This window comes from Pseudophryne corroboree, chromosome 3 (genome assembly GCF_028390025.1).
Source record: "Pseudophryne corroboree isolate aPseCor3 chromosome 3, aPseCor3.hap2, whole genome shotgun sequence".
Taxonomy (NCBI): Eukaryota; Metazoa; Chordata; class Amphibia; order Anura; family Myobatrachidae; genus Pseudophryne; species Pseudophryne corroboree.
The window spans coordinates 207,543,902-207,832,259 of record NC_086446.1 but is presented as its reverse complement, the minus strand read 5'-3'; the positions used below and the strand labels follow the sequence as shown (position 1 = coordinate 207,832,259).

The following is a 288,358-nucleotide window of genomic DNA, read 5'->3' as shown; positions in this document are numbered from 1 at the left end:
AAACTGTAGTTGCCACGTTCTTGACCATTTCTCAAGCCTAGCTAGGTCATCAATCATTTGTTTTGCCCCTCCCGGTGTGTCTACCCCGTTGCATATCTTTGTATCATCTGCAAAAAGGCATACCTTCCCTTCAATACCATCTGCAATGTCACCAACAAAGATATTAAAGAGAACTGGACCAAGTACAGATCCCTGGGGTACTCCACTGGTAACATTTCCCTCCATAGATTGCACTCCATTAACTACAACTGTCTGTTTCCTATCCTGCAACCAGGTTCTTATCCATTTAACTGTTTTATAATCCACCCCCACGCTTTCAAGTTTATTTAGCAGTCTGCGATGTGGGACAGTGTCAAATGCCTTACTAAAGTCTAGATATGCTACATCTACAGCTCCCCCTTGATCTATTATTTTCGTCACAGAGTCAAAAAAGTCAATAAGATTTGTTTGGCATGATCTACCACCAGTAAATCCATGCTGTTTTGGATCCTGTAAGTGGTTTGATTTAAGATGTTCCACAACTCTTTCTTTTAATAGTTTTTCCATTACTTTCCCCACTACTGATGTAAGGCTTACTGGTCTGTAGTTACTTGCTTCTTCCTTGCTTCCACTTTTGTGCAGTGGAACTACATTTGCTCTTTTCCAGTCCTCTGGAATGGCACCTGTATTTAGTGACTGGTTAAATAATTCTGTTAACGGTGTAACCAGCACATCTTTTAGCTCTTTGAGTATCCTTGGGTGTATCCCATCTGGTCCCATTGATTTATCCACTTTTAGTTGTGAAAGTTCTGTTAGGACCTTCTCTTCTGTAAATGTACTTTCATCTACCTTATTTTTATGAATGTCCTTGCAACTTAACTGTGGCGCCATCCCTTCTTCTGTAGTAAATACTGAGCAAAAATGATTATTTAGGTGATCTGCTATTGCCTTGTCTCCCCCCACCAAATTCTCACTCTCTGTCTTAAGTCTTATTATTCCTCCATTTGATTTTCTCCTTTCACTTATATACTTAAAAAAAGTTTTGCCCCCTTTATCTACTGACTGGGCCATTTTTTCCTCAGCTTCTGCCTTTGCACGTCTGATCACTTTCTTAGCATCCTTCCATCTGTCAAGATACACCTCTTTGTCATTATTATTTTGAGTCTGTTTGTATTTCCTAAAAGCCATCTTTTTTGCTTTCACACTAGTTGATACTTATTTTGTGAACCACACTGGCTTCCTTTTCCTGGTGCATTTCCTAACCCTTTTGATACAAAGATCACTTGCACTTAGTATTGCACTTTTCAGTTTTTCCCATGTCTCCTGCACTCCTTCCAAGTTCCACCAGTCCGCCAATGAATCACTTAAACATCTTCCCATTTTTTGCAAAATCAGCATTTCTAAAATCCAACACCTTTTGTGTGACAGGAGTTGGATTCTGTCTTTATACTAAACCATACTGCTTGATGATCACTGGATCCCAGGTGCTCACCCACATATATGTCGGATATCCTATCACCATTTGTAAGAATTAAATCTAATATTGAATCTTTGCGAGTGGGCTCCGTCACCAATTGCTTGAGAGATGCTCCCTGTAAGGAATGTAGAAATTTGCCACTTGTAGCTGAATTTGCAAAAGACCCCTCCCAATTTACATCAGGTAAATTAAAGTCTCCCATGATTATGACTTCTCACTTTAAAGCCATTTTAGTGATGTCCAACAATAGGTTTCTGTCCAAATCCTGCCCCTGGCCTGGTGGTCTATAGATCACCCCAATGCGAATAACATCCTTCTCCCCGATTTCTATGGTGACCCAAAGGGCCTCAGTTTTGTCTTCAATATTTTGTATTAAAGTAGCATTTATGCTTTTTTTCACATACATTGCTACCCCTCCTCCTATTCTTCCTATTCTATCCTTCCTAAATAAATTGTATCCTGATATAGCTATGTCCAAGTCATGATTTTCCTTGCACCATGACTCTGTAATTGCCAGAGGGAGGGTTAGGTTTATGCTGCGTAGCGGTAGAGTTAGGCACCGCCGGGGAGGTTTAGGTTGCGGGGGAGAGGGTTATGGGGGCTTAGGGTAATCTATATATGTGTATATATATATATATATATATATATATATACTCCTCCACTGGCGGCACTCCAAGGCTATAAAAAATGACAACAGTCGGCTGTTTAGGGCAACGTTTCAGCGCCGTTCAGCGCTTTTATCAAGCCATTTACAAAATGCAATACACATACCGGTATTTAAGTGCTCCCTTCACCATGCCAGTAAGCTCCGCCCACTTCCGTATCCTGGTCACCATACAGACCGGCTCGGATTGCAGGGCTGTTGCCATAGTAACTGACAAATCACCACAGCTGTGTGCTACAAATACAAACAAATATACACACCATACATTAAAACACATCGGACAATTAAAAACAAAAAAACTAACAAAAAATAAAAACCAAGCAAAATATGAAAACCGTCAGTAGTTACATCATAACAAGTGTTTAAACCATAAAGCTTATTAGGCATCTCAAACTCTATCGAATGTAATAAAAGCTCACATTAAATGTAACTAAACTGAAGGAACAACCATTGAATCTGAGAGTTATGTGTGATATAGTACCCTAAGTGTTCTGAATTGTACTGCACAGATGTTAATCAAATTCAAATTCAATTAAAGACCTGTAAGCCGAGCATCTCATTCAGGCCTCGGGGAACCAATGTGTCTAAACGCATGATCCACTCACATTCCCGCTGTAACAATTTCACAGATCTATCGCAACCCCTATTGAGCGGCGGCACATGATCTATAATGCGATATCTCAGGGTAGACAAATTATGTTTCGCCTCAGCGAAATGGCGTGCCACCGGCTGGACACTCGACCCAGAAATCAACGCTGCCCGTATGGCAGCACGGTGTTGTGCCATGCGCTCACGGAAAGTGACTTCAGTCTTGCCTATATATACCTTTGCACATGGACATGTGATGGCATAGACAACAAAACGGCTTGTGCACGTTAACCGATGTCTGATGTCAAATTTCTGACCCGTGATAGGATAATGGAAACTGGGGCCCGTCTGTAAGAACCCACAGGTGGTGCAATTTGGGCACCTAAAACAACCATTCTTAGGTTTACCCAGAAAGCTCCCGCCCGCAGGTTTGTTCATACCTGATATGTCATTACGTACCAGGTAATCCCTGAGGTTCTTCCCTCTTTTATAACAAATCATTAATGATTATAATAAAATTTACAACAACCGCCAGGGCGACCCATCATCGCTGCTAGGGGTTCTCTTTATCAGCCCATTGCAACTTATCTAGACGCAAAATTGCAACCGTGTGTACAGGCGAGACAACGTATCTTAAGGACACTAACACATTGCTATTGTCTCTACAAAGGTTACCTGAGCTACCCGAGTCCTGTTTGTTGTGCTCTGTTGACGTAAGTAGCCTGTACACTTGCATCCCACACGGTGCGGGATTACAGGCTACACGGGAGTTGATTTCTGACAATGCATTGTTTCAGGGACCTCCTGTTGATTTCTTCTTGAGACTTCTGGAATTGGTACTGACAAGAAATTATTTTCTTTATGACAGCAAGACATACTTACAAACATCTGGATGTGCGATGGGGTCCAATGTGGCCCCATCGTACGCCAATACCTTTATGTTCCGTAATTGAACATGATCTATTCTTTTCAAATCCCTGTATCTCTGATAAAATCTTAGCATTTTTTAGGTACATAGATGATCTATTGATCATATGGGGTGGCACAGCTGACGAATTTACATCGCTTATGGCTACCCATAATGCCAGTGACAGTCCAGTGAAGTTCACCTATACACTGGATGTGAATAGTGTTAACTTTCTGGACGTCGCTTTGACCAAACATGAAGGCAAATTATGTCCGGCGTTGTATACGAATCCTACTGATAGGAACAATTTGTTATTAGCCACTAGTGCCTACCCAGAGCCTCTGAAACATGCCCTCCCCTATTCACAATTTTTGAGAGCATTACGTATTTCCACCAGTAGGGAGTTGGGAGAAAGACTATTGGATTCTATGTTTTTGAAATTCCAAAAGAGAGGTTATGGAGTCAATGTTTTGTTAAAGGCGAAAGCTAAGGCCTTGGCTGTATCATCTGATGCATTGTTGGGGCCTAAGAAAAAGGACAATTGTTCTAATCGACATATGTGGAGTAATCGATACACCCATATGAGTCCTTTCATTAATAAAAGAGCGAAAGCATTGTGGCCAGTAGTACAATCAGACAAAAATCTCCCGGCACTTCAGCACAAATCATTAATGATTTGTTATAAAAGAGGGAAGAACCTCAGGGATTACCTGGTACGTAATGCCGTATCAGGTATGAACAAACCTGCGGGCGGGAGCTTTCTGAGTAAACCTAAGAATGGTTGTTTTAGGTGCCCAAATTGCACCACCTGTGGGTTCTTACAGACGGGCCCCAGTTTCCATCATCCTTTCACGGGTCAGAAATTTGACATCAGACATCGGTTAACGTGCACAAGCCGTTTTGTTGTCTATGCCATCACATGTCCATGTGCAAAGGTATATATAGGCAAGACTGAAGTCACTTTCCGTGAGCGCATGGCACAACACCGTGCTGCCATACGGGCAGCGTTGATTTCTGGGTCGAGTGTCCAGCCGGTGGCACGCCATTTCGCTGAGGCGAAACATAATTTGTCTACCCTGAGATATCGCATTATAGATCATGTGCCGCCGCTCAATAGGGGTGGCGATAGATCTGTGAAATTGTTACAGCGGGAATGTGAGTGGATCATGCGTTTAGACACATTGGTTCCCCGAGGCCTGAATGAGACGCTCGGCTTACAGGTCTTTAATTGAAATTGAATTTGATTAACATCTGTGCAGTACAATTCGGAACACTTGGGGTACTTCATCACACATAACTCTCAGATTCAATGGTTGTTCCTTCAGTTTAGTTACATTTAATGTGAGCTTTTATTACATTCGATAGAGTTTGAGATGCCTAATAAGCTTTATGGTTTAAACACTTTTTATGATGTAACTACTGACGGTTTTCATATTTTGCTTGGATTTTATTTTTTGTTTGTTTTTTTGTTTTTAATTGTCCGATGTGTTTTAATGTATGGTGTGTATATTTGATTGTATTTGTAGCACACAGCTGTGGTGATTTGTCAGTTACTATGGCAACAGCCCTGCAATCCGAGCCGGTCTGTGTGGTGACCAGGATACGGAAGTGGGCAGAGCTTACTGGCATGGTGAAGGGAGCACTTAAATACCGGTATGTGTATTGCATTTTGTAAATGGCTTGATAAAAGCGCTGAACGGCGCTGAAACGTTGCCCTAAACAGCCGACTGTAGTCATTTTTCATAGCCTTGGAGTGCCGCCAGTGGAGGAGCATATTGCGTGCAGCCGTGCAGGCTGTTATGTGGAAGGCACCGGGCGCAGTAATTCAGCACATGTCAGCGGAGTGCCGGAGCTGGAGTAATATGTGTGTGTGTGTGTGTGTGTGTGTGTGTGTGTGTGTGTACAAAATATTTAATAAATATAAAAATATATCTATATATATATATATATATATATATATATCTATATATATATATATATATATATATACAGGTTGAGTATCCCATATCCAAATATTCCGAAATACGGAATATTCCGAAATACGGACTTTTTTGAGCGAGAGTGAGATAGTGAAACCTTTGTTTTCTGATGGCTCAATGTACACAAACTTTGTTTAATACACAAAGTTATTAAAAATATTGTATTAAATGACCTTCAGGCTGTGTGTATAAGGTGTATATGAAACATAAATGAATTGTGTGAATGTAGACACACTTTGTTTAATGCACAAAGTTATAAAAAATATTGGCTAAAATGACCTTCAGGCTGTGTGTATAAGGTGTATATGAAACATAAATGCATTCTGTGCTTAGATTTAGGTCCCATCACCATGATATCTCATTATGGTATGCAATTATTCCGAAATACGGAAAAATCCGATATCCAAAATACCTCTGGTCCCAAGCATTTTGGATAAGGGATACTCAACCTGTATATATATATATATATATATATATAAACTTATATATTTATAAATACTATATATACCCTGCAGAGCGATAGGGTTAGGCACCACCGGTGAGGGTTAGGCTGCGAGGGGGGGTTATGGGGGATTAGGGTTTTATATATATATATATATATATATATATGGCAAGAAAGTAAACTGGCACTCGTGAAGACTTTCCAAATATAACAGAGACACAGTTTTGACAGTAAAGAGTCTACTTCTTTTCCATTTCCTCTTATTTGGTATTTTCTCTCTAAATACACTTTTGACTCATGGGAGCACCACTGAATGGTAACCAAACTTAGTGCACCTGAAAAGATAATATCTTTATATATGCACAGTTACCCTAATCCGAAGCAATTCCAAAACATAAATTTCAGTTTCTCAGAGGACATTACTCAGATTTCTATTCATACAAAAACCACTGTTAGACCGGTGCGGTTCCCACAAACCCCTCTCTCGAATAGAGACACAGTTTTGACAGAAAACTGTGTCTCTGTTATATTTGGAAAGTCTTCACGAGTGCCAGCTTACTTTCTTGCCTTATACTGTTTCCTGAGAGCAGGGCACCGGAGCATATATGAGTTGTTAACATTATTGGAGTGCCGGACATCTTCTCTATTTATATGTATATATATATATATATATATATATATATATATATATATAGTAGTCTGATTGGCACTCAATGTAAATGCCCATCCACCGGGGTGCCATCCAAAAAGAGACAATACTGGATGTGGGTTCCCTGGGTATGGTCTGCTTACCCCCCTCCAATGGCATGCAGGAACCAGGCGGCACTCACCGGATTTTCTAAAAACGATTATATTTACAACATGTTAAAGTGCAATGTGCTAATGAGATACCGACGTTTCAACGCTGCACAGGGTGTTTTTCTCAAGGTACAATGCTGCAAAATCATTATATATATATATATATATATATATATATATATTCCATGGGTTGGGCGGCACTCAGAGACTTTCACAAACCAGAAAAACAGTGAACAAGCCCCTCAGGGCTATTTTAATGTGACGTTTCGGGGCAAAGATCCCCTTCCTCAGACTGGTCTGAGGAAGGGGATCTTTGCCCCGAAACGTCACATTAAAATAGCCCTGAGGGGCTTGTTCACTGTTTTTCTGGTTTGTGAAAGTCTCTGAGTGCCGCCCAACCCATGGAATATATACAGCAAGGACAAGACTGATGGGAAGGCACCAGAGCAGGTTACACATAAGACCGGAGTGCCAGGGTTCTACTTTGGAAGCTATATATATATATATATATATATATATATATATACAAACCGAAAATTCAGCACTCACCATAGCAAGCTCACTTATCCTCACAACATCAATAAATAAATGATGGGAGTTTAGTTAGTGAATTGGCCAATGCACGGAAGCCTGCAAACCGCTCGCCAGGGTACTTTACCTTCTTGCAGGTCCTACACTATCACAGGACCTGCAAGAAGGTGGGGTACCTTGGCGAGCTGTTTGCAGGCTTCCGTGCATTGGCCAATTCACTAACTAAACCCCCATCATTTATATATTGATGTTGTGAGAATACGTGAGCTTGCTATGGTGAGTGCTGAATTTTCTGTTTGTATATATTTAAGTAGGTGGCCATGGGCTACATGTACCCCACCCTATAGTGGTGAGTGCAGACATTGCACCCCGCTTCTGGGGTGGCGAGTGCTGTGGTTTTATATATATATACACACGTATAAATGTGTGTATATATATATATATATACATATACTGTATATAAACAAAACAATTTACCCTTATCCTGCGCTATATTCTGGTTGCACCTCTAGAATAACCCTTCGGCTAGACCAGGGTTAAGAAAAATACAATAAAAACAGATTCTGAGAGCACAATTATAATTATATAATTAAAATTCAAAATTCATCCAGCAACCAAATACACATGTTAAAAATGTATTAAACAAAAAATAAGAATTTACTCACCGGTAATTCTATTTCTCGTAGTCCGTAGTGGATGCTGGGTACTCCGTAAGGACCATGGGGAATAGACGGGCTCCACAGGAGACTGGGCACACTTTAAAGAAAGATTAGGTACTACATCTGGTGTGCACTGGCTCCTCCCTCTATGCCCCTCCTCCAGACCTCAGTTAGGGAAACTGGGCCCGGAAGAGCTGACATTACTAGGAAAGGATTTGGAATCCAGGGTAAGACTCATACCAGCCACACCAATCACACCGTACAACTTGTGATAAGTATACCCAGTTAACAGTATGAACAATAGCTGAGCCTCATTTAACAGATGGCTCAGAACAATCACCCTATAGTTAAGCAATAACTATATACAAGTATTGCAGAAGTCCGCACTCGGGACGGGCTCCCAGCATCCACTACGGACTACGAGAAATAGAATTACCGGTGAGTAAATTCTTATTTTCTCTGACGTCCTAGTGGATGCTGGGTACTCCGTAAGGACCATGGGGATTATACCAAAGCTCCCAAACGGGCGGGAGAGTGCGGATGACTCTGCAGCACCGAATGAGCAAACTCAAGGTCCTCCTCAGCCAGGGTATCAAACTTGTAGAATTTTGCAAACGTGTTTGACCCCGACCAGGTAGCAGCTCGGCAAAGTTGTAAAGCCGAGACCCCTCGGGCAGCCGCCCAAGAAGAGCCCCCTTCCTCGTGGAATGGGCTTTTACTGATTTAGGATGCGGCAGTTCAGCCGCAGAATGTGCAAGTTGAATCGTGCTACAGATCCAGCGAGCAATAGTCTGCTTAGAAGCAGGAGCACCGCTTGTTGGGTGCATGCAGGATAAACAGCGAGTCAGTATTTCTGACTCTAGCCGTCCTGGAAACAGATTTTCAGGGCCCCGACTACGTCCAGCAACTTGGAATCCTCCAAGTCCTGAGTAGCCGCAGGCACCACAATAGGTTGGTTCAAATGAAACGCTGATACCACCTTAGGGAGAAATTGGGGACGAATCCTCAATTCTGCCCTGTCCATATGGAAGATCAGATAAGGGCTTTTTTTTTTTTTTTTAAGTTAGAATTTTTATTGAGAGTGGTCAGTAATCAAAACATTAACAAGAACAAAGTTGTGCAGGTTAGAGACATTGAACATGAAGACAAACATTTTACATACCATGTCAGAACAATAAAGACAGTTCCATGACAATATAGGCCGACATGTATTAGTAGTATGTGCCCTGTATAAGTCTAAATGCATATATGACCAGTCTCATTTTATTTTACATATATAGTATAAAATTTATACCCAAACAGAGTGTAATCTTATGAAGAGTAAAAGCAAGAAAGAAAAAGAAAAGAAAGGGAGAGAAGAAGCTAGAAAACGTAACTTAATAGATGGGAAACATTGAGAAAATTACATATAGGGAAGCAAGAGGATGGGAACAGTCCGCTGTATTGATAACAGAGGGGGAGACAGTAGGGGTGATAGAGGTATTAGCAGAGTTAGCAGTGTTAGCAGTATTAGGATAGTCCGGGCATCAATAAGGACCGAGCGAGGTACCAAGGAGACCAGGTGCTGTGGAACTGGGCCACAGTGTTATTCCTCAGGCTTGTAATGTATTCCATACTGGCTATATAATTAATCTTGGTGATCAGTAGAGCCTTAGAGGGAGGTTTATGGTCTTTCCAGCATTTAGCGATCAGAGATTTAGCCGCCATGCAAAGTAGCAAGGTGAGCTTGTCTTGGGTTTTGGGTAGCGATGGTATGGGGGCATGAAGTAGAGCAGTTTCAGAGGAGAGGTCTAGGTTATGTCCGCATGTTTGGGCAGTAAGTGCACCAACTATTTTCCAAAAAGGGCGAATAGAGGGGCAAGTCCACCATATATGGTAAAAGGTGCCCTCTTCTCCACAGAGTCTCCAACACAGATTTGATGTCGTGGGGTAAATGGAATGAAGTCTGGAGGGAACTAAGTACCACCTGGTGTAGACCTTATAGCATGTTTCCCTGAGTGCCACACTAATGGAAGCTTTAGTGATGCGCATTCTGATTTCTTCCCATTGATCATCTTCCAACGGGTGGGAGAGATCTGATTCCCAGGCTAGTTCATGGGATTCACGGTCAGGGGGGTCTGGGGTCAGAATAGAGTTGTATATTGTTGAGATATTCCCCTTTTTGCCAATTGAAAGTAAACACATATGTTCAAAGGAGGTGGGTGGTTTCAAAGGTGTAGTCTTAAGCTGAGATGAGAAAGCTAAGAATTTGGATGTAATGGTAATGACACGAGGATGGCAAACCAAGGCGCTCTTGAAAATCTCCAAAAGAGGTCGGTGCTGAGTGGCCTTTAACATGGATAAATCTCGTAATACCCTGAGATTGCCATGGGGCCGCTATTTTTCGCTCGCAGCCTGGTGGGAAGGCAGGGTGTCCCCAGATAGGTGTTAAAGGCGAGGGGTGTGAGGATAGATTGTAGGTGCTGCGGAGTTTGTCCCACAATCCTAGGGTAAATTTAATCGTGGGGATTGTGTAGGCCGAGGCTGGTCTGCTGGACCTGGGGAGCCATAAAAGAGAGTCGAGGGGGACGCCCTGATAAATTGAATTCTCAATATCGACCCATTTTCTGTTCCCTTGGGGGGAATGCCATGACACCATGTGGTTAAGGTGACAGGCATTAAAATAAGCCTGAAGGTTAGGATATCCCAATCCGCCTGAGGTAGCACTCTTAGTCAACAGTGTTCGTCTTAATCTAGATTTACGGTGAGCCCAGATAAATTTGTTGCACAGTGATTGTAGTGAAGCCAGAGTCGCTTGGGGCACCATTATTGGAATGGTCTGAAATAGGTAAAGAATACGGGGAAGGAGATTCATTTTCAGGGCGTTAATCCGTCCAATTCATGAAATGAATAATCTGCCCCATTTATCTAGATCTTGGGTGGGAGTTTTAATCATAGGAACATAATTAGTCTGGTATAGGCTGGTGTAGGATTTAGTAATGAATATGCCGAGGTATTTGATAGCCGAGGGTCTCCAAAGAAAAGGGAAAGAGGAGGTTAAAATCAGATGGGTATGGGGTGGGATATTAAATGTAAGGGCCTCAGATTTGGTGTGGTTTATTTTGTAACCAGAGTGGGAACCATATAGGAGTAGTTCTTTTTGCAGATTAGGAAGAGAAATCAAAGGGTTAGATAATGTCAAGAGCACGTCATCCGCAAATAAAGATATTTTGTATGAGCTCTGCCCCACTGTAATCCCCCCAATGTCCGTATTAAGTCTAATACGGGCCGCTAGAGGTTCGATGCATAAAGCAAAAAGTAGGGGCGAGAGAGGGCATCCCTGACGAGTACCATTCTTCAAACTGAAACGAGGTGAGCTCAATCCATTGGTCAAGACCGTAGATGAGGGGTTAGAATAAAGGGCCGCAATTGCAGTGATGAAATGGCCATGGAGGCCAAACGTAGATAAGGTAGAAAACAAAAAGGGCCAGGAAATGCGATCAAATGCCTTTTCGGCATCTAGCGCCAAAGCAATCGCTGGTATTTTCGTCGAGTTTATTTGGTGAATCAAGTTTATAGTACGTCTGGTAGTGTCTGAGGCCTGGCGGCCAGGAATAAATCCCACTTGATCAGGGTCTATTAATGATGGCAACACAGCGTTCAGGCGAGTTGCTAGTATTTTGGCAAAAAGTTTGAGATCGGTATTTATCAGAGATATGGGTCTGTAATTTAAGCATTGCGAGGGATCTTTTCCAGGTTTCGGGATTACAATAATGCGGGACGTCGTGGAGTCAGTATGGAAGGGCGCACCCCGTAGTATTTTATTAAACAGGGAGATCATATGAGGAATGAGTTGAGGGGTGAAGGTTTTGTAATACACCATCGGATATCCATCCGGACCAGGTGCTTTAGAAGGTTTCTGGGTTTTCAATGCCGCTTCAATTTCCTCAGCAGAAATATCAGCATTGAGATTAGAGTTAGTTTCCTCATCTAAACGAGGAAGAGCGCATGAATCTAGATATTGTTGTGTCTGGTCGGCTTGTGCTATAGGATCGGACGGGGGATCAAGGTTATAGAGTGTCCTATAATAGTCAAAAAAGATACTGTTAATTTTTTTTGGGGTCATAGGTAATGTTACCTGAGGGTTGTCTGATAGTATGTATGCATTGGTTAGCTTTTTTGGCACGTAGTTGATTAGCTAATAAAGTGTGTGCCTTGTTACTTTTATCATAAAACGATTGATTAGCCCATCGGAGTGAGCGCTCAATATTCTCCGCCAGCAGAGATTGTAGGTCATTACGTGCCTTAGAAAGTTCGGCTAGAGTTTTTTTAGAGCGTGTGCGTTTGTGTTCCCGGTCCAATGTTGCAATGTTATCCGTTAACAGAGCAACTTGGTTTTCTCGGTTTTTCTTACGGCGGGATGCAAATTGGATAATGGATCCTCTGATGACCGCCTTATGGGCTTCCCATATAGTGGCTATACTGCAGTCGTCTTCTACATTAACTGCAAAATATTCCCGAAGCTCTGTTTTAATTAAGTCCTGAAACTTAGGGATCTTCAATAGTGTCTCGTTTAGTCTCCATGTCGGTCTTCCATCAGGGATATCAAAAATGTCAAATGTCGCAGCTAAAGCTGCGTGGTCAGTCCAGGTAAGTGGGACTATCGAGGAAGAGCGAGCAGTACGGGAGAGAGGTGCACAACTCAAGAACATATCGATACGCGAGTACACATCATGCGGATTGGAATAGAAGGTATAATCCCTAGTGGTCGGATTAAGGAAATGCCAGACATCGAACAAGCCAGCCTCGGCCATGCCCCTGTGTAATACGGAGGATTTCGGGGTTTGACTACTACGCAAGGGGCCTGACCTGTCCATGCCCGTGAGAGCCATGTTGAAATCGCCACCAACAAGTAACTTACCTCGTCTATATGAGTAAAGGTCATGAAAAAACTTGCGAAAGAATTTGGATTGGGCAGTGTTTGGAGAGTACAGATTAGCCAAGGTAACCTCCTCGTGTCCGATTTTTCCTCTCACCATTACATAGCGACCTTCATTGTCGTGTTTACAGTCTAGGAATTGGAAAGGGACGGACCCTCTTACTAGGATGGCCACCCCTTGTTTTTTTGCTGTGTGATTGGAGTACCAACCCATAGGGAAATGTTTAGATGTCAGGGATGGATGGGAATCTGATTTCAAATGTGTCTCCTGTAAGAAAATCACATCACCTTTTAATGTTTTAAGAGATCTGTGGAGATGAGAGCGCTTCTGGGGAGTGTTCAGCCCCTTGACATTAATGGACAGGCACGTTATCGGCATGGTTGAAGCTGAAGAGGGAGTGGTTCGCTGGAAATCTCTAGGGTCCCGGACTCTGCTAATATGGACGAGAGAGATAGAAAGAGAAGATATAAAGAGAAAAACAGGAGTGTATATTTCTGTATACGAATAATATTAGATAAATGAATCAATCTATCTGTGTTTACAGGGGTGCCAAGTTACAGATGTGCTGTAACCGGGGAGAGGAGGGGAACAGAAGAAAGAGAGAGAGAAACAAAAAAAGAAAAAAGCAGACGTAGTATCCAGTAGGGAGGATACTCGGCTGCCAAGATTGAGCTCTCAAAGAAAGAAAAATGAGAGAGCTCGCTGGCGGGATACAAATACAATATAACAGATGAGGGTCTTAATCCTCTATGCTTGACAATAACTTTAATTCCTAATATTCGGGGGAGGAAGTATCAAGGCAGGGCCCTGACGCCCCCCACCCGAAACCAATAATAGACAAAGCGGATGGACCAACTTGTAGCAAACTAAGACCTACTTCAAGGGCGGGATAGTCCTTGGTATAAAACACGTTAAAATGAGTGATCATGTAACAGATAGTATCAACTTAGTAATAACAATAGAGCAAATGGTAAGATCGCTGGACAGGTCGGCGGCCAGCGACAGTCCTCGTGGCATCGGATAAAGATTCAATCCAGTGCCCTATCTATAAGGCAGTGTCTCTAAGCCACCGACCAACACAGCGAGACAAAAACAGAACATTACATAAGGTATAAAGGTCCGCCAACAAGGGCTTTCTAAGAAGAAAGTAATTGGTCATTTGTAAATGAAATGGTATCTAAGACAAGGATTACATAGCAGTTGAGCAAGGTTGAGAGCAAGTCGGTTAAACGTTACAAAAACATAGAAATTAAACGGAAGGAGCTTCCCTTCTATGAGGTAGCAGCTGGAGACAGCTGCAACTTTCGAAGCAGTTTGTCCCCTTCATCAGGAGAGCGGATGGTGTGAATTTTGCCATCAATCTCCACTATGAGGCGAAAAGGGAATCCCCAGCGGTATTTGTAGCCATTGTCGCACAATGTAGAAGTAACCGAGCGTAGGTCGCGTCGTTTAGCAATGGTCACCGGTGATAGGTCTTGATAGATCTGAAGCCGGGAGTCTTCAAATAAAATTGAGGTTGAATTTCTGCACGCCAGTGTAATGCTATTTTTAATCTTGAAGGACAGAAATCGGAGGATAACATCGCGAGGAGGTTCCGATTCCTTCGGTTTAGGTCTCAGGGCGCGGTGAGCTCTCTCTATCAAAATGGCAGAGCTTGAAAGCGACGGGACCAGGTGAAGAAACAGGCGTTGAAGGTATGGTTCCAGTTCGGAGGCTATGACAGATTCAGGGACATTGCGGATGCGTAAATTGTTCCGTCTCTCGCGATTTTCGCTGTCCTCAACTTTATCCTTAAGGATTTCCAATTCGCTGGATAGGTAGCTCATGTCCTCACCCACTTGTTTGTGGAAATTTTGTTGGTGGTCCACCCGTGATTCCAGCGCGGTTGTACGGGAGTCCAGAGCCGACATATCAGATTTTAATTCCCCGATCACTGTCTGAAGAGCTGTCATGAATGAACTCTTAAGGTCTAATATCATGTTCTGAAGGGATTGAATGTCCGCCTTAGTTGAGGGTGCATCCGTCTGATCCATGATGGGGGTGGGCATCGGTGAGGATGGAGATGAAGTTTCAGTCAGTTTTTCTCGGCGTGAGAAATGTGAGATATCTTGAGAAGCTCCTGATTTTTTTGCTCTGGTGTTCGCTCTGCTCATAATATCTGGTGAGGGTAAAGCGTCCTTTTGAGGAGTGGTAATAAGAATGGTCCACCTGGTTGTTACGTATTCAACAGTTGATCCGGGTGAGGGGGAAGCCAGGCATCCGTGAGATTACATCATTTATAGGATCTAGGTCCTATTAGTCTATTAAAACAGTGAGAGGGATCCACAGGAGAGCGTCCTGATTTACAACCCACTTTTCCGTGGTTGTACGAGATGTAATATAAAAAGTAAAGAACAGTAGCTGCGGGGTTGAGATTCTGGGTTGCTTCCCTGTTGAAATAGGGAGTTCAATTCTTCACAACTCCAGCAGGGGCAGCATAGAGCAGAAAAGATGTGCCTGTTCTGCCACCTCCAAGATGGCCGCCGTCAGTTATAAGTGCTGTGTCTTCACACAGGTTTATTTGGCGCTGCCCCCAGGGGTTTATATGTGTTCAGGGCCCCCCGTCCAGTCAGCATCGACTGCCAGTCTCCCCCGTTATTTTACGCGGCCAGCTGACCTTTTACAATAGTGCAGCGCCTGATTTTCTTCAGACGCCACACCCAATATGGCCACCGCCACCGGAGCTCCGTGGGTCTGGTCGGCTCCTGTGATCTCAGGGGCGTTTGGGCCCTTCTCGGCCGCTCGTTCAGGCCCCTCCAGGCAGGGGGCACACAGCAGGACAGCGGGGTGAGTCGTGGGGCGGCGTTTAAGCGGCCGGGGAACGTCCGATCTCGGGCGGGGGGAAGTCACTAATTGAGGCCCCGGCTTCACGTCACAGGGAAGGCCGCAACCCGCAAGCACTGGACAGGCCCGTGCTCCGGCTCCGCAGCTCTCTCCCTGGGTGCCCTGAGTAATAGGGGCAACTGTGAGATGATATAGGGGAGGTATAGGTGGGGTGAAGGTAGATTTAAGGGGTTATAAGGGCTTGGTCCGGCAGGAGCTCTCTAGGGACACTTCCTCTCAGTCAGGCCTCAAGCCACGCCCCCCAGATAAGGGCTTTTACATGACAAAGCCGCCAATTCTGACACACGCCTAGCCGAAGCCAAGGCCAAAAACATGACCACTTTCCACGTGAGATACTTCAACTCCACGGTCTGAAGTGGCACAAAACAATGTGATTTTAGGAAATCCAACACTACGTTGAGATCCCAAGGTGCCACTGGAGGCACAAAAGGGGGCTGAATATACAGCACTCCCATAACAACGTCTGAACTTCAGGCAGCGTCTTTCCTAGCCTTTAACAGCGTAGGAATCACTTCATCTGAAACGCCCTTTTCCGTTAGGATCCGGCGTTCAACCGCCAAGCCTTCAAACGCAGCCGCGGTAAGTCTTGGAACAGACAGGGCCCCTGCAGTAACAGGTCCTGTCTGAGAGACAGAGGCCATGGGTTCTCCGAGATTATTTCTTGTAGTTCTGGGTACCAAGCTCTTCTTGGCCAATCCGGAACTACGAGTATAGTTCTTACTCCTCTCTTACTTACTATCCTCAGTACCTTGGGTATGAGAGGAAGAAGAGGGAACACATAAACCGACTGGTACACCCACGGTGTCACTAGTGCGTCCACAGCTATCGCCTGAGGGTCTCGTGACCTGGCGCAATACTTTTTTAGCTTTTTGTTGAGGCGGGACGCCATCATGTCCACCTGTGGCTGTTCCCAACGGTTCACAATCTGCGTGAAGACTTCTGGATGAAGTCCCCACTCTCCCGGTGGAGGTCGTGCCTGCTGAGGAAGTCTGCTTCCTAGTTTTCCACACCATGAATGAACACTGCTGACAGTGTTAGCACGTGATACTCCGCCCATCGGAGAATACTTGTGGCTACTGCCAACGCCATCCTGCTTCTTGTGCCGCCTTGTCGGTTTACATGGGCGACAGCCGTGATGTTGTCTGACTGAATCAGCACCGGCTGGTTTTGAAGCAGGGGTTCTGCTTGACTTAGGGCATTGTAAATGGCCCTTAGGTCCAGAATATTTATGTGTAGGGAAGTCTCCTGACTCGACCATTGTCCTTGGAAGTTTCTTCCCTGAGTGACTGCTCCCCAACCTCGGAGGCTTGCATCCGTGGTCACCAGGACCCAGTCCTGAATGCCAAATCTGCGGCCCTCGAGAAGATGAGCACTCTGCAGCCACCACAGCAGAGACACCCTGGCCCTCGGGGACAGGGTGATCAGCCGATGCATCTGAAGATGCGATCCTCACTTGTCTAACAGGTCCCACTGAAAGTTCCTTGCATGGAACCTGCCGAAGGGAATTGCTTCGTAAGAAGCTACCAACTTTTCCAGGACTCGCGTGCAATGATGCACCGACACCTGTTTTGGTTTTAGGAGGTCTCTGACCAGAGATGACAACTCCTTGGCCTTCTCCTCCGGGAGAAACACCTTCTTCTGTTCTGTGTCCAGAAACATGCCCAATATCAGCAGACGCGTCGTAGGAACCCGCTGCGACTTTGGGATATTCAGAATCCAGCCGTGCTGTTGTAGCACTTCCTCAGATAGTGCTACTCCGATCAACGACTGCTCCTTGGACCTCGCCTTTATAAGGAGATCGTCCAAGTACGGGATAATTATAACTCCCTTCTTTCGAAGGAGTATCATCATTTTGGCCATTACCTTAGAACACACCCTCGGTGCCGTGGACAGACCAAACGGCAACATCTGGAATTGGTAATGGCAGTTCTGTACCACAACCTTGAGGTACTCCTGGTGAGGTGAGTAAATGGGGACATGTAGGTAAGCATCCTTGATGTCCAGTCATACCATAAAATCCCCCTCTTCCAGGCTTGCAATAACCGCCCTGAGCGATTCCATTTTGAACTTGAACTTCCTTATATAAGTGTTCAAGGATTTAAAATTTAGAATGGGTCTCACCGAACCGTCTGGTTTCGGTACCACAAACATTGTGGAATAGTAACCTCGTCCCTGTTGAAGGAGAGGAACTTTGATTATCACCTGCTGGAGGTACAGCTTGTGAACTGCCGCCAGTACTACCTCCCTTTCCTTGGGAGTAGCAGACAAGGCTGATTTGAGGTAACGGCGAGGGGGAGACGTCTCGAACTCCAGCTTGTATCCCTGAGATACCTGTAGAGCCCAGAGATCCACCTGTGAGCGAACCCACTGGTCGCTGAAGTTCCGGAGACGGGCCCCCACCGCACCTGGCTCCACCTGTGGAGCCCCAGCGTCATGCGGTGGACTTAGTGGAAGCAGGGGAGGATATTTGTTCCTGGGAACTGGCTGTCTGGTGCAGCTTTTTCCCTCTACCCCTGCCTCTGGGCAGAAAGGACGCGCCTCTGACCCGCTTGCCTTTCTGAGGCCGAAAGGACTGTACTTGATAATACGGTGCTTTCTTAGGCTGTGAGGGGACCTGAGGTAAAAAAGTCGACTTCCCAGCTGTTGCTGTGGACACGAGGTCCGAGAGACCGTCCCCAAACAATTCCTCACCCTTATAAGGCAAAACTTCCATGTGCCTTTTAGAATCAGCATCACCTGTCCACTGCCGAGTCCATAATACTCTCCTGGCAGAAATGGACATTGCATTAATTCTAGATGCCAGCCGGCAAATGTCCCTCTGTGCATCTCTCATATATAAGACTACGTCTTTAATATGCTCTATAGTTAGCAAAATAGTATCTCTGTCAAGGGAATCAATGTTATCTGACAGGGAATCAGACCATGCTGCTGCAGCACTACACATCCATGCTGAAGCAATAGCAGGTCTCAGTATAGTACCTGAGTGTGTATACACAGACTTCAGGATAGCCTCCTGCTTTCTATCTGCAGGCTCCTTTAAGGCGGCCGTATCCTGAGACGGCAGTGCCACCTTTTTTGATAAGCGTGTGAGCGCCTTGTCCACCCTAGGGGATGTCTCCCAGCGTAACCTATCCGTTGGCGGGAAAGGGTACGCCATTAGTAACCGCTTAGAAATCACTAGTTTCTTATCTGGGGAACACCACGCTTCTTCACACAATTCATTTAACTCATCAGATGGGGGAAAAGTTACTGGCTGCTTTTTCTCCCCAAACATAATACCCTTTTTTGTGGTAACCAGGTTAATGTCAGAAATGTGCAACACATTTTTCATTGCCGTAATCATACATCGGATGGCCCTTGTGGATTGTACATTTGTCTCATCCTCGTCGACACTGGAGTCAGACTCCGTGTCGACATCTGTGTCTGCCATCTGAGGTAGCGGGCGTTTTTGAGCCCCTGATGGCCTCTGAGATGCCTGGGCAGGCGCGGGCTGAGATGCCGGCTGTCCCAAAGCTGCGTCATCGAACCTTTTATGCAAGGAGTTGACACTGTCGGTTAATACCTTCCACATATCCATCCACTCAGGTGTCGGCCCCGCAGGGGGCGACATCACACTTATCGGCACCTGCTCCGCCTCCACGTAAGCGTCCTCATCAAACATGTCGACACAGCCGTACCGACACACCGCACACACACACAGGGAATGCTCTGACTGAGGACAGGACCCCACAAAGTCCTTTGGGGAGACAGAGAGAGAGTATGCCAGCACACACCAGAGCGCTATATACACTATACACAAAGTGAATTTTCCCCCTATAGCTGCTTATATCACAATTTGCGCCTAAATTTATGTGCCCCCCCTCTCTTTTTTACCCTTTCTGTAGTGTATACTGCAGGGGAGAGCCTGGGGAGCGTCCTTCCAGCGGAGCTGTGAAGAGAAAATGGCGCTGGCTGTGCTGAGGAAGATAGCCCAGCCCCTTCAGCGGCGGGCTTCTCCCGCTTTTTATAATGTTAATGGCGGGGGTTTTTGCACATATACAGTGTTATACACTGTATTATGTGCTTATTGTGCCAAAAGGTATACAAATTGCAGCCCAGGGCGCCCCCCCCCCCAGCGCCCTGCACCCACCAGTGACCGGAGCGTGTGGTGTGCTGTAGGAGCAATGGCGCACAGCTGCAGTGCTGTGCGCTACCTTATTGAAGACCGGAGTCTTCAGCCGCCGATTTTCTCCCGGAATCTTCCGTCTTCTGGCTCTGCAAGGGGGACGGCGGCGCGGCTCCGGGAACGGACGATCGAGGTCGGGCCCTGTGTTCGATCCCTCTGGAGCTAATGGTGTCCAGTAGCCTTAGAAGCACAAGCAAGCTGCAAGCAGGTAGGTTTGCTTCTCTCCCCTTAGTCCCTCGTAGCAGTGAGTCTGTTGCCAGCAGATCTCACTGAAAATAAAAAACCTAACAAATACTTTCTTTATAGTGAACTCAGGAGAGCCCACTAAGTGCATCCAGCTCAGGCCGGGCACAGATTCTAACTGAGGTCTGGAGGAGGGGCATAGAGGGAGGAGCCAGTGCACACCAGATGTAGTACCTAATCTTTCTTTAAAGAGTGCCCAGTCTCCTGCGGAGCCCGTCTATGCCCCATGGTGCTTATGGAGTACCCAGCATCCACTAGGACGTCAGAGAAACTGCAATTTTAGACAATCACTCACAATACATTTTTCAAAACAAACAGACCCCTATAATACCAACAGTTTCAAGGGGCTGACGTTCATGTATATTAGAGGAGAATTGCTTTCTGGTCCAACACGTTTCATTCTTATAAGGACTTCATCAGGGGAAATCGGTATAAAGCTGGTGTTACAAGGAGGAAAAGAGAAAGAACAAAAGACAATATTTACATCAGAACTTTACATAAATGGCGTATATTACACCAATATGGTTGAACAAATTTAATTGAAATCTAAATGTACAATGTAAATTCAGTACCCGAATAGGACATAAATCACAACCAAAAAGATACAGCCACCAAAAAATATATACAAAAAAATAATCTCAGATTTTTGAAGGAAGAGTATATTAACTCCTTTAGTTTACTTACAGAGAACTCTTTCATTGGAACCGTCCTCTAGAAATAGGGTAGGTCCTCTATGGATCTGGGTGGTATAATAGTGCCTATAAACAATGGTTTATCCATTATTAAGTTTTTACCTAGTGATTCCATATAAGTTTTAACGTTAGGAGGGGGAAGTATTCACTTACTAGTAGTTTAGATAGTGTTCTTATAAAATCGTGAAGTGGATCTTTAAAATGGACCAATAAAGTATGAATGGTCCAAACCCATGGGTTGGGTCTTTACAGTAGACCATAATGATTCTGTAAATAATTTAAAAACTTTAATAGTCTGTTCATTTTAACAATTTTTTTTATTTAAGGTGCATAATTATTCTACTACCAAGTGTCAAATGTGGTTCACATCTACAGGTGAAATCGATCTCTTTGTTAAAAGTTAAGAACCACTAGGATATCCCACTGTAAATTCATTAGTGATAAATGATTTAGGGGGACATTTACTAAACAGTGATAAGAGCGGAGAAGTGAGCAAGTGGAGAAGTTGCCCATGACAACCAATCAGCACTGAAATAACATCTATAATTTGCATACTATAAAATGATACAGAGCTACTGATTGGTTGATGGGGCAACTTCTCCACTGGCTCACTTCTCCGCTCTTATCACTGCTTAGTAAATGTCCCACTTAATGTTAGTTTGATTTTCATTTTATATTAATATTCATTTTACATATATTTACATACCAGTATTTAGGTGTGCTCGAATATAAGGTGCAATCTGTAGACAAATTAGAATAATTAAAATAAAACAATTAAAATAATTTAATTTAATGTTGATATGTCTATTTCGAAGTATAAGGTAGAGGTTCTCAGAGTGACTCACATAGTAGAGTTCCAACAGAGTGTGAATGTGTCTCCTCCCAAATAGCAAGTGAGCTCCAGGGGACCCAACCCTTCTATTTATACCCCTAGGAGTACACATCACTTCCCTTATAAGGTACAACCAATGGGAATGTATCTCAGATTTCTCATAATTGGTATTAGTAAAATTCTGTTCTATCATTTGCAGAGGGAGTGATTAGCATCGATATTGTAAATTTTATTGTTTCCAAGGCCTCAGAAGCAGTCAAACTACAGCTTTAATTTTATGCTATCGAGCAAAATTGTGGCATCACTTCCGCCATGCGTTCCACCTTTACCGAGGTGGAACGCATGGCTAATATGGGTCAATTAGATACTAATGGAGATAGTTAGCGGGTGGGTTATTAGACCCCCAATCGCACCACATAATGAGTATTAGAGAGGGAGCCAGGAACGGCTCTCCTCCGTACAGGCCAGTTCGTTCCCGCTGTGCGTTCCACCCATTCCGACGGTGGAACGCATCGGGAACTTCCGTACATGTGCGCGCCTGACTTCCTCCATGCGCTCCCCCTCAATCTGATGGTGGAACGCACCAGGCACGAATGCGCATGCGCTTGTACCGGCTTCTGCAATACGTTCCACCTGGAAACAATGGTGGAACGCACCGCAGTATTGTGCGCCTGTGTCCCACTTACATTAGATGGACACACCGCTAGCATCATAACGCATCATAACGCTGAATTCTTTATTACATATATTTAATCATCATAAATTGATTGAGTTGTTAAAGCTAATTTCGTTTAAACTCCTTAGTTAAAGGATCCTAATTTTATGGATGAATCCAATTCATCATTCAATCAATATCAATTAAATATGTGCAGCTGTCAATTTAAACATATGCACATTCATATAATACAATTGATAAACAACAAAAAAAGGGGGGGGGTAATAAACTATTCCTATTCATCCCCCCCCCCCCAATCCGGCTGTGCATTATACTGGGATGACTGAGGTGAATGGATGCACCATGCCACTAATGGGCACCTACTAACAACTTTTCAGTGTGGGCTGGTATCCTCCAAGAGAAGTGGCACCAGCAACACACTGACAAGGCTGGAGCTGGTTTCACTAAGACATTTGGATTGCTGTTCTAATCAGTGATGTAGCTGGTTGAGGATTTGGGAGGAGGAATATGACCTTTCATTATTATTATTATTATTATTTTTACTTTATTTTAAATAGTGCACTGTGCATGGTATATGTTTAATCGGGCTGGGTACAATATCCCAATGGTCAGAATCCTAGCAGCGGAATCTCGACTTTCTGTATCCCAAAGATATTCGGTGAGTGTTCTAACCCACCCCTCCCGCGGCCTAACCCCAACATCCTTTTCAGCAGCCTAACCCTAACCATCACCTTCTGCAGCCTAACTCTGACCACCCCATCCCGCATCTTAACCCTAACCCTCCCACTAGTGCCTAATCCTAACTCTAAAACTCACTGCCGGCATCCGTCCGGATTCCGCTAAAGGGATCCCGACTACTGGGATCATTGCTACAACACGTTTAATCTCATTTAAACTATAGGATGATAACCATTTTGCGATGTGACATTGGCACGGAATACCCATCATCAGTTGTATTTCATTATAACAACCTTGCAAAGTAAAATAAAATTTAGATTTTGCTTTTTTCCACAAAAAAAATAATGCTCACCAATGCACTTACTCCACCTATCCAAGTTCTCCTCATTGCCTGGGTATCTGTTACTGTTCTCTGTGTGAAAAATCATGTATCCCTCACCCTTCCCCCCCCCCCCCCCCCCCAAACACACAAATACTAGATGATTTTTGCCCTTACACTACACGAATGGCCTCATTCAGACTTGAATGCTCGCTAGCTATTTTTTGCTGCGCTGCGATCAGATAGTCGCCGCCTATAGGGGAGTGCATTTTTGCTTTGCAAGCATGCGATCGCATGTGCAGTCGAGCACTACAAAAAAGTTTTGTGCAGTTTCTGAGTTGCCCAGAACTTACTCAGCCGCTGCGATCACTGCAGCCTGTCAGGTCCCGGAATTGACATCAGACAGCCGTCCTGCAAACACTTGGACACACCTGCGTTTTTCAAAACACTCCAAGAAAACGGTCAGTTGCCAACCACAAACGCCCTCTTCCTGTCAATCTCCTTGCGATCGGCTGTGCGAATGGATTCTTCGTAAAACCCATCGCACAGCAACGATCCGCTTTGTACCCATGCGACGCACCTGCGTATTGCAGTGCACACGCATGCGCAGTTCTGACCTGATAGCAGCAAAAAATCTAGCGAGCGATCAAGTCTGAATGATCCCCTATATCCTTACATCATGGCCATCAAAGATCAGGAATTCCGAATGATCATGTAATCAGACCTGAGCATTTCTGGCCTGTTTTATTGACTTTCTGCAAAACCATCATGCCTACACACTATACAAAAATCAGTCTGATCACCTGATAATTGGCTGACTGGACCCATAGTTGCATAGTGTGTACCCAGCTTTACACTTACATGAATATGTTCTTGCAATACTTAGTTCTTGCTCTACCTAATCCACCACACCATGCTACGGCAGTACGGATGGTGTAATGGTTAGCATTACTGCTTCACAGCACTGAGGTCATGGGTTCAATTCCCACCATGGCCCTAACTGTGCGGAGTTTGTATATTCTCCCCGTGCTTGCGTGGGTTTCCTCCAGGTACTCCGGTTTCCTCTCACAATCCCAAAAATATACTGGCAGGTTAATTGGCTCCCAACAAAATTAACCCTAGCGTGAATGTGTCTGTGCGTACATGTGATAGGGAATATAGATTGTAAGCTCCACTGGGGCAGGGACTGATGTGAATGGCCAAAATATTCTCTGTAAAGCGCTGCGGAATATGTGTGCGCTATATAAATAACTGGTAATAAATAACTGGTAATAACTGGTAATAATGGCTGATATATCCAGGGCTGTCTTAACAGCATAGTAGGCCCCGAGCACAGCAATGCACTGGGGCCCCTACGAACCCATTCACGGGAACCAATAAAAAAAACATAACTTACCCCTTCTGTGGTTCCATACCTACTCGTTACATGCTTCCATACAGTGAATGGCTGTCAACACTTTAATTGGTGGATAGCTCCAGCCATCCACCAATCAGCATGTTGAAAACCACTTATTGTCTGGCTGGGAGGCAGGTTGACAATGCTGCCTGACTGCTCTGATTGTGTGACTACCACCCACCCCTGCTCAAAGGCCTCTGGAATTGAGGGGCCCTGGGCAGCTGCCCAGTATGCCCATATGTTAAAATGGCGCTACATATATCGCAAACCCATCGTGGGTGTGTACGCCTGATATGTCTAGAGATGAGCGGGTTCGGTTTCTCTGAATCCGAACCCGCCAGAACTTCATGTTTTTTTTCACGGGTCCGAGCGACTCGGATCTTCCCGCCTTGCTCGGTTAACCCGAGCGCGCCCGAACGTCATCATGACGCTGTCGGATTCTCGCGAGGCTCGGATTCTATCGCGAGACTCGGATTCTATATAAGGAGCCGCGCGTCGCCGCCATTTTCACACGTGCATTGAGATTGATAGGGAGAGGACGTGGCTGGCGTCCTCTCCGTTTAGAATTAGAATAGATTAGAGAGACACTTGATTTACTAATTTTGGGGAGCATTAGGAGTACTCAGTAGTGTACAGTGCAGAGTTTTGCTGATAGTGACCAGTGACCACCACTTTTATTTATAATCCGTTCTCTGCCTGAAAAAAGCGATACACAGCACACAGTGACAGTCACATACCATATCTGTGTGCACTGCTCAGGCTCAGGCCAGTGTGCTGCATCATCTATATATATTATATATCTGTCTGACTGCTCAGCTCACACAGCTTATAATTGTGGGGGAGACTGGGGAGCACTACTGCAGTGCCAGTTATAGGTTATAGCAGGAGCCAGGAGTACATAATATTATATTAAAATTAAACAGTGCACACTTTTGCTGCAGGAGTGCCACTGCCAGTGTGACTAGTGACCAGTGACCTGACCACCAGTATATAATATTAGTAGTATACTATCTCTTTATCAACCAGTCTATATTAGCAGCAGACACAGTACAGTGCGGTAGTTCACGGCTGTGGCTACCTCTGTGTCGGCACTCGGCAGCCCGTCCATAATTGTATATACCAGTGACCTAACCGTGGTTTTTTTTTCTTTCTTTATACATACATACTAGTTACGAGTATACTATCTCTTTATCAACCAGTCTATATATTAGCAGCAGACACAGTACAGTGCGGTAGTTCACGGCTGTGGCTACCTCTGTGTCGGCACTCGGCAGCCCGTCCATAATTGTATATACCACCTAACCGTGGTTTTTTTTTCTTTCTTTATACATACATACTAGTTACGAGTATACTATCTCTTTATCAACCAGTCTATATATTAGCAGCAGACACAGTACAGTGCGGTAGTTCACGGCTGTGGCTACCTCTGTGTCGGCACTCGGCAGCCCGTCCATAATTGTATATACCAGTGACCTTACCGTGGTTTTTTTTTCTTTCTTTATACATACATACTAGTTACGAGTATACTATCTCTTTATCAACCAGTCTATATATTAGCAGCAGACACAGTACAGTGCGGTAGTTCACGGCTGTGGCTACCTCTGTGTCGGCACTCGGCAGCCCGTCCATAATTGTATATACCACCTAACCGTGGTTTTTTTTTCTTTCTTTATACATACATACTAGTTACGAGTATACTATCTCTTTATCAACCAGTCTATATATTAGCAGCAGACACAGTACAGTGCGGTAGTTCACGGCTGTGGCTACCTCTGTGTCGGCACTCGGCAGCCCGTCCATAATTGTATATACCAGTGACCTAACCGTGGTTTTTTTTTCTTTCTTTATACATACATACTAGTTACGAGTATACTATCTCTTTATCAACCAGTCTATATATTAGCAGCAGACACAGTACAGTGCGGTAGTTCACGGCTGTGGCTACCTCTGTGTCGGCACTCGGCAGCCCGTCCATAATTGTATATACCACCTAACCGTGGTTTTTTTTTCTTTCTTTATACATACATACTAGTTACGAGTATACTATCTCTTTATCAACCAGTCTATATATTAGCAGCAGACACAGTACAGTGCGGTAGTTCACGGCTGTGGCTACCTCTGTGTCGGCACTCGGCAGCCCGTCCATAATTGTATATACCAGTGACCTAACCGTGGTTTTTTTTTCTTTCTTTATACATACATACTAGTTACGAGTATACTATCTCTTTATCAACCAGTCTATATATTAGCAGCAGACACAGTACAGTGCGGTAGTTCACGGCTGTGGCTACCTCTGTGTCGGCACTCGGCAGCCCGTCCATAATTGTATATACCACCTAACCGTGTTTTTTTTTTCTTTCTTTATACATACATACTAGTTACGAGTATACTATCTCTTTATCAACCAGTCTATATATTAGCAGCAGACACAGTACAGTGCGGTAGTTCACGGCTGTGGCTACCTCTGTGTCGGCACTCGGCAGCCCGTCCATAATTGTATATACCAGTGACCTAACCGTGGTTTTTTTTTCTTTCTTTATACATACATACTAGTTACGAGTATACTATCTCTTTATCAACCAGTCTATATATTAGCAGCAGACACAGTACAGTGCGGTAGTTCACGGCTGTGGCTACCTCTGTGTCGGCACTCGGCAGCCCGTCCATAATTGTATATACCACCTAACCGTGTTTTTTTTTTCTTTCTTTATACATACATACTAGTTACGAGTATACTATCTCTTTATCAACCAGTCTATATATTAGCAGCAGACACAGTACAGTGCGGTAGTTCACGGCTGTGGCTACCTCTGTGTCGGCACTCGGCAGCCCGTCCATAATTGTATATACCAGTGACCTAACCGTGGTTTTTTTTTCTTTCTTTATACATACATACTAGTTACGAGTATACTATCTCTTTATCAACCAGTCTATATATTAGCAGCAGACACAGTACAGTGCGGTAGTTCACGGCTGTGGCTACCTCTGTGTCGGCACTCGGCAGCCCGTCCATAATTGTATATACCACCTAACCGTGGTTTTTTTTTCTTTCTTTATACATACATACTAGTTACGAGTATACTATCTCTTTATCAACCAGTCTATATATTAGCAGCAGACACAGTACAGTGCGGTAGTTCACGGCTGTGGCTACCTCTGTGTCGGCACTCGGCAGCCCGTCCATAATTGTATATACCACCTAACCGTGGTTTTTTTTTCTTTCTTTATACATACATACTAGTTACGAGTATACTATCTCTTTATCAACCAGTCTATATATTAGCAGCAGACACAGTACAGTGCGGTAGTTCACGGCTGTGGCTACCTCTGTGTCGGCACTCGGCAGCCCGTCCATAATTGTATACTAGTATCCAATCCATCCATCTCCATTGTTTACCTGAGGTGCCTTTTAGTTGTGCCTATTAAAATATGGAGAACAAAAATGTTGAGGTTCCAAAATTAGGGAAAGATCAAGATCCACTTCCACCTCGTGCTGAAGCTGCTGCCACTAGTCATGGCCGAGACGATGAAATGCCAGCAACGTCGTCTGCCAAGGCCGATGCCCAATGGCATAGTACAGAGCATGTCAAAACCAAAACACCAAATATCAGTAAAAAAAAGGACTCCAAAACCTAAAATAAAATTGTCGGAGGAGAAGCGTAAACTTGCCAATATGCCATTTACCACACGGAGTGGCAAGGAACGGCTGAGGCCCTGGCCTATGTTCATGGCTAGTGGTTCAGCTTCACATGAGGATGGAAGCACTCAGCCTCTCGCTAGAAAACTGAAAAGACTCAAGCTGGCAAAAGCACCGCAAAGAACTGTGCGTTCTTTGAAATCCCAAATCCACAAGGAGAGTCCAATTGTGTCGGTTGCGATGCCTGACCTTCCCAACACTGGACGTGAAGAGCATGCGCCTTCCACCATTTGCACGCCCCCTGCAAGTGCTGGAAGGAGCACCCGCAGTCCAGTTCCTGATAGTCAGATTGAAGATGTCAGTGTTGAAGTACACCAGGATGAGGAGGATATGGGTGTTGCTGGCGCTGGGGAGGAAATTGACCAGGAGGATTCTGATGGTGAGGTGGTTTGTTTAAGTCAGGCACCCGGGGAGACACCTGTTGTCCGTGGGAGGAATATGGCCGTTGACATGCCAGGTGAAAATACCAAAAAAATCAGCTCTTCGGTGTGGAGGTATTTCACCAGAAATGCGGACAACAGGTGTCAAGCCGTGTGTTCCCTTTGTCAAGCTGTAATAAGTAGGGGTAAGGACGTTAACCACCTCGGAACATCCTCCCTTATACGTCACCTGCAGCGCATTCATAATAAGTCAGTGACAAGTTCAAAAACTTTGGGTGACAGCGGAAGCAGTCCACTGACCAGTAAATCCCTTCCTCTTGTAACCAAGCTCACGCAAACCACCCCACCAACTCCCTCAGTGTCAATTTCCTCCTTCCCCAGGAATGCCAATAGTCCTGCAGGCCATGTCACTGGCAAGTCTGACGAGTCCTCTCCTGCCTGGGATTCCTCCGATGCATCCTTGCGTGTAACGCCTACTGCTGCTGGCGCTGCTGTTGTTGCCGCTGGGAGTCGATGGTCATCCCAGAGGGGAAGTCGTAAGCCCACTTGTACTACTTCCAGTAAGCAATTGACTGTTCAACAGTCCTTTGCGAGGAAGATGAAATATCACAGCAGTCATCCTACTGCAAAGCGGATAACTGAGTCCTTGACAACTGTGTTGGTGTTAGACGTGCGTCCGGTATCCGCCGTTAGTTCACAGGGAACTAGACAATTTATTGAGGCAGTGTGCCCCCGTTACCAAATACCATCTAGGTTCCACTTCTCTAGGCAGGCGATACCGAGAATGTACACGGACGTCAGAAAAAGACTCACCAGTCTCCTAAAAAATGCAGTTGTACCCAATGTCCACTTAACCACGGACATGTGGACAAGTGGAGCAGGGCAGGGTCAGGACTATATGACTGTGACAGCCCACTGGGTAGATGTATGGACTCCCGCCGCAAGAACAGCAGCGGCGGCACCAGTAGCAGCATCTCGCAAACGCCAACTCTTTCCTAGGCAGGCTACGCTTTGTATCACCGCTTTCCAGAATACGCACACAGCTGAAAACCTCTTACGGCAACTGAGGAAGATCATCGCGGAATGGCTTACCCCAATTGGACTCTCCTGTGGATTTGTGGCATCGGACAACGCCAGCAATATTGTGTGTGCATTAAATATGGGCAAATTCCAGCACGTCCCATGTTTTGCACATACCTTGAATTTGGTGGTGCAGAATTTTTTAAAAAACGACAGGGGCGTGCAAGAGATGCTGTCGGTGGCCAGAAAAATTGCGGGACACTTTCGGCGTACAGGCACCACGTACAGAAGACTGGAGCACCACCAAAAACTACTGAACCTGCCCTGCCATCATCTGAAGCAAGAAGTGGTAACGAGGTGGAATTCAACCCTCTATATGCTTCAGAGGTTGGAGGAGCAGCAAAAGGCCATTCAAGCCTATACAATTGAGCACGATATAGGAGATGGAATGCACCTGTCTCAAGTGCAGTGGAGAATGATTTCAACGTTGTGCAAGGTTCTGATGCCCTTTGAACTTGCCACATGTGAAGTCAGTTCAGACACTGCCAGCCTGAGTCAGGTCATTCCCCTCATCAGGCTTTTGCAGAAGAAGCTGGAGGCATTGAAGAAGGAGCTAAAAGGGAGCGATTCCGCTAGGCATGTGGGACTTGTGGATGCAGCCCTTAATTCGCTTAACAAGGATTCACGGGTGGTCAATCTGTTGAAATCAGAGCACTACATTTTGGCCACCGTGCTCGATCCTAGATTTAAAGCCTACCTTGGATCTCTCTTTCCGGCAGACACAGGTCTGCTGGGGTTGAAAGACCTGCTGGTGACAAAATTGTCAAGTCAAGCGGAACGCGACCTGTCAACATCTCCTCCTTCACATTCTCCCGCAACTGGGGGTGCGAGGAAAAGGCTCAGAATTCCGAGCCCACCCGCTGGCGGTGATGCAGGGCAGTCTGGAGCGACTGCTGATGCTGACATCTGGTCCGGACTGAAGGACCTGACAACGATTACGGACATGTCGTCTACTGTCACTGCATATGATTCTCTCAACATTGATAGAATGGTGGAGGATTATATGAGTGACCGCATCCAAGTAGGCACGTCACACAGTCCGTACGTATACTGGCAGGAAAAAGAGGCAATTTGGAGGCCCTTGCACAAACTGGCTTTATTCTACCTAAGTTGCCCTCCCACAAGTGTGTACTCCGAAAGAGTGTTTAGTGCCGCCGCTCACCTTGTCAGCAATCGGCGTACGAGGTTACATCCAGAAAATGTGGAGAAGATGATGTTCATTAAAATGAATTATAATCAATTCCTCCGCGGAGACATTGACCAGCAGCAATTGCCTCCACAAAGTACACAGGGAGCTGAGATGGTGGATTCCAGTGGGGACGAATTGATAATCTGTGAGGAGGGGGATGTACACGGTGATATATCGGAGGGTGAAGATGAGGTGGACATCTTGCCTCTGTAGAGCCAGTTTGTGCAAGGAGAGATTAATTGCTTCTTTTTTGGGGGGGGTCCAAACCAACCCGTCATATCAGTCACAGTCGTGTGGCAGACCCTGTCACTGAAATGATGGGTTGGTTAAAGTGTGCATGTCCTGTTTTGTTTATACAACATAAGGGTGGGTGGGAGGGCCCAAGGACAATTCCATCTTGCACCTCTTTTTTCTTTTCTTTTTCTTTGCATCATGTGCTGATTGGGGAGGGTTTTTTTGGAAGGGACATCCTGCGTGACACTGCAGTGCCACTCCTAGATGGGCCCGGTGTTTGTGACGGCCACTAGGGTCGCTAATCTTACTCACACAGTCAGCTACCTCATTGCGCCTCTTTTTTTCTTTGCGTCATGTGCTGTTTGGGGAGGGTTTTTTGGAAGGGACATCCTGCGTGACACTGCAGTGCCACTCCTAGATGGGCCCGGTGTTTGTGTCGGCCACTAGGGTCGCTAATCTTACTCACACAGCTACCTCATTGCGCCTCTTTTTTTCTTTGCGTCATGTGCTGTTTGGGGAGGGTTTTTTGGAAGGGCCATCCTGCGTGACACTGCAGTGCCACTCCTAGATGGGCCCGGTGTTTGTGTCGGCCACTAGGGTCGCTAATCTTACTCACACAGCTACCTCATTGCGCCTCTTTTTTTCTTTGCGTCATGTGCTGTTTGGGGAGGGTTTTTTGGAAGGGACATCCTGCGTGACACTGCAGTGCCACTCCTAGATGGGCCCGGTGTTTGTGTCGGCCACTAGGGTCGCTTATCTTACTCACACAGCGACCTCGGTGCAAATTTTAGGACTAAAAATAATATTGTGAGGTGTGAGGTATTCAGAATAGACTGAAAATGAGTGTAAATTATGGTTTTTGAGGTTAATAATACTTTGGGATCAAAATGACCCCCAAATTCTATGATTTAAGTTGTTTTTTAGTGTTTTTTGAAAAAAACACCCGAATCCAAAACACACCCGAATCCGACAAAAAAAATTCGGTGAGGTTTTGCCAAAACGCGTTCGAACCCAAAACACGGCCGCGGAACCGAACCCAAAACCAAAACACAAAACCCGAAAAATTTCAGGCGCTCATCTCTAGATATGTCTGTGAATGACCTCGTTCACAGACAAATTGCTTCGGCAGTGCAGCACAGCCAATGGGCGATATGTCTAAACATATATCTATAAGATATATTGGTGCATCTCACTGCGTGTTATACACTTCCTGCAGGGGCTGACGTCACAGCTGGACAAATTAAAATGTCTGCCAAGCCTGATGAGAGGACTGACATATCGAGCGACCAATCAGTAAATGTGTATATTTACCTGAATCGTCCGCTCTGTTGGCATGGCGATGGTGTCTGGTGCAGTGGCAGCTCCAGATGTGGAGCTACAGCGCAATCCAAAATTCAAATAGGGAAGCCTCACCAACTGCCACCCTGCATACTGCCAAACATTACCAGCTGGTATCACAGGCAGTTGGTGTGGCTCCCCTATTTGAATTTGTACTGTGCTGCAGCCCCACCTCTGGAGCCACCACTGGTCTGGTGTGTACCCAGCCTAAGACACGTACAAATGTAGATCAGAACACATTTTGGTGAACATGCACAGTACAGAAACGCATATAGGGGTTTATGCAGTACGGATTGCAGATTCTGCTAAAATGCAGAATCTGCAATCCATTCTTTCGCATGCTGGGGGCCGCCCAGTATGCAGAATGGCCTGCCCAGCATCTGCAACAGCAATCTAATTGCGGTCGCAGCAACTGTGGACGACCCACTGCAGCCGCAGCTAGGTTGTGTATGCAGGAGGTCCGCCGCCATTCTGTCGCTGCCCCCACCCAGGTAGAGGCGTTCACAGCCAATGAGATCACATTACGTCACATTCGGCGGCCGCACACACACAAGACAGTACCTACGTGTGCGCACTGCTGCCGCGCCAGGGTTATTGCGGTCACATCGCTTCAGCCGTGTATATGCTGCCTGTGAAATATCTGAGTACATTTGTATCATGATTATACATGCTGACCTGTAATGTTAATTACCACTGAAAACGTCACTGTCATACCATGCACTATATTTTACTAATTGATAGAGAAAATTACGTTTATTGTTTTAATTGATTAAACAATTCGTATAGTAATAGAAGTAAATAAATATCAAAGTGGCGGAGTCGGACTGTGTGTTCTAGAAGAGTTATAGAGATAGTTTGCTTTAGTTTACAAACTGCACTGCTTTGTCATACTTAACTTTATAACTTATACACATCAATGAATGTATCAATGCTGATTTGGCCCCCACTGACCTGGGATCTGTACACCCCAATCTCGCTGCAATCCCTTCTGTGCTGAATAATGTTTTTCAGTCTACAGAGAGCGAATGCATATCTCTTGTGGAAAAGATATTCTCAGTGAATCTGTATTTATTCAGAATCATAATATACAATATAATCTTTTAATATTCTCCACCTTATGTTTACTTTAATGTATTTGTATATTATTTTCCTTTCAAGTATCGCTGACTTATAGATTACACAAATCTAGAGAAAATGTGACTGCTTAAAATAGTGACGAGCCACAGGTGGCCCGAGGGCTCCATGAATATGTGGCCCTTGAAGTGTAGTCATCGCTGTGTTAGACATGCTAACCCCATAATAGTACGCTGTGAGGTGCCACAGTACCTTTAACTATCATCGGGACATAGGAACTGTAGCTGAAAGGGACTACAACCCCCACAGTGAAGAACAAGGGATGCTGAAATAGTTTGTGAATGAGAAGAGGCAAAGTTTTACAGAGAGAGCCATAGCTCCAGTGAGTGGTGAGAGAGAGAAGGCTGCTGCTGTGTGGAGCACATTAATTGCTCCAAGGAAAGAGGACAAGGAGAATTTGCCCTGTCATTTTATAGAATGTACTTGCTAAATGTTTGCTATGGACAACATCTCCACTTGTCCACTCTATAAGGCTAGATACAGAGGCTGCTTAGAGTTTATACCTACTATTTGTGTCTCTTCTCTGAAAGAAACCCTGAGAGGAAATGCTGCGGACACTTTGGTGGAAGGGCCAGGATCTCACGTCATTAGGTTACATCCCCACCTCTGCAAAATGGCGGGATTTTGGGGTCCACGAGGAGTGGGTGGGGCTAAAATGTGAATTGTGTCAATTAGCCCCGTCCCCTCCAAACATCACCGCAATTCTGATGATAATCCTCCATCCTACCTGCTTCACTAGAAAGTGGGATGCTGGAGACTACACTACATAGATCTGCCCAGCCGCAACGCTGATCACCCCTTCACAAAGTACAAGGTAAGCTTCAAATAGTTACAATTCTCCAGCTTGGAATTCTCTAGCTTTCTATGCAAGGGCAGGTAGCTCAATGAATAGCTCAATGAGTGCTCGAGTACAATGTCATAGGCAACGAGTTTGAATCTTGGGCAAATCAGCATCCTGAAATGTAATAAAGGACAGTGCGTTTGAACAACAAAGAGCTATCAAGTCAAGTCCATGAATGCTGTATATAGGTATTAGCGACAAAAGGGGTGGGGGTAGGAGACAGGGGCAGGCAAGAGTTTCTGGGCTTTAAAAAGGAGGGAAGCTGCAAGTGAAAGTAATTAGATAATTCATAATTGACAAGTGCTGCCAACAGCGCCCCCTAAACTGCAGCGCTATGTACGGAGCACATTACGCACACACCTAGTCAAGGTCCTGGAGTAGGCAAGTGTGGTTTATAGTGACGAGAACTGTGAGAAGAAGATTAGAGACAAGTCGCATTCCAGGAGAGGCTGCTGGGATTTGCAGTGCCATAGTGAGTTTCAGAACACACAGTGCATGCTACTGAGAGACTATGGGGCAGATTTATTAAGCTCGGTGAAGTGATAAAGTGGAAGGTGATAAAGTACGAGCCAATCAAATCCAAACTGCCATGTTACAGGCTGGGTTTGAAAAATGTCAGTTAGGAGCTGACTGGCTGGTGCTTTATCACCTTCCACTTTATCACTTCACCAGGCTTAATAATTCTGCCCATATGAGCCTAATTCAGATCTAATCACAGATGTACTAAATTTAGCACATCTACGATCAGTTTCTCAGACATGCGGGGGGACGCACAGCACAGGGCTGGTACTCCCCCCCCCCCCCCCTCCCATTGCAAGGGTGCAAAAGCATCGCACAGTGGTGATGCTTTTGCATCTGCCAGCGTAGCTCCAGCGCGCTGGCAGAGAGCTACTCGCCTCATCCCGGGTCGCAGCGGCTGCATGTGATGCCACAACGGTCCGGACACACCTCCATTGTCTGGACCGTGCCCCGCCAACGGCATTCAAACGCTATTGACACGCCCCCTCCTGCCCTGCAACCGCCTCTGCCTGTCAATCAGGTAAAGGCGATCTCAGCCCAGAGATGCTCTTAGCATCTCACTGGGCTCCCGGGGTGCGCGAGCGCACTCCACAAAGTAATTCAGACTGCGATCACTGCAGCTGCAGTGATCCAGTCTGAATTTCCCCCTAGATGTTGCTGCCAGCCACAGAGACCAGTGGCACACAGGGCTGCCATTAGAAATTGTGAGGCCCAGTACAAATAAAACAAGCAGGGTCCCTAACCCTCCCTAATGGACGCAGAAGTACAGCATGGAACCCTACATATATCCACTCAAACACACCTTCAAAAAAATAGGAAATAAATTAAAAATGAAAACAAATATATACAAAAATATGTAACAAAATATTAAGTATTGTTAAAACCTTTACATTTTTTTTTTATGTTTTTTTTTAAAACATGGTTTTTATGTATAGCGTGGCACAAGGTGGTACAAGATCTGCTATGACAGTTGCTAAATAGGCTTGCTTTCCCATGCACTAGCTGTTTTAGGTGAGAAACAACCTTTGTGATATAGTAAATTAAAATTGTGCTTTTGTGCTTACCTGCCATCTCTGCAGTGGGGCCCTAGTCAAGGTGGTGGATCGGGAATTCTTGTGTGTATGTGTGTGTATGTGTGTGTGTGGGGGGGGGGGGGGATTGGCTAGGATTTGTTTTTGTTTTATATTTTCTGTACTGCACAATAAAACTATATATGGCTAGGTTGCAAAAAAAAAAACCTGGACAGGTGTACTGTTTCCTGGCGTATATACCCCAGTAGTGGTTACTAATATATAGAGTACAGAATGTTCCTCCACAGTGAACATTGGTGGTCATTCTGAGTTGATCGTTTGCTAGCAGTTTTCAGTAGCCGTGCAAACGCTATGCTGCCGCCCACTGGGAGTGTATTTTAGCTTAGCAGAAGTGCGAACGAAAGGATCGCAGAGCGGCTACAAAGTTTTTTTGGTGCAGTTTCACAGTAGCTCTAAACCTACTCAGCGCTTGCGATCACTTCAGACTGTTCAGTTCCTGTTTTGATGTCACAAACACGCCCTGCGTTCGCCCAGCCACACCTGTGTTTTTCCTGGAACGCCTGCGTTTTTCCTGGCACGCCTGCGTTTTTCTGAACACTCCCTGAAAACGGTCAGTTGACACCCAGAAACGCCCACTTCATGTCAATCACTCTGCGGCCATCAGTGCGACTTAAAATGCTTCGCTAGACCCTGTGTGAAACTACATCGTTCGTTGTAATAGCACGTCGCGCATGCGCATTGCACCGCATACGCATGCGCAGAAGTGCCAATTTTTTTGCATCATCGCTGCACAGCGAACTAATGCAGCTAGCGATCAACTCGGAATGACCACCATTGTCTACACTTAATGTAGATACGTACATATCAAATTCTCTTTTATTCCATGTAAATAAAGTGTTTTAGAACAATTATGTTGTCACATTACTTAAGATTCACATTGCAAGATTGAGTAATCATAAACCAGCACTGGCGGTCTACACCGGCTGAATTTGACCTGGCTGATTTTCAAAATTGACAGTATAAAGTGAGTTTCATTTAATCAGGTCTGACAGGACTTGACCATACTTGCCTACCTGACCCTCTCCATGAGGGAGAAAATGCTTTGTTCCTGGACTTTCCTGGTAATGTATGATTGCCATTACCTGTGGTGAAACACCTTTCTTATCAATTAACTAGCTCACCACAGGCGATGGCAATCATACATTACCAGGAAAGTCCAGGAACAGAGTATTTTCTCCCTCATGGAGAGGGTCAGGTAGGCAAGTATGGACTTGACAGAGCAAAATGGTGGAGGAGAATTAGGTAAAATCAAGTCATATACATCTTCTGGTGCTTCTACAGTACATCAGCATGACTTTCACACAGGCCTAAGATAAAAGGCTGGTGATGTAGCTGTATTATATCCTATAAATAAGCAGACCCTCCAACATGACCCGCCCCACTAGGAACAAAATGCTCTGTTTCTGGACTTCCCTCTTAATTTATGATTTCCATCACCTGTGTTGAACTAGTTAAATGATAAGAAAGCTGTTCCTACTTTCTTCACAGGTGATGGCAATAATAAATTAAGAGGGAAGTCCAGAAACAGAGCATTTTGTACCTAGTGGGGCGGGTCATGTTGAAGGGTATGAATAAGATCAGACAATGTTCATTACAGTCTCAGTCCATGCTGTTGTACAGTGTATACTGTAGTTTATATTTAAACTACAATGAATATTTAAAAAACAATTGAATCAATAGCTATGTTACATTTTACCTTTAGATGACAAATTGTGCACAAATGCTATAGATACAAGACTTTTCTTTGCTTCAGAGCTAATTCACCCTATATTTTCTATTCTTCGGAGCTAATTATCTATGTGTTTATGCCAATACAGCCCAATTGCTTTACCTTGAACTAACTATTTGGCAGTAGTTATTGCAACTGTTTTATTTCTGCTTTTATACACTTTTATTTCTATGCTTCTAAATAAATTATTTGCCTTGTTAATCTGCTAGCATCTGTTTCAGAGCTGATTTCGTAGCAGTTACCTGTTGCTGTATATTTATTAATAAACGTATTGTCACTTTTTCTATTACTGGTATGACATACTCGTTAGCGTCAGAAAGGTTTTACAATACATCATACCTGATTACTACCTCAATGTTCTTGGGACATTCTCAGTAAAGACCTTAGGCTGCTTGTTCTCTGGATCTTTTGCACAAAGTAGTCTTACATTCTATTCATTCTCTTATTTTTATACTGTCTGTTCCCAATTCTACAGTGCAACAGAAGAGGTTGGCGCTATACATGGTCGAGTCACATTATTATCACCACCAGCTAATAGCCATAGTAACCGCCGTGTGCAGCATGGTCAGCAGCTAGACGTTCGCTGAACTGTCATTTTAGACACATGTTTGGTAGCCCCCAGGTTCTTTTTGATGGTGAGCTGCTCCACTGTATCGTGTCAGTCAGCCCTCATGCACCTTCAATGCCGACATCCACCTCTCACAATAATGGCACCTGGGGCTCCACAGTTTCCATGCAGGTTATTCGCAATGGTGCCATTTGTCCAGTCATTATACACCTTCACCATAGTAGCATGTGATCAGTACACAAATTGCGCTGTTTCCGAAATACTGCCACCCTTGGCCTGAAAGCTGGTAATCATCCCTTTTTCTCTGACGTCCTAAGTGGATGCTGGGGACTCCGTCAGGACCATGGGGATTAGCGGCTCCGCAGGAGACAGGGCACAAAACTAAAGCTTTAGGATCAGGTGGTGTGTACTGGCTCCTCCCCCTATGACCCTCCTCCAAGCCTCAGTTAGGTTTTTGTGCCCGCCCGAGCAGGGTGCAATCTAGGTGGCTCTCTTAAGGAGCTGCTTAGAAAAAGTTTTTAGGTTTCTTATTTTCAGTGAGTCCTGCTGGCAACAGGCTCACTGCATCGAGGGACTTAGGGGAGAGAAGTTCAACTCACCTGCGTGCAGGATGGATTGGCTTCATAGGCTACTGGACACCATTAGCTCCAGAGGGAGTCGGAACACAGGTCTCACCCTGGGGTTCGTCCCGGAGCCGCGCCGCCGACCCCCCTTGCAGATGCTGAAGATTGAAGGTCCAGAAACCGGCGGCAGAAGGCTTTTCAGTCTTCATGAAGGTAGCGCACAGCACTGCAGCTGTGCGCCATTGTTGTCACACACTTCACACCAACGGTCACGGAGGGTGCAGGGCGTTGCTGGGGGCGCCCTGGGCAGCAATGTATAATACCTTATTCTGGCTAAAAATACATCACATATAGCCCCTGGAGGCTATATGGATGTATTTAACCCCTGCCAGGTCTCAGAAAAACGGGAGAAGAAGCCCGCCGAAAAGGGGGCGGGGCCTATTCTCAGCACACAGCGCCATTTTCCCTCACAGAAATGCTGGTGGGAAGGCTCCCAGGCTCTCCCCTGCACTGCACTACAGAAACAGGGTTAAAACAGAGAGGGGGGGCACTTATTTGGCGATATGTATATATATATATTAAAATGCTATTAGGGAAAAACACTTACATAAAGGTTGTCCCTGTATAATATAGCGTTTTTGGTGTGTGCTGGCAAACTCTCCCTCTGTCTCCCCAAAGGGCTAGTGGGGTCCTGTCCTCTATCAGAGCATTCCCTGTGTGTGTGCTGTGTGTCGGTACTTGTGTGTCGACATGTATGAGGACGATGTTGGTGAGGAGGCGGAGCAATTGCCGGTAATGGTGATGTCACTCTCTAGGGAGTCGACACCGGAATGGATGGCTTATTTAAGGAATTACGTGATAATGTCAACACGCTGCAAGGTCGGTTGACGACATGAGATGGCCGGCAAACCAATTAGTACCTGTCCAGGCGTCTAAAACACCGTCAGGGTCGTTAAAACGTCCTTTTTACCTCAGTCGGTCGACACAGACACAGACACGGACACTGACTCCAGTGTCGACGGTGAAGAAACAAACGTATTTTCCTTTAGGGCCACACGTTACTTGTTAAGGGCAATGAAGGAGATGTTACATATTTCTGATACTACAAGTACCACAAAAAAGGGTATTATGTGGAGTGTGAAAAAACTACATGTGGTTTTTCCTGAATCAGATAAATTAAATGAAGTGTGTGATGATGCGTGGGTTTCCCCCGATAGAAAATTATTGGCGGTATACCCTTTCCCGCCAGAAGTTATGGCGCGTTGGGAAACACACCTTAGGGTGGATAAGGCGCTCACACGCTTATAAAAACAAGTGGCGTTACCGTCTCCAGATACGGACGCCCTCAAGGAGCCAACTGATAGGAGGTTGGAAAATATCCTAAAAAGTATATACACACATACTGGTGTTATACTGCGACCAGCGATCGCCTCAGCCTGGATGGGCAGCGCTGGGGTGGCTTGGTCGGATTCCCTGACTGGAAATATTGATACCCTTGACAGGGACAGTATTTTATTGACTATAGAGCATTTAAAAGATGCATTTCTATATATGCGAAACTCTGGCATCAAGAGTAAGTGCGATGTCCATATCTGCCAGACGATGTTTATGGACACGACAGTGGTCAGGTGATGCAGATTCCAAACGGCACATGGAAGTATTGCCGTATAAAGGGGAGGAGTTATTTGGGGTCGGTCCATCGGACCTGGTGGCCACGGCAACAGCTAGAAAATCCACCTTTTTTACCCCAAGTCACATCTCAGCAGAAAAAGACATAGTCTTTTCAGCCTCAGTCCTTTCGTCCCCATAATATCTGCCCAGGGATAGAGGTAAGGGAAGAAGACTGCAGCAGGCAGCCCATTCCCAGGAACAGAAGCCTTCCACCGCTTCTGCCAAGTCCTCAGCATGACGCTGGGGCCGTACAAACAGGTGCGGTGGGGGGTCGTCTCAAGAGTTTCAGCACGCAGTGGGCTCACTCGCAAGTGGACCCCTGGATCCTACAAGTAGTATCCCAGGGGTACAGATTGGAAATTCGAGACGTCTCCCCCTCGCAAGTTCCTGAAGTTTGCTTTACCAACGTCTACCTCCGACAGGGAGGCAGTATTGGAAACAATTCACAAGCTGTATTCCCAGCAGGTGATAATCAAAGTACCCCTCCTACAACAAGTAAAGGGGTATTATTCCACACTATATTGTGGTACTGAAGCCAGACGGCTCGGTGAGACCTATTCTAAATGGAGTCACTCAGAGCAGTGATAGCGAACCAGGAAGAAGGGGACTATATGGTGTCCCTGGACATCAAGGATGCTTACCTCCATGTCCAAATTTGCCCTTCTCACAAAGGGTACCTCAGGTTCGTGGTACAAAACTGTCACTATCAGTTTCAGACGCTGCCGTTTGGATTGTCCACGGCACCCCGGGTCTTTACCAAGGTAATGGCCGAAATGATGATTCTTCTTCAAAGAAAAGGCGTCTTAATTATCCCTTACTTGGACGATCTCCTGATAAGGGCAAGGTCCAGAGAACAGTTGGAGGTCTGAGTAGCACTATCTCAAGTAGTTCTACGACAGCACAGGTGGATTCTAAATATTCCAAAATCGCAGCTGTCTCCGACGACACGTCTGCTGTCCCTAGGGATGATTCTGGACACAGTCCAGAAAAGGGTGTTTCTCCCGGAGGAGAAAGCCAGGGAGTTATCCGAGCTAGTCAGGAACCTCCAAAAACCAGGAAAAGTGTCAGTGCATCATTGCACAAGGGTCCTGGGAAAAATGGTGGCTTCTTACGAAGCGATTCCATTCGGCAGATTTCACGCAAGAACTTTTCAGTATGATCTGCTGGACAAATGGTCCGGATCGCATCTTCAGATGCATCAGCGGATAACCATGTCTCCAAGGACAAGGGTGTCTCTTCTGTGGTGGCTGCAGAGTGCTCATCTACTAAAGGGCCACAGTTATGCATTCAGGACTGGGTCCTGGTGACCACGGATTCCAGCTTGAAAGGCTGGGGAGCAGTCACACAGGGAAAAAATTTCCAGGGAGTGTGATCAAGTCTGGGGACTTCTCTCCGCATAAATATACTGGAGCTAAGAACAATTTACAATGCTCTAAGCTTAGCAAGACCTCTGCTTCAAGGTCAGCCGGTATTGATCCAATGGGACAACATCACGGCAGTCGCCCACGTAAACAGACAGGGCAGCACAAGAAGCAGGAGGACAATGGCAGAAACTGCAAGGATTCTTCGCTGGGCGGAAAATCATGTGATAGCACTGTCAGCAGTTTTCATTCCGGGAGTGGACAACTGGGAAGCAGACTTCCTCAGCACGACCTCCACCCGGGAGAGTGGGGACTTCATCGAGAAGTTTTTTCCACATGATTGTGCACCGTTGGGAAAGACCAAAGGTGGACATGATGGCGTCCCGCCTGAACAAAAAACTGGACAGGTATTGCGCTAGGTCAAGAGACCCTCAGGCAATAGCTGTGGACGTTCTGGTAACACCAGGGGTGTACCAGTCGGTGTATGTGTTCCCTCCTCTGCTTCTCATACCAAAGGTACTGAGAATTATAAGACGTAGAGGAGTAAGAACTATACTCGTGGCTCCGGATGGGCCAAGAAGGACTTGGTACCCGGAACTTCAAGAGATGCTCACAGAGGACTCAGGGCCTCTGTCGATAAGAAGGGACTTGTTTCAGCAAGTACCATGTCTGTTCCAAGACTTACCGCGGCTGCGTTTGACGGCATGGCGGTTGAACGCCGGATCCTAAGGGAAAAAGGCATTCCGGAAGAGGTCATTCCTACCCTGGTCAAAGCCAGGAAGGAGGTGACCGCACAACATTATCACCACATGTGGCGAAAATATGTTGCGTGGTGTGAGGCCAGGAAGGCCCCACGAAGAAATTTCAACTCGGTCGATTCCTGCATTTCCTGCAAACAGGAGTGTCTATGGGCCTCAAATTGGGGTCCATTAAGGTTCAAATTTCGGCCCTGTCGATTTTCTTCCAGAAAGAATTGGCTTCAGTTCCTGAAGTCCAAAAATTTGACAAGGGAGTACTGCATATACAACCCCCTTTTTGTGCCTCCAGTGGCACTGTGGGATCTCAACGTAGTCCTGGGATTCCTCAAATCACGTTGGTTTAAACCGCTCAAATCTGTGGATTTGAAATATCTCACATGGAAAGTGACCATGATGTTGGCCCTGGCCTCGGCCAGGCGAGTGTCAGAATTGGCGGCTTTGTCTCACAAAAGCCCATATCTGATTGTCCATTCGGACAGGGCAGAGCTGCGGACTCGTCCCCAGTTTCTCCCTAAGTTGGTGTCAGCGTTTCATCTGAACCAGCTTATTGTGGTACCTGCGGCTACTAGAGACTTGGAGGACTCCAAGTTGCTAGATGTTGTCAGGGCCCTGAAAATATAGATTTCCAGGACGGCTGGAGTCAGGAAAACTGACTTGCTGTTATCCTGTATGCACCCAAAAAAAAAAAAAAACTGGGTGCTCTTGCTTCTAAGCAGACGATTGCTAGTTGAATGTGTAGTACAATTCAGCTTGCACATTCTGTGGCAGGACTGCCACAGCCAAAATATATAAATGCCCATTCCACAAGGAAGGTGGGCTCATCTTGGGCGACTGCCCGAGGGGTCTCGGCTTTACAACTTTGCCGAGCTGCTACTTGGTCAGGGGCACACCCTGGCTGAGGAGGACCTGGAGTTCTCTCACTCGGTGCTGCAGAGTCATCCGCACTCTCCCGCCCGTTTGGGAGCTTTGGTATAATCCCCATGGTCCTGACGGAGTCCCAGCATCCACTTAGGACGTCAGAGAAAATAAGATTTTACTTACCGATAATTCTATTTCTCGTAGTCAGTAGTGGATGCTGGGCGCCCATCCCAAGTGCGGATTGTCTGCAATACTTGTACATAGTTGTTGTTACAAAAAAATCGGGTTGTTATTGTTGTGAGCCGTCTGTTCAGAGGCTCCTACGTTTGTCATACTGTTAACTGGGTTCAGATCACAAGTTATACGGTGTGATTGGTGTGGCTGGTATGAGTCTTACCCGGGATTCAATATCCTTCCTTATTGTGTACGCTCGTCCGGGCACGGTATCCTAACTGAGGCTTGGAGGAGGGTCATAGGGGGAGGAGCCAGTACACACCACCTGATCCTAAAGCTTTAGTTTTGTGCCCTGTCTCCTGCGGAGCCGCTAATCCCCATGGTCCTGACGGAGTCCCCAGCATCCACTACGGACTACGAGAAATAGATTTATCGGTAAGTAAAATCTTATTTTTACCTATGACAGCAACCAGTGATGTGTGTAGACGGCCTACCGCATACCTTATATACCCACAACCAAGCCAGCGCACGACACGTGACATACTTCATGGGCTACGCGCTGCCAACGTCATATGTAGGAAGTGGTCATAATCATGTGACTCGACTGAGTATAAGATTAATACATTTCTTTAAGCTGTGAGTAATAAAAGAATTCAAAAGGTGGCAACCCTTGTCCATGAGTAAAAAAAAAGGGTTTTTAACCTCTTTATAAATGTATGTTATATTTAACATAAAAATTATACTTACAATTAATTTACTTTTTTTTTAATAAAATATACTATTCTCAGCAAACCATGCAATGTAATGGGAGTAGTTCATTATACGGGTTGGGAATGGAATCCTGGTGGCCGGGATCCCAGAAATCAGTATGCCGACACCGGGATCCTGGCCGTCAGAATGCTGGCAGTGGGGCGAGCGCTAGAAATCCCCTTCCGGCCTCGGTGCGCTGTGGGCTCGATGACTCGCTGCGCTCGCCACAGGTTCTATTCCCACTCTATGGGTGTTGTGGACACCCGCGAGTGGAAATTGCCTTGGTGCAGCTGTCGGCATTCTCGGCAGTCGGGATGCCGGCTTCGCTATTCTGACCACCTGGATCCCATTCGCCGGGATATTAACTACATCCCTTTTATACAGACATTCCTGTCAGTGTATAAAATGAATGTTTTCATTCTGTTTCTCCAGACACCAAACAAAACACAATTATATCCATTGTGTACAATAGAGTCATTGTAAAAGCTAATTTACTAAGCCAAAAAATAAAAATACTTTACAAAAGAGTATCCTTACAAAGAAGAAAAATAAAAAGAACATAAAGATAAAGAGCCAAACAAAATGGCAAGTATATCACATACAGATACGTCATATAAACATCAGTTTGTTTAATTTGTTCTCTCTTTCTCTATTCTCTTTTAATTCACTTTAATTCAATGTAACTCTGTGTGTATATTGTTTACCGCTGATGTTTTATTTGCTTTATCTTTCTGCTTTCAAATGTAAAATTTATAAAACCTACTAAAAACTAATACACAATAAAAAAAAGAATATCCTTCATTCACCTTTTCTGAACTGCAGGTTGATTTCCTTTCTGTCATTCCATGTTCTGTTCCTCTGCTCTATATGCCCATGCTGCTGTATAAGTGCAATGTTTTCACTAAACACCCGGAGGTTATCATCACCCGATCTAATTGGTCTGGAGAGACTGTCACATTGTATTATATAACTAAACAGCTATTCGTATAACCATGGCCAAGCTCATTCTACTAAAAATCGTGACCTTTACATTCTGTAGGTTATCTTTTACAGATACTGTTGCTGGAAATATAATGCAGGACTTTTATTCACTTTTATATATAGATATATGTAGTGTGTGTGTGTGTGTGTGTGTGTGTGTGTGTGTGTGTGTGTGTGTGTGTGTGTGTGTGTGTGTGTGTGTGTGTGTGTGTTTGTTTTAACAGTACTATGGTTTTTATCCATTGTTTTATTCATTTTAAATGTTTGTGCATATCAGTTAAGAAAATAGTAAATATCCATGTAAAGTAAGTTTCCTCAGGGCCACGTATACATACAAGCACTGAAGTGCCAAAAGTATTGGGTTAGCAGTACGTGAATGTAATGGTAGGTGGCGTCTCTGTACTGTGACGTCTTGGAAATGTCCAGACCTGCATCAGTTGTGATCTGACATATTGTGAGTCTGTTCAACACCAACTAGGCCGCTCACGGCAAGGCAACATGAATTATCAGAGTTCGAAGGGCATGATAGTGGGTGCCCGACAGATGGGACATTCTATTTCTGAAGTTGTGCGGCCATTCAACCTTACTCTATCTAGTGTCACGTGTGTACTGGGAATACCTCTTGGAAGGCATTACCACCCACCATGGACAGTGCAGTGGCCTACCACGGGTTCTTTATAATTGTGACCAATGGCATCTGGCCAGAACAGACAAGTGACACTAGCTCAAATCACATCCACATTCAATGCACCAGGTATCAGACGCATATTCATCAGGCCAGTGCAGCGTTCTTCAGGTTCCATGGGATATGGGAGCAGATGACCCACCAGAGTGCCCCGGTTGACACTATGACACCGGACACAACACCTCACCTGGGATCGTGACGAAACTAATTGGACCCTGGAGGACTGGCAAGATGATCCAGTGAGTCATGGTTCTAGTTGTTTCGGGCTGATGATAGGGTTTGCGTGAGGCGCAGACCCCATGAGGCAATAAACCACAGTTAACAATGCATCGTGCAGGCTGGTGGTGGTTCCATAGTGGTGTGTGTTGTTTATGTGCACTTTGCCGGGCAAGAGTGGGTCCTACACAATACAAGGTACCTATCCCATGACTTTTGGCACTTCAGTGTATTATGGCAAAGTAAGGAAGTTAACATATATGTTTTGCAGGGGGCCCACCCGAAGGTGCACACGGGCCCCTCCTCTGTTAAAGTGCCCCTGGTTCTATGCATACTTATCTACTCTCCCGTAACCTGCAAAATAGTGACAAGTTTTCGGGTAGTCCCCCGCACTCCTGGAAGAGTGGGTGTTTCTCCCACATCCCGCCCACTTCCTAGTGAAACGGGCAGGATGGGGAGAATAATGCTGTTAATACGGGTTTGTATGAAAGAGCGGGGGCCAACATGATGTGTTAATATGATAATTATGTCATCTGGCCCCACACCCTCTTCATGTATCATGACTCCCTGCATTTACCTGTGGAGGGGAGGGGCCTCATTATGCCAACAATCACCAAGTTATTTCACCATCTTGAAGGTGTCCTTGTCACAATATTTTTATATGTCCAGTTTGAGTTACACATATCTTAAATATGTGCAACCAGTAGCGGTTTTTACCTATGTGCTGCAGGACTGCAGCCCCCCCAGGCAGTGGTGGATCTAGACTTTTAAGGGGGGGGCGGTTTAAGAATACTGACCCCTCCCCTCTACTCATAGCTCCTCCCACTTAGCTCTGCCCCTTCCAGTTTCAACACATATGGAAAAAATAATAATATACATCCAGTCTAGACAGCCCCAGTAATAAAAATCCACCACACAGCTCCCCCCAGTATATATGATCCCATATTCTCCCCCCATATTATGCACCAGACAGCCCAAATGTCTCAGTAATAGTATTCCCCAGTGAGCCCCCACCCCTCACCCCAAATAATATGCACCAGGTCCAGACCAGACACAGACACCCTCCCCAGTACTAATTATATGCTCCAACCTTCCTCCCACAATAATATGCATGTCAGACCAGACAGCCCCATAATAACTATATGCTGCTATCTGCACTGCAGCCCCATCTCCCCAATCATATGGCGCATGGCTGCTCCACATAACCACATTATGTCTCTGTCTTTCTGACCAGCTCCCCACCCCACCCCCACAGGGGAGTCAGTTACTTACAGCTTCCACACACCAGGCTCAGGCTCACTCGGGGCTCAGCAGGCTCAGGTTAGGACACACAGGCAGCAGTGGCAGTAGCTGCACAGTCAAACTCAGGAGGACAGGCACAGGCTGCAGGCACTCCATCGCACTGTTCTGCTTTGCTGCTTTAAAAAATGACACCCTTATGGACCTCTCTAAGCATCCTCTAATGCGCATGTCAGATTCTTTGTCATTGGCATTAGGACACTGAGGAGGAGAAGGAGGACAGGGCCAGGGTCATGCTTGGAGAAGCAGAAGACACTGCTCATAGGGTAGATCCTAGAACCAAGTGGGCTTGGTTTTAGCCATAACCTTTCTCACACGTACAGTGGCGGTGGTGGTGGTCTCATACTCACTCAGCACTCAGCCGCTACACTGATTGAGTCTGGTCACCATGGCATGGCGGGAGTACGGGACTCGGCGGTGGCTTCCCGAATATGCGGGGCAGGTGTACAGGGGACGATCAACCTTTCCACCCCCCTTTAAATCCGCCTCTGCCCCCAGGTAAAATCCGCCACCCTGCTCACTCTCAGTGAAGCCAGATGCAGTCTGTGAGACTGCACTGCAGAGGTGTAACTAAGGATGGGCGAGTGGGGCACGTGCCCTGGGCGCCTTGGCAGGCCTAGCAGAGGGAGGCGCCGCCACCGGCCAGGGCCTCATGCCCACCCGTCCCGCTGCAATGTGAGGGGAGGAGTGCACAGCGTCTCTCTTGCCCCTTAATGTGCTCACTGCCGCTGCCGCGCTGCGTGTCTGTCCGGTCTCCGGTGGCGTTAGCCAATCAGAGCTTGTGGACCGGCTCCTGATTGGCTGCCGGTCCGCGAGCTCTGATTGGCTAACAACCGGCGCCTCATATAAGATAGCCGCCACTGGAGACCGGACTTCATGAAGCGTTGTGGGGCAGGAGAGGCGCTGCGCTCTCCTCCTCTCACATAGCAGAGGGCAGTGGTGACTGACGGCCTGACGGAATCCTGACTGAAGTAAGCTGCGGCGGCGGCGCGGCGGGGGTCTTGTATCTGGCACTGTGGGGCATGTAACTGGCACTGTGGGGCATTGTAACTGGCACTGTGGGGCATGTATCTGGCACTGTGGGGCATTGTATCTGGCACTGTGGGGCATTGTAACTGGCACTGTGGGGCATTGTATCTGGCACTGTGGGGTATGTGTCTGGCACTGTGGGGCATTGTAACTGGCACTGTGGGGCATGTAACTGGCACTGTGGGGCATTGTAACTGGCACTGTGGAGCATTGTAACTGGCACTGTGGGGCATGTATCTGGCACTGTGGGGCATTGTATCTGGCACTGTGGGGTATTGTAACTGGCACTGTGGGGCATGTATCTGGCAATGTGGGGCATTGTAACTGGCACTGTGGGGCATTGTAACTGGCACTGTGGGCATGTAACTGGCACTGTGGGGCATTGTAACTGGCACTGTGGGGCATGTATCTGGCACTGTGGGGCATTGTAACTGGCACTGTGGGGCATTGTAACTGGCACTGTGGGGCATTGTATCTGGCACTGTGGGGCATCGTAACTGGCACTGTGGGGCATGTAACTGGCACTGTGGGGAATTGTATCTGGCACTGTGGGGCATTGTAACTGGCACTGTGGGGCATGTATCTGGCACTGTGGGGCATTGTATCTGGCACTGTGGGGCATTTTAACTGGCACTGTGTGGCATTGTATCTGGCACTGTGGGGCATCCTATCTGGCACTGTGGGGCATGTAACTTGCACTGTGGGGCATTGTAACTGGCACTGTGGGGCATTGTATCTGGCACTGTGGGGCATTGTATCTGGCACTGTGGGGCACTGTATATGTCACTGTGGATCTGACACTGTGGGACACTATGTATCTGGCACTGTGGGGTACTGTGTATCTGGCACTGTGGGGCAATTGTGTATCTGGCACTGTGTAAAAAGGAGACTCTGCATGCGTACTGTGCAAAAATTGAATGAAGGTGTGCTGAGAGACGACACAAGGGGTAGGTGATAGTATGCTGAGAGGCGACACAGGGGGTAGGTGATAGCCATGTTGGCACGCCCCATTTTCAGTGGCCACACCCCTTCTTGTGCGTGGCCACGCCCATTTTTAGGGCGTGCTCACATACTTATTTTTGTGTGTGGTTTTTTTTTGTTTTGTTTTTTGTTTTGTTTTTTTTGGGGGGGGCGCCACTCTTCATCTTGCCCTGGGCTCCGAAGACCCCAGTTATGCCTCTGCTGCACTGGATTCACTGTGACTTGCAGTGACTTCCTATTGGATTTTCCATTGATTTTGCATGTCAGACATTTCATATAAGCAAATCCGATAGAAAAGTAGCTAAATAATCCAAACTGCAACAGATCATTGGACTGAAAAATATTTTTTTTCCATTTAGACAATAGAAATTCCGGATTTACCAACCATTGTGTTAGTAAAACCAATAGCACCCACAGAAAATTTGCACCAGATATAAAAAAAGAAATCTATCTGTGGCAGGTGAGCTTTACCAAAGCACTGTTCTGATTACTGTGTTCTGTGCAGGGTACATATTATAAACTAGTTACCAGCCCATCAAAATGACGTAACAACATAACAGCAATGTCAGCACCAGCAGCTGTGCGTACCCAAACAGAGCAACACTTGAATTGCTCCTACAGATGCCATCTAGTGGCCGCTGGCACAAAAAACACTTGAATCCCCCCATAGAGATGAGGACCAGCATTAGCCTTTAATTATATAGGATAAGCTTTAAAAGTCTAAAAAAAAATATTCAAAAAATGGTGTAGGGTACCCCCAAATCCATAAACCTCCCTGGACATCTCAGCTTGGGCTGGTATTGAAAAATAAGGGGGAAAATAGTTCTGGGGCTCCCCCTATTTTCATAAAACCAGCACAAGACTGAACCAGCTGGGGGGATATAGCAGGGAGACACACAGCGATGTCCATTGGATTGCTACAGACAGCAAACCCAATTCGTATAGAATGTACCCCATAGTGTACTTTGCAGTGTAATCTATCCCTTTGTTTGTCGTTTTTACCTTTTGTCTTTCATGTCTGAAACTAACAAAGTCAAAAATGGGCCATACTGTCCTACTCTCCCTGAATGTAAAGGGAGGTTAATTTGTGTCATCATGGCCCAGCCCTGCACTGCTGAGTGACACAAGGTGGGTGCCCACACAGTACTTGCAGACTCTCACTGAGGGGCAGATGTATTAACCTGGAGAAGGCATAAGGAAGTGATAAACCAGTGATATGTGCAAGGTGATAAAGGCACCAGCCAAACAGATCCTAACAATTAATTTACATAATGGAACTGATTGGCTGGTGCCTTTATCACCTTGCACATATCACTGGTTTATCACTTGTTTATGCCTTCTCCAGGTTAATACATCTGCCCCTGAATGTCGAGAAAACTCCCAGAAATACTGACCCCCCGACTGCCTGAAGAGCCTAGCAATCTCACTGAGCCCGAGGCAGGTGGGTGCACCACAGTCTTGACGTCATCATTCCCACCATTCAGGAAATACTGGGAAAATAATAAAGATGTATGCTACCAAAAAATGGTTTCATTTATATGTCCAAGTCCAGCTGACATATAGATAATGTGTGCAGGCTCCCCATTGAAGCTACAGACCAGGGACAGTTTAGGAGGTGAGAGGACCCTTCTGCAGGATCTGATCGGGCCCCCTCCTCTCCGGCAGCATAGAAGAGTCTGGCTTTGTTCAGGTCTCTGGGAGCATGGCACCTGCGACTTGTTCCCGGGGACATCTCCCCTACACATGCGCAAATTATCAGGAAAATCTGCGACGTGCCATTTTCCCGGTGATTTCTGTCTGTAGTGCTAGCTGCCGCAGGACTTCAGGGAGAGGTGGGGGGGGGGTTAAGTATAATTATATGACTTCTGGGTGTGCAGTGTCGGCCAATCTGGACCCATTATAATGAACAAATGCCACAAGGTAATTGTGGCCAAAAACATCTCTGGGAAAATGCCTTGCGCACCATTTTTATGAAGTTATTGTGATTCCTGCCAGGAGGGGAGGGAACAGGGTATTTGGAAACTTTACACTGGGCCCCACCTCTGATAAAACGACCCTGATAAGTGTCAGACTATATAACTGCTTTGGAGCTCTTTTACAGTTGGACAATGGACATAGCTAAATTCTATGACACTCCTATAAGACAAAGTAGAGCACGCCCCCTGCAATGCCATGTGCATAGGTGTTGATTTCACAATCTCACTGAAATCCTTTTGCAAAAGTACTGTAGGCATGTATGTGGTGTTATGTTCTCTGACACCAGCTATACAAGTTTGGTACATGTGCCACGGATCCCCATTTGGAGCTGGAAAACGTTTATTTTTATTTTTTTTGCCAAGCATTGTGCTGTGCCCATCTACTGCCTGGATGGCAAATACAAGAAATGTACAATCTGTGGTTGGAACTACAAGTTCCAGCATGTCTTCTCAATTCATCCAGTCTCATGTGGTTCTTCAGCTGCTGAGGATCTATGTTTCTGCCAGCCCTGTGGTTCTAAAGATAATATAGCTACAATTTCAAAATGCTCTGAGAGCCTGTCAGCCTTTAAACTACAAGTATCACCATGCCCAGTCAGTCGCTTATGGGTTTCCAAATGTTGTAGAGTGTAGACATACAAGTCCAGCATTCCCTGCCAGCCATCCCACAGTGCGTGCTCACAGTTCTCACCTATATAATGCTCATTCCAGTAGGAGGATAACACGTGTATTGCGGTAACACTGATCTGAGCGATACTCGGTAAATTTATTACACTGGTCCCTAACACGGTTGGATTATTGAAGTGGTGAAAGTTAAGGAGCGCCCTCTTGTGGCTGCAGCAAGTACATTTTTCTATTTTTAGTGCACGTCAAAGACTTCATAACTACAAACTACAGTAAGTAAATTACATTTCTGCATTTTTTTCAACGTAAACCAAAGTTTTAGGATATGAACCATTATTTCTCTATTTAATACAACATTGTCATTAGTGGATGGGGTGTTCTTATACTAAACTCCCAGCCTGCAAATATGGCTAAAGATCAGTCTAGGGAGGATGGTGCTGCTGATTATCCCTCCCAGGCGCCAGCCCTAACATTCTACCTTGTAGTAAAACAATAAATGATGTATGATAAGCATCAGCTCTGCTACACCTTGTTCTTACAGCTATAGCCGCGAGGAGAAATGCTGCTGTCTGCCCAGACTAAGGTGACAAACGTCTTGTCACTGTCCCTTTCTTCCCATCCTTCTCTCTCTACCTTTCATGTCACCGTGTGGCAGACACAGCACATCTCAGCCTTCTCCTACCTGCTTATCCTAGTACTCCCCTTACCTACAGTATGAGCTGCAGTCACCTGCAGGAGCCATTGGACGCCTATGCACAGAATTATCAGCCTTGCCTAAGCGCAGACAGTACATTGTATGAGTGCAATTGTTACATAAGGATATGTTGTAACAGAATACCATGGAAATAGCCTCATCTAATTTAATCATCTGAAATACACTTGGGTCATTACATTGTTACTAGGGCTGTTAACTATTAACATTACAGCATAGTTCATTCCAAATACCATCTCTCTCCCCAGGGAAGGTGTATAGCTTCCCTCAAAAGTTTTATTATGAGTGCATATTTCACCGGCGTTTGATGTCGCAAGGAAGGTGCCTGTGGCTGTGTGTACTGTATGCACGTTTATGTGCGTGTGTATGTATATATATATATATATATATATATATATATATATATATATATATATATGATATAGACAGAATGTGTGTGTGTGTGTGTGTGTGTGTGTGTGTGTGTGTGTGTGTGTGTGTGTGTGTGTATATAAATATATCTGTGTATGTGTGTGTATGTTATGCTATGCACTTGTGCAATCCTTGTAAGGTGTTGTTGTTCTTATATTATTATTATTATTATTATTATTATTATTATTATTATTATTATTTACATTTTTATTTTTTTATTTTTTTTTATTATTTTTTTACAACCTTCCCAAAACAGTGCTGGTGTGACGGTATATGTGACTATTTATTGTGGGAGGTGCAATCATCATGGGGATTGTGATCTAACTCGTACTGTCAGGGCTTGGATCTGTAGATGTACACAGAGCAGGCCCTAACCAATATGATGCCCTAGGCAAGATTTTGGCTGGTGCCCCCTAGCACCGCCGCTAGTTCTGCAGGAGATGCTTGGCATGAGTCAGCTGGCAGCTCTGCTAACGTCGGGCGCCTTTTGTTTATGAAAATGCATCTTATTTGCATTACTATGTGGCTAGAATACAAAAGCAGCTTCTGCTCATTAAAATAATATGCAGCATGCCTATATTCTGTGTGAGACTGCGGCTGTATCTGCATATGAAATGCTACATTACAGTGATTTCCAGGAATACACTGCAACGTAGCATTTCGTATGCAGATACAGCCACAGTCACACACAGAATATAGGCATGCCGCATATCATTTTAATCATCAGAACCTGCTGGTGCCCCTAAGCATGCCAAATGCCCTAGGCATTTGCCTAGTTTGCCTATGCCCGGCTCTGGATGTACAGTACAGTATGATAGTATATACTGTATATCTGACACACATATGCAGACCACTCCCATTCCAGACAAGCAATAAACTATATAAAGGGGATTAAGTGAAAGCCGGAACGCCAGACCGGACCAGCTACCTGAAACAATCCCTGTATAAACTGGCCAGAATGTGACAGAGTAATAGAATTGCATGAAGGTGATTTAAAATAAAATCTGTCCCTTTCAACCTATATGCAGCAAGTACAGCATATAGGTAAGAGAATGGAATATAGCTGAGCAGTCCCAGCAGCTGTAATGTATATAGATACACTCAGTAGAGTCTATTAGAAGCTGTTAGGGACATGCTTTAAAGAAGTGACATAAAAAGGGAAGTGAGTATAATGGCTGCAGAGCTATCACGTTGATCACCAGCATAAAGCACCTATTGATTGCTGGCACAGGCGCTGTATGCTGGTGGCAGTTATGAGTATAATTTACAAATCAATAGCAGTCATGCACTTAGCAATGTGTGTGCTGGGAGTGTGTCACACGTGTCAGTATGGGGACCTCATTCAGGTGCTGTACTGTAGGTGTTTCAAAACTGTGGAGCTGGAATTAAAGGCAATAGACGAATTTGGACGAAATAAGTGAATTATAGATAGGTAATTATTAGCGGTGATTACTGTATTTGAAAAGTTTGGAAAAGGTGGATGAAAGAGAGAGGCACATAATACTCGTGTGCCAGTGAGGAGGGGAGGCACTCATTCGCAGCATCCAGCTTTTAGCAGGACACCCTGGCTACCCAATTGCTGTGGGACTACGCGTTTAAGCAGAGGCTGCACGGTCACCCTGAAACTTGTGGTTCCACAGCAGTTGGATTAAAGGTAGTAAATGTGCTGTGCGGAGACGATCAGGTCAGCAGTGCATAGGCCCAGGCTAGGAGTCAATAGCACCTGGGTGTGAAAACCTGTGTCAGTACTGGCGCTTACACAGCGGTTGCAGAGAGATCTCCCATTAGACCAGTGCCTCCGCTGGGAGTGTTACAGAGCGCAGCAGTGTATGATGAGCAAGTCACCATTGTATAGTGTGACTGCCTGAGAACAGTGTGCTAGATGTGCAGCTTCTAGCAGGAGAGGAGTATATCACACACACAAAAAAAGCATCTTAGTAAAACATTTTCTATACAGTGCATTGTCGCACAGGTGAGGGGTGCAGGGTAGGGAGTGTATTTGCCCCGGGACCACAGACTATTGGCGGGGCTGCTTTCTCCCACAGTAGCTCTCACTTAGGAGAAGTTGTCTCTGTATATAGTAGGGCTTTGCCTAGCGCCTCGGGCAGCCTGTGGGAGAGGTGTGCTGCTAGGTACCATTGCATCCCAGATTCCCTCCCCCTTGCCTTGGCCCCACCTCTGCTCTGAGCTGCCTGATCACTTCCCAGCAAGAGAGAAAGAGAGAGTAGGAGCGTCGCGTTCCCCCCTGTAGGGTCCCTGTGCCGGTGCTTGCGGGACAGCCTGGCAGTGGTGGGCATTGGGGGTGAGATGCACGTAGCAGCCCGCTAGCTGCTGCCACCTCCCTACAGGGCAGACATCGGGAGTGCAGGCTGAAGTCGGGGCTCCATCCCCGCAGTCCCATGCACGGTCTCTCCGCTCACTGTCTCCGGCGGCTGGAAACTCCTTGGAAGTGGATCTGTGCAGAGAGTAGCCGGACTGTGCACCATCCCTCGGCACCGGTCACGGCGTAGCCCAGCTGTGGCAGGCGGACAGAAGCCGGGGAGGGGGGAGAGGGTACGGAGCGCTCCTTCTGTGCAGGAGAAGACTTGGTGGGAGCTACCTTGGAGTGTGGCCGGGGAGCGATGACTTCTCTCCGGGTCCCCAGGGCTGCAGCGCCCGCTCTGACACTTCTGGCTCTGCTTCTCAGCTGCAACTTCGGATGCTCTCTGGCAGGTAATTACTCTGCTGCCCCGCTCACCCCGTGCCCCATCACAGTCCATGGAGAGAGGGGATAACTGCTTCTAAAGTGAGAAGGGCTGGGGACAGAAACATCTGATACATGATGCATCATTTATAAGTTGACTTGTTACATTGAATTTCCTCACCACAATAGTCATATACTAGTATTGCACATCCTCTGCTGCTTTCTGTGTGTTAGTGCTCGTTATGTTTTATCTGGGTAACATCTATACATTTGTGTTATATTGTAGCACTTATTATACAGTATGTAATAACCAGCACACCTTGATGCTCCACCATATATAGCGGATTGTCTGCAGAAAGCCTTTTTATTATTGCTGTCTGCACACCACATTATAGCAATCACTTGTCATCCAGAAGCAGCATTATTGTGTATTGTCAACATCTACTGGTGGCTGTAAGGACCAAGGACCATGGAAAGGAATAAAAGTTTATATATATATATATATAACGTTAGATTATTATTATATTTTAGTAGTAAGGAGTGGAAGCGCTGTTCAGTAGATGATAGCACTTGGGGGATCCAGGTGTCTGATCCTGGCTTCATCAGGACTTCCATGTGCAGTGCAGACAGTGCATATAGCTCATTTGCAATGGAAGGGTTATTTGTTAGTTGTGTATGTGTTGTAAGAACGGCTCTGGCAATAGTCCCAGAAAATCTAAGTGAAAAGTGTTGTTTTCAGCACATGTGCCTGTTTTTAGGTGTGATCCTGTTCCCCTTGATTCACAAACTCCTCTCTGTGGAGATCCTACTTACAGGTCATTTTGTATGTCTGGGTGAATAAAGTTGATGTGTGGTGGGAAAACAGTAATTGAACTAATTATGCCATTTGCCCTTCACATTGCTGGTTCCTGCAGTGCTCTGCGCTGTCTGGTCATGTGGAAAGAAGGGATGATCAGGATCCCACTGTGGTTATGCTGAAGTGTGTCAGGCCTGTCTATCCACCTGGATCATGACATGTGTCCCTTAGCCCATGGGGTATTGTCACAACATAGCTACACACTTACTGTAGTTGTGATTGGTGGTTTCTACACTAGAGGTGGCTGCATTGTAGTAGAATTGTTCTGTTTACACCTTATTTAGTAAACATATTAAATAGACTACAGAACATGTAATACTCTGTAGGAATATATTTGTTATCCTGCATTAGCCATAATTATATTATAGGGCAAATGAGTTTTAGAACTTGCTTACAAGTTTAATCACAGTTGCAGAGGGTAATTTAGTGTAATGTATGAACAGAGAAGAGTTGTGGCCTGTTTGGAGGTTGTACTAACGCAATGTATGGTACAGTCCTAATTGCTGGCAGTGAAGATGGACAGCTCTGCAATTACTAGTTATAATAGGTAGCACAGCAAACGGTTTACCTCCTGTCTGTTGGACAATTGCCTCTGTAGGGTACTAATCTCTTGATGGATGGGGATATCATTTGTTCTCCTAAGTACCAATATTTTGCATACTAATGTTCCTGAACGACAGTTTATAGAACAACTGTTAAAAATACCAGGCCTGCTTTGTGCATGCCAAATTGGATGTTTGCATAAAATGCAAATAGGAAATGGGTCCCACATGAAGTTATTGTCTGCATACTGTTACTGTTTACTATAGGTCTGCGCAGCTTGCTGGGACTCTGCGCCGGTAATCCTGCAGCATTTTCATAAACCCATGGAAATATCTGCAAGGTAGCACAATGCAAATGATTGAAAAGGATAAAGTGGATCCACATTCATTAATGTATTTCACAGTCCAATGATTTCTGGCCCAATGTCGAAAGTGATTCTATCTTTAGTGATGCATAATGATCCTGTGTACAAAGTTTTGTTTGTATTGTCTATCTTAATGTGGCCTTAGAAATTTGCGCAAAGGTGTCCAAGTAGGACAGTTATTATACTGAAGCGCTAATGGTGATGGGAAATGTAAAATTAATGTCCATTAGTGCTGCATTGCCTTATCACATTTCTCTGTGTAGATAATTAAAACAGAAAAAGCATACAGTTAAACATCCCATTTTATTCAGATTGCAGTCTACTGTAATGGTTACTGTATTTCTCTTTATCTATAGTTTGTGTTAGAGTCTATGGTCGTTCAGGAGCTGGATAGCAGCAGATATAAAAACCCCATACCCTGCTAAACAGCATCATTATTTGTCTTTAAAGTTGATGTACAAGTGTTGTTTTGGTTTGTTTTTTTTGGTGCGTGTTTTTGTTACTGTTTTAGCAAGTTATATCCCTTTGTATACAAAAGTACGTATCTGCTCTTGGTTTCTACACTACCAATATTTTCCAAGGATTACTGCATAATTTATACACACTGACTCAATTGAGCCACTTAGTCATGTATATTGTACACATTTAAATACAATTTCCATGGACACCTTGCTGTGTGTAATGCACATTAAGCAATTTGGTCTTGTGTAGAAAATCGTACCATCCAAAAGAATATGGGCATAACACAGTCCTACCATACTGAATCTCAAGTTCAATACATCTTAATTACAGAGATAGCATTCAGTAGACAGAGCAAGACACTTGTCACTGTTCAGTTGGTCACTATTGATCCAAAGACCTTCAAACCTTGCATGTACCAAACTGAAACGTGGAACTATTTTATGAATCAGAAACAGTCTGTAATTGTGACCATTAATAACAATTGTCATGCATCTAACTCTTATTGCATACCTGGATAAAAATATGATATTCTTTTGTGTATGCTTCTGCTGCATGGATGTGTGTGAGAGTTTTCAACAAGACATCTTTGGAAATAAATATTAGTGGTAAAAACGGTTACTAGCCGCCCCCTCCAGGCTACAATGTTCATCTTTTTAAATATTTATTATTAACCTATCAATTACTGGATTTGTGGATTGTTCGTCATAACTAATGAGTAACTTAGCCGGTCTGTCCTTTACTCCTGCTAGAGAAGAGTAGACTGCACACAATTAATCTGTGACTGATAGTACTGTATAGACTCCCATTCACAAATGGATCTTGCTGTGATTGAAATCTCACAAATACAAGGGACTGTTTACGCTGGTTGGCAATCTGCTCAGGCAGTGATCTTTGTCACACCCATTGTATGATAGGCAAGATAATGTTTGTTTCCTACTGTTCAGATCTCTGTAAGAATGTGGACACAATTATTGTGACTGTCATGGTGCAGTGACTGGGGGTTAATGTAATTGCCACTCTTTGGCTCTGGTTGTTCAGCCTGAGAGAACAATTATATTTCAAAGGTTTGTCAGTAGCTATTGCTTGGACAGTGACGCCACAGCTTATGGGCATCATCATCTCATCGTCAGTGTTTCCATTTTGCTGTGTGATTGGTTGGATAGGATAGGAGGGACTTTACCGAGGCAAGCTCTGATCATATTGGCTGAATAAAGCAGTCCATTTATGGGCAGCTCTCAGTGTTCTTGTGACTTACTGTAGTGCACACTCAGTGGGGCAACCTTATTACCACAACTTTTTCCTCAGTGATGTTGCTAGTGCCCAGTAGGTGGGATGAATATTGGCTGCCTCCATTGTGTTTTTGGTGCCTGGCTGTTCTATAATTTCAAGCTGGTTAAATACCTAAAACATGGGTCTTCAACCTGCGGCCATCCAGCTGCTATGGAACTACACATCCCAGCATGCCTTAATAGCAAAACTGTGGCAGGGCATGCTGGGATGTGTAGTTCCACAGCAGCTGGAGGGCTGCAGGTTGAAGACCCATGACCTAAAACATTTTACATGGACACATTCAACACAACTTAACATGTAATTATTTTGCGTTTTAAACAAATGCAGTCAGTCTCCTAAACAACATGTTTAAAAAAAAAAACAACTATGTGCTGATCAGTCAGTTGTGTGCTTTCATATGCATAAAAGTATTCTTGAAGGAACGTATTATCTGATTGATTGGTTGATATGGTTTACATCTGTACATCTTTATAATTAATCATGATTTGTTTCATTTACATTAATTACAAATTCATACAAATGAGGATCTGAAGATGTGCAAGAAATGAGCATGAGTATTGCCTCCTTGTGTGTATTATCATTTTTTATTATTATTATTATTATTATTATTATTATTATTCTGCTTAGCCATTGTCCTGCTAATATTACCACTGTCTGGGGTAATCTATCATTGGGGTAAACTTGTTGCTAGCTGTGGCGCACAGTATTGTGTTTGGGGATCTTGCATTAAAATACCAAAACAGACCATCCTTAAATACCACTATTGTTCTCTTGCTCAGCAAAGGACCATCATTGACACGCCCTCTAACAATCCGCTTTAGCCACACTAATGCCCCATACACACGGGGGAGATGTGTGCTGAGCGACCTAGCACAGACCGATAAGCACACATCTCTCCCCCCACTCAGCACACAGCGCGATATGTGCTGAGTAGGGGAGGTGGGGCGGACGGATGGGGGGCCGCTCACTTCACACAATGGTGAAGTGAGCGACCCGCTAGATTGCTTAGATTTTAAACATGGATCTCTCCGTGTGTACACCCCTAATGGCCCATACACACGGGGGAGATGTGTGCTGAGTGATCTAGAACAGACAGATCAGCACACATCTCTCCCCCCACTCAGCGCAATGTGTGCGGAGCGAGGGGTGGATGGGGGGGCCGCCCACTTCACACTGCGGTGAATTGAGCGATCTACTAGATTTGGCATGCGTGCACGCCAAATCTAGAGTCAGCTATAGCAACACACGGGGCCGCACATCATGGAGAGATCCGTGCTTAATTTCCATAGAATTTAATTAGCACAGATTTCTCTGTGTGTTCCCACACTTAAGAAACCAAATTTAATCGAGAAATCTAACTGCAAGATCTGGAGATAACTCATACTAACAACAAAGATATATTCATTGGAAAATAAGAGTTGGAACCCAGTAATATTTCATCACCATTTATTTAAGGTTGCCATTAGCTGCCAGGGTCACGAACCAGAAAATTAAACTTTTCTGAGTTTGGTGAATTGGGCATTAAGGCAGTCTGCATAAAAAGCTAGGGACAGAGGCACCGCAGCAGCCCTTATATTGTAAATTGTGGCAAGTGTCTGAAAACATAATAGGCCCCTTTTTATGTTTTTACCATTAAGGACAGACCTATTTGTAGATTACGGTATAATTTGATAAATCTAATCAGTCTATCCAGTTTGTTGTTCAATTAAGTCATTGCTCACTTGGTTTCTCCCGTTATTAAATAACTAGTCAACTTGACTTTTGTTCACAAGAAAACTGAATAGTGACTCTACTGCAGTTTTATATTCTGAGTCCAAATATGTGATTAGAATTTTTCCATAAGGCATAGTGTGTTTGTGACAGTTACTTTTCTTTTTTAAGATTTTAGTGTTCTTTATGGCCTGACCTGCTTGTGTAGCCCTGCCCATTTGCTGGGTCAGTGGAGCATGTGCGCTGGGCTCCTCCAATCAGGACTCAGCACATCGTCCTGTGACCCCCTGAGTGCCTCTCACCATAGAGGAGCCCGTTAGCACAAGTTTTTGTTATATTCGTTGTTCGAATATTTTCTATAATGCCAAGAAAGTGTTTAATCATCCAGTTTCTGTTATGTGTGTGGGGAAGTAACCTGCAAATCTCAGAGGCAAACTTTCACGCCACTTGTAAAAAAGTGATCTGACTACTAACTGCTGTGTATCATGTTTTAGTCTTCACACTGGCTGGAAAACTGGTCCACATCATATGCCTTTTGCAATTGCTATGATTTTGGAGTGAACCGAAGGACCATTCAACTGACTGCTATTTCTGCTTAACTAACATTAGAGGAATTGCATCTAAAGCACAGTATACAGTTAACTATCCCAACTTGCCATCTGCAATGAGGCCTGTCTGAAGCTTGGCTACGCACTACGATGTGTGTACCCAGCGACATCGCGGGCGATGGGACCGGCGGGGTAGACATCATCTGCTAGTGCATACACTTGCTGGCAGCAATGCCGCTGACGACGCGTGGGAGAGAGCATTGTTGGAGTCATAGCGGGCCGGGTACACACTAGATGATGTGCCCGTTATGTTGGTGTGATCCGCCGGATCAGATGATATATCGTCTAGAATGTACCCAGCAGGGGTTAAAGTGAGCCTTAACGGGGCGGAACTGTGTTCCGTCAGTTCCACTTGGAGACGGAATGCAGTTCCACCTCCTCCGGCTCACCTAAGCCGATGTGTGGCCGGTGCCGTAGGGAGATGCCAGGTGCCCGCTAAGATTGTGTTACCAGCGGGCGCCCAGCTCCCTCTCCACAGCGGAAGCCGAATTTCGGAGCTCGCTACTGAGCTCCGGCTTCCGGCTCTGTCAGTGCGTGCTATGGGAGAGAGGTCATGACGTCTCTCTCATAGAGCTGAGGAGCGGACGCCAGGAGGATCACAGTGGTCAGATGCAGGAGCGGCGCTTGGTAAGTATGGTGTTTTTTTGTTTTTTTAAACATGTGTGTGAGTGACTGTATTAATGGTGCATCTGCGGGGGGAAGCTACAGGGGGGCAAACTAGTGGGGGAAGCTACAGGGGGCTAACCACTGGGGCAAACTACGAGGGGGCAAGGTGCTGGGGGGCAAACTACAAGGGGGCAAGCTGCTGGGGGGCAAACTACAAGGGGGCAAACTACAGGGGCGCATTACTACTGGGGGCATGACTACAGGTGCGCATTACTACTGGGGGTACAACTACAGGGGGCATTACTACCTGGGGTCAAACTACTGGGGGCATAAATACAGGGGCTTACCTACTGGGGCTAAACTGCAGGGGGGATAAACTGCAGGGGGGCAAACTACAAAGGGGCAAACTACAAGTGGCTTAATTACAAGGGGGCAAATGACAAGGGGGCTAAACTACTGGGGGCAAACTGCATGGGGCTAAACTACAGGGGATAACTACAAGGGGTCAAGCTACTGGGGGGCATTACTATTGGGGGGCATTACTACTGGGGGCATAACTGCAGGGGCTTTACTACAGGGGGCATTACCACTCGGAGCTAAACTACATGGGGCAAACTACATGAGGACTAAACTACAGGGGCTAAACTACTGGGGGCATTACTAATGGGGCAAAACGAATGGGGGCATTACTACTGTCAACATTACTACTGGGGGCAATACTACACGGGCATTACCATTAAGGGCATTACTAATGGGGGCACTACTAATAGGGGCATTGTAAAGGGGACACTTCATAAGGGGCATCACTCCTGGAGACATAAGGGGCACTACTACTGGGGGCATTGCATAAGGGGCACCACTACTATGGGCTCTGTATAAGGGGCACTACCACTGTGAGCACTACCAGCACAGTGGACGTTACATAAGGAGCACTACTTCTGTGGGCGTTGTAAAAGGAGCGCTATTGCTGTGGGCATTGTGTATTACGGGGTGCTACTACTATGGGCATTATGTGTATTAGGGGTGCTACTACTTTGGGCATTATTACTATTGTGTGACCACGCCCCTTTCATTTTGAGACCATGCCCCTTTTATTACATGGGTGCCGGCAGGGAGGGGGAGGGTGGGGGGGTTAGGAGTTCCACCACCTCTCTAGAGCCACCTTAAGCACTGGTACCCAGCATGACATAGTAAAGAGTTTAGCATTTAAACTTTCGTAAGTACTAATTTAATAAAAGTTTAAACTTATGTCACAGAAAAAACCTGCCCGATGGTAAAAATCGGAATGCAATTCAGCATGAAAAATACATTTGGATTCACTCTATTTAGTTCTTGTGAAAGAAAAAAAGTTTTATTTTTGTAGACCAGTGAATTAAAAAAGCTTACTGCATTTAGTCACAGATGCTGGATCATACAGGCAAATAATTGTCAATGCCATTTCTTCTGCATTCTGTAAAATTTAAATCTATACCAAATTCCATTTTCAGTAATAGCACATTGATTTCGCACCTCTAGCGACTTAAGCTCTCACAGAATATTTTTAGACTGCCTACACTGACAGAACGTTTTGGAGCCTTCCTAACATTATTGTGCTTTATCAATTCTCTATATTTCATAAAGTTGAAAGGTGATAAAATGTCGTAGATCAATATAACTAAAGGGTAACTGTCTTCTTTACACAACGGCCAAATTCTCAATGGTTCTTGGTAAATTGGTAAGAAGCTTTCCTCCTAATATTGGTTGTGGGCCTAATTCAGAGTTGATAGCAGCAGCAAATTTGTTAGCAGTTAGGCAAAACCATGTGCACTGCGGGGGAGGCAGATATAACATGTGCAGAGAGAGTTAGATTTGGGTGGGGTGTGTTCAAACTGAAAGCTAAATTGCAGTGTAAAAATAAAGTAGCCAGTAGTTGCCCTGCTCAGAAACAAAATAACCCACCCAAATCTAACGCTCTCTGCAAATGTTATATCTGCCCCCCTTCAGTGCACATGGTTTTGCCCAACTGCTAACAAATTTGCTGCTGCTATCAACGCTGAATTACCCCCTGTGCCCAAAACATAGATGGCTCCATTGTGTGTATAACACAAGTATATATTAGTAATCACTGCTATAAAAGTTAAGGCCCTATTTGAGAATATTTCAGTGTTTCAGTGTTTCACCCCAGTCTCTGCTCCAGAGGATATTCCAATCTATATTCCTTATCAAGTGGACACACATGCCCACTGTCAGCAGCCAGTTACCTTACCAGTGTGATTTTGGCGTGTGGTAGGAAACTTGGAGCATCTCTCAAACATGGGGAGAACATACACACCGCACACAGATCACCCATGACAGTGATTTGAACTCATTACTTCAGTTTTGTGACGCTGTAATGCTAACCACTGCCCCAACCGTGCTGCCTATAATCGGCTATCACTATCTATCATATAGTGTGTATGTTTTAAACCCATAATGTACAATGTATCTATTTAACAAGGAATATTTATACAAAAAGTCATTTGTCATAAAAATATGTTGATTGGACCATGCTGAAGAATATTTTCAGCTAACTGCGTGACTGATATTCCGATTACACAGGCTTATGTGACATATATAGATGTGTCAGAACTAGGAGCTTTGTAAAACTCTTTATGTAAAGGTAATTATTTACAACATGTGGTGTCACAGAGAATGACAGCTATGCATTATTCTTGGAAGATCAGTGGCATGTCGAATTGATGATTCAATAATGTTACATTAGGGAAAATTAATGTAGGCTTATACATTACTCAAAATGACGATGCTGCATTTTGTGAGCCGTCGAAGATAATTGTGTTTGATAGTAACTTCCATGTGCCAGCAGCCTTTCCTTTTAGTGTGTTATAGCTTTTGTGACTTGGGAAAAAAAAATTGTCATGTTTTGTGATCGCTTCCTACAAAATTTAAAGCTAGTATTATTATTATTATTATTATTATTATTTTTATGCTTTACACAGATTCTTATTGCTAGCCATACAGGTTTGAAATTACGTTTGTGTTCTGTGAATTATAAATATGGCTCTCTTGACACAAAACATTAACTTTTATATTCTGTTCACAGAAGTGCCTAAATGAAGGATAGTATTGTGTAAGGTATAATTCAAAGCAAAAGAAAAAAAAAGTTTACTTTAATAGCTAATAGACATTATCACATTTGTTTTCAGGACATTAACTTCCCTTTGTCTGGTATGTTACCCATCCCCTTTTTCATTAATATATTTGCAAACACGATGTAACCTTACTGCAACATTTGCAGGAAGACTACTGTACAGCATTCACTGTACTTGCAAACAGTCTTTAAGCAGCCACCGCCTGACCTGAAAAACATATGATTAGAGGAGATCAAGAAGGGGAACTGATATTGTCTTAATGCAATTTCCTGATTAACTTATAGTTTTAAAAGCTCAAGATTGCTCCTAATAAAGGAATTACAAGGAACAACTTTTGTTTACAAAAATTTAATTTAAACAATGTAATTTTCAAGTCACTGCTATGTTTTTCTGAATTGCTTTCAATATTTTGTCCTATAGCAACACTGAATTTATTTACTTATTTTTGAGTGTGTTCTGAAGTTATGTAGCAAGTACAGACTAATATACAGTGTCACAGATATTCATAATTAAAATGTGAAATTAGCATAATTATGTAGAGAAGATAAAGGGGAGAAGGTCCTGCTCACAGAAGCTTACAGTTTATAGGGTATATGCAAGGACACAATATGGAATAGAGGGCAAAGTGGATGAGAGCGCAGACTGGACAGTTAGGAGAATGGGTAGTAAGTTTTATGGATGAGTTTGAAGGATGGGAGGCAATATGATAGTCTAGTGGATGGAGGGAAGGCATTCCAAAGGTTAGGAGTGATCCTGGAAAGTATTAGTGGAAGGTAGCACCTTAACAGGGCTTTACAGTGCCCTCTGTCCTTCACGGCCCTTGAGCACATGATGTCATGCTTCTGCCAACCGTTGAAAAGAGCAGCCTCTGGATGCTACAGGGGCTGTACAGGCTGCACCTGCTATCCAGATGTTTGGGCTGATGTTTGGATCACCACCCAGAGCCCCCATGCTCTGTGCGACAGCACTGCTCATTCACCACTAGTTACAGCCCTGGTGGAAGGAAGGGATCATAGAGGTGAGGCTGCAGTCATGTGGGAGGTAGTTATATGGGAGATGTGTCAAACTGAAGTGGATAAGTTCTATCTCCTAATTTTAGATTTAAATGATGGCTAGAACATGATTGCTATGGGCAACTTCTCCACTATATATCTCTCTAAGGGTTGATACATCTCCCGTTATGTGAGGAAATGACAGTGGAGATGTAAGGTGAAGCAGTGATGTTGAGAGGTGTGTAGGTGAGAGAGAAGTTTGAATTTGATTCTGACTTGTATATTGAACCAGTGGAGTTACGGGCAAACAGAGGGCAGCAGAGGTCGAATGATGAGAGAGGAAATTGTGACGGGCAGCAGAGTTAAGGATAGATTGGAGAAGGAAGAGTTGGGAAGTCCAGAGTGGAGTAGGTTACAGTTATCTAGGTGGGAAATGATTAGGGTATGAGTAGAGTTTTAATAGCTTCCATTGTGGGGTAGGGCCTGATTCTGTACATATTGAAAACCGCAAGATTGGGAAAGGGGTTGCATGTGGGGGGGGGGGGAGGGGAGTAAAGGGCAGAGTCAAGTGGGACACTGTGACATCAGACTTGGAGAACAGAAGAGAGGGAGAAGATATGGCATATCTAATATTTACAGTAGTGCGCCTTAAGCAAGGGCATATTAAGAGAGGAAGGGGCCCGTATGCAGTCTTCATCTGGGTCACCTCCTCTCTGGCCAGTAGCACACTAGTGAGCTTTACTATAGTCTGGCACTGTGTCATTCTACTGCGTGTGCGCAAGTCTCGTGGGGAAATTATGCAATAGTCCTTTTCTCTGCGATTTGTGTCATTTTAAATATATAGGGGTTTATGTATTAAGCCTTGGAGAGAAAGTGGACGGAGATAAAGTACCAACCAACCAGCTCCTAACTGCCATTTTTCAAATACAGTTGTCTATCTATTAAGCTTTACATGGAGATAAAGTGGACAGAGATAAAGTACCAGCCAATCAGCATCTAACTGTTATATCACATGCTGGGTTTGAAAAAAATGACAGGAGCTAAATGGCTGGTTCTTTATCGCTGTCCACTTTATCTCCATCCAAGCAGTAGCGGATCTTGCCACGGGCAAGCAGGACTTTTGCCCGGGGCGCCGCCTTCCGGAGGGCGCTGGCGCCATCCGGAGGGCGCCGCACCGTGGCAAGATCCGCCACTGCTGCCCGCTGTCCCCCGTCCGCCTCAAATGCCCGCTGCCCGCTGCCGTCCCCTGTGAAGGGAACTAGACGCTATGCGTCTAGTTTCCCTTCGTGGAGAGTAACTTTGCTGAGCGGTGCGCGATGACGTCATCGCGCACCGCACAGCAAAGGTCCTCTCCACGAAGGGAACTAGATGCATAGCGTCTAGTTTCCCTTCGTGGAGAGGACCTTTTGCTGTGCGGTGCGCGATGACGTCATCGCGCATCGCTCAGCATTCAAGCGGCGCTAGAATGTACAGGGGGCGTAACTGACCACGCCCCGTGTATTAGGCCACGCCCCCTTCCTTCCCGGGGCACTATGCACCCTTGAACCGGCCCTGCATCCAAGGCATAGTAAATAGACGCCACAGCCTGTAACATAGCAGTTAGCTAATTGGCTGGTACTTTATCTCTGTCCACTTGTTTGTTTGTTTTACTGAAGGCATGCCTTTGGTTTTAGTTGTGGTACAAACACTTCATATGGTGCATGGTATGTGGTTTTCTCTCGTGTTTTGCAGGCAGGACATAATCTTATACAGACAGTGAGCCATGCTGGTTGGCCTCCTGTAATTAATGTATAGATTTGTAACCTATCAAGTGATGGAAATTTAGTGCTATGCGAGGAAGCAAGCGAAGGTCCTTTCCAGCATCATCACATTTCCACAAGTGGAGTTGGCATGCCCTGTTCTGTACAGCTCAGCAGTAACTATAAAATGTGCATCTTCTGCCAGACAGCAGCCATCGCCCAGTCCCACGGAGCTCAGATCTCTTCAATATTAAAACCTTATTTTCCTTTTCCTGTTAGAGAAAATACTGATTTGTAGCAAGCAAAACATTTGTACTACATTCTCTGAGTGTTTCTAAATACAGTATTACGTCTGAAATTTGTATTATTATTATTATTATTATTATTATTATTATTATTTATTATTATCATTGTTGTTGCTCTTGCTCTCTGCCCTGTATTTGGGCCTAGCAGTGTGAATTATCTCAGGGCTTTTGTGTGTCATCCGTCCAAACGATCCCTAACTCTGTGTAATAGATATTTTACATGCAATAGGGACATAACCAGAACCAGCTATTGTAAGTTTTTTACTCAGTGGAGACAAAAGGTTTTTCTGCAGTTTTATATATAAGCTAATGATGTGTTAATACAGTAAATATAGGAATGATGCTGCCAGCAGTTCTGAGGGATTACCTGCAGGGCTAGTGAGACTGGTCACGTTCCAGAGTTTACATTATCACCTCATTACCAGGTATACTGGAGGGGGAAGTAAGACTAAATAATTTTGATATGTTGTCTAACATTTATTTGAACATTGGGATGCCCTTTTTTAAAGAAATTATTCACTAAAATGTTTTTATGTTGCACTTTTTAAATGTTACATTTATGTAAGGATATGATGTATCCATTGGCTGTCCCATGCTGTAGGAAATGGGAACACTGAGACTGCGCTGAAGACGGGGCCATCTTTTCATATGGGCTCAATGGGCATTTGCCCAAGGGCCCCATGAGTATAAGGACCCTAGGCCAATAGCTGAGGGTCCCCATTTTGCAGCAGTACCATATTTTTGAAAATCATCCCTTGGGAACCGGAGATATCCAACTTCAGCAATAGTCCCCATTTGAGCCTGTTAATTGCTCTTCCCAGCCAGATTTCTCGGGTTCTGTCTGACTTAGAGTATTTCTGAGAGTATACTCTAAAAGCTGGGACTCTCCTTTTAGTGTCTGTACTATGCCCAGAACCAGAGATATCAGCCTTTCAGCAGCTGGTCCCTGCTCCAGCTCCACGTGCCTCGTATGCAGTTTTGTTGGATTGCTCTGGGTCCTGAGCTCTGTTCTTCAAGTCCTTAGTACCTCCTGAAAGGTGGGACTCTCTCTAGTTTTTATCCCAAGGAAAGTTAAGAAATCTATTTCCAGGAATTGGAGATATTTGTGGTCAAGCAAGCTGCCCTCCCACCTATTAAGTCCACTACTTTATCACCCCTCCCCTCCATATTAAACAGCCCCTACCACCCTGGAAGGCATCTACCAGGGCCACTTCATTCAGCCCAATGCCCTCTTCTACAGTTTAGTGTTCTCCCTCCTGCCCCATCTCCCACCATCCGTGCAGTAAAGGAGTAATTGGCAGAAATTACTGCTCCAGGTCCTACATGCTGAGCAGAAGATAGAACACCCCCTTCTGCCCTCGAGACATCAAAGCTGCTGCTGATAGCGCTCCCTACCCCTACCACTGGAGGATGGGTAGGGGCCCCAGTGCATTGCTTTGCCCAGCGGCCTACACTGCTGTTAAGACATCTCTGGCTGAAGACAAGGCACTGTAATGGTATGTTAGGCAGATCATTGACTTCCACATCTTGTATCTTATATCTGACTCCTCGCACACACTTTATACTGGCCCCCATCTATACCTATGACTTGAAAGGTGCAAAGCAGGAGTGTTACACAATTTCTCAATATTTATACAGTTCTCTGGTTCAAGACTGTTGGGCTGAGTCACTAATCAATAAACAGTATATGTCCCAGTTATGTACCAAAGATAATGGACAGCACACCTAGGCGCTGCGCAAATTCTTACTAACCCAGAGCACTAAAGTCTTTTTCTGTATAATACTATGAAGTGTAAACATGATTATAATGTTTTAATATATAAGTATCTTGTGTAGGCCTAGAACTGCCCTGTGAGTCTCCATCTAAATGTCCACACTAGGGATTATGGGCCTGGTACTGGGACACAATACTGATATTTAGGTACAGTAATTGGTCTCTCCCCCTACAGTATATGGATCCAAGTAGCTAAAAAGTTGCACAATGCATACATCCTACTTTGTGTGTTTTGCAGCGATTGAGATGCACGCTCTCAGAAATATATTTGAAATGTATTGGCTGTAAGTGGGAGGTGGCTATTATAGGTGTGTTATGGAAGTGTCACAACTGGTTGGAAACTCGGTTGCTCACATTGGAGGCCATACGCTGAGGGAGGTTCTGCACCTAACATGGGCTGGTTAAGTTCAAGGTGCACCCGATGTACAGACACACCAAGCAGGACTGTTGTATCTAAGAACCGGCCCTTGTACACCAGGGGAAGGCTTTTACTAGCATTCGCATAAAGTCGCAGGCGTGACTATGGCAAAATATGCTAAAACCGTTGCAGCATTGTGCAATCCAGAATCATTCCTACTTCTCCAGGCAAAAATATGGCCACAACAGTGTTTCCTGTAACATTTAGCTGCATGGTCATTGGTCAAGGAATTTAATGTCCTCTAATAGAATAATCTGCATGTCTATATAAGTATAACAGATATGTTTGGTCTCTTGTGTTTGCTAGTCTTTGTAGTATGACACGGGTACATACCGGTAACTGTATATTGTGCTGAGGCATCAATGGAATAATATTAATGATAGGATCCATTATGGGTTATTTGGCACTGTACATAGCAATTTAAGACCTATAGGCACTCCTTTTCCGTACCCTCTGTGAAAGAGTGCAAAGTGATTTTTCGGTGCTCTGATGTAAACTAAGAAATACTTGGAACTGTGACTTCAGAGTGAAATGGAAAACCTTTTCTTGCCTCATTCAGGTTATGTGCGGCATTGCTAAGCGACGGATGGCAGGGTATGGAGTGATGAAGTGTTTTATGAGGTGGTAGAACACTGCACTGTGATTAGATCTACGGTTAGACCTAGTGACCTAACCTGATGTAATCCCATTTTATTCCCCTCCCTGCCAGAAGGGATCACAAATACATTATTAAACCCACAACAGGTTTAACACATATTCCATTAAGTGCCATAGATGGAACTCTTGCTGTAGTATAAAGTGCCTGCGCCAGATCTTGGCCATGCAGGTATGTGAGTTGTGTTCTTTATTTTGACATCGCATGACTTCTACTGTTCTGATGATAGATGTTTTATACCATGATCCTTCGCAATTACTGTCCCTTATGTCTTGATTCCTGGGTATTTTTCACTTTGTTTTACTGAGAGTAAAGACAGCTTATTTTTCTGACACATTCGGTATGTACTGACGTGACCTTGAGTGTATAGATTTATTGAAGTAACAATTTTTACTGCTGACTCAATAGCAATAACTTGCAAAAAGAGACATGACACACAAAATTGTTTACAGCCTTATAGACTTGATTATAGGGGGCTGTTTCCATAAAATATGTCAGACTTGTACATCTTTCACTAATGCATGCAGTCGTGTCGGCGCGCATTGTGTGTGTACAAAAATATTGTGAATGTAAACTTTTCTTTTTAATTTGTAGTGTAATTTGTACAGGTGGACGTACAGTATATGATAGTAATTTCCATGATTTAGTTAAGTTTTCCAAGCAATAATATGCACAAGGCTGCAGCCCAGTGCACATTTTTCTGATGTTCTCTAGTTGGATGAGTGGTAAAATGTTCCCGTTGGAGCCATCCAATCCCCGTGGGACAATTAACTGCAGATGTAAGTACATTAAATGCTTGAACACAGGTGGTCATGTCAGTGGCCTAAGGGTGTTGTACTAAATGATAATGTCTAGAAAATGAACTCTTATGAATTGCTATGAGCCACTTTTGCCTCCTGTTGAGTATGATGTACTCACTTCAAAGTCTGGGATGCTTCTTTACCACACCACAAGAAGCATTCAGTGTTAAACTGTTGCAACCCTCAGTTGGGAAATAGAAGTACCTTGCAGGGTTACCTTGGACCTATGTACTACTCTGGTTACTGTTTGCCAGACAGTTTATAAGGAAGATATTTAACTTTTGTGAGGCAGAAGCCTCACGGACTTGTACAAAGCAGGGTAGACCATGATGAGTTCATTAGAGCAGATGTTACAGCTATAAAGTCAGAGGTCCCTGCTGTTCTCATCCCCCCACATCCTCTTGGTTACAGAAGTGGTAAAATGAGTGAAAACATTTGCTGAAGGGGTGTAAATCAGTGGCCTCTCCTCTCCCTGGCTATTTTATGTCCCATCAGCCTCTCTACTCCCCTTTTTAGAGTTTTTCCTTTGTCTCCTACACTTCATTTTAACAGCACTGAGGCCTGTATAAGCTCATGTGGGATGCTTGGCAACAAAGGCCCTTATTAGCATTTCTTTAGTTATGTGGGTTTAATGTACTGCTGTTTTTAAAAGAAAACTATGTTGATAACAGCAGGTAGTTTTATTGTTTCACACTTTTCTTTTTGTCTTGTCAAAATAGATAATTTATTTATTTTTTATATTAGGTGTCTGTCCCTGTCATAGTTAATATGGGGCAGATGTACTAAGCCTTGGAAAGAGCGAAAGTGGAGAGAGATAAAGTTGTCATTTTTCAAACAGTTGGGCGATGGGTATTCGGACCACCACAGTGTGTGACCTTTCTATATGGCCACTGCTTTGTTCGGTAATTTAGTTTTAATTTACAGTACAAGGCACATTCTTCCATACATGTAGTTTAAATTATCCCATATGGATGATTTTTATTTTTACTCAAAAAAGCTTTAAGCCTTCAAGCTGTCACTATTTCTTGGTATATTGAAAGGCTGATTTATTATAGTCCACAAAATGGCTGCCTCTATGGTGTGTGTGTGGGCATCCGATATGCTTTTAGGGTGAGGCATCATGTGGGATAGCCTCCTCACTACTAGAACTTTGCTGCTATTATCTAGCTAAAGTCTGACACCATTTCAGAATAATACCACCGCCTCATCCAGATGGTATGTATTATCCCTTGTAAAATGCAGTGGTAAAGTGAACAAATGCTGTTTGCATATTTATTTTGCAATAAAAAGAGTTTTTTGGGGTTTTAGCTAGTTCAAATCCTGCTCGTCAAAAAGGAAAAAAAATCCTCTATCTTTTATTGCTTCCCCTGCAGCTGAGGATTGTAGGTAATGAAAAGCACATGGGCTCTCTTAGCACACCATTTCATGTGTCCGCTCAGATTAACATGACTCTTCTAAATACCTGCTGTGTAAATGAACATCATTCATTAAGTCGTACATGTCTGACAAACGTATATACTGAAAGTTCTTGCAAGCTGCCTTTACATTCTCTTTAAATTACTTACTTAAATGGAAAGATTATCATAGGTCTGTAACTGAAAATTAGTGCCTTTTTGGATATTTTTTATTTATTTATTTATTGTGCAGACCCAGGGCAGCGTTAACTGGTTTTTGATATATTGAATGTAGTTGTAACAAAATTGACTATAAGCTACTGATGGATAGCAAACCCCAAAAGAAACATGAATACAGCTGGAGATTTAACAACTTTTTTTATTGTGTTTACTATACCTTTTTTACTCGCATTTTTGTCTTATTAAAACCATTACATTATTTTTTTAATTTAAAGTAAACATTCATTCTATGAATAACTTTGATTATATAGTAAGCATAAAGAAACCTGCCACTATTCCCTTTCTGATATGTTTTCTACTTAACACAGATGTATTAAGATTCTGTACAGTCCTTTTTTGCATTGTGTCCTGCTATACTAAATGGCCCTAAAAAGGAATTATTATTATTATTATTATTATTATTATTATTATCCTTTATTTATATGGCGCCACAAGGGTTCCGCAGCGCCCAATTACACAGTAAATAAACAAATAATCAAAACAGGAAAACAGCAACTTAAGGCCAGTACTGACGGGAGAGATGTGTGCTGAGCGATCTTAACACAGACCGCTCAGCACACATCTCTCCCCCCGCTCAGCACAGCGAGATGTGCTGAGCGAGGGGGACGGACGGGGGGCCGCTCACCTCACACAACGGTGAAGTGAGCGACCCGCTAGATTGAGCCTGCATGCAGGCTCAATCTGGCACCGGCGATAGCGATGTGCGGGGCCGCGCATCGCTATCGCTGGGGGGCATTCACACGGCAGATCCGTGCTTAAAATCTAAGCAATCTAGTCAGATTGCTTAGATTTTAAACACAGATCTCTCCATGTGTACCCCCCTTTGCAGTTGAAGACAATATAGGACAAGTACAGGGTAAATAAACATAGCTACATCAGCAGATAACACTGGAATAAGTATCAGGTGGCAGAGGACTGCTGGAGTTGATGCAGTTGAAGATTATTAAAGTAAGAGAGAGGATAAGCACATGAGGGAAGAGGGCCCTGCTCGTGAGAGCTTACATTCTAAAGGGGAGGGGTAGACAGACAAGGGTGACACAGACCGAGCGTGGAACAGATGGTTAGGATGAGATTTGGCTGGGTTTGGTGAAGATGAATGAATACAGCACAGTTATACCCCTTTCACATCGCACAAATAACCCGGTATAGACACGGCATATTGCCGTGTTGACACGGGTCAGTGTGCGATGTGAAAGAACTTTCGGCAAATTAGCGGGTCGCCTGACCAGGTAATTCAACCCGGTATAAAAGAAGGATTATACCCGGGTTGAATACCGGGTCAGGCGCAGTGTGAATGGAAGCCGCGTCGATGCGACACGGTTCCCATTCACAGCATAGGGAGAGGCGGCGCAGGAGATGAGCTCATCTCCCAGCGCCGCCTCCAACCCCGCCCTGCTGCTGCTGCGCCCCACCGCTGCTATGGCAACCGACCCAGTATATTGCCGGGTCGGAAAGCCAACAAAAGCAGAGCAAATGCCGGATCCCACCCGGTAAGGACACGTTTCTCTTACTGGGTGGGATCCGGCATTTGTGATCTGAAAGCGGTATTATACTGCCCAGTTCCTTTGTCCAAGGTTATGAATATGACTTTAGATGACTGGTATACACAAATGAAAGGTACTTGCTGATCTCCTCTAATTAGTGCTGTCCTAAATTTGGTTAATCCAACGTAGCTGCTGATGATGAGAAAACAACACAAATGTGTATTTTTATTCATTATATTTTGTAAATACTTAAAAATTCAAATAAATGCATTTGTGTTAAAGATGAGCAATATTTTGTTGAAAATCTATTCAATTTTTTTTACAATGTTTGTTTTCTTGTTGTCGTCCCACCCTCCTCCCAACACATATAAGCAGACATGTTTAAGGTGGAACAGTTAGTACAAGCCATTGTAAAAATCTCCCCCAATGTGTTAAATAAAACAAAAGTCCATTACCAGAGACTAGTCCGAGCTGACACCTCCTGCCCTGCTGAGTCTGACCTGGCACTGTTTGAGGACAAAGACCAAGTGATTGATTGGCCTGGCTCCCACTCCTCCTTGTAATTTACTTTTTGGGAGTAAAAGGAAAAAAACAAAAAACCAGAAGCAAATCTCTGGAGAGAGAGTGTAGAAAGAGCTATAAATTTGGAAGATAGCTGCCTAAACTACACTCCATAAGAGTAATATTATATTGTAGAAAGAGGAACCTGTTGTATCCTAGTAGTTATTGTAAACGATTATACAAAATACCCTTATTTATCAATGAGTGATAAATTTCACTGTGAGTGATAAATTGCATCAGCCAATCTGTCCTGTCATTTTTTAAGCCCAGTCTGTAACATGGCAGTTTGGAGCTGAGCGGCCGGTGCAATTTATCACTCCCAGTGAAATGTATTACTTATTGATAAATAAGGTCATAAGTTTTAGAAAAGGCACTGCACATGTCCCCACTGTTTTTCCCCTTCTTGCTTTGGCAAGTTATATAATGCTTGTTAAAATTTTATTTTAAAAGGTCATTAATCCTAAAGTACACATTGTACCATTGGAGAAAATAGTATCTTGTCACTTTTGTTGTGTATTACCCCTTTTCCACCTCTAAAGCACGGGTGCTACCCGGCTGCGGCCCGTGCTCAGCCCCCTTTCCCACTGCACTCACCAACCCGGCATATTGCCGGGTTGGTGACGCTGCTAGCGACGCGGCAGGGGGCGGTGCTGGGAGATCACATGATCTCCCAGCGCCGCCCTTCCATAGACTGTGAACGGGAGCCGTGTCGTATCGACACGGCTTCCGTTTACAATGCACAGCTTACCGGGTTGAACTCAATCCCAGATCACTTGATCCGGGTTGACCCTTTTCCACTAGCAAAAAACATGGGTAAATGCGCGCCCCCGTGCATTTACCCATGTTTTTTGAGCTAGTGGAAAAGGGGTATATTTATGTAAAAGTGCCTGCAAAAATGAAAAGAAGAAAAGCTTATGTACAGTATGGGATGAAAAAGTTATTTTTCCTGCGTTTGGCAGGGTCTTGGCTTGTACATATAGGCAGCACCTCTGCAGATCACTTTCATTGCTGCTCCGTAGCAGGGAATTCCAGCGATGAGTGTCTCTATATATCTAATCTCCCTTGCTGTGTAGTGAGCTGACAATCAGCGGATGTGATCTAAAGAGATCCTAGATATATGTAAATGCAAAGACCCCGCTAAATACTGTGAATGGTGGGGGTCCATCAATCAATCCGGTCATGTTAATAAACTTCAGCAAATATTTTGCCACAAGCAGTGTTTTTGATGTTCTATTATGTGACATAAAGCTATTAACATCAAAGGAATGTCTTTGGTCTCTTCCCTGCCAAGCGATATGATGAAAACCGCGGTAGTGTGCAGAGATGTGCAGTGGTTTTAGTGCCATCCCATGCTGTGAAATGGTGACCAGTGTAGTTCCTAAAGTACCATCCAGAGCCCCCACCCAGGCAGCCTTTGTGTCTCCAAGCACACACACAGAGCTGGAAAGTTGAGAACGGGCCAGATGAATTGTTACATTGAAGGAACCGTAGAAAACCATTCGTAATGCTTATTAGGTCTATAAGACTCTATATGCCTCGAGGGATAGCACCACTGCTCCCCCGCTAGGGCCACCAAATGAGAAGGTTTTAAGTATTCAGCCACATGCATGTAATAAGTCTCAGATATACAGTAAAGGATCAATTTACAAGTACACATTGTACTAATGTGACACTAGAGATTCTCCAGACATTACTGGTAATGTAGAAGACTCAAATCTTGGCAGTTTTGCATGATTTCTTTTTTTGTCCATTGTGAACGTCTGAGGGGTCACATTTAGATACAGCAGAGAGTCAGGTGAGTTGCGCTACTGTAGGTAAATTGCGTTTGATTTGTTATTTAGACGTCTTGTACATTTTCTCCATTACTTGCTGTTTATCTTTCCCATTCGCTAAGACAGCAGCAGGGGTGAGGAAGATATTTTATGGGTGTACATCTGGTTAGTGTTTGGAATGGCAGCTACTTACAGGATAAGATAGTAAATGTCTAATCTCCCTCTAATGCATGGAGTCTCTGTCTGGGTGATAAAGCGGTGTTTACTTCTCTTCTTAATGCACTGATAAAGAGATGAGTGGGCCTCCAACAGACCCCTATCCTTTTGTTGTGGCTAGGAATTGGTAAGTTTAGCATAACTCATAAATGGCTTAATTATAACTCACTGCTCTTAACCTGCATGAGATATCGGAGAAGTGTGATTGTCAGCTCTGGGCAGGCAGCCATCTTTACTTTTTGTTTTGTCTGTCGCAGCTTTTCATCTCCACAGTATAGTACATCAGTGTAGCTCATTTACATAAGGAAACAACAGATAAACAAGCTGATTGGATATGTTTGGATAAATGTGTAAAGATACTTGATTGTAAGTAAAATAATATATAATTTTAGGCAGAATATTACATACTTGCATCTGTTCTTATAATACAGGAAGCATTCACAAAAAAAATAAATTAGTAGATTGGGTGCACAACTAGACAAAATCCAGGAAAACACTCGTACAGTTGTTGGACCAATCAGACAATAATTGTATGAGTGGTTCCATAATTGTATAATGTGTATTCAAGAGTGTTATCCGATAAACAGCTTCAAACTCTGGTGGTCATTCCGAGTTGATCGCACGTAGCAACTTTTTGCTGCTCGTGCGATCAACTAGACGCCGCCTATGGGGGAGTGTATGATCGCTTGTGCAGCCCTGCTATGCTAAAAGTTTCCTGCAAAACAAGACTAGCCCTAGACACACTTACCCAGTGCGACAGATCCAGCGATGAAGGTCCCAGCTGTGACGTGAGACATCCGCTCTCCAAACGCCTGGACACACCTGCATTCGCCTTACCACGCCCGGGAAACAGTGAGTAGACGCCCCGATCCTCCTTCCTGCTGTCAATCTTCTTGCGATCGGGCCTGCGATCGCTTTCTTCGGTCCTGGCGTCATTGCCCGGCGACTGCCGTCGCTGGGCAACGACGCACATGCGCAATGCGGGCGCCACGTGGCTGCAGTTCCAACCCGTTCGCACCACAGCGAAGAACTGCTGCGTGCAAACGGGTCGGAATGATCCCCTCAGTTGGAATGGTCAGATAGGGAGGTTGGGGTTTGATGTGATGCATGTGCTGTCTTGTTCCCGATCTCCCGATCCCGTTGAAGACATCTGAAGAAAGTGCACACTGAGCTAGAAATTGCTCATTGTGAACAGGTACATTGAGTGTTTCTGCCTATGATAAAACCCTTGTTAAAAACCAGCACTTAAACATTTCAGGATTTTCACTTTTTACGTTAACCATGCAAATTAAGCCTTTAAGCGAGTATATGCATTCACTTTATTGGGGGATTTAAAAAAAAAAACTTGCACAATAATAACTGCATTAATGTTCAGTGATGCTTATCAGCCAATACGAATTGTGTTATTATTTTCTAATCTTTACTAAAGAGAAGCTGTTACTAGGAGTAACTGCACATTGATATGTTACCTGGGAGCCTGCTTAGATAATTGTCCCCCCAGCTTGTCCTTATGTTGCTGAATAATCCGTATGACTGACTATAGGAATTTATCTTGCTCCTTTTTATTCTACACTTAAATGATGTGACTGGATGGACATTCATCCTGCTAATAGCACCTGCAGACCACTGTGACTACCACACTCCTCTGCCAGAACCCTTAACAAGGCGGCTATGAGGCTAATGGCTTCAGAACAAAGCAGCCATCTGTTGTTCTCACCAGAAGTTATATAATCCCATTCAGCGCACACACAAAACAATGCTCTAATAATTATATGAGCATATTACAGTTCAACGGTACAGGAGAAGACTTCATCACATATGTGGGTATGAATTATTTATACAGCCAAGCTATGCTTTATCAGATCTATTGAGTCTGTCTGTAGCACAGAAGATATTAGAGGAACCCCACAAGTTTGTAGTCACAGTACTAGGGAGTTTCTTTATTTCTGCAATATTCAATCAGCAGTTATTTTTTGTTTTGTTTTTTTAAAGGTCTTCACGATGAGGAATTTAATAAAGCAGATACGGTTTGGCTATGTAAGGTGCTTACTGTAATTCCAGCTTAGCTGAGTGTCAGCAGGACCAGGCGGGTCAAAAGAGCAAGCAGTCTATGTGCTTCACCAACTGCAGAGACCTACAGGAGAGAGGAAAAATAGATGACTATTTACCATTGTAAACAACTCCCCGATTTCAAGGCTAAACCTGGACAGCGACAAGTCTTTTAAAACCTATCACAGACAGCAACATTTTATTAAGTGCTAAAGAATGACTCTTAAAGGATTATTACATTTAATATTTTACTTGGCGACATGTTTACTTAGCAACAGAAGCATGTTTGTGTGTGTGTGTGTATTGGGCACTCCTTCATGTTGCCTGCGTCAGGTTTTGTAGGCTACAAACAAAACTGAACTAGCGAATGGAAAAGATCTGAAGTGCCGTATATTGGTAAAAGTATTGATAGTTTACTTGACAGTTGGGTACGGATGTATTGTCTCCCGAGTTCGGCGGCCGCGGGGGTTGCCGGCTGAACTCTGACATTTTTTTTTTTTTAAAGGGGCATTCACTTACAAGGCAAAACCATGCCTTGTAAGTAATTGCCCCTTTAAAAAAAGTCTGAATTCGTCCGAAATCCCGCACGGCCACCAAACTCTGGCATCATTACATCCAGCTCATTATCTTTTTTCAGAAGGTGACAGCATATACACCTGTAGTCTGCGAGAAGATGTGGTCCTCTGTAAAAATAAATATATAATCAGTGGAGGCAAGTAGTTTTTCACTTTGTTCTGTGGAAGCTGTTTCCTTTTCATTGGTATGCGGTTAGCATACAGGTCATCGGATCCCAATGGTCACAATACAGACGCTGGGATCCCAAAGGGGACATCATAACACCGCTGGTATACCAGCGAGGTAAGTGATTCTCCCTCTGTGGTTGTCCATGACACACATAGAGGGAGAATAGAACCTGTGGCAAGCGCAGTGAGCCCGCAAGGGGCTTAGTTGCGCTCGTCCCCCTGCCAGCATTCCATCGCTCGGGATGACTATGTTGGTATACTGATATCCGGCATCCCGTGCGCCGGCGATTCATACCGAACCCTTTTAACCCATACCATACCTCTCCTAATAGAACAGCCATCACTCATGGTAATAAATAAACATTTGTAGAGAAATAAGCATATCTTTGCTGAATAATTAATATCCTTAACGTTTTATAGTAAAATACTGTGAAAATCATCCCTATAGTAAACAGTAACTACAGGTTGCCTTTCCATGATCATTCACGCAGTTGTTAGTGTTGATTGGCTCTACATTTGGAGAATTGTGTGACAGCTGACTGCATAGACCTAGGCTGTAGCATTCGCCAAACAGAACACTTTATGCCTCACCAAGTTCAGCTCTTAAGAAAGATTTCTCCTTGGAAACTTGAGCTAAGTGTTAATTACAGATACAATAAGAGTCTTGCCTGCTGCTTGCTCCCGAGAACTGAACTTGTGGAGCCTCCGGCAACATGTCCGTGTAAGCTTTCTTACATTTTCTTTTTAAAGAGCACAATACTGTTTCCAACTCCTTCTTCTTTCGTTCTTTCAAGTGTGTATTTGGTTGGCCATCACACCAGGAGTAAAACTAAAATTACATTTTTGCAATAACCCTTAAATTGTACATCAGATGCGTCTGGCCGTAGTCATGTTCAGCATTACCTTCACCATCGGTAAAACAACATGCGCACATTTGATACCCAAAGGTAATGAGAATTCAGGGTCTAAAAACACCACAAGGAAAACGCATCAGACCGTAAGTGCAATGTTAGTGCTTACAGGGTCATTGGAATGGGTGGTACATCATTGACACTGAAGCAAACCTACCAACTGTACCACTATAGGTCTGTTTCACCAGCCTGCAAGTCAGCACTTTGCAGATGTACTAAACATTGAAAAGTGATAAAATGAAGAGAGAGAAAATACCAACCAATAAGCTCCTGTCATCTGACCCTTTGTCTTCATTCACCCTGCGAGCATTTAATGTTCCACGAGGCTTTCATGCTGTATCATATTGCCATATATGCACTCATATAACGTTACAAGGTCGGGCTGGAAAATCAGCTGTAATACCCATATACAGGGCAGTGGCGTGCGGTGAGGTCATTGGCTGGTGAGGCACTGCAGCCATAATGATCCGCAAAGTCCGGCGATGAACCTTACCGCCACTTGTGATGTCATGGAAGTAGGCTGACAGTGCCTGCCTACTTCTATTTTTTTTATTTAAACATTTATTTATTTTTTACAAATATGTGTTTTAGGTAGCCCTTGAGTTGAAATAGTTGGAAGATTTGGGATCAGAGTTAGGTACCCCTTTTTATACCTTACAGGAGACAGTACCCCAATTTACACATTACGGCAGACAGATTCCCCTTTTTTACACATTACGGCAGACAACGTCCCGTTTTTACACATTACGGCAGACAGCGTCCCCGTTTTTTACACATTACGGCAGACAGCGTCCCCGTTTTTACACATTACGGCAGACAACGTCCCGTTTTTACACATTACGGCAGACAGCGTCCCCGTTTTTTACACATTACGGCAGACAACGTCCCGTTTTTACACATTACGGCAGACAACGTCCCGTTTTTGCACATTACGGCAGACAGCGTCCCCGTTTTTTACACATTACGGCAGACAACGTCCCGTTTTTACACATTACGGCAGACAGAGTCCCCGTTTTTTACACATTACGGCAGACAACGTCCCGTTTTTACACATTACGGCAGACAGCGTCCCCGTTTTTTACACATTACGGCAGACAGCGTCCCCGTTTTTTACACATTACGGCAGACAACGTCCCGTTTTTACACATTACGGCAGACAGCGTCCCCGTTTTTTACACATTACGGCAGACAGCGTCCCCGTTTTTTACACATTACGGCAGACAGCGTCCCCGTTTTTTACACATTACGGCAGACAACATCCCCTTTTTTACACATTACGGCAGACAACGTCCCGTTTTTACACATTACTGCAGACAGCGTCCCCGTTTTTTACACATTACGGCAGACAGCATCCCCGTTTTTTACACATTACGGCAGCCAAAGTCCCCGTTTTTTACACATTACGGCAGACAAAGTCCCGTTTTTACACATTACGGCAGACATCGTCCTGTTTTTACACATTACGGCAGACAGCGTCCCCGTTTTTTACACATTACGGCAGACAGCGTCCCCGTTTTTTACACATTACGGCAGACAGTGTCCCCATTTTTTACACATTACGGCAGCCAGCGTCCTTGTTTTTTACACATTACGGCAGACAGTGTCCCTGTTTTTTACACATTGCGGCAGAAGTCCCCTTTTTTATTTTTCTTATACAATACAGTGAGAGAGTGAGAGTGAGTGAGAGTGAGAGTGAGAGAGTGAGTGTGAGAGAGTGAGTGAGAGTGAGTGAGAGAGTGAGAGTGAGTGAGTGTGTGTTACTCACCTTGGGGGGGGCCACGATCCACCATCCACAGGACAGCTGCGGCGACGCTCCGGAGCCCTTTAGAGCAGAAGATAGCCGGCGGCAGCAGGAAGCTGCTCTCTGGGGCTGAGAAGGGACGGCGGCGGCGGGACTCACGGACGACGGCGGCGGCGGGACTCACGGACGACGGCGGCGGAGGGACAAGGAGAAGGCGCGCCTCGCTCACACCACTTGCAGTGCCGGGACAGAGACTTGCGCTCCGGGACAGCTCCCCTCCCGCTCTGCTGATTCCGGGCTTCTTGCTCCACCGCTGCCGCTGCTGGTCACTCTTACAGGGGCGTGCTATGGGTTGAAAGCACGCCCCTGTCACTCCCCTGTCGAAGCGGCACTTCCACTAAGTGCCGCTTCAGCTGCATTTTCTAATGGGCTTTTACTGCCCAATTCTTTGTCCCGCCTCCCCGCTTCCTTCCCTTTACACTGACAGTGGGAGGCACCGACAGCGGTGCCTCCTAAACTCATTTATAAAGAATATATAGAGCCCAAGATCATTAAAATAATATAAAGCCTAATGCATATACTTATGACACAGAATCTGTGTCATAAGTATTTCTTTTATATTATTTTAATGATTATGACAGGGGAGGCACTGCCTCCCCTGACTGCACGTCCCTGATACAGGGGTATATTTATCAAAACATGGAGAGATAAAGTGGAGGATACCGTCAGTGCTGTCGAAAGGTTAGCTGGGCCAGCGTAAAATTTTATTGAGTGTGGATTAATCACGGGAGGCTATGAAAGAATAAAAAGTCCTGTGATGAGCAGGGATAGCGCCTTAAGCCCCTCAGCCTGGGGCTATTCGAAAGGGAGCACAACCAGTGTGATCGCTCCCCCTACCTGCACAGGCAGAGGCTGTTTCTTTAGCCAGAACAGAGCTCTTGCTGCTGTTGCCCGGCAGTGGTGCAAGTAAAAAAAATGCTTTCCGGGTACTGTGTGCGCGCGCCAAAAAATGGGTGTGGCCAAATGTCACATGGGGCGTGGCCAATGAAAATGGGGGCATGATACACCTATGGGGGGAGGAGCAGATACACGTATGACCCCAATAGTGCCAGATACACGTATGACCCCAATAGTGCCAGATACACGTTGCCCCACAGTGCCAGATATACATTGCCCCACAGTGACAGATATACATTGCCCCACAGTGACAGATATACATTGCCCCACAGTGACAGATATACATTGCCCCACAGTGACAGATACACATTGCCTCACTGTGCCAGATACACATTGCCTCACAGTGCCAGATACACAAATGTCCCCACTGTGTCAGATATATATTGCCCCCCAGTGCCAGATACACAAATGCCCCTACAGTGCCAGATATGCCCCTAGTGCCAGATACAGAAATGCCCCCAGTGCCAGATACACAAGTATGCCCCCAGTGCCAGATATGCCCCCAGTGCCAGATATGCCCCCAGTGCCAGATACACAAGTATGCCCCCATTGCCAGATATGCCCTCAGTGTCAGATATGCCCCAGTGCCAGATACACATGTCTCCGCAGTGCCAGATATGGCCACAGTGCCAGATACACATGTCCCCCCAGTGCCAGATATGCCCCCAGTGCCAGATACACATGTCCTTCCAGTGCCAGATATGCCCCCAGTGCCAGATATCCCCCAGTGCCAGGTACACAAGTCCCTCCCAGTGCCAGGTATACATGCCCCCCCAGTGCCAGATATCCCCCAGTGCCAGGTATACATGCCCCCCCAGTGCCAGATATCCCCCAGTGCCAGGTATAACATGCCCCCCCAGTGCCAGATATCCCCCAGTGTCAGGTATACATGTGTACCCCCCCTCCTCCCCTGCTCACCGCTGCCGTCTGTCTGTGTGAGGGGAGGAGAGCGCACCCTGCGGTTCTCCTTCCCCTCAGTCTCCGGCGGGTGTCTCAGTTTAATTCAGCGCCGATCCGTGAGCCAATCAGAGCTCGCACCGCGAGCTCTGATTGGCTCATGGATCAGCGCTGAATTAAACTGAGACACCCGCCGGAGACTGAGGGGAAGGAGAACCGCAGGGTGCGCTCTCCTCCCCTCACATCAGCGGCGGGGACGGCGGGTGCGGCCGGGAGCAGCAGAGGGAGGGAGGGAAGAGGAGCGGCGGCCCGTCGATGTGGGTACGGCATACCCACGGCTAAATTCTTACGGGTACGCCGTACCCACCCGTACCCACACACTTGCACCACTGCTGCCCGGTAAGGAAGAGAGGAGGGGGGAGGATGGCAGCAGACCCGGGTCCCTCAATCAGGCCCAGGACTGGGTAATTTAGTATTCGCCCCGTCCTCTCAGCGGCCCTGGATACAGTAGCAACCAATCGGCTCCTGGCCTTTTTCACACACAGCCTATAAAATAAGTTATGGGTTGAACAGTTCATGCTTTATCTCTCCAAGGTTTGAGATATCTCCCCCACTGTGAGGTGTAACAATCGGTCATTGACCGTTTCCATGGTGACACTCATCGCAGGACTTCATCTCCTCTGAATTTGTGGAGGCTGTGTATTTTGCTATGCAGTGGTGTGTCTAGCAACAAATGGGAACTGATGAGGAGTAGACATTGTCTTAAAATAACTGAGGTACCAATTATGTCACCTGTGCTCAAATATGGATATCCTTAAAACCTGGACTGTTAGTGTGCCTTGAGGACTGTGGTTGGAAACAACTAGTCTAGAGACACCTTGGTCTGTGAAATATGGCCTGGGCTATTATTTTTCATGTCAAACTTACTAGGGCCTTGCTGTTACTGTACCCAAGACTGTTAGCTTAGGGGGTAGTTATTTATTGGATGGACAATGCGATAGGGCTTTTGTTTTCTGTTGCTTATGTCAGTCAATTGCTGAAACATTTAGTACTTCTAAGCAAACTACTGTGTGTAGGTTCATAGGCCAAAGAGTAGCTATTTTGACATGGGTATGGGTCGTTGGGTCGATACAACTTAGGTCGACAGTCATTAGGTTGACCACTATTGGTCGATATGCATTAAGTCGACAGGGTCACTAAGTCGACATGGTCATTAGGTCATCATAGTGGTCGACCTAATGACCATATCCCTTTGACATTACTGAATACAGATGGAATCTTAACCATGGACAGTGATATCCATATTTGTATTTTTATATATATATATATATATATATATAGTCAGTAAACAGAGGATACGGCACTCCAAGACTATTACAACATACCCTCAGGCAGCAAAAGACCAAAGCTGACAGCGCAGCATAATGAAGTCAACGTTTCATTTAATAGGATAAATTTCGTCCTGACGAAATTTATCCTATTAAATGAAACGTTGACTTCATTATGCTGCGCTGTCAGCTTTGGTCTTTTGCTGCCTGAGGGTATGTTGTAATAGTCTTGGAGTGCCGTATCCTCTGTTTACTGACTATACTATTATTTACCGGCACCTGGGCACTACACACCTCTGTGGAGTATAGGAGTGCCAGTCCTTGTTTGCTTCTTATATATATATATATATATATATATATATATATATATATATATATATATGACAAGAATTACTCTCCCACTGCGCTATTTCAAATAAAACACTAAAATTAATTAATTATATGGCTGCCTGTATCCTCTAAGTTCCCTGTTCGGAGGAACTAAATGTGTGAAAATATGAAACGAAATAGAGGAGATGGCGCCAAGGGAGTTATATCAACGCCCTACCTAAAAACGGACCCTTACAGTACTCTCCGGATAAATTACGTCAGATAACAAATACTAACATAAAAATTTATTAAAACAACATATAAACCCGACACAAATGTTCATAAGTATACAGAGTTGATACATTTACATTTGTCGCACAATTTGAACAATCAGTTTGTAGTGATGAGGAAAAAGTAGATATATCACTACGATTTCCTCCTTCTCCTTATTGTAGATTCGGAGGTAACATCAGATAATAGATAGATATTTATATATATAGGAGGTGTAGATGAAACACCCAAATGCTCACCACCTACTGCAACTACAGTAACTAACGTTGGGCATGTAGTGCCCATCTTAGTAACATTGTAAATTTATTTATATATTTTTTGGGGGGAAGGGGGTGCCACACGGTCAAACTTTGTAAATTGTAACTGTTTATTTTGTCTTTAATCAGGCTTGCTTCATCTGTAGCTGGGCTTTTATGAATTAACAGAGAAGAGCCTCAAATCATTCACAAAGTTCTAAGCAACAGTTTCAGGAGCTGGTTAGCACCAAACATAGTGGTATTCAGTCTATGTTCCATGGATATATATATATCCTACTTGATCTGTGAGTTCCCTGAAGAACACCTTAAGGAATACTTCAAAGCCTAAAATGGCTAATAAAAGGCTAAATAGCTTGTACGAAGATCTTTAAGTTTGGATTTATGTCATGAGTTTTGCATAAAGATTTATAAATGTTTCAAGGTAGGCTCTTCATTTTAGGTAAAGTTGCTATTGAGGTGTAGTGGGCGCATAATATTTGTGAAGTGGTAAGGAGGGGGGTATACAGTATCTCTGTTTCCATTTAAAGACCTTGGTGAAGGCAGTACGGAATTAGATTAAGCCAGGACTGCAGAGACAGATAACTCTTCCTTAGGGATAGTGCACAGAAATTGAATAACCACATGACTGTGCATTACAAGCAGAATGATGGACACATCCTACACATTTTTTTTACTCTTATTTATGTACTCTTAGTCAATGAGCTCAGTCATGCAGACCTTATTTAATCAGCTTCTTCCACTTGAAGAGTTTTACTGTGGTTCTCCTGTCTGCAGAATCTCTCCAGCTTCACGTCTGCCCTTTCAACATGCGACTGTAGTACTGCTGCAAGGTTTGCAGAGAAAGCACTGGGCAATTTAGCAAAGCCTGTGATGATTTACATTCAATGCGATTCCTGCATTATGGGTCAAATGTCTGGCAGAAAAAAAACACATTAGCGAATGTTTAAGCCATTTTTTTCTGTTTGTTTTTCTGATTACTTGTGGAAGTCATTTTATACTTCTCTAATGGAGTTGCAGTCAAACAGATGCTTGCTGGGAGATTATCATACTGCCCTTTAAGGGGCTGCAAAAAATAAACACAAAAAAATTGATGTATGGTATGGAATGAGAGGGGCTTTTGTTTCAATGAATGAAATGTGATGTGTTTGGCTGAGAGCTGTTCTGTTCAATATCTAGTGCTGTCATACATACACCACCCATCTGTAATCTATTCACAATATATGCCCCAATGAGATCTTATAAACAGACTGACAGGTGATTGTAAAATTCACCCAGTCTACAGATATTTGATACCCATTAAAACAGCTCCTTAGGTTTCAATACTTGTTGATTTTTCTAATCTGGATCTAATACTGGAAAACCTCTCCTTTACGGACCTATTTACATATGTGTCCTTTTATACTGTGGCTCAAGTTGTGCGAAATAGCTCTTCATGGTGTGCCAGGTTCCGTGCGTTCAGGCACGCTGAGCATCTTTTTCACTCAATGTGCATCTTATTCTAATAAATAAAACAGGATTGGCCAAATGCTGCCCGCCCCATCTTACAGACAGCTCTAGACAACTCTGTCTGGAAGAAGTATATGAGTGGCAAGGTATATGGAAGTCTATGAGTGGCATCATCACTGATGTCGCCAGGCTGGCGAGAATAACTAGAGTCCTTCGTGTGTAACTGGAGGATGCTTTGTGGAAAGTAACGTGGGCGCGGGGGCGCTGAGCTCTAAATATAAGCTCAAGAGTGAGCACAGGGCTTGCATATAAGGCAGTAGGAGATACAGGACTAGCAACCAGGTGCGCAGAGGGGTTGGGTATGGGTTACCTGTGTTTGGGATCCCGCCGGTCACAATACCGATGCCGGGATCCCGGGGTTTAGAATGTCATGCCGACTAACAGGGACTAGCAATGCTAGTCCCTGTTAGTCGGCATGACGACTGTCTGGATTTTGAGGGGGCGGGATGCAGGCAATTGTATTGTGACCGCCGGTCACATAACTACATCTTGTTCAGAGGATTAAGTTTGAGGGTCATGACTGAGGGGGATTTAAGTCTGGCATATAAAGGTGCATTAGTGAGGGTGCTGTGTGTGGCATATTGTCATTTTGGCTTATTACTGTGTCATGCTACCAATCATTATGCTGTGACATATTATCATGTGGGGACATTATGGTGTGACATATTATCATGTGGGGACATTATGGTGTGACATATTATCATGTGGGGACATTATGGTGTGACATATTATCATGTGGGGACATTATGGTGTGACATATTATCATGTGGGGACATTATGGTGTGACATATTATCATGTGGGGGCATTATGCTGTGACATATTATCATGTGGGGACATTATGGTGTGACATATCATGTGGGGACATTATAGTGTGGCATAGTACTATGTGGGGGCATTATGGTGTGGCATATTATCATGTGGGGGCATTATGGTATGACATATCATGTGGGGACATTATGGTGTGACATATCATGTGGGGACATTATAGTGTGGCATAGTACTATGTGGGGTTATTATGGTGTGGCATATTATAATTTGGGACATTGCTTTTTGGTGTATTATGCTATGTATCGCATTAAGCAAAACTGAAAGATAAAATGATTCAAAATAAGTTTGTTTTCAGTTAGTTGTATTAATTTTAGCGGTTCATAAAATAAGATTTACTCCACAGAGAACCCTAACCTAATTGCTGGTAGGCTAACGCTGAGACAACATTTTGCGCCCCCCCCCCCCCCCCCCCCCTGTACGAAGTCATTTTCTTAATACGGCTCACTAAGGGGTCTATTCATGCAGCAGAGAAAAGCCCTGTTTTGCGTTAAACAGGGCTTTTCTCTGCTTACCGCAATTCACAGAGCGGGTTACCGTGGAGAAGTCCCTGACTTCCCCAGCGGCACCCCCGCTCTGTGGCTGAATCGCATCACCATACCTTTGTATGGTGAGTGCGATTCATGAAGGTGCGGAAAGCTCTGCTTTCCGCTTCTCCATGGAGTTCAGGTTCGCCATCTCAGGACGGCGTAACCTGAACTGTGGTGCGGAGACATCAGGGAAGCTCAATGCTTCCCTGATCGCTGCTCTGCACCTTGCGCTGGCTCCGCCCCCCGACCTCCCAGCAACCACTGCGGCCGGCCGGGAGGTCAACACCCTGCGCATGCGCAAAGAGACCCGCCGCTGTAGCCCGCGCATCGCTGGGGAGGACCGCTGGAGATGACCTCACCGCAGGAGCCCCAGACACCGCAGCGCATCGTCGGAAGGGTAAGTATACATGAATTGCTACTTATCACAGCTATACATCGCATCGAAGCGATGCGATGTATAGTGATAAGTAGCAATTATGTTTTCGTTTTCTACATGAATAGACCCCTAAGGGGTCTATTCATGCAGCAGTGAAAAGCCCTGTTTTGCGTTAAACAGGGCTTTTCTCTGCTTACCGCAATTCACAGAGCCGGTTACCGTGGAAAAGTCTCTGACTTCTCCAGCGGTACCCCCGCTCTGTGCCTGAATCGCATCACCATACCTTTTGTATGGTGAGTGCAATTCATGAAGGTGCGGAAAGCTCTGCTTTCCGCTTCTCCATGGAGTTCAGGTTCGCCATCTGAGGACGGCGTAACCTGAACTGTAGTGCGGAGACGGCAGGGAAGCTCAATGCTTCCCTGATCGCTGCTCGGCACCTCGTGCTGGCTCCGCCCCCCGACCTCCCAGCAACCACTGCGGCCTGCCGGGAGGTCATCAAGCTGCGCATGCGCAAAGGGACCCGCCGCTGGACTCCGCACATCGCTGGGAGGGACCGCTGGAGAAGACCTCACCGCAGGAGCCCCAGACACCGCAGCGCATCGTCGGAAGGGTGAGTATACATGAATTGCTACTTATCACAGCTATACATCGCATCGAAGAGATGCGATATATAGTGATAAGTAACTTAACCCTTTCTGGCCAGTCTGAGTGCATTGTGCATGCATGATTGGCTCGTACGTGCGCAGTGAACCGAAATCTCGGACATGTGTTTCCAGTTCTACTTTCGCTAAGAAGTAAATAAAATGCAAAAAAAAAATGATTGAAAGGGAACCCAAAACATGAACCGCAGTGATACTCCTTAAGCAGGCTTACTCATTTTGTTCATCAAGAAACCTAGCGCATAGTTGACCCAGCAGGTTCTATCATCAGAGAAAGGGTTTACCTCATTATAATGCATTGACCTAATAATCTTCATCCAGCTCCTGCTTGGATGATAAGAGTTGCTTATGAACTGCTAAATCTGTGGGTGTACAATGCTCATGTATGTGCTATGACTGATTCTACGTGTTCACCCAGGACAAGGTGTATCCCCACTTTACAGTTTGCTAAAATTCATTTGTGATCACAGTAGGTCTACAGATTGTCATGCACAGGGCGAGAAATGTGTACACAGTGCACCAATGCTTAAGCACTGACCTTTCTAGATGCAGCTCATTTTATTCCTGTAACTTTTTATGTTATTTCCGACAATACTGCTTCGTGGCTTCATTTATGTTTTACCTTAATAATCTGTGTGTGAGAACATCTGGTCTGATTAGTTTTTTTTGTGTCATGTGTGATTTTGAAGTTTTTCTTTATTATAATATATATGAAGTGCATCTAAAAATGCACCTTTACACTTAGATGATAGCACAAATGGTGTAGAAGTTTGCATTACTGAATCACAGCATGGAGGTCTTTGGTTCGATTCCCATGAAAGCCCTATCTGTATGGAGTTTTTATGTCCTCTGTTTGCATGGGTTTCCTCTGGTTGCTCTGATTGGGTGTGGATCATAGGGTCGACCACACTTAGGTCGACAGTCATTAGGTCGACGTGAACAAGGTCGACATGACATGGTGTAGTTTTCTTCGTAAAGTGACCGTGAACCCCAATTAGTGCACCGTGTCCCCTTTGCTACAGGTTACTATTCCCAATCGTAGTGCACGTGGATCGTAAAGTATGAAAAAGTTAAAAAATGTTGACCTTTTTCCATGTCGACCTATTACATGTTAATAGACCATGTCGACCAATAGTGGTCGACATAGAGACCGCATACTTTCTGATTTCCCTCCCACAATTCAAGAACATACTGGTAGGTTATTTGGATTCTGACAAAAAAATGAACCCTAATGTGTAGGTGTATACAAGTGATGGGAAATATAGATTGTAAGCTCCATTGGGGCAGGTACTGCTATGAATGACCAAATATTCTCTGTAAAGCGCTGTGGAATATGTGTGCGCTATATGAACAGCTGTTAATAAACAAATAATAAAGTACAGGAGGAGGGCTGATAATGCAAGACCTTTTTATGGTGAGTAAGCTTTGTGGCATAGAAGGAATACTTGTCCACTTTATCTGTAGCTGGAAAGAGATTTCGGGCATGACATGACAATGGTATTTGTCATAAAGTGGGCACATCAATGTGTAAAGGCCAGTACTCACTGGCCGATGCGGGAGAGATGTGTTCTGAGCGAACTGCTCAGCACATATCTCTCCCGCCGCTCAGCACAGCGCAATGTCAGATTGCTTAGATTTTAAGCAGCGATCGCTCCGTGAGTACCCCTCTTAAGAGGCTAATTGTGAGGTGTGCTATCTTCTACCAGAAAGCAGTGATAAGCAAATTTTGGTACTCCATTTATATCTCCAATGATGTAGTGCTTGATAACGCAATTTGTATCCTCACGGTACATTCCTGCCCACCTTGCAGGCAGATAAGTGCCCTTGAGTGGATTTCCTGCGAGTCTCCAGACATCCCTGGAGCGTAAAGCTGGGTACATATATTGGACGATATAGAGCGTACTCCCAAATCCACCTAATTCATTGTTTAATGAGTTAGGCGATCCCATCGCCCCATCTGATCTGCTGCACGACAGATGGGATGATGCCTCAGATGAAGCGACATTGTTACATTAAGCATGAAAAAATAAATTGCGTCTTTGTACAGCAGTTTGCGTAGTGCGTATGGCAATATGATCTATCCTTACATCGCATTACTGGATTGCACCGTCATTCAGTTGTGTACTCCGTTTAAGTCAGTGATGTATCAAGAGTCGTGTAGACTGCAAGAATAATTGTAATAATAATTTTATTTATATAGCGACTTTTCTCCAGACTTTCTCCTCATCACTTAGCCTGCTTCAGTTGTTTTATACGTCTTTCAATATTTCATCATAATGAAAACTTTAAATATCACTCTAATGCATAAATGTTTTCAGTTATTTATTATTTCTAACCTTGTCCATCCAGATGCCCTATCGTCTCCCAATAAATGTTTTTTTTGTAAGATCGGCCTGTGCAATATTACAGTGTGAATTATAGCCCTGCAGAGCTAACAATATGAAAGCATGTGTTTAAAACCAACATCACCCTATTGTGAGATTCACACAGGCAACTATTATTTTCTCAGTTCAAAATGATTTTAACCTTGTGTTCTAGGAGAAAGCATGTACTTGTGTGTCTGGTTCTCCCTGGCCTCTCCTCCTCCCCCATGGTGCCTTTCATTTATCTTTGTTTATTGTGAGTTCTTTCCCTCAAAATGTAGTGCTTCTTGCTTTGATTCAGCATTCCTCAGGACAGGCAGATAAGAATCCATGTCTGGCGCCTGGGACGGAGCTGCTACCTGATTATCAGCAGACACCCTGGTATGAACGCCCCAGGCTGCTCTATAAGGAGGAAGAGACTTTACAAAGTAATGGCTGGGTCCCGTCCTCAAATCCCCAGTCTGACCAGCTTGGCTCTGCTCCCCATCACAAAAATGTATATCTTGCCATATATCCGGAAATTGCTCCATAAGTTACACCAAGGATCTGCTTTCAAGTCTATTTTCCAAATAAGTGAATAGACGAAAATGAAGAAGAGATGCTTTCTTTATAGCTTTACCATACATGAAAGCGGATACAGTTTGTCTCTAATAAAATTATTTCAATTTATAATTAGGGCACAGATGTTCATAATTTTTTTTTATTTTATATTTTTATTTGATAACATTTTTGGAAAATAATAACATTTAGGTTAAGAACAAACAATAGTTTCACACATTAAGGCCATATCCTATTAGCCACATGCATTTATTGTCCGAAAAAAACTGGCTAATATCTAGAGATGAGCGGGTTCGGTTCCTCGGAATCCGAACCCGCACGAACTTCATGTTTTTTTCACGGGTCCGAGCAGACTCGGATCCTCCCGCCTTGCTCGGTTAACCCGAGCGCGCCCGAACGTCATCATGACGCTGTCGGATTCTCGCGAGACTCGGATTCTATATAAGGAGCCGCGCGTCGCCGCCATTTTCACACGTGCATTGAGATTGATAGGGAGAGGACGTGGCTGGCGTCCTCTCCATTTAGATTAGGGTTGAGAGAGAGAGAGAGAGATTGACCTGAGGCTGTGATACTGTAGAAGAGAGTGCAGAGTTTAGTGACTGACGACCACAGTGACCACCAGACAGTGCAGTTGTTTGTTTTATTTAATATATCCATTCTCTGCCTGAAAAAAACGATACACACAGTGACTCAGTCACATACCATATCTGTGTGCACTGCTCAGCCCAGTGTGCTGCATCAATGTATATATATATCTGACTGTGCTCAGCTCACACAGCTTATAATTGTGGGGGAGACTGGGGAGCACTGCAGTGCCAGTTATAGGTTATAGCAGGAGCCAGGAGTACATAATATTATATTAAAATTAAACAGTGCACACTTTTGCTGCAGGAGTGCCACTGCCAGTGTGACTAGTGACCAGTGACCTGACCACCAGTATATATAATATTAGTAGTATACTATCTCTTTATCAACCAGTCTATATTAGCAGCAGACACAGTACAGTGCGGTAGTTCACGGCTGTGGCTACCTCTGTGTCGGCACTCGGCAGCCCGTCCATAATTGTATATACCACCTAACCGTGGTTTTTTTTTCTTTCTTTATAGTCATACTAGTTACGAGTATACTATCTCTTTATCAACCAGTCTATATTAGCAGCAGACACAGTACAGTGCGGTAGTTCACGGCTGTGGCTACCTCTGTGTCGGCACTCGGCAGCCCGTCCATAATTGTATATACCACCTAACCGTGGTTTTTTTTTCTTTCTTTATACATACATACTAGTTACGAGTATACTATCTCTTTATCAACCAGTCTATATTAGCAGCAGACACAGTACAGTGCGGTAGTTCACGGCTGTGGCTACCTCTGTGTCGGCACTCGGCAGCCCGTCCATAATTGTATATACCACCTAACCGTGGTTTTTTTTTCTTTCTTTATACATACATACTAGTTACGAGTATACTATCTCTTTATCAACCAGTCTATATTAGCAGCAGACACAGTACAGTGCGGTAGTTCACGGCTGTGGCTACCTCTGTGTCGGCACTCGGCAGCCCGTCCATAATTGTATATACCACCTAACCGTGGTTTTTTTTTCTTTCTTTATACATACATACTAGTTACGAGTATACTATCTCTTTATCAACCAGTCTATATATTAGCAGCAGACACAGTACAGTGCGGTAGTTCACGGCTGTGGCTACCTCTGTGTCGGCACTCGGCAGCCCGTCCATAATTGTATATACCACCTAACCGTGGTTTTTTTTTCTTTCTTTATACATACATACTAGTTACGAGTATACTATCTCTTTATCAACCAGTCTATATTAGCAGCAGACACAGTGCAGTGCGGTAGTTCACGGCTGTGGCTACCTCTGTGTCGGCACTCGGCAGCCCGTCCATAATTGTATATACCACCTAACCGTGGTTTTTTTTTCTTTCTTTATACATACATACTAGTTACGAGTATACTATCTCTTTATCAACCAGTCTATATATTAGCAGCAGACACAGTACAGTGCGGTAGTTCACGGCTGTGGCTACCTCTGTGTCGGCACTCGGCAGCCCGTCCATAATTGTATATACCACCTAACCGTGTTTTTTTTTTCTTTCTTTATACATACATACTAGTTACGAGTATACTATCTCTTTATCAACCAGTCTATATATTAGCAGCAGACACAGTACAGTGCGGTAGTTCACGGCTGTGGCTACCTCTGTGTCGGCACTCGGCAGCCCGTCCATAATTGTATATACCACCTAACCGTGGTTTTTTTTTCTTTCTTTATACATACATACTAGTTACGAGTATACTATCTCTTTATCAACCAGTCTATATATTAGCAGCAGACACAGTACAGTGCGGTAGTTCACGGCTGTGGCTACCTCTGTGTCGGCACTCGGCAGCCCGTCCATAATTGTATATACCACCTAACCGTGGTTTTTTTTTCTTTCTTTATAGTCATACTAGTTACGAGTATACTATCTCTTTATCAACCAGTCTATATTAGCAGCAGACACAGTACAGTGCGGTAGTTCACGGCTGTGGCTACCTCTGTGTCGGCACTCGGCAGCCCGTCCATAATTGTATATACCACCTAACCGTGGTTTTTTTTTCTTTCTTTATACATACATACTAGTTACGAGTATACTATCTCTTTATCAACCAGTCTATATATTAGCAGCAGACACAGTACAGTGCGGTAGTTCACGGCTGTGGCTACCTCTGTGTCGGCACTCGGCAGCCCGTCCATAATTGTATATACCACCTAACCGTGGTTTTTTTTTCTTTCTTTATACATACATACTAGTTACGAGTATACTATCTCTTTATCAACCAGTCTATATATTAGCAGCAGACACAGTACAGTGCGGTAGTTCACGGCTGTGGCTACCTCTGTGTCGGCACTCGGCAGCCCGTCCATAATTGTATATACCACCTAACCGTGGTTTTTTTTTCTTTCTTTATACATACATACTAGTTACGAGTATACTATCTCTTTATCAACCAGTCTATATATTAGCAGCAGACACAGTACAGTGCGGTAGTTCACGGCTGTGGCTACCTCTGTGTCGGCACTCGGCAGCCCGTCCATAATTGTATACTAGTATCCAATCCATCCATCTCCATTGTTTACCTGAGGTGCCTTTTAGTTGTGCCTATTAAAATATGGAGAACAAAAATGTTGAGGTTCCAAAATTAGGGAAAGATCAAGATCCACTTCCACCTCGTGCTGAAGCTGCTGCCACTAGTCATGGCCGAGACGATGAAATGCCAGCAACGTCGTCTGCCAAGGCCGATGCCCAATGTCATAGTACAGAGCATGTCAAATCCAAAACACCAAATATCAGTAAAAAAAGGACTCCAAAACCTAAAATAAAATTGTCGGAGGAGAAGCGTAAACTTGCCAATATGCCATTTACCACACGGAGTGGCAAGGAACGGCTGAGGCCCTGGCCTATGTTCATGGCTAGTGGTTCAGCTTCACATGAGGATGGAAGCACTCAGCCTCTCGCTAGAAAAATGAAAAGACTAAAGCTGGCAAAAGCAGTAGCACCGCAAAGAACTGTGCGTTCTTCGAAATCCCAAATCCACAAGGAGAGTCCGACTCCAATTGTGTCGGTTGCGATGCCTGACCTTCCCAACACTGGACGTGAAGAGCATGCGCCTTCCACCATTTGCACGCCCCCTGCAAGTGATGGAAGGAGCACCCGCAGTCCAGTTCCTGATAGTCAGATTGAAGATGTCAGTGTTGAAGTACATCAGGATGAGGAGGATATGGGTGTTGCTGGCGCTGGGGAGGAAATTGACCAGGAGGATTCTGATGGTGAGGTGGTTTGTTTAAGTCAGGCACCCAGGGAGACACCTGTTGTCCGTGGTAGGAATATGGCCGTTGACATGCCTGGTGAAAATACCAAAAAAATCAGCTCTTCGGTGTGGAAGTATTTCACCAGAAATGCGGACAACAGGTGTCAAGCCGTGTGTTCCCTTTGTCAAGCTGTAATAAGTAGGGGTAAGGACGTTAACCACCTCGGAACATCCTCCCTTATACGTCACCTGCAGCGCATTCATAATAAGTCAGTGACAAGTTCAAAAACTTTGGGTGACAGCGGAAGCAGTCCACTGACCAGTAAATCCCTTCCTCTTGTAACCAAGCTCACGCAAACCACCCCACCAACTCCCTCAGTGTCAATTTCCTCCTTCCCCAGGAATGCCAATAGTCCTGCAGGCAATGTCACTGGCAATTCTGACGAGTCCTCTCCTGCCTGGGATTCCTCCGATGCATCCTTGCGTGTAACGCCTACTGCTGCTGGCGCTGCTGTTGTTGCTGCTGGGAGTCGAGGGTCATCCCAGAAGGGAAGTCGTAAGCACACTTTTACTACTTCCACCAAGCAATTGACTGTCCAACAGTCCTTTGCGAGGAAGATGAAATATCACAGCAGTCATCCTGTTGCAAAGCGGATAACTGAGGCCTTGACAACTATGTTGGTGTTAGACGTGCGTCCGGTATCCGCCGTTAGTTCACAGGGAACTAGACAATTTCTTGAGGTAGTGTGCCCCCGTTACCAAATACCATCTAGGTTCCACTTCTCTAGGCAGGCGATACCGAGAATGTACACGGACGTCAGAAAAAGACTCACCAGTGTCCTAAAAAATGCAGTTGTACCCAATGTCCACTTAACCACGGACATGTGGACAAGTGGAGCAGGGCAGGGTCAGGACTATATGACTGTGACAGCCCACTGGGTAGATGTATGGACTCCCGCCGCAAGAACAGCAGCGGCGGCACCAGTAGCAGCATCTCGCAAACGCCAACTCTTTCCTAGGCAGGCTACGCTTTGTATCACCAGTTTCCAGAATACGCACACAGCTGAAAACCTCTTACGGCAACTGAGGAAGATCATCGCGGAATGGCTTACCCCAATTGGACTCTCCTGTGGATTTGTGGCATCGGACAACGCCAGCAATATTGTGTGTGCATTAAATCTGGGCCAATTTCAGCACGTCCCATGTTTTGCACATACCTTGAATTTGGTGGTGCAGAATTTTTTTAAAAACGACAGGGGCGTGCAAGAGATGCTGTCGGTGGCCAGAAGAATTGCGGGACACTTTCGGCGTACAGGCACCACGTACAGAAAACTGGAGCACCACCAAAAACTACTGAACCTGCCCTGCCATCATCTGAAGCAAGAAGTGGTAACGAGGTGGAATTCAACCCTGTATATGCTTCAGAGGTTGGAGGAGCAGCAAAAGGCCATTCAAGCCTATACAATTGAGCACGATATAGGAGGTGGGATGCACCTGTCTCAAGCGCAGTGGAGAATGATTTCAACGTTGTGCAAGGTTCTGATGCCCTTTGAACTTGCCACACGTGAAGTCAGTTCAGACACTGCCAGCCTGAGTCAGGTCATTCCCCTCATCAGGCTTTTGCAGAAGAAGCTGGAGACATTGAAGGAGGAGCTAACACGGAGCGATTCCGCTAGGCATGTGGGACTTGTGGATGGAGCCCTTAATTCGCTTAGCAAGGATTCACGGGTGGTCAATCTGTTGAAATCAGAGCACTACATTTTGGCCACCGTGCTCGATCCTAGATTTAAAGCCTACCTTGGATCTCTCTTTCCGGCAGACACAAGTCTGCTGGGGTTCAAACACCTGCTGGTGAGTAAATTGTCAAGTCAAGCGGAACGCGACCTGTCAACAACATCTCCTCCTTCACATTCTCCCGCAACTGGGGGTGCGAGGAAAAGGCTCAGAATTCCGAGCCCACCCGCTGGCGGTGATGCAGGGCAGTCTGGAGCGACTGCTGATGCTGACATCTGGTCCGGACTGAAGGACCTGACAACGATTACGGACATGTCGTCTACTGTCACTGCATATGATTCTCTCCCCATTGAAAGAATGGTGGAGGATTATATGAGTGACCGCATCCAAGTAGGCACGTCACACAGTCCGTACTTATACTGGCAGGAAAAAGAGGCAATTTGGAGGCCCTTGCACAAACTGGCTTTATTCTACCTAAGTTGCCCTCCCACAAGTGTGTACTCCGAAAGAGTGTTTAGTGCCGCCGCTCACCTTGTCAGCAATCGGCGTACGAGGTTACATCCAGAAAATGTGGAGAAGATGATGTTCATTAAAATGAATTATAATCAATTCCTCCGTGGAGACATTGACCAGCAGCAATTGCCTCCACAAAGTACACAGGGAGCTGAGATGGTGGATTCCAGTGGGGACGAATTGATAATCTGTGAGGAGGGGGATGTACACGGTGATATATCGGAGGATGATGATGAGGTGGACATCTTGCCTCTGTAGAGCCAGTTTGTGCAAGGAGAGATTAATTGCTTCTTTTTTGGTGGGGGTCCAAACCAACCCGTCATATCAGTCACAGTCGTGTGGCAGACCCTGTCACTGAAATGATGGGTTAGTTAAAGTGTGCATGTCCTGTTTATACAACATAAGGGTGGGTGGTAGGGCCCAAGGACAATTCCATCTTGCACCTCTTTTTTCTTTTCTTTTTCTTTGCGTCATGTGCTGTTTGGGGAGGGTTTTTTGGAAGGGACATCCTGCGTGACACTGCAGTGCCACTCCTAGATGGGCCCGGTGTTTGTGTCGGCCACTAGGGTCGCTTATCTTACTCACACAGCTACCTCATTGCGCCTCTTTTTTTCTTTGCGTCATGTGCTGTTTGGGGAGGGTTTTTTGGAAGGGACATCCTGCGTGACACTGCAGTGACACTCCTAGATGGGCCCGGTGTTTGTGTCGGCCACTAGGGTCGCTTATCTTACTCACACAGCTACCTCATTGCGCCTCTTTTTTTCTTTGCGTCATGTGCTGTTTGGGGAGGGTTTTTTGGAAGGGACATCCTGCGTGACACTGCAGTGCCACTCCTAGATGGGCCCGGTGTTTGTGTCGGCCACTAGGGTCGCTAATCTTACTCACACAGCTACCTCATTGCGCCTCTTTTTTTCTTTGCGTCATGTGCTGTTTGGGGAGGGTTTTTTGGAAGGGCCATCCTGCGTGACACTGCAGTGCCACTCCTAGATGGGCCCGGTGTTTGTGTCGGCTACTAGGGTCGCTTATCTTACTCACACAGCGACCTCGGTGCAAATTTTAGGACTAAAAATAATATTGTGAGGTGTGAGGTATTCAGAATAGACTGAAAATGAGTGGAAATTATGGTTTTTGAGGTTAATAATACTTTGGGATCAAAATGACCGCCAAATTCTATGATTTAAGCTGTTTTTTAGGTTTTTTGGAAAAAAACACCCGAATCCAAAACACACCCGAATCCGACAAAAAAAATTCGGTGAGGTTTTGCCAAAACGCGGTCGAGCCCAAAACACGGCCGCGGAACCGAACCCAAAACCAAAACACAAAACCTGAAAAATTTCCGGCGCTCATCTCTACTAATATCACTATTTTAGCCACATGGTGAGTATCAAGCTATCCCATTTTTTTTGCCCGAAAAATACTTGTTTTCTGGCAATAACACATCCAGGATAAGTACCTGATCCCATGTATTATGGCGGCACTGAAGGGCTGCTTATCGGGAAATAAGCTTTGTGTGCATAATTCTCAATGCTGTGTCGGCATCAATAGGATAGCCCCTGGTGAATCTATTAGCTGTGGTAATTTACCGATGCTAATCGGATCTGATATCGTTAGGCTTTTACAACTGTATGAGAACACAGCTTTCAAAGGCCTTCACTTTAACCACGTCTGATTAAAACTTTCCTATCGTATTATCACAGTTGGCATCTTAGTATTTATTAAGCTACAATCAGATTTTAAAATCAGATTGCAATCAGTATGGTTTTATTTGCTACCTTATTCTTGATAACATTTATTACACTGCTAAAAGAAGTTTTAGTATGCATTGCAGCAGGGCCTGATATAGGGCCACATGGGTTCAGTCCTGAGCTGGGCTCTATACTGAGAAGGGGAGGATCTGTGACCTGTTCTGTGGGAGTGTACACCGTCTACACTATCAGCCCCACTGTCTCTCTAAGGGCGGGATGTACAAAGGGTGCAGGGTATATCCCGGCCAAACATCACAATGCTAATAATCACATATGTACTGATGTATGCGATTAGTATTGCAAAGGACAGCTTTTCTGGAAAGAGCTGCCCTTTGCAAAGCCGGCACTGCCGGTTGAGAGGGTATTTGTGGGTCTCCTCCACCTCCTAGCTCCGGGAGCCTCCTGTTGGTGACGTCTGCAGCAAGTCCCAGGCTCCGCCTTCCTGCAGCCAGAAGGTGAGGTTGGTCAGCTGTCTGTGTTGCTGGGGGAGAAGGAGGTTGGGGGATACAGGAGTGTGGCAGGAGGCTGAAAGCACAGGAGGTGAGGAGTGCCGAAATGAGCGTTTACTAGGGGCTTCTGTGGGGAGAGGCAGCGGGATGCAGAAAGAAGCCAATAGGCTTCTATAAGGTAAGCTGGCGTTACCTTCCACAATGGTAAGCGGATGTCCAGTGCTTAGTACATATGAAAATGTGGTAAAACCTTGAAAATGGTTTGTTTGTTTGTTTGTTTATTTGTTTTTACCACATTTTTACTTTACCACACCCTGCCTTAAATGCGGAAAAGTAGAAAATGTGCATAATTTTGTGTGGCAAGCTACCATGATGATGGGCCTATATTTATGTGCAGGCCTGGAGCTCTGGTCCTATCCATCACATTGTTAATCTGGCCTTGCATTGCAGCAAACTTTTTCAATTATATGATGACCTTTCTACATCTCCAAAATTCATTTAACATCTTTATCTACAGTCACGGGGGCAGATTCAATTAGCCTCAGTGTTTACTACACAGGTAAGAACTCAGGGGCTTAATTTCCAGAGTTAGTCAATTATTGTTTGGAATCTATGGGTTAACCCTGTGCGATAAGCACATTTCCAGTGTGATATTATAATATTGTTGATTTAGGACTGTAGGTTACCTATAAACAGGGTTGGGGGGGAAAAAATGTAAAAAAAAAAAAGAACCTTCTGTTTTTCGGTTTAACCAGATTACTTTTTTTAGTTAAAACCCAATTTTTTATTTTTTTTTGCATTATTGTTTTAATGGAGAAAAAATGTAATCCTGTATTGAAAACCTCGATCAACCATGTTTTAATACTTTCGAACATATAATAATGTTATTAGGCTTTGATTTATTTTACATATAATAATAACACAAAATTTTTACTGCTTATTATTCCTATCATATATGTGGATAGACTAAACATATTAATACATACAAAGTATACTCATAGATAGATGAAATGGAAAATAAGAACTTCAAGTGAATGTTAAGCATTAGTCTTACTTCTTATGAAATAAATCTGAATAGTAATACAAAATGGAAAATGCAAAACCACTTTTCAGGGAAACACTCACACACACAAAGTAAGAGTAAAGCATAAGCTCTGGGCATGTCACTGGCATTAAACATTTTTAATAAAAACACTTTTTTTTCCTCCGTATAATAGGCTTTTTTTAATGTTTATTTTTATGTTTTTTAAAAAGTCACGGTGCCGTACCTGTACTAACAGCCTAATAAAAAAAAAACCAGCAGTTTTTATTAAAGAAAAAACATTTGTGAGCTGAAGTTAGCAGGTCGAGGGAATATGGTGGGGGGGAATCTGCGCGCTCCTGCGCAGCCACTCAGGTGGAACATGCCTAGAGCCGCCTGCCTCACAACGTTGTCCTCACACATACAAGAATAATACATGGCACTAGCTTCTCCCCCCCCTGCTGAAAAAGGTACATTGCGTTGGTGCACAGCACCTGCTTCCCTCAGAACAGATCTAGCAATTGGGTCAAATATCCTATTTCTCTGGATATCAATACAGTATCTCAAATCGTGACTGTCCGACCTAAATTTAGGACAGTTGTGAGGAATGTGTTTTATGCCCATTAAAAGGCAGATGTTACAATTTCTAAGCATTAATAGATGTATTCATAAGTTAAATACCACTAACGCAGACATCAAGTAAAACTACATTTTTATGTCCCCTTTATTGTGCTGCCCTTAATGCTTTCTATTTGAAACAGTTGTCTCACTATAGACACACCCCTGATGATGACTTGTTTATTGCTGCCCTGTAAATAGATGATGAAGCTGCCCTGGGATCTGACTAACACTTCAGGTGGGTAGAGCCTTTTTCTCACACCTTCTAAGTGGTTATTAAACACATTATGCATTGCGTTGGTGTGTCCTACATCCGCTAACATGCTTTGTACATACAGTATGCCTGGAAAAATATGTTACAGGGTTTTTATAAAGAACGTCTTCCAACTGACTCCCTTCTAGAACGTCTAAATCCGATGAATCTGTGCGTTGTCTTTAAAAGTATACAGTATTTGGAATTGATCATGTGTACCAGTAAATGTTTTAGTGCTTTTTAATGGTTGTTGCTGCGTTTGCCAGGTTATGTTTTATGATTATTTATACAAATGTGTCCTCATACATCATTGCTACAGTCGCTCCAAGCAGACCCTTTCAGCGCACTAGGTCACCTAAGACTCTGCTAGCGTTGGGCGTCTTTCTGCTGAATATGCGTCATAATTGCAATGCAATGCAACTTGGATGCATCAGGAGACTGTGTAGATTAATTTGATATGGGACACTTGTATATCTGTGCGCAACGGAGTCTCTGAATCTGCATACGAAGTGCTACAATGCAGAAACCATGGCTTTTTCCATACCAAGTTCTGTTGTGCTCCGTATACAGACTAAGCTGTACACATATACACAAGTGTTTCATATCAAATTAATCAGGGCAGTCTTCTGGTACATCCTAGTTTAATTGCATTGCAACTAGGGAAGCCAATCCCAGGCCATTTTTTTCAATCCTGGTGTCCTGCCCCCTCACCCCGCCCCGCACACATAACTAACCGGATACCGTGGGCGGGTGGGTGGGAAACTCCACAGCCTCTCTCTTTCCCCCAGCGGCACAGTGTGACCTCACGCTGCGCTGGGGAGCCAGAAGAAGGAAGCCGGACAGCGTTTGAGCATCCTGTGGACGCTCAACGCTGAACCCTCAATCCCCGGGATTGGACCTTCCAATTCCAGGATTGAATCCCTGCCATTTTTGGCCCTAAATCCCGGGATCCTGCCAATCCCGATCCCGATATTGGCCACCATAGTTGCAACTAAGATGCATTTTCAGTAAAGATAGACGCTAGCAAAATTTTCTGTGATCTGTTGTCCCGACTCGTGCTAGGCATGTCGTGCTACATGGCATGTTGAGGCTAGATGACACACATCTGTAGGTAAAACATTTTTAAGGCACATGCTTGTACACGTGTGCTTGCATTGGCAGCACTGGACAGAAACCTCAGTATGGTTTGACATTGGCATATCAGCATTTCATAGCTGTGTAGTTGTTGATCTACGGCAGTCTCTTCCTGAGTTGCATCTATTATTGTCTGTGTGTGTTTTGGTGTGCCGTCACGAGAATGTCGAAGCTTGAATTAAAGCATCGAATGAACATTAAATTTATTGTTAAACTTGGCAAGGGTGGAAGCAAAATCAGAGAGCTGTTAGTGCAAGTTTACATGGGTAATCCTATGAAGAAAACCGCAATTTACAAGTGGGTGCAGAGGGAAAAGAAAGAGTTACTGACTATGACCGATCATCGGGACGGCCAGCAATGAGCAGACCACTGCAAATGTTCAGCAGATTGTGCGTGAATAGGGCAAGTAAACATCGACAGAGAAAAAGTTAATAAAAAACTAAAGCAACCCAAACTTTTTGACAACTCGTGGATCTTGCACCACAAAGGTGCACCTGCCCACATGGCACTGTCTGTAAAGGAGTTTTAGCTAGTAAACATAAAACTGTACTTGAATACCCAACCCATTCACCAGATATAGCCCCCAATTACTTCTTTCTGCTCCCGAAGATAAAGGAAATATTGAAAGGAAGACATTATGATGACCTCAGGAGTCATATGACAGCAGCTCTGATAGCCATCCCACAAAACTGGTTCCAAAATAGTTTTGAGGGGTGGACTAGGCACTGACATCGGTGCATAGCTTCCTAAGGGGAGTAATTAGAATGTGACCACATTGATATTCAGCAATGAGGTATGTAGAATGGGTGGTCTTCTGTTTTCTGGCGACCGGGCTCCGACGACCAACATACCGGCGCCATAATCCCGACCACCGGCATACCGACATCTTTTGTCCCTCTTGGGGGTCCACGACCCCCCTGGAGGGAGAATAAATAGCGTGGCGCACCACCATGCCCGCAGTGTGGCGATCGCAGCGAGCCCGCAAGGGGCTCATTTGCGCTTGCCCAGCTGTCTGTTTGCCGGCGGTCGGGATTCCGGCGCCGGTATGCTGGTCGCCGGGAGCCCGGCCGCCGGCATACCCTACTACACCCATGTAGAACATTTACCGAGATGAGTTCGCAAACTTAGTTGTCAGACCTCTTATATGCTACAAACTACAAAATATAAATGTAGATTCTACAGCTCCTTTTTCTTACTTTTAAAATGCCACTGCTTAGGCCAACATTTTAAATATTTGCCTTTAGATCAGCATTTAAATGTGATGAATCAGTGACACAGCTTTTCAAGCTCTCGAAGGCCAGGCAGCCAGCAAGATGTAAGTACTGTTTATGCAGTCCTCCTTTTAGGTTTTTGTAGGGGAGGAAAATACCATAAATATTTCATATATTCCTTGGGTGTGCATTAAAATAAAGAACTAAATTGTATTGCTTTAATGCCTTCCTGGAGCTCTTGTATCCCAGCTGAAGGGGAAGGTGCAAGAAAACATGGGCCCATCTCCATGGCTGTCTGCCTCCATCTCTTCCCTTTCAAATCGTAAATATAAAGCCATTAGCTTCAAAATGCAAAGGGCATAAATCCGTCAGAATGCTTCCAGGATAGGTCGTAAAAACCAATGTCTATTAGCGGACATTTAAACTCTCTGCCTAACCGCGTGTACTTGGATTCATATACTAAGATTCTTGTAATTGAAGGGAAAGGCGCATTAACTGTGCACTGCAGTGGATCCTATCAGGCATAGCTGGAGATTGCTACAAGAAAGTCTAAAATTAGGACCATCTTTTTAACTAAAATTGGCCAGACTGTTTGGACTTTCAATATGATATACCATGCTTTAAAAATTCAATCAGCTTGGAAATCTCTGTTCTGAAGCCATAGTGAAACCTGTATCAACATTAATTAAATTACATAATGGCGGATATGCCATTTAACGGGTGTGGTATGCGTCACGCATACCTCCGCCAGGATCCCAGTAGCGGAATGCAAACATAGGGGAACGAGCGCAACAAGTCCCTTGCGGGCTCACTGTGCTCGCCACGCTGCAGGCTTGGTGGCACCTGTGGTCGCCATGGGTTCTATTCCCACTCTATTGGTGTCGTAGACACCCACGAGTGGGAATAGCCCATGTTGGTCGGCATGCCAACCGTCTGGATTGTGAGGGTGCAGGATGTAGGGGGAGGTAATGTGACCAGCGGTTTCCTGACCACCGGTCACATAACCACATAACTACATCCCCATTTAACAACATTAAGACTCATCCGCTGTACTGAGTTTTATTCAGAATTATGTGAATACATGTATATAGATATAAATATATAAAATGTAAGTATGTGTGTGGTTATATACAGTATGTGTGTGATGAAAATATATGTCTGTATACACTGTGCTGCGCAAAAGTTTTAGGCAGGCGTGGAAAAAAATGCTTTCAAAAAATAGAAGTGTATATAGTTTGTTTTTATCAATTAACAAAATGCAAAGTGAAAGAAAACAAGAGAAATCTGAATCAAATAATATTTCAATATTCACATCAAATCACCCTTTGCCTTCAAAACAACATCAATTCTTCTAGGTACATTTGCACACAGTTTTTCAAGGAACTCTGCAGGGAGCTTGTTCCAGACATCTTGGGGAACTAACCACAGATCTTCTATGAATGTAGGCTTGCTTAAATCCTTCTGTCTCTTCATGTAATCCCAGACAGACTCCATGATGTTGAGAACAGGGATCTGTGGGGGCCATAGCATCGCTTCCAAGACTACTTTTTTTCTTTCTTTACTCTATAGATGATTTGGTCAGGATTAATGGTGGCCTCAATACTGAGAAATACAGGCAGGTTCTTATCCATCATACAGTACCATCAGGGAGGCATCTGATTGGCTCCAAATGTATTTTGCAGCACATACATACAGCCGATGTCATTAAGAACTGTCTGCAGCATAAAGAAGAACAAGGAGTGCACATTGTACACACTTACAAACTTGGGTTAATTTTTTAAAAGGAACCAAGTAATCTACCTGTATATTTTTGGATTGTGGGAGGAAACCCATGCAAGCACGGGAAGAATATACAAACTCCACACAGGGCCAAGGTGGGAATCAACCCCATGACTTAAGTTCTGTGAGGCAGTAATGCTAACCATTACACCATCCGTTCTGTACCTAACTGTAGCAATGTGGTGAGTGTTTTGTGGCCTGACCGGATAAAACAGTACTTAAACATGAGATGCAGTCTGTGTTGTTCACCAGCATAATGTTTATTATTGCTTGCGGATTTCCTTCAGGTTGGTTGTAAGACACGTGTGGTCTGCATTTTTCAAAAAGTGCCACATATTCTAAAAAAAATTGATATATGCACATTGACTTGGCCATTGTAGAACATTCAACATTTTGTTGTTCAACCATGCCGCTATTGCTTTGATCTTGTACTTGGGATTATTGTCCTACTAAAAAGTAACCTTTCTCCCATGTTTTAGTTTCCTAGATAAGCAGCTTGTCTTGCAATATCTCCCTGTATTAAGACCAATATATCGTCCCTTCAATTGTAATAAGATGCCCAGTCCCTGCTGAGGAATAGCATCTCAACAACCTGATGCTGCCACCCTTATGCATACTGTTGCAATGGTGTTTGGTGAGGAATGGTCAGTCTGAGCAACGCCTGGTGTTTCAAATTTGTGTCAAAAGGCTCCATTTTTGCCTCATCTGACCACAAAACCATATTCCACATTTTAGCTGGGTCACTTTCATGTGTTTTTTATTCAGTAATATCTTCTTTATAGCCACAGACAATACTTTCCTTGCGAGTCTCCCTGCTTTGAGGCTGAAAGACGACTTTGTCTAGGCAGTGCCTGAGCGGTATGATGCAGTTTTCATTTCCTCCCAATAGTAATCCAACAGTGCTCAATGCATATCCAAGCACTTTAATACTGTTTTCTGGCCTTTTCCTCTCTTGTTCGTGTCTATAACTTGTATCTTTTTAGTTTTCTTAGAATGCTCATTGGTCTTCATTTTCACAGTTTTCTTCTGATTCCCAGAATGACCAATGGTGTTTAAATTAGGGAGCTTTTATTCATAAACACTGACCCTCTACTTTTAATGATTCACAGATAGAGGCTAGTTTAAAGCCAGTTGATATGGCAATATCTTTTGTCTATTTAAACTTGGATCTTCCGCAGCATAAAGGTTGCATAATTATGCAAGCAGCATTTTTCAGCTTTCGTAATAAAAATTATAGTTAAAAAAAATCAGCAGCTGGACAATAAATTATGAGTTTGAAAATTTACTTCAAGACACTACTGGTTTGTAATAAAAATACTTTCTGGAAAAATGGTTCAAGTGTCAGTTGTGATAGAGACAAATCTGTTTTTTTTTTGTGTGTGTGGGGGGGGTTCCCCCGGGGAGTTGAATACTTTTACAAACCACTGCATTATTTGGATGACTGTATGGCAAAAGGTCAATATCGCGAGAGAGAAGTGAGTAATAGCTACCTAAGAAACAGTATTCTAGTATATAGCAGCAATAACTTATTATCGCCATAATAAAAGTCATTTTTATTTTATATTAATAAATAAGCCACTACAACTTAATATCATGACACATAACTCTATTTGCATAATAATAGTGAATGTCTGTAATAAATATAAGCTTTAACTGTATGGTATGAGCAGAAATTATTTCAAAGAGAACAAGGACCATTTGCTGAATCTGGGGGGAGTTATCTCTGGGAAGGAGAGACTATTCCTTTAATGTAAAGTAATTGTTCCGACATTCAGTGAAGGTGAATGAATTCAAACTGCTTTGGTTAGGCACTGGGGAGCCCTTATAGTTAGAAAGAAAATATAAAAGTCAGTCTCCAATTTTTTTTTTTTATTAGATCTTGAAAGCGACCGATGGAAATGAGTCCAGTGGCCCATGCATATGCCACAGCACTGTCTACTAGTCTATTGTTCCAATCAGTGTGACAAAATCTATCGTTTTGGGCACTTTTTTGATGATGATGATTATTATTATTATTATTATTATTATTACAAATCTTTTGGAAGGGCAATTTAAATAAAAATGAAGGTACTCTTAAGATTTTCTCCATTTGGAGGACTGCTGTAAGGACTGTACCTTTTTGAAGTCCTATCTGTTTTAGTGAAATAGATGACGTATTTAATTTCTCCCCAAGGTTGTGATCACTTGGGGAGAAATTTTGTACATACAGTACAGCACACTTGCAGTGCATTCGGAAAGTATTCACAGCGCTTCACTTTTTCCACATTTTGTTATGTTACAGCCTTATTCCAAAATGGAATAAATTCATTTTTTCCCCTCAAAATTCTACACACAATACCCCATAATGACAACGTGAAAAAAAGTATTTTTGTGATTTTTGTTAATTTATTAAAAATAAAAACTAAGAAATCACATGTACATAAGTATTCACAGCCTTTGCCATGAAGCTCAAAATTGAGTTCAGGTGCATCCTGTTTCCACTGATCGTCCTTGAGATGTTCCTACAGCTTAATTGGAGTCCACCTGTGGTAAATTCAGTTGATTGGAAAGGCACACACCTGTCTATATAAGGTCCCACACTTGACAGTGCATGTCTGAACACAAACCAAGCATGAAGTCAAAGGAATTCTCTGTAGACCTCCGAGACAAGATTGTCTCGAGGCACAAATCTGGAGAAGGGTACAGAAAAATATTTGCTGCTTTGAAGGTCCCAATGAGCACCGTGGCCTCCATCATTCGTAAATGGAAGAAATTTGGAATCACCAGGACTCTTCCTAGAGCTGGCCGGCATTCTAAACGGGCCCTAGTCAAGGAGGTGACCAAGAACCCGATGGTCACTCTGTCAGAGCTACAGCATTCCTCTGTGGAGAGAGGAGAACCTTCCAGAAGGACAACCAGCCCTGCAGCAATCCACCAATCAGGCCTGCATGGTAGAGTGGACAGACGGAAGCCACACCTTAGTAAAAAGCACATGCAGCCCGAATGGCATTTGCCAAAATGCACCTGAAGGACTCTCAGAACATGAGAAACAAAACTCTCTGGTCTGAGGAGACAAAGATTGAACTCTTTGACGTGAATGCCAGGATTCATGTTTGGAGGAAACCAGGCACCGCTCATCACCAGGCCAATACCATCCCTACAGTGAAGCATGGTGGTGGTAGCGTCATGCTGTGGGGATGTTTTTCAGCAAGAGGAACTGGGAGACTAGTCAGGGTAGAGGGAAAGATGAATGCAGCAATGTACAGAAACATCTTGGATGAAATCCTGCTCCAGAGCGCTCTTGATCTCAGACTGGGGCGACGGTTCATCTTTCAGCAGGACAACGACCCTAAGCACACAGCCAAGATATCAAAGGAGTGGCTTCAGGACAACTCTGTGAATGTCCTTGAGTGGCCCACCAGAGCCCAGACTTGAATCCGATTGAACATTTCTGGAGAGATCTGAAAAGGCTGTGCACCAACGCTTCCTGTCCAACCTGATGGAGCTTGAGAGGTGCTGCAAAGATGAATGGGCGAAACTGCCCAAAGATAGGTGTGCCAAGCTTGTGGCATCATAATCAAAAGGACTTGAGGCTGTAATTGCTGCCAAAGGTGCATCAACAAAGTATTGAGCAAAGGCTGTGAATACTTATGTACATGTGATTTTTGTTATCTTTTAATACATTTGCAAAAATAAAAAAATAAAAACTTTTTTTACGTTGTCATTATGGGTATTGTGTGTAGAATTTTGAGGGAAAAAATGAATTTATTCCATTTTGGAATAAGGCTGTAACATAAAAAAATGTGGAAAAAGTGAAGCACTGAATATTTTCCGAATGCACAGTATCTGTAAGCTCAATGAAGGACAATGCATTGACCTCTTTCTAGGCTCACACAGCAAGTCTCTGATACATACCCATCATGCCTTTCATTAATGCACAAGTTCAGTAAAAAGGGACTATTTTAATCCCAGGAATCAATCAATAAGGACTGCTTGTGCAACACACGGCCAACTAGTCTCTAAGGTGCTCATCTACGGGCAGCACGGATGGTGTAATAGTTAGCATTAATGCCTCACAGCACTAATGTCATGGGTTAGATTCCAAACATGGCCCTAACTGTGCGGAGTTTGTATATTCTTACCGTATGTGCATGGGTTTCCTTCGGGTACTCTGGCTTCTTCCCACAATCTTAAAAAATATACAGGTAGGTTAATTGGATCCCAACAAAAAATAAAAATAACCCTAGCGTGAATGTGTGTGCATGTGGTAGGGAATATGCCCTTCTGCTCCACGGGAGGTTTCTGTCCTCCCTGAGCTCGCCTTAGGACACCTGCGTTACGGTTTGACAGGTGTACCGCCCTGCTGGGGCAGGGACTGATGTGAATGGGCAAATTTTCTCTGTATAGCGCTGCAGAATATGTGTGCGCTATATAAATAACTGGTAATAAATAATCTGTATTAGACCTTCTTTTCCAAAATGCAACCAATAACCGGAACAATAGCTTATACTTTGCTACATTTCTGTAAATGCAATGTGAAACCTCTTTTAAACACACACTCACTAAGGAGAATATTCAGCTGTGGGCGATGTTTTTGCCACTGCGAGTTATTACTGTAATACAGTAGCTGCACTTTGCGGCAGCTCAGACTAGCAACATTTTGTATGCAGCCCTTTGGAAGGAGAAGTGGGCTGTAAGGGGTGCGCGTTTCGGTGCCATTGCTGGCTACTTGCACCCTTTGCCCACAATTTGATTCCACCTGATAATCATATGCAACTTATGAGTAGTATTTAGGGTTTCTTAGTCCAATGAGATCTTTTAGATTCTGCTCCAGCTTTCAAGCTTACAAGTGTAATAAAACTTTTTATTTTTTAAACAAAGTTTACCATAACATTCCAGTGATCACTTGTAGTTCTTCGTTCTATTGATAAGACAGTCTATAACATTTGACTGCTGTGCCTCCATGATAATATCTTAAAATACCCTTTGTCAGGTAGGTCATGGATAGGAAATGAGTAAATTAGATTAGCTCTGCTCTGATTGTTGTACGAGTGCATATGGACTCTTCAAAGAGGGAGTAATGTGCAAACTAAGAGTATCTCGCTGCTAATGGGACCTTGAATTTTTAGAATAGGCCGTTAATAGTTGTTTGAGATAATTACATGCAGTGGTCATTATTTACCATTTGATATGGGGAGGAAGAAGGCATCAAGGACAGGCAAGCCAGCTCCTAGTCACCTCATTAAGTTAATAGCAAATGGCATTATGCTGTTATAGCTCTAATGCAGAAGAGGAGGAAACGAGCTGGCCTGAATCAGGTTTGGGTGCAGTTCTTTTTTAAGTGAACAACCATAGTTTATGTTGGGTAACAAGTCATTGATCCAAGGCCACACATCATTCCATTTAAACAGGATTCAGTGATGTTAAATGTGGTAACGTTAGAAAAGGTCATGGGTACTGGATCCCTAATTGTGACAGTATGTTTATGTGTCCTATTTTCCTAAAAGTTGAATTCATCTGACTGTTTATCTAGGCTGATCGATCTGGAAATAATAGCTATAATAAACGTTACTTGCTAGGACAATCCCAGTAGATTGTGAATGCAGCATCAGGGTGGAGTGCTCATTAGGATCCTTATTAAATCTTCTCTTTCTGGATTGCTCAGTTATTTCTATAGTGTCAACCTACTGTGCTGCACTTTTTAGTTGGGTACAAATGCCATACTAAAATAAGTCTTTATCAAACGGACACAGAGATAAGTGGGCCTTGTTCACAAGCTTCCAAACTATGTAGAATAGGGGTTTAGAGCATGAGTCAGATTGCATTGGGAACAATGGCAGTATAGCAGGCATACTGTATGAGATAGCTCTGTGGTACTTGAGAACACCAGTATTTGTGCAGATGATAGCAGGGGAAATTCCCAGTGCTGCTCATTGCCTGAGAGCCCATACATACACTACTCCTCATAACATCCTGTCTCTACTTCACTATAAATATAGACCGGTAAGCCAAACCAAACACCTGCTGTACATGGCATGCACAGATGTAATGGAGGGGGAGGTGGCTAGGGATGGGCAAGGTAAGAAACATTTATGCCCCCTGTAGACTGGGCACAGCCCCTGTGTGGTCTTGTCACACAACCTCCGGGCACATGCTAACTTGTGCTCCACATTTACTTCCTCAGTGGGCCTTTCGTACCCCAATACAGTACTGTAAAATGTGCTTAGTAGAACTATATGGTCCTGTCCATGAGCAGTGCTTGTGGATGTTTGAGCAAAAGCACTAAAGGGTAGGGGAACGTCTTTTAAGAATAAAAATTACATAAAATTGGTCCAGCCTGACAAAAGTCCTGTCACCAGGAATAGAAGCATGTTATCGGTGAGGGATTCATTTTAGATAGGATTCTGTGAAGTACAAGTAACTAATATAGGGACTACCAGAGTGAGAGTGCAGTGCGTTTCCTCTAGTGTAAGGCATAGTGCACCCCTCCTGGGGATAGTAGTAGCAATTGAGAGTTGAGGAGTTGATTTGGCCTCCTAAAGCGCAAGAGTTCTTTAATACAGTTCCATGACACCTAAAGTAACTTCTAATGGCTATAATAATTTAGAACACAACTTAATTCTTTAAATGACCCCTTCTTCTCATGTACAGTATAGGTGTGGTATTGAAGGTCGACAGTGTCTAGGTCGACCACTATTGGTCAACAGTAACTAGGTCGACAGGGTCTCTAGGCCGACATGGTCTAGGTTGACATGAGGTTTTTTTAAATCTTTTTTTTGTCGCTTTTGTTGTACAGTGACTGGGAACCCAAATTAGTGCACCGTGTCCCCTCGCATGGCTCGCTCACCATGCTTCGGACAAGGTGTCTCACTCCGCTACCGCTGCACTCTGCACAGTTTACCATTCCCAATCGTAGTCCACGTGGATGGTTATAGTATGAAAAAGTAAAAAAAAATAAAAAAAAATGTGAAAAACTCATGTTGACATTTTGACCTGTTGACCTAGAACATGTCGACCTAGAAACCCTGTCGACCTAGACACTGCCGACCTAAGTCTTGTCGACCTAGAGACCGGATACCGTACAGTACACTGTGGTATTTATTTTCAGCCTTGCCTAATACCAGGAACTAGCTTTATAAATGTGTTCCATGTTGCTTGTTAGTTGCATCACAACGGAGTCACTGGGGTAACATGGCCTACGGAAGTCTCTTTATTGCTTGCCCTTAGAAATCTTCAGTTAAAGTCATCTGACTTCATGCAACTGAAAGATTAACTGCAGGAGATATAAGAGTGTCAGAGCCTCTCTCTCTGAAGCTTAAGCTGTGCCCTGCTGGATCCGCTGTCTCAACGTAACACTGTTACATCTGCACCATTCTTCCTTTTTATTCCAGGCGGTTTAAATCAAGATTTTAGATTTAACAGTTGTTAAGATTATGGAATTTCCACCATCTCTTTCGCTTGAAGTGGACTTGTCACGTCATGTCATTCCTGCAAATCCAGCCCATTTATGTATTGACCTTTTTATGTTGTCTAATATCCATTTTTGTGTTTTAAATGAGAGAGTGGTAATGCATTTGATTTCAACAGATGTTACACATTATTGTAGTGAATGGACCTCTTACAAAGATTGGGCATATTTCACAAAGGGTTGCAACAACATCTCGGGATGTTTCATTGTGTAAACATTTTTTTATTAAAACAATAGTGATTGTATAAGGGACTATTTATTAACCTTTTATGGTAGAAAGTAATTTTCTCTGGTTTTGTTCTGTTTCCTGAGATCTCTGTAAAAGTACAGACATTGTGATGATATAAATATCACTGCAATACTAGTGAATTAGGCTTCCACATGCAAAGACTTTAGCAATATTTTGATGAGTTGGGCTCGGTGGAGGAGAGCCAGATGGCCAATGAACCCACACTTTTACCATTTAAAAAAGTTTTGGTTGAAATACGGTATAAAGTAGAATAATAATCATAATCATAATGTATTATTGTTAATATATGCTAGGCTGGAGCTGCTATCCCTAGTAGTCCCTTATTACACTCCACTCTCCTCCTCTCACTCTGCCTGTTTGTAATTAGCAGAGTTGGTGGAGAGGCCCTCTCCTTAGAATTTCCCATTCAAGTGAATAGGGACTACACATTGACAGTGGAGCAGGGAATACCTTTTGAAACATGTCATCAGCCAGCTGTTGATACCCCTTACCCATGTAGTTCACAATATAATGCCATCTTTAACCCATAGTTACCTACCCTCCCTCATTCTGCAGGAGACTCCCTGAAATAGCAGCAATCTCCCTCACTCCCTAAAAAGACCAGCAATCTCCCTGATTACACCTGACCCCCATTATGCAGCTGTTACGTTCTTGGAGTAAAAAAGAAATCAGAGATATATACATTCAAATGGGATCATCCGTGCCATGTCCCTGCATTGGTTATATGGCACAATGATCCCTATGGCTACAGGCATTTTAAATAAGGTTTCTCATGGCCACTTACAGCATATGGAAGCTCTTGTAAAATACAATACACAAACAAATCCTAAAAAATATCACTGTCTTTATTTCAACAAGTAGATATTATAATATTACTAACTTTGGGGCTCATTTACATTTGGATGTAAGTCATTTTTATGACATGCCTCTCAGATGTAGCAGTACACGCCCGCACTTATACTGTAGGTGTTACTTTCACAATCTCGCTGAAATTATTTTTCAAAAGTAGGCAAGTATGCATCAACCACTTGGCTTGCAAGACATGATTATTGGGAAGAGGGGACTGGAGAATGACATGAGATCCATCTGGCACCCCAATGTACGTACTAAATGGACCATCGTATGTAGGTAATGTAAAATATTTCTTTTAAGCTTCTTGCTCTCCAACTAAAAATAAATAAATATATATATATATATATATATATATATATATATATATATATATATTGTTTTTTCCTTGACAAAGGGGTGTGCCAACCCCGAAACGTTGGAGTTCAGGTGTTGATTTAATACATCACGAGTTTTGGCTTTAAGTCTCTGAGTGCCGCAGTTTTTTGAGCTCGTCATATATATATATATATATATATATATATATATATATATATATATATATAAATAATGTGTGTGCATGTATATGTTTAGCAGTACTTAAATAATGTTCTTGCTGCAAGGTGCAACATTACCTTTTCCACAATTCGAATGCGATATTCTTTCTGTATTCAAATAGACCATACATTGTGTAGTGGTGAATATATAGAGTAGGTGTAATAGGGTGCGCTAAATGCGTGAAATACACATAGAGAGTGTAATTATCTCATGTGCGCTTAATTAAAAGGTAATACTTCCCTTAATCCAGATCTGCATTTTATGTGTGTTTTTTATATTTTGTATTTGATCATCCATTGTATTAAATCTTGCCCCATTCAAATATACTACACTATATGCTTTTTATCTATTTTTTACATGTGAAACCAATTCAAGAACACATGCATATAGGAAGTATTAAGGGAAGTATTACCTTTTAATTAAGCGCACATGAGATAATTACACACTCTATGTGTATTTCACGCATTTAGCGCACCCTATTACACCTACTCTATATATTCACCATATCACATCGGTACAAGGGAATACCATTGGTGCAAGGGGGTAGCTGCTTTTGCTATTGGCGCCATATTCGTTCTCTATACTTTTTCTATACCACCATACATTGTGTAGTGTTTCCAGCAGAACGGGGGTAGGGCATGGTGCTGACGTGCAAGCAGGTCTTCTTCCACAAAGGGGTCATGACCGGCCAGGGAGGCGGAGGCTTTCCATTCAATGTAAATCATGACGCGCAATCGGAAACAGCAATTTTTTCCACCCCTGGGACACTGCAGGGTGGGGATGGCACAAGGCAGGCTGTTTTAGCAGGGCACTGAGATTAGAGGACGGCGCATTTTGACACTTTAAAATAGGGCAGGACATGGACCCTTGCTAAAACAGCCTAGCTTGAACACTAATTGTGTAGTCTTGACCTTCACCAGTACAAACCACAGACCTTTGACTGTATAACTAGACTGTATGTAATGCCATACTGTTTGGACAGTTGGAGGTAAATGTAATAGGGTTGAGTTGCCGAAGGTGCGGGACTATTTTTAAAGCAGCAATCATTTACAAGGCAAAATCAACCTGGTTTTGCCTTCTAAGTGATTACCGCTTTAGAAACACGGGCATTCTCGCCCTAAGTCCCCCACCTCCGGTAATTCTGACCCTATAACATTTACCCCTTGGAATTGCTTTTCATACATTTTTGCTGGACATGTGCCCAGTTTGAATCGTCTGCATTATACGCAGTGTATGGGTCTCCTACGGTAATGATTGCTCTCTGAAAAACACTGTAATTATGATTACTGTGTGGATTGGCTTCATATTCTGGGTGTTCTGGAACCATTCTCCATTTGTAATTGTTTTTTTTGTTTAGGGTCTACTTGAATAATTATTCTGCAATCAACTAGTGGGTTTGTAGGCCACCAAGATAATGTCACCTTTCTTATATTCCAGCTGTCCCCCTGGGCAGTCAGGGAATAGGATAGTATACGAATGCTGGATTCTGCCTTCTTCCACGGCTTGCTTTTGTTCAAGAAAAGAATGTTCAATTTAGTTTTTGTCTGTGCAGTTTAAGAGGAGTTGAAGTCTGTATTCTCTGAAGAATGAATATCCCCATGGGGGGCACTCGGAGATTAATCTACTTCCTTTAGAATTAACAGACAATTCAAATCACCTGTCAACCCAGAAATCTGCTCCTGTGAATTAAGGTTTCAGAAGTAGTGTAGGGAGGCCGGCTTGGAAGTGGAGTAGCTGATGAATCGTCTTACAAACCATGCTGTCAGAGGGACTTCACAGCCACAACCTAGGCAATTTGGAAACACTGCAATATTGCTTCGGCCTAGCGAGTTTGCACTCCAATGTTTCCCCATAGAGCCATTTGTTATGTTCTCTATGCTTCAAAAACTATATTACACTAAATACACCTATGGGTAAAATTCTATCTCCGATGTATGAACTAATATCCTGTGAGAAGCAAAACAGTAGATGATGAGGGAACCTTGCAAGAAACAAATGTACATTTTTATTTCTTTGAACCTGAAATGCAATGATCACAGGTATGCTTCTAATGTCCATCAATTCCTTGACAACTAAAGACCACACAGGAAAAGGAACCATAAATGGCCATTGAAACAGTATTTGATTGCCACATTGTGACCACACTTATTTTTTATCGCTCACATTTTCTTAGCCTGCACCCTGTAATTGTCCTGCATTACAGCACATGGTGCTAGGCGGATTGTTCTTACACAGTGAGTGATGAGAAATATTTTACTGTAAGTGAAACCTTTAACACTTTTCATTGTGCTGTTTATAAATTGTGGTCATTGGGAATGCATATAGTGCCAGTAAAAGCATGCAGGGTTATATGGTAATGACTTGTTCAGCTGGCCCTAGTATACTATAAATCAGCTGGAACCTGGATTCCAAAGTGGTTCTCAACCACAGGTAGCTGGTCACCACCACATTATGTGCAATAACTAGGGATGTGCACTTGAAATTTTTCGGGTTTTGTGTTTTGGTTTTGGGTTCGGTTCCGCTGCCGTGTTTTGGGTTCGACCGCGTTTTGGCAAAACCTCACCGAATTTTTTTTGTCGGATTCGGGTGTGTTTTGGATTCGGGTGTTTTTTTCAAAAAACCCTAAAAAACAGCTTAAATCATAGAATTTGGCGGTCATTTTGATCCCAAAGTATTATTAACCTCAAAAACCATAATTTCCACTCATTTTCAGTCTATTCTGAATACCTCACACCTTACAATATTATTTTTAGTCCTAAAATTTGCACCGAGGTCGCTGGATGACTAAGCTAAGCGACCCTAGTGGCCAACACAAACACCTGGCCCATCTAGGAGTGGCACTGCAGTGTCACGCAGGATGGCCCTTCCAAAAAACACTCCCCAAACAGCACATGACGCAAAGAAGAAAAAAAGAGGCGCAATGAGGTAGCTGTGTGAGTAAACTAAGCGACCCTAGTGGCCGACACAAATACCTGGCCCATCTAGGAGTGGCACTGCAGTGTCACGCAGGATGGCCCTTCCAAAAAACACTCCCCAAACAGCACATGACGCAAAGAAGAAAAAAAGAGGCGCAATGAGGTAGCTGTGTGAGTAAGCTAAGCGACCCTAGTTGCCGACACAAACACCTGGCCCATCTAGGAGTGGCACTGCAGTGTCACGCAGGATGGCCCTTCCAAAAAACACTCCCCAATCAGCACATGACGCAAATAAAAATGAAAGAAAAAAGAGGTGCAAGATGGAATTGTCCTTGGGCCCTCCCACCCACCCTTATGTTGTATAAACAGGACATGCACACTTTAACCAACCCATCATTTCAGTGACAGGGTCTGCCACACGACTGTGACTGAAATGACGGGTTGGTTTGGACCCCCACCGAAAAAGAAGCAATTAATCTCTCCTTGCACAAACTGGCTCTACAGAGGCAAGATGTCCACCTCATCATCATCCTCCGATATATCACCGTGTACATCCCGCTCCTCACAGATTATCAATTCGTCCCCACTGGAATCCACCATCTCAGCTCCCTGTGTACTTTGTGGAGGCAATTGCTGCTGGTCAATGTCTCCACGGAGGAATTGATTATAATTCATTTTAATGAACATCATCTTCTCCACATTTTCTGGAAGTAACCTCGTACGCAGATTGCTGACAAGGTGAGCGGCGGCACTAAACACTCTTTCGGAGTACACACTTGTGGGAGGGCAACTTAGGTAGAATAAAGCCAGTTTGTGCAAGGGCCTCCAAATTGCCTCTTTTTCCTGCCAGTATAAGTACGGACTGTCTGACGTGCCTACTTGGATGCGGTCACTCATATAATCCTCCACCATTCTTTCAATGGTGAGAGAATCATATGCAGTGACAGTAGACGACATGTCCGTAATCGTTGTCAGGTCCTTCAGTCCGGACCAGATGTCAGCATCAGCAGTCGCTCCAGACTGCCCTGCATCACCGCCAGCGGGTGGGCTCGGAATTCTGAGCCTTTTCCTCGCACCCCCAGTTGCGGGAGAATGTGAAGGAGGAGATGTTGACAGGTCGCGTTCCGCTTGACTTGACAATTTTGTCACCAGCAGGTCTTTGAACCCCAGCAGACTTGTGTCTGCCGGAAAGAGAGATCCAAGGTAGGTTTTAAATCTAGGATCGAGCACGGTGGCCAAAATGTAGTGCTCTGATTTCAACAGATTGACCACCCGTGAATCCTTGTTAAGCGAATTAAGGGCTCCATCCACAAGTCCCACATGCCTAGCGGAATCGCTCCCTTTTAGCTCCTCCTTCAATGCCTCCAGCTTCTTCTGCAAAAGCCTGATGAGGGGAATGACCTGACTCAGGCTGGCAGTGTCTGAATTGACTTCACGTGTGGCAAGTTCAAAAGGTTGCAGAACCTTGCACAACGTTGAAATCATTCTCCACTGCGCTTGAGACAGGTACATTCCACCTCCTATATCGTGCTCAATTGTATAGGCTTGAATGGCCTTTTGCTGCTCCTCCAACCTCTGAAGCATATAGAGGGTTGAATTCCACCTCGTTACCACTTCTTGCTTCAGATGATGGCAGGGCAGGTTCAGGCGTTTTTGGTGGTGCTCCAGTCTTCTGTACGTGGTGCCTGTACGCCAAAAGTGTCCCGCAATTCTTCTGGCCACCGACAGCATCTCTTGCACGCCCCTGTCGTTTTTTAAAAAATTCTGCACCACCAAATTCAAGGTATGTGCAAAACATGGGACGTGCTGGAATTTGCCCATATTTAATGCACACACAATATTGCTGGCGTTGTCCGATGCCACAAATCCACAGGAGAGTCCAATTGGGGTAAGCCATTCCGCGATGATCTTCCTCAGTTGCCGTAAGAGGTTTTCAGCTGTGTGCGTATTCTGGAAACCGGTGATACAAAGCGTAGCCTGCCTAGGAAAGAGTTGGCGTTTGCGAGATGCTGCTACTGGTGCCGCCGCTGCTGTTCTTGCGGCGGGAGTCCATACATCTACCCAGTGGGCTGTCACAGTCATATAGTCCTGACCCTGCCCTGCTCCACTTGTCCACATGTCCGTGGTTAAGTGGACATTGGGTACAACTGCATTTTTTAGGACACTGGTGAGTCTTTTTCTGACGTCCGTGTACATTCTCGGTATCGCCTGCCTAGAGAAGTGGAACCTAGATGGTATTGGGTAACGGGGGCACACTGCCTCAAGAAATTGTCTAGTTCCCTGTGAACTAACGGCGGATACCGGACGCACGTCTAACACCAACATAGTTGTCAAGGCCTCAGTTATCCGCTTTGCAACAGGATGACTGCTGTGATATTTCATCTTCCTCGCAAAGGACTGTTGGACAGTCAATTGCTTGGTGGAAGTAGTAAAAGTGGGCTTACGACTTCCCCTCTGGGATGACCATCGACTCCCAGCAGCAACAACAGCAGCGCCAGCAGCAGTAGGCGTTACACGCAAGGATGCATCGGAGGAATCCCAGGCAGGAGAGGACTCGTCAGAATTGCCAGTGACATGGCATGCAGGACTATTGGCATTCCTGGGGAAGGAGGAAATTGACACTGAGGGAGTTGGTGGGGTGGTTTGCGTGAGCTTGGTTACAAGAGGAAGGGATTTACTGGTCAGTGGACTGCTTCCGCTGTCGCCCAAAGTTTTTGAACTTGTCACTGACTTATTATGAATGCGCTGCAGGTGACGTATAAGGGAGGATGTTCCGAGGTGGTTAACGTCCTTACCCCTACTTATTACAGCTTGACAAAGGCAACACACGGCTTGACAAATGTTGTCCGCATTTCTGGTGAAATACTTCCACACCGAAGAGCTGATTTTTTTGGTATTTTCACCAGGCATGTCAACCGCCCTATTCCTCCCACGGACAACCGGTGTCTCCCCGGGTGCCTGACTTAAACAAACCACCTCACCATCAGAATCCTCCTTGTCAATTTCCTCCCCAGCGCCAGCAACACCCATATCCTCCTCATCCTGGTGTACTTCAACACTGACATCTTCAATCTGACTATCAGGAACTGGACTGCGGGTGCTCCTTCCAGCACTTGCAGGGGGCGTGCAAATGGTGGAAGGCGCATGCTCTTCACGTCCAGTGTTGGGAAGGTCAGGCATCGCAACCGACACAATTGGACTCTCCTTGTGGATTTGGGATTTCGAAGAACGCACAGTTCTTTGCGGTGCTTTTGCCAGCTTGAGTCTTTTCAGTTTTCTAGCGAGAGGCTGAGTGCTTCCATCCTCATGTGAAGCTGAACCACTAGCCATGAACATAGGCCAGGGCCTCAGCCGTTCCTTGCCACTCCGTGTGGTAAATGGCATATTGGCAAGTTTACGCTTCTCCTCCGACAATTTTATTTTAGATTTTGGAGTCCTTTTTTTTACTGATATTTGGTGTTTTGGATTTTACATGCTCTGTACTATGACATTGGGCATCGGCCTTGGCAGACGACGTTGCTGGCATTTCATCGTCTCGGCCATGACTAGTGGCAGCAGCTTCAGCACGAGGTGGAAGTGGATCTTGATCTTAACCTAATTTTGGAACCTCAACATTTTTGTTCTCCATATTTTAATAGGCACAACTAAAAGGCACCTCAGGTAAACAATGGAGATGGATGGATACTAGTATGCTTATGGATGGACGAGCGACTGCCGACACAGAGGTAGCTACAGCCGTGGACTACCGTACTGTGTCTGCTGCTAATATAGACTGGATGATAATGAGATGAAATCAATATATATTATATCACACTAGTACTGCAGCCGGACAGGTAGATATATTTATTATGTAATGACTGATGACGGACCTGCTGGACACTGTCAGCTCAGCAGCACCGCAGACTGCTACAGTAAGCTACTATAGTAGTATGTATAAAGAAGAAAGAAAAAAAAAACCACGGGTAGGTGGTATACAATTATGGATGGACGAGCGACTGCCGATACAGAGGTAGCTACAGCCGTGGACTACCGTACTGTGTCTGCTGCTAATATAGACTGGATGATAAGGAGATGAAATCAATATATATATATATATATATATATATATATATAATATCACTAGTACTGCAGCCGGACAGGTATATATATTTATTATTTTTATGACTGATGACGGACCTGCTGGACACTGTCAGCTCAGCAGCACCGCAGACTGCTACAGTAAGCTACTATAGTAGTATGTATAAAGAAGAAAGAAAAAAAAAAACCACGGGTAGGTGGTATACAATTATGGATGGACGAGCGACTGCCGACACAGAGGTAGATACAGCCGTGGACTACCGTACTGTGTCTGCTGCTAATATAGACTGGATGATAATGAGATGAAATCAATATATATATATATAATATCACTAGTACTGCAGCCGGACAGGTATATATATTTATTATGTAATGACTGATGACGGACCTGCTGGACACAGTCAGCTCAGCAGCACCGCAGACTGCTACAGTAAGCTACTATAGTAGTATGTATAAAGAAGAAAGAAAAAAAAAAACCACGGGTAGGTGGTATACAATTATGGATGGACGAGCGACTGCCGACACAGAGGTAGCTACAGCCGTGGACTACCGTACTGTGTCTGCTGCTAATATAGACTGGATGATAATGAGATGAAATCAATATATATATATATATATATATATAATATCACTAGTACTGCAGCCGGACAGGTATTTATATTTATTATGTAATGACTGATGACGGACCTGCTGGACACAGTCAGCTCAGCAGCACCGCAGACTGCTACAGTAAGCTACTATAGTAGTATGTATAAAGAAGAAAGAAAAAAAAAAAAAACACGGGTAGGTGGTATACAATATTATATATATATTATATACAAATATATATATATATATATATATATATATATATATATATATTTTAAACTGGTGGTGACTGGTGGTCAGGTCACTGGTCACACTATCAGCAACTTGCAAGTAGTACTCCTAAGCAGAAAATCACAATATATATTATACTGGTGGTCAGTGTGGTCACAATGGCAGTGTGGCACTCTGGCAGCAAAAGTGTGCACTGTACGTTATATGTACTCCTGAGTCCTGCTCTCAGACTCTAACTGCTCCCCACTGTCAGTGTCTCCCACACAAGTCAGATAATATACAGTCACACTATCTATCACTTCAGCAAGTAACTAGTACTCCTCCTAATGCTCCCCAAAATTACTACTGTGTCTCTCTCTCTACTGTCTCACTCTCTTCTCTATAAACGGAGAGGACGCCAGCCACGTCCTCTCCCTATAAATCTCAATGCACGTGTGAAAATGGCGGCGACGCGCGGCTCCTTATATAGAATCCGAGTCTCGCGATAGAATCCGAGCCTCGCGAGAATCCGACAGCGGGATGATGACGTTCGGGCGCGCTCGGGTTAACCGAGCAAGGCGGGAAGATCCGAGTCGCTCGGCCCCGTGTAAAAAAACATGAAGTTCGGGCGGGTTCGGATTCCGAGGAACCGAACCCGCTCATCCCTAGCAATAACACTTGTTTTTTTCTTAACACCAGTGGGTGACTGACCTTATTGATATTAAGGATGTGATGCAGAGTGGGAACTGCACTAGTTTTTATGTACAGTAAAATCCTTTTGTACATGTCCAGGACACAGGCCACATACATAGGCACCTTACAGGTTTGTATAAGTCTGACACTTAAGCCTACTTGTGCATGGAAAGGTGGAACATGGGAGGGGAGATCTAAGGCAGAGTACAATGCAGGAGTTTTCTGCTAATAGCGGACAGGCACATATCATGCAGATGTATATATTCCTGTCCAAGCAGTATTTTTTTGGTGCAGGGGCAAATGCATTGTAATGCTCGTTTGCCAGTACTAGCTAACCTCTTATGATTGACTGATTGCGAATGCACTGCTGATGCTGAAACATGCTGTATTCATTCCATGTGTTATATCAAGTTTTTGGTTTGTAGCAGTGTTTTTTTTAGGTTCTATCAAAGAATAATGGCAAATGCGTATTTTGCAGGCAAAGCAAACGGACAAAAACGTGGGTGAAAGTGTATATGGCGAATGCTGGCTGTAAAAAAAGAAAAAAAGAAAAAAAAGCACATATCTTATACTAGTGCAGACCCACATGTACATATTGCAGCCCTTCAGTGAACACATTTCATGCCTACAAATTGGGGAGGAATTGTGTTTAGAATGAATCAGCTCCTGTGTGTATAAAACCTAGCATAGTGTGGTTGTTTTTTATACAGTCGGCAAGATGTAGTCACAGACATAGACGGCACGGAGCACTGTGGGAGTTACAATGCTAGGAACCAGACTATCCAACATCACTTTTCTGACATGCATTATACGATTCTGGTTATCTGAAGAAATCTTAAGAATGATTTTTTTCTTCTTCCATGTAGATGAGAGATGTTTTTCATCACAAAGGGGAAGGACAGACAGGGTATATTTCTCTTACGTCCTAGAGGATGCTGGGGACTCCGTAAGCACCATGGGTATAGACGGGCTCCGCAGGAGACATGGGCACTCTCAAGACTTTAGGACAGAATGGGTGTGCACTGGCTCCTCCCTCTATGCCCCTCCTCCAGACCCCAGTTAGATCCTGTGCCCAGAGGCGACTGGATGCACTGCAGGGGAGCTCTCCTGAGTTTCTTTGAAAAAGACTTTTGTTAGGTTTTTTATTTTCAGGGAGCACTGCTGGCAACAGGCTCCCTGCATCGTGGGACTGAGGGGAGAGAAGCAGACCTACTTGAATGATAGGCTCTGCTTCTTAGGCTACTGGACACCATTAGCTCCAGAGGGAGTCGGAACGCAGGTCTCACTCTCGCCGTTCGTCCCGGAGCTGCGCCGCCGTCCTCCTCACAGAGCCGGAAGATAGAAGCCGGGTGAGTATGAGAAGAAAGAAGACTTCAAAGGCGGCAGAAGACTTCATGATCTTCACTGAGGTAAGGCGCAGCGGTAATGTTGCGCGCCATTGCTCCCACACAGATCACACACAACAGGCACTGTACGGGTGCAGGGCGCAGGGGGGGCGCCCTGGGCAGCATTATTAACCTCAAGGGACACTGGCATATAAAATAGATACTGCAGAGGCAGTATAATAATAAACCCCCGCCAGTATAAATAATTTGAGCGGGACCGAAGCCCGCTGGTGAGTGGGCGGGGCTTGATCCTTCCAGCACTAACCAGCGCCATTTTTTTCCACAGCACTGCAGAAGCTGGCTCCTCAGACTGTCCCCTGCTGTACACTGTTACAGAGGGCATAAAAGAGGGGGGGGGCACATGTAATGGGCGCAATGAAGTGTATTTATTTATATATATATATATATATATATATATATATGAAACGAAATAGAGGAGATGGCGCCAAGGGAGTTATATCAACGCCCTACCTAAAAACGGACCCTTACAGTACTCTCCGGATAAATTACGTCAGATAACAAATACTAACATAAAAATTTATTAAAACAACATATAAACCCGACACAAATGTTCATAAGTATACAGAGTTGATACATTTACATTTGTCGCACAATTTGAACAATCAGTTTGTAGTGATGAGAAAAAAGCGTAGATATATCACTACGATTTCCTCCTTCTCCTTATTGTAGATTCGGAGGTAACATCAGATAATAGATAGATAAATAACCCAACGCGTTTCGTCTTGTTCCAAGACTTCATCAGGGGTAAAATCTCTTCATTTCAGAACATATTGTCAGCACATAAAAGGTCATTCAAAGATGTATGAACAACGTTTCAATATTTCAATGGGACTTGATTGATACAGCGAGGACCATACCTCATATATCATCAGCTTGATGGGTATAATGTCTAACCAATTTAGAACACGTGGTAGACCCTCCAGTAGTGCAGTGCTGACAGCCAAGTCTCATTGTACAGAGACTTGGCTGTCAGCACTGCACTACTGGAGGGTCTACCACGTGTTCTAAATTGGTTAGACATTATACCCATTTGAATTGCCTTCACTCCTGAGTCTCTGAGTGTCAGGTTCAAGCTGCTGACCGACGAGGTTCCTTATGCTTGCGAACCAGTTAGATTCTATACACATTTGAATCTTCCCCATATTCGAATATCTGAATGTCAGACTCAAGCTGATGATATATGAGGTATGGTCCTCGCTGTATCAATCAAGTCCCATTGAAATATTGAAACGTTGTTCATACATCTTTGAATGACCTTTTATGTGCTGACAATATGTTCTGAAATGAAGAGATTTTACCCCTGATGAAGTCTTGGAACAAGACGAAACGCGTTGGGTTATTTATCTATCTATTATCTGATGTTACCTCCGAATCTACAATAAGGAGAAGGAGGAAATCGTAGTGATATATCTACGCTTTTTTCTCATCACTACAAACTGATTGTTCAAATTGTGCGACAAATGTAAATGTATCAACTCTGTATACTTATGAACATTTGTGTCGGGTTTATATGTTGTTTTAATAAATTTTTATGTTAGTATTTGTTATCTGACGTAATTTATCCGGAGAGTACTGTAAGGGTCCGTTTTTAGGTAGGGCGTTGATATAACTCCCTTGGCGCCATCTCCTCTATTTCGTTTCATATTTTCACACATTTAGTTCCTCCTAACAGGGAACTTAGTGGATACAGGCAGCCATATAATTAATTAATTTTAGTGTTTTATTTGAAATAGCGCAGTGGGAGAGTAATTCTTGTCATATATATATATATATATATATATATATATATATATATATATATATATATATATATAATATATATATATATATATATATATATATATATATATATATATATATATACACATGTAGAAATAACCGGCACTCCACTTCAGCTCACAGAAACTGCCCAGGTGCCGTCCAACGAGTTGTAGCAAACCCATAAATAGTCACGAACAGAGGTGGCACTCACGGGACCTTTTTTCAAGCAGAACTCATAAAGAAGACAACAGAGACTCCTCTCTGATCAACGTTTCGGTTGTATTTAACCTTCGTCAGGATCATAATGCAATACAGAATAAAGTGCTTACCTAAATAGCCTTCCTTCACCCATTCTGAGAGCCGCCATTGCGCCGCCCGCCGGGTCATCTGACGTCACAACAATGTGACCCGCGCCTCCCGGCGCGCCCGTATGATTGAGCGGCACCATGGCAACTGCAAAACAAAAACACACCATATAGTGCTAAAACAAAACATTTAAAATCAATTAAAACAGCAATGGCAGTTACAAAGAAACTGGTTATAGAGTATACCACAGTATCAAGTGTCTACAGACATACTATTACATTGTTACAGTCTAGTACCTATCATAGACTGACAAACAAAATGTATCTATTGATTACGTATACTTTGGCACACTGTGGTCGTTACCGATAATCACATTCTACTTCATAAAAAGCATTTTAATGACAACACCTCAATGAGGTGTTGTCCTTAAAATCATACGGGCGCGCCGGGAGGCGCGGGTCGCATTGTTGTGACGTTGATCAGAGAGGAGTCTCTGTTGTCTTCTTTATGAGTTCTGCTTGAAAAAAGGTCCCGTGAGTGCCACCTCTGTTCGTGACTGTATATATATATATATTACTATAAAAGCGCTGTACTACTGGGATTTTATTCCAGTCTGGTGGCGCTTGGTGTGTGCTGGCATACTCTCTCTCTGTCTCTCCAAGGGGCCTTATTGGGGGAACTGTCTCCATATAGATATATCCCTGAGTGTGTGGGGGTGTCGGTACGTGTGTGTCGGCATGTCTGAAGCGGAAGGCTCATCTTAGGAGGAGGTGGAGCAGATGATTGTGGTGTCTTCGTCGGCAACGCCGACACCTGATTGGTTGGACATGTGGAATGTTTAAATGCAACTATGACTTTATTACATAAAAGATTGGACAAAGCAGAGTCCAGGGAAAAAGCAGGGAGTCAATCCATGGCTTTAACTGTGTCACAGGGCCCTGCAGGGTCTCAAAAACGTCCCCTATCCCAAATAGCAGACACTGATACCGACACGGATTCTGACTCCAGTGTCGACTACCATGATGCAAGGTTACACCCAAGGGTGGCCAAAAGTATTCATTATATGATTATTGCAATAAAAGATGTTTTGCATATCACATATGACCCGAGGGTACACATGTTTAAGGAAAACCTGAGGTAACATTTCCCCCATCTCATGAGCTGAACGCGTTATTTGAAAAATTTGGGAAACTCCAGACAAAAGACTGCAGATTCCCAAAAGAATTCTTATGGCGTATCCTTTCCCTGCACAGGACAGGGTACGGTGGAAATCCTCGCCCAGGGTGGACAAGGCTTTAAAGCGCTTATCCAAGAAGGTGGCACTAACGTCTCCAATACACATACGGGTGCTTTGCTCAGACCGGCAATAGCATCGGCTTGGGTTTGTAGAGCGGTAGCAGCTTGGACAGATACCTTGTCAGCTGATATTGATACCCTAGAGAGGGATACCAAATTGTTGACCTTAGGTCACATCAAAGACGCAGTCTTATATAGGAGAGACGCTCAGAGAGACGTCGGGCTACTAGGTTCAATGGCCAACGCCATGGCGATCTCGGCTAGGCGAGCACTGTGGACCCGCCTATGGACGGGTGATGCCGACTCAAAGAGGCATATGGAAGTTTTACCTTACAAGGGTGAGGTTGTATTTTAAGGAAGGTTTCGCGGACCTGGTTTAAACAGCTACCGCGGGTAAATTTACTTTTTTCCCTTATGTTCCCCCACAGCAAAAGTAAACACCACAGTATCAGATGCAGTCCTTTCGGTCGCATAAGTCCAGAAGAGGTCGGGGCTCTTCCTTCCTTGCCAGAGGTAAGTGTAGAGGGAAAAGAATGCCTGCTATGGCCAGTTCCCAGGTACAAAAGTCCTCCCCGGCTTCTACTAAATCCACCGCATGACGCTGGGGCTCCACTGAAGGAGTCCGCACCGGTGGGGGCACGTCTTCGACTCTTCAGCCACGTCTGGGGTCAGTCGGACGTGGATCCTTGGGTGATGGTAATAGTATCCCAAGGCTACAAGCTGGAATTCGAAGACGTGCATCCTCGCCGATTCTTCAAATCGGCTTTACCAACTTCTTCCCCTGAGAGGGAGATAGTTTTAGCTGCAATTCAAAAGCTGTGTCAACAGCAAGTGATTATCAAGGTTCCCCTAATACATCAGGGAAAAGGGTACTATTCAACCCTATTTGTGGTCCCGAAACCGGATGGCTCGGTCAGACCCATTCTAAATTTAAAATCCCTGAACCTGTACTTAAAAAGGTTCAAATTCAAGATGGAATCGCTAAGGGCAGTTTTCTCCAGCCTGGAAGGGGGGGATTTTATGGTGTCACTAGACATAAAGGATGCATACCTTCACGTACCCATATATCCTCCTCATAAGGCATACCTGAGATTCGCTGTACAGGACTGTCATTACTAGTTTCAGACGTTGCCTTTTGGGCTTTCCACGGCCCAGAGGGTGTTCTCCAAGGTAATGGCGGAAATGATGGTGCTCCTGCGCAGGCAAGGAGTCACAATTATCCCGTACTTGGACGATCTCCTGATAAAAGAGAGATCAAAGGAATAGTTGCAGAAAAGCGTGTCGCTCTCCCTGAGAGTACTACAGCAACATGGCTGGATTATAGATCTACCAAAGTCACAGTTAGTTCCAACGACTCTGCTGTCTTTCTTAGGCATGATTCTGGACACAGAACAGAAGAGGGTTTTTCTCCCAATGGAAAAAGCCCAGGAACTCCAGAACATGGTCAGAGCCCCGTTAAAACCGAAAAGAGTGTCAGTCCATGAATGCACTCGAGTACTGGGGAAAATGTTGGCGACCTACGAGGCCATCCCCTTCGGCAGGTTTCATGCGAGGACTTTTCAGTGGGACCTCTGGACAAGTGGTCCGGGTCCCACCTTCAAATTCATCAGAAAATAACCCTGTCCCCCAGGGCCAGGTTGTCTCTCCTGTGGTGGCTGCAGAGTGCTCACCTTCTAGAGGGTCGCAGGTTCGGCATTCAGGACTGGGTTCTGGTGACAATGGACTCGAGACTCCGAGGATGAGGAGCAGTCACACAAGGAAGGAATTTTCAGGGACTGTGGTCAAGCCAGGAGGCTTGTCTACACATCAACATACTGGAATTGAGGGCCATATACAACGGCCAACGACAAGCGGAGAATATTCTTCACGACCTACCGGTTCTGATTCAATCAGAAAATGTCACAGCCGTGGCTCATGTAAACCGCCAAGGCGGGACAAGGAGCAGAGTGGCAATGGCGGAAGCCACCAGGATTTTGTGCTTGGCAGAAAATCACGTAAGCACTCTGTCAGCAGTCTTCATTCCGGGAGTGGACAACTGGGAAGCAGACTTCCTCAGCAGACACGATCTCCATCCAGGAGGTGGGGACTTCATCAAGAAGTTTTTGCAGAAATAACAAGTATTTGGGGACTTCCTCAAATAGACATGATGGCGTCACGCCTCAATAAGAAGCTTTGGAGGTATTGTGCCAGGTCAAGGGACCCTCAAGCAGTAGCGGTGGACGCCCTGGTGACACCATGGGTGTTTCAGTCGGTCTATGTGTTCCCTCCTCTTCCTCTCATATCAAAAATATTGAGAATCATAAGACGAAAAAGAGTGCAGACAATACTCATTGTTCCAGATTGGCCTCGAAGGGCCTGGTATTCAGATCTTCAGGGACTGCTCACAGAAGATCCTTGGCCTCTTCCTCTCAGGGAGGACCTGTTACAGCAGGGGCCCAGAGTGTTCCAAGACTTACCGCGGTTACGTTTGACGGCATGGCGGTTGAACACGGAATCCTAGCTGGGAAGGGTATTCTGGAAGAAGTCATCCCTACTCTGATAAAGGCTAGGAAGGAGGTGACGGCGAAACGTTATCACCGTATCTGGAGGAAGTATGTTTCTTGGTGTGAAGCCAAGAATGCTCCTACAGAAGATTTCCATTTGGGCTGGTTTCTCCACTTTCTACAGACAGGAGTGGATATGGGCCTAAAGTTAGGCTCCATTAAGGTACAGATTTCGGCCCTATCTATATTTTCCAGAAAGAATTGGCTTCTTTCCCAGAAGTCCAGACTTTTGTAAAGGGAGTGCTACACATCCAGCCCCCTTTTGTGCCCCCAGTGGCACCATGGGACCTTAACGGGGTGTTACAGTTCCTAAAATTTCACTGGTTTGAGCCTCTTCAAGCGGTTGAGTTAAAGTTTCTCACTTGGAGGGTGGTCATGTTGTTGGCCTTGGCATCTGCAAGGCGGGTGTCCGAATTGGCGGCCTTGTCTCATAAGAGCCCCTATCTCATTTTCCATGTGGATAGAGCAGAGTTGAGGACTTGTCCTCAATTTTTACCTAAGGTGGTGTCATCGTTTCATATGAACCAACCTATTGTGGTGCCTGTGGCTACGGGAGACTTGGAGGATTCAAAATCCCTTGATGTAGTCAGGGCCTTAAAAATGTACGTAACCAGGACGGCTCGAATTAGGAAAACAGAAGCTCTGTTTGTCCTGTATGCGGCCAACAAAGTTGGCGCTCCTGCTTCTAAGCAGACTATTGCTCGCTGGATCTGTAACACGATTCAGCAGGCTCATTCTGCGGCTGGATTGCCGGTACCAAATTCGGTAAAGGCCCATTCCGCTAGGAAGGTGGCCTCTTCTTGGGCAGCTGCCCGAGGCGTCTCGGCTTTACAGCGTTGCCGAGCGGCTACTTGGTCGGGTTCAAACACTTTTGCAAAATTCTACAAGTTTGATACCCTGGCTGATGAGGACCTCATGTTTGCTCAATCGGTGCTGCAGAGTCATCCGCACTTTCCCGCCCGGTTTGGAGCTTTGGTATAATCCCCATGGTCCTTACGGAGTCCCCAGCATCCTCTAGGACGTAAGAGAAAATAAGATTTTAAACCTACCGGTAAATCTTTTTCTCCTAGTCCGTGGAGGATGCTGGGCACCCGTTCCAGTGCGGACAAAATTCTGCAAGACTTGTATATAGTTGTTGCTTACATAAGGGTTATGTTACAGTTAAGATCAGTCTGTTGGCTGATACTGTTTTGTTCATACTGTTAACTGGTTACGTATATTCCAGGTTATACGGTTTGGATGGTGTGGGCTGGTATGAATCTTGCCCTTAGATTAACAAAAATCCTTTCCTCATACTGTTCGTCTCCTCTGGGCACAGTTTCTCTAACTGAGGTCTGGAGGAGGGGCATAGAGGGAGGAGCCAGTGCACACCCATTCTGTCCTAAAGTCTTTAGAGTGCCCATGTCTCCTGCGGAGCCCGTCTATACCCATGGTCCTTACGGAGTCCCCAGCATCCTCTACGGACTAGGAGAAAAAGATTTACCGGTAGGTTAAAAATCTTATTTTCTCTACTGTCCCCAGATCAGAGAGACTGCCAACCTGTCATATTATGAAAGGTCATCTTATAAACACTTATTGTGTGGGGTTATTTTTTTGTGTGTGTTTTTAGTTTTGTTTATTTTTTCTGAGTGCTGTATATATATATTTTTTGCATCTTTTTAGTACTAAAACTACCATAAAGCAATATTTTTCAAAGCTGTTCATTAAGACTATAGGTCAAAGAAGAGAGCAAGGCATAAAACTGAACCTTGCTGTTAGTATTGTCTTTTCAAGTTCTTCCGTTTCCAGCGGTGAATCTCTGGCTTTACTTAGTCTGCTTTCAAGAGGATCACTTTTCCTTCTCAAGAGGCCTCCTTGTAATATATACCCGACTTACAGCAGCAAGATGTTTTGTCTATTAAGTGCTCCCTCCTCTCGCACAGGAGCTGATATCCAGTACTAACATTTACCTCCATATGTGTAACATTAACAACTGAACAACCCAGAACCAGATGTTTGATGGTCTGAGAATGAGTTTATTAATCGGCTGATGATGCATTTAGATCCAGGTGATTGTTAATAGTGAGGCTCATATGTTAATGTTTAGACCCCGGTGTCTTAAGATGACCACCTTTGGCATGCTTATGCTATCATAAAAAGCAGGAGGTGAACATGAAGGGATGAACACTTAATGTATTCAACATGTCAGTCCAGGAAAGTTACCATATGCAGTTTCAGACTCTCATTAACTTGGTATAATGGTACGTGGTATAATTAAGAAGAAGAAAAAAATCTTTACAATGCTTTATACCATCCCATCACTTAACCATTGCAGCTCGCTGCCTCTCTACAAGTATGTCCGATTTCAATGGAACATCTCTGAGGCTCCTAGAAAAAAGCAAAAGTCATTGGTGCATAACTTTTATAGATCCCGTGGAGAATTGAGCTTTCTGTATTGCATGCTGCATAAAATCCAGTGTGTGTGCTCGTAGCAGGATAGATCACACAGCCACACATGATTATTAGTAAGATGAACTTATACTGGCACTAGGACCATATCAATATATTGCCAAACATGCCCACATGAAATTTAGGGATCCTTCTATGTACTAAGCCGTGGAGAGAGGTAAAGAATACCTCCCAAATTCTGCAGCTTTAAAATAGGAAATTAGGGCGTGGCTTAGTGGCGATGGCCATGGCCTCACAGTAATGCTGAACCTGTGTGCCACGCCCATGTTTTTCAGCATGCTGGGGGCTTGCCTAGCTCTCCAGGAGCTACTGGACAGACCCCAGCCTCTCTCCTTGCCTTTCTCCCAGCCAGCAGCATGTACGTGGATGACTGGCGCATGCACCTGTTGCCCATTCTCTGCTGCTCTGCAGCGATGCCACAGTGTCCTCCTGACTTCCCCCTGAAACTGTGGCCCGCCGGTGGGACAGCAGGACAGTCCCACAAAAATGAGACTGATCCGCTGAAATGACAGGAGCTGGCTGGTTGATGCTTTACCTCTCTCCAAGGTTTAGTACATACACCCCTTATTTTGTAGTTGTGGCATGGTTTTATTTTTCCACAACGGTGTTACTTGTGAAGAAACTATTTTAATCCTGTGTTGGTTTATTTAGTAGGACACTGGAATTTATATACAATTTAAATGTGGTGGTTTTTTTATTTTGTTTTTTTATTGAGATCTGGATTATTTTTTTTACTTCAAGTACCTTAGTAATAAATAATAAGGTGTCTTTTCTGGATTATGTGTCTATTGATTGTACAGCTCATGCAGGATTACACAGTTGCTGCTCATACAGCACCTGCTCAGTAGGTTAATCCCTTCTCTGCTAGAGTCCATGTCAGCGACTGCAGAGCAATATAAGATATTAAGATCTGTTTTCATTAATGCAATCCAGACAAAGCTAAGGCTATATGAAGTCTATACTCTGTGTGCTGCCTGTGACCCCAGTAGGATCAGATTATAATTGCTTTGTGTCTCACACACATTGACAAATAGTTGGCTAAAGTGGTGACATACTGTAGTCTTTATTTGCATGCTGTCCACCACGCTGCATTATAATGGTTAGTATCAGGCAATAAGACACATCGTAGTTTTTATGGCCTGAAAACTTACTGTGATGCCAGACAACAGTCCTGTCAAATAATCCGTATTGGGCACATCGTAAATGGCGTGGTTAGATGACCGCTGATGGCCACTATAGGCTGTTTCTAAAGGTGCATACACATTATGCGATGTGCTTCATGAGCCATATTGCCTTGTGTGTTACCCTCCCGGCCCGGGCCACCAGACACGGATATACACACTGTGCGATATCACACAATGACGCCGGGCCATGAATACAGCTTTGGACGATGAATCCAAATTGAGCTGCATGCATGGCCGACACTGAGGGTCGTTAACGACCCGCGGGGCCGTGTATTGGCTGTCGTCAGCAGCATACACATTTGGTGATATAGTAAGCGATATCGCTCAACAAGGTAAACATGAGCGATATCACTTACTATATCGCCTAGAGTGTACAGGCCTTTAGACAGGAAGTGGTTAACGTACCGCTAGTCAGGATCCTGGTGGTCACAATGCCGATGCCGGGATCCCGACTAGCGGTGAAATGCTGCAGCCGGAATACCGACGACACAGGCTAATCTCACTCTGTGGGTGTTCACGGCACCCATAGAAGGAGAACATAACCTGTGGCGAGCGCAACAAGACAACGTGCCCACAGCCTGGCGAGAGTGGTGAGCCTGCAAAGGGCTTTCTATCGCTCGCTCGGCTACCGGCATTACAGCGGATGGGATCCCGCTGTCGGAGTCATGACAGCCAGCATTTCATGCCGATCCCCTTTAGACTGCACTAGAAGGCCACTAATGGTGCTAGAAATGACCACCTGCATATTTGGCCAATAAGCCTGCTCAGCAGTAGCACTGGTGCCTTTTTGGCCAGCCTTAAGGATGCAGTTGAAAAATGATTAATATGTTAGGTCCATATTGGGTTTACATTTTATTACAATATTGTACATTCCACTTAGTGCTTTACTAGTAATTATTAATATTGCTTGCAATTAAAATCAAATCCATATTTACCTCTGTGCATTTTCTTCAGCTAAAAGCGGTAAACATCTTTTCTGCCATAATAGTGATTTCCAGCCTTCCACTGCTGCCTGTCCATCATAAGAAGCCACTGAGATACCTGCACAGACATCAATGCATTCTAATGCAGCTTGAGCCATTGGATAGCTTATGACATAATAAGCCCTGTACTGTTTAGGTGGAAGGAACCCATGAATGTTAAGTGTGTTTTCCTCTTGAGATAAGTGAATCCTTGTGTCAGCATATATATAATCTCTGGCTGGTGGAAAGGTGTATTTAAAGTTGTAATTAGTTAGAAAAACTGTGCCTTGTAGCAGGATAATCTTGTGTGCACGGGAGAGTATCTCCGTAAGGCAATTTATTTGCTTTTTGCTGTTGTATCTCCTTTTAGGAGGCAAAAATAATAATTTTCTAAATATTCCCTACAACACTGCAAATGCTATAACAATCCTATAGTAATAATCATTATATACTGGTAATGATAATTGAACAAATGCTGTAATAATTCTAGTACTGTGATCATTCATGTAAAATGGGTTATTTAGGATTTGTGTGATCTTCAGGTAAATTATGCTTTGGGATTTGAAAGTGTTTTAAGTCAGGGGTAATGTCATAAACAGAATATTTTGGTATTATCTGCATAATAACGTGTAATTGGCTAGAGACACTTTGATGTTGACTGAACATTCCAACAGTATTTTAATGATAACTCCATCCCATGCAAACTGTAACTCACACAAGGTGCTAAAGGAAGGTATATTAAAATTAGAAAATATAAAATAGTATGTTGTGTTAAAAACTATATATTGTAATTATATTTAATTAAATGTTTTGTTATGTTTTTTAAACATTGAAATATTCTCCTCCTATCTCTTTATTTTCAACTGACACAAATGGGTTCAAAGTTTGTTTTTGTTTTTATGTTGTTGTTCTGTATAGTAACATACTAATTAAAAACAACTATATACTCTACAATACATCATCTTTGGGGGTTCCTGAAACTGTACAAGATGTGTAGCCATGCCTGGGGTTGGGTATGGGATCCCGACAGTCAGTATGCTAACAGTCAGAATACCAACAACGGCATCCCGCCAGTCAGAATCCTGACACTATTTGGAAAGTAAGTTAACCATACCCTGTGCCATCCCCTAATTCTCCCCTCTGGCAGTCTAACCCTATCCCTCATCTCCCACAGCCTGACCCTCCACCTAGTACCTAACCCTCCTCCACAGCAGCCTAACCCTAACCCTCCCCAGCATACTGACATTCGGGATTCCAGCATTGGGATTCTTAGCAGGGTAGGGACTGCGGCACTGGTATTCTGACTGCCGGCATCGTGAACGTCGGGATGCCACATACATTCCCATGTCTTGGTATAGGAGTGGTCACACCCAGCCACTTCCCACTGAACACCCGTTCATGGACACCTTCTATTCCTTACCTTTCTGATTCATGGACAGTACTGATGAGAATGCTGCCTATATATTGACTTTGTATACTACTGAATAGTTCAGCCAATGAAATAGCTGTTTTCCGTTGAGTGAAATCAAGTGCATGGTGTGTGTGTGTGTGTGTGTGTGTGTGTGTGTGTGTGTGTGTGTGTGTGTGTGTGTGTGTGAGAGATTAGGTTGTATAATTGTTGACCGGTATGGATATCTTATTGACAATGATTGTGGGTTGCTTATGTTGATGTAGGTGTTTATCTTACATTTTTTTGTATGCTTGTTTTATGTTGAATACTTAGTAGAAGGGAAAAGCAAGTTTCTCTTGGTGATTAAACTAGTAAATTTTCTAAGCAACTGGAGCATGATTACTCAGCCCCTTCATAATGGTGTGTACAATATAATATTTTGATTTACGAGTTGCTGTTAAAGGAAGATTATATTATTCCAAAGGGATCCGTAATGGCACCAAAATAAATTTCTCAGGAAAGCTTCCTTCCCGCAGATATACTACATAAATATATAGATAGATCAGTGAACTCCAAATATTTTATTTGTTGTATTTAATGAGCATATTATATGACCGTGTTTTGTGGTTTTCATTTTATTCTGTGTATGTAATAGTTATTTTACCTGATGAAAATGTGAACTGCTGTGTATTACTATTTTTAGTGTTTTCCATTATATAACACATTAATAGTGAAAATATATATATATAGGGGTTTATTTTAGTAAATGTAAAAAAAAGCTTTTCTCCATCATTTTAGCCGGAAAAAAGCCTAAACTATAGATAAATAAAATATCCCTAATATTTAGCATAGAGAAAAGAGAGAAGAAGTCAATGATTTCCCTGCCTTGTCATTTGTTTGTGCCCTAGGTTTCAATAGGAGCTGCGCACAAACACTATTTGAATAGCTAAAGGAGCGATGCTCCCCTCAAAAATATAAAGCCATATCTGGGTGGCGTTATGTATCCTGGCACTGGAGGAAGGCGGGGAAGAGACATTTATTTTCTGCTAACCCTGTTGGGACCGAACTCTGTGCATGCTACGGGGACAGGTGACATGCTAAGCCAATCACTATGAAGTGGCTTCTGTATATTTTACTTAATAGACCCCTTGGTCTGTAGGCTTAGCACTCCAAGTGGCATGGGTGTATCTATAATTGGTGCAGAGTGTGCATGAGCACTGTAAGCCCCCACCACAAACCATGCATCTATAGGTTATACTTACCTCTCTGCCAGCAGGCGCATATATATCACGAGGAAAATGGCACATGCACCACCTCATTGGAGATCTGCGCATGCACAATATACCTGTGGCACACTGCTAGATTCTACCTGGCGGATAAGTCCTGCTCAGAGACTGCATGCTGGCTTCCTCTCCTCTTAGACCAGCCCTGCCAAAATGACCTTAGAAGTTTCAAAATACTTAAACCAGCAGTAATAGAAAAGGTATGCACACTGTGTGAACGTGGATGGTGTATGTGGCATTCTGATAAACCTATGGAATCTACATTAAAAATACATGACGGTCTTTGTGTTTTCATTTTTCCAGGTGACTCTCCAGTTTTGTTTTCTTTTTGATGTTTATTTTACAGTTGTCACCCATGTTATTACAGCATTTAAGAGAGAGTTTACAAATATTGTGTGTACAAATTATGTTGCAGCAGTGTAGTCTTATGTAAGTAGTAATGTAATTCACAAAGTGGGCAACCTTCTGTACTTCATACATAGCTTTTATTGGAAACTGCACCCTAATTTTAATAAGGCTTTTGACACCGTCCTGCATCGCAGACTGCTAAATAAACTCGAAAGCTTGAGTCTGGATTCTAAGATGGTTGAATGGATAAAGATATTGGTTGCAGGATAGGAAACAGAGTTGGAGTACATGGAGTACATTCTCAGAAGGGAAATGTTACCAGTGGAGTACTTCAGGGATCTGTACTTGCACCAGTGCTTTTTAACATCTTTGTTAGGGACATTGCCAGTGGTATTGAAGGGAAAGTATGCCTATTTGCAGATGATACAAAAGTATGCACACCAGGAGGGGTGAAACAAAGGATTGAGTATCTAGACACACTAGAGGAATGGTAAAGAGTGTGGCAAAAATGCTAAATCATGCACTTATGTCTCAGAAACCCAAAGGATAAATATAGTATTAATGGTACTGTAATGGAAATTACTGAGGAGGAAAGATATCTAGGAGTCACTATTTCAGGCAAGATTACTTAAAGGTAGGGACGTAATGTAACAAAGCAATGAGGAAGGCAAGTCAGATGCAGTATGCTTATGGAGAGGAATCAGTAGAAGGAAGCAAGAAGTAATAATCCTGCTGTAGCGGTCATTTTTACAGTCTCCTCTAGAATACTGTGTTCAGTCCTGGAGGCCATATCTCTAGAAGGCTATTAATACATGAGAGACTGTACAAAGACTGGAAACTAAAATGGTGCATGGTCCAGTGGCAGATCTAGACTTAACTTTTAGGGGGGGGGGGGTTTAAGAATTATGACTCCTCCCCCTAATCATAGCCCCTCCCACTTAGTAATGCCCTTCCCATTCGCTTCTAAAATTTCCTATTGTTGCCATTACTAATAAAATGTTGCCAGTTAGTGGAGAGAACCCTGCGCACTGGTGATACAGACTGGCGAATCGCCATTCCTTCCATCAGGGTGGTAGAGGATAAGACAGTAGGGCAATTTAAACATACATGGGATAGACATAGGGATATCCTTACAAAGAAATAAGGATCAAATAAGGTTAGAGATAAAAATAATGTAAAAATAAAAGGGGCAGACTAGATGGGCCAAGTGGTTCTTATCTGCCGACAAATTCTATGTTTCTATAGCACACTGAATGAGCCGAAATTCACATTATAGCACACTGAATGAGCTGAAATTCACATTATAGCACACTGAATGAGCCAAAATTCACATTATAGCACACTGAATGAGCTGAAATTCACATTATAGCACACTGAATGAGCTGAAATTCACATTATAGCACACTGAATGAGCCAAAATTCACATTATAGCACACTGAATGAGCCGAAATTCACATTATAGCACACCGAATAAGCCGAAATTCACATTATAGCACACTGAATGAGCCGAAATTCACATTATAGCACACTGAATGAGCCGGAATTCACATTATAGCACGCAGAATGAGCCGAAATTCACATTATAGCACGCAGAATGAGCCGAAATTCACATTATAGCACGCAGAATGAGCCGAAATTCACATTATAGCACACTGAATGAGCCGAAATTCACATTATAGCACACTGTATGAGCCGAAATTCACATTATAGCACACTGAATGAGCCGAAATTCACATTATAGCACACTGAATGAGCCGAAATTCACATTATAGCACACTGAATGAGCCGAAATTCACATTATAGCACACTGTATGAGCCGAAATTCACATTATAGCACACTGTATGAGCCGAAATTCAGATTACAGCACGCAGAATGAGCTGAAATTCACATTACAGCACGCAGAATGAGCTGAAATTCACATTACAGTACACTTAATGAGCCAAAATAATGCAGGCACTGGGGGCAAGGGGAATCCTACCCCTTATTAACTTACACTGGGGCAGTGAGGAAAAAAACACAGGGGAGCCTGCCCCCTTCTTTACTCCGAGTATTGCAGCGTAAGGGCTTAAACAGTATCTCACCCCAAGCTGCGGGCCTGCAGATCTTTGTCCCATGTCTCACTGTCCGAGGTCTGCTTCTGGACTGGAGGTCCTCTGCCAGATCAGTCATGTGTCCCACCACTCCACTCAAATGGCCGTTGAGCTGTCCCTGTCTTGGAGGGGCATGGTGACATACACACTGGGGCCTGGGACGGTACAAGAGCAGACACACACTTTAGGAGAATTGGGGGGAGACATGGCACACAGATACTCTAGCTTGGAGGGGAGGGGGGGAGACGTGGCACACACACACACTTTAGCTAGGAAGAGGGGGGGAGACGTGGAACACACACACTTTAGCTAGGAGGGGGGACATATCATACACTTTAGTTAGGAGAAGAGGGGGGAGAAATGGCACACACACTTTAGCTAGGAGGGGAGGGGGGAGACATGGAACACAGACACTTTAGCTAGGAGGGGAGACATGGCACACACACTTTAGCTAGGAGGAGAAGGGGGAGTGGAAGATATGGCACACACACACACAAACACTTTAGCTTGGAGGGGAGGAGACATGGCATACACACACAATCAATCGCTTTAGCTAAGCTCTCTCCATGGAGTCCGTGCCCGCTCCTCCTCTGCTGCAAAATGGCGCCAGCGTGCCCTTGAATGCTTTCTCGGCATCCACTAAAGCCTACTGCTCATGACCGTGTGTGTCATTGCGCAGAGGCATCATAGGAGGAGGAGCCACTGGGACGGGGGAAGGAAGGTCGTCGCTGACTGACAGCACACACTGTCTCTCGCACCCTCAGACGTCACTCTCAGCGGCAGTAGGCGCGCCGCGGCCCGGCCGGCAGTGTCAGTGCTTGCTGCCTGCCGCTCAGCCGCTGCTCGCAGCAGGTGATCGTCGCTGGCGCCAGGGCGGGCGGAATTCAGAATTTAGAAGTACTGAAATCTGAAAACCCGGCCCCGGCCATTTTTCCCGGTGCAGTGCAGCGTAGGGGGCGGCGTTCGCCCATTTCGCCCCTGTCTGTATCCGCCACTGGCATGGTCTACACCACAAAACTTACCATGAATGTCTAAAAGATCTTAATTTGTGCAGTTTGGCTTAGAGAATGGAAAGGGGTACATGAAACGTTCACATAAATCATACCTCCCAACTTTGATCTCAGCGGTGGAGGGACAGCAACGCGCGCCGAAGGCGTGTGCCCATTTTAGGGGGTGTGACCTAATTGCAAGGGGCGTGGCTTTGCGACAAGTGCTGTGATCGCAAGCCATGCCCCCTTTTCGGCATTATGGGGGCATGAACAGCGCTGTGAGAGCTGCTGGTCATGCCCCCTGTCCCTCTCTGCCGTGAATAGACGCTGTGCGCATGCGCACAGCATCTATTCGCCGCTGCTCTGTGGAGTGACAGGGAGGGATCTCCCAACTGCCCCCCCACGCGCGGGACACTGCGACCCGCGGGTGGGACAGCGGGACAGACCGTGAAAATCGGGACTGTCCCGCCAAAATCGGGACAGTTGGGAGGTATGCATAAATCAAGAGGTTTTTTTTAAACAAGGTACAGGAGGGAGAAATTCTTTACAGGAAGGGAGTATTGAAACTGGAGGAGGATAGGTTCAGGGGAAACGTGAGGAAAAAATACTTCACAGAATGGGAACTGCCTCCCATCAGAGGTGGTAAAGGCAAATCTCCTTACACAAAACTAGAGCTCAAATAGGGTGGTAAGTTAGTGGTGGTAATTGAAGGGGGAGATGTATCGAGTCTTAGAGACAGAGAAAATGGAGAAGTTGCCGAAAGCAACCAATCCGCTTCGAACTGTCATTTATAGAGCACATTCTGTGATATGACAGTAAAAGGCTAATTGGGTGTTTTGGTCAACTTCTCCACTTTATCGCTCTCCAAGCCTTGATGCATCTTCCCTTGAGTGAGCAGCACAGAGGTTCAATGTAGTAGCTGTATTACAAGGCTAAGTAGGTAAGTATAACGGGATCGGTATGAAATACCTCCAATCAAAATCCCGACAGCAATTGACCGACGGTCAAAATCCCGACAAGGTCAAAATCCCGGCATGGACAAAATACCGACATGTAAAATGCTGACATGTCAAAATACCGACATGCATTTTTCATTGTTTTTTCGTGTGTATGTTGACATAGGTCGACATGGACACCATATAAGTGTACCGCGTCCTCTCGCATGGCTCGCTGTGCTCGCCATGCTTCGAGCACGGTGCCTCGCTGCGCCTGGCACACTATTATATTCCCCCTCCAGGTCCACTGGGATGGTAAAGTATGAACAAGTCGGTTTCAATGAAAAAATCATGAAAAACTCATGTCGCCATTTTGACCTGTCGACATTTTACATGTCAGTATTTTGACCTTGTCGGTATATTAAATGTCGGTATTTTGTCCATGTCGGGATTTTGACCTTGTCGGGATTTTGACCGTCGGTCAATTGCTGTCGGAATTTCGACCGTCGGGATTTTGATTGGAGGTAAATTGACTGCATCCCAGTATAACATAGGGAATCATAAACTATACTTAAGAAATTAGTAGTGATGTAAAAAAAAAAAAAAAGTCTATAAAGGGTTGGTGCTAATTTTTATTCCCTTTATTTTATCTCTGTAAGCTGTTCCTAACTTGCTGTAGAACCAAACAGGCGTAAAACAGTGTTCAGAACTTCCGTGGTCATTCCTCTGGCGCTATGAATTGTTTTGTGTATAGTGGCCTATTCCAAATGCTGATCGTAGATACTTATTACATTTTCCATTGGTGTTCCATTTTAATGCATATACAGTGGACCATGGGCAAGAATGGGTAGATACCATTTACCCAGCAGCACCTGAATCACTTGTTTCTGACAACACCTTTTGTTCATGTATGTTGCTATATCTTGTTTGATCATTGTTTCTTAATCGCCATATAACTGCTTTTTCATAATTGCTTGTTTAATAATTTAAATGTTTAGGGCCAAAGGACTCCACATATCCATTAATTTACATTAGCGATTTATACATCAGGCTAAATAGACATGCAGTTATTGTTATAGCCCCCTTTGGAATTTAGTAATCCATATAAGACCTGTTCCTGGAATATTCTCATTTTCTTTCGTATTTTACGATTCAAGTGCTGTAGACAGTCAGTCTTTTATGATACAGATTTGATTATATATAAATCTTTTTATTTGTACATAAATCGTCTATTATCTTAGTTACCATCTCTAATTTCCAGTATTTAAAGATATGGCCTTTTTAGTGCATGCAAACATTTCCTTTTTGTTTTGACCAACTGTACACTACAGCCTCCCTCTTTCTGCCGTATCATGCCCCCACCTTGTCCTGACCACACCCCGGTTATTGTATCGGTTTGCACTGGGACAATGTTGGAAGAAATGCAATAGTTCCATGCAGTCTAGGGTTTCTCCTTATTATCCTTAATTGTTTTTTTAGATGGACTCTATACAGTTTATATACCAGTACCTGGAAAGTTAACATTATCTGTGTTCAGGGGACAAGTACTTTCTTCATATAATGTGTCAGCCACTGAATTTCTTATTTAAATTAAAATATTCTGGGAATTTTAGATGATGTGGTGTTGAGAATATGGGCCTGTATATGTATACGCCGGTCACAATGCAGGCACCTGCCTCTCGCCCCCTCACAATCCTGACAGTCGGCATGCCGACTAACAGGTACTATTCCCACTCGTGGGTGTCCACGACACTCATAGAGTGGGAATAGAACCCGCTTGCCACCAAGCCCGCAATGATCTTAGTTGCGACCACCCCCGCCGGCCATCTAAAAGCTAGGATCCCAGTGTCTGTATGGTGACCGGCGGTCTCCTAACCGCCGTTCACACAAACCCAACCCATATGTACACTCCCCTGTAGAGAGCCTTCACCTTCTGGAGCTATTTGTTACATTCTGGTTGTGCAATTAAGTTTATTTTGGGATTTATTTTAAAAAATGTCTACCAATGCAGTCAGTTCCATTTAAATACAAACTGATAGCTATTTTTCTTTCTTCCATGGTATTTTACAGCTGTAAACTAATCTTGAGAAACATTTGCAGATTTTTACGCTTTTTTTTCTGTGAATGTTTTAGCATTGACCAAAGCTGCAGTAGAATTATTCTTAAGCTGGGTACACACTAGACAATAATGTGTGCCCAGTGATATCATCAGCGACAGGTCCCAGCGGGGTGCCGGCATCGGCAAGTGCATACACACTTGGCGATGCTGACAGCGTCAAACGACTGCATGGGGGCCATGCTGCGTCGTTAACGATATCCCCAGATTGGCCCGCATGTACAGACGACTGGCAATGTCGTTAACGACCTGCGGAAGCACACATCATTAACGATGTAGTGCGTACACACTGGCCAATTTGAGAGAGATATCGCTCAGAATGTCGTTTAGTGTGTACCTAGCTTCACTCTTATTCTGTATACTATGGGCCTAATTCAGAGTTGATCGCAGCAGCAAATTTGTTAGCAGTTGGACTAAACCACGTGCACTGCAGGGGGGACAAATATAACATGTGCAGAGAGAGTTAGATTTGGGTGGGTTATTTTGTTTCTGTGCAGGGTAAATACTGGCTGCTTTATCTTTACACTGCAATTTAGATTGCAGATTGAACACACCACACCCAAATCTAACTCTCTCTGCACATGTTAAATCTGCCTCCCCTGCAGTGCACATGGTTTTGCCCAACTGCTAACAAAATTCCTGCTGCGATCAACTTGGAATTACCCCCTATGTGCGGTTTTCACTAGCTGTTTATATTAATATATGAAGACCATGTAATGGTATGCATAAAAAAAAACTTCTGTTCTAATAAACCATCAATAAACTTGTTTCTATAGTGCTCTCAGGGGGTAATTCAGAGTTGATCGCAACAGCAAATTTGTTAGCAGATGGGCAAAACCATGTGCACTGCATGGGGGGCAGATATAACATGTGCAGAGAGAGTTAGATTTGGGTGGGGTGTGTTCAAACTGAAATCTACATTGCAGTGTAAAAATAAAACAGCCAGTATTTACCCTGCACAGAAACAATATAACCCACCCAAATCTAACTCTCTCTGCACATGTTATATCTGCCCCCTGCAGTGCACATGGTTTTGCCCATCTGCTAACAAATTTGATGCTGCGATCAACTCTGAATTACCCCCTCAGCTCATGGTACTAGACCAGAGGTTCTCAAACTCGGTCCTCGGGGGCACACACAGTGCATGTTTTGCAGGTAACCCAGCAGGTGCACAGGTGTATTAATTACTCACTGACACATTTTAAAAGGTCCACAGGTGGAGCTAATTATTTCACTTGCGATTCTGTGAGGAGACCTGCAAAACATGCACTGTGTGTGCCCCCGAGGACCGAGTTTGAGAACCTCTGTACTAGACTCTCCCCTAGTGCACATACATTAGGTATTGGAGAGCTTTCATCTAGTACGGAGGCCTGTGATGGACAACAGAGTTTTGTCCTGCTCCAGTCTAGCAAAAGAGCCATTACATACTTAATACTTTGCTGAAGCACCGCATTTATAGCTAAAAGATTTAGTAAGACATTAGCTCTGCATTCTTGATACTAATTTACAACCTTCTAAATTGAAATATTGCTTCAGTTCCATCAAGTTGGATGGAGACCATTTGAAACTACAAGACATTCAACAGAATCTCAGTGGATTTGAGTGGGTCACTCCAGGATTTCTATTTTTGCATATAAGAGACTTATATCTTCTAGGTCATTGTATTTCAAGTATTGGGTGACCTCTAATGCTGGGTACACAGTGTAGAGCCTACAAGTGATATATCGTTAAGTGCATTGTTTTGCATGTACAGCCAATATGTCTGTGAACACTGAACAGATATATTTGTGCAGATGTCTGTGTGTACGACCAACTGACCTGTTATGCTGGCCACAGGAACCGCCAGGAACTTTAAATGCCCGCCCAGTTGTGATGTCTGGCCAGACTGCTCGTGCAGCCGATTGGTACCTGTGTATGCTTACTAAAATTGGTTGCATGGTCACTGGGTCAGTTGGTCACCTGCGCTGTCGACCAAGTGTGTAAACAGCCTAACACAGGGGTGACTCTAATGCACTGGTGATCCTAGGTGAACAAAACGCAATTAAAACAATAAAATATATATATATATATATATATATATATATATATATTTATTTATTTCACCCCAAAAAATAGAAATGAACAGTGTGTTGATCATTTAAGCAATTGATAACATATTCCTATAGTTTTTTGCAGCAGTTAAGCAACCTAAATAAAGGATAAGTAATAGTCTTTTATAGGCTAAGCTTTTCAGAGCTGTTTGCTGGATTTCTGCCGTTTTAAAACCTGGATGATCAAGAAATGTGGTCAGTACTATACACTAAGAGCCATTTTAGTAAATAACATAAATGTTGCACTATATACTTTTTTGTTTTATGAATACAGAACTTTATCCAGTATCGATAATATGAGAATGCACAAGGGTACCCATTAATAAATGCTCCCGCTTCACCTGTGGGAAGTCGAGAATGGATAATAAAGCCAGCTACATTGATTTTTTAGAGTCTCTTTACTGTGTTTTCTGTCCTCCAGTACAGTCGCTCTTTTATAATTCTCAGTGCAGTATCTATTCATTTATCAACTATATCAATGAACTGTATGAATTCTATTCACAGATCTGTCTTAATCTGTCAAAATATCTATTTATAGTGGAATGAGAGTCTGCTGAGAGGCAGAAAATTTTGTCTTCATGCAGTCTATTTGCTATAGAGAAAAAAATATATAAATAGTCTGCCAAAAAGTGACATCCTTGCACTAAAAAAATAAAAAGTGTACCTTGGTGACTAGAATGTATTGAAAACTAATTTGTTTATTTTTCTGTGTGTCTAAAGTGACTTCTAGAATTCCCTTTTTCATTTATTTCCACAAAGAAATAATGGGGACTAGCATCCACTTGTTTAAAGTATTTACAAACTATGCAGTCTCCCCCTTTTCTTTGTATTTAACACCAGTACCAGTGGATGGGATGTGGTCAGGATGCCGGTGCCTGAAATACCGGTGCCGGAATCTCGATACATGGCCAAAATCCCGGTGCTGGAACTCTGAAAACACTAGGAATACCAACACCGGAATCCTGACCGTAGCCATTCCAACCATAAGTATGAAAGGGCCTCCTGGTGAGGGGGTCTCATGTTAGGTTTAGGCTGCAGGGAGGGGGTTAGGGTTAGGCACCCTCAGGAAGGGTTGGGGGGGGGGGTAATGTTTAGGCTGTGGGGAGGGGAGGGGTATTGTTAGGCGGGGGGATTGGGGTTAGGCAATGGGACGTTAGTGTAAGGGGGGTCTGGATTCAGTGTTTCAGGATGCCATTGTCGGTCATATGACCACCTGCATCCCATCCGCCGGCAATTCGTATGTATTCCCTGTGTGGTTTCTTCTTGCTGCAGAAATGAAGAAATAGACCTTGAATTATTTCAATTAACCTTTTTTAAAATATATTATTATAATGATAATAATATGAGATATAATATGTTTGGTCTGATTTATTCTTCTATTTGATTACGGATTGTTCTAGCAATAACAAATTGACTGAGATTACTAAAAAGTAGTTGTAGGGTACCTACTGTTTTGATGCTGTCTGGTTTTTGCCCTCCCTTGGCATATTTATGCCCACGTAATATAGGGCTCCATTTCCTAATAGCTTCCACTGGCTAAAACCAGAACCATATATTCTGATTTCTGGGCAGGTAATGTCGACCCCTTTCTTGGTAAAAACCATGGTTGGAATAGACTGCTACTGTATTTGCACACAATACTATCAGGGAGGTGCAAAGGAGGCAAAGTGATGAGAATTATATTGTGCAGCTTTCTTGATAAGACACATCTAGTGGTAAGTGCCTTTATAGGTAGATTTAATAACACTTAACAATTACAATATTTGTTTTCTGAAGTATACAAGACCCGTGTACACATTTCCAATAAGGGATGACTACTGTGCTGTTTCAGTTGCCTCATTTGTACAAGACCTAAATTAAAGACCTGAAATAGTAAGATATGAAAATATTGTGTTGTCCTGACAGAATTGCCCTAATTATTTGTATTTATAGAAGCAGAGTAATCATTGCCAAAGAGATAATAGAAGTAAAGCAGTAATGAAGAGTTGGACAGAAATCATTCAGTAGCGTCACACAAATAGATGCTCTTTGTCACAGAGACCTCTATAGTTTATTCACTGCCTGGTGTCTGTAGCTCTGCCAGTCTCTGCCCTGCCAGCCATTCTTTAGAACAGAGAAGGGTGCATTTTGTTGTTCAGCTCATTATCTTTGTGCAGCTGTAATAGATTTATTTTTTTTTCTTTTACCCAATTACAGATTCTTTTTAATTCATACACTAGTGGGGACTAGTTATGAAATCAACCTGATTTTTGCAAAAAAATATCCACCGCTCTGCAGTGCACAAAACAAATGATAAAATATTATGTATTTTTAAATATAATTCCAACCAGATTTTTTGAAAGCTAAGGTCTACCAATTGAGGTTTGCGGTGCTAAAATTATTTTTGTAGGACTCCAACAATTTGGCCAGAATAATGCTTGCCATGCAATGTGCAGAATATTTAAGTAACTTGGCTCCAACCTATTGCGTCAAGGTGAACAGTGCTTATGCAGCATGACTATCCAAGTAGTTACAGGAGAGGGCTGCTGCTTCTAGGTTATAATAAGCTGTAAAGCAGGGTCTTCAGTAGAAGATATAGAACAGGATAAGCCATACATTGATTGGGAGGGATTTGTAGGTTGTCACCTACTGCATTGCTTAATTTAAAAAAAAAAACAACTTGTAAATTATACAGAATAATGTAAGTATCTTTACCTTCCCCCACTAGCCCCCTAACCCTCCCTTCTAGCAGCCTAAACCTAACCCTCTCCAGTGGTGCCTAAACCTAACATAGCCACAGGCTAAACCTAGCTCCCTGGGGCTGTAGCCTAATACCCCCCTTCCTCCAACCCCTAAACCTAATCACCCTGCACCCCCCCCCCCCCCCAACCCCCGCAGCTTACCTCTCCTATAGTAGCTAAATGAATAGACTTTAATATGTAATGCCAGTTTTTCATCTCGTATGCATATTTGAAAGATTTGGCATGGTAACTTTTTTTTTTTTGCTAAATATATTTCTGGTTGGTATTTGCAGATCACCAACACAAATTTAGGCATGACTAATAATAATAATAACTAATATAGTTGCTGTGTCAATTAATATCCATTTAAGGCCATTGTGAATACATTATATACTATTTTTTTTTAAATAACATTTTTCAACATCTATATATGTATATTTTTTAATATATATGTATGTGTGTGTATACAGAATTTCTATATTTCCAGCATTTTACAAGAATCCAGCATGTCTTCCTATCTGTTGTGGTTGAGAATGAAGCGAATTGCTGTCATACAGAGCTAACACTGGGATATCAGCCAGGTTACCCTCACTACAAAGTCAGTGCTGTCACTTCACGTCGTCTCCTCATGATTTAATAGTGGTTTAATAGCTTTCCCATTAAGCGCTGAATCATTTTTTTTCTCATAAATAAGTACGTTTAAAAGTGTTTTCTGTATTTGCAAGCTCCACAAAGAACAAATTGAGGTAAATCAGATAATGTTCTTCTAGATTTAAAGACACACCCCTGTGATATTACCGATTTATTTAATTTAATAACTTAAAACATACTTGGCTACCTGACCCTATGCATGAGGGAGAAAATGCTCTGTTCCTGGACTTTCCTGGTAATGTATGATTGTCATCACCTGTGATAAGCTAGTTAATTGATAAAGGGGGGTACTCACGGAGCGATATTCTAAGCAATCTGACTAGATTGCTTAGAATTTAAGCAGGATCGCTCTGTGTGTACCCCTCACAGCGATAGCGATGCGCAGCCCCGCGTATCGCTATCGCTGCTGCTAGATTGGCCTGCCGTGCAGGCCAATCTAGCGGGTCGCTCACTTCACCCGCTGGGTGAAGTGAGCGGCCCCCTCGTCTCCCCCCGCACGCTCAGCACAGATCGCGCTGTGCTGAGCGGCGGGAGAGATGTGTGCTGAGCGGTTCGCTCAGCACACATCTCTCCTGCATCGGCCCGTCTATATGGGCCTTAAGAATGGTGTTTCACCACAGGTGATGGCAATCATACAATACCAGGAAAGTCCAGCAACAGAGCATTTTCTCCCTCATGGAGAGGGTCAGGTAGGCAAGTATGCCTTAAAATTACCACACATGGCATTTAAGGCCTAATTCAGAACTGATCGCAGCAGCAAAACTGTACTCTAATTGGCAAAGCAATGTACACTCCAGGAGGGGGGGGCAGATATAACATGTGCAGAGAGAGAGTTAGATTTGGGTGGGGTGTGTTCAAACTGAAATCTAAATTGCAGTGTAACAATGAAGCAGCCAGTATTTACCCTGCACAGAAACAAAATAATCCACCCAAATCTAACTCTCTCTGCAAATGTTATATCTGCCCCCCCCCCCCCCCCCCTGCAGTGCACATGGTTTTGCCCAACTGCTAACAAATTTGCTGCTACGATCAGGTCTGAATGCGCATCAACCCGGGAATTTGGTATGTCTGAAAGGCACCGACCCGGGAACGTGATCCGGGTTGCCAACCCTGCAATTGACCAGGGTTTTTCTCGGGACTCAAGTTCCGGGAAGACAACCTGGCTTAGGTCTGAAAGGTGTAACCCGGGAATTTGCTCCCAGGTCGCACCTGATTGGCGGGGCTGCCTCAAGGAGACCAGAGTGAAGAGGGGGCATGTGCCGGCTGCTGTAGTCCGTGCTGCTGTGAGTAGTTGAAGCAGCCGGCGCAGCCAAAAAACAGGCCTGTTGGAGTGCCTGAGAGTGAGTGTATGTGTGTGTGTGTGTGTGTATATATGAATTTGGCATGTGTGTGTATATTACATGTATGTGTGACGTGTATGTGAAAGACGTGTGTGTAATTGTACGAGTGTGACGTCTGTGTGTGTGTGTGTGTGTGTGTGTGTGTGTGTGTGTGTGTGTGTATGTATGTATGTATGTAAGACATGTGACATTAGAGTAGCCTGGTCTGACCTGGCTGCCAGGGCAGACCAGGCTTATGTCTGAAAGGGGTCGACCCGGGAATTTCCCAGGTCTCAGGTTCAGTGTGAAAGGGGGTCCCAGCAAAAACCAGGGATTTTTCAGAGGTGAAAATTCCGGGTCTGAAGCAGGGAAATTCCCGGGTCCTATGTCTGAAAGGGGTATTAATGGATAGTTATCAAGTATGTTAATAATTGCAGTTGGAAGATGACCCTATTGTTGTCATCTAACAGAACCCAGTTATGGTGGAAGATACTCAGCTGAAGCTACGTGTATGACCTAATTGGACACAATCCTATTGTGTAGGGCGCTAACTGACTGCTTGGTTTTAATGCCATTGACATGTTTGGCACATTCAAGGAGAGTGAATGAATAATCATGGGCTAATATTGTTCAAAGGATAATATTTTGTTTCAGGAATAACTACAGACATGTGGCCAGATGTAATGATGTCCGAGTTGGCCGGAGGTGCTGGTTCCCAGCTGAACCTTGATGTATTTTTTCAAGCGGTAATCATGTACAGGGCATGGTTTTGCCTTGTACATGATTGCTGCTTTAAAAAAGGAAAAAATCCTTGCCCAGCCGTGAACCCGTGCCTCCGGCTGTCTCGGACATCATTACATCCAGTCCATGAACTGTATAAGCAATTGATTCGCCTCTTTGGAAATGCTGTAGACATTTAGTCAAGTGCTGGTGTTTTTCACATACTGTCAATGTTGGATATAAACCATGGCATATGGCAGCAGCATGGAGGCAAAGACCCCAGGCGTGGGAAACCTACTAACTAGCTGTTCTTTGCACGTGGATACAAGCTAAAGGATGATCTAAAGCGTCCTTTTGCATTTAACGGAGAGACATTTGATGAGCTGTGGAAAAAGCCTGGTTACCTTCGGTGAATGACATCCAGTATGATAGTACATTTGACATTGCGGGGCCAATAAGAAAAGAGCGTGGTTCAGAGTCAGATGAGAGGAAAGTGTGGCTAAGTGACAGGCGGTGTGTTACAGGCAGGCAGTGTGTTACACGGTCACCATCTTAGTAATGGTGGAGAAACATCGGACCTTCTCCAGCAATATCAAAACATTGGCCATCAATGTTCATCCTATGTTGATGTTAAAACCCATACAGTATACACGAGATGTGTCCAGATAACTCTTTAGTGGTCTTCAGTACCATCAATTCCCCTAAAGTAGTGTTTTAAGTGTTATGCATTGGATGATTGCATTGTGTTGCAAGTCCCACAAGTGAAAGGGTTTCTTTAATATATTTTCCTTATAATTGGATTTTGAGACTCTGTTGCTGATACAGATCTCCAGATGCTTTTGTGATTTGCTTGGAGTTTTCTAAGTCTCAGCTGTCAGAGTTTTCAGTATTTGTTTATGTCTTTGCTGATGTTATACGCAGATTAGGGAAGTAATCTCAATATTCAAATCTTTATCAGTAAAGGGAAACAAACACAAAATAGATAACCAGGATTAGTGGTGGGGATTTACTGTGTGACAGTCTGTACGTTTTCTGACACTGGCAGATTTTAAAGACCTAAATGAACATGAATTCTGGGAGGCCTTTATTAAAGTGCTGTAGTATAAACTGGACCAGTTTCTAAAAGGTGGTCGCTACTATAGTTTTAGTTTGTAGTTCCAAGGTGTCCGTATATTCTTCTTTACAGACCGAGACAGAGTCTCATTCTACAGTAGGTAGCCAGCCAAATGCAGGCGAATGTGGTTCTACTCAACAAAATTTTGATGCACTTTGTAATCTGTGACCCCTATTCAAGACTTTTTGGTTGGCTGGTTACCCCCATGCACCAATGTGACTTACTGGTGCCACCCAATTTTCCATTCTGCCAGATGACAGCATGTGATTGGATTGAGTTGGTCAGCCGTAAGAGTTGGATCCATTCTTTTATGTTGGTCACAGTGTTGTGTTGTCATTTCTCTCTAGAGGCTTAACTTTTTTTGCCAGATCACAGAGTAAGGCATACATGCCTACTCTCACAGAAATTCTGGGAGACTTCTTTCGGGGAGTCACCTCAGACTGATAAGTCACCCCTCCCATGTCCTAGTAAATAGGGGGGGAACATGGGGGGTGACTGATGACATGATTCTAAGACAATTACATCATCATCATGGTGCTGCCCCTGCTGTGCAGCGTCAGGTTTGTGCAATTGTACCTCCCTTCTAGGAACTCCCAGAAGGAAGAAGAAACACTATAGATCAGTATTGAGCAAGGTATACGCTGTCACAAGGATTTGCAAAGTAGTTTTGAAAACTTTGGGGTAAGGGGGGGGGGGGGATAACATTAATGCAACCTATCTTATGGCTATTTCTAATAGAGAATAAAATGCAGATACCCCGTGTGTTTCAGATTTCTATGGGCAATCCCTATTTTTTTTCACATTTCATTGCATTAATGTGCCTAATTTATCAGAATTCACAATTCTGATGGAACTGAATTAGCAGAGTATATATGGGAATAGAATGCTGAAATTGTTTAACATATCTTGGAACACATAATTACGAGGTGAATGTTAATGACTGAGTAAAGTCAAGGTCACATGGCAATACCAGTGTTTTATTTCTAAATTGTGGGATCCCTATGGGGTATGTAAATCTAAAAATAGGTAAAGAAGACTTTTTAAGTAGGGCAATTTAAAAGCAAATGAGATGGCGTTTTATGAGACTTGTGTTGTGCATGGGTTTCCTGTTGTCCAACCAATATGAGCAACAACAAGAACTTTGTCTACATCTCTACGATATGGGCAGAGCCGGCCCTAACCAATATGATGCCCTAGGCAAGATTTTGGCTGGTGCCCCCTAGCACCGCCACTTGTTCTGCAGGAGATGCCTGGCATGAGTCATCTGGCAGCTCTGCTAACGTCTGGCGCCTTTTGTTTCTGAAAATGCGTCTTATTTGCATTACTATGTGGCTAGGATGCACAAGCAGCTTCTACTGATTAAAATAATATGCAGCATGCCTGTATTCTGTGTGCGAGTGCGGCTGTATCTGCATACAAAATGCTACATTACAGTGATTTCCAGGAATACAGTGCAATGTAGTATTTCCTATGTAGATACAGCCGCAGTCACACACAGAATAAAGGCATGCCGCATATCATTTTAATCAGCAGAAGCTGCTGGTGCCCTTAAGCATACCAAATGCCCTAGGCATTTGCCTAGTTTGCCTATGCCTAAAGCCGGCTCTGGATATGGGGTCCATTACTATTCTCTAGCAATATGCATGAATTTAGGATTTATTTTCTTGTGATAGTTTACAAGTAGTCAAAAATATGATTGCTAAAGCAGGGGCGTTTTAAGAGAGGAGGGGACTCACGTGCAGTCTACGTTGTGGGCCCCCTCCTCTTCGGCAGCTAGTAGTTATGCGCATGCGCAGTTCTCCGGGAACATAGTGCCCACGCTGTGTTTCCGGGGACATCTCCAGTGCGCATGCACAAATCACTCGTAAATGGCCGCAGCCGTGGGACTCCGAGGGGTAAGTATACTATATGGGTGCAGTGTGGGCCCATCTAGCCCACATGCACACTGTACCCGTTATAGAAACACCTATTTGCTAAAGGTCTCTAGTGCATGAGGCCTCATTATCAACAACCTGGCATGTTTGTGTAGGAGAAACTATTGAAATGAGTTGACTGATGAAGTAATCTCCAGTCTGTAATTCTCTAATCATCAGACCTAAATAAAGTATTTATAGTTGGCTGATTACTTCAGCAGCCTGTTTGTGCCTTACTATGACACAATGACCTCTAGTCCCCTCTGTTCAATGATCAGCCTATGATAAAAGCAGCTCTTAAAGATGGACTCAAATGTATTTCTGAAACCGTTCTTGGTATGTCATTTTTGCTACATAATTGTTACCATTGTATGTTGCTATAGAGATTATGTTTTGCCTAATCTAAAACTACTTTCATTTAACATATTGATCTTTGTTTTTTTGTTCTTCTTCTCTTTCTTGTAGGTAAGTGACCTTTCTTCTTTATTCCTTATGGCTGATTCATTGGGAGTCAGACACTATGAAAGAATTGGAGCTGTTCATGTGTGAAACGTTCCCTCCTTAAGTCATACAGAGGTAGAAATCATGATTTTGTCATGGATCAACAGTCCGCTGCTATATGTATTTTTTTTTTCTGGCTGTTCTGTAAGTAAGATTATTTTTTGTCATTTTCCTTGTGAGTAATACATATGGCAAGATCTTTTTGTTGTATTTGGTCAACTGTGTTCGTATATTAAAGTATAGTGCTGTTTTATGGAACATACTGAAGCAAGCAGTAAAAAAAAGCGAAATGATTACAAGGTGTATAAGAACAGTTAAAAATGAGAAGGGTTCTAAGGCATTAAAAGTAGGGTTGCTGGGGATTCAGAGTAGGATAGGCATAAATCTGCACCAAACAGCACTGCCATGTGACTTACCTTGTTACAATAAGCAAGTACCTGCGGGGATACACGGTATTGGGCTGTTGCATACTTGTCAACATTTGCCCTTCGGAAGAGAGCCCAGAGGCGAGATTCAGTTGGTCCTTGGTGGGGAAAGAGGGAGGGGGAGATGATGCTATTCTTTAAGAATCGTAGCCCCATCCTATGCAGTTCAGTAGGTAATAAGCGGGGGTTTGGTATGGCATCCCGGTGGTCGGGATGCTGACAGTCACATGACCAACAGCGACATCCCGACATTGATGATCCCAACATCGGAGGGGGTAAGTATTTGTACCCACCCCCGTCCTTAAACCTCTGGGGGTGGCAGCTAGGGCTAACCTTCAGGGGGTGTCAGCTACGGCTATCCCAATACCCCCCCCCCCACCCCGCCCATGCCTGAACCTAACCCTCCACTCCCTCCAGACCCTAACCTTAACGCCGCTACTTACCTTTGGGATGTTGGCTGTTGGTGTTCCGGCGGCAGTCTTCTTCTGTGCAGCTGTGCAAATGACTGCTTATTATGCTACCCCAGCATTGCCTATTTTCCTGTGCATCTCTGTGGGATGCGATGAATAATCTGTGATGTCTGTGGCAGCGAGGTGCAGGAGAAAAATCGGAACTACAGCAAGTGGTTTATTTTGCACTAAGCGTGTGCTAAGGGGCGGCACTTGTTGGGAGGCGGCAGATGACTGCTTGTTTTAATATAGTCAGACTGTAACTGTAAAATATTTTCACTCTACTGTACCATACTGCATTTTGAGTGGAGTGTAAATGGGTAGGACATGCACAGATTGCCCCTGTAAGTTGTCGTAATTAGTAAATATGCATACATGATTAAAAATAAAACAAAATGTCATAGTTCATGGCTTTTTTTTTTGTATTGAATTAAATTAAATTGGCAATTGTCAAATGAGGGCTTATAACCAAGCAATGAAAATAATAAAATTAGGCAGAGGGGGGCAGCCATCACTATTGTGCCTAGGGGTGCCATGACCCTTAAATCCACCCCTGACGACAGCTCCCCATGGATATCACTGCTAATCGAAACAGTACCTATTAGTTTCTGATGTTGTGTTTGCGAAAAGCAGTGCTACAACGAACACCTGTATCTACTTACCTGTGCCTTGAAGAGATGCTTTGCTTCTAAAATATAAAATTGTTAACAAATCAGTGTAAGTGGTTCCTATTGCTCTTAGGCAGTTATCAGAAAGTGTTAAAAATATATATATAAAAAAAAAAACCCACACAGTCTAGTAGGCCGCAGTATGGATCAGGCAGTGCTCATGTGGAGTTCCTTACTGGAATGGAACGACAAAGCACCAGGGACCATTTTTCTTCCAGGCTGCCTCTTCATCAGCAAGGAAAAACACTTTTGCGCACCATATGTGCCTCCAGGGCATTGCAGACCTACGTGTATATTTGTACAGGATCGCACTCCTGAGAGCAAGACAGAATGAGAAATGCACACAGCAGCTCCTGCCTCAACGACTTATAATCAGCGTCGGTAATGATAATAATATGGCTGGCCCATAAATCTCATATTGCTAGAGCTCATATAGTATTTGATGAAGAGAGAAGAGCAGAGACCATGAATAAACCCATAGCGATGTCAGTAGTGCTGTGTTTCTAAATCCAGACACTGTTCAACTAGAACTTCCCCACCAAGAAATAAGTTATTGGCAAAATAAATCAATATAGCTACTTTTGCATTACTGACTCAGAAAAAAAATCTTTACTCATAATCACAGTCAGAGCTTGGGCACTGAAAATTGTCATATTTTTGTCAGTCTTTTGCACATTATTAAATTCTGTTGCTCAAGCTAAAGTCAATTGTTTAACGAAAAAGCTGATCTATTTGTTCTGGTTGTGGTCTTAAGTGTCTTATTTACATACTGACCCAAATGATCAGGTTCTGGGAATATGCTCCTTTAACAAATGCACCATGTTTAGGGGACAATACGCTTCTTTGGACAGTTGGAGCCCAAAAGCCAATTGGTTACACCATTTCTTAAACTTGTACTAGATCAATAAAAGTGATGTGCTGATTGGTTGTCCTGGGTCAGACTTCACATTTGCACTGTTAGTAAATAACTACTCATCTGTGGACAAGTATTATAGGTTGAAATATTCTTGTTTGTTGTTTCTCTATTGAAAGAACATTGTAACAAACTGACGCTTTCCCTGCTAAGATTCCTTGTTAATATTGGCAGAGGAAAAAGTAACTTTTTTGTGTGATATCCATGTTCAAAGTATTTGTGATGACCTTTGCTTTAATACCGTAATACTTGTTTTAATACTATATGAAGGAATAATGGGCCCATTTGATCTGCTTACTTTGTCAATGTCCTTGCGTATGAGTCTGTATATGTATGTATGCATGTATGTGCTCCCTTTGACCTTTTTAGGGAATAGCACCCTAACCCCCCCCCCCACACACACACACACACACACACACACACACACACACACACAATTCTTAAATCACTCATTCAATGGGTTTAACGCCCCCTAAGCTATGTTGTCCAATGCGACCTCTTATGCTTACTGACTGCTAGCTATTTCCAGTGTAGGGAACCTTATACAGAGCTACTCAACTGTTGTTCAATTGTGATATTAGAATCTCCTGCACAAATTAACAGTTTAAGTGTGACTGAATGAAACTGCTGGTTTCTTGTACATATCACTTCTCATCACCACTAAAACACCTGCTATTGCCCTTGAGATATAATATCCCATATGTATTAAGTTAAAAATCTCAAGCTTGTTTTCTTTAGAATCTCAATTCCCTTTAGATACAATATTTTTTCACTTTTCTTCATCGTAACCATTCTCTGCACTTAAATGTGTTTTAAAATATTATCACTTGCTTATGAGTGTTTGTCATATGGGTATGCAGCATAAACAGGTGTTTGACGGGGGAGGTAAAACGGATTACACTAGGGGGTTGTTTAAAAACTGCTTTAAAGACACAGATACAACATAAAGTAAAGCTTTTTGTTTTCTTACATGGATAAAGTAAATTATATAGATGCGTGCTTCCCACTGACGACAACAACATTCCCCACATGGACATAACTTTCATACTTCTACATTACTAACTAGGTCTGGTTTACTTGTGTTGCGTTCCCCATCCAACTGGTCCTGCTCCTGTTGTGGCCGTCTTTAGAACTATGGGTCAAAAAAAAAAAAATTGTCTGCTTTCAAATGCACACACTTACGGGTAACTGCATGACTAACATGATGGTATATGTGGGCCTGCAAAAGTTTTCAGAGTGTGGGTGAATTAGTGGGATTGATTGTTATGTGCAGACGGGGGTTCTGAGAGGGTCCCAACACACCTGGGCCAGGTCAGTTGCTGAAGGGTACATCTGTCCCTTTTTTGCAGCGCTGTAACCGGCAGTAGCAACATTGTAATGGCAGCGTCACTAGAGTAATATACTGATATACTCACTGCAGACTCATGGCAGCCATTTTCCTATAGTCTTAGAGGAGAACAGTGAGCAGCGGCCCCTGTGCATCACTCTGTGTTGCTTTGTAAGTGCATGGACAACATAATGGTGGATTGCAAAAAAAGGGTGAATTGGTGGGGTTACTTAGTACATGCAGACTGGGGTGCAAAAAGATAGGGGAGCAACAAGCCCCGGTCAGGTGCTGAGGAGGCCTTTGTCTCCCTTTGCAGCGCTGTAACCATCCATCCTGACATTATCAGTATCACTAGAGTGGAGTAGCTTGGTAAGTGCATATTGGTCACATGAATATTATCTAGTTTTTTCTACTTAAGCGAAAAAGCAAGATTTGTTTTATGGGACAGGACTGTTCAAAAGAGATTAGAGAAATTCTATTTAGGAATCAGGAGGTGTAACTTGGTTTACCTGTAAATGGACATCCTTTCTTCAACATAAAAACATTATACTATATTCTGTTTTATCAAATGCACTAACATAACCTCCTCTTCAGTCTTTATACCTGATGTTCTGGGCACTCTGAGGTGCCTTAGGGCACTTGCAGGGGTGCCTTGGATTGGTGGTCCAGGACCAATACATGTAATAGGCAAAACCAGCATTGGTGGCTGCCAATCATATAATATGTGGACAAACACCAGCGAATCCTGTCCCTCACCACACAGTTGAACCTACGGATGACATATAAACACAATTTACTTAATTTAATATTTCTTTCTAATTTTCTCAATAAGAAAATTTTGGCTTAAGGGTGAAAGAAATTCTGATGCTCTAGGGCGCTATGATTCTAAAAAGTTTGGGAACCACTGCTCTAGACTTTTTTAATTGTGCAGCTGGATTATGGAAAATGCATCTTATATCTGAGAATCAAGTTTCTATCTGTACTTCAACCTATGGAATAAAACCATTGAAAGAGACCTAAATAATAAAGTCTGTATGTTCCCTTTATCTTATGAATAATTGTGTACATAAAATCTACACTAACTACACTTGCCTACACTCCAGATTCCCAGACTCCCGAAGTTTGCAGGGTGTAACCTGACTCCCAGGAGAATAGGGAACCGTACCAGATCCAGTTCCTTAGTAAAGTTGGAAGGACATGATAAAGATGTGAATCATGTCATGGCTCCGCCTACTTAGCTTCACACCTCCTGCACTTGGCCCTCGCCCATAGGATCTCACAGGGATGAAGGGGGGACATAATATGGGTTAAACTGAGGACTGTTTTAGGAGAAAACTGAAACCTTTAACTTGATGAAAGGCGTTTCCCTAAATTGCAAATAGATTGGACTTTAGAAAGTGGGCATACACCTTTTGAATGAATTTCACGGCTAATTGGGTGCTTTGAGTAGCTAAAAGTCAGTGTGGCCCTGCATTTTAATGAGCCAATAGTAATATTTTGTGTATAAAGTTAGATTGACCAGTTAATCTGGCTGACATATTTTAGATGCTTTATTTGTAGCTTCGAGCGAGCTGGTTGAGAGTGTATGAGAGCCTCACTTCACTACCTTTCCTGTTTTATTGGATTGTATGAAAATAACCTTATGAGCATCAGAAATTGCCTATTTATTACTAGCCTTTTGTTTTGTAGATGTTAAAGTGTGCGCTTTGTAATGTTATTATTTATACACTTAGCTGAAGGGTCACCATGAAATATTTGTCTAGTGAATTACTGTTATATTTTTTTCGCTTCCTTCCCCGTTTGCCATAAATAACTTGTTGTTGCATCGTGTTACGGAATCACCTCGATATACTACAGGCAATGCAACTTTTTGAAAGGCACACAGCATAAAGTAGAAGAGGTTCAGTACAAACCACACGGCTTTTTCATAAACTTGATTATTAACTTTCTGTCGCCTGGGTAGAGTTCCTGTCCTAAAAGTGTATATGCTGAGCAGTGATGCTGGGTTAATAATACATGGGCCCTTAAGGTGGAAAGCGCTGAATTATAGTCTGCTCCCACTGCCTTAACAATACATGGAAACTCCCAGAGGAAGCAGACAATAGCCAATTGGGCAAAAAACAGAGGGGAGAAATTTAAAGTAATAAAAAAAAAATGGGAGGGGAAGCTTGTATACAATTAATGGAAAAGCAGTGAGAGACGAGGGTTTTTCTCTGACTGATTGTTAGACTTCCTCTGTTTTGCAACTTCACTGTCTGTCCACAGCTTTCCCACAGGCTAACAATGTAGAACGAGAGCTGTCGACAGGTGTAGCTGGTGAGCGAGTTTACATTGCATAAAGAGGTGAAAGGCAGGAAGTGACATCATTTCCTGCTAGGTTTATTAAATTGTATTGACATCAGCTGCGTTTCCTAACTTTTTAGTGTAAACACAAACACTTGTATTATCCGAATTGCAAACAGCGCCTACGTGCCTGCTTTGCACACAGTTACTGATCATGTTCAGATTATTCCCTTAAATATATCCATCATGAATAACTATTACTGCCATTTACTCGCATATATGCACATCACACCATTTCTTTACAGAAATCTTTAACTCCTACTGTACCTTGACCTACTATTTGGTCATCCACATGGATTTAGCTCAGTCTGTCTTTCCTTAGCCTTTTGGGAGTCAAAGATTAAAATATAAATAAAACCCCAGTTCTCTAATAGAGGTACAGGATCCTGCGCGTAAACTACCAGTGATGAAATGAATGTTTGGCCTTATTTTCCTTTGGATTGAAATAAATTACTTTTTATTTTTTAGCGTCACTTTTATATAAATCTACTAGCTTTATTCTTTAGCATGAACTCGCTAAATGTAGCAGCAGATTAACTTGCCATAAGAGCTGACACTCCCACACTGAAATATTTCCAGTCTTTCGCTCTCGCTTATCTACCTACACATAGAAGGGAACACACTGGATTACTTGCATGTCTCCGAGTACAGGCTTTACCCTGCACTTAGGTTTGACACTGCATTTCACCGTTACATAACAGCATGTCCTCAGATCAAGCATCTTCACTCAATCTTTCTGCAGGTGCTAGTATAGTAGCAGCATCCTCCCCTCTGTAGTATGACTGGTCTCATTGTGCTTCCCAGATCCTACCTCTCTGAGGGGTCTATATACTAAGCCTTGGATGGAGATAAAGTGGATGGAGATAAAGTACCAGCCAATCGGCTCCTAACTGCCATGTCACAGGCTGGGTTTGAAAAATAACAGGAGCTGATTGGCTGGTACTTTATCTCCATCCACTTTATCTCCATCCAAGGCTTAATAAATAGATCCCTATGTAACTGGATACACTCTAACATCAGCGGACACCAGAGTAGATTGGGCCCCTGATCCATACACCAGTCAAGTGTAAAAAAATCAAGATTAGACCCTGCCCAGACCCACTCCAAGTTGCCGGACACCATCTCAGCCTCATGGGCTGTTATACACATATGTAGGTATAGCCTTACTGTATACATATCAACATTGTGGAAAAATGCAACAGCTACCACAACTACAACATCTACATTGTTAAAAATATATGCAGGATGTAGTAAGCATCGTATACGCGATGTGGCACATCCCACCACTTACTGCGGTCATACTAATTGCATATGAATTTACATATGCAATTAGTATCACAAAGGACAGCTCTCCCGATACTTTGTGATGGTGGTACTTCCGGGTTGAATATGCACAGGGATGCGGCGGCCACAGGGGGTGCTGGGAGGGATCCAATTGGATCCCTCTTAGGGGAAATCATGAAAAGAAGACCATAGGCTTCTACCCATCGGGTTACCCAGCACCAAAGATGACTTTATGGAATTTTCTCTGACGTCCTAAGTGGATGCTGGGACTCCGTAAGGACCATGGGGAATAGCGGCTCCGCAGGAGACTGGGCACAACTATAAAGAAAGCTTTAGGTCTAACTGGTGTGCACTGGCTCCTCCCACTATGACCCTCCTCCAGACTTCAGTTAGAATCTTGTGCCCGGCTGAGCTGGATGCACACTAGGGGCTCTCCTGAGCTCCTAGAAATAAAGTATATTTAGGTTTTTTATTTTACAGTGAGATCTGCTGGCAACAGACTCACTGCAGCGAGGGACTAAGGGGAGAAGAAGCAAACCTACCTAACAGGTGGTAGTTTGGGCTTTTTAGGCTACTGGACACCATTAGCTCCAGAGGGATCGACCGCAGGACCCGACCTTGGTGTTCGTTCCCGGAGCCGCGCCGCCGTCCCCCTTACAGAGCCAAAAGAAACGAAGAGGTCCGGAAAATCGGCGGCAGAAGACTTTGGTCTTCACCAAGGTAGCGCACAGCACTGCAGCTGTGCGCCATTGCTCCTCATGTACACCTCACACTCCGGTCACTGATGGGTGCAGGGCGCTGGGGGGGGGCGCCCTGAGGGCAATATATGACACCTTGGCTGGCAAATCTACATCATATATAGTCCTAGAGGCTATATAGATGTAAAATTACCCCTGCCAGTATTCCAGAAAAAGCAAGAGAAAGTCCGCCGAAAAAGGGGCGGGGCCATCTCCCTCAGCACACTGGCGCCATTTTTCCCTCACAGCTCCGCTGGAAGGAAGCTCCCTGGCTCTCCCCTGCAGTCTGAACAAGGCAGGGAGGCAGTGTTACAGGCAATTCACAAGCTGTATTCACAACAAGTGATAGTAAAGGTGCCCCTACTTCAACAAGGAAGGGGTTACTATTCCACAATGTTTGTGGTACCGAAACCGGACGATTCGGTGAGACCCATTTTAAATTTTGAAATCCTTGAACACATATATAAAAAAATTCAATTTCAAGATGGAATCGCTCAGGGCGGTTATTGCAAGCCTGGACGAGGGGGATTACATGGTATCACTGGACATCAAGGATGCTTACCTGCATGTCCCCATTTACCATCCTCACCAGGAGTACCTCAGATTTGTGGTACAGGATTGTCATTACCAATTCCAGACGTTGCCGTTCGGTCTATCCACGGCTCCGAGGGTCTTTACCAAGGTAATGGCCGAAATGATGATACTCCTTCGAAAGAAGGGATTTTTAATTATCCCGTACTTGGATGATCTCCTGATAAAGGCGAGGTCCAGAGAGCAGTTGTTGGTCGGGGTAGCACTATCTCGGGAAGTGCTACAACAGCACGGCTGGATTCTAAACATTCCAAAGTCACAGCTGGTCCCTACGACACGTCTACTGTTCCTGGGGATGGTTCTGGACACAGAACAGAGAAAAGTGTTTCTCCCGGAGGAGAAGGCCAAGGAGCTGTCATCTCTAGTCAGAGGCCTCCTAAAACCAAAACAGGTGTCAGTGCATCACTGCACGCGGATCCTGGGAAAAATGGTAGCTTCCTACGAAGCGATTCCATTCGGCAGGTTTCATGCAAGAACCTTTCAGTGGGACCTGTTGGACAAGTGGTCCGGATCGCATCTTCAGATGCATCGTCTGATAACCCTGTCTCCAAGGACAAGGGTGTCTCTGCTGTGGTGGCTGCAGAGTGCTCATCTTCAAGAGGGCCGCAGATTCGGCATACAGGACTGGGTCCTGGTGACCACGGATGCCAGCCTTCGAGGCTGGGGGGCAGTCACACAGGGAAGAAACTTCCAAGGACTATGGTCAAGTCAGGAGACTTCCCTGCACATAAATATTCTGGAACTAAGGGCCATTTACAATGCCCTAAGTCAGGCAAAACCCCTGCTTCAAAACCAGCCGGTACTGATCCAGTCAGACAACATCACGGCGGTCGCCCATGTAAACCGACAGGGCGGCACGAGAAGCAGGACGGCGATGGCAGAAGCCACAAGGATTTTCCGATGGGCGGAAAATCACGTGTTAGCACTGTCAGCAGTGTTCATTCCGGGAGTGGACAACTGGGAAGCAGACTTCCTCAGCAGGCACGACCTCCACCAGGGAGAGTGGGGACTTCATCCAGAAGTCTTCCAACTGATTGTAAACCATTGGGAAAGGCCACAGGTGGACATGATGGCGTCCCGCCTAAACAAAAAGCTAGAAAAGTATTGCGCCAGGTCAAGAGACCCGCAGGCGATAGCTGTGGACGCTCTAGTGACACCGTGGGTGTACTGGTCGGTTTATGTGTTCCCTCCTCTTCCTCTCATACCAAAGGTACTGAGGATAATAAGGAGAAGAGGAGTAAGAACTATACTCATTGTTCCGGATTGGCCAAGAAAAGCTTGGTACCCGGAACTTCAAGAAATGATCTCAGAGGACCCATGGCCTCTGCCGCTCAGACAGGACCTGCTGCAGCAGGGGCCCTGTCTGTTCCAAGACTTACCGCGGCTGCGTTTGACGGCATGGCGGTTGAACACCGGATCCTGAAGGAAAAGGGCATTCCGGAGGAAGTCATTCCTATGCTGATTAAAGCTAGGAAAGAAGTAACCGCAAACCATTATCACCGCATATGGCGAAATATGTTGCGTGGTGTGAGGCCAGGAAGGCCCCAACGGAAGAATTTCAGCTGGGCCGGTTCCTGCACTTTCTACAGTCAGGGGTGACTATGGGCCTAAAATTGGGTTCCATTAAGGTCCAGATTTCGGCTCTATCGATTTTCTTCCAGAGAGAACTGGCTTCACTACCTGAAGTTCAAACTTTTGTTAAGGGAGTGCTGCATATTCAGCCCCCTTTTGTGCCTCCCAGTGGCACCTTGGGATCTCAACGTGGTGTTGGAAAAGTCACATTGGTTTGAGCCACTTAAGACCGTGGATTTGAAATATCTCACGTGGAAAGTGGTCATGTTGTTGGCCTTGGCTTCGGCCAGGCGTGTATCAGAATTGGCGGCTTTGTCATGTAAAAGCCCTTATCTGATTTTCCATATGGATAGGGCAGAATTGAGGACTCGTCCCCAGTTTCTCCCTAAAGTGGTATCAGCGTTTCATCTGAACCAACCTATTGTGGTGCCTGCGGCTACAAAAGACTTGGAGGCTTCCAAGTTGTTGGACGTAGTCAGGGCCCTGAAAATATATGTTTCCAGGACAGCTGGAGTCGGAAAGACTGACTCGCTATTTATCCTGTATGCGCCCAACAAGTTGGGTGCACCTGATTCAAAGCAGACTATTGCTCGCTGGATCTGTAGTACGATTCAGCTTGCACATTCTGCGGCTGGGCTGCCGCATCCTAAATCAGTAAAAGCCCATTCCACGAGGAAGGTGGGCTCTTCTTGGGCGGCTGCCCGAGGGGTCTCGGCTCTACAACTTTGCCGAGCAGCTACTTGGTCGGGGTCAAACACATTTGCAAAATTCTACAAGTTTGACACCCTGGCTGAGGAGGACCTAGAGTTTGCCCATTCGGTGCTGCAGAGTCATCCGCACTCTCCCGCCCGTTTGGGAGCTTTGGTATAATCCCCATGGTCCTTACGGAGTCCCAGCATCCACTTAGGACGTCAGAGAAAATAAGAATTTACTCACCGGTAATTCTATTTCTCGTAGTCCGTAGTGGATGCTGGGCGCCCATCCCAAGTGCGGATTGTCTGCAATACTTGTATATAGTTATTGCTTAACTAAAGGGTTATTGTTGAGCCATCTGTTGAGAGGCTCAGTTGTTATCATACTGTTAACTGGGTATTGTATCACGAGTTATACGGTGTGATTGGTGTGGCTGGTATGAGTCTTACCCGGGATTCAAAATCCTTCCTTATTGTGTCAGCTCTTCCGGGCACAGTATCCTAACTGAAGTCTGGAGGAGGGTCATAGTGGGAGGAGCCAGTGCACACCAGTTAGACCTAAAGCTTTCTTCATAGTTGTGCCCAGTCTCCTGCGGAGCCGCTATTCCCCATGGTCCTTACGGAGTCCCAGCATCCACTACGGACTACGAGAAATAGAATTACCGGTGAGTAAATTCTTATTTTTGGGGGGTTCTACTGCATTTTAGACTTTTTAGTACATTCCACCCCCAATGTGATTATATATATATATATATATATATATATATAAGGTAATGTAATGGGCGGCACTCCAAAGGATTTTCAATAAATGCAACAGCTCACCAGGTCGATTAGTGTTTCAACGTTTCAGGTGTCTTTATTCACACCTTTCGTCAGGATACAAAATATACAAAACAAACATACCTTTTATAACACCAGACATGTGAGACACGCCTCGTGCCCTCCGCTTCCGGCCCCCGGCGCTGACGTCATAGACGTCGTCCCCTACTGCTACGTAGAGGGTAAGCTAGATGGTTGTCATAACAACAATGTTAAACGGAGCTTTGGACGCACTGCGTCCAGCTCCTGTGCGCCGCTCTACCCCCGCCTTATGGGCGGAGGTAGTTATCATAGCTACCAATCTGACACACCACAACAAAACGCCGGGCAGCCAGAGCACAGAGCTCGAGGCAGACCTTGTGTAGAAAAGACACCGCTGATCGCGGCAACCCATATCCCATAAAGTACTGAGGACATTGGATGACATCACATCCAGTCCCAGTTGCTTCAAAAGAACCAGTGAAATAGCCCACACCAACACCAAAGCCAGGTAGAACAGAGATAGATGATGCTCGGACTAAAGAGATTACTACACCAAAGCAGTAAGCCCCATATCATAATACAGCCTCAATGAGGTCCAGGCAAATAAATTAAAGATACAAATAGGTGCCATTAGGGTACATATGAAAATGCAATAAACAAAGTATAATTGGATTCCCAGAAATGGGAAACACTTAGTGTCAACAATTAAACCCAAATCAAGTCTAATGGGCTCATAAAAATCCATATCAAGCCCACAAGCATATGGGCTAAGCATACAGTTTATGCAGATGTATTAAGAATAATGACCCTGATGGCAACCTCGAGCAAAGAGGGGCATGCAAAAGTAAAAGTAAAGAGAGGAAAAAATGGGAACGAAAATATCATAAAAATCATAGAAGGGAGAGGTTTTCATTTAATCCTGATGGAGCGACCGTGTTGAACTCGAAGATCCAATGCGCTTCTAGCTGTAGTAGTTTCTTATTCCGATCTCCTCCTCTAGGTAACGGGGGGACATGGTCAATAAGTTTGTAACGTAGGGCAGCCATCGTGTGTCGCGCCTCCCTAAAATGTCTTGCGACAGGCTGTTTGATCTCTTTTCCTTCCAGGGCTTGTCTTATGGCCGACCTATGTTGCGCTGCCCGTTCTCTAAAGGTACAGGAGGTCTTGCCAATATAGGCAAACCCACAAGGACATTTGATAATGTAAATCACGTATTTGGACGTGCAAGTTAAAACATGTTTGATGGGAAACTTCTTTCCTGAATGTGGATGTAGCACCACCGGACCTACTTCCAAGTACCTACACGTGGTACAACCTATGCATCTATATGAACCAGGTTTTTTTGTAAGGAAATGTGACCGTAGTTCCCTTCTCTCTGCCGTGGTGTCATTGTGGACCAGCCAGTCCTTAAGGTTGCGTCCCCTCCGGTGACAGTTCAACACCCTATATTGGTTAAGAGATGGTAAAGATTTATCTGTCTTGATGATTGGCCAAAATTTTTGAACTTTCTTCCTTACTATTTTACTTGCGGTGTTAAAGGTGGTGATTAGCGGAAGTACTTTCTCTGGTGCTTTTTCTTTCCGCTGCAGGCATTGAGTGCGTGGAAGTGCCAATGCTTTTCTTTTGGCACTTTCTAGATCCTTGATTGGGTAACCTCTCTCAAGATATTTCCCAATCATTCTATCCAGTTCCAACTCACACTCATCTTGATTACTGATAATGCGCCTTGCGCAAAGAAATTGCGAGAAGGGTAAGCCCTTTTTCATGGCCGTGGGATGAAAACTATTAGCATGTAGCAACGTGTTTTTATCCGTTGGTTTATGATAAACCGTTGTCTGTAGATGATTTCCCTGTCGTGTAATCTGCACATCTAGATAATGGATGACTTCAGCACTACATTCGTACGTAAATTTGATATTCGCATCCAGATGGTTGATGGTCTGCATCCGTTCCTTGAATTCTTCTGGAGTGCCGGCCCAGATTAGAAGCAGGTCATCAATGTAGCGTGTGAAAAGTATTAGACCCTCCGACAAAGACGGATTCTGTAGAAATAGGCGTTTCTCTATATTCAACATGTAGGCATTCGCGAAGGCCGGAGCTACATTACTCCCCATGGCGCAACCAAGCCGTTGGAGATAAAACTGTCCATCAAAATTGAAAAAATTCCGAGTGAGTGTCTTCTCAAGCAGTGCAAGAAAAAATCCCACATCTGGCCCTTTATAGTTGGAATTGTCGGACAGAAGGGACCTCACGGCCTCAATACCCTCCAAATGGGGGATATTCGTGTACAAACTCACTACATCCACGCTTGCCAAAGTACATCTTTCCGGAAGCTGCGTAAGTTCCTGTAGTAATAATAGTAGTTGAGTTGTATCCAACAGGACCGTAGGTTCCGCTTGGATAACAGGCTGTAAAAAACCATCCAGATATTTAGAGATGTTACTATAGAGGGATCCGCGGGCCGAGATTATAGGGCGTCCCGGGGGGGCGTCCAGGTTTTTGTGGACTTTAGGCAGTGTATAAAGGAGCGGTGTAATTGGGTGATCAACCGTTAATGCTTTCAAGGTCTGTTTGTCAATGATGGCATCTTGGTGGGCTTGTGCCAGGATCATGTCGATCTCATGTTTGAATCTGTTCGTAGGATCTGAACCTAACTTGCTATAAACAGCTTGGTCATTTAGTTGACGATAGACCTCTGCATTATAAGTTGATAGATCTTGCAGAACTATTGCTCCCCCCTTGTCGGCTGCCCTTATCACCACAGACGTATTCTTGCTCAGATCTTGCATTGCTTGAAACTCCCCTTTAGAAAGATTTGAAGGTATTCTAGATGGTTTACTGGCCTCATAATCAACACTGCTTTCTAGCATGCGAGCATAGCTCTTGATGGCTGCATTATGAGTTTGTGGTTCAAACGTAGATATGGGCCGTATGCAATGTTTACCGGGCACCCTTTCCTCCACAGAAGTATCTTTCCCGTAGAATTCCTTCAGCTTGATATTTCTCTGATGTTTCCAGGAGTCGACTTTCCACTCAAAACGGTTGTACTTAGTCACTGGAACAAAGGATAACCCCTTGTTGAGTAAGGAGATTTCGTCAGCTGATAAAACATGGGAGGAAAGATTAATGATGAGGTCACCTTTAGGTCTTAACGTTTTTCTCTGCCTCTCCCCTTGCTTGCTCCGCCTTGTTTTGCCGCGGCATCTTTTCGTGGGGCAACCTTTGCCCGAGTCAATGCCCCTAAAGGGGGCTTACCAGAGTTGGAAGTTGTCGCTTGATCAGAATCGGTGGCCGAGCTGTCCACAGCTGACCCCTCGGTGTCTGTCAAAAACCTCCTTGTGTTACGTCTAGGAAAGTATTTTTTACTCCTTGCTGGAAATTTCCCTGTGGCCCAAGGATACACTGTCTGATCTTCATAATCCTTGTTTACAGTCGCTAATTTCGTTTTTTTATATTTAATTAGCTCTAGCCTATGGGAGTCAATTTTGGCTTGTAGTTTATTTAACCAATCACCCTTGGTGTCATCCACTAGGAGGTGCTTGGAGACACGTTCTATCTCATCAATCTTAGATTTGGTTTCATTCAGAATTCTAGTGGATTCTTCCACGACCAAAATCATCAAATCTAGTGAACATTTGTTCAATACTGCTGCCCACCTCCTACAAAATTCAGGGTTGGTTCTTCCAATTGTGGGGATATTTTTTTATCCTGAATCCCCTGGGTATTTTTCGTTCCCTATTATAATCAGAGATAGTGACCCCATGCAAGTGGTAGTCAATCTCTCTTTTGCGTAGCTTTAATAGGGAAAAATACACATCCTCTACAGATTCTCCTCCTACTGTAGCCTGAAAGTTATCTTTTACTAACACAGCTTCAGCTTCTGACTCTGAAAAACTGAGTAAATCACCTGTGGGCAAGTTAACAGCATGAAAACCCAGAGATTTTGAAATCCCAGCACCTGCTTCCATATTGAATTAATCTATGCACTGCTGTGCATTCAAATAGTCCCACCTGGCAAACAATTCAAAGTGATAAACACACACAAAAGATCCCAGCACTGACGTTATTCACACACATGATAGCGTGGTTGCCATGTCAAAAAGTACTTGTACATCCAAGCCTTCCTTGAACAAAAAACAGTTGTGACCGGCACTCCTACAGCAGAACCTAAATACCTGGGTGCCTTCCCGTGGCACTGCAAGGCCCAGCAGACAAGGTAATGTAATGGGCGGCACTCCAAAGGATTTTCAATAAATGCAACAGCTCACCAGGCCGATTAGTGTTTCAACGTTTCAGGTGTCTTTATTCACACCTTTCGTCAGGATACAAAATATACAAAACAAACATACCTTTTATAACACCAGACATGTGAGACACGCCACGTGCCCTCCGCTTCCGGCCCCCGGCGCTGACGTCATAGACGTCGTCCCCTACTGCTACGTAGAGGGTAAGCTAGATGGTTGTCATAACAACAATGTTAAACGGAGCTTTGGACGCACTGCGTCCAGCTCCTGTGCGCCGCTCTACCCCCGCCTTATGGGCGGAGGTAGTTGTCATAGCTACCAATCTGACACACCACAACAAAACGCCGGGCAGCCAGAGCACCGGTGAGTAAATTCTTATTTTTGGGGGGTTCTACTGCATTTTAGACTTTAGTACATTCCACCCCCAATGTGATTATATATATATATATATATATATATATATATATATAATGTATGTATGTATGTATGTATGTATATGCGTGTATGTATGTATGTGTGTGTGTGTGTGTGTATGTGTTTATATATATATATATATTCTATATTATAAAGTAATTGGGGTTTTGTGTGTGTGCATGTATATATAACTAGGTGATTCATCACGCCCTACGGGTGCTCTTCACACCATCATAAGGGGCTATGCCCCCTTAACCCTTTCATGCCCTTTGGCGTGCAATATTTTTATTATCTGATTATATGGAGTATTGCCTCCAATCATAATTGTGTGAGTGGTTAAATAGGGCACAGACAAAGGGCATGCAATGGTTAAGGGGTCGTAGCCCCTAGCAACGGCATGAACAGCACACGCAGGGCCTGATGAATCACCTAGTAGGTGCTGTGGTTGGGGGAATGGTGGCTGCGGGGAAAACGTGGGTGGGGAAGGGGTGGTTGTGGGGGTGGCGCGGTTGGGGGAATGGCTGGTGCGGTGGTGGTGCGGGTGGGGGGGAGGGTGCGTGGGTGCCGCAGGTGGGGGAGAGGGTTTGGAGCCACCGCGGGTGGAGAGGGGTGTGGGGGTGCCGCAGGTGGGAGAGGGGTGGTAGAGGGGGTCCGGAGCCACCGCGGGTGGGGGAGGGGGTCTGGAACCACCATGGGTGGTGGAGGGAGGGGGGGGCACGGATGGGGCCTGGAGGTACTGCGAGTGCGGGAGGGGCGGGTAATGCTTCTCCTGGAAGCAGCTAAGTTGCTGTCCTCCCTTTGGCAGTGGCTCTCCCGTAGACTCGCACAGCAACCAAGCAGGCAGTCACTACTGTTAGTGCCGGTGTCCCAACGCACTGCATTACAGGGGAGAAGATGCACTCAATAAACTACAGCTCCCAGCAGCCCATAGCGCCGGATTGCTTTGGTGCTAAGGGCTGCTGGGAGCTGTAGTTTACTTAGTGCGTCTACTTCCCTGTAATGCGGTGCGTTGGGACACCTGCGCTAACAATAGTGACTGGCTAGCAGAACTGACTGACTCGCTGAATCGATGTAAAAGGTGAGAGTGCTGTGTAGTGTCAGTGACACTGCACACCCACTGCACTGCACAGCACTGTCACCTTTTACACTGATTCAGTGTCCAAACATTACCCTCCGCCTCACCCACTCTATCTGTTACATTAGCCCTCTCGGGGCTTCCAGGCCGGCAGCCGAGGTGCTGTGCTGCAGAGTCGGGGCCTCTGGGCGTGGCTGTGGCGGGTAGGCACTTTTGTGACATCACGCACTGAGTAGGCTCCTGGGCTCAGAGAGTATGCGGCGCAGGGAGGGCTTTGAAAGCCTTCCGCTGCGCCACTTTCATACACTTCTATGCCGGTGACTGCAGCAGCTTTTGTTCCACCTGCGCCGCGGTTAGGGAGTGGAGATTGTTGATGCCGGAGGGGGCAGGCGGACTAGCAGCAGGACATAGGACGCTGCAGTAAAAGGATTTTTTTCCCCCTATCTACAGCGCAGAGACTTGCTGCAGATGCAGTGGCATACCCTCCAACTGTACCTTTTTGGTCGGTACAGTACCTTTTTTTTGTTTTTTTTATGGTCTGTACCGATTTTTGGCTCTCCAAACTTCCATTGAAAGTATAGAAAAGGGGGCATGGCCACATCCCTTTACCCGGGGCCAATGTGTAAGTTGTTGGAGGGTATGTTGCTGCAGATGCAGTGGGCCTATTTTGGGGTGTGGACCTGGAGCTGCAGCTCCATTAGCCCCATTGTTAATCCTGCTCTGGGAACACACAGCAGCCAAAGGGCAGAGCCTCCCATTGGATGTAACCTGTGTGAGAGGGCGTTTCTCGCCTAATCAGCTGTAGACTGGTTGTGATAGACCTGCTGCTAACCCAATGAGAGCTCCTAGCCACGCCCAGCATTATACACACAGTCACAAAGTCACAGATCTGGGCTATTATATAGGAGATGATGTGTTTGTATGTGTGTGTGTATATAGGCTTGGACTGGCCCACAGGGGTAATGGGGAAACCACCAGTGGGCCCCACTGCCTGGGGCCCCCCCTCCTGCTCTAAGGATCAGGTTCCAGACTGTGCATTTGAATTATACATATGTTACCTTATACTGGACTATAGTGCATTTTCTAGAGTGCATTTCTGATAAGTAATCTGGTACATTATCATGCATGCAGCAGCTGAATTTACTGTATATATTTATGAAAGGGCCCAGGCATTGCACTCTCTAATAGCTTGTCAAACCAATGAGGGGGCAGGCCACACTCCCTCTGCAGACTGGCCACACCTCTAAACATGGGTCCCTACCACTGCATTCCCCCGGCGGGCCCTACATGCCCCAGTCCGACACTGTGTGTGTGTGTGTGTGTGTGTGTGTGTGTGTGTATATGTATGTGTATGCGTGTGTGTGTGTGTGTATGTATATATATATATATATATATATATATCAATGGAAAGAATCTGCGGCACTCGGAGTCTTTACTGAAAAACAATGTGTATTCACACAAACACCACCAACGTTTCGGGGCTCACACGCCCCTTTGTCAAGGTGAACAGAATATATATATATATATATATATATATATATATATATATATATATATATATACACGTCTGTGTGTGTGTGTGTATGTATGTGGCAGTATACGGGCAAATTACAATACTGACACATGTATACGGTGTGGAACAGGATGGATCTGCCCACACAAGGAAGTTAAGGCAGTGGAGAGATAGGGACGGTCATGAAACTTTGTGACTGAGCTACACTGGATATAGGTCATTAGGTCAACATGGTCAATAGGTCGACATGTACTAGGTCGACATGAGGTTTTTTTTTACTGTGTTTGGTGCCGTTTTCTATGTAAAGTGACGGGGAACCCCGATTAGTGCTCCGTGTCCCCTCGCATAGCTCGCTTTGCTCGCCATGCTTTAGGCAAGGTGCCTCGCTCTACTACCGCTGCACTCGGCACAGGTTACCATTCCCAGTTGTAGTCCACGTGGATCGTAAAGGATTAAAAAAATGTGAAAAACTCATGTTGAGCTTTTTCCATGTCATCCTATTCACCATATCGACCTATTCACCATGTCGACCTAATGCATGTCAACTAATAGTGGTCAACCTAATGACTGTTGACCTAAATGCTGGTGACCTAATGACTGTATCCCGCCACACTTTATTGAAAAGAAGCCAGACGAACCTTGAGCATACCTTCCAACTGTCCCGATTTAAGCAGGGTATTTCCCGGGGTACTCTGCAATATTCAACACCTGCGGCTCCATATACTTTCACCGGTACGATTTTATTCCTGCCACCAAAAGTGTCTCCGAACCACTTCATTTTTTAATAATTTTTGAACTATTTTATTTCATTACTCGCATGTGAATTATTTTATGATGTTTATTGTGTTTTTTATGGATTAAAAGTGATTTTATATTCTACATTATCACCTACATTAGACACCTAGCAACAGGGTGTTAAGGATCCAGCGCCCTAAAGGGGGTGCAAAAAATTCCTTCTTTGTGCAGTGATGAAAAGACGCTGTGCATTTACTCAATGTAGACAGAGGGACTGAGGCAGCTCACAGAGTGCTGGGCATGCCCCCTTAGTGATAAAAATGGGGGTATGGCTTATGATAGTGGCACTGCCGTGAAGCCATGCCCCCTTTTATACAGGCTACGCTCCCTTTTTGGGTGCGCATGCTGGAGTCTTGCTTTAAAGTATTGAAATGTTGGGAGGTGTGCCTCGAGTGTGAGTAGGCCGGAGCCTGCCTGTGTTATGAAGCAGGACTGACACTGTGCTTGGTACCTGTGAGAGACAGGACTGAGACTTTTCATCAAAGAGACTTTGTTTGCAGATTAGCTGCCCAAGGTTAGTCAGGGGCAAAGAAGTGAATCAGTGCTCTGCATGGGGGCTAGACGTTTGTTATTTTCTGTTCACTTGTGATTTTCCATTAATGGTGAAAGCAGAGCACCATTCCATTCATTTACTTAAAGAGCTGTGTTGATGTACAAATTCACCACTCTCTGCTGGTATAGTCTACCCCAGTGGTTCTCAAACTCGGTCCTCAGGACCCCACACAGTGCATGTTTTGCAGGTAACCCAGCAAGTGCACAGGTGTATTAATTACTCACTGACACATTTTAAAAGGTCCACAGGTGGAGCTAATTATGTCACTCGTGATTCTGTGAGGAGACCTGCAAAACATGCACCGTGTGGGGTCCTGAGGACCGAGTTTGAGAACCTGTGGTCTACCCATACCATGCACATACATGCAAATCACAGCCATGTCAGAAAAGCCTGCATTTTCTTTCCAAGGAGAATATGCCCCTTTAATCCCAAAAAGGTTTGGACGGTGCTTGGATAATCTGGACTTGTCAGCAGGCATGCTTAGGGCCATTGGCATTTCTATAATGGGTGCAGTGTGTGCGGTTCAGGGGGGGCCCACACCTCACACATTGCACCAATTTATCCTATACTTACCTTTCCAGAATCCATCGCTGACCGTGTGTGGGCCCCCTCCTCTCCCGTAGCCGTTGCGCAGCTGCTAGCGCACTGACCACTAGAGACTCTGGCACAGTGCCAGAGTCTACAGCGCATGCGCAGGACTCTGAAAAAATGACGCTGCGGCCATTTTTCGGAGTCCTGCACATGCGCTGTAGACTATGGCACTGTGCCAGAGTCTCTAGTGGTCAGTGCGCTAGCAGCGGTGCGACAGCTACGAGAGAGGAGGGGGCCCACACACGGAGTCTGCACACGGGTCCCCTCCTCTCTAGAGACGCCACTGCTTAGGGCTAATAATAACAATAATAAATTACGTTTTTTAGAAGGACTTAGAACTTGGTCAAATGTTTTATTTCTAATTCTTAAGCTTGAAAAAGAAACAAGTCAGATTGATTCCCATAAACCAATCTTTGCTGTTTCCTTGGTAGTGCTTGTCTTTTAAATGTGTGATAAGCCAGTAACTGTCTACTTTAAAGCATTCCAGACTCAGCGCACAAACCAGTCTTGTAAACATGGCAGTTTGACTTTGAGATCGTATCTCCAAAGTTCACTTAGTTCTAATATAAGAAAACCCCTGGGAAGGGGCAGAAAAGTACTTTAGAAAGTACAATGTTCATATTAAGATCCATTTCCAGTGCTGCCTTAGGAGACTGGACGGTAGTCTATTTCATTTATGAATATACTGCAAATGCATATCATTTTACAGTGTCAACTGTTTAAGTAGTAAAAGTGAACAGGATATTTTCTTCCCATGGGAAAAATGTAATTTGGGCACTTTCAACCTCCAAACTCATGCGGTTCCTGTTTGCAGGTTAGAAACTTTGTGTATGTAGAATATAAAAATCTTAAACAATAAATTCCCTCTAAATGATAATAATTATCAGGAATAATTCTGTGGAGATTTTTATATATGTAGATGCTGATGCTAGTATATAAGCTGAAGTATCCCCAATGTGTCCTTGTCCTTTTCCTGAGCATGGGGTAAATTTACTAAGATGGGAGTTTTATTTAAGATGGGATGTTGCCCATAGCAACCAATCGGATTCTACTTCTCATTTATCTAGCACCTTCTAGAAGATAATACCTGGAATCTTATTGGTTGCTATGTGCAAGATCCCATATTTAAACAGAACTCGCATCTTAGTAAATTTACCTCCATGTCTTTTCTGCAGTCTTACATACAGTATATTTTGTCAGGAAGCAATGGTGATTTGACTGCTAAGGTTTCCTTTCAAACGTTCTAGTAGCATTGATTACAAGGCACAGAGAACGCTCAACCAATAGATCACCAGTCATTCTTTGTACTTGAGACAGTCAGCCGTATTGGACAAATGTTAGAAGGCCCAAGAATTGTGCACGTTGTTTAAACTCTCCAGACATTCCCAGTATTGAACTTTCATTCCTTACTGATTGATTAACCCTGAGTAAATCAAGTACAAATGAACTCTAAATCTTTTGCTTACCCAATTTGTAAGATGCCTCTGAAATCAACAGGATGAGTGCAGACAGAGTATTGTGATGGAGACAGACTAGTCTTTCTTTGAAAATAGTAAAGAGAAGGATGACATCGTTGCCCAATACAATAATAGCTAATGACTAGGGATTCAGTGTCAGAGAAGGGAAATCAAAGGGCATCCATTGATCAGAGCTGATTAATGCATGTAGCAGGAGTGGATGAATCACGCAGAAGACAACACTCAATATTACGGAAACCGTGTGCATGCTCAGCCTGACATAAGGTAAATTCTGACGTTGCAGAATATAATTAATAATGCTATTCATGTAATATATCATGTCCCCTAAATATGCCAATGCATAAGAATGTTACATAAAAAGTTATGCAGTGGACATGAAAAATAGTGTCATCTAAATACAAAACATTATCAAAATATAGAAGTTAAATATAATTCAACTGTGTTCCCGATTAAGGGCCCGATTCAGACCTGATCGCTGTTGCGCGAATTCACACGGTCGCTGATTATCTATTAACTGTGCATGCATACGGATCATCGTAGTGCGCAAACGCGAGGCCAAACTTCGAAAAAATCCAGCGTCTTTTTTTATCTCTAGGTGCGCACAAGTTGATAGGAATCTGGCATTTGGGGGTGGGAGTGTCAGGAAAAACGCAGACGCGCCCGAGCGTTTTCAGGGAGGGTGTGTGACGTCAGGTCCGGCCCCGATCAGCCTGTTTCTATCACACTGTAAGAGCAGGTCCTGGGCTACGCACAGACTGGAAAAATCATTTAATGGTGAGTGATTTGTGAACGGATTTGCAGCTGACCGGTGTTCGCAGAGATTTTCGCAAGGCATACGCAGACTTGCACTGGCAGGTATTCACTCTGTCTGGATGGAGACTATCTGATCGCAAACATCTGCCAAGTCACAGAGGTGCAATCATGTCCATAGCCAGATTAAGGGGGTGATGCAGGGCATACTGTACCCCGGGCCCCCCTTTGTCAGGGGCCCCCCGCCAAAGCACACTGATATCACTAGCTTTCCCTCTTAATGCGAGAGCCATAATGTGAGCATGACAGTATGCAGTGCAGGCAGAGACACAGGAATATCATGTTTCATGAGCTACCAATAGAGCTTTCTGACCAGAGGAGAGATAGGAGGGTGAAGAGAGCTGTAAATGACACAGGAGTCCCAGCTTCTCCTCTTCACTGCCTGGGTGTCTGAGTCCTGTGTAAACTATTATGCAACTAAACCATTTGGGTCTAGAGATAGAGACACACACACACACACACACACACACACAGAGTTTCCTCTTAAGTCCTGTCCCAGTGTGTAAGTAGTACAGAGGCTGATGCTATATTTGCATGTGACAAGATAAATTATATTATATTTCTATATGCATTTTAAAGTTGTTTAAGTTGTCTTTGTTCCACTACAAGAAAATTTAATAAAATAGTTTTATTTCATTTAGGTGGAGCTACTGTATAAAACAGTACCCAGGCATTCTTAAACTATTACTTTAAAACTAATGTACACCTTTGGTATACATTTAATATACACAATCTATACCTCCCACCCATTCCAGGAGGAACAAAATGCTTTTTACCTTGACTTCCTCTTCCTTCTTAATTTATGATTGCAAACACCTGTGATGAATTACCTTTCTTATCAATGAAATAGTTCAACACATGTGACATCAATCATATATTAAGGGGGAAGTCCAGGTAGAGAGCATTTTGTTGCTCCTGAAATGGGACATGTTGGGAGGTATGCACAATCTAATATACATCCCCTAACTTCTACCAGGGCCCCCCTGTCTTGAGAGCCCCGGGCATTCCCAAGGCTTAATCCGGCCCTGATCAGGTCTGAATTAGGCCTAAGTAAAGTGCAGATTATTGCATTCAGTCTGTAAATGGTAATGGTTTGGTTTTCTGATAAATCAGCTGCTACAGTATATCAATTTACAGAAAACTTCTTTTTCATCTGTACTTTTCTGTACCTATCAGAAGAGCATGAAAAGGTTAAGATGTTACTTTCCTATTAAATCTGTCCTTTTGCTGTAATTTGCATGTTACCGCAATCCAATGATGTTTCTGTCACTAGGTCTCTGTGGGGAGACTTTAGCTGACATTTAACTTTAACAATGTATTTAATTAGAAAAAGTAATTAATACAGAGTTACAAAATCTCATCATGATAGATTGACACACACTTTGTAGAATGAGGCAGGTGCAGCAAAGCAGCATTGCCATACCCTACACCCCTGGCTCTGGTAAAGCACAATCTTATGTACAACCATGTGGCTTTGTTTTTAAGAAAGTGTATATGTACTGTATATGCATGTGTACACACACACACAGATAGTGCTGTACATACACCCATCAGCCATATCCACCAACAACCAACCAATAAAACCACCTCAAACCATTCGTGAGACCAAATCAACACCTTGAACTTTAAGCCATTTTCATCAAACAGGGGCAGATTAGGATGGACAACCAGCCTGGAAAATATGTTGGAGCAGCCCTAATGGAGGTGGGGTCTGCTAAAGTTTGGGGTTTATTAACGAGACGGAGCATCCTCATAGGGCTTTGCCTTTCTTTTGTGTCATTTGTTGCAGTTGCATCTGTGTGTCCAAATGTGCAAGGACTGAGACACGCCCTGTTCCCTGCAGGGTAGAAAAGTAAACAAATTGCCCCTACAAAAAAACAATAAAACACATTTGTCCTCACAGGAAAACACAAACACCCACATTGGCCCCTAAGGGAATATGGTTAAACACATTGGCAAACCGGTTAGACCCCAATAGGAAAAACAAAAACGAACACAGTGGTCTTTTTAGGAAAAAAAACCCAAACACATTGGCCCCCACAAACAAAAAAATGTCCCTGCGGTAGGGTAAGTAGTGTATATTATAGAAGACGTTGGTGACATGAGGGGCTAGTCTGTGTCCCTGGGACAGGGGATGGGGGTGTAGAGTGGTTAGTCTGTCCCTGTGGCTGAGGGGTGTGTGGTATGGAAGGTAGATAGTAACTAGGTCGAAAGTGTCTAGGTCGAAATGTTCTAGGTCGACAGGTCAAAAGGTCGACATGAATTTTTTTATGGGGGGTTTTCTGTCGTTTTCTTCGTAGAGTGACCGGGAACCCCAGTTAGTGCACCGTGTCCCCTCGCATGGCTCGCTTCGCTCGCCATGCTTCGGGCAAGGTGCCTCGCTACGCTCGGCACAGGTTACCATTCCCAAATGTAGTCCATGTGGATCGTAAAATATGAAAAAGTTCAAAAAAAGAAAGAAAAAAAATCGTAAAACTTTTGGACCTTTTGACCTGTGGAACTAGAACATGTCGACATAGAGACCCTGGCGACCTAGTTACTGTCAACCAATAGTGGTCGACATAGATAGTGTCGACCTAGTTACTGTCGACCTAGAGACCAGATCCCGGCTGAGGGGTAGTGTGGTGAGGTATGCATCCATGAATATAACAAGAATCTATTCCCGGAGAACGTAACGATGTCATAAAAAGATTTTACGAATACATGCACTAAAATATAAAAATAATGTAGGTCATAAACTATATTATCATTGTGGGTAAACATAACCATAATCAAGAGAGTCCTTTATTTTAACATATGGTGTGTCTGGGACCACACTGTTGGTGAATTGTCTCAAAGGGTCTTAAATTAAATCGGGGCAGGTATTACTGCAGATGTATGATAAGAGCAACCGGCTCCTGCAAGTCCTATTGCGACTTCTTAAAAAAAAAAAAAAACAGGATGCAGTGGAGGGGATCAATTCCTTTATACTCGTGACAGGATGCGGGAGGCACTCGGGATCCCGGCGCTCTGCATACTGGATGGGTGCATGTCCAACCTTACATGATGACACACAAATGTGACCTTTAAAGCTACATTACCACTTACTTTTCAATAAACTGCTGTAAAATTGGGGGTGACGGCACCTTGGATGAAAAAACAATGTTTCCAAGGTAGAAATGCAATTTTAAACACTGGTTAGGAATTAGTGGTAAAGGTATTACAACATAATAATCCATAATCTCTGTTGTTAATTATTCTGACCTATTGTAGTAGTAATCTGTAATTACTAAGCTATAACAGACATTACATTAACTGCATTCCCTTGTTCAGTGAACAATATGTATTTGAGATATTCCTAGATATAAAAAAATAAGCAATATTATTAAAAAAAAGCCTGTACACATCTTTTTCTTCTTGGGGGGGGAAAAAGTATTGCTTGTGTCAGTAGTGGTAGTATAAAACAAAACACGCACAAATATTAGCTTCTCAGGGCTTCATTTTAAACACAGCTGGAAGTTACATTGCTGCAAATAAACATGAACACTGGTTGCAATATGGCAAATCTGACGGGCTGTCTCTGCTTGTCTTGCAGTGACAGGCTCTGCTATTATTATATAAAGAAAAAATGTGCTTTGTTTTTCTGTGGTTTTCCTATTAAAGAAGGTATGCATATGAGACTAGTTATTAGTAGGAGCCTGCTCTCAAACGTAGCAGTGTAAAAAATATTGTCCGTTTAATTTGTGACTGGTAACAAAGGATTCTGGGAAGTCTGTCTGCTTCCTGGGCTTACAGTCCATACATTGTTTTTCTGGGGGACGTGTGGGAGGTCTGTTGTGAGAGAAAATAACAAGGTGCCCGACGGCACCAACCCCTCCTGCCACTGTCTGTAATGGCAAACTGTTCTTCAGACCTTTCCTTCTATGTATGCCGACAGTCTGATTCTCTCACTAATAAGGTGTACACTGGAGGAGGCCAGAGTGCAGCAGACCTTTAATTTTGCTTGGAGAAGGCGCCTACATGTTTTAAAGTTTGTAATTACCTTCTGGCTTCCAGCACCCTCTCATTACCAGTGACTGGAAAGAATGCTGCATCCTCCCATAAGTATAATTAAAGGGTGGGTATGTGAGGTAAGATGGGAAGGATAGCTGTATGTTTTGAAGTAGAAGAATAGTCAGAAATGTGGTTTTGGTGTGTAAGAGTCTCATGCAATCATTCATCATTGTTTACTGTAAAAGAGGTCAGGAGTAGAACCCATAGCCATTATGAAGTAACTGTTTAAAACTATTTTATGGAATCCATGTATCAAACTACAGCAGCTGTCTGTTGGAGTTTTTCCATCCCCTAGCCAGGCCTCACCAGATTCATAGTGCGGTATTGCATAGCCGCAGAAAAGCGGCTTTGTACAGTCACAGAGAAGCAGCTGTGTAATACTGCACAACTAATATGCTAATTCTGCAGGAGAGAAGACGCCACCTCATGGCTTTGCAGATCTGAGTGCTGCACCCGAAGACGCAGTATTGGATCACCATCGTGACCATTAGTCACGCTGTTTCCAGCATCTGCAATCTGAGTAAGCCTAAGCTTACTCAGACTGTCCTCTGGCCTGCGGCATCCAACAACGCAGATCCTTGCCTTGGCGATCCCAGAAAACAGTGATGACACGCTTGGGAGAACTGCGATCGGACTAGTAATGCTCTGCATCAGGCCCACTATTGCTTATAATAATGATATGAATAGTAGCTATTGAACCTTTACTGTACATACACTTTTGCTTCACCTCCAGTTCATTTTTCATTGCCCCTGTGTATGAGCCCCTCACCAGGCAAACAGACATTACTGTCATAACATCTTCGGAAGGTAAAGGGTTAATTGTGTCTGCACAAAATACTTGCAGCATTAGGTTATTTTTCTATTCTGGAAAAGCACCTCTGTGGCGTTCTGGTGGGTCTTGTGCAGTAATTGTTACTTGAAATGCTTATTACAGTGGTATTTTGTCGTTTTTGCACGCATGCCTGTCCATACTTATATCTTATTTGAACTACCCCAAGAACAGGTTTATCAGCCTAGATTGATGCTTCTGGAGTAGCATCCAGGCTTTTGCCTTTAAAGGTACAAAGTCGAATGAATCCTATTATAGGTGAATACATAGAAAAACATTTCAAATGAGAGAATGTGTCAAATGTGTGTTGTGAAACAGCTCTTTGCTAAACCACAAGCTTATTATTCCCCCAGGCAAAAAGTATGTCTGGTTACAAAAGTGTACTATAAATATTATATGTTTATGGTTTGACATGCTATAATGTACAATACATTATTTCAGGGTTGAAACCTATTATCAGGTTCTGTTGTTTGGAATGGTTTACAAGCACATACAGGATGCTCCTGAAATCCTATTTTGATAGGGTAGAAGGATAATCCCTCTATTTTTGGAGCACCCTTAATATTTCCAGTCCACCTTTTTAAAATGGAGGGGAGATAAACTATACATACAGTATGTAAAACAAATATGTTGAAGGTGATTGAAAGAATGGTTCATAGAATTCCATTAGTCATATAGAAAATGGAATGGCCATTTTAACCTGATAAAGGAAATAAAGAAATAAAAATTGTGTGTGTATATAAATATATGTGTGTATATAAATATATGTGTGTGTGTGTGTGTGTGTGTGTGTGTGTGTGTGTGTGTGTGTGTGTGTGTGTATATATATATATATATATCTCTCTCTTTAAAAAAAAAATCTGTTATCTTGGCACCAGTTGATGATAGTGCCTCCTGCAGTGAACTCTGACATCCTGTGAACTCACTGCGGGAGCAATCAATAAGCTCTCCAGTGATTAGTACCAGTGACAGAGTTCCTATGCTCTGTGGGTGGAGGGACAGATTAGTGATGGCTTCTGGTCCAGAGTTTGAATATTTCATTAGCCACCAGGGCTTGGGAGCTGCTTCTCATACCAGACACCAGGATCAGATGCTTGAACAGAACTGTTCCAGGTTTTAGTGCAATTAAATCTGCACTATATATATTAAATTAATGAAGATTTAGTACAAATCTGAGAATTTTTCATTTTAAAGATATCATTCATATGGGTCATAAAAAAGTTTGAGCTGATAATTTAATATTATTCAAAAGGGCATCTTCATTCAAGTGCCTAGTGCAACTAATCTCTAAATACAGCAGTGAAACGATCATTCATATCTGACCTTCCAAATAGAAAGCCTATACATTTATATAACTAATAGCAATATAATATGGCTAATAAAAACATATTGAACAGTGTGACCATCAATCCACCATTCTTCAAGGTAGTACCTGCTACCTTGGTGAAAGGCAGTTTTTTATTTATTTATTTATTTATTTATTATTATTTTTTATTTATTTCTGGTTCTTTCCTATTAACACTTGAGCACTGAGAGCTGGCTTGAGAACCACGATCATCATGTTTTTCAGAGTACAGTTTATTAAAAGCCCATATGTCCATGTTCTACACAGCCTGGCCAAACTGAGTGACCACTTGTGGCTTTGTCAGGTCTGTGCAGGTAACAAACACATCCACCACTAAGTATTAGGACATTTCCTGTTATAATGTTATTAGATAATCTTCAGTAAATAATACATTTATAAGCTTACATCACAAATGTGCCCGTCATGGGCACCACAACGTTTTTAGGTTGGAGGGGGTAGGGTGGCAAGATATAATTTAATTATACCTGTGTTCTGATACCTATGGTGCTTGTAAGAATAGTGCAGCATGTTCGGTAAGTTATATTGGGTATTAGACGTGACCTCAGATATCAGTGGCCTTTAGCAATCTTCCAACATTTTCAGACTTCTATGCAACCATAGAATTTCTCAGTGCTGTGTAACGGGTGATATGTCAACAGTCATATTGTTGACGTTCATCATGTAGACAGTGATGAAATGTTGACCTATCATCCCTGGTAACTCACCTGCTCCTGATGGCGGCAGCACTGTCTTACGGGTATTGGCAGTTTTGTGAAAATCGCTTCCGGGTCAGACCTCTTATACTATGGTGTTCAGATTAGTATTTTTCTCCTATCATTGACCGTACTTGACTACATTTACAGTCTCCAGAGAGGAAACACTGCTGGCCACTTCATGGGTCGGGGACGGGCTCTGATGTCATTTAGCCCTGCCCCTAACACAGTGCCGCAATTCTAGTGATTATATCCCCATCCTGCCCGCGGGCGGGAGATCTGCCTACTCTTGCAGGGGTTGCGGGGGCCTTCCGCAATTTCTGGGAGAGTAGGCAAGGATGATACCTGACCCTAACACCCCCCTCCTCCCCCGCAAACCTAACCCTAAGCTCCCCACGTTGCCAAAAAGTTCACATTCTAACAATATCTATATTTCACCTGTTGTCATTCTGAGAACGTCGACATGTTGCCTGTTGATGTGTAGCAATGTCGCATTATAACGGTCAACATTGTGATGTCAACATGATGAATGTCAACATGGAAATTGTATACCTTCTGTCCTGAGTACTACACCCCCCATGTAATACATCATTTACTGCATAGGGTGAATGATCCCAGTTATGAATTTATTATAAATATTATAGAACTGCTATGCTCCTACTGACACATGCGCACACGCACACACACACACACACACACACACACACACACACACACACACACACACACACACTTGTAACCCAGATTTATCCTGAGCCTTCACATTATCTCTATTTCTAATTGCTAAACATGACTTGTCATTTAATCAATTCAAGGCAAATACCCTTAATGTGTGGATGACAAGGGCAATAAGATAGCCTTGCTTTAAGAGGAAAGGTTTTCATGCCAGAATAAATGGAATTGCAGTGAGTATACTGAATACACCTTTAGCTGCAGGAACGTGAAGCCCAGTTCTCAGCGGACTGGAGAAGGGAGAGTCTGTTACCGTGCTGCTTATTCTGTGATGTGTTCCCCCCTACATTGTAGAGATCAGTAAATCATATAGAAATATGATACTAATGAATGCCAGAGAATAAATAGTATACTGTACATTCCTTTCTGTCGGCATAGCCTCCACTTTAAATTACATATATTTGCTATGTTTGTATATACATTGAGTTAAAAACACAGTGATTTCAAAATGATTCCCTATTATTAAAGCTTAAATGTCTTTACCCAAAACATTCTCAGAGACACAATGGTTAAATGCCATGCAAACACATGGCAGCCTCCTTTTATTATTCCATTGTGTGCATTGTTGTAAAATTTGGTTGTGAAATGCATATGGGAAACCCAATCCTTCCTGTATCCACGCGGCATCGGTCCAGTCTTATTGTGGTAATGCCGTGGAAGTGAGAAGGAGATCATTTAACTTGCTAATTTATTCTGTAGTCCTACTGAGCTTGCCAGCTGGCTGGATGAATAGTGTTGGAACTTGTCACATCTGCTAGAGGCGATGATGTCATGTAAGCTACTACTACTTTATTTGACAAAACGTCCTCCTTTGAGCAACACAACTAGGATTGAGGAGAGAGCTTTAGACTATACCCAACCCCTCCCCCCTCGTGCACTACCCTATTCCTTTTTCTTTAACAGAGCCTGAATTGCAGTACACTTGTCTTGTATCCATCATGGTTGCAGTGTTAAGTAACCACAGGCTAGCACACGGGATAAGCCGAGCTGATCCCCAAAGGGTAAACATATGGCCTTCTATTGCGAGTTCTCTATCCAAGTGGATTGTATTTCTCCAACCATATATACTGCAGATGTAAATGTAGGCAATGGATGTAAATGTAGCAAAGGGAAAAAAATAAAAAAAAGGCAAAGTTTTAAAATGTGTGTGTAAATATAACATAAATATAGATAGATACAGTGTATACTGTAGATACAGAAAAATATATAGGGGCTTTTCACACACTTTTCATGTCACGCCCAGTACTTTAGTCGGGTTTTACATGCTTTGTGGGCGTGAAAAAATGGGCGCCGCGACAAACATTTGCATATCACCCCATCTAAAGTGACAGGCAATATGCAAATATGGGTGCCCCCCAAAAAAATTTCAATAGCCCCCATAGAGAGAGAGACACTATGGGGTAAATTTACTAAGATGGGAGATCTATTTATGATGGGATGTTGCCCATAGCAACCAATCAGATACTTCTCATTTATCTAGCACCTTCTTGAAGATGATACCTGGAATCTGGTTGCTATGGGCAACATCCCATCTTAAATCAAACTCCCATTTTAGTACATTTACCCCTATGAGGTCTATAATCGCTATATTATACTGTTGGGAGTGTACTAATCAATATATTTAATCCAAGTATAGTTGCTATGAATCAAGTAAAGATTGCTAAATGTCCTTGTTGAGCTTTTCCATAGCCACATTTTGGGCCTTAATAAGCATGGCTCGCATAAGCAAAATCTTTCTATAATGGGCAAAACCTGGCTGCACTGCAGGTGGGGCAGATGTAACATGTCAGAGAGAGTTAGATTTGGGTGGGGTGTGTTCAAACTGAAATCTAAATTGCAGTGTAAAAAAAAACAGACAGTTTTTACCCTGCACAGAAACCACATAACCCACCCAAATCTAACTCTCTCTGCACATGTTACATTTGCCTGACCTGCAATGCAACATGGTTTTACCCATTAGAGAGAGATTTTGCTTTTACGATACATGCTGAATACAGCAGTGATTTCAGTTGGACCATCTTGCGACTTTGATAACCTATCTCCACAAACTATTCAAGAAGATCACTGACTCCAAATTTGACTGTTACTGGGTAACTGTTTCACATGACCAGCCGTAGAACTGCTTATACGTCCTGTTAAGTCTCATTTTTGCTCAGCCTCTATTACAAAAGTTAATGCATGTACTGATTTAATGAAGATTCTACGTTACATCAGCAGCCTGCAAGCAGCCTACTGAAGGAAGTGATCACTCTCTTGGGAAGTCAGTGACAAGAACTCGTTCCCATAATCTCTATTGCTGTATTTCACTGGGTCTTTCCAACTTGCATCAGCCTTTTTTGCACCTTCATGTCATCAGCGGACAGAAGATTCTTTCTCCCTAGTACAAACTTTCTGAGAGCAGAAATCTGTATCACATAATTTCATCAGTATGCAACAGGATACAGAGCAATTCAGTGCTGGCTTTTCAACAATATAAAGCCTACAGATCTGAAATAAGGAGTTTCCTTATAGGATGTGGGGTTATATTCTTCATTATTTAGCCTAATCTATGTGTGCTGTTACAACAATGTGAAAATGTATGATCCCCAACCCACATGTTATAGGAATCACATAAATGCTTCCTTGGGTCTCAGGTAGGGTTTCTAAAATTCCGGGTGTGTCCAAGTTTCTTTATAGGCTTTTAGTAGCAATGGTAAACCTGCACAATTCTGTCTTAGCACAACCCCATCCCCCATAAAACAAACCATCCTCCATAGTAATAATAATAAAAAAAAGTTGCTCCTGAGAGACTAGACAGGAAGCTGAGATCTGTTTAACCTCCAACCTCCCTTCCTGTACAGAAAGTCATTTCTTTTTTTTTTTCTTGATGTCCTTTTAAAACTTACAGACAATACGGTGAACTTTAAACACCATTCCTTTTAAATCCATTGAATTTTGGAACTTCAAATGTGACATATTTGGAGTTGGAAGTCAGGTTCTAGTTAATGTCTAAATTGTATTGTTGAAATGAAGATGTACAGCTTTTGTGTGCGATATGCAAATTACTGTATGTCTTTGGTTTCTGTGCATGCACCCTGCTTCCTAAAGTCACATACATACACACATACATACAACAAACACATGCCACATAGCACTCAAATACTCTGTTCTGAAACATTAAACCATAGTTGGCCTCGACTCATTCTTCTCCCCAGTGTTCCCCCAAGAGTTCTGTCCAGTGAGATTGTCCTGTACTATACTGTATAGAAGACATTCACTTTATTTACAGTTGGAGGTGAGTTGCATGAAGGTGACCACTGTTCTCTAGAACACATGTGGTCCTTTTTTTGCCCTGTTATTTTTCTAGATAATTAGCCAGTGGGGTTGTCCTGAACATAGCATATAAGAGAACTGGATTTAGATCTATATTGTCTACGTAGGTCATTGTGACTTTCTAGTAACAGTCTATTTTATGAGAAATAGATTGTGGTATATTTTGTGAGAATATTGTCATGCTTGACCTTGAATGTAGATATTGACCATGTCAACGGTCATCATTGATGAAATGTCGACATGCTTAGATTCTCAACAAAACGTTCCTGGGGGTCTAGTGGTAACTTATCTGGTAGGGCGGGTCCGGTGGCTCCAGCAGTGTTTTTTTTATTTATTTTTAAACTATTCCTCTCAGTGAAAGTGGAAAGCACGACATTCTGAGTGTAAGAGCTCCTGTGTGACATGGAATGAGTATTGACCATGGCCTTTAATGTGTCAGTTGAAGCAAGTAGAGCACTGGTGTATTTTTGGGAGGAGGGGGTATTAAAGCACCAGCATTCAAATCAGCGGTGTGACAGCAGCCTTATGGAATTTATTTTTATGATTATGTTGAGAAATAAAAGTTAGAAAATGACATGGTGCCTTGTGGTTGTGACAGACCTTTTGTCTGAGAGTATTCTGCTGTTGCTCTCAGATGCATTTTAAAGGAAGGTCTAGTCACTCTATACCCTAAGGATCTGTTTTTCGTATCTTATCATTTTCCCTTACATCCATCCTTTTGTTGATATGTGACAGACAACATCTGTTGTCACATCACTTGTCTTCCATATCCAGTGACAGGGAATCAGCAACAGTGGCTGAGTAACCCTACACCAAATATTTTATTCAGGAGGAGTAAGGAGCACCGCACCTGGCTGCTAATAACATAACCACAGAGCGCTGGTTAGTAGCCTGGAGAAAAGAGACATTTTCAGCTTATTAATAGTAATGTAAAAAGGACAGTATAACCCAAAAGTCAATAGAGTTAATGCATATTACATTTCCATTTGCTGCTATCATAGACCTGTAAAAAGCCTTTTTAAACATTGCCCCTTCATTTATTTTAATATGGCACAGATGTCCCCGGAGGCTGAAATATTTTTTTACATCCATAAAGGGCTGAGACAGCAATCTTGGCCTCACTCAATAACAGAGAGGAAAGCAGTTGACTTTGGGATTTTGACGAGTGTCTTCTGCAACCTCCTTGTAGTCACTGGAATGTACAACCAGTCCTTGTAGCCCATTTCTATGGGTGGGGTATGGAAGGTAGATAGTAACTAGGTCGACAGTGTCTAGGTCAATCACTATTGGTCGACATGGTCTAGGTCAAAAGGTCGACATGAGTTTTTAATGGTTTTTTTGTGTCATTTTCTTCGTAGAGTGACCGGGAACCCCGATTAGTGTCCCCTTGCTTTGCTCGCCATGCTTCGGGCAAGTTTACCGTTCCCAATTGTAGTCCACGTGGATCGTTAAGTATGAAAAGGTTCAAAAAAAGAAAAAAAATTGTGAAAAACTAATGTTGACCTTTTGACCTGTCGACTTAGAACATGTCGACCTAGAGACCCTGACGACCTAGAAAACCTGTTGACCTAGTTACGCTCGACCAATAGTGGTCGACCTAGATAGTGTCGACCTAGTTACTGTCGACCTAGAGACCGGACCCCCATTTCTATATACAGTACTGCTCATCCATTGGGTCATTTTGTAACCTTGCAGTGACTGACGTATCATGTAGTGTTTTGTGGCATTTATAATAAATATACATATTGCGGATTTGAAGTTGCATTGAAAATATAAATAATGACTTACGGGGGTCAGCAGTTGATTTACCCATTGACACAATACCAACGGTCATAATCCCGACAGCCATTGAATGACAGTCAAAATACCGACACGGTCAAAATACTGACATTCATTATGCTGACATGTCAAAATGCCGACATGCATTTTTAATAAATTTTTGCTTAAAGACAGACTTGTTCATACTTTACCATCCCAGTGGACCTCGAGGGGGAATATTATAGTATGCCGAGCACAGCGGTACACTAAGACAGTGTCCATGTCGACCTATGTTGACATTGCAAAAAAATATCATGTCGGTATTTTGACATGTCAGCATTTCAAATGTCGGTATTCTGACTGTCGGCTTTTTGAACATACTGGCATAATAAAGTCTGTATGTTGACTGTAGGCCAGTGGCTGTCGAGATTATGACCGTCGGTATTGTGTCCTTAGGTAAATCATACCGAACCCCTTACACAGGGCCGGTTCCGGGGCTTCTGGCGCCCCGGGCGGCATTAGGGGGCGTGGCTTTGTACAGGGGGCGTGGTCATTTACGCCCCCTGTACAGACTGAAATGATGTGCAGTGCGCGATGACGTCATCACGCACCGCACAGTAAAGGACCTCTCCACGAAGGGAAACTAGACACGTACGCGTCTAGTTTCCCTTCCCAGCGGCAGCGGGGGGCAGCGGCCAGCGGCAGCAGGGGGGCAGCGGGGGGCACACAGCAGCAGTGGATCTTGCCCTGATGCGGCGCCCTCCGGATGGCGGCGCCCCGGGCAAAAGTCCTGCTTGCCCGTGGCAAGATCCGCTACTGCCCTTACAGGCATGTTAAGATAGTCAAAGCAGGCCATGTTCCTTGTATGGTATCTGGTGAGATGCAGACCTCTCATGGTAAGTACATCTATTAGGTAAGTCCCTGAAGCAAAGCCCCATTTTGCCCTTCCTTCATTCACATACCTTTGTTCATGTGTTCAGAATGTAGAGCTGATGTTCCCAAGCAGTGGCGTAACTCCCAGGGTCAACTAAAGCATTTTCCTCCAGGTACAAGGTATCAGGGAGACGCACAGAGAGTGGGAATGTCACCTGCAGAATACTGTGGTTCACAGCTCAGTGCAACAGTATTTGTAGTCTGGGCAGTTCACTGTGATAAAGGTGTGTGGCTATTTGCACTATGGGGGGAATTAAATTGTCCGCAAAAATGCAGTAATTTACAGTGAGTAAACTAAAATGCGGAGTTTCGCCAGTATGCACTCTTTCATTTTTTGACGTATCCAATTGCAAATGTGCGTAAATGGGATTCATGCGATAATTGTTGCTGGCATAACCAGTGAAAAGTGTAGGTGAAAATGCAGAAATCTGCCTGTACCCCCCCAAAAGCCAATCTAATATAGGATAACAGTCTAGAAATGTATTAGTGGTCACAATAAAAGGATTTGGGGTAACTTGTGTCAAATGACTGTTATGCATTTTTGTAGAAAAAGTGTAAAAATGATAGATAGCAAGTGTTTTTATGCAATATACTGTAAATGTGCTGCTTAAATTAGGGGTACATAAAATGGGTATACGTATAAGTTTGGGTCATTTTAAGCCACCTTAAAAAGAAAAAAACTTCCAAAAAAAGATTACTCCCACCCGCAAGTCTAAAAACACTTGACCCAATCATAAAGCACCCAATATACCTGTCCTATACTTTGTACCTCAATTTTCATCATTATGCACATTTTCAACCTAAAAATTACTTGCCATTCTTGGTCAGTTAAAATAAATAACTCCTAAGTGCCTAATTAGTCATTAAGTGGGGTATCCCAGGGGTTCTGAACCAAATCCCAACATTTTTACCTTAAATTAGGTATTTTCCTGAACGTTTTACTTGCTCAAGAGGTGGTGAAAAGAAATTTGCGTTAAACCGAAGGAGAATTATCTCCGGTAATCTTCCATAAACAAACAAATAGCAGCTTTTCACTAATCGTGATAAAAGTCCAGTTTTTATCAGGAAAAACTGGATTTCGGGGGTTGAGCACTTGATCTCCTTTGGGGCCTAATTCAACTCTGGGGGTGGGGGCTGGAGACAATTCATCTCTGCGCACCGGCAGCAAAGTTACACCACTGCTAAATATGGCTGCACAAAGCTCCTATGTGGCGTTATCTCAACCAGACTCCTGAGCTGCGAGTGATAAAAAGGGATAGAGTTCCTTCAGTATATTGGTATGATGGCCTGTAACGTCCTGCCTTACCTAACAGACTAGGACTGTAATATGGGTTGTGTGTGTTTTTTAAATATATATATTTCAGTCCATTAGTTCATTTAGACAGAAACATGATATTTCCCTCTGTGACATCTGTCGTCCTGGTTTCCTTTTGCTGAAGTTTTCCAGGTCAGGAGCTGACAGACACAAGAGGGCAAACGAGAGAACAATGGCTTTCTGTGATGCAGAGATGAAAATAAGTGTTTGAAAACTTGACCCAGGTGGATTCAACATTTTTGTGACAAAGAGGCCGGCCCTTTTATAATCAGGTTCAGCTATCAATCGAGATACAATTTGAACATTCTTCTTTTTGAAGGTCAATGAGTGAAACTATTTTGTTCCAAGGAAAAAGTTTTATATTTTTAATTAAATAGAAGCAACATATTTTAATATTAATTTCAAGCGACTAGCTTTTTCCCTTGTCCTTGATAGTAGTCTTGATCTAATGCATGAATCATATTGTAGTATATTATTTTGCAGTGTGTCTAATTTGCCGACTCCTGCAATGTCTGGGAGGCCTCAGAAGTAGTGGCCAGACACTCCCAAGAGAGTAAACTATTTCCTTGGAGCCAGGCCAGGCAGAGAGCTCCCTGCAAATGTGGCAGTTTTGATGCAAATCGCAACATTCAGTCATTTACCTTCAACCTCACAGGCAGTACTGAACAGTCATTAACTATAATATAAACCAGTCTGCTTGATGGAGAACCATATTATACCTGATACTACTGCCATTTTGTCAACTTGAGTAAAAAAAAAAAAAAAAAAAAAGGTGATGAGACCACTTTAAGATTTTGCTTGTAATGAGTGTTTTCCAAATAAAGTTTTGGGGCAAAGATTTTGTAGATTGCATTTCTGCCGCCCTTGTCCACATTCATTAATTATACCAAAAATTGGCGTTTTTTTTACTGTCCATTCCTCCTCCGTGTAAATCCTTATACTCCGGTGGTTGTCCAATTATAACCAAACAACCACATCAAGGCAATTTAACGGCAACCAAGCTGGGGTAAATTGTACTGTCTTCATATGTCTTCAGTGGGATTGGGATGTCTGATGTGTGCACACCGGATCTCGACCTCCCGATCTGACCATTGCATGAGTGTTTGAAGCCGTTTACCACTCCTGCATACTCCCTATCCTATTATCAGCTGATTGGTCTGATAATTTGATACTGTATATCCATCTTATTGATTGTAATATTGCTCTGGGTATATGCTACCCACCGGGTGCTGCCAATCCGATAAACGCTCCGATCTAATGGAGTGATTATCAGATTGCTGTGTACCCGTACAGTGAGCAATTTCTTGCTCAGTGTGTATTTTCCTTTCATCTATTGATGACATCACACTCGATCTCGCTACCCTGATCTGGCTGTTGCAGGAGTGTTTGAAGCTGTTTATCGTCTTCAAACACCCCAAAGCTCCAGCAAACACACTATCCAAATATCTGGTCAATTAGCCAATTATCTGCTGATCAGCTCCATAATTGTTTAGTGTGCATCCAGAAGCTACAGTATGTTGATTACCCTGCAAGCAAAAATCTGCATAACAGTCAATAAACACAAGAGCCAAAATCTAATTTAATTACATGGAAATGTCTAAAGAGATAAAAAAAGATAAAAAAAAACCCCCAGAAACAACAGTGACAACTTAGCAATGCTACTGATAAGGGCTGTAACTTGCAGTGCTATTCTTTGTCTCTAAGGATCAACTCTGAAATGAGTTGCAAAAGTTTTAATGAAACTATCCTGGCAACAGAATGAAGCTGTAAATGTGATGATCTGTAACCTTGTACAGTATTCCTATAATGTGCGCTCTTGCTTTTCAGATAAGGGTTATTCCCAACAGAAGGCCTAGAACTACAGTAGCTTGGAGAGCAAAAATAGCTCTGTATGGTGTTGTGTGCCAAATATCCTAATGTACTGGCACATAATACACACACACACACACACACTGGCCAGTTTATTTTTTGATGCTGGATTATTGGTCCCCCCACATCCTCATATCTTTAAATAATTTTGTGTATATTACATTCCCCCCTCCTAAATCCAGGGTACATTATTGTGTGTGGTATAATAGATCAACATTGTTATGGTTGACAGTCAATAGGTTAAGACCAAATGGTTGACATATGAAAGGTCGACAGGGGTTAAGGTAAGCCATACTTGACTACTTAGCTTTTTCCCTCTCCGGGAGAAGCTCATAGACGAGATGCAGGTGGGCACCGATGGGGGGTGGGGGCAGGCTAGTCACGTCATTAAGCCCCACCACCTAACAAGTAAATTGCTGCAATTGGTTCTCATTTTCATAGAGGCAGGACCGAAATGACGGTTTCATAGAAACGTGTCACTAGGCCCCGCCCCCTCCTCGAATCCCTTAGGTATTCCCTATATTAAACACTCCATTCTGACCACTTCACTAGGATGTGGGTGGGATGCGAGATGGGTACCCACTCTTCCGGAGCTGCAGCGGTCTACCTGAAAAATGGAGGGTCTCCAACAGGATACTGGAGAGTAGGCAGGTATGAGGTAGATAGGTAGACAGAGTCAAAAGGTCAACACGACAATGATTGACAGAAAAATTGTCGACACTTGTTTTTTGGGGGCCACTTTTGGTATATTTCATGTTATGTGAGCACTGTCCCTACACACGTAAATCCATGTCCACCTGTATAGTAAATTAATCAAATGTTGGAAAAACATGAACCCCCCCAAAAAAACGTGTCGACTATATTGTGTTGACATTTTGTACCTGTTGACCTATTGACTGTCAACCAATACATTGTTGATCTTTCATCCGGATACCACATTATGTACCTGGTATCTAAACTTATTCCTAATTCTAACGCAGCCCCTAAGTGAATATAATAAACATAAATCTACTGTATGATGCCTCTTGAATGGTGCCGCCCCTGACTTACACTGTACATTGGTGAGCAGGACAGTGACTCATTCCTGCTGCTGTCAAAGTTCAGTTGACTGGTAGAATATGTTTGGAGTTGTAGTTAATACTAATTATGCACAATACAAACATTCTACAACAAACGATTAGCAACAGTCTCACAGGTTATTTGTTTTGCAAAGTCGTCTCAGTTTATTTCAATAACTGTGCATCCTGCCTGCAGAACGTCATGAAGCTGATACAGGGCAGTGTTCCAGGGAACAACAGGGCTGCAACTAATGGCTGTCACGTGATGTCGTTTTCCTAATGTTTCATTTCAGTAGTGACACAAACAGGAAGTTTTGTTTATAAAGTGATGAGGTTTCAGCTGTGCACAAAATGTCTTTCCTAAGACTGAGGGGATATAGAATCATAGAATCTGAAGGCAAATAAGATCCCTAGGAACATCTAGCCTGCTCCTTGAATTTGGCAAATGATGTTTATTATTTGTGCAGATACATTTCAGCATTTATCATTTTTGATTATGATATTTGCTAGGCAGGGATTTACAAGTGTGCTGTGTTTTCTACATGACACTGTTTCTGTCTGCATCTTCCAGCAGTGTCACTGTGTATCTAGTGCTGTCCTCCCTATAGAGGTGCTCCTTGGGGTGGAGCCCGTGTAATCCAGAGAAGAGAGAAGCAGGGCATAGACGGTTAAATCCTGCAGGACTCCTCTAGAGTATTGAGTAAACAAATAAGGTCCTTAAAGCTATTGTACACAATACAGTACATCTATGAATGGGCCTAGACTGGCACATTGTAGCACACTGACTGTAAATCAGAACATATGCTGTAGGACAGGTTTGTCAGACCGTGTTATTGTTTGGACAGAAATTGAAACGTGTGTAACCACCAAAAAGCGGATAAAAAATTATGAATTTAAACGAAGCAGATGGAAAATTTTGACAGTGTCTGCAACACCCTCTATGTATAGTCATCAGCCAACACAAAGCATTGTGTACCCAGTGATCTGTTCATTTAGCCCAAAGCTAAACACATATGGTGGGTGGGTACCATGATTGGCGCTTTGCTAGCCTGAGGCTGTGTGATCATTGAAGTCCTGTAATGTTTCCTTATGGTAGCACCTGTGTTTATGTATGCAGATGGTGAGCTGCCGCAGCCCCCGGATAACAGGTCTAATGTTCATTGATATTATTTTCTATACACACACTATGAAGAACAGTGATAAGCATCCTGATATACTTGAGGACGGGGAGATTAGGTAGCCCACTGACCTTATAAAAGGCAGCACAAAACTCGTAATCTCGGTAATACGTTATATTTAATACATTTACTCAGTGAAAATATGTCTAGCTGTAATACCGTCAGCAGACCTTTTACATAAGCATTACAAGCTACAACATGGACACACACGTATATAGAACAAAGCAGGAGGGAGATATGGAGATATTGGCTGCAAGTGACAGCCCAGAGGACCGCATGAGGGCCCAGTGCCCCCTGTCGCCCATCAATGCTCTAGCTCCATGACCAATAGCACAGCAGTGGGCCTGATCAAGAGATGGAAGCAGTGTTTGTGCCTTGACGCAGTGGAACTATTTTTTTGCCACTATGCATGCTTGTGTGCGATAACCCGGGGAGGATGGGCACTCAAATGCAGGCATGTCGCAACTGTTTTGGGGACATGTCACAGCTTGCGGCATCCAACACACAGTTAAAATGGCTCTGGAGACGGCCTTGCTATGCGAAAATAGGATTATTCATGTTCAGCAGATGTGCATCTGATGTTGCGCCTAAGAACCCACCAGTGGTCTCTTCAGTACAAATCTCGGAGGCTGTGACAGGTGCACATTTTCGCACAACCGTTGTGCTGGAATTGTAGCTGCAACGGCATCTGCCCAGTAATGCTGACAGCAGTAGCCGTGCTGATTCTTGGAAAACATTATGCAGAAATAGATAATATGGTCAATGTTTAAGTCATCTGTACTTCCTGCCACAACTCTGTTTTTCTAATAGGTGTTGGTGTATGAGTTGATGTACAGGAAAGAGTCTTTACTTGTTTAGGGTGTGTTAATACCTATATACAACGTGAAGCAGAAATATACATTAACTATGTTTTTATTTCTGTGTGTTCACTTTGACTCCCATCATTTACATCTTACATAAGGGTAAATGAAATGCTGATGATGTAATACCATGCCAACATTCTTAAGGCTCATAAACACTGGATGTTTCTAAATTAATCTTTAATTCATGGGAAATGCATGTAAACAGATCTTGCACTAGTAACCATTGTTAACAACAGTGTTGCTAAAGTCAATGGGATTGTACTCTCATTGTGTTGTTTAGGATGCTACTTGTTTCATAAATACATAAAGGAACCCTACAGTGAGCTTCCCATTGTACAGAGACCCGGCGGTAAAACTGCAAACTATAGTTTATGGAACCCCATAGAACCTGGTTGATGGGGTCTCTAGGTCGACAGGGTCTTTAGGTCGACATGGTGTAGGTCGACAGGTCAAAAGGTCGACATGAGTTTATGGTTTTTTTTGTGTTGTTTTCTTCGTACAGTGACCGGGAACACCAATTAGTGCACCGTGTCCCCTCGCATGGCTCGCTTCGCTCGCCATGCTTTCGGGCAAGGTGCCTCCCTCCGCTACCGCTGCACTCGGCACAGGTTACCGTTCACAATTGTAGTCCACGTGGATCGTTAAGTAAGAAAAGGTTCCAAAAAAAGAAAAAAATCGGGGAAAACTCATGTCGACCTATTGCCCTGTCGACCTAGTTACTGTCGACCAATAGTGGTTAACCTAGATAGCGTCGACCTAGAGACCGGATCCCGCTGGTATCTACTCACTGCTGTGGAGATCTATACTGTGATCCACTGAGTGTGATCCGGGACCTGTTTATGCATGGAACAGAGGGGATCAATATAGCAGTTATATCTCTAGGAGTTTATATGGAGGCCACAGTTTTTTCAGTGTTTTTTTATTTTGTGTAGAGCGACATTGAGAAGCAGTTGAACGTTCTGCAGAGCAGTTTGTATAAGCAGTAAAGGATGAAGCTAGTTATTAAAGTTTAAATGAATGTCCATAAAGAACTTTCTTACTTAAAACAAGTCTCAATAGTGTCACTTGGATTTTTTCATTCAACTTTTTTTATTTTTTTTATTTCCAGTTTAATAGTACAATCTTTCACAAGACATTAAGCTAGATTAAGGAGACAGATATATGTTGCAGGTCATGTCCTTGGCCGCACGATTCAGAAAAGTGTTTATAATGTAATTCATTGTGGAGCGCTATCAAGATTTTATGTATGAGTAGAATTTGAGGAAATGAATTAGAAATAATTATTATCTTTACCTTTATTTTATGGATGGTGTTATTTCATTAATGCATGCCCTAAAAACTCATCCGTTGGCGAGACACCGTTAGCATGGTAGAACTTAAAGTACTTTGAGTAACTTGGATAAGTGAAATGTATTTGTTTTTGTAGATATGTTCTGCTTCCAAACAGCTTTCACTAATGTTTCAAATCCTTATTCTTAAAACGTAACATAAACGCTACTGGGCAGGGATTACTTCCCAGTGATTGTTGTTATTAATGGTTTTATGTTACTAAATGGCACATGCCTGCCTACTCTCCTGGAATGGCCGAGAGACTTCTACATTTCGGGAAGCTGTCCTGGACTCCAGCCTAACGGGGGCTTAGTGCTGTGAAATGAGTCATTGTGATACCGCCCCCTGCTGCACAATGCTGCAAATTATGCAGGGACCTGGATGATGCAGTTCACTGCACCACAATCCCTGCAACTCCCCCATAATGGGCTTACCCCTCCCGGGTCTCCCAGGAGACCCCATAATAAGTTTACAAGTATAAAATTACAGAGTAATGAGCATTTAACCCGATCAGCTGAGGATCTTATATGTGTGTACCCAGCTTTACATCTGTAGCTATCACCTATCCCCATACCTCCCAACTTCTGTGCTGTGGGAGTCGGGACACGCTGAAATCGGGACAGTTTGGAGGTATGTATCCCCAATACACCATGCACACAGGGCTGCCATCAGAAATTGTGGGGAAACTGACCCCAAAAAATTCTGGCGCGCCGCTACACCGCTATGTGATGTCCTACATTGTGATGTTACATGAGTGTTGCGGACCTACAGGAATGGTTCACAGAGATCTTAAGCACAGGGAAGGCTTGTTTTAAGAAACCCTCCCTGCGCATCAGCTTGCTGTTGATTCACAGACTGGTGCAGCTCTCCAGGTGTTGGCGATAGGACCCAGGGGTGGGCCCCCTTCTCTGTAAGGGCCCGGGACATCAGTCCCCACAGTCCCCCCCTTATGGCTGCCCTGCATGCACATGCTGGATAGAGACACCTCAAATTAACCCCCGACATTATCTTTTTTATTTTTTGTAACTTCATTAGATAAGATTTATTTTCCTTCAGATGCTTTGTCAACACGTTCGTATATTTATATGTACAGAGGACGTTATTGTGTCCCCCATATTTCTTACTGGACTCACTTGTAGGACTATGTACCGTTTTACTATTAAAGTACCAGCATCTGACGTTTCTGATATACTGTTAATGCTGGAATGGGATTTGGCTCATGGGTTATTTTTCTCCATCACTTTCAACCACTTTACACACGTAATTATCACTGAAAGAATCATTAAGCAGTCATTATTCCGAGGTTGTCTACCTTGATGTGTTTAGCTGGCCGTAAACATCTGCAGAGAGGCCGCAGGAGAGCAGATGTTTTCCATAATCCAGGAATCTGACACAGTGGTTTATAGTGTTAAATCTATTCCTTGCCAGAGTATCAATATTCACACATTTTCACTTCAAGTTAGATCTACATTTCATGTGACCCTTAAAAACTTTTTGCTGACCACTTAATAAAAAATAAAATAAAATACTGACCTCTAACATTTTGCTTTACTGGCACTTTATCATGCTAAGCCAAAAGTAATAACATCAACTAAAATAGGGATAACAATTAGGGGAGATGTATCAAATCTTGCAGGTAGATAAAGTACCAATCAATCAGTTTCAAACTGTCATTTTTCAAACACACAGGGTTGATGAAGCAGTGAAAAGAGTGAAGAAGTTGCCCATGGCAACCAATCAGCATTGCGGGTGCATTTATCATGTACAGTCTATAAATTGGCAGTTAGAAGCTGATAGCACTCTCTCTAAGGTATTATACATCTCATAGTCCCATAGTTGCTCAGATCCTGGGGATCAGCAGCGCTGTGTTATTCACAGCCACTGAAACACCCGGGACACAGCATTAAATGTCTATTCTCCTAAGCCCATCCCCAAACTGCTGAGAAACTAACCAAGGGGAGTTTGGGGACGGGCTTATAAGGAGAAGTGATGCCGAATGCTGTGTCCCCAGTGCTTCGACGGCTGTAAATCACAGAGAGCTGCTGATCTCTGGGAAGAGGCAGCCAACACATATATATTGCATACAACATTGCTTGTAGCCACTGCTACCCACCGCATTCTACAGTGAACACCAATGTACCCACCTAACTCAGCAGATTGGGTTCTTCCAAACGGGCATACTACGATATACCAGCGCTCGGGATCCCAGCATTCCGGCACCGGGATCCTGACCACGGGAATGCAGACAGTGGGGAGCGCAAAAGAGCCCCTTGCGGGCTCGCTGTGTTTGCCACGATGCGGGCACAGTGGCGTGCCACGCTATTTATTCTCCCTCCAGGGGCGTCGTGGATACCCCAAGAGTGAGAATAGTTATCAGAATCCCGGTGCCGGGATATCTAGTGCCTCCCTTTCCAAACAGCTCCCTCCACTAGCAGGGTTATCATCACTTCCAATCAGTGCTTAGTGATGTCGGTAAAATGTTCATTATATATTGGGAAAATAATCTACTTCAATTTTTTTTAATGAATAAATAAATAACATGTTGGCTATATGACCTTTGTTTAATGAAGAAAAAGTACTTAACATACAATATTTGTTGAACTTTATTTTCTTAACTTTGTTTTTGCTGTGAATTTCCTGATGTCAAATATGGAAAATGTATGAATATCAACTTGCAGAATATTACACTTATTATTTTATCTTATTTATAAGTGCTACTAGATATATTTTATACATGCTTTATATTCTCATCACTATGGAAAACGCCTGCTAACTTTCTGAGAAATTGTCACTGTGTATAGATTCAGTACACACTGATGTAAAGTAGCAGCTAATGTTCTATTGGCTATACCCAGGAAGATGAGTATAGCTTCACATGGGAACATTATCTAAAGTATGTTCTTTTATTCATCCTAGTGCACCAAATATTAGAGCAGAATATTGTGATTTTTCTTCTAAATATACAAACACAGCAAATGTTTATTGGGAACTGCATGTGTTTATTACAAACACTGGGAGCTATATATTTTATATATTTTTTAATGAGTTTAATTATAGGTCTGAGAGCCTTCAACGGTTAGGATCATATATTAATTTCTGCCTTCGCTCTTGGAGCCTAAGGGAGATAAAGATTATGAGAAAACTTGATTTATCTTTAGATTGTTGTTATGTTAGGCCTATGAAAAGACTGGCATGGGGCTACACGTGTTAATCACATGACCGGCACTTATAGGTTATGATTTCAGAGAGCGGTAACTCATAGTAATAACAGCCTCAAATTCATCACAAGGTAAAAGGCAAAATAAATTTGTGTTGCATATTCCCAAATATTGAAGACTCTTAGGGATGGCCATTGGAGTGGTAACCATCGACGGTCAATATCTAAGGTACAATTTATGGTTAGCCTTGATTGCTGAAACTATCTGCAAGGTAACCACTGATGGTTTCATGCACCAATGGTCACCCCTGCTTTACCATTCACTTGGCTGCAGGCCTATCAGAGCCCAGGGGCGGGGCTTCATGGGTTTGTCAGGGGCAGAGCTAAGCTTCATGTCCTGGCACCTTAGAGGGGGAAAAAAAAAACCACCATCGGGTTGTTATGTATCATCAATGGCGGGAAACCATTTGGTTCCCCCTCATCGATGGTAAACGTATTCAACATTGGGCATATACCATTGATAATTTTTAATCATCGATGGTTGCTGTTCAACTCTATCTCACAAGACCTTTGCAAAATCGGTCTTACTCAGTGATTTGCTGGTGTAGTAAAGTATCTCCAAACATAACAAAAAAATCACACATGCTCTTCTAGAGGACTCCGTCCACAAGAGAAGGTCTTTCAATTAAATGTTATCCCAGTTCCTGCTGTTCTTTGTATACATTACGCCCTGCTTCGTTCATGTAAAAATGCAAAGAAATGATTAGCTCACTCTAGTGTATGAGTGAGTATATGATAACAATAGTTTCTAGAGCGATGACATGAGAAACTTCTTATTTATACGGATATTATTTATAGGACTTTCTAGTTAACATCACCTGTTTAATATATCCTAATGAGTATCAGGTCCTAAACTGCTCACTGCTGCAAGCAGGCACTTCATTTGGTTAGGTTGTATGCAGTCTGTCAGCTAAGAGCGGATGTCAGTCAGTGTTAGGCGAGTATTTGCAGAATTACAACAGGCACACTTTATTGAACTTATACAAGAGATCTGAAGCTTGTCTTATATGTCCACTGGTATGTCTCTGCATGAGCCTTGAGCACCTTTGAGTGGGGTTGGGGCTGTAATGCCGGTAAGGATCTTGGACAGGAGTCTGTCTATTGTGGAGTTCAAAGATGCTGGAAGATATAGAACTCTGGCAAGTATAACTGGAATAGATGTATTCCCTTTTACAGATATACCACGATTCTGGCAAGATTCTGCTCTCCAGAGGCCTGAACTGATCACCTCTGCTATGAACATTGAAAACGCTTGATATATTCATGGCAACATTATCCGTTCTCTGGGCTACACACTGTTGAAAGAAATGTTACACTGCTTAGTAATCCCTAGTTTTTGATCACATCAATCTATGACCTAAAAGTTGAGTTCTAAATTGGCCCCTGGCACTGCAAAGTCAACTATTTAATGATAGAGTTCTATTATCAAATCCCTAACCTTCTATATGTATTGTAGCTGGTTTAATGTCTGCCTGCCCTCCATTCTCAGCACTTTTATCAGAGATTGCCCTTTTCATGAAAGTACAAGTCTCACCTTCATTATGTACTTTAGTGCTGCTTTTGTTACTTTTTTTAGCTGTCCCACAAGCAATCTTGTTATTTTAAGTTGAGTTACCAGATGTCACTAGTTTTCTCTAATATGCATACCCATTTTGAATGCCTACACTATATAGCAGGCCTGGCCAACATGTGGCTCTCCAGCTGTTGTGAAACTACAAGTCACAGCATGCTTAACCAGCTGATTGGTGGGAGGGTATGCTGGAACTTGTATTTCGCAGCAGCTGGATAGACACAGGTTGGCCAGGCCTGTTATACTATCTTGATGCTGACTAGCAGTCTGTGTAGTTGCATTATGCAGGAACGTTGACTCTGCCATCAAGCCCAGTTGCTGGGACATTATATATCCACATCTGTTCATGATAGTTCTGTGAAGGGAGACATCAGACCAGGCCAAGCTCTACATATTGTGTACTGCTACGAATGTGCTCTATGACAGGTGGTGAGTGTTGTTACACCTCTCTGGTTGACCCAATCCACTCAGACAGGCCTTAGTCACGATAATGTACCTGCCACACCCCCTCTTGACACCTGCAGTGGCCAAGAAGGGGTGGGTTTACTCTTTACCAGGGCCCAGTCCTGTTGGAGGCCCTCCCTTCCCTCTCTCTTCCTGTAACAGGTAGCACTGCTGCCACTTTGGGCAGAGAGAGAAAAGGAACTGCTGCAGCAGCCTCTTTTCACAGTCCACCACATGTTGATGTGTGCTGTCCTCTCTCTCTCTCCCTGTGTTATCAGTCCTCTTTGTTTCCTCCACCCCAGATTCAGGCCTGGTTGACCAAGGACCGGCGCCCCTTTCCCCCTTCTCCCTACCGTGTGGCGTATACCCACTCATAGTACCAGGGCCTACTGAGTCATCAAAATAAATATTTGTTTTGGTTTTAATATGCGCAGAGGTTGACTCCGGGGTACACACGGAGAGATCCGTGTTTAAAATCTAAGCAATCTGACTAGATTGCTTAGATTTTAAGCACGGATCTGCCGTGTTTATGCCCCCAGCGATAGCCGCGCATCGCTATCGCCGGTGCTAGATTGAGCCTGCATGCAGGCTCAATCTAGCGGGTCGCTCACTTCAGCGCTGTGTGAAGTAAGCGGCCCCCCGTCCGTCCGTCCCCTCGCTCAGCACAGTCTCAGTCTCTAGGTCGACAGTAATTAGGTCGACACTATCTAGGTTGACCACTATTGGTTGACAGGGTTTCTAGGTCGACATGTTCTAGGTCGACAGGTCAAAAGGTCAACCTGAGTTTTTCACTATTTGTTTTCTTTTTTTGAACCTTTTCATACTTAACGATCCACGTGGACTACAACTGGGAACGGCGGTAGCGGAGCAAGGCACCTTGCCCGAACGCGAGGGGACACGGTGCACTAATTGGGGTTCCCGGTCACTGTACAAAGAAAACAACACAAAAAACCCACAAAAAAACGCATGTCGACCTTTTGACCTGTCAACCTAATACATACCTAAAGACCCTGTCGACCTAGAGACCCTGTCAACCTAGTTACTGTTGACCAATAGCGGTCGACCTAGACACTGTCGACCTAGTTACTATCGGGATCCGGACTGAAAGTCGACAGTAACTAGGTCGACAATGTCTAGGTCGACCACTATTGGTCGACAGTAACTAGGTCGACAGGGTGTCTAGGTCGACAGGGTCTTTAGGTCGACATGTTCTAGGTCGACAGGTCAAAAGGTCAACATGAGTTTTTCACTGTTTTTTTCTTTTTTTGAACCTTTTCATACTTAACGATCCACGTGGACTACGATTAGAACGGTAATCTGTGCCGAGCGAAGCGGTAGCGGAGCGAAGGCACCATGCCCGAAGCATGGCGAGCGAACGCGGTGCACTAATTGGGGTTCCCGGTCACTCTACGAAGAAAACGACACCAAAATAACATTAAAAACTCATGTCGACCTTTTGACCTGTCGACCTAGAACATGTCGACCTAAAGACCCTGTCGACCTAGACACCCTGTCGACCTAGTTACTGTCGACCAATAGTGGTCGACCTAGACATGGTCGACCTAGTTACTGTCGACTTTCAATACCACACCCTTACTATCTACCTTCCATACCACACCCGCTCAGCACATCGCGCTGGGAGAGATGTGTGCTGAGCGGTCTGTGTTAAGATCGCTCGGCACACATCTTCCCCGTTAGTACCCCCCTTAAACTACGTTTTAGAAAGCTAAATGGGGGTAAAGAAAAAACTCAAGAACTTCCTCAGCCACAACATTTTTAGTAGTATGAAATGGAGTCTGCAAGTGTGAATGAGTTTTGTGCAGCCCTGTCTTGCAGCATTCTATACAGAGCTCCAATTGCTTTGAAGGCTTCAGCTCCACTTTATTGTCTGATCAGAGACAGGAGATTTGCTTTGTAAACCCTACAGCAAAAATTGTTTTAAAGGAGTTCCCCCTAATTTACAGCTCATATGTGACTTTTAGAGCTGACCTTTCCCTACCTCTCTTCTACCTTATTTCCCAATGGCACTAATCTGATTGTTATTAAAAAGAAAAAAACCACACATGAACACTGCTTTAATGGGATTGTTCCTTATAATGATGGATTATGTATAAATCTGCAATAAGAAACTGCTACTGAGAGAGAAGGTTGCGTTTATAGCAATGTTCTCATTTAAGTATATGCTTATATGCTGTGCATTTACTGCTTGATACAAAATGTGCATAGTATGCCTGGATTTAATTTTTAGTACAGGTTCAGTAATGATTATGTAAGTAATGGACTATAGAATTAAACAAAGGTTCTTAATCTGGATTTCTGGTCTGGGGGTAGAGCGAGACGTTCAACTGAAAGGGGAACACAGCTTAACTAATGTTGGCTGCCTGAATTTGAAAGCAATCCATGAGATGCTTTGTGGTTCCACGACACATTAGTGGTCAGTGATACAGCTAATCGCTTACTGCCGTATGGTGTGCCTCTGAGATGTAGCTTCTCCTGGATGTGGATCATTAGATCGACAGTGTCTAGGTCGAAAATGTTTCGGTCGACAGTCACTAGGTCGACAGGGTTTCTAGGTCGACAGGTCAAAATGTCGACATGAGTTTTTCATGTTTTTTTCCCCGTTTTCTCCGTACAGTGACCGGGAAGCCCAATTAGGGCACCGTGTCCCCTCGCACGGGCAAGGTGCTTCGCTCCGCTACCGCTGCGCTCGGCACAGGTTACTATTCCCAATCATAGTCCGCGTGGATCGTTAAGTATGAAAAAGTTCAAAAAAAAGATAATTTTTTTTTAAAAACTCATGTCAACCTTTTGACCTGTCGACCTAGAAATAGAAAAAAAAGGGGGGAAATTTAAAAGCGCTGACACTCTATATATTATATATAAAGAATTCATTTATTTATTTCTATTGTTTTTAATAATATAAAAAATAATTAAAAAAAAGGCTTTTAGATCAACAATATAATAAAATTCACATTTACCCTCTCTATATATACCATATGGGTATCTCACCCTTTCTTTTTCCTAGTCTCCAGAGACCGCTCCAATCGTTTGTTACTTTACTAACTTTTTATTTATATCCAAACAGGCTCTGCAGAGTAGGAAATTTGAATACTTCCACTAGAAGTTTGCAACAAATAGTAGTAGAAACCCTGTCGACCTTCAAACCCTGTTGACATAGTGACTATCGAGCTATAGTGGTCGACCTAACCATTGTCGATCTACAGACCGGATCCCCTACTCCTCATGACGTTATGTCTGCTCTGCTTTCATCTCTATAGAAGATGGCTGTAATGTAAGCCTATCTTATGATTAATAACGTGTAAAATGTGTCTTATTGATCTAGATAGAGAGACCCTACAATGCCACAGGGGTTGGGTATGGGAGACCGGCGGTTGGGATATCGTGCCACAGCTATGTCAACAAACAAGCAAGAGAGCATCCAAAATTATGCCACTTTGGTACTGAATAGCTAGATTGGTTCACTACCAAAAAATAGGCAGAGCTGTGCACAGAGGAATATGCTCAGAGGAATCCCAAAATACATTACATACCTAGTCTTTTCACCAATTACCTTTAACATTAGGAGTTTAACATCTAATTATAATGGGGACTGTGATTCCAACATTGCTGTACAGATCAGTGCAGCTCCTCCTTATCATCAGTGACACCTCAGGCAAAGAGGGAACATATCCAAGTGCCCAAATAATGGCGCTCCACTTTTCTTTCAGCATACTGCATCCTAAACAAGACCTACCCTTCATTGCTTCAGTTCTGTTTTATCTCAAATAAATTCCTGAAAAAGTTAACATGGGAATAAGATGCACTAGGTTATGTGATTTTACGTAGTTTGTCAATATTAAGTTCTACAGAAGGTGGCAGCATGCTGATTAATTAACACTGAAGGTATTCACTAACCATTCCCAGAGACAACGTTTTCCCGTACCTTAAAGAAACAAGCTGCATTAAAGTACTAGCTTTGCTTAAATATTTATTTAAATGTCATTACTAAGGTTAAATGATAAATTCTCACCTTCTGCTAGTATGAAATGGGTTAGGCCCAGAGGCGGTTTAATAGAGGAGGTGGCCCGTGATCTGGCAGCACATGTAGCATAGTAGGCTATGGCTTGGTGCCAGTGGTCTACTGCATGTGCACAAATCACCGGGAAAATGGGTGCAGCATAATTTTCGCAGTGCACACCCTGCAGCCATAACAGGACTTGGGTACAGGATCCCGGCAGTCAGGATGCCAGTGGCTATAATACCGTCCCTGGCATACCGACTGTTTGAAATGCCGACAGTGGTGCAGGAGGCAGTTAAACCTAATCCTCTCCCTTCCCCGCAGCTTTAACCCTCCCTCCCTCCCTCCCTGCAGCCTACACCTGATCCTCCACCCCCACCCCCCCTCAGCCTATCCTCCCTGGGATACTTAGGTTCGGGATCCTGCCTATCAGGATGCCGGCGTCTGTATTCTGACTGTCGGATCCCAACTGCATCCCGATTATAGATATGCCAATGATATGGCCATTGATAATATACATTGTAAATGTGGCCAAAACTGCAATTCATTTGTAATTATTTATAAAATAAAATAAAACCACATGACCCATTAGTGACAGTGGAAGGTAATACACTACCTTCCTACCACTGGCTTAACTACAGTGGGTTGTAGCTGCTATGGGGCCCAGACTGCCTCCAGGACCCGCAGCTCCCCCTGCACTCAGTCACACTGCACTCCAACTAAAGAAGGCTGCACCATTGGGGGGGGGGGGGGGGGGGGGGATATAGCTCGGCCTCCACAGGGATGATTCAGCTGTGCCTCTGGCCTCACACCAGACATTACTGGCCGGGCGGCTCCATGGGGCTGCATAGCTCCTCCCTGAGCTCTGTGTCCAGCCTGGATCTCCCAACTGCTGGCCTCCATTTTGGCCAGAACTTGGGTACCGCATGCATTCCTCCATGGCACTCTTCAGCTCACCCCAAGGTGGATTGGAGCACAGAGTAGTGAGTACTCAATAAGCCCTGTACCCAAAATCCCCCCATGTTTGACCCCCCTGTACCCCATACCTGTTTGTGTGACCCCCCCTATACTCCACCTTTGGTGTGTCACCCCCCTATATCCCCTACCCCTGTGTGTGTGACATCCTGTACCACCTACCCCCTCCCAGTGTGACACCCTGTACCGTCCTACCTCTGTGTATATGACACCCTGACCTCCACACTTCTGTGTCTGACACTCTGTACCCACCTAGGCCACCCCATGTATGATACACTGTACATCCCCAGCCTTTGTGCGTGTGTGAAACACATTGTCCCCCCTCCCTTGTGTATGGCACACTGTTCACCTGATACCCCTGTGTGTGAGACACCAGGTACCTCCCATCCACCCATATGTGACACCCCTGTACCCCCACACCCTGTGTATGACACCCTGTATCCCCTTACCCTTGTGTATGTGTGATGACTTGTACCCCCATTCTACCCCTGTGTCACCCTCTATCTCTGAAGAAGGGGGGCCCTTTCAAAATATTATTATGGCGCCCACAAAGTTCTAGTTATGCCCCTGCTTCCTACAGAGAATGGTTTGCATACAAAGTTGCATTCATACAGTTAAGTATACAATGCATAGTATTCTAGCTGCAGATAATTTAAGCACTTTTTTGTGCCCTAGTTTAAGTATTATTGCGTCATTCATTCTCTTTGAAAACTTTCACTTAACAAGTATCTCTGTAACGTGTAATTTCTTTCTTTTTTAAATCCTCCAACCTGGCATTTTTTTTATAACCCACCACCATCAATCCTGCTGTTCACAATGAATTTCTGCATAAAAGGAGAGGTCTTCCTATAAATGGATTTTTTCTTTCTCCCGACTGAATATCAGCTGAGAGGAGACAATACAAGTTAGTTCCCATGCGGTGGGTGGGCCCGTCTGGCATGGATTTGGAAAGTGTTGGGACGGGTATGAAAGGATGTTTTGATTGCTTATGATAAATGTGCCCAGCATGGTAGCCTGCCCCTGCTATCTGTAAACCATTGCCTTTACTTACCCAGCAGCCTCTGTTTCTTATCCCTTGACATAACATACATTGTACCAGTCACTTGGAACAGCATTAGAAGAAGAAAAAAAAAGCTGCGGGAATCTTTTATTCAGTTTACTTGTTTGTATTTATGTTGTAGTTGTTTCCCTCATCTTTCATCCTTTTTGCATCCTTTTATGTCCGGTTACAGCTAGGAAAATCTTTGTAATAGAGAACCCATTTCTCCTGCTATGTACAGTCAGTGGATTTAGGAGGTCATTCAGATCTGATTGCTGGGCTGCGTTTTTTAGATAGTCGCCTACAGCTGGAGTGTATTTTCGTCATGTAAGTGTGCAATGCTATGTGTAGGCCAAGCTGCTAAAATTCATTGTGTGCAGTCTCTGCGAGGTCCTGGACTTACTCTTCCTGTGCGATAGAATCAGGATGATCCGGGCCGGAGCTGACGTCGGACACCCTCCCAGAAAACGCTTTGGCACACCTGCGTTTTCCCGAACACTCCCAGTAAACGCTCAGTTACCACCCACACATGGCTTCCTCCTGTCAATCACCTTGCGAACGCCCATGTAAATGGATTTTTTGCACCATCCCATCGCTGACCAGCGATCCCCGTTGTTGTTGTCCAACACGCGTGTGCATTGCGGTGCATACGAATGTGCTGTTATGAACTGATCGCCCGCTGTGCGAAAATGCACAGCAGCGATCAGATCTGAATGACCCCCTTAGCCTTCTTAACTAGTATCCCTTTCCCCTCTATCTTGCATAATGGATAGTTAATTGAAATAAGCAGATCTTGTGTGTGTGTGTGTGTGTGTGTGTGTGTGTGTGTGTGTGTGTGTGTGTGTGTGTGTGTGTGTGTGTGTGTTTTGCACGTGTGCATGTATGTGTATGTACACATTTTAGGGCAGCTGTGACCAGTGGTTTATTTCCCACTCGGCACATGCCACGGGATGGCACTTGGATGCTCGTGTTGGTACTATCAGCCCAAAAAGTACCAGTAATTGTAAAATATTTCCACTGCACTGTACCATATGCCATCTTGAATGGAGTGTAAATAGGTAGGACATGCATATACTGCCCCTGTAAGCTGTCCTACTTAGTAAATATGTATACATAACTAAAAATGAAAAAAAATGTCAGTTAGAGGCTATCATCAAACGAGGACTTATAACCAATCAACAAAAATAATAAAATTAGGCCTGTGGGGGTGGACGTCACTGTTGTGCATAGGGGCATCCTCACCCCTAAATCCGCCCCTGGCTGTGACACTCATTTCAGACAATGTATAAATATGTACTTATCAGCAATATTTTATATGAAATCTATAATTTCTTCAAAGGTGCAATACGCATTAAAATTAAAATCCATTTCATCAACAGATAATATTTATATGACTAAAATGCAGAGAGTGAAACGTGGGCTAGGGATGGGAAAGATGAAGTTAATAAAGGCAACAAGTAACTCTATACAATGGGATGATGATCTGGCCAATACATTTTAAAAACTACTGTATTCCTGGGATCACTATGATCTGAAGCCAGCGGTGATTGGTTGAATGGAGTGACGAGTAACTCTTTGACTGTAGACTGCGGGGCTCTCTTAATGTATAGGCTCAAAGGGCAGCTGCCCAGGGCCCCACAATTTAAGAGGGCTTTGAGTAGGGGCAGGCGGGGGAGTCACGCAGTCAGAGCAGCGAGGCAGCATTCTCTAGCTACCTTCCAGCCTGCCGCTAGACAGTGAATGGCTGTCAGCATACTGATTGGTAGATGGCAGGAGCTATCCACAAAGCAGAGTGCTGACAGCCATTCACTGTATGGAAGCAGGTAGGGAGGTGGCTCAGGACCACAGGAGGGGCATGTTAGGATTATTATTTTTTTAACTGGTTCCAGTGAATGGGTGGTTAGGGGCCCCAGTGCTTTGCTTTGCCCATGGCCTACATTGCTGTTAAGAAGGGCCTGCTAGACTGCATGAGTTTTTAGAAGTTGTTTAATTGACATACTGGAGACCAGTAGGACTAGACAATTAAGTTTTACTCTAGGAACAACATTATGGATACAGTATCTTGACAGGTCCACCAGATACCTCCATTCCTTATATGTTTGCTTGCACCTCCAAACAGGGTGTGGAACGGACACATTAGGTCATACCACATTTCCCGGGGCAACCCCACCCACTAAAAAGACCCCTGTGGTCCCACTCCACAGTCACAGCAGTCAGGACAGTGAAAGAATAAGAGGGGGGCGCGCTTTCTTTTACATTTATACTTACAATTCTTTTTTTCTTTTTTTTACCTGTGCCTAACACTATGGCAGCCCCACTCTTGTTCTAACTATAACACTTAAATGTTTTACTGAACACAGGAGGAAATTAATGATGTAAAATGAGGTCTATTCAGAAAAACAGAGTTTTATTAAATGCTATTTCCATGGTCTGAATAGGAGAGATATATCTGCATGTTGTTTCTAGGGAGACGTTTAGAACAGGCTGATCCTGTTATATTTCCAGTTTCTCCACACGTGGGTTGACAGATTGAACAGATCCAGTTGTTCAGCACAGGATATAAGTAGCCATATTCATAGTCATCGTTTCACTACATATTCATTTACTCGTGTTTGATTGGACTATTATGTCCCTTAAGGGGCCAAACATATATTCCAGGTTCGCCTGAACTATTAAATTACCAACTGTTGCCACAATATTTTTTGTGTCATTGTATCTAAGGCAACAGAGCAAGTAGCATTCTTATATATGACACCAGTGGCGTCAGAAGGCGGGTGCGGCCCGCACCCAGGTGTCATGGGTATGATGACACAATAAATAGTGTGTTCCAAACTCATGTACCCTTACTGTAGTCATTATTCGGTCTGTAATGTCCTTTTAGCACTTTACAGACTTTTTTTTTTTTTACCTCAGGGTCTTCTCTTGTCATTTTTTGAGGCTTTTATAGTTCATATAAACTTTTTAATAGTTTGGGAATCACAACAATGGAGACTATACAAAGGAAAAAGTAATCTAACTTATTTCAGAGTTCACTCAATTATTTATTACATAATGAGACATAAGGGATGGGGAAGCATTGTGTCTGTTATGGGCCAGGGCAGAAGATGATTAGATTTACGACAGTGAATGTCCGAGAGCATAGGTTAATGGTACTCATTTATTCCTTCACCAGCCGAAGGGATGTGCAAGCTCCTGAGCTCTGCTGACTGGGACACTAACAAAGATTGCTAGCTGTTCTCTTTCCCTCTTCCTTGTATCTTACTTACACATAATTGAGAAATAAGAAAGGGGTTTGGTTAGGATAGCAATGGTTGGCTATGTGAGATCCTGTTTATCTGGCTTGGAAAAGATGACTTACTTTTAAACACTCCTTGTAATACCACTGTAAGTGCAAAAACACAAGACCTATACAAATACAATGCAGCCTTAAGTTTACCTGTACTTTGTGTTAGCTATTTGTTTATTTTTTGTTTGTTTTATGTGAGCTTTGTTGTATTCTTATATAAACAAAGTATATACGGCGAACTTGGATGATTCTGTTCCTATAAAGATCCATAGTTTCACTGTCATAGACAAGACAAAAAATATGGCTTCTACCACTTCGCTACACTGGTATATATCTTTAAATGATGTTTTACTGGTTTATTGGGTATACATTTAATTTACCAGTTGTCAGGATATCACCGCCGGAATCCCGATAGCTACCGAACCTGTTTATTGTAACCGTTATTTCTGCATAAATATGTATACATTTACCCACCCTATGTATTCTTATAGTTGCTGCTTGCAGTAAAGGGAGGCAGATGGTTTTACACAACTTCAGTGAGCAATTTGGCATGAAAAAAAACAACTGAAAAACAGAATGAGAGACAGCCAAAAATAAAACTATTGCTGCAAAAACGGGCCCACTATAAGGAATTTGTTGTAGACGGAGGCGTGCATGAATAACTCGGTGCATTCGTTTTGTAAAAGGGGTCAGAAGTACATTGCTTGGCAACACGTTGCAGCACCCTCTGGCTGAAAAGAGATTACAAAAATAATTATTGTAAAAACTATGATTGCACAGGAAAAAGGACTTTAATAATCCACCTCAGGCGGATGTCGCAACAAGCTTCAGCATAGCGATATATATCTGTATCTATATAAGCGTGTGTAATCGGTAGAGATTCTTGTCAGCTCTGGCTTAAACAGTACTTAAGTCTGCACAGGAAGAGCAAGCAAGGTGTGACTCACCTGACTGTCTGATGTCACAGTTCCCAGTAGGAACAGTGCACCACGAAGCAGTCTGTGAAGTGACTGTATGAAAATAAAGTTTTCAATTAAAATAGTTAATAAACGTGAATGTGCTTAAAAAGAATCTTAATTGATTTCATGCTTAGACAACTGGCAGGCCCGCAGCTGATTACTAATACTGGCCAATGTCTGGGGAGGGGGGATAAAATGCTAAGCAATTAAATCAAGAAATTAATCAGACATTTCCCTAAAAAATAACGAAAACATTTTAATTTATGCAGGGGTTGCCATGTCACACATGAAATGCATATGTTGCCGGTTTGCTCTGTACAAAGATCATATGCATGCATAAATGCTCACTGACTTCTTATTTAAAGTTAGCTAGTCTTATGCATTGTGTCATGGGAATACATATGTCTGTTTGACAAGCGACAATTAGGACTTCTGTCGGAAGCACTATGGCGACAAGGTTAAAATGCAAATTAGAGTATATTAACGGTGTCTGCAGTATAACGGTCAACATGCTGCTTCAATGTAATACTGCAGACACCATACTCTAACTTGTCATTATAGTGCCACCGCCTATGTTCTAATTGTCGCTAATTGGTAGGATGCTGAACGCATGCCGTTTCACATGGGTTTCAACATTTTATATTCCTGGCAATAAAGGGTTATTTTTATATTGTATACCTTCATTCAGTCGGCAAATGTAAAACAGCATATCCTGTTGATGAGTAATACAGCTGAGAATAGAGTTACTCCCACTAGGAAGCCTAATGCTGGATACACACTGGACGATATATATCGGCCGTTCCACTGAGCGGCCGATATATCGTCTACTGATCGGCGGGTGTGTACAAACGATATATCTGTGAACACCATCGTTCAGACATATCGTGTCGGCCCTGCAACACATACGATAACCAGTATATCTGCAGATATATTGGTGCATCGTTCTGTGTGTATGCCTGAGCCACGATAGGTCGTCCTGCTCCTCTGTTATGTAAAGGGCTGGATTATGCAAATGTCCCACATCCTGGAGAACGGCTGCAGGAGCTCTGATCTGCGCTCAGGGAGTGGAGGTTGTCAGCAGGAGGCTCTGAGCTGTGGCTTGTGCTAGGGGAGGTCCTGTGGTGTCTGCCTGAGCTGTGCGCGGGGGCGGGTTCAGCCGGAGCTGTGCAGGGGCGGGTTTCAGCCTGAGCTGTGAGCCATATGGGGGGTATCAGCCAATCATGTAACCTTTGAGAAGAGGGGGGTGTCACCCTGAGCTTGCGTGGGGGGGGGGGGGGGTGTTGTCCTGGGGGCAGTCTCAGCTGTACCCTGGGGGCAGGGGTGCAGATTCCAGCTGGAGTGCGTGTGCCAGACCAGAGCTGTGACCTGTGCTGGCGGTATGCTATGTGCGAGTATATGATTTCAGGAGGGGAGGGGCATACAGGTATGTGATTGCAGGGTGGGAGACATTACAGGTTTGTGTTTGGTGGAGGAGCATTCAAGGCACCGCTGGACCTACACCATGCAGGGGTCAGTATACCATTGTACAAGCTAGGACCACTGTACTGCAAGGACAGTATCCCCAGGGCACTGCTAGGACTGCCACTATGCAAGGATAGTGTATCCATTGTATGGTAAAATTGCCGCCGGAATCCCGACAAGATACACAAACCAGCACCGGGATCCCCTCCGATCATCTGTGGGGCCGCCCAAGAGGTAAGCTGCGCCGGGGGTGGGGTTACGTTTAGGCTGCAGGAGTAGGGGGGTAGGGTTAGGCTGTGGGAAGGGAGAGTTAGGGTCAGGGGGCCATGGGGGGGAGGTAAGTATATGTACCTCCCCCTGTTGGGATGCCGCAGCTGGTATTTCGACCCCAACCTCATTATACTGCTATGATGCCTATCATGTAAGGAAAATACCAGATGCTAGGACACTTGCCCTGCAGTGATGATACCTACTGTAATGTTGTATTACATTATCCGAATGAGAGAGACAGAGGGAGAAGGAAGGAGTGAGCGAGAGAGAGACAGGGAGAAGGAAGGAGCAAGGGAGAGAGACAATGGGAGAGAGGAAATTACACAATGGGAGATGGAGGGAGAGAGAGACAGGGTGAAGGAAGGAATATGAGAGAGATGGTGGGAGACGAAGGGAGTGAGAGACAGTGGGAGACGGGGAGAGAGTGATAGCAGTGGGTGACAGGTATAGTGACAGCAGTGGGTGATGCCAGGGAGAGGGTGACACCATGGAGGGGGTAACAGTGAGGTTGATGCCAGGGAAAGAGTGACAGCAATGGGTGACAGGGAGAAGGTGAAAGCAGAAAGAGGGCGACAACAGTCGGTTACAAATACACAGTATTACAATTTTCTCACTGTTACCCACATCACGCTGTGCTGAGTGGGGGTGGGAGATGTGTGCTGAGCGGTCACTAATGGATCGCTCAGCACGCCGTTCTCCCCGTGTGTATGGGGCTTATACCTGCTCAGCTGCTCTAAACTGCTGGGGGATGGGCAGACGGCATACAATATGAGTCCGTCTAACTCATTCTAATGCTGTGGTGCCTTTCACTGCGCCGGACCCCCTTGCAATGCAGCGGCTGCACCGCTGCTAGTTCTGTCAGCCCCCTCGTGTTGTTTAAATAATAATAATAATAATAATAATAATAACAAATTCTGCTAAATGACAGAGTGGGCATGTGCTTTGAGATTTTACCTTGCCTCCCATGCAATGTATAGATGCTTCTGCTGCTGGCAGTTCTACATGGTTTAAATGAATGAGGTTTAACCTTTAAATAAGGCTAATGTTGTGATCTTATCAGTCATTACATATCTTGATGGTTAATAATACAGAGCTGCATGTATATGACCAGACATCGTTATTTGCTTACTGTCCTTCTTTGGAAATATTCATTGCAGAAATCATGTCATTCATATCGTATTATGTCATTATGTGGCTCGGTGGTGGCAATCACATTGCAGGTTCAATAACACCATCAGTGCATCTTGCAAAAAGGGATTTCATGGTGCTGTATTAGTAGTATGAGTTAACAGCATAGGCTAGTTATTGCAAATGACTCTGCATTGATATGACTTGGCTGTGTTTCCAGACACCCAGTAATTAGTGGGGAAATTCTCATAGTCCTCCTGTACAGTAATGAGTAATAAAACACTATTATTACTTTGCTTTACAAACAAAATTCTCAGAAGAGACCTTGTCTTAACACATAGTTTAGTACTTCAAACACTTGTGTAATATAGGCATGCCCCCTTTTTTTGCCTTGTAAATATTTGATGAAACACAACACAATTTGCATGAACAACCAGCCGATGTTCCTAGCTCGATGTATACAAAGCTTCCATTCAATGCCATGTTTGTGATGGTTGGTAACCATCACAAACCTTCTTCTGATGCCAATTCCAGTGTTTGCAGTAGGTAAATTCAGCTGCGGGTGCCCGGAAGTGGTGTCTGCAGTACACAGGATGGCCTGACTGCGCATGTGCATAGGACAAGTGGCTGCTTTGTGATGGCTATCCCTACCTGACTGGCCATGTAGCTCATCGTTAAACCCAGTGCCGGTGCTAGGGTGTTCGGCGCCCCCCTGCATACTATAAATTTGCGCCCTCCAATACTTTACAAAGGGACAGCGCGCGCCTTTGGTGCACACCGAAAAAGGAGTGTAGTCTTACACGGAAGGGGCATGGCCACGCAATAGTACCCCATTTCAAATTACGCCGCAGTAGCACAATCTTATTCACATAACACCACATGTAGTAGTGCTTATTATATACAAAGTCCCCCCTGTAGTAGTGGCGCTTACACAAAATGCCCCCTGTAGTAATGCCGCTTACACAAAATCCCCCCTGTAGTAATGCCGCTTAAACAAAATGACCCCTGTAGTAGTGCCGCTTACACAAAATGCCCCCTGTAGTAGTGCCGCTGACACAAAATCCCCCCTGTAGTTGTGTCGCTTACACAAAATGCCCCCTGTAGTAGTGCCGCTGACACACAGTCCCCCCTGTAGTTGTGTCGCTTACACAAAATGTCCCCTGTAGTTGTGCCGCTGGCACAAAATCCCCCCTGTAGTTGTGTCGCTTACACAAAATCCCTCCCTGTAGTAGTGCCGCTGACACAAAATCCCCCCTGTAGTAGTGCCGCTTACACAAAATCCCCCCTGTATAGTGCCGCTGACACAAACTCCCCCCTGTAGTTGTGTCGCTTACACTACTACAGGGGGGATTTTCTGTAAGCAGCACTACTACAGGGGGGCTGTAGTAGTGCTGCTTACACAAAATCCCCCCTGTAGTAGTGCCGCTTACATGCATTTTGCCCACCCACTCACATACACCACACACACACACACACACACACACACACACACACACACACACACACACACACACACTCTTCTTACCAAAAGGAAGTCAGGCTGGCCGTTGCTGTCCATCCTCCTGTTCCTCCTCATGACCATCCTGGTCCCGTGTAGCTCCGCCCCTCCATTCTGTGTAGCTCCGCCCCCTTTTGGGGTCTTCCTCCACAGTGTGCTGTCACACAGTCAGGGAGGGGGAAGAGGACGCTGAAAGCTGTCGGCGCTGCATCCTGTCACAGTGTGACGGGCACAGCAGCCAGCAGCAGCAGGTGGACAGGCGGCGCAGCAGCAGGGATACAGGGCAGGCAGAGCGCCCTTTCACCAGTGGTGGATCCAGTGGGGGGGCACTCGGGCCCGTGCCCCCCCTGTCATTTGTGGCCCCATCCGTCCCCCCGTCCCCCCCCCCGCTTGTGTCACTGAAACACGCTGCCGCTCAGTCCGGCTATCTGGCGGCGCGTTGCGGACTTAAAACCAGCCGCCGGTTCGTAAGCCAATCAGAGCTCGCGGACCGGCAGCCAATCAGGAGCCGCCGGTCCGCGAGCTCTGATTGGCTCACGACTTGCGGCTAGTTTGAAGTCCTACACGCCGCCAGACATAGCCGCACTCTTCTCCTGACACCCTCAGAGCCAGCCGGGCAGAGAAGCAGCAGCAGCAGCAGCGGTAAGCAGCTGCAGAACTACTGTGGGGGCATTTGTATACCTGCTGTGGGGGCATTTGTATACCTGCTGTGGGGGCATTTGTATACCTGGCACTGTGAGGGCAATTGTATACCTGGCACAGTGGGGGCAATTGTTTACCTGGCACTGTGAGGGCAATTGTTTACCTGGCACTGTGGGGGCATTTGTGGATCTGTCACTGTGGGGGCATTTGTGGATCTGGCACTGTGGGGGCATTTGTGGATCTGGCACTGTGGGGGCATTTGTGGATCTGGCACTGTGGGGGCATTTGTGGATATGGCACTGTGGGGGCAATTGTGGATTTGGCACTGCACTATTGGGGGCATATGTCTGTGTATCACGTCGCATTTTAATTGGCCACACTCACTATATGACTGCGGGCATTACTACAGGCAACATTACTACTGGGGGCAATACGGGCATTGCATAAGGGCCACCACTACTATGGGGTCTATATAAGGGGCACTACCAGTACAGTGGACATTGCATAATGAGCGCTACAACTGTGGGCATTGTATAAGAAGCGCCACCTCACATGCACCGAAGCCGCACGCAAATGTACTTCCCCTTCCATGGTGCCCCCCCTATCATTTTCTTCTGGATCCGCCCCTGCCTCTCACCTACACTGCAACCCTTTGCTGAGCGGGTAGCACCGGCCCTGGTTAAACCTGCATTTTAGGACGTGTAGATGTAGAAAGACTGAGCACGTCACTTGAGAAGCTTGTGCTTTAGTGACTGCATTAATGTGTTGCAGTTTATTTGAAAATGGCCTTTGGTTGTTGAGCAGTTAAGATGAAGACCTCTAGAGGAAAAAAATCTATCTCTCTATCTCTCTATCCTAACATTCATCCATTCTTACAACGTGCACTTACGGTATCCAAATGACCTCAGGAGTGCCAGCAAAATGCAGTCCCAGCCGTTTCATATAAGATTTGTTTTTCCACATTGTATAGTGTTATCTTGCTACAAGACCATTACAATAAATGTTGCAATACTATACTGCTAATCACATTAGCAGTATAGTCACTATTTCTGTAGAGAGCAATAGAACTGAAGGGTGGTATTCAGTATGCCGGCTGTTGGGATCCCGGCGCTCAGTATACCGGTGCCGGAATCCCGACACCCGGCATACCGACAATTATTCTCCCTCTTGGGGGTCCATGACCCCCTTGAAGGGAGAATAAATAGCGTGACGCACGTAGTGCGCCACCGTGCCCGCAGCATGGTGAGCGCAGCAAGCCCACAAGGTGCTCATTTGCACTCGCCCAGCTGCTGGCATGCCGGCTGTCGGGATCCCCGTGCCAGTATGCTCGGCGCCGGGATCCCGGGTGCCAGCATAACATACTACACCCGAACTGAACTGGTGTGGTATGCAAGGTCGACCACACTTATGTCGATAGTGTCTAGGTCGACCACTATTGGTCGACAGTAAGTAGGTCGACATGATTTTTTGCACTTTTTTGGTGCCATTTTCTCCGTACAGTGACCGGGATCCCCAATTAGTGCACCGTTTCCCCTCGCGTGGCGAGTGAGCTTCTATCAAGGTGCCTCGCTGCGCTCAGGAACAGGTTACCATTCCCAATTCTAGTCCTCGTGGATCGTAAATTATGAAAAAGTCCCAAAAAATTATCATTTTTGAAAAACTCATGTCGATCTTTTGTCATATCGCCCCAGAACACGTCAACCTAGAGTCCCTGTTGACCTAGAAACCATGTTGACCTACATACTGACGACCAACAGTGGTCAACCTAGAGACCGGATACCGATTTGAACTACCCTTTCTTTTAGCACAGTCAGATACCTCCTAAACATGCATCATGGAAGATTCAGTTCTGCTATTGTCTAAATGCTTAAAGTCGGCCATTGTTAGAAATAGAAAATTAGTTTTATATTTTGTTCATCTATAAGTTAAGAATGTGAACTGAAAGCAAAAGAAAAACCTATCCACATTCATGCTTCCTTTGACTACAAATTGTAATTTATATGCCATCAAAGGATACCAAAATTAGACAGCTCATGAGTAGGATCCCATAATGAACAGAAAATTTAAAATCGATATTTTTCTAACTCTCATTCGTTTTATGGTTTGTCATTAGTGGGGAGGAAAGATCAATAAATATAACAGAAAATTATTCCAGTCGATTGTAACATTCATTTTGTAAGATTAATCATGTTTCGTGTGTTTGTGCTGTTTCATACAGCAATCTTTTCTAGATTTTTTTACTTTTTATTTTAAATAGCTTACTCTGTGCTGCATCATATTGCAATCTCTGAAATCAAGCTAACCAATCAAATTGCTTGCTGTTCAGCCACAAATACAGTACCTATAATCATAAAACTGACATGTTAAACATCCAAGAGACAATAATTAACAAATGTACCAATTATCAAGTGCTTATGAACAATCAGGATAAGTAGCAAAAGAATGTTAAAAGGTAAATAGAGCATAAGAAATATGGAAGTGTGAAGGAAGACTCCGATTACTGTATTAATAACTTTAGAGCTAACTATCTTTAATTGCAATATTTTGTTTGTTATTAAGGACTATTTAAAAGCCCGTAAAAATGATGGCGGTCGCTACTCACACAGGAGCTTCCGGGATTCTGTAACTCCTGCTGCTGGGAGCCTGTGGCTCTGTCATGCTGAACAGGTGTGTGAGTGTGTGAAGGTGTCTTCCACTGCCACCGGCGCACTATAGAGGTGAGGAGCAGCATTAGCCTTTTATATTTAAGCAGCTGTCTGGAGGGTTTGGCCATGGCCACACGAGCCTGCCATTACACTGGCGCGCAGTATATGTAAAGCAGCTGAGCCATTTATCAGCCTGCTTATCTCCAGTCCCAGCACTGACCCCTCCTCTTCCCAGTCACCACACTGCTCATTCCACACAGGGTCTCACCCCTTCCTGTCGGACTGATTCACTTTCTCCCACTGCCAGTAAGTGGCCACATGTCACCGATGCCCCGTCTGCTGGTTCCTGCATCCGTTTCCTGGTTACTGCTGCTACTTGTTGCCGAGTCCCATGATGGCAAGTACCCCGGGGTTGCAGCATAGTATATGGAGGAGGTGCAGAGTATGCAGTATATGGTGGAGGGGGACCGTGCCTTGTTTATAGGGGGTACTATATGGAGGGGTATGGGGGTGCAGTGTCTATATAGGAGCAGTGTATGGTGGGATGTGCAGATAATGGAAGAGGATGGGGGTGCAGTGTGTGTTCCACTCTCTCCCCAGTCTCTATCTACCCCAACCCCCCCTCTCTCTCCCCAGTCAGTATCTGCCCCAACCCTCCCGCCCACTCTCTCTCTCCCCTAGTCCCTATCTGCCCCTACCCCACTCTTCACCCCCCTAGTCCCTATCTGCCCTTACTCTCACTTTCTCTATCCCCAGCCCCCTCTCTCTGTAGTGGCTGCTAGTGCACATAACAGAGGTGAGGAGCAGCATTAGCCTTATTTTTATTTTATTATCCAGAAGTGATGTATCCCTTGACTACTTGTGCAAAAATTATGTAAGATATCCCAATTCACCAAAGGAAACAGTGATGGAGAAGGAAAATATGTGATGACTAAATAGTGGTCATTTCAATTGTGTCATGAAGCTCCTGCGGAAGAAGGGATCTAAGAAAGAATACATAATATGCTTCCCATATACGTTCAGTCCCTTGGGTTGTCCAATTGCTTTTGCCCCATGAAAACATGAAATATGTAGTCTAAGTCTATCGAGCTTATTACTCCTGTGGTCAAAAAAAAAGAAGAAGAGTATTAAGAGTACAAGTAGTGCGATATAGCATAGTTGGCACAGAGAAATACATATAACAGAAAGGAATCTGAAAACAAAAAAGTCAAACGAAAATACCATTTTTGAAACCAAATAAAACGGTCTATATGAAGCGAGAGGCTAGAAGTTAAGTCGTACAATGTGGGTGGAGGGTGGGTGAGGTTTCAAGTATATCATAGGAAGGTCATAATAGTGAGCTGAAGGAATAGTGTGGATATCAATAAATTAGACAATAAATTGTAACTGTTGTGGAACAGAATAGAAGATCGTGATAGAAAATAAGATGTAAAAGGTGAGGTTGGCAGGGTTATCCAAAGAGAGCTTATAGTAGAGAAGTGATAAGGTAAGTGGGGGTGAGAGCAAAAAAGATGATGTTTGAGGGAAGGAACCAATATGATATACATGGTACCAAGGAGGGGGGATACATTGTTATGGGTACCAGGGATACATCATGAAATTCCTCAATTATGATGTTTCTAAGGCTGGTTTCTAAGGCTATTACATTCGTAAGACAACCAAACCTGATTAAACACTTCTAGATTTATGGGAGGGTCAGGTTACTTCCATTTGTAAGCAAGGTGACATTTTGCTACACAGGCAATATGTAGAGCGAGATTGTTGGCATTTTTATTAAGTTGTTGAGATGAGTTACCTAGCAAAAAGGTTAACAGGAGCACAATGTAAAGATTACCCCAATTATGATAAATATAATCATGGTATGGTAAAGGTGGGTACACATGGAGAGATTCGTGCTTAAATTCTAAGCAATCTGACTAGTCAAGCACAGACCTCTCCATGTGTATGCCCCACGGTGATAGCTATCTCCAGTGCTAGATTGGCCTGCATTGCGCTGTGTGCTGAGTGGGGGGAGGGATGTGTGCTGAGCGGTCTGTGCTAGATTGCTCAGCACACATCTCTTGCCGTGAGTACGGGCTCAAGGGACAATCTTCAGACACGTCCACCACATATGGAAAAAGGTTCCTATCTGGCTACAATGTCTCAAGCAAAGATTGGTGGTATTGGCATACATTTGTGTAAACTGTTAGGTACCAAGTATCATCTAGTAAAAATCATAAACAATTTCCTTAACAAAGTTGTCTACAAAACTAATAACTACTGCTCTATTGTATGACAGGTCATGTGACAGTAGAACGTTTTGGTGACCTGTCAAAGCAACCATTGTGACAAAGCAACCATGTTTTTTTGTTTTAACTAAATTATCCCTTTTTTTTTCTATTGCTGTTTGTACTGAATGGTCGAGCAATAAGTTGGTAATACAGTATACTCTAAATATCCATTGTTTGTAGAAATAGTGACTATGCGCAGCAAGCTAGAGTGATCCCATAAAATCTCTGGACAGCCTGCCAGAAATTTTTCCATCCAGTTAATGGAGCTAATGCTTAACCCAATGGATGCCAGAGAATGGAAATTCACCCAGAAGCAATTATCTAATTAAAATAAAGAGACGGAGAGTTTTTGCATCTGTTATTTTAAAGCTGGACAAAACGATACAAGCATTTCACATAAAATTATATCTGCATCGAAGAGATTTTTAGGTTGTATAAGAAAATATATTTTGCATGTTTATCTAGCGAATATTGTTACAATGATGTTGGAACACTAGAGAGGAAGTGTGGAAATTTCCTGTGGATATAGAGTCTAAAGAAAAACAAACAAACAATAGACCACAAACTGATTAAAAAAAAATTAAAAAAATGACCTATACATATTACTGACGGTGGAAACCTGTTCTGGGAAAAAAGAACCAGGGAGCCTGAACATGGAGCAAAAGTTATCTTATTTGTAGGTTGCACAAGCCTGGCATTATTTACAGTATTTGGTAAAGGAAAACAATTAAACTATTTCCTACAATACTTTTAAAAAGACCATAGAAATAGTTAGCTCTTCACTTGTTCTTTAAATGAATGAAGGCTTCTTTGTTGTAAAGGCAGCATTGTGTTTTTCCATAGAATTATTTAATGTTACACAGATGTATGATCACCTTACTTCAACATGTGTCCTCACTAATATACCGTATGAGACATGTCATCAGGTAGATAGTGTTGTCAACAGTACATAGTAACTGCTGGAGCTACAGTAGTGCAGAGATGCAGTCAGTATACCGACTGTCCGGATCCCGGCGTTCAGGAGACCTATGCCGGATCCCAACAGCTGGTGAAATACTGACACACGCTGGGTATTCCCACTCGGTTGATGGGTCCACACCACCAACTGAGCTGGAGAAGAACCTGTGGCGAGCAAAGCGAGCCACTGGGCCCGATGTGTGGCGAGCAGACTCTCTGCCGGAAGCCGCTGTTGGTATATTGACAGCCTGCATCCCATCTGCCAGATATCATATGTATCGAAGGTTGGACTGGCCCACAGGGAAACAGGGGAATCCACCGGTGGGCCCCACTGCCTGTGTGCCCTGCTCCTCCTCTAGGGATCAGGTTTCAGACTCTTTCTTAGTGCACTTGAATTATGTATTATACTTCTGTTACATTATACTTCACAAGAATATGGTTTATTATATATTTACCAAGGGGAACAGAACATGTACTCTATAATGGTTAGCCAAACCTCTGTGGTGTCTGGCCACACCCCCACTGGAGCCTGGCTGCACCCTTAAGCATGGCCCCCTACAACAGCATCACCCCGGTGGGCCCTTCATGCCCCAGTCCGACACTGTATGTATTCTATAGTGTACATGACTTTAACATGGGGGTACGTTCACCCTTGGCCAAGTCATTGTGGGACTTTTCCAAGTGGGCTCTTCTGTCACTTTGTGTAGAAGAGAAATACAAATCCATAGTGTAAAAACTGAAATAGAACTTTGTTGTCAGGGGAACTGTTATTCAAGTACTATAGTCAATTGTTCAGTACTTTTTTTGTGTTGATCTGGGAAATTACAATGTCTACAGGAATGAGACATTTGTCAGCAGGTTCTGTAATATAACCATGTATGTTGAGTGAATCGTTTTCTGCAGGACACTGAAACAGTTTATGCATCAGTGGCACTCTCCAGGATAAGCCAGTTACTGTATTTCCCTAAACTAAATGCAGTATTATGTGGAAATACTGTAGCATCACACCCTTTGGGTTCATTGGTGTCCTTAAAAAAAGGAAGAAAGAGATTATTACACAAGACACAGAAATAATCATTTTTATTTGTATCTGAATGAACATGACCTTTATAACTTTCATTCATTTATATGAGAAGAAACAATAGGGAGCAAGTGCTGCTAATATTTTTTTTTGTCTCTGAAAATTGGTGTTTTAGTCATACTGTAACTTCATGCTGTGTGGGTCTTCAGTGGAAGAGAAGTGCAAGCCCTGGACTACTTCCCCTCCCTCTGTATATGCATATATGAGCTCTTCTCATCAATATATTATGGAGAGGTCTGTAATCTACATAGGGGATACAATGAAAAAAATAAAAGAAAAAAATACTCCACTATAACTATTTTCTATCTGAACTTTATCACTACTGATGACATTCCATATTGACTAGGGTGTACGCAAGATGCTATTATAACTCACTTAACCTTATATTAAGTCTGTCTAGTGTGATTATTAATTAGAATTAGTGGGCACTGTCTGGGGGCCACAAACAATTGGGACTATTCATGAAAACAGGTGCCCAGTATAACCCATAGTGACCAATTAGATTGTAAGTTTTGTTTTATATAAAGATAAGATAATGACAACTTAAGTTGTGAATGGTGCACAGGTAAATGGAAGTACGGGTGATGAAACCTACAGTATAACAGGCAGCGAATGTAATAAATATAAATATATATATATTTGGGGAGCACACAAGATTATAACCTGCTAGTACCACAGTAGTGCTTTGACAATTATTTAGGACTTTTTAGAACCCCTTTTTACTGTCGCCAGTTTTATTGTGGAAGTGATATTTTTCGGCCAAATTCATAATGTGACAAAAATAATTTAAACGCAAATTTACTAAAAATCCTCTTGCCAGGAGATGGACTCCAATAAGAGCCCATCCTGATGAAGAGCTGGAAGCAGTATGGCAGTGCAACGCTATTACACTGCTTCCTGGCTCATGTCCCTGTCAGCCAGTGCATGCACGATTGGGGGCAAATGAGAAAGGAGCCTAGTCAGACTGCCTAGGAGCATTATATGTTTAAAGAAAAAACAAACCTGTTTTTGCCCCATGAGATAGAACCTTCCCAATATTAAGAGTGGTCTATGGGCCAGATTCAATTACCAGCGAGTGGAGCAAAGGGTGGTAGCTTCGTACTTTTACGTCCATGGCTATTCAATTAGAGACCCTTTTTCTCATGTGGTAAATTTGCCGCTAATGCATGCATAGGTTCTGAGAAAAAGTATAACTGGAGCTATGGGTTAATGCATTTATAGCATTCGCAACAAGGGCCTTAGGCTCAAACAGAAATACGCATTAACTGCAGCCTGCAAGCTAATTACCACGGCTAATTGAATTTGGCCATACTTGTGCTCTGCTACAGAAATCTGCACCCAAAGCACATACACACTTAATTCTTTCAGCACTTTTAATGCACTGTCACATGTAATGGAGCCCTGCTCAGACACTACAAACTTCAGACGGAATGCATTTGGTACTTTGTACTAGTATAGGTCCTAGAAAGTAGTTTTTATAATGGAACATACTGTACTACTCTTTTAAAATATATAATTTATTCCAGAAGTTTCATATTGCTTTCCTAAAACAGCAAAAACAAATGAAACCTAAATTGTCACTCTGTGATAAAGAAAAACAATTTTCTTAGTGTGTGTATTGTTTTACCACCTCAGATTTATCCAGTCATGAACCACTGGCGTTTAAGCTACTTTCAGTAATGTTAATAAGAGTTAAAAATCACAGTATAAGAGTTTGGACTGTGTATTTAGCAATATTTAAATAAACCCCACACTGTCTCGAAGGTCTGCAGCCCCTACGTAGAGCCCTAAGTAGATTTCCAAATGCATTGCTGCCATCTGTTTAGCAGTCCCTGGGTGCTTAGATCAAGCAAACAAATTAACTCTGTATGAGAGGAAAAATGTACTTAAATGTCCATTTGATAACAACTGTTTATTCATTCTGTACCTCCAGGCTAAGTGGGAGTAGTGGTGCAGCTCACATCCGTCAATCATTTCTGCAGTATGTCATGTTGCATATGATTCCATCTCTGATATTAAGCGTCACGGAAATTGTACCTAATTTACCTCCTAAACTAGTGTAAAGAGCTGTGATTTTTCAACATCCAAACATGTCTCCTGACTGTTCATCATCTCTAAGGTCCCAGTCCCCAGTGTTAATGGAGAGTAGCTGTTAATTTGGGCCAATACATTGTGATTTGTTAGTAGTAGGATCTGAAATGACTTAATTGACCAGCAGAATAGCATGGATAATGGGCATGTCTTGCCACCTTGGAGTTGATGTAGAGCTAAGCATTGCCGTATTGTTTTTGGTAGAGTTTTTTTTTTCTTCCATACTGTAAGATATTCTTGCACATCTATGTAAATTCATTCATAAATTGCACTAATCTCCTTGCACATGCGAATGTTGTCAGGGTACAATAATGTATGTCCACGCAAATTCATCACATGCATACAATGAGTGCACTGCCTTGTGGCGGCAAAATATGCGGGGAAGATGGTGATGATAGATTTTTCTGATTGGCTTAGTGATTCTTTGTTCCTCCCACTGATACGCTTACTATTAATGGTACTGCTTCTGTGGTCTGATTGCATTCTTTATTAATATTTGAACTCTGTTCTTGGTATAGGGAAGCATCTGTCCTTTGTCTTTGTGAGGCTGAAGATAACAGAAGTTTATATTTAATTGAGCTCATTTAGGGGGACATTTACTAAGCAGTGATATGAGCGGAGAAGTGAGCCAGTGGAGAAGTTGCCCCATCAACCAATCAGCAGCTCTGTATGATTTTATAGTATGCAAATTATAGATGTTACTTCAGTGCTGATTGGTTGCCATGGGCAACTTCTCCACTGGCTCACTTCTCCGGTCTTATCACTGATTAGTAAATGTCCCCTTTAGTGTTTTAATATTATATATGTATCTTTATGTAAATGGATTTCACTTGGTAAATGCAACTTTGTTGTCTCTTAATAATAATGTCCAAACGCTGACAGCCTTGCTTAAGATTGCCACTTATGTTATCCTAGTACCCTAATTTGATGTTGGCCCAGCTCTAAAAGCCAATCAAAATGCGTCTTTGTTCGGGGTATATTTTACAACTGCATTTTTGCTGCACAATACCTCCGTTTGTGAACCCCTTTGTCTTGGGTAGTAACCCCCAAAAAATAGCTTGCATTTAGTTGCTTATTTAAATATAATGTCTCCAACCTTACAGGCCTGATTAAAAACCAGGGAGGACTGTGGTCAGGAAAAACAATCACAAGTTGCAATGAAGAACTCCATGGGTCATAATCAGTTAGCTGCAAGGCTTACCTTGAGAGGATAACCTCAAACTTTAATGTCCGGAGATATTATATTTTAATCCCATTTCCTCCCGCAGTAAGCTCAAGGCTAGTGTGCATTAACGCATAGGTTTTGGGGTAAGGGCAGAAGACCCTACTTACCACGGGTGTCTGTGACCACCTCAGGAGGGAGCAGGCAGAAACCTTGCGGTAAGTGCCGTCTGCAGGCTGCATCTGAATAGCTTTGAGCACTGCAGCCAGCACGTGGTAAATCACACTAATTGACTATATACCCCAGGTCTTTCCTACTTCACTGCCAATTTGTCTGTTCACTTAATTGATTTGCTGCCTTAGTATTCTACCAGTGCAGCGGTTTCTTCCAGAGCTCCAGTCAGAGGGAGGGGCATTCTTATAAAATATTTTACCTCAGCGGTACTGCAAGCTTTTTTAAAGGTGTTTTTATATAACAAGACAGGCATGTCCAAACTGCGGCCCTCCAGCTGTTGTGAAACTACACATCCCAGCATGCCCTGACACAGCTTTAGCATTCTCTGACAGCAAAACTGTGTCAGGGCATGCTGGGATATGTCGTTTCACAACAGCTGGAGGGCCTCAGTTTGGACATGACTGTATTAAGATATGCTGCAATAATTATTTATGAATATAGACGTTCATATTTTGTAAAAAGAAACCCCAAATCTTAACTACAGTATCTGCATACAACATTTATATCAGAATATAATGAATTTGTTATTACATTGACAACCTAGCAGAGCAGCTTGGCACGGTTATCACCCGAATTCTAACAAATATGTAGTTTTCTTTTTTTGGACCATCTTTACTTGAAAAGCAGCATTGTGAGAAGCGACACAGCAGAACATCCACCCTTATGTTGGGCAGTGAGGTAGTTTTGTGTGCTCTAATTACATAGGCGCCTGGTATAATTGGGTGGTTGCTGAGAAAATGATAGTTTTTGTAATGAAGTCACAATGAAGAGTCTCTGCCAGTCAATGTTGGGGAGATATGGTAACAACAAGCGAATGAAAGACACAGATAGTTGAAAAAATTAGCCTGGAGTTTAATTCTTTGTTTCCAAAAGAGCAGTTAATGGATTATGACAAATGTCCTGCCGCTTTCTCTTAGTGCCGTGTTAAAACTGAAAATGAAAAGTCAATTTTCCCTAAATGAATTTTAAATGAGCCGGCAAGCTTCCCTGCTCTCATCTTATTCTGTTCTATACATATAGATATTTTAGTGAAAATGAAACATGCAATTACAACTGCTATTTTCTATTTTGTGTTGTATTTCTTGTATTAAATTATTGGACAATTTAATGGTGCCGCAACTTTCTCTTTCAAGGCTAGAGACTAGAATGGCTAGTACTTAACTACACTAATGGTAACGATTAGATTTGACCTCAGATCTCCCCAATACATTGGTACAGTGTGATATTTGATTCAGGAATAAAGGCTACTGTATAAAGTGGAATGGTAAACTGTTGGAGCATGAGACTGAGAATTGTTTTTCCGTTGCTTTTGCAGGATTAGAGTATAGCGATGTCCTCCCAGACTCCTTCCCGTCAGCACCGGCAGAGTCCCTGCCACATTTCCTATTGGAACCAGAAGATGCCTACATTGTAAAGAACAAGCCTGTAGAGTTAGTGTGTAAGGCGAACCCAGCCATACAGATCTACTTCAAGTGCAATGGAGAGTGGGTCAACCAGAATGACCACATTACTAAAGAAAGGGTCGATGAGTTAACAGGTAACATGCTGTGAAGTCAGGGTCTAGCTTTGAATAAATGTCATTTGGCAGCTTACAAAGTGAAGGTTCATATTGCATGGTGTTTGAGGTCTATTAATATACAGTAATTGAACATTTTTTTTAAAACACCTTAGAACCAAGGGTAGGTCTAAACATGTCAGACCTATCATAGAAGTTGTTATATTTTTTTTGAGAAAAAACCTATCTGTATTCTTGGTTATGTGTAGAAATAGTCTGCCGCTTAACTTCAAAAATAAGGACCATACTTAACTATCCCAATGTCATTAAACCAATTAATTCCACCACCAAATAGCAAAACATGCTGCTATAACAGGTCAGTTAAGTAGACCACTTGGTAGCTTAACCACTTAATGGACTCAAAATTGTAGCATACATTGCCTCATCAAGTACTATCATAACTGGTATGGATCTGATTGGTCAGCCAGTGTAAGCATGTGTGTGCTGCTGTCGCCAAAGCACAGTGCAAGAAACCCTTGCTATGTAATCATTCGCTACAGCTGCCAGATGACCTCCATTTGTGATCAGGATTTGTTTATTTGATGACTGTCAAAGAGGTTGTTAGACATGCACAGTATGAGATGCCTTGAAAGGAGTGAAATAATGATATAAGCGTTTATCAAAAGCACTGGTTTACATAATAATAATAATTTTTCTTTCTCCAAAGTAGTATTTATTTAATATGGATTATTTTTGTATTATATATTTGTGTCATTGTCTATCTTAGCCCATTCATTATCTTGGCTATGTGTGTTTCCAACCCAACCCCAACCTGATGACACAGCAGGATAGATTGACTATTATTGGCTGAGCTCTATTATTAAACTATACATACAGATGTTTCCTCATACACCTAGCGTCTATATGCCGTACGGGTGAGATGCCTGGCATGACTCAGCCACTCCAAGAGGTGTAGATTACCATCTTCTTCTTTAAATAGTGCACCTTATTTGCATTGCAGATGTGGCAAAACACCTCTCTCTCTCATGGTGTACTAGGGAATCTGTGCTGTGGCTTTAACCACACAGGAATTAATATTAAACACCTACAAAGTTGCGGATGAAGCACAACGGCACTTAGCATGAGAAAAAGCTGCAGCCCCTGCATCATAGCACTTCGTATACAGATTCAGACTCAGTTGCACACAGATAAACAAATGTCGCAAAGTACTTGTAATTACCAGTTGTTTCGCTTATACAAACTAGATATATGCAAAGTATGACAGACACTTTGTGGTATATTCAATTGAAGTCGAAAGCTGGCGTCTGTCGAAAAGACGGCAGTTTTCGACTTTTTAAGGTCGAATCGTGATTCGACCTATTCAATATATCCCTAAATTTTTCGACAAGTCGATGTGTTCAACTTGTCGAAAAGCACGTGGATCGGCGGAATAGCTGCCGATCCACGTGCTTGTGTCGAAAACGGGGTTCGTTTTTGGCCCCCTTTTCGACAATCTCAGTCTGACTTAAAAAAAATGTCGGACTGAGATGTGGGACCCAGAGCAGGAGAGGGGGGAGAGCCGCGAGCAGACGGGGGACAGCCACGAGCATATAGTGGAGATCAGCGCTATAGCACAGCGCTGCAGCAGGATGTCACACAGCCGCGCGCTCACGGCAGCGTTCACCCGGCTCCAGCAAGTGAGGTCACGCTTGCTGGAGCCGGGTGGACACTACCGTGAGGTCGGGCGGCTGTGTGACATCCTCCTGCAGCGCTGATCTCCTCCTTCTGCCGACGGCTGTCTCCGATGATCTTCCCGCTAATATAATATAATATTTAACCACCGCTAAGTCTTGGCTGCATTTACATTTCCCTAATTTGCTGTGATAACTTTGGAATGATCATCCATCCCCCAGCCATGGAAGCTTTGTTGAGGAGGTGACTGTGCGCATATCCTGATCACAACGTCTAGTTGATACAATGCCTGTTACGAAGCAGATGTTGTTTATATTTGTTTATGCCAGGCAGTATACAACAATGTAACCGTCTGTCACAATCTGCTATATTATGCATGAATGTTTTGTTTCTTTTTTTCCCCCCTTATTAAGAGTTGTGTTCATGAAATGGTGATTTGTATATAAACAAGTTGCATCCCCTGCTAGGCCTTGTGGTGCGAGAGGTGCAGATCGAAGTTTCCAGGCAGCAGGTGGAGGAGCTGTTTGGTCTGGAGGATTACTGGTGTCAGTGTGTAGCGTGGAGTTCAGCTGGAACCACCAAAAGCCGTCGGGCCTATGTCAGAATAGCATGTAAGTTTGTCCTATTACATTTCTATCACATTTCCCTTGTTAGAAGAAAGAACAAACTGTAACTACACTGACAACATTGCCATCTTGTGGCTGTCTTGGTACAGTTCAGCCTTACAGCAGTTTAACAATTGCTAAATTAGCCCTGTGCCTGTAACTTCTAAATGCTGTTATTGCAAACTCCAGTTGGGGGATTAATATATTGCAGTAGAGTTGTGGGAAGATAACTCTATTAAATTTCAGTTAAATTAGTCCATTATTATTCATTTCTAAATTCTGACTTTCCAAATGTTCTTATTATGTATATGATAATGGGGTATGATGTCTGTGATTAATGTTCTGGAAATATTATATGGTGGTAATGTTTTTTGTTTTGTTTTGGGTTTTTTTTGCACAGATCTGCGGAAGAATTTTGACCAGGAACCGTTGGGCAAAGAAGTACCTCTAGAACAGGAAGTGTTGCTGCAATGCCGTCCACCAGAGGGCATTCCACATGCTGAGGTGAGATAACACTATTTGGTTGTAAAATAATACATTGGAAAAAACATTCAGCAATTTTTTTTATTTTTTTTTAAAGCACACTGACCTAATATTGGAAATTGTATTAGAAGACAATGAGCAGTCAGTTAACCAGAGATTGGGCTGGAAGGAAATACACTTTTCTTCCCATGTCTGTAGTGAGGTGGCCACAGTGTACGGAGCCAACCATGATGTGGTTGTTCCCAGGGACAACTGTAAGAATTGTGAACCATCTGACCCATTTTTCAATTTGTGGCAACCTCCCTAAAAATGATGGGGTTAAATTTACTAAAGCTTCTAAAACAGAGAATTGGTGATGTTGCACATAGCAACCAATTAGATGCTGCCTATCATTTTATAAAAGGCAATAGAGAAATTAAAGACCACATCTGATTGTTTGGTGTGGGCAACATTGCCAATTCTCTGTTTTAGAAGCTTTAGTAAATGTACTCCTATGATTTTGAAAAATGTTTCAATGTATAATAAATAGAATAACATTTTGAGAAATTATTTAATTACTAGTAAACCACTACTCAGCCCTATTCCTTATCCCCTCTTTCCTAGCCTGACCCTCATCTGTCTAATGCTCCACCTCATCCTGCCCCCCACTCTGTCCCATCCTCCTCTGTGTCCACTGCTCTGTCCCACCCCAGTGTGCCCCACCCTGCCACCCCCATCTCCACCAATCACTCCACACCCCTCTGTCCCACTCTGCCTACTACATCCCGCCCATGGTTGCATATACTTACCCGCTCCTGGTGGTTCCTTCTCCTCTCCTACTAGGCTAGGGTCTGTCCCATTGCTCTAGCAGTGGCTGCTGTTGGAGTCTTGCGCACCAGCTTCCCTACGCATGCATGCTGGAGACTGAAAGTATCTTTGCAGATTGTTACTGTATATTGACATTTTCAGCTGCATAAAGCAAAACATCTTTGGGTTTCTTCATAGTGAAGGTTCTTGTAAGAGTATCCATGGGCTCCACTGTCCACCAAATGGGTGCTCCTAGCTTTTCCACCAGGGTGCCAAACAACCATACAAAAAAGTATTTTGGTCAACCGGGTATTTTTTTTGTCAGACAACAAAATATCTGTCAGTGTGTGTGGGTGTTGTAAGCTTGTATATGTGTACTTTATACAATTAATACATGTAGGTTGTTTTCTATAACATAGCATGGCTTAACATGAGATAAAATTAAAAAAAGTCAGTTCTGGCCTACAGCCCAACAGTTGGCCAAATATAATCTGACTGTGAATCTGCATTGAGCGCTGATATTAATGCTACTGTTATTCCTAAAACTACTGGCCGTGACTTTGGTTACAGTTAAATTTTCATTGCCTCCCAAAGGAAACATTTTGTTCAGCTGTCTTATTGAAAGCAGCCATCCCAGAAATAGTTTCAGCAGCTTTAGTATCCAGCAGGTGATAACACCTACAAAGCTTTGGCAGAAGCATTCCGGAAAGAGAAGGAGAGAGATAAATGAGTCCCATGCTTGCGGCTACATTAGCAGAGTGATGGATGCATCCACATTAGTGTAGGCAGATTTTATTATTCTCCAGAATTGTTTATATGGCTCTCCTGATCTGTTATTGTGACATCTAGTAACACACTTAACCTCTGCACCTGTTCATTTGCCCATATTTGGCAATCTGTAGCTAGGACACAGGGTCTGAGGAAACCTCAAAGATAATCAATGCCCCCACCCCAACATTAATTGGCTAATAGTAAGTGGTGCATTAGCACAGAGCCCTCTGAGATTTTAGTGTGCTGATTGATATGTAATAGTTGTTGTGAAACAAATATTACACGAAATGGACCAATTACAATTTTTCTGGTCAGCTAAGCTTATAACGGCACCTATTTGTTTGACTGTGTGTGTGTGTGTGTGTGTGTGTGTGTGTGTGTGTGTGTGTGTGTTAAGCTTATATTAAAAAGAAAAAGAAAAACATCTGCACTTGTCTACAGGAGCATCAAAGTGAAATGTCTGCAGATACAATTAAAATGGGTTTGGCTCATTAGGTCAACCTCAAAAGGTCGACTTGCTCAAGGTCGACATGTGAAATAGATTGGAACAAGCAAAAGGTTGACATGAAAATGGTTGACACAAGAAAAGGCCAACATGAGTGTTTTAGTTTTTTGGGGGTGTCCATTTTTAACTTTTAGCACGTGGACCCCAAAGTAGTGTATCGCATTCCCTCCGGCAAGGTGCCTCTTTCTGCTACTGCTGCGCTCCAGGTTACCATTCCCAATTGTAGTCCACGTGGATGGAAAAGTATGAAAAAGTTATAACAATTTAAAAAATTGTGAAAAACTCACGTTGACCATATGCTGTGTCGACCATTGCCATATCGGCCTTTTGACCATGTTGACCATAAGCCGTCGACCTATTGACTGTCAACCTTTTTACTGTTGACCTAAAGACTGGATACCAATTAAAATCATAAGCTCATGTTATTGATCTCGTGTTTGGATATACTGTATACCGTATGTGTCATTCCACCACAATACAGTATATAACGCCTACATTATATAAAACAGCAACATTTTTTTTTTTTTTAGTAATCTCACTTCTGTTATGCCAATGACAGCACATCTTTTTTTTTTTTTCTTTCTATTCTTCATTGGTTGGTTATTTTGGGACATGTAAGATACCAAGTCAAGTTCAAGTTCAGTTTGAGAGATTTGAAATCCAGCCGCCATCTATCTTGAATGACAGAAGCCATTACTTTCCTATTTTTAAGGGTTATTGCACAGAATATCTGCATATTTAGCTACTATTACTGCAAAATGAATGTGGATTGCTTTGTGACATATTTAACCTTTTCAATCATTTGCAATAATCTCTCGGCGACTAAAGTTCAAAGATGACTAATTGTTGTTGATACTGCAGTCACTGCTAAATTCTCTTTTTAATTATGTGTCATCTAGATGTGTGTCTTCTTTCTCTCCCATCCCCTCCCTTTCTCCTCGCTAGGTGGAGTGGTTAAGGAATGAAGACACCATTGACCCTACACAAGACACTAATTTCCTCATAACAATTGACCATAACCTCATAATTAAGCAAGCCCGGCTCTCAGACACAGCCAACTACACCTGCGTTGCTAAGAATATTGTTGCCAAGCGCAGAAGTACCACAGCAACCGTCATTGTTTATGGTAACTAGTTTTTTTTTCATGCATTAGACAAACACCCACTGACAGTTAATTATGACTATCAGATGATTATTTTTATTGTTAGAACTGTTATTATAATGTAGTCACTTTGTATTTCTTAAATGAAGACAGCTGATCTTGAATTGCAGTTTTGTACCGATTAATAGGATGGTATGTATGTTGAATTTGGCCTGATTCATTCATTGTGTCTTTTAATAAATTGCTGAAGGTTCCAGTAATATTGAAATTGGAAATAAAAAAGAATACATTTGTAGAATGATAGAACCATAAAAGCAATAATTCATTTAATGGAAGGCACAGTTAGGAGTTTAACATTCAAATGTAAAAAGGTCATTTAAATGGCAGCTCAATTTTAATAAGGAGGACATCTAAAGTTACCTGCACCTGCAGAATCCTCCTTGTGAGGGGGATCGCTTGAGGCCTGAATATAGGCTTTCTAGCCAACTTAACGTATAGGCACACTAGGCAGCTGCCCAGATTTGAGGGGCCTACGATCATGGGCAGGGGGGCATCAGTCTCCTGGCTTCGGAGCTTTGTGGGAGGCAGGTAGTAAATGTACCCAATCAGAGTGGCCAGGCAGCATTCTCTAACTGTCTCCCATGCTGCAGCCAGACAGTGAATGGCTGTCAGTATGCTGATAAGTGGATGGCTGGAGCTATCCACCAATCAGAATATTGATAGCCATTCACTGTATGGAAGCATGTGCAAAAATGGTGTGGAACTGCAGGAGGGATAAGTTGTTTTTTTTAAATTCCCATGAATGGGTGGGTAGGGGCCCCAGTGCATTGCTTTGCCAAGGGCCTACAATGCTGTTAAGACGGCCCTGATAGGCTTGGCCCCGACTATCATTTCATCAGAGTGAACTTGAATGGAATGTAGCTCTGGTGCCCTTGATGTCACTACAAGGAGGCAGTACTTGGGTCCAAACTTAAATAGAAGACTGTAGGCAATGTTACATACACTCCTGCTAGAGAATCTGTCTAAAGGTGCATACACAAAGTGAGATTTTAGCGATCTTCAATTTTGATTATGTGATATTGACTATGTGCTTGCGATATTGACTATTGCGATTTTGACTAAGTGCCAATTTTGACTATACTTTAGTACTAGATAGACTGTGCAGGCAAGTCAATTTTGACTATCTAACCTTGCGATACCGACCCTGCGGGACTGCGCATTGGGATCGTACCTTGTGATTTGCACTAACTTTCCTTGCGATTTTGACTATATAGTCAAAATCGCAAAGTAATAATATCGCACCATGTGTTCATACCTTTACTGATTAAAAAAATATAGGGCCTGATTCAGAGATGGACGCAGGAGACAAAGGGGTCTATTTACTAAGACTTGGATTGAGATAACGTTGATGAAAATAAAGTACCAGCCAATCAGCTCCTAACTGCCATGTCACAGGCTGTGTTTAAAAAATTACAGTTAGGTGATTGGTTGGGACTTTGGGGACTTCAAGCAGTGATAAGAACGGAGAAGTGAGCCAATGGAGACGTTGCCCCATCAACTAATCAGCAGCTCTGTATAATTTTATAATATGCAAATGATAGATGTTACTTCAGTGCTGATTGGTTGCCATGGGCAACTTCTCCACTGGCTCACTTCTCCGCTCTTATTACTGCTTAGTAAATGTCCCCCTTTATCTTCGTGTACTTTATCCCCATCCAAGGCTTAGCAAATAGACCCCACAGTAGCTGTGTGGTACTATGCTAATGCTGCAATAGGCATCTCATGTAAATAGACATCTCCTGCCATCTTCTGTGATCCTTGCCGCATCTGAGGACATAGATGAATGACGGTCACACAGAGCAATCAGATGCTGAGTAATCTGATGGTTACATAGGATGGCTTGTGTTTTCCCTGACCAGGAAATCTGCATCAAAAGAAACAGACCCTGGCCTTGGCATGCCTACAAAATGGGAGCAACACGCCACTATTTGTAAAACGTTCCTCGTTGCTGGCCCTTCCCCACTCTTAAACCACTACAGCATGTCAGTCATACTGTGACTTAGGGGACACTGTGGGGTAAATTTACCAACGCTTCTAAAACAGAAAATTGGTGATGTTGTCCATAGCAGATGCTATCTATAAAGGCAATAGAGAATTGATAGACTGCATCTGATTGGTTGCTATGGGCAACAGCACAAATTCTTTGTTTTAGAAGCTTTAGTACATTTACCCCTGTGAGCGATCGTGCAGTACAGATCCTGTGCACGCACAAAGCCGTTAACCTTGGAGATGTACGCAAACAATTGGCTTTGGGTACATCTGTGAATGAGGCCCCTATAAGCAGGCATTTTTTAAAACAAGCCTAGATAGAAAAAAATAAATAAAGCTACCAAGGTGGTATTTGACTGTTATATACATGCAATATTAGCCTACAAAACTATATTGGGTATATTTTCATGAAGGGAGTATTTTGGGTGGCTGCAAAGTAAAAGTTTCTGTAAATGTAAAATGCGGCACAGGAAAAAGGTAATATTATGGTTGGTGGTATTGGTGTGTGTATGTATATATAGATAGACAGGCCATAGACAGATAGCCGAGCCACGGTGATGTTTGCGGGTGTGGCCATGGCCTATTTAAAAATTATCTTGCAAACTACTTATAATGCGCCACGACTCAGAAGGGCACCATGCACCCATTAGCCAGGGTCAGATCAATCAGTGTGATCGTTTCCCTACCTGCTGAGGTGACTGCCGACAGCAGCAGCAGCTCAGTGGACTTAGTGTGCTAGGCTGGGGAGCGGCTGTTGCTGACATGTGAGAAGGGGGCGCTCTGACCTGGGCCCCTCCAAGATGCCTGGGTAATTAGTACTTGCTCCCCCCCTCTGTGACACTGTATATATGTCTAGTAATGAAATAGTTATTATGTGATTGTGAGCAGTTGTGCTTTAGATTCATGGGAAGTCAGACAGTTGCTGAAGGTTTCACTTGTTAAGAAAGAGACAGACACTTATAGCAGTTTTATTTTTCCAGGATGTCTTGCCTAATATCTGTAAATGTCCAGCACACAAATATAGTCTGTCTATAATTCCAATTTGTACTTGACGTGTTTAAAAACTGCAGTACATTTCATTCTATGTACCAATTACCCCAAAACAGCTGCCATAAAAATAGTTTCTGCTTGCAATGTTACTGGGGAATTGACTAAATAGGCATAAAAAAATACTGGTGATGATCTGAGTGAGCTTCCCTGAAATCCATCATATATTGCACAGTTTATTAGCTAGGTTTAATACTAGCATAGAGAATATTTTTTTTTTAAAAAGCTCTCTTCTCAGGAACAGCCAATAATCTGCGGGAGAGGATAGATAATTGTTATTTTTAATACTGAGGCAAATGAATGCTGGTTGCAAGAACATAAAGTTGCTTTTATTCAGAAATACTTGTGATACTTTGATTTGTTATATGTTTTTCTGCACAGCAAAGCTTGCAATTCCAGTAGCAGATGTCTGTGGCAATAATACTAAGGAATGCTATTCAGCTCTCCGCGTAGTAAATAAATTACATCTGCTTATAATTAAATAACCATGGCACCTGTTAATGGTGTTTTTGTGCCAATTCTACCCAGCCGACAGTGGGTGGCATAGATTTTTCCAGGCTGGACCTCGTCTTACCAGATGGTTATAAATATTTTCAAGTCATTAGTTAAGATAACTATTATTTTTCTCTCTTGATTTTTCCCTCTGCATGTAATCAGCATTGATATGTTTCGTAAGCCATCAATCTGTTCTGCGTCCATCTATCTCCTACAAAAACAGGTTTTTCAAAAATGTCTGCACGTTATGGAAAACTGTATCTTCTGTTTGGTTTCTTCCTGCACAGTGAATGGAGGATGGTCATCTTGGTCGGAATGGTCACCATGTAACAACCCGTGTGGCCGGGGTATACAAAAGAGGACTCGAATGTGTACACATCCTACCCCCCTCAATGGCGGCTCATTTTGTGATGGCCAACCATTTCAGAAGCTCACCTGTACCACGATGTGCCCAGGTATTTTTGCACTCTTTTATCTCTTTGTAAGATGTCCTGCTCTGAGCTTCTTATCCCTTGCATGTAGACTTGTAAGAGAATTGGTGGGGAACTTATATCCTTATAAATAGTTGTAAATTAATTGTACTGTATTTGTATTATGTACTTTTGTGGTGGTGAGGAAGTTGTATCCTAAAAAATACTTTAATCTTACAATGATTATTTTTTTTATCCATATTTATAATAGATTTATGACTTATTATTACATTTTAAATAGTGTTTATTTTGCTTTGCTAGCACTGAATCAGAATCATTTTGCTTGACTGCAGACTGTGCTTTAGCGGTCTTATTCTAATTTTCTATCTTGCAATATTTTGGGATGCAGTTGATGGAGGCTGGACTGAGTGGAGCAAGTGGTCTGCCTGCAGCACCGAATGCACTCATTGGCGGAGAAGAGATTGTAATGCACCCACTCCTAAAAATGGTGGAAAGGATTGCAACGGCATGATCTTAGACTCGAAGAACTGCACTGATGGCATGTGTATGCAAAGTAAGTGTTCTTTACAATGTTACTTTTTTATATAATGAGTATATAATAGTACCGTGCCAGGTTACTTCAGCACCCTGGGCAGGTCCCTATCCTGTATGCTGCAATGAGAAGACCAGTAGACAGTTGGTACCTCTAAAGGTCATTGAGGACTGTCAAAGCAGCCCAGAAGATGGACACAGGTGCCACCGGGACAAAAACCATTCCACACCCATGGCAATGTGCGCTTTTTAGAGGAACTGGCCACACTCCTTCAGCTCATGCTTTCTAACTATCTCTAGAACTGGAGTTTGCGTGTTGTTGCAGATTTCATTATTTTGTTAATTGTAATTAACAACAGATATAGAACATTGGTCTTCTAATAATGTTCTTGGGTACTTTAGTGTGCTATTTGTTTTCACATTCTCTGTATTATTTGTAAATTATTAATAGTAAATTATTCACAGAGTTCTTGGTCAATATAAGCCTGAAAATGAAATTTTCCTGCGCACATTAAACTTTGATGTCCTTTACAGTATACTTTCTCTGGTATCTATGTGGGTTTCAAATATTAGAGGTCAATCCAATTAGGTGCGTATTGGGTCCTGCGAGCTGTTCTCATGGTGACCTTGCACTGCAAATTCATTTGCAATCCAAACTCTCATTGCATTTTCAGAGGGAATTTGTACTTTTTGTGTGCAGCCCCCTGAGCAAGTGAAAAGGTATGGGAAATCTTTTTTTTCAAGGTGAAAATATCAGAACACAGTGCAGAACCACTGGTGCACACCCCAGATAAATAATCCTATATTTGTATGGGTTTAACCACTGTAGCATAATTTGGCCAATAAAGACATTATCACTTTTCAGGTGACAGTCTCTAAAAAAGCTCACTACTGGGTTAAATGAAGTGGGACAGGTACCTGGAGGTGTTGTGTTGATAGGAGAGGGGGTTTTAAACTTGCAGATAGGGGCGGGATGTAATTCTGCCCAAGTTCAGCGACCGTGCGGGATGCCGGCCAAACTCAGACTTTTTTTTAAAGAGGCAATCACTTACAAGGCATAGTTTTCCCTTGTAAGTGATTGCCCCTTTAAAAAATGTCAGAGTTTAGCTTGAATCCCGCATGGCCACCGAACTGAGGCGGCATTACATCCCACACAAAGAGTTAAGGGGGTAATTCAGACCTGATCGCTAGGGTGAGATTTTTTGCATCCCTGCGATCAGGTAGTTGCCGCCTACAGGGGGAGAGAGGGGTATGGTGTGTGTGCAGGTGTTCGTTCGCTTTTGCTGCAGAGCTGCACAAACATAATCTCTGCACTGCCCAGAATTTACACTGCGATGATCGTGGCCGGAGCGGACGTCAGAAACCCTCCCTCCAAACTCCTGGTCCCTCCTGCGTTTTCCCAGACACGCCTTGAAAACGGTCAGTTGCCACCCACAAACGGCCTCTTCCTGTCAATCTCCTTGCTTTTGCCGGTGCATTTGGAATTTTCGCACCATCTCAGCGCTGACCAGCGATCCCTGTTGCTGCGATCCGTCGCGCCTGTGCATTGCAGTGCATATGCATGCACAGTTCAGATCTGAATGCAGGCTGCGAGAAAACGCAGCCTTGCGATCAGGTCTGAATCGGCCCCTAGGTGTTTATTCCAACTTTTTACAATCGTGAATAAGAATGCTGAAAAATTACTATAGATACATATTTCTGTACCGCAAAATGCTGGAAAAACACTAGCTGGCTCCACCACTAATAGAAATTACAAAAACCACTGAGTTGTTACTTTTTGGAGTTCAGGTTGGTAGCCACACTTGATCATACCCCTACATGCACCTCCTTTCCATGACTAGCTCAACCTGGCATTTCTAATTGGATCTCACATTTCTTGGGTGCAATGTATGCAAATTTAATTTAACAAACTCATTCGCAAACTCGTTTCTAATTGGATTGACCCCATATGTAGTAAAGATTCTGGGAGTTTTATTGGGTCATCCTTTAATTTTATTTAAGCTTGTATAGTAGCATGTATCTCATTGCAGATCTAACAGGCATCTTCCACGAGCTCTCTCTTACATTTCATGTTCATGTAATCTGTGATTTTTCTGGAAATTTTCTTTTCATTGCCTTCCATTGTGTTCATTTAATTTTTGATTCTATCATTATAACTAATTTCATTTTGGCTTTTGTTTCTAACAGACAGGCGAGTCTTAGGTGAGCCAAAAAGCCATTGTAAGTTTCATTTAATCATTTTCACTTTTTTATTTTTGTTCATCTTTTAATTTCTGTTTGCATATTTTTCATGTCTGACCACTGCAGTATTACATGATCCGTAACGGATCACATTCTTTTGGAAAGAAGAACTGTTCTGTTAAACCCCATTGCCAAATATGCCTATAAGTTGGGCAGTATGTTATGCACTCATAATGCTGAGATGGTTCCATGGGGCAATTCATGGGTTTTATAATGAGAATTGGGGTTGGGTGTGGTTTAGACATGCCCCCGATCTAATGTGACCACATCCCTTTTATGAGGGGGTGGGGGGGACAGGTACTAATTACCCAGGCCTGGCCTTGTTAGAGGGCACCAGGTCTGTTGCGTCCCTGCCTTCCATCTCCCTCCTTATCACCTGTCAGCAGCAGCCTGTCTCCCCAGCCCAGCACACGCTATTGTGTGCTGGGCTGCAGTGCGCCTAGGGAGGATGCTGAGCAATTGAGTTTAGTATTATAAGGACAAAGTAATGCTGTGTGTCTAGCAGAGGAAAACAAAGACACAAGTAGGAGTTTATACTGATAACATCCATTTCTTATTACTGGCGGCAGATTGTTCTTCAGGCTCCACTAAGAAGGGAAGCAGCCATATGTTTAACAAGCAAAACATCTCTGGGTAACTTTAGAATTTGACCCCAGGGAAGACAAGCAGAAAATTGGGTAGGACACTAGGGGATGGGGAAAGAGCTGGGATTTGATGTTGGTGGACTAGAGATGTTATACAAAAGGTTTAATACATAGGTTGATATACAGGTATGCCGTTATTATGTGCACATTCACAATTTCAACACCAGAATGCCGAAATAGCCTGAATGTCAACACGGTCATAATGTCAGCATTGTGGATGTCAACAGACTCAATATCTACAGTTCATTATAGGGCTAGGACTACAATCACTTGAAAATTTTGACTGTCATCTTTGTGTATGTCGACATTTGACATGTTGACATTCTGGTGTCAAAATTCTGTATTACACCCTATTTAAAGAAATATAGATTATTAATCCAAAAGATCTATTATTAGTATTAGTGACCTTCTGCAATTTAGGGTTTTAAAATATTATGAAATATAATGGTGAGTTCAAAAAAATAGTTTGCCATAACATTAAACATTGCTAAAGACAGAGTCCAGTATGCCAATGTAAGTTCCTCTGACAACAGCATTTACGGACTTGTACTAGAGGAACGTCTGTTTGTTCTCCTGGCTTTGCAAAATTGCACCTGGAATATCATGGATGCGAAGCACCTTCATTTTGGGATCTCACTCCTCATTCTTCTTGGGAAGTAGGCTGGGTGGGCTCTTGATGATGCGAGTTATGTCTTTGCACATCAGGTATGGGGAAGTGTACTTATTTGTCACCTTCCCTTCACTTGTCCCTTGGACCTTTATTTCTGGAATCTCGCTGAGGGAAAGCCAACAAGTAGGTAAGTATGCCAAAATGTATACATAGCCAAGTCATTTATAACTTTGTTAATGAATATATATTTCTATTATACTTAAGAAGGTTGTGGATATCATTTTAAAGGACTTAAAGTAATACCAATAATGCATGTCACACCTAAAGCCTTAAAAAGCTGAACTGTTGGGGACCTGAGCATGGGGTTTCCATATAGACAATCATGAAAAAGTTAGAAGGGACTTGAATTTGGGAAATTCTCACAACCACCCAGGTTGTAAGCATTGGGGACCCTCCTGGATGTATGGAGTGGGAATAATGGAAAATGTGTGGGAATTTAATTTAAACATCCGCTAAACCTAAAATAAACCTAAAAGTTAACCTGCTTAATAGGGCTACAAATAACACTCACAGATATGTACGTGCAGGAGTTTAGCAAAATGGAAATAGTTAATAATAATAATAATTTTAAATAGTTGTGATCTTTGCAGGAGACATCCTAGATTTCTAGTCCGTAATGCCACCAAAGGGCAGTCAGCCAGCTGTAATCACCTGTTGGAGAAAATAACTTCTACAGATGTGTCCTCATACATCTAGTTTCAATACACTTTGCAGCGCAAAATGTCTGGCAGTAGTGAGCTGCCAGGTCCCGTGCAACTCTCTTAGCATAGGGCATTTTCCTAATCACAACGGGATGCAGGATACTGTGCTGATTTAATTGATAAGTGCAACTTGTATATTGTGCGTGACTGAGTCTGTATACAGAGCACAATGGTACATGGCATGGAATAAAGCCATGGCTGCTGCATTGCAGCATTTCTTATATAGATTTAGAGACTCAGTCATACACAGATATACAATTGTTGCATATCAACGTAATCAGCACAATCTCCTGGTAAATACCAGTCACACTGCATGACAACTAAGATGCATTTTTGTAAAAAAAAATATGCCTGATGCTAACAGTCTCAGGGGAACTGGTGCGATGAGAGGGGATGTTTGGCACAACTGCAGCAATATGGGCCATCACTAGCTTGAACTGAAGTGCACAGCAACTGCATACAGAATGTAACACAACTCACAGGTCTATCACAGTGTGGGAACTTTTTCTTACAACCATATGATCCTATAACTTGTCACTGTTGATCTTTTCCATCCTGGTGGGCATTTAAAATTATATTTACTGTCTTTTATTGCCTCAATTAGGTCCTCAACATTCATATATTCTATTTGTACTGCTGTACATCAAACTTTAACTGGTTCTACACAGTTTTTCCTTATTACGCAGTCATCTGCAGTTTGCTTATTGATGGATTGTTCTTTCCTTCTTTAGTGTTGGACTCAACAGGAGATGTTGCTCTCTATGCTGGCCTGGTTGTTGCCGTTTTCATCTTCATTGTTATACTCATGGCCGTTGGTATAGTTGTGTACAGGCGCAACTGCCGTGATTTTGACACAGACATCACGGATTCCTCGGCTGCCCTTACAGGAGGCTTTCACCCAGTAAACTTCAAGACTTCGAGGCACGGTATGGCTAATGTGATTGACACCTTCACCTGTCCACTACAGTGCCGGCTCATTAACAGTCATCTTCTGTGGAGCTGGCAGATGGCCTTGATAACATAACAGATGAGGCTGATAACGACAATATTTCATTTAGGGAATTGTAATTGTAGGCTGTATGTTTTTATAATATACCATATATTATTAGAGCTATATACCATATATTATTAGAGCTATCTGATTCCTCATTCATCCTATGTTGGTAAAAAAAAAAAAGAATTACAAATGCAGACATCATAATGTTTATAGGAAATTGTTTAATAAGTTTTAGGTCAGTTTACAGTATCTTACAGTGTGTGCTTTTATTTAGGCCAGGTATACAGTATGGTATTCGGTTTCCTATTCCCTTGCAAAGATTACCTGATGGAGAAATGTTGACTTTGATGCAACAAAACAATGGTCTTACTCTATGCTTTTCTGCTAACCTTCAAAGTCACATATAAGAAAGTCATTTGGATTATGCAATGTTTCATTACTAGATGGCCTTGGGCCAGATGTGTGAAAGTGCGCTGTGGTTCCGGCTGACCACAGCGCATTCTAAGGCAGCACTTTGCGCTGCATCCATATGCATGAACGGCGTGTTAACGCCGTATGGCCTGGCCGCCGCGCGCCCCCGCCACTTACCGCTACCCTGCTGTAGTGAACGGGAGACGAAGAGCAGAGGCAATCTATGATTACCTCTGCTGCCCCTTTTCGTCTCCTGAAGCCGACTGTCCGGAATGCCTCCCCCGGGCAGGCGTTGTGTGGCTGGAGCATACTTGCCTACCTGACCCTCTCCATGAGGGAGAAAATGCTCTGTTCCTGGACTTTCCTGGTTATGTATGATTGTCATCACCTGTAGTGAAACACCTTTCTTATCAATTAACTAGCTCACCACAGGTGATGGCAATTATACATTACCAGGAAAGTCCAGGAACAGAGCATTTTCTCCCTCATGGAGAGGGTCAGGTAGGCAAGTATGGGCTGGAGTGTATTCGTCGTTTTTTTTCCAGAGATCTTGAACACTAAAGCTTTATTGTTACTTGACAAAAGCAGTCATAACTCCCAGCAGCGTTCGTGCTGAGAGCCTGTCATTGGCAGTTTATTAAGGCTAAAGTTGAATGTGTGTGAACGTTTGCACAAGGTAGTTTACTTTTTAGTGTGTAAGGGCAATCACTGTTAATACCTATGACACACCATTATATTTGTGTATATTATTAGGCAAACCCCCCCCCCAACCACTTGCAGGCACATCCCCCTTCAGAATCTCTCTCCCCCCCCCCCCCCCCCTTTAAAGCCAGCAGCCACGATACTCACTGACAGGCTGCCAGCTTCCTCTATGAAACCCCTGCGCGCTTATGGCTGACCTCCGTCACCCACCACACATCCGGCACCAACCAGCGCACAGCCTAGACGCGCATGCGCCTCCTGCTGCCAGCGGCGCGAGCAGGCCGAACGGCTAAAGAGCGCATGCGCAGAAATATGCTGCCGATGAGACCAGCCCAGCCGATGTGGAAAGTGCCCTATCGGCGGATAGGTATGATAACGCACTCACACATCGGCGGGGGCCTTAATCATACATTGTGGTGGCGGCTGCGGGCGTATCACCACGATAATGTGGTGATACGCCCCTGGACACATAACGTCCGTCAGGACGTTTTTAATACATTACCCCCCTTGTTACTATTATTTGCTGTTGAAATAAGACAAAGGGTCATGATAAAGTCTTATTGAAAAATATAGAATTATAAGGAAGTGTGTAAGTAAACATAGTGATCAGTCATAATATCAGCAATTAATTATATGGAACTGCAGTTACATATATAACAATAATAAGAATAATAATTTTACTTATATAGCACTTATCTCCAGCAGGACCCAGTCACTTTTTTTCCATTAAATTCACCATAGAGTATATATATATATATATATATATATATATATATATATATATATATATATATATATTGTGTTGTGTTAGGTCAAGATGCATTTACCGAGAGCTTCAGCGGTGCAGAATGCGCTACTGTTCACAATGTAATGGGGTCTATTCATGAAGCAGTGAAAAGTGTAGAGAAGTGAACCAGTGGAGAAGTCACCCATGACAACCAATCAGCTGCTCAATATAATTTTATAGTTTGCAAATTATAAATGTTACTTCAAAACTTCTCCACTGGATCACTTCTCCACACTTTTCACTGCTTCATGAATAGACCCCAATGTCTGTACAAGGTGTTTTGATGATGGTGCCAAACTGTACCTATGTTTTCCGGTTACTCCTCCGCAGGGCTTGACTTGCCACGAGCTACCTGTAAGTCAATTCCAAACTGGACATCCTAAACTTAGAGTTCAATGATGGTTCATGTGTTAATGTAATCCTACAGTTGCAGTGACAATTTACCAATTTGTGTAATTTTACTTTTTTATTTTCTACTGCAGACAATTCGCATTTGCTTCACCCATCAATGCAGCCAGACCTAACCGCCAATGCTGGAATATATCGTGGCCATATGTACGCATTGCAAGATTCTGCTGACAAAATACCCATGACCAATTCTCCATTGTTGGATCCACTCCCAAATTTAAAGATTAAAGTCTACAATTCTTCTCCAGTCGGATCATCTCCTGGGATACATGAAGACCTGCTTGGTGCAAAGCCTTTAGGGACATACCCATCAGACACCAACATCATTAATGCCAGAAATAAAACTATAAGTAGCCAACATCTTCTGACATTGCCCCGGGACTCTAGTAACAGTGTGACCGGGACATTTGGGAGCCTCGGAGGCAGACTAACATTCCCAAACACAGGTGGGCTTTTTCGTTACCTGTCATTCATCCCTTTGTTGGCATTTGTTAATACTGTGATGCGAATAATATTAAAGACTTCTATACAGCGGTAAAAAAACATCATGAAATAGGTCACACCAAATTGCACAATTTTCCAACTCACAATATAATTTATTGTACTCTGTTGTACTATTGCACACGTACATCATGCAGAGAGCATAACTATTTAACATTATTATTTTGTGTGAAACTGGGACCATTCATATTACATTCTTTTACATCTAGGAAGTATTTTTCTCCCATATACGGGCTTTTATTAACACTGCACTGAAAACAACTTGCTTTGGATAAAATATGCAATTACCTAATAGCAGCATTTACATACACCTAATTTTGTAACAATATGGGTTATTTTTAGTCTATTTTGCATTTTGAAAGAATGGTAAAAGGTAGTATTTTTTATCTGGTAAACTGTTTCAGAACTACATTTATTTTTATTTTTTCCCTCTCCTCAAATTGACCAAGTATTTAATTATGTCTTATGCCTAATTGTATGGTTCTAACAACATTTTGTTGGGCAAATTATTGGCAATTCTTCATACCTCCTATTTTCTTCCCAGTTGTCACCTACAGTTGCATAAAAGTCTGAACAGTTAGTTTCTCGACTGTTAGACACATATTTTTTTATACATGTGTACCTGCAATGCCGATTGACCTTCTCTGTAAATGTGAAGGAGCAATACAGCAAGGTGTTAACCCTTCATGGTTATATTTAACTAAGGGTCATATTTATTAAAAATGCTCACGTACTGCCGAGCAACAGTGGAGGAAATCACGCTCTCAAGCAGACTTCCTCCATTTCAAATTCATGCTCTCATCCTTCAGTTCTGCCCTTTCCCTCGCTAAACAATCATACTTCAAAATCCTTATCTCTACCCACTCTTCCAACCACCGGCGCCTCTTTGCCACTGTTAACTCCCTCCTCTGCCCACCACCACCTCCTCTCCCTTCCTCATTGTCTGCTCTTGACTTTGCCACTTATTTCACATCCAAGATTGACTCCATACGTCAGGACATCACATCCCACCAGTGCAGCAACCAGCCACCACCCATCCTTTGCCACCCCTCCCCTACCCTCTTACCAACTCTGACATTTTTCTCCCATGTATCTGGCGAGGAAGTCATGGCCCTCATACACTCCTCCCCCACCACAACCTCCCCACTCGACCCTATCCCCTCCCACCTCCTCCGCTACCTCTCTCCTTCTGCCTGTTCCCATCTTGCCCACCTTCTCAATCTCTCCCTCTCATCAGGCACTTTCCCCTCTGCCTTCAAGCATGCTCTTGTCTTTCCTATTCTTAAAAAATCTACCATTGATCCTAACACTCTCTCCAACTATCAACCTATCTCTCTCCTCCCCTTTGCTTCCAAACTTCTTGAGCGTATTGTCTATGATCGCCTCACTGCCTTTCTTTCCTCTCACTCACTGCTTGACCCATTCCAGTCTGGTTACCGCTCCCTCCACTCCACTGAAACTGCCCTCACAAAAGTCTGCAATGACCTCCATGCTGCCAAATCTAAGGGCCACTACTCTCTGCTTATTCTTCTTGACCTCTCTGCTGCTTTTGACACTGTGGACCACCCTCTCCTTCTGCAAATCCTTCACTCTCTTGGTCTACGCAATACTGCCCTCTCCTGGCTGTCCTCCTACCTCTCTGATCGTTCCTTCTCTGTCTCCTCTCATGATGCTACCTCGCCCCCACTTCCACTAACTGTTGGTGTCCCCCAAGGTTCTGTTCTTGGTCCTCTCCTTTTCTCTCTCTATACGTCCTCTTTAGGTGAACTCATTAGTTCTTTTAATTTCCAGCATCACCTCTATGCTGATGAGACTCAAATCTACCTCTCCTCCCCTGATCTCTCCACGGCTCTCCTCACTCGTGCCTCTAACTGTCTTTCTGCTATCTCTTCCTGGATGTCCCAGCGCTTTCTTAAACTCAACATGTCTAAGACCGAGCTGATCATCTTCCCACCCTCCCGCACAACCTCACCTCCCACAATTTCATTATCCATTGATGGCACAACTATCTCCTCTAGCCCCCAAGTATGCTGTCTTGGTGTAATCCTTGACTCCTCCCTCTCCTTCAAACCACACATTCAGCACCTCTCACAAACCTGTCATTTTCATCTCAAAAACATTTCCAGGATCAGACCTTTTCTCACCCAGGATGCCACTAAGATCATTATTCACTCACTGATTAATTCCAGACTGACTACTGTAGTCTCCTCCTAACTGGCCTCCCTGATAATTACCTCTTTCCACTCCAATCTATCCTCAATGCTGCAGCCCGGATCATCTTCCTCACCAAACGCACTACGTCCACCTCCCCTCTCCTACAAGCCCTTCACTGGCTTCCCTTCCCTTTCAGAATCCAATTCAAACTTCTCACTCTCACTCAAAGCACTCACCCACTCCTCTCCCATTTACATCCCTGACCTTATCTCCCTTTACTCTCCTACCCGTCCTCTTCGCTCTGCTAATGCACGCCGGCTCTCCTGTCTTCTGATTACTTCCTCCCACTCCTATCTCCAAGATTTTTCACGTGCTGCTCCCTTCCTCTGGAATTCTTTACCTCTCCCCCTCAGACTCTTCACCTCTCTACAAAACTTCAAACGGGCTCTTAAGACCCATTTCTTTACCAAACCCAGCCAAATCTCATCCTAACCCTCTGTTCCACGCTCTCTATGTACCCCATCTGCGTCACCCCTGTCTGTCTACCCCTCCCCTTAGAATGTAAGCTCTCACGAGTAGGGCCCTCTTCCCTCATGTGCTTATCCTTTTCTTACTTTAATAATCCTCAACTGCCCAAATCACACAGTTTTTTGGCCACCTGGAACTTATCTCCGTCATTTACTGGTGTAGTTATGCTTAGTTACCCTGTACTTGTCCTAAATTGTCTTCAACTGTAAGTCACTGTTTTCCTGTTTTGATTATGTGCATATGTACTCTGTAATTGGGCGCTGCGGAACCTTTGTGGCGCCATTTAAATAAAGGATAATAATAATAATAATAATAATAATAATAATATGTATCAAACCTTACTTCTGAAAATGACAGGAACTGATTGGTTGGTATTTAATAGTCAAGCTTTGTTAGTTTTCAGTTGTTTTTTTAATGCAAATCTATCCTTGCAAAATCTGTGTAAGGTAAAGTTTTGAAGTATATCTACAAGTCCAGGAAATATGTGTATGTTGTCAATAAATTATGTATGTGTTTTCTAACAGGAGTGAGTTTGCTGATACCACATGGAGCAATTCCACAAGGAAAGTACTATGAAATGTATTTGATGATTAACAAAAGAGAAAATACAGTGTAAGTAAATGTGTTTTTGTAGCTGTAATGATAACCTCCACTCAGAAGCAGGGCTAGTTGCAGATGTACAATGTACTCTGATATACTCAGTATTCTAAACAGCCATACAGAATGCTCTAAAAATCATTACACATACAAAACAAGTACTTCACTGCAAACTGGATTTCTAGACACCCTCTGTTTTTTAAATTCAGCAAAGAATAAGTATCTTCTGAGTATGTGCCCAGTACAAATTCCCAGGTGGTGCTTACTCAGAAGAGTACTCCACTCTGCTGTTTTGAGTGGGCTCCTCTGCGTTACTGGGTTCCCTGAAAAAGACTCCACCCTGCAACATGTAATTTAGAAAAAAACAGTATTTGCATTTATTAAATAGACCTACCCCATCTAAAGCTGCCCATACACCTAAAGATTTATTGTCCGATTGGGCTGGCTGGAATGAAAATCTGGTAATGGATGAGAGCAAATGACAATTGACCATTTGCTCCCAAACACTGGAAAACAGACAAAAATGGTCAGTCAAACAAATTGGTTAAATCCATTTGATTTAATCAATGTGTCTTAACAACCGTTTTTTTTTTGTCAGTTTTATGGCATTTAGGAGCAAATGGTCAATTGTCATTTGCTCTCATCCATAACCAGATTTTCATTCCAACCAGCCAGATCTGACAATAAATCTTTAGGTGTACATATGTAATATCCCCCAGACACCCCAACATTAAGTTAATAGTACTAACTAGAGATATATGTTTCAGTTTCCTGAAATAAGAACACACACAAACTTTGAGGTTCCGAGTTGAATCGAGTCTCAGTTCAGAATCACTTTGGGATTCCGAGTGCAACAGAGTCCTGGTTTGGGTCTGTTGTGAGTTCAGAACCCAAATTTAAAAGCCAAACTCGTTTTTTGGATTGCGTGTACACGGTCCAAATTACATGATTTTAGGTGTTTTTATCAATGTTTATTGATTTCAAAGGAATCCAAAACCAAACCAAATGCTGAATCTGAACCAAAACACGATGATGAATTAGAACCAAAACACGGGGGTTAGGACACCTCTCTAGTACTAACAATCCAGCTAAACCAAATGAGCACTAGGATCCCACTATTAAATTAAAGATCTGCCACCATTTAAATATTAGGTGGTAATGTTGACCAGCATATACAAACACAATGATTTGTACAGTATAATGATATTTAATATATTTTGACCTGATAACCTTCTACTATACTATAATTCTTCTTATTTCATGACATTTCCAAGTAAATACTACTGTGATCATTCTTCATTTCCTTTAGACTACCTTCGGAGGGGACACAAACCATTCTGAGTCCTATGGTAACATGTGGGCCCACCGGACTTCTCCTATGTCGCCCAGTCATTTTGACCATTCCACATTGTGCAGACATCACCACATCAGACTGGATTTTACAACTGAAGACTCAGTCTCACCAAGGAAGCTGGGAGGTAAAAAAAAAAGTATTAGTAGATAATGGCAGTAATGATAAGGATGGTTATTCCGAGTTGTTCGCTAGCTGCCGTTGTTCGATGCGCAGCGATCAGGCTAAAAATCGGCACTTCTGCGCATGCGTATGCGGCGCAATGCGCACGTGCGACATACTTTCACAAAAGCCGATGCAGTTTCACACAAGGTCTAGCGACGCTTTTCAGTTGCACTGCTGGCCGCAGAGTGATAGACATGAAGTGGGTGTTTCTGGGAGGTAACTGACCGTTTTCGGGGAGTGTGTGTAAAAACGCAGGCGTGACAGATACAAATGCAGGCGTGCCTGGGGAAACGCGGGCGTGGCTGGCTGAACGCAGGGCGTGTTTGTGACGTCAAAACGGGAACTAAATAGTCTGAAGTGATCGCAAGGTAGGAGTAGGTCTGGAGCTACTCTGAAACTACACAATCTTTTTTTGTAGCAATGCTGCGATCCTTTCGTTCGCACTTCTGCTAAGCTAAGATACACTCCCAGAGGGCAGCGGCTTAGCGTTTGCACAGCTGCTCAAAGCAGCTAGCGAGCGAACAATTCGGAATGACCCCCAAGGTTGGAAGTTTCTTCTTTTTTTCCTAATGCAGAAAATCCTAGACAGCATTTTAATAGTTATCAAATATTTTCCATGCTAATAAAGAGCAAACAAATTATTTGGAAGAGGCTACTCGCAAATATGTTCTTTACTGTAAAATAAAAAGAATAGATGTTTTTACAAGTTTATAATGCCTGAAAATTGCATATAGTGGGAAGATTTCTTATGGGTTCACATCTGTATTGTAAAACTTAAACTCCACTTTTAACATATTAGAACTTGGCCCAGCCTTTTTTTCAAATAATAGATTATGTCGCTTAAAGCATAACACATGATATAAGTGGAAATCCTGTTATTGTGACACTCCTGAAGCAACAGTAAGGTAGTATTACAGAGCTCCCTCTAGTGGTAAATAAGCTGCTGTAGGCATTTCGAATATATTAATACATTGGTAATAATTTGTTTTCCAGGACTAAAGGTCGAATATAACCATCCACTAAAATAAAACTGTGTTTACGGTTTAAATATTTGTTGCATGTATTTTTTTTTCTCAACTATATTTAAAAGCAGGATGTTTTTATTACTTTTCAGGATGTGGTGACTTTAAATGAAGAGACACTCAACACGCCGTGCTACTGCCAGCTAGAATGCCAGTCCTGCCACATTTTACTTGACCAGTTAGGCACCTATGCTTTCGTTGGGGAGTCTTATTCCAGATCAGCCACAAAGAGGCTGCAGCTGGCTATCTTTGCACCAATCTTCTGTACATCTCTTGAATATAATCTCAAGGTGTACTGCTTGGAAGACACACCTGATGCATTAAAGGTAGCTTGCAAATATGTACTTTTATTTTTATGGTTCATTATATGCATTCTTCCACATTTCAATGTTTATTAAAGGCTTTCATAGTTTCTTTACAGCTCCTAAATACAGCATAATTATATTGTGTGAGGTCTAGCACACCGCCCAACACTATTAATGGCCAGGGATTAACATAAAGAGTGGCGTCAGATGGACACTTTGAACACTAATGCTTTTCCATTCCACCTACAAAATTGCTAGCATGCCACATGCTGAAATCATTGCTTGATTAAACCTTGACGTGAATGGGTAACACTGCTCCTGATCACCTCTGAGTGATAAAGATCTGAAGACTCTGCATCCAGCATTCACTTCATTATGTCTATACAAGCTGATTATATGGCAATGAATGCCATTACATTATGAGCTGGAGAGGCGCAAGTGGTCATTGTGCACATTTGGCACCACCCTTAACATTGTATTTAAAGTATATATAACATGCACATACACACCTGTATATGGCTTGCAGGATGCCTGGGATGGCACCTTGCAGTCAGTAGCACTGTGCGGTGCCACCTTGAACCTGTAGAACTGTCTAGAGCAGTGGTTCTCAAACTCGGTCCTCAGGACCCCACATGGTTCACGTTTTCCAGGTCACCCAGCAGCTGCTTTGTGTATCACCAACTGACAAATTTTAAAAATCTACAGGTGACCTGCAAAACATGAACCGTGTGGGGTCCTGAGGACCGAGTTTGAGAACCTGTGGTCTAGAGCATCCAAAGAACACTCCAGGCAGTCATTTACTTCCTAGTGCCAGTGACCCCCACCCCCTAGGTGTGATGTCATTACGTTACTGGTTTGAGGGCGGTGCTGGAAGAGGGCAGCCCTCACTCCAAAGAGATGCAGGCAGGCTGCAGTCTGAGCCACCATCTGCTTCGTCAGCCAGCATTGCTGGATGATATCATATACTGCACTGGAAGCCCAGACTTGGGCTTCCACTAGCATTTTCCATAAAAGTAAAAATAAAAAAAAGAAATAAAAATCTTTTAATACACTAATAAAACTAAAATGATTTATGTAAATACGGACGTGATCCTTTTCACATAGGCTTCTCTATTTTTTTGCATAGAAAATTGATGTAATTGGTGAAAGTTATTGCTGGTGATAGCTTTTGCTGGCTGTGGGGCTTGATAAACAGGGATAAGTCCTATGCCTGGTCAAAAAGGGGTCTTTGTTTTGTTTTGCTTTTTACAGATTTAGGGCTGTTATCCCTAAGATAAATACATTCCTTGGTTTGATTTACTTCTATTTATATAAGCCCCTCACTAAATAAAAACGTACACAGAACTGCCCTACTGTACTTAGAATACAGCAGGTCGCATTGATATTTGCCACATGATAATTTGCCATACTTTGTTCACAGAAACATCACTTTCATAAAAAAAAAGAGATCTCCATAGAAGCCAATGCCCCAGGATGTAAGCTGTCAGGAATGTGTTTACTCAAGGATAATACTGTATAGCTAATTCAACAGCTCAGTAATTTCATTAACTAAGACTTTTCTAACTGGCTGAACAAAGTGCAAAGTTAAAGCAATTTTGAATTCATGTCTCAGAGGGTTACCAACTTAACTATTTCTCAGTGACCTCCTACTACTTCTGCTTAGTAAACCCCCAGGAGCTGCATATTGTAACATGGATTGAGGTTTCTGATTGGTCTAGACAATCTGTCCGTCACCCCCCTTCCCTCCTTGATGCTAGACCCTAGCATTTGAGACAAATGGGGGAGTGTGGAGGGAACAATTGGGGGCAGCTGCTGGCAGAAGTCTTTTGGGGGCTCTGGTGATGGGGGAGGTAGTTTTGGTGACTAGTGACCCAGGTATGTAGTTTAAGTAATTGTGATATATGTAATGTAACTTCATACTGACATATTTAATTTAATAATGTACTGTGCATTACAAATTTGATTTTGCTTTTTGGTGAATAAAAAGTTACAAATATTAAAAGGTTTACTAGTATTGATGACTACAGTAACATTAAACAAATCTGCAAAATATAAGCCTATTTGGAGACTTCTCAAAATGTACTGGGCCTAATTCAGACCTGTTCACTCACTAGGGATTTTTTGTAGTCCTGCGTTCGCATAGTCCCCACCCATAGGGGAGTGTATTTTCACTTTGCAAGTGTGCGAACGCATGTGTAGCAGAGCTTTACGAACAGATTTTGTGCAGTCTCTGAGTAGCACAGGACTTACTCAGCCGCTGCGATCACATCAGCATGTCTTAGTACCGGAATTGACGTCAGGAACCCTCCCTGCCAATGCAGGGACATGCCTGCGTTTTTCCAACCGCTCCCAGAAAACGGTCAGTTGACACCCACAAACGGCTTCTTCCTGTCAGTCTCCTTGCGAACGACCGTGCGTATGGATTCTTTGCACAAACCCATCGCTGAGCGGCGATTCGCTTTGCACCAGTGCGATGCTCCTGCGCATTGTGGTGCATACATATGCGCAGTTTAGACCTGATCGCCTGGTGTACGAAAACACAGCCTAGCGATCAGGTCTGAATTAGGCCCAATAACTTAGAAAAGTCAATGTTTGATCTTAACAAAGTACAAATGTGTAAAGGTCCTTTTATGTGAACTACAGTACAAAATTAATAGATAACATTAACTTGACCTGGTTTTGTGGCAATTATGGTTAATAATGTAAACCATTTGTGTTTGCAGCAGTTGGATTAAACTTGGGTAACCCCAGAAATGTGCTATTAACTGGATAATTAAGTTAAAAAAAAAATGGGTTTATGTTGGAACATTAATTAGCAGACCTTTCATAAACGTTGAGCTCAAACACTTGTTTCAGTACTTAAAAGAGCATGCTAATTAAAACTACCAAACTATCATCTATTCCACTATTTTAAATATTGAAATGACTCGTATTAAGGCAACCTATATATGTATAATATTGTAACTGTTAGGTAATTAATGTTCTCGGTAAGCCTTCATAGAGTTTAAAGGGCAAAAAAGTAATTTGTTTTACTACTTCTCAAGTTGTACACACAAGTAAGGGAATATTTTCCTAATGACCTAATTATCTCAACAGGCGATTTAAGCAAACTAACTAAGAGATTACTTGAATAAATAAGTAAAAGTCAGGTTGCATTTATCAGCTTCCTGTACTTTAAGTTTTCTAAGACATCTTTGGAGCGGCTGCTGGTTCTAAGGATTTCTAATTAGCAAAATGATGAATGATATTCTCCAATTACTTTTAGATGATAAAAAATTTTTTTTTCATTAACTCCAAAATAAATATTTTTGAAGAAAAGTATATTTAATTATTCTGGTTTTATAACTTTCTTTTCTGTGTAGAACTGACCTTAGCTATCCTATTTTAAGTAACAGTTACTTTGTCCTGTCCATTTAACAGATCACAGGGCAAACATTTAAATGGCCATCCACATATTGGACATCCTTTTTAAAAAGTTGGCTTGTTTCACAATGGCTACAAATTGTGAAGACCCAGTAGTGCAAGGGTTCTTGGTTTTTACGGATACAAATTAAGTCACATATTTATTGACCGTATGGTGTTTTATTTTTTACTTGTATTAATATAATATCACCATACTGTTTAATGTTTTATAATTGGGGACAGACACTGTAATAAAACAAGATTGGGTATTGACATATAGACAGAGCAGTAAAAGGCCATGCTTGCAAGCTTACAATCTACATGTGCCCTAGAGCTGCAATCTGCATGCTTTGCTTATGGATGATGAAATCTATACTTTGCACTATAATAAGAGCTATCCCCTAATTTTATCATTTCACCAAAAATTCCAGCCCCTCAACCAGTAGTATTGACGTTCTGGAGATGATTACTATCTACATAGCAAGTATACAAGTAGGACATGGTGTTGATTACATTTGGTGGGAGAGCTAGCTTTCTCTGTCTTCTGACTTGCACTCAACAACCTGCCTTCAGTCCCTTTCAGTGGATGTTCAGCTCTGTGGTCTACAGAATACTATGAGCATTGAGTGCAGGATAGGGATTAGTATCTTTGAGAAAAGGAAGGGGATCACAATGGTGTTATGTTTGTGTGATAGGGGGATATTCTGTGTGACAATACCTAGACTAAATAGGAAGAACCTACAATATTAGTCATTAATGTTCTTATGAAAGTCAGCCTAGGTGCAGGAAATGCTTCTGGCGGAAAAGTAATGAAAAACCTTTTTCAGCAAATTCTAACTTGTGCACATCTAAGATTTCTCTATTGGAAACTCAAGAAAAAAAAAAGTAATTCCCGCATTTCACTAATATCATGCTTAATCTGATCATGACATATCCATTCTTTGCTCCTTCTAGTCCTGTCTTCCTTGGTTAAGGTTATGTTAGCAGACCGTGTGTTGGATTTACTGTAATATTTGATATTTTTTTAACATAGGAAGTCCTAGAGTTGGAGAAGATCTTAGGAGGATATCTAATAGAGGAGCCAAAGCCACTGATGTTTAAAGACAGTTATCACAACCTGCGTCTGTCTATTCATGATATTCCTCATTCACTGTGGAGAAGCAAACTGCTAGCAAAATTCCAGGTCAGTAGGGATATTTGAGAACAAAGTGTCAGATCTGAAAGATTAGCGTTAGACGTCACATGTTATATATCCCAGCTAACCTGTTATGTTCTACTACACAGTATACTGGGTTTTTTTTTTTTTACTTGAAACTGTTACAATGGAGGACACCTAGAACAATAATGCTATTCATCTGATTTGTATTGCAACAGCGCTCCCTGGTGACAGTTTGTTACTAAAAAAATTTCAGTAAATGGCTAATGCATCCATTTAAAGTACTTGCCCAAAGTTATCTTCACTATGAGCACAGACCGCTCAGCACACATCTCTCCCCCGCTCAGCACTCAGCGCGATGTGTCCTGAGTGCGGGAGGGTGCTCATTTCTCCCAGCGGTGAAATTAGTAATTTCAGTAGATTTGGCATGCATGCATGCCAAATCTAGAGGCAGCGATAGCGATGTGCGGGACCGTGTATCGCTGTCGCCGGCACCCTACACACTGATGGGCCCTACACACCCGGCGATGTGCCGCAGAGGTGCCCGAAGGGTGACCCAGCGGCGGAGGGGGGGGGGGGTGTTTGATGGGGGGAGTGAAGTTTCTTCACACACACACACACACACACACACCCCCCTCGTCAACCGGCTCCCTAGCAGTGCATGCTAATATGGCCGAGATTGTCCATGTTGGCATGCTTGTATAAGCGACCCGGCACCAACGATGAACTAGCGCGTGGCCGCGCATCGCTCATCATTGATGCATACACACTGAATGATATGAACGAGTTCTCATTCATTAATGAACGAGAACGTTGAAATTGTTCAGTTAGATCTTTAAGTGTGTAGGGTCTATGAGAGATCCTTGCTTAATTTCTAAGCAATCTAGTCAGATTGCTTAGAATTTAAGCACAGAACTCTCCGTGTGTACCCCCCTTTTAGAACTTGCTCCAGAGTGCTATATGTAGATACTTTAATTTTAACAGCTTGTACTTCTGGGCATGTAACATGTCACAATGCTTGTATAAATGGTATGTTGTAAATCCTTTTTTTATAGGGTCCATAATAAATAAATGTTTAAAAATAATGAGTTCCAGTGTAAGCCCGGAGACAGTAAAATTGTCATTTTAAGCCTTGTATTAGTGAAATGAGCAAGGCTTTTTATAAAGTTGTTTAATGCATGAATATATTGCATGTTGCTGCATCTACAACATAAGCTTTTTACGGTTGCAGGGAGTACAATGTGTGCAAAGGATCATGACTTGCTTTGTGTTAAACACAATGTGATTTGTTTAATGCAGGAGATACCTTTTTATCACATCTGGAGTGGAAGTCAGCGGTCGTTACATTGTACATTCACTCTGGAGAGGTACAGCCTGGCTTCCACAGAGCTCATATGCAAAATTTGTGTGAGGCAGGTGGAAGGAGAAGGACAGATATTCCAGTTGCATACCATGCTAGAAGAGGTGAGCTTGTCTGATGCCGAGGGTAGAAGAGTGTGTGTGTATGTATGTGTGCATGTAAAGCTTTTAAGACAGAAATTCAGTTGTGAGTATTCTATTGTGCTTTGTTCATTTAGCACATTCTGATACAGGCCACCAGAATATATTTTTCTCTTTTTAATATTGTGATATTTCTTATATGGGAATTTAAAATCTAGGCTTTTAAACTGTTGGAATGTAGTGGCATTTAGTCACGTTTCATTGTGGAAAGTATTCATCATTATCATTTTTTTCCGATTAAACGGCACCAATCTACATAAAGATGTGTCCTCATACTTCTTTGCTTTGTGTGCTATAAATACACATAATGCGTGAGTGCCATGTGATTCTGTAGCGACAAGCGGATGTTTTGCAATTTTGTTTCAGCAAGAAATGCGTTTTTGGATGCAATATAATACCAAAGTATGCACAAGCAGCTTCTGCTGAATAAAATGATATGCAGCATGCCTATATTCTGTGTCTGACTGCGAATGAACTTGCATACAAAGTGCTATGCTACAGTGATTTCCTGAACGGGGCATTTCGGATGCAGATACAGCCGCAGTTACACACAGAATATAGGCAGGCCGCATATCAATGTAATCAGCAGAAGATACTTGTGCGTCCGATTGCATTACATTGTGTCTAAGATGCATTTTCGCGGAAACATCATAAAAAAAAAAGATGCTCAGCACTACAGAGTCCAGCCACATCATGGCGTGACTGCAGCAAGGATGTAAAATGACACATCTGTAGTGGTGCTTCCAAGTGACATTCCACAACAGGTCCTGTGTAATATATTTACACATCTTTACAGAGTGAGAGAATGGAAAGTGCTATTTTAAACAACCCACGGCAAAAAAATTACCAGTCTTTTGAAAATAATGTTACATTGTGAATAAAAACGTGGCGTGCACAATTATTTTGTCAATGTTTTTATACTTTCACCCTGTGAAAGATCGAAGAATTTGTTGTTTCACATGGCGATAGAACTCTATTATTTATCACTGACCTGATTATGGATAAGGTTCTGTCTCTGAAGAACAAGAAACATGGCAGTCCCCTCCTCATTATTAAATAAGAATACACAGAGACATAGGGAAATAATTGGCACCGATATGTTTTACTGAACTTTTTCAATATAATGTTTTTATTGAATTATGTGAATAAAGTGGGGTACAGAAAATAAAAAGGACAAAAGGGAATGGGGGAAACCGAAAAAGGGGACAGGACATTCCCATACGTCAAACGTACCTATGAAATAAATGTCAAAGTGAGACATACATACAAAATAAGGTGTCAAGAGAAATATTAAAAATTAGTAACAAGTCTTTACAAATTTATCCCAGTCTCTGAGATATGTATAGAGAGAAAGGAACAGGGGAACATCTCACATCTGGACTTGGTAGATTTACTGAACTTTTAAAGTAATATAAACCCAACCTATAAACATGGCATACCGTTTGTCTCATTCATTGTAACCCTGAATTGTTTCCAAATGATAATCTATAATAATGTATGATCATCGCAGACATTAGTAAAATACATAATGCTTGTTTCTCAACAGAATGCCAAATCATTTGATCCATTTTATTCACATCCTGGAAGCAATGTGACAACCCAGTTAGGACCATATGCCTTTAAGATCCCCTTATCAATCCGACAGAAAATCTGCAACAGTTTGGATGCCCCCAATTCCAGAGGCAATGACTGGAGACTTCTGGCCCAAAAGCTCAGCATGGATAGGTATGGCTCTCATTTCTGTAGTGCAGTCACTGATGACCTGACAGTCGTCTCGTTCCAAGATTACATACAGTACCAGAGTCTTGACAAATTGCATGTTTATTACTAGGGAGGCTAATCCCGGGATCGGGATCGGCGGGATCCCGGGATTTAGGCCCAAAAACGGCCGGGATTCAACCCCGGGATTGGAAGCTCCAATCCCAGGCATTGAGGGATCAGCGTTGAGCGTCCTCAGGATGCTCAGACGCTGCCCGGCTCCCTCCTCCTGTCTCCCCCTGTGCAGCGTGACCTGTGACTGTGAGGTCACGCTGCGCTTTCAGCAGCCGCCGAGCCGGAAAGTACGGCGGTCTTCACCCGCCGCCGCCTCCCGGCTCACCCTGTACTCACCCGCTCCCTCCTCCCGGCTCCCCTACACTCACCCGCCGGCTCCGCTGCACTCACCCGCCGGCTCCTCATCACCCGCTACCTGGCTGTGCAGGTACGGGGTTTTTTTATGTCTGCAGGGCGGGAGGGGCGGGGCGTGGGGGGCGGCCGGACACAGTCTAAAGCCAATCCCGGGAATCCCGGGATTGACCATTTTTCAATCCCGATACCCGGGATTGAAAAAATGGCCCGGGATTGGCTTCCCTATTTATTACTACTTAAATCAAAAGGGTACTGCTCTCTCTATTTTGTGGGATATGTAGGCTCATTTGAATACAGACTAAAACAGAACAATTGCATTGCCAGGAATGCTGCTATACAATATTACCCTTTCAGCACTCTCTGAGGTTTGGTAGATAATTTGTAGTTACTTTTACAACCGTTCCACATGCAATCTTAAACAGCATTGTTTTTTGTGGCACCTGAAGATGAGTTACGTCTATACCCAAAGGTAGAATCAATTTGTGGTGTTTAACATAATTTAAAGTTGGTCTTGGGAGCAGTACGCATTCTTGTTTTTATACACAAATCTCACACAGCTGTACTCCTTTCTGTATAATTATATATCCCAAATTAGAGATAGTTCAATGATTTAAATGTGTGTGTATGTATGTATAAATATATATATATATATATATATATATATATATATATATATATACACATATGTGTATGTATGTATATATATATATATATATATATATATATATATATACACATATACTAGCTGCAATGTGTTGTGACTAAGATTCATTTTCTGCAAAAAAGAGGCCTGATGCTGGGTCTCACAGGATTTGGCGCGTCGAGAGGGGTGGTTTGGTGAAACTGTAGCAATGATGTATGAAGACTAACAGTGTAGGACTGGAACATGAAGGGCCCACCATGGGAATGCAAGGGCTCATTCTCAGAAGTGTGGCCAGCACCAGAGAGGCTTGGCTAACCATTAGAGTGCATGGTCTGGAACCCTTTATAAATAAATATATATACAGTAAATACTAATAGTGCGATTCACGATAATGTACCAGATAAATAACAGCAATGCACTGTAGGAAATACACCATAGTCCTGTGAAGTATAACGTGCACATGTATAATGTTTAATTCAAGTGCACAGTCTGGAACCTGGTACCTAGAGGCAGGACCACTGAGGAATGGGGAGGGGGGGCAGGTACCAATTATCCGGGCCCGGCAGAGGTCCAGGTCCTCCACTGCCTTCCCTCTCACCCACTTACCTGGTGCAGTAGCAACCTCTCTCCTCAGCACAGCTGCTGTGTGCTGGGCTGCAGTGAGGCCAGAGAGGCAGCTACCGCTGAGCAGTCTCTGCCTGTCCAATCACACGCCCCCTTTCCTTGGAGTTGCTCCTGGTTCTGAAGAGGGTGTAGCCATATCTCCTGCTATAGGTCCTGTCTCAAAAAATGTACCCGGGCCTGGCAGAGCTCTTTACAGCACTGACTAGAAGAGGGGGTTTCCCCTGTACCCCTGACAACACATCTGTATGTGAAAAGTCATTTTCTAGGAAGACTTCACCATCTCACCTGTATGTCTATGGTTCAAAATTAAATGCACTGCTCCAAGAAAAAAACCATATACATTTCAGTATCATTTTCTCTTTCTAGATATCTGAACTATTTTGCCACCAAAGCCACTCCAACAGGTGTTATATTGGACTTATGGGAAGCCTTACACCAGGATGATGGTGATCTTAACACTCTGGCTAGTGCCTTGGAGGAGATGGGCAAAAGTGAGATGATGCTCGTCATGGCAACAGAAGGAGACTGCTAATGACCTACTAACTTGGTTGACTTGACTTGGTTGAACTGAGTCGTTGAATTTGTGGTATATCGGTTTGCAGCAGAAAGCACTCTGGTCCTTAAGCAAGAGACGTTTTCTGTCCTTGTTTGTGCTGGATGCCTCACAGAGCTGCAGTTTGGTAGGGAGGATGAGTACTCCTTACGGTCTAATCACAACCAGCCTTAGAAATCCTTACATACTCTGTTTACAAGCCATCCAAGTGTCTAATGGAATACCTTTTACACTCAACAAAATGCCATGCAAGAGTGGAAAGCATCTTTGTTACCATGACAGCTGCTGGCCGACATCTTTCACGTTACCGTTCTAAGCATTTAAGACTTTGTAGTTTTTAAGCTCTTTCATTTCCTCCAGCTTTCAAACATGTTATGTATTCCTTGAAAGATCATGTACAATCTGATCAAACTGCTTCTAATCCTGTCCAAGCTTGGAAAACAGCCTTACTATTTGAGGCAAAAGGTTTCTTAGGAAACGCAAGTTTATTTATTATCCAAATCTTTGGATGAATCTTTGTTTTATATGTAACTGGTTGAGATTTTTGAGTGTGTGGACCCAAGTGTGTGAATGAGGCTTGCTAACCATTCCGGTCTGGTAGAAGTTTCTAATATTAGATGAAGCTTACTTGGATGGCTTATTTACACTTATGGGGCCTACTGTCAGTATAATAATGCTCATTGTGTGGATGTGTATACTTATGATTTGGAAATATTTTGTTGCCTTCCTTTACTTTCCTCATTCTACCTTCTGCATATAACAAATACCTGAATGGAAACCCTACACAGCTCAGGGAGAATATTGCCGGGGTGGGAAGGGGGTAGTTCACTTTATGTAAAGCTTGTTTTTTAAGCTTCTTTACAAGACATAATTTGAAATCGATTACATTTAGCCAAAGTTTGGGACACATTTGTTTGGCCTCTTTCTGAAAATTGTCAGATAGGTTAATTGTACAAGCAAGTGCTTTAACATCTGATTTGGGGACAAATGTACTTAGTCTTGGAGAGTGATAAAGTGTATAGAGATACTACCAACCAATCAGCTCCTTTTTATTTTTCAAACACAGCCTGTAATATGGCAGTCAGGTGCTGATTGGTGGATACTTTTTCTCTCTCCACTTTGTCATTCTCCAAGGCTTAGTACATCTCCACAATGGGGAGAAACTTATCAGACTTTGTAAAGAGGGCAAATAGAGGTTTTGCCCATAGCAGCTAATGAAAATCTAAGTATCATTTATCGTGTATGTTTTATAAAATGATAGTTAGGATGGGAGGCAGTCACATTGCTGGCTGTCGGGATTCCGGCGGTCAGGATACCGACGCCGGAATCCCGACTCCCGGTGAAATTCCAACTGCCACCCCCGAATCCCCACCACCACCCGAGGGGGAATAAGCGTGGCAAACCGGTATTCCAGCATCGGTCTGCTGACCACAGGGATCCCAACAGCTGGCATATCATACTGATCCCGTTAGGATTTGATTGGTTCTGCAATAACTCCACTAGTCCTCATTAGAAAGTTTGCTAAATGTCTCCCTTACTTGTTTTCACTGTACTATCAAACAAAAGAAATCCGATTATTAAGGATTGTAGTATTTTTCATCCATGCCAACTGTTCACCAGGTTTTTTTTCCATAAATGTCCCTGTATTTTTGGGTTTCCTATTCTCCATGTAAGGTAACATGATTGATAAAGCATTATTTTAATTACACCAGTACACCAGTGGCTTATATGTCCAGGAAATTTGTATATATTTGCATTTATACATCCTAGGTGGGAGCAGTAATTTTGAAAACCTACTGTAGCTGAAAAAAAATCATAGACTGCTATAGCAACAGCACCCATCTCCAGGCTCAGGAAGTAGTGAGACATTTATATTCTGTCAGTGCTACATGTGCAATTGGAAACACTTGCATCATGTCATAATATGAAACCGGTGAAAATGCATTTGTGAATGTGCTCTGTCCTAATACTCAGAGCATAAATATTCTTTTAAAACTACAATCTGTTGACCGCTAAAGAGTCCACTTCTTAAAGTAAAAAATGTAAGCTTTTAATTTGATTGTAGGTTTTAATTACCACTGACTATTTATTGTTTGTTATATTGCTTTTTTTTTGTTCTGTTCCCAGCAGGATTTAAGTTTATTCATAAAAAAACACAACTTTGTCATTGTAGGATTTGAAATCGCATCTATGATCCACTAAAAATACGTAAAAAGATCTGAATTAAAAATTATTTTTTATACTTCCACTGGCATTGTTCTCCAAAGCATTTTACATATCTCTGTCCCTAATATCGCCATCAACATTACAGGCTATACTACTTCTAAGGATGGATTCCAGGATTCATGTTACAGGCAACTTGAAGGTTTTTTTTTATTTTAAATTAAAGCAGCAATTAAACAGTAAACATGCATGAGATATTCTTCAGTAGTAGACATAATGTAAAGTAACAATAACAGACAACTAGTGTTGTTTGGTGTCTCATACGTCTTTGTAGAAGTTGGAATTATGTTTTTAAATAAAGCCTAGTTACTAATTTTTTTAATCAAGAAAACTCATATTTTAATATTCAGATGTCAGACTGTGCCAAAGATACCCATATGTTTAACCGTTGGCTATTTGCCTATTTCTCATCACTTAGTAGATAATTAGCTTGTAAATGAATAGCGCAAAGGGCCTTTCTTAAATGTAGGAGAAAATGCAGTGAAGGGATGCAAGTTTGTATCTGGAAATATTTAGATACAGTACAAGTGGGAGCATGTACAGTATGTATTACATTATATATTGTGTGTATATATACACAGACATACATACATAATGTGCTTTTGTTTAACTTTGTTGTTTTATTTATTTTGTGGCCTTCTCAAAGTCTCGATGTATTTGTATCATCCTCCTCAATGTTGTTATATGCTTACAAAAGGCATACATGGAAGAGGGCAAAGTTGTTGTCTAATTTCCTTATTTCTCTTTCAGCAGATGCAAGGATTTAAACTGCACTGCCCTTGTTAATACAGAATATGGCTAATTATCAGTTAAGAATAAGGACAGTATTTACCTCTCTTTAATCTGTACTATTTGTCCGTCTTGAGTTTAAGGATGAAACTGAAGATAGCTTTAATTATAGTACATTAATGAGTGCATCATAACAACCATTTATGACAAGTGGAATTTTAATTCCAGGAAAAAAATGAGGGATTGTTTGAGTTTGCTTTCCGGTTAAGTCTTGGAAATAATTAGTTGAGTACTTTAGCTTAGCCTCTTCTCTCAGGGTTTATGCAGGTCTTGTTGGGTTCATGGCTTCTCAGGGGTGCATGGTGTTTCCTGTTTGTAGGTTCTTCTCTCTTTTTTTATTTTTATTTTTTCTCAGTTTTTTTGTTGTTGTTGTTGCTGCAAGTCACAGCATTATACAGGAGGAGGCAGGGCCATATTTACAGCATTTGTCAGTATGCCCTCCCACGTAGGCGACCCATTCAGCATTTAGAATTTCCCAAAGGGCACATTGAAGTGAAGACCAGATCTGTCTACAGTGTTCTCCCCAGATTATTTTTTGCCAGGCGGCATGCTGCTGGCAATGGGGGAAGGGGAAAGGGGGGGCTCACCAGGGTAAGCGAGATCCGGTAGATGTTCTTCCTCTGGGGGGTGCCCTGCTCCATCTGTGGGGGTGAAGGTTCTAGCAGGAACATGGCTGGGAGAAAGTGCCCCCAGCAGCTGGGGCAGTAATGACCGATCTCAGCGCAGAGCGGCCATCTCCCCACCTCTCCCCACTGCTGGCCACCCCAGCCCGCTGACAGCAGCGCAGCTGAACAGCCAGGTGTAGCTCTGATGGCAGAGGCAAGGGGAACCTGGGACGGCAGCGTATAGTGCCCACAGGAATCTGGCACATGGGGAAAGGGGCAGAGACACCCCGAGGGGAGGAGAGAGGTGAAGGGGGAGGAGAGGGGCAATACGGGGGGAGAAGGGAGCTGTGAGCTGCACTGTGGTGCGGCGAGCAGCTCCATTCAGCCGAGAGGGGAGAGTGCAGGGTGAATGACAGAGGAGAGGGTTGTTTTTTGCCAGGTGAACCGCCCCAAAAATGAAAGCCTGGGGAGAACACTGGTCTAGCTTGCTCAATATATGAAAAATTTCAATCAGAATTTTAGTCACGATTTGCAGTAATTTTGATTGCACTTAAATACTTCTACATTTTATTGTTTAGCCATGATAATAGCAATGTATGACAACCTTAATAAAGTGCTGATGGCTGTATCAAGGGGGTTCAATTTGTAAGCTACTGTTACATAATGTGGCTTATAAATACCCACTAAGAGATGAGCATTTCTTAAGGTGCATACGCACTTGCCGATAAGATTAACAATTGAGCGACGTCGTTCACTTTCTCAACAAGTGTGTATGCCAGTGACGATGACCGATGCGCGGCACTGTGGGTCGATAACGACCCTCGGTGTCGGTGGTGCATGCATGCTCAACTTGGACCGTCGTCCCAGAGCTGCCTGCACGGCTCAGCCATGGCATGACATCACTGAGCGATATGGTCATCATATCGCTCAGTGTGTACGGCTCGCTGCTAACCGCCCGGCCCGGGAGAGGGAAACACTAGACCACGACGCTCATAGAGCAACGTCTGTGTATGCACCTTTAGCTACACATTAAGTATTCCAACTATAGGTTTAAATTACTGACCTTGTGTTTGGATGCAAAATTTGCACTGACCCACAACACCCAAACTTCAATTAGCTCAAGTTTATGATTTATTTATTTTTTGATGAAAATTGTACGCCTTCATGCATAATTATTAGATGAGAACTATATGAGTTTTTGGGGTGTATTTATAGGAACAAAAAAGCCCTATTTCTGACAATAATAGGTCATAACCCTAAATGCTCTATAAGCTTCTCTGGCTATAATAGGTCATAACTCTAAATGCTCTATAAGCCACTATCATCAATGCAGCTGAGTATTGCAAGATTGTAATGACAAATTGAGTAATAGACTACTGCTGTATTTTAAGAGACAGACCCATTATTCTTAAATAGATTGCCTCTATTTAGAGAGGTGATTGTTTCCTTAATATAATGTTCTGAATGTAGACTACATGACAGGTAAAAACTATTTACTAGTCTAGAACAATTTAACTGGTTATTGAAATGTCTTGATACTGTATGATATTTTTTTTTTTACTTTCTCCAGAAAAAAAAAATCTCCAGCAGTTTAGCCCCAGAAGTCTGAAAAAATGGTAGAGGTGACTGTAACCAATATTAAAAGGACTTGATACCAAAGTGCCTTGACATTGGCCCTTGAGTCAACACACTAATTCTATGAGTAGCTGTTTGAGCTACTCAAACACATTTTTAGTTTTTGCCCATAGTATCTAATTCACAAGCCTATCATTAAGTATAAGAATGGAATCAATCCTTCTATCTCTCTCTCTCTCTCTCTCTCTCTCTCTCTCTCTATTTCTTACAATAGCTGGGATATTTGGTTAGAATGGCTTTGTGCATCCATATTCCTACACATTCTCTCTCTCTTCTCTCTCTCTCTCTCTCTCTCTCTCTCTCTCTCTCTCTCTCTATATATATATATATATATATATATATATATATATATGTGTGTGTGTATGTATGTGTATATATATATATATATATATATATATAGCCATGCTAATCGTGGCTTTGTCTGCGACTAGGGGCGCCCTGCCGGGAAGGAATGGGACGCGCACACGTCGTATATGTGCACACGCCCCATTCCCTTTGAATGGGAACATCTGTGTACACGGCTAATGGATCCCCCAGAAGTTATCCAATTAGCCCTGACCATCAGCAATTAGCGGGGATTAAGCTTCGCGTGCCTCAGACAGAGAGAGAGAGTGTGTTCCCGGACTTATTTGTTATCGCTGTAAAACGGGGCTGATAGGCTGGTTATTGGGGATTCTGCTTTGCGTGTCTGAGGCACGCGAAGCTTAATACCCGCTGATTGCTGGTGGTTAGGGCCAATTGGATAACCCCTTTGGGATACATTAGCTGCAGGAATTTACCTTGGCTAATAGGATACCCCTCATAATGGGATGTAACAAGAAAAGGTGTTTTATGTTAAAAACACATTGCCCTCGGGATATTCCATGGAGTCAACGTGCAAACCCATTGATTTTGCATAAAATGTGGCAACAATGTGTTTCCCCAGTGCGGTAAACCCTATCAGGGTGTCTTTTCTCATGTACATTTCTTCGTAACTCCTGAAGGTGCGAGAAAAAGCCCAACTATGTGCTTATGTGAGTTATCCCTGCTTCAGGCAGTTAGCTGCACAGGTAAACCCCATGGCTAATTTGGGGGTTCCCCCCATAGTGTGCCTTTTACTGCTTCATGTAACCTTATATCATTTTTAACAATAACTTTATTTCATTATTGTGTCTAATTAATATATACTTTTTTGTGCTATTTTGTGATAATACCTGGCAGGTACCACTTTTTCAATTTTGGCTATTTTTGATCAGTATTTACCTTTTATGCTTAGACCAGTGGATTTATCTGTTGCATCATTTTTTTAACTAGAAAATGAAAATATTTGTACATGTGTCATGTAATATTACTGATAAAAAACCACATTATTGCTCTACTGAATAACTGTTTTTGTGCATGTTACATATAAGAACCTCCACTGTATACAGTGCATTGGGATTATGCGTACAAATGCGTAAAAAGTTACAATCCTTATAGTGTTCATTTACAACTAGTAATATTTTTATAGTGATGATGCCAGTTAATACAACACTAATAGGGCATGCTGCATTCTAAAATCTCAAACATAGCATTAAGATTTTAAAACGCATTTTAGGGAACTGTAACATGTTTTTTTTTACGTTTTTTGTCAAAATTTTGTGTGCTTTTCATGCATTACTGTGTGAAAAGCACAAAAAGCATATATTATGGCAGATGCAAGAATGTCAGAGGAAAGTAGGTTACAACCCATCCCCAACTTCTCAACAAAGATTTTAAAAAATGTCTTTAAATGAGGGAGAAATTATTGACTGTAAACTGATGATGATCTTTGTTCTTGAATTCAAATTCTACAATGTATGATTATAACAGAAATCTATAAATGCAGTGGGCACTAATGCTAAACTCTTATTTTTTTTAATTGAGTGGTTTATAGCTAGTATAAATGATTGGAAAATAGAGTACCTTTTAAATTTCCAAGTGAGATTTATTTAAGACAGCAACACATTGCTTGTATTGTTGTCATATGTTAAGTATTACAGCATTTCTACTTACAGCTTCCACTGTTGTTTCTGGTTCCTCCATCTGTAAGATATAACAATAATACAAAAATAAAAATCTGATACAGGTTGAGTTTCCCATATCCGAAATGCTATTGGCCATAAGTATTTTGGATTTCAAATTTTTCTATAATTTAGAATATTTGACTACCAATATGAGATACTGTATCTTGGGGATGGGACCTAAGTGTAAACGTGAAATGCATTTATGTTTCATATAAACCATAAACATGCAGTGTAGGTAAATTTATATTTATATTTTTTATATTTTAATATTATGTAACAAAAAAGTTTGTGTTCACTGAACAATCAGAAAGCCAAGGTGGCACTGTCTCAGTCGTGCTCATGAAATGTTGGATTTCAGATATCATATTTTTGGATATGGGAGACTCAACCTATATAGCTTTACAAAATTTTAGAAGGTCCACCAGCTCTTAAATGCACTACTTTTAGTCAGATAAGTTAATGTCCATTATAGAAATGGAACAATTATAACCTAAACTGCATTGTTGGCTTGTTGACAAATATGTTCTGGGAAAGTGTGTAAAACAAGTTGACAATTTTGTATTTTTTTATTTTGTATTTTAATACATTTTGTCACCATTTATTCTTTTTTTCACCTATTTTCATTGTGCTTTTACATTTATTTATTTATGTTTAGCATGTGAAAATTTTAAAAATAGTAGATAGGAGTGAATGATCCCTTACTAACAATAATTGCCTGTGTGAATCGACGAAGTGCGTATACAGCTATTTGTAAGATATTCAGGAGCCAAGCCCTTACAGGTGGCGAGATATTACAATCGACATGAAAGAAATTTGCTTGAAAAAAATCTTTATACGCTTGCTTAAAAATGACTGTATATTCACTTAATTCATAAACTAAATAATTATTAAATGGATATTGGCTGTTCGAGATACAAATGTTTAATTTCTTAACCTGTAACCCTCCATAATATAAATAAGCCATAAAAGATAATTTGTTTTGGCATTTTATGCATTAAAGAGTCAGTATTAAATCCAGAATTGTATTGTACTGCAGTAGTTGGGGGGCAATCAAGGATTAATCACGGGTCAATTTAAAATGTAAGTTAGACACCTTCATGATTTTTTGCCCAGTTATTGCACAGAATATTTTTTTTTTTGCTTTAAGCAAAATATCTGAAATAGTCTTGATTTATTATTTTAAGAGTGAACCCTACATTAGAATTCAATAGTAAACTGAAAAATTGATCACATGTGAGTTTATATAAGGCTTGGCCAAAATGTTAATCAAACTCAAATCAACAAATTCTAGTTTATAAAAATGGCATATTCATTGCAAATGGCTTATATAAAATTACATTTATATGGTAGTGCAGGAACAAGAATTCACAACAACATTATTTTGGGGTATTAATTATTAACCATAAAGCATTTCTTACAATAGCTGGGATATTTGGTTAGAATGGCTTTGTGCATTCATATTCCTACACAAGAAAATAATAAATATGTAACAAATGTTCTGTGATAAATAAGCCATAAATATTAGTGATGGAGACAGGTATGTTATCTTGTGATACATATACAGGCCTTGTCAAATATTAATGCAATTTTTTTAAGTGTTTTTGTAATGCAATATATACTGTATTTTCCAAGTTAGTTGAAGCAAAGAGCTATATTTTTTGTGCTAATTCTTTTTGTTAATATTTTCCCCATTTCAAATTCTGTTTCTTTACTATTACTCATATTATTGCCATTTACTAATTAGAATTTTCCTTGCTATGACGTGATAATTGTGACAATACAAGGGATTTAAATTTTTTGATTATTGATGCTTAAGCTTCTTCTCATTATCATATAAATATGCATTTTATTTCAGCCTCTAGTGTGTAGTATTCCTGTGGAATTACAAGAAATGAGGACCATTAAGGGCATTCCTATGGAAATAATTGTCAAAACTGAGCAAGCAAATTTGTTCTCAATTTGTTGTTTTTGCATTAATTTAATATGATTGCAATGCTCAGACTGGTGCAGGAAAAGGACTGTCCTTTGTTCAGGGTATTGAGCAGTTAATCTTTTTCTATAATGGCATGACTTTTTTTTATTTATTTTTTTAGATACATTTATTTATAGGGTTTACCTGGTATGTATGTGTGTATGTGTGGTTCAATCACAGTCATGTGTAGTACTCCTAAATCAAATTAAAAGATAAGATATGCATTTCAGTGACTGCAAATGCATCAGCTATGGTCAATATTTATAATTTACTTTTGTGTTTTAATCACTTTTGTTTTCTCTACCAGAGGGGCCTAAACCCCATTAATTGTGACAAGATAAACAGATGAAAAAGAGTAATTTATTTTCTGGTACAGGAGTAGTTTCATTATAATAACAATAATAAAAAAGCTAAACAGCAACTTGGTAAACATATACATGACATGTGTTTGTATTGGGGACTTACCAGGTAGATCTATTGTATGGGATTCATGAATGCCAGCTTCATCTAGAACACTAAAGCAAAGAAACAATGTAATAACTGTGGACCTTTAAGCTAAAAGTATGTTTTCATAATACTGTAAGTAAAAAAGGAAAAAAAAAATGCTTGGAAATGGGTCTACTCATGTATGTTTTCACCAAACTTAGCCAGCTTCAAACTTGTTGCATATGTATAACTCTATGTTGCAGTGGGGTTCCTCCTTGTCTGTATTTCATGGACATCCATTTCTTATTTTTTATTTTAATTTAATACTGGTATGAGATCCTAGTTGCTCACATTACTTATCAGTGTTTATGGTGGCTTTTTGGGATTTGGTATGGCCACCGTTAAAGTTTATTTACTATTGGTCAAGAGAACAGTTATGAGTAATACTGGCTCACCAGAGTGTGATCATGTTAAAAAAAAAAAAAAACTTTATTAACAGTTGGGGAGGATTTTTTGTGTTTTTTATATAAAGTTATGCAATAGGCAGACATGCATTTTCCTTATAAGCCTGCTGAGTAGCTTTTGCCTTTATTAAAAGAAAGAAAAAAAAGAACCAAAATTCATTTTTCTGTGTCAAATAAGACTTTTTGTTTTGTCAGTCCTTTAAACCATTTCCTTTGTATTTTGTATTAATTACATAGATATTTCTGCCTAGTTATTGAAATGGAACAATTTTCTTTTTGTCATGGACAGTGACATTTTTCAGGCATCCTGTCTAACCTGTTTCTTTACACCCAGATCCTTCAAACACCTCTCTGTTAGGTCTGTAAACTACAAATTGTAAATAAAGTTTAGCATTCCTATTGTAACAAATTAATTTTTATGCAATAAATTATATTTCTTAGTGTAATAAAAAATGAAATGTCTGTGTTATTTTTGTTTAAACAAAGATTTGTCATTTAATTTTTTTTCAACTGTTGAATTACGGATGCTCCTTTTTTTCACATATAATAATATTATTATTATTATTATTATTATTAATATTATTCATATTATCATATTATATTGTTATAAGTTTGCTATAGTTGTGTGTGTGGATCCCACCGTAGAGTATTCTGTGGTACAATGCTTAATGTTAAAGATGGTAAGAATGAAAAGGAAAGCAATAAGCTTCTAATTACAAGCCAACATTCTGCTAAACTATCAAAAATAAGGAACCTCTGGGTAGATGAATGAAAAATGTCCTACTGGACGTTACGTTTTTGCTGCCGCATCACCGCATTATCATGTTGATGCGCCCTGCCTTCTGCCGGAATGTATTATGCTGACCACCCCTGATAAGGGATGGTGTTATGTCACCTGTCCAGTGATATGCATCCTCCCCATTGGCCAGAGTGTTATCGCTGTCTGTTGTCGTTGCGTCAATGCATCAACCCAGCTCCCAGCAACTCCTACAGGTGTGACCTGGCGCATGCGTGGATAGGCTGGGAGAACGCCATGAGGTGTCGGTAATAGGAAGGCGTGGGGGTGATGTCCACAAACAGTTTAATTGAAGGAAAAAATCCCCACAGTCCTTTCATGAACATGGAAGTGGCCAAAACGCCAGGCCGGGGGGAGGGGATGCAGGTCAGCTGCATTAGGAGCCGAACACTACCTACAAAGGCAATAATACATTGTCACTCTCATCACCTAACATCAGTCCAACAGGGAGGCAGTAAGTGGCATGGGCGTGTGGCGAGCACTACACACGGCGTTAATATGCCGTTCATAGATTATAGTGAACCACTAATTGCAGGCTTTCCGTGCATACATCTGCCACCTATGGGGATATTCAATTCCCGCCGATGAAGCTTCCAGTGATATTTCCCGATGCTTCATCAATGTTTTTTCACCCAGAAAAAAACATCTTATTCACCTGAAAACACACAGGTTCAGCGAAACCTTTGTGTTTTCGGTAGAAACAGTCCCTTTATCAGGTGAAAACAGGACTGTTATCAGGGATTTTGCTTCTCCTGCCAGAGGCAGGTTAAAAAATCCCTGTAAAGCCGCGGCACGTGTCGGCTGATCGGGCTAATTGGATAGCGCCCCCAGTGATACTTTTACACCAGCAGTCGTTGCGGGTAATTGAATATCCCCCTAGTGAGAAAAGTTTGAGTATGAGCCAAAGGTACCCATAAGAATTTTTAAAGCTGTGTTGTACATTTCTCCAGGTATCCTTGTCAAGAACTTGCAATCTTGAGGGAGCAATCCCAACACTTAATAAAGCATTATTGCTTAAATGGGGTTAGGTCATGGAACATTCTGTTTGTATAATGTTGTAAAATTAAAAAAATATTTACATCCGAAAATCAAACTGGGAATTTCCCACCTTCTCTTGTACAAATTCCAAATTCTTTTTTAACAGTTATTTATAGGGCGCTCGCATATTCTGCAGCACTTCACAAAGAATATTTCATTCACATCAGTCCCTGCCCCAGTGGAACTTACATTCTACATTCCCTATTACATGGACACACATACACACTAAGGTTAATTTGTCAGCAGCCAATTAACCTACCAGTATGTTTTTGGAGTGGAGGAAACCAGACCAAGAAAAATGAGAACATACAAACTCCACATATATTAGCCATGATTAGCAATTAGGCTCATGACTGGAGTTCTGTGACATAGCAATGATAACTATTATACCAACTGTGTTGCCCATATGATAAATTGGTTGTCATCATCTCCTTTGGTCATGGAATGCTCTTGGGGAGATTATTGTTGTCAATTTTCAAGGGGAGTTAGGGGTGAAGGGGGCTTATGTAGAACAATCTCAATGTCATGGCTTCCGAAAGTGAATATTGGACTGGGTTCAAGAGGGGGCATTGTGCTCTGCAAAAGTTGGAAGCATGAGCTACAAAGGGGGACATTTGTACAGTGCTACAATTTCCTTCTCCATGGCCTGCGGTGTTCTAAAACAGTGACTGACTAAGTAGCAGCACCCAGCAGCATCAAAATAAGAGGTATGGGATGGAGCCCCAGATCAGATGGTTATCAGGCAGCACATATTGGCTAAGGCACACAGGGCTCTGAACGTTCACGGAAGTGAAAGTACAAACTGAGCAGTTGTGCCTGATGATTCCTATCACAGGAGACAAACCTCCTGGGCACAAGCACCTCCATCATACCCTGGTAAAGAGTACCCCCCCCCCTCCCCCTGTCTGTGCTGTCCGCAACATTCTTATTGTGAGCTACCTAAGATGAATTGAAGGAAGCCAAGTAAAATGCTATGGGTCATTGCACAAAGTCCTTTCAAAATTAAAACTCAGAATTTGGAGGATTCATCAAGGTATATGGGATGGGGTGGGGCTGGGTGCTGGACTGTACACTCTTCTAATTCTAAACATAATAATAGGTGCTAACATGCTGAGACTTGTAGTGCCACAAAAAAGAGAAAATGCATGTGCACACTCTAGACATGAAGAAAACTGGCAGAACAATTATAGTAAACTCTGCAATTTATCATGGTGTAAAATTGAGGTTCTTAGCATAATTTTTGCACACAAAGTATAGTCCCTCCTACCATGGCCAGGTGACCTCATCTGGTGAGTCCCCAACATTCCTATGGTTCAGAGCACAGGTCCCCCCCGTACAAGTACAACCCAACCCAACCGCCCCAAAGCATCACACTAGTGAGAAGTAGCAATTCATTTGTTAAAAGGTGTTTTTCAAGGTGTCAGTCTAATATATTATTAAGGTCACATGTTTTAATATTTTCTAATATGTGAAGCCTTCAACACTACTATTTTTGGATCTAATCAGAAGCTGAAAATGAAGTCCAGCATGTCTGTTACTGGAAATCATTTTGGTAAAGTTCTTTTGTAGAAAAGCAAAAAATGCCTTCGGGATCCTAAGAGGTAACTCTTGGAACAAGTATACTCTTTGGCTGAGAAAAATCTAGGTGCTAATGTGATTTGAACAAGTTTACCAGGTCCCTTTAGAAAAATGTTTGGACTGGCAGATTTAATATAGAGTGTACTGACTCCAGATTAAATTGATTTTGGTTTGTATGAAGACAGAAATTATTTGTGTGATTTGGAAAAATTTAAACTAAAAAGTAAATCCTTCAGTAGGTAGAAAATAAAATACTTTCAATCTTCATGAAGCATTTGGCTAATGAAATAATCACAGCAGATTAACAAAGCAGAAAATAAGCATAACCAGGTGAAGCTGAAGTCAAAACAGTGCAACTCTTTTTGCCAAGGAAGCTTTGATTATTCAAGTACTAAACATAGTTTTGGAAGAACCATTACCAAAGCACCCAGACCAACTGTGACAGGGTCCACCGCCACCAACCACTGGGGTATATTTACAAACCGGTGGTTTGTCAAAGCTGCTGATCTTTTACTGTTTTGACCAAAAGTTTTAAAACAGCAACAGGAATCAATGCTAAACAAGCTTGATCTAGCATTGATTCCTGTTGACGTTTTAAAATGAATGGTCAAAGCCCGCGTTGATCTGAAACTTTGACTAACCATCCTTTATTGAACATACCCCATAGTCTATGTTTGAAGGTGTATAAACTGAGAAGATAAACCAGCATAGAAATAGCTTTTCAGATACACTGATTAATCACTGCTGAAAGCCAAATGTGAAGTTAGGTCCATATATAGATGGACACTAACATAATTGTCCTACTTTTGGCTCTGTACGCCACCACAATTGATTTGAAATTAAACAATGGGTATGCAATTGAAGGGCAGGTTTCAGCTTTAATTCAAAGGGTTAAACAAAAATATTGCATGAAACATTTAGAAATTGCCACATTTTTTAAACACAATTACCAATTTTAGGGGCTCAAATGTAATTGGATAAATTAACATAATCATAAATAAAATGTAAATTTTTAATACTTTGTCTAGTATACTTTGAAGGCAATGACTGCTTGAAGTCTGGAACCCATGGACATCACTAAAAGCTGGGTTACCGCCTTTGTTTTGCTTTGCTAGGCCTTTACTGCTGTTTGTTTGTGGATCTTTCTGCCTTTAGTATTTTCTTCAGCAAGTGGAATGAATGCTCGATTAAGTGATTGACTCGTCCATTTCAGAATATTCCACTTCTTTGCCTTAAGCAACTCCTGGGTTGCCTTTGCAGTATGCTTTGGGTTATTGTCCATCTGTACTGTGAAGCATCATACTTTGCAGAATTCAAGTGAATCTAAGCAGACAGTATCTCTATACAGTACATCCGGAAAGTATTGACAGCGCTTCACTTTTTCCACATTTTGTTATGTTGCAGCCTTAGTCCACAATGAAATAAATTCATTTTTTCCTTCAAAATCCTACACACAATACCCCCTAATGACGACGTGAAAAAAAGTTTTTTTATATTTTTGCAAATTTATTAAAAGCAAAAGACTAAGAAATCACATGTACGTAAGTATTCACAGCCTTTGCTCAATACTTTGTTGATGCACCTTTGGTAGCAATTACAGCGTCAAGTCTTTTTGAATATGATGTCACAAGCTTGGCACACCTATCTTTGGGCAGTTTCACCCATTCCTCTTTGCAGCACCTCTCAAGCTCCATCAGGTTGGATGGGAAGCGTCGGTACACAGCCATTTTCATATCTCTCCAGAGATGTTCAATCAGATTCGAGTCTGGGCTCTGGCTGGGCCACTCAAGGACATTCACAGAGTTGTCCTGAAGCCACTCCTTTGATATCTTGGCTCTGTGCTTAGGGTCTTTGTCCTGCTGAAAGATGAACCATTGCACCAGTCTGAGGTCAAGAGCACTCTGGCGCAGGTTTTCATCCAGGATGTCTCTGTACATTGCTGCAATCATCTTTCTCCCTACCCTGACTAATCTCCAAGTTCCTGCCACTGAAAAACATTCCCACAGCATGATGCTGCCCCCACCATGCTTCACTGTAGGGATGGTATTGGCCTGGTGATTAGTGGTGCCTGGGTTCCCCCAAACATGACGCCTGGCATTCACACCAAAGAGTTCAATCATCTCATCAGACCAAAGAGTTTGGTTTCTCATGGTCTGAGAGTCCTTCAGGTGCATTTTGGCAAACTCCAGGTGGGCTGCCATGTGCTTTTTACTAAGGAGTGGCTTTCATCTGGCCACTCTACCATACAGGCCTGATTGGTGGATTGCTGCAGAGATGGTTGTCCTTCTGGAAGGTACTCCTCTCTCCACAGAGGAATGCTGTAGCTCTGATAGAGTGGCCATCGGGTTCTTGGTCACCTCCCTGAATTGGGCATTTTAACCGATTGCTCAGTTTAGATAGCCAGGCCAGCTCTAGGAAGAGTCCTGGTGGTTCCAAACTTCTTCCATTTATGGATGACGGAGGCCACTGTGCTCATTGGGACCTTCAAAGCAGCAGATATTTTTCTGTACCCTTCCCCAGATTTGTGCCTCTAGACAATCCTGTCTCGGAGGTCTACAGACAATTCCTTTGACTTCATGCTTGGCTTGTGCTCAGACATGCACTGTCAAGTATGGGGCCTTATATAGACAGGTATGTGCCTTTCCAAATCATGTCCAATCAACTGAATTTTTCACAGGTGGGCTCCAATTAAGCTGTAGGAACATCTCAAGGACGATCAGTGGAATCGGGATGCACCTGAGCTCAATTTTGAGCTTCATGGCAAAGGCTGTGAATACTTATGTACATGTGATTTTTTTTATTTTTAATAAATGTAAAAATAAAAAAAAATTTTTTTTCACGTTGTCATTATGGGGTATTGTGTGTAGAATTTTGAGGGGAAAAAAATAATTTATCCCATTTTGGAATAGGGCTGTAACACAACAAAATGTGGAAAAAGTGAAGTGCTGTGAATACTTTCCGGATGCCCTGTACATTTAAGAATTCAAGAACATGTCATCACTTTGCCTCCACTGTGTTTAACAGAAGATGCACATACTGTGTGCACAACTACTAACCTAAACTGGAGCACAGCATTTAACTGTCTACGTCAGGCCTGGCCAACCTGTGGCTCTCCAGATGTTGTGAAACTACACATCCCAGCATGCCTGCCACAGTTTTAGCATTCCCTAATAGCAAAACTGTGGCAAGGCATGATGGGACCTGTAGTTTTACAACAGCTGGAGAGCCACAGGTTGGCCAGGCCTGGTCTACGTTATTGGATCTCAAACTGTGTGCCTAGGCACCCTGGGGTGCCTCGGGACACTTGCAGGGGTGCCTTGGATTGGTGGTCCAGGACCAATTCAGATTATTTATGGTCAATGTAATAGGCAAAACCAGTGCTGGTGGCTGCCGATCATAAACTATGGTGACAAATAGAAATAAATCTTGTTCCTCACCACGCAGCTGAACCTAAGCATGACATATAAACAAATTTTACTTAATTTAATATCTCTTCATACATTTCTCAATAAGAAACCTTTGGCTTAAGGATCCCGTGAATTTTTTTTAGATACTCTAGGGCAGGTTTTTTCAACCAGTGTGCCATGGCACACTAGTATGCCGTGACCAGTTGCAAGGTGTGCCGCAGAGCCAGAGCAGCTTCCTGCACCTTCATGCTGCTTTCACATCGCAAACCCTGCTTTTGAAATGGTTCTTTAAACGGTTCTTAAAACGGGTCTGAGCAGTTAAACCCCCTTCACATCGCATGTTGTAACTGGTATATTACCGTTTCATTACCATTTTGGTACCTTTCACACTGAACCCGTTTCTCCCATAGAAAACAGTGGTTGTCATTTTAAATGGATTTTTCTAGCCCACACATTATTAATAATTATTAATTATTAATAATTTGGCTAGTCGTACGATGGAACCCAGCAGCTTCAAGCATCTTTACCATGTTTTTGTAGATTACTGCATCCTTCACTGTCCCAGTGATTTGTCTACATATTTCTTCATCCCCTCTGATCCTAAGCAGCCCCCTAACCTCCTTATCACTCCAATTTGCCATTTTAAACTGTATTCTGTATAATAAAACACTCCCTTCACTCTCATGTGTTTCCTCCAGTTTATTTCCTGCTTCTGCCTGGTGACATCACGCATGGAGACAGCCTATCACCTTCTGTGGTTTGGAAATACCGTTTCAGAGCCTTTCACATTGCACAATGAAACGGGTCTGAACCGTGTAGGACCCTGCTTTTTAACTGTTTTAAAATACCAGTAATATGTAACCAGTAAATTCAAAGTGGCCCTTTCACACCGCAGCTAGAACCGTTTTGGAAGGCTTAAAAAACGGCAATTTACTGGGTGATAGCTACGGTGTGAAAGGGGTATCAGTGAACTGTTGGCCCAGGCTCTTCTTAGAGGATCACTCATGCTCTGGCCATGATGTATGCCTTGAAGACGCTGCGGTGTGATATCATAGGTCACGGCCACCACTTCTCATCACCCAGCCAGCCCACCCACCTGCACACACATCTTCCAGTTCTTGCCTGCATACACAGCTTTCCTTGCCCACCCACATCCACACCTGCCTGACCGCCCACTGCTCAGTATTCGCAGCACTCCACTATGAACCCCTGCCACTGAGGGACAGGGAGAAGGA

At 43.1% G+C, this 288,358-nt stretch overlaps 1 protein-coding gene and 1 long non-coding RNA gene across 3 annotated transcripts; one reads left to right on the top strand and one right to left on the bottom strand.

The window, feature by feature from the left end:
- The first annotated feature begins 55,830 nt into the window (after positions 1 to 55,830).
- UNC5B (unc-5 netrin receptor B) lies at positions 55,831 to 274,082 on the top strand. 2 transcript variants are annotated; one of them, XM_063958790.1, is made up of 17 exons: positions 55,831 to 56,388; positions 235,301 to 235,522; positions 237,640 to 237,783; positions 238,178 to 238,281; positions 241,268 to 241,448; positions 245,303 to 245,470; positions 245,835 to 245,999; positions 248,165 to 248,197; positions 250,965 to 251,159; positions 253,613 to 253,984; positions 257,246 to 257,333; positions 258,628 to 258,796; positions 259,949 to 260,182; positions 264,597 to 264,746; positions 266,019 to 266,183; positions 267,766 to 267,944; positions 269,980 to 274,082. In XM_063958790.1, exons 1-17 carry the CDS (start codon positions 56,298 to 56,300, stop codon positions 270,143 to 270,145), a joined length of 2,826 nt encoding a protein of 941 aa, XP_063814860.1. In that variant the 5' UTR covers positions 55,831 to 56,297; the 3' UTR covers positions 270,146 to 274,082. The 2 variants fall into 2 exon arrangements, with proteins under 2 accessions (XP_063814860.1, XP_063814861.1); XM_063958791.1 differs by lacking the exon at positions 248,165 to 248,197.
- On the bottom strand, positions 135,718 to 138,410 carry LOC135057598 (uncharacterized). The gene is made up of 2 exons (XR_010244230.1): positions 138,291 to 138,410; positions 135,718 to 136,090 (listed from the first exon to the last, which is right to left on the bottom strand). It is a non-coding gene; the product is annotated as an uncharacterized LOC135057598 (long non-coding RNA).
- Positions 274,083 to 288,358: the final 14,276 nt, after the last annotated feature.

Bases quoted from the DNA above. Each gene is read 5' to 3' on its own strand.
- UNC5B (XM_063958790.1), top strand. From the start codon at position 56,298: ATGACTTCTCTCCGGGTCCCCAGGGCTGCAGCGCCCGCTCTGACACTT. The intron at 235,523-237,639 runs GTAACATGCTGT...ATCCCCTGCTAG, and splicing joins AAGGGTCGATGAGTTAACAG to GCCTTGTGGTGCGAGAGGTG. The intron at 241,449-245,302 runs GTAACTAGTTTT...CTTCCTGCACAG, and splicing joins AGCAACCGTCATTGTTTATG to TGAATGGAGGATGGTCATCT.